A 288,358-nucleotide genomic window follows, 5' to 3' on the forward strand; every position below is an offset into this window, starting at 1 on the left:
ATTCTGTTTCTCTTTTATCTCTCTTAGCTGAATTCCCCAAGGAGATGTAATTTTCATAAAACGAAAAGTAATGTCCAGCTACAAGTTTTGTTGTTGTTTTTAAATGGCTGAAAACTCTCTTGTACAGCATGCTGTTGCTGTAAAAATAAACTGCTCTTTCAAAAGCTGTGGGTAGCAACCGCTTCTGCCCCGGGCTATGTTCAAGCCACCAGTTATATGGGGTTCAGGTCCATTGTGAACATCCCTTACGCTATATCTGCTGCTCAGGACTATATATATATGGCCCTTTTGAGCTTTATGATAGTGTGTATATGAGCAGAGTAAGATTGGCTCCATGCCTTCAGGGTGATATTGTAGCAAATATGAGTGACTAAGTGGTAACCTGCCATGATATGGAGAGCCAGTCTTGCAGTGGTGAGCATGGACTGTCCCCTTTGCTAAGCAGGATTCACCATGGTTTGCAATTTGGATGGGTGACGACATAGCTCTGTCTGCTGATTTCCCTTGAGGTGTGGCCATAGCTCAGTGAAAGAGCATCTGCTTGGATGCAGAAGGTCCCACATTCAATCTCTGGCTTGGAGAAGCTGCTGCCAGTCATTGTAGACAACACTGAGCTAGATGGACCAGTGGTCAGATTCAGTATAAGGCACCTTCTATGTTCCTGTGTGCTATGAACATATGAAAAAAGTAGTTATAAATGGCATTACATCTTCAGTAGTGTGTGTATTTGTGTGTGTGTGTGTGTGTGTGTGTGCAATGTATCAGACTCCTAGCTTAGAGAATTCTGCATGTGTATATGCTCCGTTTGGATCATGCATTGAATAAGGTAGTAGAGATGCCCTGTCTATGAAATGCTCTTCTTAAGGAGGCCTATCCGGCTACTTTGGCAGGGGTTCTCAAACCTCAGTTCCCAGATGTGTGTGGACTACAACTCCCATCATCCCCTGCCACAATAGCCTTGATGGGAGTTGTAGTCATACTTCCGGGGCCCCACTTTCAAAACCTCTGCTTTAAGGAACTGGCATACAACTCTGGAAGCCTTTCTCGCTCCCTTGGAAGTACAGTGGTCCCGCGACTTACGAACTACTCGACATCCGTAGTTTTCGACTTACGAACAACAAAAATGACCGGAAGTCGTTTCCGGTTTAGATGCGGCTTCCTCGACTTACGAATTTTTAGATGCGGTTTCCTCGACTTACGAATGTTTCCAGACCTCCGTGGGTGCGCTTTTCGACTTACGAAAATTTCGACCTACGAACGTGCGTTCGGAACGGATTAACTTCGTAAGTCGAGGGACCACTGTACTCCAGAAGGGAAAATGTACTCTAAAATGGTTAGGGTATGTCAGGGCACTCTTTTCCATCTTTCTAGATCTATGGATATGCTTTATTATCAGTACGTATATACAGAAACAAAAGTAATAGAGCAGAGGCACCTCTTTAAAGTGGCAATTCTCTTTATACAGCGGGGGGAGAGCAACTGGCCGTCTCCATCCCCAGCACAGCATCCCTCCGGTGGCTGTTGCTTGCTGGCGTCTATCTTATGTTTCTTTTTTTCGATTGTGAGCCCTTGGGGACAGCCAGGGAGCCATTTTATTTATGTATCTCTATGGAAACTGCTTTGGGAACTTTTGTTTTAAAAGCAGTATATACATATTGGCCATGTTTGTATCTGTTTCATGCAGAAGGTTCCAAGTTCCTTCCCTGGCAGCATCTCCAGATAGGGCTGAGACAGATTCCTGCCTGCAACCTTGGAGAAGCTGCTGCCAGTCTGTGTAGACCATACTGAGCCAGATGGACCAAGGATCTGACTCAGTATATGGCAGTTTCCTATGATTCCTGAAATGGGGGGAGGCACTTTTTCTTGAGAGGGGAATAGAGGAGAGGAGAGCTGGTCTTGTGGTAGCGATCATGACTTGTCCCCATAGCTAAGCAGGGTCTGCCTTGGTTGCATATGAATGGGAGACTAGAAGTGTGAGCACTGGAAGATATTCCCCTCTTCCCAGCCGCTCTGGGAAGAGCAGAAGGCCCCAAGTTCCCTCCCTGGCAGCATCTCCAAGATAGGGCTGAGAGAGATTCCTGCCGGCAACCTTGGAGAAGCCGCTGCCAGTCTGTGAAGACAATAGTGAGCTAAATAGACCAATGGTCAGACTCAGTATATGGCAGCTTCCTAAGTTACTAGGGCCTCTGCCCCCTTCCCTAGAGCCCCCTTTGCCTCGGGGGCAAGAAACGGAAAGAAGTCCTCTCTCTGGGGTGCCACCCAAGCCTGCTGCTTCCCCAAAGTTGCCGGAACTGATGGCTAGAAGAAGACGGAAGGAGGAGGAAGGAGGAGGAAGGTGGCCCTCAGTCCAGCGTGCCTTTGCCTGCCACCCCAACCCAGAAAGCGCTTGCCAAGCGGCCAGCCCTGATCCCAGGGATCTGCGGCCTCTCTCTCTCTCTCTCTCTCTCTCTGGCTCTGGGCTCTGCTGCCTGCGTCTGGCGGCTGGAAACGAAACACAGCAAAGCTGCCGCCGCCGCCCGCCGCCGCTGCTCCTTTTATACATATACATTTTTGGGAGACTCCAAAAGGCTGCTCCTTGCCTTTCATGTGCCGCCTCGGCCCAATCGGCATCCAGAGAGGCTGCCTGCAAGTGCTCTAATCTCAATGAGGTGTCAATCATGTCCCCTGGTGGGTGAAGTGAGGTCTTTTGTAACCGCCTCTGTCTTTGGGAAAAAAAGAGGCGAAGGAGACGGAGCGGAGGAGCCGCGCGAGGAGGGAGAAGCCAGCCAGGGCGGCGGGGCTGCGCTTCGCCGGAGAGCGCGCCGCGGCTGAAGCCCAGCGAGGCGCTCCTTGTCGCTCTCCGTTCCCGGCTTCCCCGCTCTCGGCTCCCGGTGGCCGCGGCTTCTCTGCCCGGCTCGGAGGAGCGCGCGGGCTGCTGGCGGACGGAGAACCAGGCAGCGCCGGGGGACCTGCCGGGGATTTACCCACCGAGACCCGCACGCACACCGAGGAGGAGGAGAGAGGCGCCTCGGGGAAGGCGATGAGCCCCGCGAGCCCCCGCTGAAGCACCCCAATGCAGCGGCTGCGCCCAGGCAGGCAGAGGAGACATGGGGAAACTTCACTCCAAGCACGGTGAGTCCCGGGCGCGCTCGGGGGTCGCCTGGGCGCAGCCGGGCGGGACGGCGAGGGGGAAGGGGGAGGCGACCGCAGGCCAGTGGGGTCCGTCTAACCAGCCCCTCTCTCTCTTCTCTCCTCTCCATCTTCTCCCGGATCTGCCCAGCCGCTGTGTGTAAGCCGAGGGAAAGTCCAGAAGGTAAGCTTGAAGTTCCTCCTTTTCCTGGGGAAACCAACAGCGACAACAAAACTTCCATCCCTCCTGACCTCGTCTGTCTGTCCCCAACTTTTTAAATTTTATTTTAAAGTTTGTGTTGTGGCTTGTTGACTGGTGTGTGGATGCTGATGCTCCTCTGCGGTCCCCAGTTCCAGCTTCTTCCCCCATTCCCCCTTTTGTCGAGATGGTGGGAAGTTTGGACTGGTGTGGATGGAGGGATGGACCCCCCCCGCCCCCCGTGGCACACAGGTACCGATTCTCTCTCTCTCTGCTTCTTTCCCTCCCCTGCCCAGGCGACAGCTTTGCTGTGAATGCTTCACTGGCTCGGAAAGGGCTGGAGGACTGGATGGTGAAGCAGAAATATTCCGGCAGCATCAGCAGCGGAGGAGGCAGTAGCTTAGGACTCCAACAGGGCTGCCAGCGCCGAGCTCTGTGCAGGCTCTCCGGCTCCAGGGTAAGTTCTGGGATTGCTCGCCTTTCTCCTGCCCATCAAACAAACCAAAGTTTGAACCCAGGCTCCCGGAGTTGGGAGTCGGGAGTCGGGCTCTTACATCTGAGCTCTCTCCACTTTTGCCTGGCGTCTTGTGTCTAGGGAGTGTGCCCGTTGACCACACACTTCATCCACCCTTTGAAGGAGTTGTGAGTTTGTGCAGAGGCGGTGGTGGGGGAGCATGTTCTCTTAGGGCAGCCTCCTCCCTGTCTGAGAAAGATCTTGGTGTCTTATGAAAGGGACAAACAGATGGGGATCCTCCTTTCTCACCATCCATTGCAAAGTTCTCCGAACCAAAGGTGGACTAGAGTAAAGTCTTACTTTGCGTGGTGCTGAGATGGCCTTATTGATCGTTTGGCATTTTGCCATGGTTTCATGAGTTTTTAGCTGGCTTGGGGCACTGCCCGGTTTACTTTTTCCCCCTTTCGTCCAGTGGTATGGTCTGCTGCTCTCCTTCGCTGAGACCATACCAAGTGTCCTGTTCATAGCTGCTGTGCGCTCTGGTTTCTGAAGCACCTGTGACTTATCTTCTCCCACCTCTTTGAAGCCCCACAGCTACCTTTGGAGATGGCCGCACTTCCTTTTGTTGGGGGTTCCCTTTTCTCCACTCTGCCTCTTGAAAGGGAAGTGGAACTAAGAGAGGCAGAAAGTACGGATTGGAGAGAGGGTTTTTTGTTGTTCTTCAGATCATTGTTCTGATGAGTACGGCAGGTTCTAGCAGGCTTTGGGTCAGCTCGTTGGAGCTGGACCACCAGAAAAGTCAGGACAGTGGGCTACAACCTGGCGCAGAATGTTGACTGAGGACCGTCGTCGGATTGGCTAGTACCATGAAAGTTTTGTGCAAAATATTACTTTATCAGAGCAAAAACTTTGGAACTGGAAAGGTTTCAGGAAGTATGAAGCAGGATCACAAATTTCTTTTGCAGTGAAATGTAGGCAAACTGTGTTGGGTGACAGTGCTGCACACACTTACATAAGCGCAAGCCCCACTGATCACAGTGGGGTTTCCTTGTGAGTAAACACGCAGCGGATTAGACTGTATGTCTGCTTCCTTCCTCAGGCAGGCACTTGTTCAGTGCAAATTCATTCCCAGAGGCATGTTGAGCTTTTTCTCAACATCTGGACTACACTCTTTCTTCGGTTAAATGCAAAAAACATACCTTCCGTAGTAAGTTGTGGATGCCTCAGAAAGTTTTGATTGGACGAAAGGGCAAACATGTAGATTGCAGCTTTCAAGAGAAGTCAGATTGAATGCTGGCGATGTTAGGTTAGGTTAAAACTTAGCTCTGTCCCGAGATGATATTCTTGGATAAATGAAAAGAAGATCAATGTTGACATCACTTGAATGGCCAAAACAAGACTCTAAAGAGCAGCATGTTGGTAACTGCAGCTAGTGGGTCATAACCTAGGAGTAGAGAAGGACTAATTAGAAATGCTATATTATAACCTTTTGTTTCTTATTCATGGATTCCCCCCCCCACCACCACCATTTGATTTCTTCATGGTTAAATTACTTGCACTCTGGAAATAATTTTGCATGCTGTATTTGCATGCTGCTGAATCACTAGAGAAGATAGCACTTTGTTTGCACCTTGCTGAATGGAGTTGATAATTTTTATTTATGTTTACATTGGTATCCCGCTCTTACTCTGAGGAGCTCAGAGGAAAAAACATGGTTATTTTTATCCGGAGGTAGCTTAGGCTGAGAGATACATGACTGGCCCAGAGTCACCCAATGAGTTTCATGGTTGAATGGGGATTTGAACTCGGGTCTTCCCGGACCTAGTCCAACACTCTTACTACTACGCTACGCTGGCTCTCATAATCATAATCATGGTGTGTCTCTGGTTGAAGCAAGCAAGTTCCTTTTTGGTGGTATGGAATCACAGATTCGAACAGCCTCATAAATGTGTCCAACCATGTTGCTAATCCACAACACGTTTTCTGAACTGCAATCATTTGTAGCTTAAAAGGGGAAAAAGAGCTATATTTGGTAAACTTTTTGGCTGATCACCAGGAGGGCATTCTTCACCAGCTGGTCATTAGTGGACAGTGACTGTTTAAATGCTTTGGTTAAAGTGTCTGTGACCAGGTTTAACATGCCTGTTACTTCCTCAGGGCAAAGTATTTGGCCTCTAAGTTGCATGAAGGGAGAACGTTCCTCTCTAACATGATAGTAGCATTGCTCTCGCCTATTCCATGTGAATTGGGTTGCTTTGAGATGGAAAATCCATGTGCCATATTGAATGTCCTTGCACTGATAGCTGTAAGAGTCATTGCTGTGCATATTTTGGAAAGCTGTGACTACAGTTCAGATGGTGGGTTGGATAGTCCCACCATGATTTATTTGTGGATTGTACACATCTATTTCTCTACCCTGGGGTTTGACAAATCCCAAGCGTCAGGAGGGCATGGTGCCTAGACTAGGATATTTAGAGATAGCATTGTTTCATAAATATGTATTTGTCAAGGCAGCCCTCTTTCTGCTCTGAGTATGTTACTTGTAAAGCAGATAAAGAGATGCCCATCACTAAGTCTGGTAATTTTGGCTGGTTCCCAAATTTGGGGGCTGGCTCCTAGATCCAGAGGGAATTGGTCAAGGCCTGCCTTACCCCTGCTAACTGGACAAAGGAGCATCTTTTCAAGCGGTTGGTTCTTGTACATATAGCAGAGGGAACTTCTGCAACTCCAGCCCTCCAGCTCTTGATGGACTGCAACTCCAGCCCTCCAGCTCTTGCTGGACTGCAACTCTCATCATCCCCAGCTACAGTGGCCAATAGGGATGATGGGAGTTGTAGTCCACCAGTAGCTGGAGGGCCATAGTTGTACAGCACCGGTCTTAATGCTCAGGGGGACCCTTGCCCAACTGTGTGTGTAGAACTTAAAGTTTATTTGGGATATTTGCAGGAGGATTTGTCTGCTTCTAAATATTTAGTAAAGGTTTGGATAAATATTTTTGTAGCGAGCTGTGCTTTCCAGCAAACTGCTCAGCCATTCAGTAAATTGTCTATATATTTGTTACTTTCCCATAAGACTATGAGGTCATCCACACAATCAGGAACTGTGTTCTACCTGGATTTGGGAGCTGTGTGTGCTCCCAATTTTCGGTTGTGTGGAAGCAAGGTAAGTGGCAAACCTGGGTAGAAGTTATTGTGTGGAAGCAGGTATGAGAAAACCTGGGTAGCTTTTCCTCCTGCCTTGCTTCCACACAATCACTTTTACCCAAGTTTTCCTCTTACCTTGTTTCCACACAACCAAAAATTGGGAGTTCACACAGCTCCGAAACCCAGTGAGAACACAGTTTTTGATTGTGTGGATGACCTCTTTAACTTGCTTAGATGTCTTCTTCCAAAGCTCACTTATTCCTCTGCCTAAAAGTTTCAGATGCAAAGAGTTTATTTTTAAGTGCCATATATAAAGTCCTATTACTTCATTATTCAAGTTCTCCTTTGTTTTGTGCTGGAAGGGAGATGAATAAATCAACTTAGGATAATTAGTGGTAGACCTGTAATGTACTGGAAGGGGGTATTCTGTTCTGAGTTCTCCTTTTGAGTCCCTTTTGTACACAATCGCCCCACAGTGGGGCGTGGAATGCAGTTGCCATAATGCAGGGCTGTGCACCCCCTGCAGGTGTTAGACTACAACACCCATCATCCCTGACTATTGACCATTGTTGCTGGGGCTTCTGGGAGTTGTAGTCCAGAAACAGCTGGAGGGCCAAAGTTATGCAGCCCTGCCACAACCGATTATTTCCATTTCATACATTGACCTGAGTTTTAATCAGCAAGTCAGGTCTGTAACCTTAATCTGAATAGGCTTGTTTCCACCATATTTGCCCTGCCCCAATGAGCAATGAATTAGAATTCTGAAGATCTCGCTTGCCATTTTTGGTTTCCATTCTTGAAAATTGAGCTTTATTCGTGGTTGTTAGGGTTGGCGGTATGAGAAGTTGGACCAGAAGGAGGTTTAAAAGAAGCCTTTCCCTGCCCTCCCAGAAGGACCTGCTTGGGTTTTACTCAACAGACGAGGAAAGTGTTAAGGAAATGATTGAAAGTGACTGGTTAGCGTTGCCTCAATCAGGGGTTATCAGATTGGGTCCCCAGATGTTGTTGGACTACAACTTGCATCATCTCCAACCACAATGGCCTTGACTGGGGATGATGGGAGTTGGAGTCCTCTGTGGACTCAACTTTTGAGAACCCTTGGGTTCACTGGAAGAGAAGGAGGAAAAGGATAATAGCAACATGTTCTAGTTCTTGAAATGGTCTGAAAGTCACGAAGACAGGCTCTTATAAGGCCAGATCCTGTAAACTGAGGGTTCCTAACCTTGAGACCCAAGATGTTATTGTACTACAACTCCCATCATCCCCAGCCATAGTGGCCAAAAGCATGTGTGGCTAGGGATGATGGGAATTGTAGTACAACAACATCTGGGGACACAAGGTTGAGAACCCCTGCTTTAACTAAGTTGTTCAGTTTTCTAGAAACACCCCCCCCACACACACACATCCAACACCTAGTACAGGGGTTTCCAACTTGTGGTACTCCAGATGTTGCTGAACTGCAATTCCCATCATCCTCTGCCACAATAAATTGTATCTGGAGATGATGGGAACTGTAGTTCAGCAACACCTGGAGTGCCACAGGTTGGGAACCCCTGACCCAGTAGACTTCAGTTGGGGTGGAAGATTGGAAACCAACGAAATCCGCGGTTGCTTTATGAAGACCGCCAGCATCTGTTTTCAGTTCTGTGAAACTGAAGAGAAGGCTGCTTTATTACCGAGTAGAGGAAGCAGGAACAGAGCATCAGTCTGAACTAGGCAGATCATTGGCTGGAGAACAAGGCTGCTCTTCTAGCTGCCAATGGACCTTTCGCCGTCCAGAAGTGTAGACACCACATTGTGTTGGAATTTAGCAGCTTGATGCAGCAAGGAGGAGGGAATAAGGTTGCATGGAATGGATTCCCTGGGCCAAGTGTGGAAGACCTTTTCATCACCTGGTCTTTAGGGAGAGAAGTATGCACATTTCCTGATTGGAAGAAGCTTTGATCCTCCTCCTCTCACCCTGTCCCAGCTCCAATAGAAAAACTAATTGTTCTCTATCCGGTTAAGAACCCTTGAAGCTGCCTTCGACAGAGTCAGGCCCTTGGCCTGTCTGTAATGGCTCTCTACATCTCGAGGCAAGGCAGGTCATCTCCTCACCCTGAAACTTGAGTTCCTTTCAACTGGAGATGCAAGCACTGAACCTTGGACTCTTTGGCATGCAAGGCATGTGCTGTGCTGCAGAATGTTGGCCTCTTTCCCAGGCACAGCACTCTCAAGAGGAGCAACCAACCAAGAGGGGCCATAGTTGAATGGAAAAGCACATGCTTCTCTTACCGCAGGTCCCAGGTCCAATCCTTGATGTCTCTGTTGAAAAGGATCTCAGGAAAGAACTCTACCTGAGACCTTGGATAGCCACGGCCAGGTAGAGTAGACACTATTGGGTTTGGGCTGCTCAACTTTGGCCCTCCTGCAGATGTTGGCCTACAACTCCTTTAACCTCTGGCTATTGGCTACTGTGGCTGGGGATTATGGGAGTTGTAGTTCCAAAACAGCTGGAGGGCTGAAGTTGAGCAGGCCTGGGCTGGATGGACCAATGGTCTGATACATTCTAAGGTTGCTTCCTATGTGCCTGTGTCTTAAAAAGTGTTCCCTGCACCAGGGAATCCCAGATGTTGTTGACTACAACTCCTAGCATCCCCAGCAACAAGGGCCTTTGATTGGGGATGCTGAGGGTTGTAGTCAACAGCATCTTGGATTCCCTGGTACAGGGGACATTGGAAGGCCAGGATTCTCTGTGTGGGTCCCCAGATGTTGGGCTACAACTTAATTATAGCTTGTAGGCATTTAATCCAGTTTACTGATGTTACCATTTGTTTCATATGATGATCTGTATTGCAATTGTCTTTGATTCTACTGCTGGTCTAAGACCGTAATAAAGACTGATCCTAATTCTGGACTACTATCATTCCCAGTCACTGGCCATTATGGCTGGGGTGGATGGTGATGGACACTGTAGTCCATGACATCTTGGAGGCCCATGTTTGAGAACCTCTCCCTTAAGCAACCTGAATATTCTTATTATTCAGAATTCTTCTCATTAAATAATATTGCTCTATTATTCTTAGTGTCAGTCTTTTGGTTCTAGAACACAACACCCAAATCGCTGTGCACTTTTGGGGTGTGTGCGTGCACGCGTGGTGCTCTATTTTAATTTCTTGGTGAGTTGGGGTGGTTAAATTGTTGCTGGTACATCTTACAGGAATTGGAAACTAGGTAAATTTGACATTTTGTGTGTGGCACCTGTGAACATTTTGTGTGTTATGTGGTTGTCTCTCCCTTCCCTTCTGCTTCTCTATGGCAGAAAAACCCTCTAGGGCTGACAGTTGCAGGCGCTTTCAGAGCAAAGGGAATATATTCCATTGCTATTTCATTCATTCGTTCATTCATTCATTTGATTTCTATACTGCCCTTCCAAAAATGGCTCAGGGTGGTTTACACAAAGATATAACAAACAAATAAGATGGAAACCTGTCCTTGAAGGGCTCACAATCTAAATAGAAACATAAGACAGACACCAGCAACAGTCACTGGAGGTCCTGTGCTGGGGGTGGAGAGGGCCAGTTACTCTCCCCCTGCTCAAGAAAGAGAATCACCACATTAAAAGATGCCTCTTTGCCAAGTTAGCAGGGGTAACTGGTAATTTGATGAAGGTGTTTGCTTCTGACTGTCATTGTGTTGTGGATTATCTGTTCTTTATTCAGCTGTTTGTTTCTTTGCAAACTTTGTTGTTGATATTGCAGATCTGCACTATTGGTAAGTTTTCTTTTACCCTGAGCATCCACTCAGTGCCAGGGGAAACCTTTAATTCAATGTCCTTTTATCTTCAAAGCCATAACAAATTGTTTCTTACTTGCCAGTCCTATCAGAGTCCTTGGGAGCTGGAGCGAGTTCTGTCATCAGATTATAAATGGGCATCTCAGCCAACCAATCCAAATGGATAAAAGTTGGAAGTGGTTTCTGCAGTGGTTTCAAAACTATCTTCAAGGAACCTCTTCCACCTAGATTTGTCAAGAACACAGCATCCCTATTCAAGCATTATACAGTGTACAGGTGTCTGTACACACATACATGTTCTTGTATGAATGACTGTACTTGTGTTCATTTAAAAAGTGAACTCAGATACAGGTCCCTTGAAATGCTGGGTAAGAACATAAGAACAGCCCTGCTGGATCAGGCCCAAGGCCCATCTAGTCCAGCATCCTGTTTCACACAGTGGCCCACCAGATGCCGCTGGAAGCCACAGGCAGGAGTTGAGGGCATGCCCTCTCTCCTGCTGTTACTCCCCTGCAACTGGTACTCAGAGGTATCCTGCCTTTGAGGCTGGAGGTGGCCCACAGCCCTCCGACTAGTAGCCGTTGATAGACCTCTCCTCCATGAAGCTATCCAAACCCTTCTTAAAGCCATCCAGGTTGTTGGCTGTCACCACATCTTGTGGCAGAGAATTCCACAAGTGGATTATGTGTTGTGTGAAAAAGTACTTCCGTTTGTTGGTTCTAGATTTCCTGGCAATCAATTTCATGGAATGACCCCTGGTTCTAGTGTTATGGGAGAGGGAGAAGAATGTCTCTCCTTGGATGCTGATGGGAAGCATACTGCTGTACCTGCACTCAACCTAATATATGTGAATAGCTGTACCTGCATGCAGATTTGTACCTGTGTACTCTGTACACTCATTGTATGAGTGTTGAACATAATGTGTGAATAGAAAGTGGTCTTACAGTGTTGGGTCAATGGTCAGTTTAGCTCAGCATCAGTGTTCCCTCTAAGGCATGTGTGTGTGCATGTGCCCATACATTTTTTGATGTCCGCTCAGTCAATTTTAGATCCCGCTCAGGTTGAATCAGGAAGGCCCCACTCTGAATGCATGTGTGCACACACTGCCTTGATACTTCCGCCCAGAACAAAACTCTGTCCGCACAGAGTTGAAAAAAATCAGAGAGAACACTGCTGAGCATGGTCTACACCAGCCTTGTTAGTAAGGAACTTGCCTACTTGGGGTGTGTGTCGTCATTTTTAAAGCCCCCCTTTCAGCCTCTTTCTTCCTGAGGACTTGCTGCCAGTCGGCCGAGATAGCACTGGTCTAGGTGGACCCATGGCCTGCTTTTCGTATAAAGGGAAGTTTTCTTCTGGGTCTGCCAGAGGTTCTTCATTGACAAGGGATGGAGCTGTAACTCGGTGGTAGAACACCTGCTTTGCACGCAGAAGATCCCAGGTGTAATTTTTGGCAGCATCTCCCAAGTAGGGCCGGGAAAGACTCCTGCCTAAAACCTTGGAGAGGTGCTGCCAGTCTGTGAAAACAATACTGAGCTCGATAGACCAATGGTCTGACTCAGTATATGGCAGCTTCCTATGTTCCTATAGGTGTTTCCCCATAGTCTGGGAAACATACCACTGGGGATTCGAACCAGCAACCTCATGCTTGCTAATCAAGTCATTTCCCCGCTGCGCCATTGGGTGGTAGAACAATTTAAATCAATAAAATAAAGCCATAATGTACTTTACAGCTTAGGAGAACTCATGTCTCCCTGCTGTAATGATGTGCTTAAAATAATATACTGCTCAGCAATGCCTTGGTATGTGCTAAATAAAATAAGGTAGACGTGAAGAAATACTGGTGGAGCAGGCCAGTGTATAAGGTGTTGTTGTTTTTTTTGCTATTTATACAGAGTGAGTCACTTCTTTTTTATTATGTATACACCCAAGTGTGGTTAAAAGTTCCTCAAACTTTGCAGGATCAAAGGATGAGGAGACGAAAGTCTAATGAGGCTTGGCTACCGTAAGAGATAATGTAATTAGAGCAAATGCACAGTCTGTGTTGACATCTCTGGTTTGGAAGGGAGGGCAGTGTGGACACTCACCATCAAAGAGTCTCCAAAAGCATTAGGAATGCCATGGTGATGAGATTAGTGAATTGGTCAATAACCTAGCAGAAAGCTGGCTTCCAAGGTAATTATCTTCAAATGTTGGTACAATTAAAAGCTGCATTGCCGGTTATTTATTTTTATTTAACACATTTTTATACCGCCCAAAACTCAAGTTCTCTTCTCAGCCGCTGCCATATGGAAAGCGTTAGACATCCTTGTATGGTTTCAGAGTGTTGTGCTGGAGGTTGAATTGACGTGTGAGGTTGAGGGGGTTGGAAAGCATACATTTCAATGCTTTGTGTTGTGAAATTTACAAACTTGAGTTCATGGAGCCATCTGGCAGAGCTGACTGCAATGAGATGACGTAGTTTATCTGTGTGCATTTTCTGGATAGCTCAGAATTGACGTGGCACGTTGTTAAGTTGGACGTTGAATGGTCCTTGACTTTCCTCTGGAGGGTGAGAGAGGAAGATGCTTGTAGGAAGTGTAGCCATGATGATGTAGTGGTTAGAGTATTGGACCAAGAGGAGAGAGACCTGTGTTCCAATCTCGGTTCAGCCATGAAATGCACTGGGTAACTCTGGGCCAGTCACCTCTCTCTCAGCCTTACCAACGACCTCACAGGTTTGTTGTGAGGATGAAACATAAACCATATGCGTGGCTCTGGGCTCCTTGGAGGGAAAGTGGGATATAAATGTAAAAATAAACAAATAAAATAAGTAAGTTTGTGTCAAGAGCATGATATGCACTATGGTAATATTGGGGTTCATTGCAGTGAGGGTCATCCATAATTCTGCATCTTTGTCTGTGCTGGGTTTTAGGCAATCAAGGGCACAGGGCTCTGAAATGAAAGTCTCAGGAGGATTGGAACATAGAAAGCTGCCTTATACAGAGTCAGACCATCAGTCCCTCTAGCTTAGTATTGTCTACTTTGATTGGCTCCCCAAGGTTGCAGGCAGAAGTCTTTCCTAGCCCTGCTTGGAGATGCCAGGGATTGAACCTGGGATCTTCTGCATGCAAAACAGATGCTCTATCACTGAATTACAACCCCGTCCCATAGATGGGAACTGCAGTTGGGTGGAGAACTGGGTCAGATACGCAGAAGAGCTGATTCATTGCTGCTTCCTCCTGGCCCAGCCTAGCTATTAATGCTTCCAAGTCAGATGAGCACATAGGTTAGGGTAACAGAGAAGGAAAGTCTGGGTGGGAAACAGGAGAAGGATTATTTAATTAATTATTTTCATTATTTTTCACATTTATAGCCCGCTCTTCCTCCAAGGAGCCCAGAGCAGGGTACATGGTCATGCAGGGGTGTAGCTAGGGGAGAAGGGGCCCGTGTTCATCCCTCTCTCTGGCGGTTCCCCCAGAGTGAGGGAGATAATGAAGAAAATATGGAGGGATGCTTCTCTGTCCTAAAGGGAATATCTTACAGTGGACAGTGTAAGCCACATCTATTCACCCATCCAAATGCAAACCAGGATGAACCCTGCTTAGCAAAGGGGGCAAATCATGCATGCTTACCGCAAGTCTGACTCTTTACCTCCTACTCCACAGGGTTGTTGTGAGGATAAAGGCAGGATGATCATGCATACCAATTTGAACTCCCTGGAGGAAAGACATCAAAATAAATAATACGATGATAATTGCTCTCATCTTGAGTATGCATGCACAGGATTATAGCCTTGGGTAGAAGAGACTGAAGGAACTTGTCCTCATCCTAGCTGCCTAACTCGAAATTCCGTGTCCTGCCCTCTCTTCTTGGCTCTCACCTTTGTTAACAAAAATAAACACACCTTGGCAAGCAGAGCAATTTTATGCAGGTTATGCATTTTGCATAACTTTGTTGTAGACGCCACACTCCTCCTTTCCCACACCCACCTTTTGTCTAAGCTAAAATATCTTGAGAGTTGCACATTAGTGGGGGAACAGATCTATGTGGCCAGAATGTCTGTTTGGTTTGGAGAGACCCAGCCATTGGAAGGCTTTATAGAACGCTAGACCTCATGAAAGCGGACGTTGGGGGCGAGAATCTTTGGCACATGTTGTGTTTGGCCGCAGCGTAGGATGAAGCCGAGCAATAAAGGAGGTCGCTTCCTTTTAATGGTGTGTTGTAACCCCCCATCCTAAGACTTGCCTCGCCAGGAAATTAATGCTGCGGATGAGAAAAATCTTGTCGCACATTCATTCGGCCATATGGAAATGTCCTTTCTGCCAGAGTTCATTAAAGGGAGGCCTCCTTCACAAGCTTTTGTGCTCTTCTGTAATAAGACCCAGGAGGGGCTAAAGTAGTGGTATTTTTATAGCCGGGCTCCTTCCATTCCAGAAGATGTCAGGATGACTTTTTATGGCTCTCTTTGAACTGGTTTCGAAACCGAGGGTTGGGGGGGGGGGAGAAGGAAAGCTGAAAGTACTGAAACTTTGTACGGGCCGAGGCTTTCTTTGCAAGAAGAAAAATATCATCCAGTGATGATCTTTTAAAACAAAACAGAATGTTGAGCTCGGCACACCTCCCGCAAGTCCAGCTGCTGGCCTTTATAGGCATTCTTGGAAGGGCATGGGTTACGATTCCTGCATGTGAAACCTGGCCGAAAAGGAAACGGCAGATGTTGAAACGATTTGGAGGGTTAGAGGCTCTGTGTGTGTGTGTGTGTTGTGTGTGTTTCTCCTGTTGGAGGGCGCTTCCAGACAAGGTGTTTAGTCTGAAATTTCCATGCCTCCTTCATCCACTCTTTACAGGAAGGTGGCATGAGGTTGTCGTCCACCCGTTTCCCACCTGCATTCTCCCTGTGTGTAAACTGCTGCATTTATGAACACAGAAACTCTAATTTGCAAGAGCACAGCTGTGTACTCAGGGGTGTAACTACCATTAGGCAAGGGGAGGCAGTCGTCTTGGGGCCCCACTGCCTTGAGGGCACCCCCCAGAGGCACATCACATGACTCCCCACCCGCCCATGTTGCACCCCCTATGAATTATGTTGAGTCTCTTGGAGAACAGCAGGAGCAGAGAGGAAAAAAACTAGATTCAATGTGAACCAGATATTCACCATATTCATAATGGGGATGTGAGTGTGAGTGCACTATATATTGTGAAGTGTGTTTGTGTGTATATATCAGTGAGGGGCCCATTTTAAAATCTTGTCTTTGGGCCCCCTCCAACCTTGCTACGCCCCGGTGTGCACTGCTCACTAGTGTATATGGGATGCCCCCAAATACACAGGCGACCTGATTTCCACAGCATGTGTGCTTCTGACATCAGCGTACAAGCAGTGCCGGTCTCCAGGATTCCGAAGCACTCTTGCACAAGAGCGCACATATTTTCTGAGCTCACCCACACTCCAGAAAGTGGAAAGATGTTGCTAGCCCTCAGCAACGTGTTTCTGCCCTTACAGAGCCTTAAAGTGAAGTGTGCTGTCGAGTCGGTGTAGACTCCTGGCGACCACAGAGCCCTGTGGTGGTCTTTGGTAGAATACAGGAGGGGTTTACCATTGCCTCCTCCCGTACAGTATGAGATGCCTATATCGTTGCTGCCCGGTAGAGGTACCATCAGGGATTCGAACCGGCAACCTCATGCTTGCTAGGCAAGTCATTTCCTGCTGCGCCATTAGGTGGCTTGGGCTCCTTTAAAACGTTTCTTGACTCCCAAATCATTTGTTTTCCAAGGCCATTCTGACAATTGGATGCACATTACAGGTAAATGTTGTGCATCCACTAGGATTTCGCCCTGTATGAATCAAAGCAAGGAGTGCCATGAAGCTGTCCTCAGCAGGAGTTGAGCGCAGAGAAGCCGATAGCTCAGAGGTAGAGCTTTTCATGCAGAAGGTCCCAGGTTCAGTCCCTGGCAGCATCTCCAGGTAGGGTTGGGAAAGACTCTTGCCTGAAACCTTGGAGAGCTGCTGCCAGTCAGTGTAGACAATACTGAGCTAGATGGATGGACTCGGTATTAAGCTGCTTCCTAATGGGCCTTCCTAGTGGTAGCGCATCTGTTTTGCTTGCAGAAGCTCCAAGGTTGACTCCCTGGCAGCATCTCCAGATGGGCCTAGGAAAGACTCCCACCTGAAACCTTGGAAGAGCTGCTGCCAGTCAGTGTCGACCAGGGCTGCACAACTTCGGCCTTCCTACTGATGTCAGATTACAACTCCCATCATCCCTGACTATTGGCTGCTGTGGCTAGGGGTGATGGGAGTTGTAGTCCAACATCAGCTGGAAGGCTTAAGTTCTGCTGTGCTGCTGTCGACAGTACTGAGCTAGATGGACCAAGGGTCTGACTCGGTGTAAGGCAACTTCCTGTGTTTCTAGAAATGGCGGGATCAGTTGCAAAAGCTGCAATGTGCCTGCAGGCTTCCTTTTAAAACAGAAAGAAGGTTCTGGCCCTCATGATTGTCACTGAGAAAAGATAAAGGAAAGGACAGCCGTGTGTTCAAAAGGCTTAGGAGCGAGACAGCCTCTTAAAGAGCCCCAGATGTGCAGTGCCCTCGGATCTCATAAGCTCTTTAACCCGGGTGTCGTCATTTTGAGGACATGGTGGATTTGTAGCATGTGATGTTGACGTTTATGTGTCTCTGGGTTGACCCAAACTGGCTGGAAGACTCAGCTGGTGAGCAGCAGGGTTGTCACACTTCCTAGCATGTGAGGAATTCTCTCATGCAATGAAATGCCTCTCGGTGCGCGGAGTCAAAGGTGTGTGGCTAATGGATGCGCCGTTATAAAAGGAGCACAACACAACTCCCTTCCCACTAACCCCGAGAGAGGGCTTTACGTTCAAATATAAACACTTGCGACAAACATGCACATAAATTAGGTTTGGTTTATTTTTTATTTATTTCTGTTTGCCTCCTACTCTTTATGCAAGGGCTTGGGGTAGTTCACAGCCTCTTTCCAACAATGGCTGGTATCCAGACTAAATTACTCCCAAATAGTTATATCTATATCTATATCTATATCTATATCTATATCTATATCTATATCTATATCTATATCTATATCTATATCTATCAATCAATCTATCTATCGCATTTATGTACCACCCTATATGAAATCTCAGAATGGTTTACAATCCAGTCAAAACCTGAAAATCCCATAAGGAGATTAAAATTACCATAAATTTAAAACCTTAAAACATCATAAACAAAAAGCCTGATGAAACAGGTGTGTTTGGGAAAGCCCTTTATAAGCACCTAGAGATGGGGAGATTCTGATTTCGTTTGGAAGTGTGTGTTCCAGAGCCTTGGGGCAACCTTAGAGAAGGTCCAGTTTTGGGCTGCCACCAAGCGAGGGGATGGTAATTGCAACCGGACCTCCCCCAATGATATTAATAGGTTATGGGGTTCATGAAGAAGGAGCTCTCTTAAATACTCTGGGCCCAAGCTGTTCAGGGCTTTATAGGTAATAACCAGTGCTTTGTATTTTGCCTGGAAACTAACGGATAGCCTGTACAGTCACCTTAAGTGGTGCAGTAGGGAAATGCTTGACTAACAAGCAGAAGGTTACCGGTTCGAATCCCTGCTGGTACTATATTGGGCAGCAGCGATATAGGAAGATGCTGAAAGGCCATCATCTCATATTGTGCTGGAGGAGGCAATGGTAAACTCCTCTTGTATTCTTCCAAAGAAAACCACAAGGCTCTGTGGTCGCCAGGAGTTGAAATCAACTTGATGGAACACTTTACCTTACTTTACAGCCTGCATAGTTCTTTTTGTAGCCACCTAATGGTGCAGCGGGGAAATGACTTGACTAGCAAGCCAGAGGTTGCTGGTTCGAATCCCCGCTGGTATGTTTCCCAGACTATGGGAAACACCTATATCAGACAGCAGCGATATAGGAAGATGCTGAAAGGCATCATCTTATATTGCACGGGAGACGGCAATGGTAACCCCCTGCTGTATTCCACCAAAGACAACCACAGGGCTCTGTGGTCGCCAGGAGTCGACATCATTCATTCATTTGATTTCTATACTGCCCTTCCAACAATGGCTCAGGGTGGTTTACACAGAAAAAAAATAAAATAAGATGGATCCCTGTCCCCAAAGGGCTCACAGTCTAAAAAGAAACTTAAGATAGACACCAGCAACAGTCACTGGAGTGACATCGATTTGACGGTACACTTTACTTTACCTATAGTTCTTTTTATTTATATTGAGATTAAGTAGTCCTTTAGAGTAATGTCCTAGTACCATTCAGTAATTTGGTCTGGATATGGTAGCAAGCATGACTTGTCCCCTTTGCTAAGCAGAGTCAACATGCCTGGAGACTAGAAGTGTGAGCACTGTAAAATATTCCCCTTAGGGGGATGGAGCCCTTCCGGGAAGAGCAGGAGGTTCCAATTTCCCTCTCTGGCATCTCCGAGATAGGGCTGAGAAAGACACCTGCCTGCAGCCTTGGAGGATCTGCTGCCAGTCTGGGTAGACAATACTGAGCTAGATGGACCAATGGTCTGACTCGGTACAAGGCAACTTCCGATGTGGCTAGTCTAGGGCTGTTCACAGAATAGTGAACTGCATCGGACAAGCGTCCTACCCAGCTTCAGGGACTGAACTGTGTTTTTGGTCATTTGTCAGCAAAAACAGAGGTAGGAGGAGGGGGATGTGATCTTGAGAGAGGTGAGTGCAGGTCAGTGTTCCTTCTAAGGTGTGCGCACGTGCGCACGCTCACAAGTTGTTGGTTTTTTTAATGTCTGCTCAGTTTTTTATCCTGCTCAGGTTGAATCAGGAAAACCCCATTCTGAATGCACATGCGCACACACTGCCTTGATACTGCTGCCCAGAACAAAACTCATTCCACACACAGATGGGAAAAAAATAGAGGGAACATTGGTGTAGGTTTCCATGACATTTCCTCCACCCTTGATAATATGCTGGGGGAAAGTGCTGGCTAGGATTGTGCCGACGACGGAGCCTACAGCCACCACCCACACAATCAGTTCCCCCTCCTCCTACCTAGAATCTTGCTGACAGACAACAAAAAATTGGGAGCATGCAAGGTCTCGTTGCTGGGTAGGGCACGCCACTTGCCCTAACCAGTCGATCATCATGAAACCAGCTTACTGTCATCTTATCTTAAAAGATCTATGCTGGTTGCCAATAAGTTTCCGGGCAAAATACAAGGTCTTGGTTATAACCTATAAAACCCTAGACAGCTTGGGCCCTGGGTATTTAAGAGAACATTTTCTTTGCTATGAACCACACCACCCATTGAGATCATCAGGAAAGGTATGTCTGCAGTTGCCACCAGCATGTCTGGTGGCTACTCGGGGATGGGCCTTCTCCGTTGCTGCCCCGAGGCTTTGGAATGCGCTCCCTGCTGAAATAAGTGCCTCCTCTCGCTTGAAGTGTGCTGTCAAGTCGATTTTGACTCCTGGTGCCCACAGAGCCCTGTGGTTTTCTTTGGTAGAATACAGGAGGGGTTTACCATTGCCTCCTCCTGCGCAGTATGAGACGATGCCTTTCAGCATCTTCCTGTAACACTGCTGCCCAATATAGTACCAGCAGGGATTCGAACCGGCAACCTTCTGCTTGTTAGTCAAGCATTTCCCTGCCATCTCTTACAACTGTTAAAAAGGCAGTCAAGACACATTTGTTCACCCAGGCTTTTAATTAGATGCTCTATTAAGTGTTTGATTTTTAATCGTTTTAACCTTTAAAATTTTTAAATTCTCATTTTTCATATTTTGTTGTAAACCGCCCAGAGACTTGCGTTTTGGGCGGTATACAAGTAGGTCAAATAAATAAGTAAATAAATAAACAAATCTTCTGCATGTCATACAGTGAGTTTCCCAACCTTAATCTGTGTCAGATGCCTCCAAATTGGCTAGGTGGGAATTAGGTGGTAGAGCTGGAGATGGTAGAATGGAGTGGACCACTTCAAGCTGCAGATGGGTGTGTGTGTGTGTGTGTGTGTGTGTACCATTTTGAATATTGCCCTCTGTGGGGATGGTGGGGTGGGTTTGGGGCGGGGGGAGAGCTGGATGAGGCCCTTTCTCCCCGGTGTCTGCATCTAGGTTTTTGTGGAAAGGCGCATTCAAAAATTGGCACACACACCCCCCCAACCTGCAGTTTGAAATGGTACGGTCTGTTCTACCATCTCATTCTGCTGCATGTGTACCATCTCATTCTGCTGTCAATCTTGTGGGGAAAGAGCTGTCTTGCTGAGTGTGTGGCTTCTATTTTTCTCCTCTTTAAATGAAAACAGAATGACATTAAGGAGAGTGAGACTCTTTTTTGGATTGTAATTGGCTTCAGAGGTATCATCTGTGGTGGCAGTCGCGCTGTGTGTGTTCAGTTGAATTTCCCTTGCCAATACCCTGCTAACTGGGCAGAGAGGCACCATTTAAAGTGGTGGCTTTCTTATATTTAGCAGCGGAAGAGCAACTGGCTCTGTTGAAGGCCCAGCTGTGCATCCCTCCCAGGCGCTGTTGCTGATAGGTATGTGCGAACCGGTTCGATGTCGAACCGGTTCGGTTCGATGGTTTGCTATCAAACTGAAACCCTCTCCCCCCGGCTGTTTGGGTCCCCCCCCCCAATTTTAAATAATAAATTTTTTTTAGCATGCATTTGGGCATGCGTGGTGGCTTCCAAAATGGTCACTGCAACAGAGGGCAGGCCTGGAACGGGCTGAAGACTGTCTAAACTGGGTGATTGTTGAATCGCGACCCCAGCCAAACTGAACCGGAGGGGGTATTTGGGGGTGCCAAAACTGAACATGCCCAGTCCAGTTCGAGTCTTCTTCAGGCTCTCTTGTGGCACACACAGTTTGAGAATCACTGCTGCTTGCTGGGCCAAGAGGCACTCTTTAAAGTGGTGGTTTTCTTCTATTTAGCAGCGGGAGAGCAGCAAGTGTTTCCTTGTGTGTTTTCCTAGTGTTTGCTAGTGTTTCCTTTTGTGCTACATTTTAGTTCATAAGCCCCTTGGGGACAGGGGACCATTTCCTTTTCTTTCTCAGTAAACCACTTTGAGAATTTTTTTTGTGTGGGGGCGTAGCAAAATGGTATATAAATAATCATATTCCTAGAATGCCAGCTTTAGTCTTGAGGAGCACTGACATTGGGGGTAGGGCCATAGCTCAGTGGCAGCAGAGTATCATGGAGAGGAGAGCTGGTGGTAGCAAGCATGACTTGTCCCCTTAGCTAAGCAGGGTCTGCCCTGGTTGCATATGGAAGGGAGACTAGAAGTGTGAGCACTGTAAGATATTCCCATTAGGGGATGGAGCCACTCTGGGAAGAAAAGAAGGTTCCAAGTTCCCTCCCTGGTGGCATCTCCAAGATAGGGCTGAGAGAGACTCCTGCCTGCAACCTTGGAGAAGCCACTGCTAGTCTGTGTAGAGAATACTGAGCTAGATGGACCAATGGTCTGACTCAGTATATGACAGCTTCCTATGTTCCTATCTGCTTTGCATGCAGAAGGCCCCAGGTTCAGTCTGTGGCAGCATCGTCAGGTAGGGCTGGGGAAGACTCCTGAGCCTGCAACCCTGAAGAGTTGCTGCCAGTCAGTGTAGACAATCCTGAGATAGACTGGTGAAAGGCCTGACTCGGTATAGGCAGCGTCCTACATCTGTATGATGTAATCTCTTGGGGATGGGGGCCATAGATTAGTGGTAGAGCATCTGCTTTGTATGCAGAAGATCCCAGGTTCAGTCCTGGGCATCTCCTTGGCTGGGAATGACTCCTGACTTGGAGAGCGGCTGCCAGTCAGTGCAGGCAACCTTGAGCTAGATGGACCAATGGTCTGACTCGCTCTAAGGCAGCTTCCTATGGTCATCATCTACCATAGGCTGTCGGGCTCTGGGCTACACTAGTACTCTCGTGCCTCTGAGGTGCATCAACGAGTTAGTGCCTAGAAGGGCTGCCATATGGTCCGGACTGCTTCTGCCAGAACGAGCGAAATCCTTTTTTTGCTTTTGTGATTATGGCAGAGTTTTATGTGTTTCTGAGCGTTCCTGTGCCGGCTTTAGAGGATTAGGCATATTGAGGTTCCCATTAAAGTCTAACTCTGTGAATTCAAGATCTGTGGAAGGAAAGCATGCACGGGGCGTTTGATCTTGGGGTGCAGCCTTGCATGCTGTGAGGTATGAAGTAAGGGGGGCGGGCGTGCTTGGTAGGGAAGTGACAGTGCAAAGGGCCGGGTTCCAGGAGGAGTGGGATTTGGGAGCAGGTTTCGAGCTTTTGATCTGCCGTCTGATGTGAATGATGTGTGATATGCAGGCGACAGATACAGGTGGACCCCTTTATCCGCGGGGGAGCTGCTGATAATTGAACCGCGGATAATGGGGCATTAAAGTCAATGGGATTTGGCGGGGGGGGTTAGGTTCCTGGAGGGTGGAAAATTGGCATAAAAATGTGGTGGTGGGGCAAGCGAAAAGTAGGCAAATGAAGTGCCCTCCCATGTTTTGCGGGTGTCCAGCTATCCAGGAAACCACCCCCAGTCCCAAATCCCCCATTTCCCCATTAACAATAATATTAAAATGCTTAAAAAAATGTGTGCCACAAAATGGCTCCTCTTGATAAAATGGCAGCCAGAAATGATGTCTGAGGTCATTTCCGGCCACCTAAGAACCCCAGATATATGGGTTTTAACCCCTTTGCAAACATAGCCCTATTCTTACAGCCCCCACAGGTGGTTGCCCATCTCAGTGCAAACCAAGGAGGACCCTGCTTAGCAAAGGGGGCAATTGATGCTTGCTACCACAAGACTAGCTCTCATCCCCAATATAACTTTTAAATAGACCTTTTAGCCCTATTGAAAAAGAAAACCTTGGTCCCAGAAGCCTATGGAGAGGAGAGCTGGTCTTGTGGTAGCAAGTATGACTTGTCCCCTTAGCTAAGCAGGGTCTGCCCTGGTTGCATATGAATGGGAGACTTGAGGTGTGAGCACTGCAAGATATTCCCTTCAGGGGATGAATCTGCTCTGGGAAGAGCAGAAGGTTTCAAGTTCCCTCCCTGGCAGCATCTCCAAGATAGGGCTGAGAGAGACTCCTGCCTGCAACCTTGGAGAAGCCGCTGCCAGTCTGTGAAGACATTAGTGAGCTAGATAGACCAATGGTCTGACTCAGTATATGGCAGTTTCCTATGTTCCTATAGGCTGCCAAGCCTCAAGGATGTAGCTATAATTGCATATGTGTATGGCAGGGGGAGACCCCTGGTAAAATGCTGGGGACAGAATGTGGGCTGGCCACGCTTGTCCTACCCAGCTCCTGCCTTGCCCACGATCCCCCCTCCTGCCTTGATCTTGCAGGCAACGACTGCTGACCAGAATGCATGTGGCTCTCCCAACCTGTCTAGGGTTGGAAGAACAGAATTCTAATACAGAATGAGGCCGTGCACTGAACCTCGCTGGGTAGGGAGGGAGGGAGGGCTGTGGGGAAGGGAGGAGCTTGTTTGCCTTCCCCGGCGGATGATCAGTCACCGTCCTCTCTCTCTGCCACACCACGCGCCGGCATGAGCGGCCGTGTGGTGGAGGAGATGCAGGGAGAGGGGACTTCCTCTCTCCCACATCCCAGGGTGCACCAGGGCATGCGCGCAGGAGGTGCTCTTGTTATAGCAGCCCCTGCACTCAGCACGGCCTCCCCCCCCAGCTCACAACTGGAAATGGTGGCAAGCCAGGGGGAAGTCGTTTAAGTTGGTGGCCATTGCCCAGAGACAATTGCTAACCAAGGTTAAGCAAAAACACAGATTTGCTTAACCTTGGCTAAGCGCTGGGTTTGAAACTGGGGCTGGGAGCAGGTGCAGCGCCAGGAGCGACCTCACATGGGCTGCCCTAGTTGGGGTTAGGCTGCATGTCCGAAAACCCTTTTTGGGTCCTCTGGGTCCAGATCAGCCATTCTGCTAAACACACGATCGAAAGCGACAGTGTGCTTCACACAGTGGCTTCTCCAGACCTATAGCCTACTCCTTTCTGTCTGCCTGGTTTTTATGTGTGTGGTTTTTTTGACTAGCTGTCAGATGTGTCAAGGAGACAGAGAACCGCCTCTTCTCTCCTGAAAGCAAGAACATCTCTGTCCAGTAACTGGAATAGCTATAATTTTTAGCTGAGTAAGGTCTAATTCAATAACCCAAAATATCCTGGACAAAATTCTAAAAGGTGCACTGAAGAAATCAATCGCCTTATCCTTCAGCAAAGCCTTTAATGTAATCCTGGTAAGTTTATACTGTGTAACCTGTATATAATCTCTATTTTAAAAGCTTGTCTTAAATTCTGAGTCGTCTTGTGTTTGGGTAAAAACGGTACTACCAAAAAGGAGCTATTGCATGTCTGAAATGTGGTAGGTGATTATAAAGAGTCTACGAGGATGTTTAGGAGGCATCTTCCTGTATCTATCCAACTTTTAAACTATTGCAAGAAATTCCAGCTAGTCCAATTTTGTTGACCCAATCTGGAATTGGAAAGAGTTGAGCGGAGTGGTGACCTGACCCCTCTATTTTTTTGCAGAACTTTCTGGGACCTTTTAAAATGTCCCCTCGACTAATTGGCTTTCTTGGTTTGGGTTTGGTTCTTTCATCTCTCTGAAATCTGATGCGCATGAAAGCCTGGGGCTCGAGCCAAGCACAGAGCAGATATCTATTGCCATTCATCCTTTGAACTAGCTGAAAGCTGGGTGCTGTCTTCCAAAAGTTGTACTAAAACCTTCGTATGGACAGGTGCCTCACAAGCTTTGGCAGTGCTTGGTCTGTGTCCATCCAGAAATTCATGCACAAATGATGTCTCGGCCAACTTAACTGATCCCTTGGGCATGTTTTGATTCTTTCCAAGGAATGTGGAATTATAGAGGCTCAAAGCTTGGGTGAGGATGAGCACCCGTGAACAACTAACGTATGATGGTATGAAAAATCTCTGCTACTGCTACGAATAGTTATATACCACTTTTCAACAAAGGTTTACCCAGCAGTTTACATAGACAAAGAAATAATAAATAAGGTGGTTTCCTATCCCCAAAGGGCCCACAATAGGAAAAGAAACATAAGGTAGACACCAGCAACAGCCACTGAAGGGGTGCTGTGCTGGGGTTGGATAGGGCCAGTTGCTTTCCTGCAGATAAATATAAGAGGGTCACCACTAAAAGGTGCCTCTTTGGTCCACAGGCCGAGTTCACAGTTCAAATCTTATCAAAACCAACCAACCATCCATCCATCCATCCCTCCATACATCAATCCCATGGAGGGTTACAAGTAGATCTAGGGAGAATAGATCTTCCTTTCCAGGCCAGCATCAGCAAATGCCTCTTCATCCGTCTACTCCAAATCTAAGAGCACTTAGAATAGGGCACAAGAGTCGGAATTATAATAGATGGTGCAACCAACCTTGTTTCATTGTCAACTGTGTCCTGAGTTCAGCAGAATTCCATTAATAGTTTCCAGGGGTCAGACAAAATTGCATCATAGGCCTGTTGCTATTTGCCTAGGCTGTCCAGGTGGCCATCAGGTGGACAGCTTACCTTGTCACAGATAACAAGTTGCAGTATTCTGTGACTAGTGACGTACATCCCTTTTTGAGGAACAGCTAGCAAGTCCCAGCATTCTGCTACTAACGACGTTCTTTCTTGAGTCATAGCTAGTTTGTGGGGTTCTGATTTGTCTGTTGCAGCGTCTGTCCTGAAAGTGTTTCTGTCTGTTTTGCCGCACAGGTCTTTCCGTTTTGCACCTTACTTGTCCTTCTCTGTTCTCTGGTGCATTATAATAATGCCAAGTGAGGATACTTTTTTTTTTTTAGAGATGCTATGCAACATTGGTATTATGAAGGGAAAAGCAGACTCATCTGTTTTTAAAACCCTTTGTTTGTTTGTTTGCTTATTTAATTTATTGTTAAATTTATATACTGCCTTTCATTAAAACAATCCCAAGGCGGTTTACAGCAAAATTTTAAAAACAAGATTGTAAAAAATACACAATTAAAATATTAAGCTAAACATATAAAACAAATCTGATTAAAAATTTGAAACAAACGCATAAAAGCAGTACAAAGAGCAGTAGGAGAGACAATCAAATAAAAGCCTAGGCAAAAGGCCAAGATTTTACACTCTTTCTAAAAGCTGTGATGGAGACCGAGGAGCGAATAGCCACCGGGAGAGCATTCCAGAGTCTGGGGGCAGCCACAGAGAAGGCCCCGTCCCACGTGCACGACAGCCGAGCCTCCCTCATTGTTGGCACCTGGAGCAGAGCCCCCTCAGATGACCTCATCAAGCGGGCAGCAACCCTTGGAAGCAGGCGGTTCCTCAGGTATCCTGGGCCCAAACCGCTAAGGGCTTTAAAGGTCAAAACCAGCACCTTGAATTGGACCTGGAAACAAACCCTTTAAGAACATAAGAACAGCCCAGCTGGATCAGGCCCAATGCTTATCTAGTCCAGCATTCTGTTTCACACAGGGGCCCACCAGATGCCTCTGGGGAGCCCGCCTGTCCTCCCATGAATTTGTCTATGCCCCTTTTAAAGCCATCCAAGCTGGTGGCCATCACCACATCCCGTGGCAAAGAATTCCATAGATGAATTATGCACTGTGTGAAAAAGCATGACCTCTTGTCGGTCCTCAATCACCTGACCTTTCCAATCCAGAAACACTGTGAACTTTGACGGGGCATGCTGACCACCATCACCTTGATCTTAAATTACAGATTTCTTCTCTGTAATGATGCTAGGGTTACGTGACAGTGTATGTCCAAAGTGTTGATGCCTCCTTGCACATTTCTGAATGGGTGTTTTTATCTGGAGCTGTGACATGGAATTTCTCCAAGGTCAGGGCCTGTTTGCTGTGTTAGCACTACGGGATAGATGTTGGAGGTAGTGACTTCTTCTGGAGCATAACGGGTGATGTTGTGAAAGTTACTCAGGCGCCTCTCCACTGGCATGCCACAGGTGATCTCAGAGCGAATGTTGTTTAAAGCGCCTGTCCCACGGCTTCACAAATATGCCCTGACCAGAGGATGTTTTTCTAACTTCAAAGGGTTTCCCAGCCTGGCTCCGAGCCTCCCAGACTGAATCCACAAGTTTTGCTCGGCTCTCGTGATGTGTTCAACTGTGTGCAATTTCGGGTATGTGATGTTTTTCTTAAACACAACCCTGACCTGCGTTCAAATGAAGTTTTCCTCTGAAGCTTGTAAACATAAACACCGGGGCAGTTTTTATCTGCCTTGTTTGTTTGTTTGTTTCCGAGCACAAGGTTTAGAATAGCCATCAAAAGGAAGAGCAATTTGTAAAGAAAACAGATTTGGGGGTGGGGAGAGAAGAGAAATGCACAAGACTCCTTTTCACTTGCTCCACTTTGGAACTCCTTTCTGAAGTGAGAGATTAAGCAGGGAGTTCTTTGCCAGTTATCACAGAAGGAAATTGGGGTATTCCGTCTACAGCTGTGTTAACATTTTTATTTGGTTTCTTTCATCAAAATTTAATCTTTGAATGGGTGGTGTGCCAGAGTAATTCCTTCCTTCCTTCCTTCCTTCCTTCCTTCCTTCCTTCCTTCCTTCCTTCCTTCCTTCCTATAAAGAGAAGAAAGGGAGAATCAATTATTTTTGAACTTAACAGTAAAAGAGATCATAAACTGGAAGGCTAAAAACCAAAGAGGCGATTCACATGTGTGTGCAAAACCGGGCTAAGGAAGCCCAGCCTGGTTTTGCACGTGCGTATATACTGCTGGGATCGGGCTGATCGCTGTGGCAGCATGGCGGCAAACTTGCCTATGAAGCCTCCCTTTAAAATGATGTTAAGGGAATGAGTGCTCCCTTCATTTCATTTTTATGATTGTCAGCAAGCAAACTCGAGGAGAGGAGGGGGATCCCCATAAAGCACTGTGCACTTGTGCGGTTCATTATTGGAGCTCTGCGGTGGTAGAGCGACGCGGGGCGATGCGATGCGACGCGAGAGTTGGGTGGACCCCAACCCTCGGAGCTGCCAGCAGCAGCCGGTGCTCGTCTTGGCGGGCGATCCACCTGCCCAGGGAAGGCGGAGTGATCATCAGTGGAGAGGTCAGCTCTTTAGGGCTTCCTCCCCACAAACCCTGTAGCCCTTTCTCACTGCTTGTGAGAAAGGGCTCACTGTATGCTTGCTTGAAAGCTAAGGTGGGTTGGGGCTCAATGGTAGAGCATCTGCTTTGCATGCAGAAAGACCCAGGTTCTATCTCTGTTACCTCCCAGGTGGGACTGGGAGAGACTCCTGCTTGAAACCTTGGAGCCGCTGTCAGTCAGTGTAGACAAGACTTGGTGAGATGAACCAACGGTCTGACTCATAGGCAGCTTCCCATGTTCCTCGTTCCTAACTCTATCAAAACCCATGGGACTTACATCAGAGGAAATATGTTTAGAATGGGAGCATAAGTTCTGGATGCACTTTTTCTTTCTTCTGATAGCCCTGACCCAAACTCTTTTTCTTGGTCACATGATGGAAGGTTGGGAGAAGGGGATAAAATGCTGGGAATCAGTGTTTGTATTCACAGACTACTTGACAAAGATGAGGGGGCAAATGTCGTTCTCCTCCTAAGAGTCTCATTTACAATATTTGTTACCAAAATGCTGACCCTTCCTCCTACCTCCCTATTGGTAAGAGCTATTGAAGGGTGAAGGGATGCTCTATTTTCCAGGCATTCATAATACAGTGGTAGGTCCCAGATTTTATTTTATAAAACATTCATATCCCATCTTTCCATTTTTAAAATAACACCCAAGATTTGTTTATACCTCCTGAGAAATTCTGCTTATAGCTGCGGAAGAGGCAAGCCACACGGTTAATGGAATTGCTGCGGAAGAGGCAAGCCACGGTTAATGGAATTGCTGTAGAAGAGGCAAGCCACAAAGTCAGTGGAATTTCTGTTTAGAGCTGTGACACTACATGGTCAATAGAACTGCAGGATGCAGCTCTTGCTGGACTGTACCATTTCAGACTGCATGCTTGAAAGTCTCTCCCCCTCCTTCCCCCAAAATCACTTCTTTTGGTATAGAGAAATCTAGGATGACTGGGGAAAAGAATGCAGCCCAGCTGACACTCTAGTTGTCTGTGTTTTTCACACGAGGGTGCTTTTGCCCAACATGCAGTCCTCCACCATGAAGGGATGCATTTCAGCATGAGCAGTGCCATAGGCTTCCACTGATTTGTGCAGGGTGATTTTTTTAGTCCCTTGAAACTGTGTCTGCATTTGGGACAGTCCGTAGGTCTGTGCCTATCACAAACTCCATTGTGGGAAAACCAAGTTACTGGAGAAGAAGAGGCTTGGTTCCTGTAACAACTTGGTTGCACACTATTCTAAGAGTGCCGAACATTGCTGTAGCATTGAGTCAGGCCAGTGATGAAGCCATCTGCCTGTGAGAGCAAAGTCATTTCGGCAGAGCAAGTGGACATTATGCCGTCATGCCTTAATAGTGCTATGATTAAGTAGCAGGAAACATTCTATCATTAGTCTTCATTTCCTCTCCTTGTAGCCTCCCCCCTCCCGGCCGCCTTTTTCAAGAAGGAGTTCCTTTGTAGGGATTTTTTTTTTTCATAGTGTCAGCGAAGTGGTGCATTTTTTGTTGCTGAAAGTTTAAAGAGAATTTGTGAAGGATTTTCTGAGTGAATTGAGAATGTTAGCAGGGGGGTGGGGGAAAGGGTTTTCCTCTTCTGAGATTTTCCTTTCCCCTTCTGTGCTTCTCGCTGCCTTATTTTATATGATAATGAATTCTGGCCATTTTGAAACTTTGCTTTTATATTTAGTAATATGGAAGAAAATATGTATTCCATTGAGATGCACCTACCTACAGTCGTCTTTCGTGGGTGCCATTTTGAAATTTTGAGCAACCTGGCCGCCGATATAATATTCACCCAGTGTTTTGTTTTTCTTTGTGAGATGTATGTCTAGCCTTAATCTATAAGCATAATCACCAGTGGACCTGGGAGCTACAAGACCTCTACCCCTTAGGAACATGGGAACATAGGAAATTGCCATATACTGAGTCAGACCATTGGTCTATCTAGCTCAGTATTGTCTTCACAGACTGGCAGTGGCTTCTCCAAGGTTGCAGGCAGGAGTCTCTCTCAGCCCTGTCTTGGGAGATGTTGCCAGGGAGGAAATTTGGAACCTTCTGCTCTTCCCAGAGTGGCTCCATCCTCTGAGGGGAATATCTTGCAGTGCTCACACTTCTAGTCTCCCATTCATATGCAACCAGGGCAGACCCTGCTTAGTTAGCTATGGGGACAAGTCATGCTTGCTACCACAAGATCAGCTCTCCTCTCCCTTGATGAAAACATCTGTGGACTTGGGAGCTACAAGCAGAGTCTTGACAGTCGTGACCCCAATACGGTGAAATTATTTTCCTCTGGAATTTTCCTCTGGAGGGGAGGAGGAAGGGGAAATATGAACATAAGGAGCTGCAGTCAGACCATTGGTCCCTCTACCTTCATACTGCCTAGCAGTGGCTTGCCAGGGTTTCAGACAGCCCTACCTGGAGTTGCTGCCAGGGATTGAACCTGGGGCCTAGTCTAGTGTCCTGTTTCCCACAGTGGCTCGCCAGATGCCTCTGGGAAACCACAAGCAGGAGGAGAAGGCATGCCCCCTCTCCTGATCCAGTGGGGCTGTTCTTATGTCCTGCTGTCGCTCCCCTGCAACTGGTATTCAGAGGCATCCTGCCTAACCTGAGGTGGCTTATGGGCATCCAGACTAGTAGCCATTGATAGACGTCCTCCATGAATTTGTTTAAGGCCATTTAAAGATGTCCAAGCTGGACGTCACATCCCGTGGCAGAGAATTCCATAGATTAATTATGCGCCATGTGAAAACTATCATACTTTGGACACATTATGTGAAAACCCAGCTCTCTTGAGAAGTCCATAATGCTGGGAAAAGTTGAAGGAAAGAGGAGAAGAGGACGACCAGCAGTAAGGTGGATGGACTTGATTACGACAGCAATGAAGGCACCATGAAGAGACCTTAAAGGCCAAGTTGGAGACAGATCATCCTGGAGAGAATCTATCTATGTGATCACTAAGAGTCAACACCGACTTGATGGCACTTAATCAACCAATCAAAAATCAATGTAGAAAGTACTTTCTTTTGTTGCTCCAGATTTCCTGGCAATCACTTTCATGGGATGACCCCTAGCTCTGTTGTTGTGAGAGAGGGAGAAAAACTTCTCTTTGTCCACTCTTTCTACTCCATGCATAATTGTATAAACCTTCATCATGTTTCCCTGTAGTCACCTCTTTTCCAAACTAAATAGCCTCAGATGCTGTAGCCTTGCCTCATCAGGAAGGTGCTCAAGGCCCCTGATCATCTTGATTGCCCTCTTCTGCACCTTTTTGGCCATGTCTATAAGCTTTAAAAGAGTGAATTGGCCTCCTCAAGTGGACTTTGATTCACTGTTTATAAGACTGCTAATATCATGATGCCCTATCACAATGCATCTATGGTGCAGCCATGTTTGGAGTACTGTGAACAGTTCTGGTCACCATATCTCAAAAATGACATTATAGAACTGGGAAAGGTGCAGAAGAGGGCAACCAAGATGATCAGGGGCCTAGAGCACCTTCCTTACAATGCAAGACTACAATACATGTAACTTTTTAGTTTAGAAAAAAGATAACTAAGGAGAGACATGATAGAGATCTATAAAACTATGCATGATGTGAAGAGAGTGAATAGAGATAATTTTTTCCTCCCTCTCTCACAACACTAGAACCGGGAGTCATCCCGTGAAAATGTTGGCCAGGAAATTCAGGACCAACAAAAGGAATTATTTTTTTCACGCAGTGCATAATTAATCTATGTAATTCTCTGCCTTGGGATGTGAGGATGGCCACCATCCCTGATGGCTTTAAATGGCCTTAAACAAATTCATGGAGGATGTCTATCAATGGCTACTAGTCTTGCCCTCACCTCTTGCCGGTGGGCTTTTCAGGGACATCTGGTGGGCCACTGTGTGAAACAGGATGATGGACCAGATAGGCCTTGGGCCTGATCCAGTGGGGCTGTTCTTATGTTCTTATTTGGAAGCATCCCTTTGCAGAGGATGGTACCCAAGAAGCATACTCAATTCTTTTGAACGTCTTCTTCTGCAAGCGCAAGGCAGCTGGGCGGAGACATTGTGTGTTTTGTGGAGTGGAGGAGCCCTTTCGCCAAGTGACCTTCCACCCCGCCCCCCAGGTTATTCTTGGGAGTGGCAGAGGTTTTTGTGCCTTAAGTGCAATGCATGTCAAAATGTTTACAAAAGAATGGGGGGGGGGGCGTGAGGGGGTTGTGGAGTTTGGAATGTCAGCCTTTTGTCTAGCCTGGCTTTGTGATGGAAAAGTCTTCTAATGAGGGCAAGCTTAACACCTCCTGGGCAGGACAGGGCCTCTTGGCATTGTCCAAAGCCCAAGAGTGAAGAAGAGGTTTCCAGGTTAATGAGCATCTGGCTTCTCCAATGCCTGCAAAATGTCAACTTGGTGGCGAAGCCCCGGAAGAAGCAGGTATCAGAAACTGGATACAGTGGAGCTCTGGGCTTATGGCTGTCCCTTAATTCTTTGCTCCGAAGGGCACCTGCACTTGTTAATCCTACAGATCAGCAGTGCCACTGATGGTTGCCATCTTGGCTAATCAGCGTCATCGTCATCAGCCTGCCTGGCTTTTGGGCCTGCTTGCTTGTGAATGTGTGCTTCTCTTTCAGCTTTGAAAGCACTTCCCCTTCTTTCTCTCTTTGCGTGCCCTGTATTATTTAAAGCTTAGGAGAATTAAGACAATTTCCTTCTGTCTGTAAAGGAGTTAATAGCATCTTTAGGCACTTTAAATACATTAATAAAGACAACTTCTCTGATGAATATTGGATTATAGGGATGGGTTGATTCCAAGGGCTGTGTGGTTTTCAAAGGGCTCATCCGAGCTGGCTGCAATAATCATAGCTGTTGGTCTGTACATTTGCCCCCCCTTCCATCCACCCCTCCCCTCCTTCCCTCTACCCCCTCCCATTTTCTCCTCCACATGAGGATTAAAAGAGATCTCATTGCTGTGCTCTGCCAGGACATTCTTCTTTCTCAGCTTCGTATATTTTGCCAGATTTTTGATCTCTCCAGGCCAGTTCCCTTTTTCAACACAAGCATCTTGAGGTTGAAGCTTGCCTTGTGCTTCTTAGTGTTGAGTGTTGGTACTCTGGTCCATGGGGTGGCTGCGATCCAGGCAAGGTTAAACTGTTAAAGGCCCATTGATTTCAGTGGGAACGTTCAGACCATCTTCTTTGGATGAGGTTCCACCAGGCATGCTAGGACTTTGGGAAGCATTCCTGGTCCCAGGGCATGCTCTGAAGGTATGTGATGCAAATTCTCAACTGGTCTGTATCTGATCTAGAGGGAGGCGAGCTGGTCTTGTGGTAGCAAGCATGACTTGTCCCCTTAGCTAAGCAGGGTCTGCCCTGGTTGCATATGAATGGGAGACTAAACGTGTGATATTCCCTTCAGGGGATGGAGCTGCTCTGGGAAGAGCAGAAGGTTCCAAGTTCCCTCCCTGTCTTCTCCAAGATCAGGCTGAGAGAGATTCCTGGCTGCAACCTTGGAGAAGCTGCTGCCAGTCTGTGAAGACAATACTGAACTAGCTAGACCAACCGTCCCACTCACGATATGGCAGCTTCCTATGTTCTGATGATCAGTGCCTGGATGGGAGGCCACCTGGGAATCCCAAGTATGCCATTTTAAGTTTGAAAAGGAGAGTTGGTCTTGTGGTGGTGAACATGAATTGTCCCTTTTATGAAGCAGGGTCTGCCTTGGTTTGCATTTGAATGGGTGATGACACATGAACACTGCCTGCTTTAAGATATTCCCCTTAGGGGATGGGGCCATAGCTCAGTGGAGGAGCATCTGCTTGGCATGCAGAAGGTCCCTGGTTCAGTCCATGGCAGCATCTCCAGGTAGGGCTGAGAGGGACTCCTGCCTGAAGCCTTGGAGAAGCCGCTGCCACTCAGTGTAGATAATACTGAGCTAGGTGGACCAATGACCAAATTCTGTATAAGGAAGCTTCCTATGTTCCTAGTTCCATAATGGAAGAAAGATGGAATATAAAAGCATGAATAATTGGCTTCCTTGCTCATACAAGTTCTGTTCATACTTTGGTTATTGGCTGTGCCATAAAAGTTGTGAAGCTGTTGCTGAATAGTGAGTGTTGTTGGCTTCTTTTCCTTCTAATTCATTACAACAATACTTCTCATACTTGGGCCCCCAGATGGCATCCCACCATCCTTCCTCGTCCACAATGACCTTCAGGCTTGAAAACAGCCATGCCTTCAGCCATTGTGGTTGAGGATGACAGGAGTTGGGTTCCTATAACATCAGGGGACCCATAGTTTGAGAGCCATGTATGCCACATTGAGCTCCTTGGAGGAAAGGCAGGATATAAGCAAAATAACATAGATCGGGGCTTGACAAATTCCAGACGCCAGGAAACCATGGCACCTAGAAATTTAACCGTGGGACTTAGACTAGGATATTCAGAGGTAGAGATATTTTATAAGGTCTTAATTTGTCCTAGGCAGCCTTGTTTCTGTTCTAAGTATGTTACTTGCAAAGGGGATAAAGAAAAGCCCTTTTTCTCTTCCCCCATAATCTCCATCACTAAGTCTGGTAATTTTGCCAAGTGCCCCTTGTCTGGCTCCTAAATTTTCGAGCTGGCTTCTAGGTCCAGAGGAAATTTGCCAGGGCCTGACATAAATAAGGCAGGAATTAGGTTGACAGAACAGAGCAAAAGTCTGATTCTTAGTCATGAACACATTTTGGAACTGGGGGTGAGGGCTTTGATAAGTTTTTTGATATTTTAAACAAACACTTCCTTAAGCCAGGAAATTTTGAGTTCTGCATTGTTAAAAGCTATCTGGCTTCTACTTTAAAGCAGCAGCAGCAGATTTTTAAAAAACCAACGGAAATTAGAGATGACACAGAAGGGATGGACCCTTTGTTCTTGAAATGTGGCAAAAAAATTCCTTTGTCGTAAGGAACAAGCAATTGTTGTGACCCCGAGAGAGTGACCCCCCCTCCTCTCCCCCAACTCACAAAAGGCAATGCTGCTGCCCAAATGCTTTGTTTAGGACTTATTAGTGAAAATTTCCCTCGATAAGAGCAAATCATTATGATTGCCTTGTTTGCTGGAGATGTAAAGCCCCTTTTCAAGTTGTTGGGGCCTGACACTGTTGATCTATTTAGATATATGTAATTGCTTGTTTGTTGTGTAAAAAAATGTGAGAGTTTATCTGGTTCCTTGGAGAACTATAGAACTCTTTTGGAATTCCTTCCAAGTTTTAGAAAATGAATCTGCAGCTCAGACCTCTGGTAAACATTTCCCCCTCCCTGCTCCAAAGTTGGATCTGACTTCTGTTTATCATAGCGACTGGTATGTTTGCCTGTGTGTGTTTTTAATAATTAAGAGATAAAACTGGACTTTCTTTGAAATCCAGTATGTCTGCTGTTTTCTTGTTTTATTTGGTGACGTTTCTTTTTAATCCTTCTTTCAACAGAACACTCATGCAGGGTGTTTTTTTTTAAGAACTAAGAGTTGGCAGATATCCACAGCCCCCTTCTCTTTTTGACTTTTGAAAAAACCTAGATCTGCATTTTTCTTCCCCTTTGCCCATCTTGTGATACTTCAGTCACCTCCTAGAGTTTGTTGAGATAATTCAGTGTCTGGAAAAATTGGCTTTCTGCAGTGGTGGCAACGTGACATTTAATATTTAGTTGTGACTTGTGGAGCGGAGACAATTTAGATTTAAAGTTGCTCCAGTGTTTCCTTGGTTGTGGAGGCTTTGGGGTATCTTTAAGATGACAGATAATGGAGAAACTTTGCATTCTTTCAGTTGCTACACAGTCTTTTTTTTTTTTTAAAATAACAACAATCAACTACAGAATGTCCCAAGGAAAAGCTAAACAGTCTGATAGACTCCTCTGTCCTCAGAGAATATGGAGACTTTCTTGGAAAGACAGGGGGAAAAAAATAAATCAAAACTATAGAACTGAATTGTGCAACTGTATAAGGAGCTTTTAAAAATGTGTCTGCATTATCCTCTTGACTCTAGCAGTACATCACATGATAAAAAGGATTTTTCTTACAAGTCAGGGAAGCTTGCAGGATCAGCTTTGTGATTCCAAGGTTATATACAAAATATATTTCTTTTTAGTCTGGATGATTGGATGTGGAAGAACTAGGAACTGCAGGGATTTTTATTTTAGGGGCTCGAGTCTGAACACCATAAGAACAGAGGAAGCTGCCCTATACTGAGTCAGACCCTTGGTCCATCTAGCTCAGTATTGGCTACACTCTACCAGGCCTGCTCAACTTCGGCTCCCCAGCTGTTTTTGAACTACAACTTCCATAATCCCCAGCCACAGAGGCCAATAGCTAGGGATTATGAGAATTGTAGGCTAACATCTGCAGGAGGGCCGAAGCTGAGCAGCCCTGATACAGACCGGCAGCAGCTTTCCAAGGTTTCAGGCAGGAGTCTCTCCCAGCCCTACCTGGAGATGCTGCCAGGGACTGAACCCAGGACCTACCCCATTGAAAAGCAGATGCTTCTCCCCTGAGCTACAGTAGTGAACAGAGTCTTGGACTAGGAGCGAGGAGACCCAAGTTCACATCCCCATTCAGCCCTCAAATTCACAGGGTGACTCTGGGCCAGTTACTTTTCGCTCAGCCTACCCTACCTCACAGGGTTTGTTTATTTGCTTATTTATTTAATTTGGCAAATGTGTGCATAGGAACATAGGAAGCTGCCATATACTGAGTCAGACCATTGGTCTATCTAGCTCAGTACTGGCTACCCAGACTGGCAGCGGCTTCTCCAAGGTTGCAGGCAGGAATCTCCCTCAGCCTTATCTTGGAGATATTGCCAGGGAAGGAACTTGAAACCTTCTGCCCTTCCCAGAGCAGCTCCATCCCCGGAGGAAAATCTCTTACAGGGCTCACACATCAAGTCTCCCTTTCTTATGCAACCAGGGCAGACCCTGCTTAGCTAAGGGGACAAGCCATGCTTGCTACCACAAGGCCAGCTTGCTACCACAAGACAGCCCCAAACTGTCATCGCTGGGCAGTTAACAATAACATAAGACCAGTTAAAACCTATACAAAAATCTTTTGTGTCATGAGGATAAACATAACCATGGGTGTATGCTCTGGGCCCTTTGGAAGAAGAGCAGGTTATAACGGGAATAGAAGAATCAAATGAATCCCCAGCTACAGCCCCATCTCTGTGGGTCTGCTTTGGACTGGCCACTGTACACATCCTCATGCCTTGGAAGGAGGAGAAAGATTGGGCGAACCGAATATGGGCCGAGAGTGTAGGAGATCAAAGTGATCGGGGATGTTCTAACCTCTATAAGCCAAGGGTGAGCAGAAGATATAGTGGGGTCTGTGGGCAGGAGACAGGCCAGGAGAAAGGCAAGCTTTCCTCCCCTCTGCTGAATTCGGCAGTTACAATCCCTCATCTGCAGTGACCCAGATCTAGATTTTTCCTTGTATTTTATCCCATGACATTGGTCATGTCATAAACTGCCATTTCGTATCTGGGGAAGCTCAGCAGAAGAGCGTCTGGATCTCATGCAGAAGGACCCAGCCCCCCCCCCCCCGGCAGCATCTGCAGGCAGGGCTGGGAAGGACTCCTGCCTGCACCCTTGGAGAAGCCAGTCGGGCAACCATCCTGAGCTAGATGGACCATGCTTGGGCTGGGTCTCCCATTTGGATGGGAGCCTTGTAAGATCTTTCTCTTAGGGGATGAGGCCGTAGCTCAGTGGAAGAGCATCTGCCTTGCATACAGAAGGTCCCAGGTTCAATCCCCGGCTCTCCCAAGTAGGACTGGGAGTGACTCCTGCCAGAAACCTTGGAGAGCCTCTGCCAATCATTGAAGACGATACAGAGCTAGATGGACCAATGGTCTGACTTGGTATAAGGCGGCTTCCCGTGTTCCTGTGAAATGTAGGTATAACACTGACTGATCTTACAGGGTCGTTTTGAAGCATTACCAAGGACCGAACGTGAAGTGGTGTGGGAATCCCATGATCCGACCCCCCCCTTCCCCCAATGATCTTCAACCTTCATCTTCAGTGGCTGCAGTTTGAATTGGAGCTTTCCCCCGATTCAACGTCACCAAAAATGTCAGGAGTTCTGATGGGGGAATCTTCCGAATATGAATACGACAAATATTTATATACCGCTTTTCAACCAAAGTTCCCAAAGCGGTTTACACAGCTATAACTAAATAAATAAAATGGCTCCCTGTCCCCAAAGGGCTCACAATCTTAAAAAGAGACATAAGGGATGCTGTGCAGGGGGTGGACAGGGCCAGTTGCTCTCCCCGTACTAAATAAAGAGAATTGCCACTTTTAAAAGGCGCCTCTTTGCTCAGTTAGCAGAGGACAATTAGCCTCTTCTAGTCTGGTCCTGATGATGGTAGATGAAAGTGTGCCTCTAAAAAGAATTTGGTGTTGTAAAGCAGGCCTGCTCAACTTAGGCCCCCCATCTGTTTTTGGACTACAACTCCCATAACCCCCAGCCATAGTGTCCAATAGACAGGGATTATGGGAATTAGAGGCCAACATCTTGCAGGAGGGCCAAAGTTGAGCAGCCCTGTTCTAAAGCACGGGTTCTCAAATTGGGTACCCCAGAGGTTGCTTGGACTACAACTGTGACTGGGGATGGTGGGAGTTGTAATCCAACCACATCTGGGCACCCTGGTTTGAGAACTCCTGTTCTAAAGTGATGCATGCTGCTGCTGACATTGAGGAAAGTGTGTTCGGCATCTGGCTGCAACCCCGCATTCCAGAAGCCTCTGATGGAGATGGTGGAGCACCAGCTGCAAGGAGCCTCTCCTTGCGAGGAGCGTCCTCATATACATGGCAGCCCCCGTTTGTGTGCTGAAGCCACTGGAATAGGGCAATTGAGAGTATGTGCAAGTGCGAAACACACACAGAAATGTATGTGTCATCAATCAAATGCACTCTTTCTATTTCAGAAATAGGCTCTGTAAGAGTTGTGGTCCTCATTAAGCTTCCATATAAATATGTAACACATTTCAGACTTTGCAAAAATAGACCTTTTTCTTTTTTTTTGGTACAGTACTAAAGATTTTAATATATTTAAGCTTTTACTGTTCAAGCAAGTGGTTTCCATGTGGAATGTAACTTAAGAACACCCAAGTTTTAAACTTCCTCTTCTCAGAATTTATAGAAGCCTCAAAAATCCCCCCCTTTCCCCCTTATATATATGTCAAGAACTGTTTCAAGATGCTTTTTTTTAAAAAAACCAAGAAAGAGAGCAAATTTAAAAGCATATCCCTGGTATTTTTCACAGCTTGATTTAATGTAGCTACCATGTGTCTTGAATACAATACTAACTTCTGAAACCAATATTTCTTTAGAGAGCAGTAAAGTTGTTTCTTCATGACTCCAATAAGTAGTTTTTTTGCCAAGAGGAATATTCTAAGATTTATTAGCCTCTCCACTACCTGCCCCCCTCAAACAACCCAAATTTTAGCTTCAAGTAAAGCAAACATGTTCAGAAAGTGCGTTTAACTTCGTGCAGGGCGGATACAAAATAAAATCCTCCAAGGGTGTGTTAGAGCTAAAAGATTCACAAGTCCTTCAGGGGGTTTAACTTTTTAAGTAGGCATTTCACATGTATTTGTTGCATAAACCATTAAATGCTTCAGGCTTGAGTTCGTGGGTTTAAAAAAAACAACCCGGCATACAGTAGCAAATGTATTTGTGTGAAAAATAGTATATCTTCTCAGCAGGAATATTTTTGTGTGTGTGTATGTGTGTGCCTATAGTACGGGTTTTCTTGCTGTCGTTTTTACAGTAAGGCTCTGGAAAAAGTTTTCAGCTCTTTCTTTAGATTCTTAACCCCCTAGAGCTGGTTGCTGCTGATTTATTTATTTCTTGTTTTTAAATGTACCAACATATACCCCTTCAAGATCTACTGGCTGTTTGAAGGTTTTGTGGAATGACATCTTGGGCTTGGTTTTGTATTCCTTTTCAGCTGAGGACCACTTCAGACATGGCCTAAATAATGTACTGTACAGTGTGAAGGCAATAAACACTGGGTGTATATGGGTATCCTTGTCAGGGAGGCTGTGATTTGCCACAGCCTCTAGAGGTGTGTTCTCATGTTGGCAAACGCACGTTTGCCCAATATATGAAATGGCTCTGAGACTTTGGCTCAGTTATTATTATTGTTGTTTATTATTATTTACATTTTATATCCTGCTCTTCCTCCAAGGAGCCCAGAGCGGTGTACTACATACTTGAGTTTCTCCTCACAACAACCCTGTGAAGTAGGTTAGGCTGAGAGAGAAGTGACTGGCCCAGAGTCACCCAGCAAGTCTCATGGCTGAATGGGGATTTGAACCCAGGTTTCCCCGGTCCTAGTCCAGCGCTCTAACCACTATACCACACTGGCTCTGTTAGTCCATGAGCGAGGCCCACAAATTCTGACCATGGGTACCATCTCGAGGAACAAATGCTCCTAGTGATTTTTGGCAAGCTCTGCTCCTTAGAGATGGAAAATAGGCGATCATATTGTTACGCTTACCGCTTTTGGTGTGTCGTCACTCCTTCTTTACCATCACCTAATGGCGCAGCGATTGGTAACTTGCCTAGGGAGCAAGAGGTTGCTGGTTCGAATCCCTGCTGGTATGTTTCCCAGACTATGGGAAACAGACCCACAGCAGCAATATAGGAAGCTGCTGAAAGGCATCATCTCGTCCTGCACCGGAGATGGCAATGGTAAATCCCTCCTATATTCTACCAAAGAAAACCACATGGCTCTGTGGTCGCCAGGGGTCAACACCGACTCAACAGCACAACTTTACCTTTACTCCTTCTTCATCCCTACTCCCAAAGGATTATGGTCAGGGGCAGTGTTCTAATTTTTCTCGTCTGTGAGTGGAATGAGTTGTGTTCTGTGTGGGAGTATCAAGGCAGTGTGTGTGCACATGCATTCAGAGTGGGACCTTCCTGATTCAGCCTGAGCGGGATCTAAAATTAACTGAGCGGACATAAAAAAACTTGTGAGTGCAGGCATGTGCGCACGCCTTAGAGGGAATACTGATCAGGGGTAAAGAAATGTTGGCTCTGTTCACCAGCCTGACAGATTTTTTTACTTGTCAAGCTATGTTGGTATATTACTCGTCAGGGTTTTTTTTCACTCGCCAGGCATCATTTTTTCACTTGTCACAGACAAGTAGACTAGTGGATTTCCTGAGCCCTGGTTATGGTAAAATTGTAGTCATGTTTGCTCACAGGAAAGGGTTAGGGCAGGGCTGCACAGATTTAGCCCTCTAGTAGTTTTTGGACTTCAACTATCATCATCCCTGACTATTGGCCACGGTGGCTGGGGACGATGGGAATTGTAGTCCAGCAGCAGCTAGAGGGAAGTCCCATTCATTTCATTGCTTATGTGTAAAGGTTAGGAAGACAGGCTCCTATGGTCACTGGTGCAGATGTAAACTAAGTTACCCATAAGCAGTCTTATTGAAATGAACAGGACATGTTTACTTGTTCTATGAATTTTAATAGAAGTACACACACACACACACACACACACACACACACACACACACACACTCTTAAGATCTCTAAGGGGTACCTGAACTGAAGACTTGCAACAGAAGGGGTATTTTTGTCTTTGTTTTAAGTTGGGAACCCTCTCTGCCCTAGAAAACTGGCTTTTGATCACAGCTCTGTGAATTGCAGATCTCTGGTACTTGTGTCTGATGTGACTTGGCTGCCTTTTGGAGATGGTTTTAAAGAGACTCCGAATGCCAGTTGCAGGAGTGAGGGCATGCCCTTAGCTCTTGCCTGTGGGCTTCTCAGAGGCATCTGGTGGGCCACTGTGTGAAACAGGATGCTGGACGAGATGGACCTTGGGACTGATTCAGCAAGGCGGTTTTTATGGTATGCAGGGCTGTTGTGGTATGCTAAAATTTCAGTGACTATGTCTTTGAAAAGAGGAGTGGCGTGAACATGTTTGTTGGCCTATGGCCTGGTTAAAATTATTGCTGCTGGTGGTGGTTCTTCTGCCCCTCCTCCTGCTCCTTCTTAAAACATGCAATTGTGTCATATACAAGAGCAATCTTTCAAGGAAGGAAATAAGTTGGAACATATATGTGATATTCATAGGACCAGACTTAAAAGGCCAGTGCAAAATACTGAGGGAAGCAGATGTTCACGGGGGTAGGTGACAGCCAAGCCCCTATGAAGCTTTTACTCTCTCCTGGATCTTGAGGGGGGAGGGAGTCTTTGCACCCAGGAGGAACACTTTCCTTTTAGAAAAAGCAAGGTGCTGAAGTTGCAGTCTTTTGCACGACAGAAATGTGTGTGTGTCACATGAAAAGAATTTAAGTGCTTTTGAGATACGCTTGTGTGGTACATTTGCTGGCTAAGCCAACTGGCTGGTATGAATGGTGATCCAAAAATATGTCAAATTGTCTGCACAGTATTGCTATACAATATAATATTTTGACTGTGCAATTCGGTGGCAGTTCAGGATATCCGTCTCGGCCTGTCAAGCTGCTTATGATTTCCAGAGTCTGCTTCTCTTTATTCTGAAATAAACAGTATAAGAGCGCTTGATATTGTGTACTGTTGCCATCTCGCCAAAGCTTTCTGTAAATAGGAACCTAGGAAGATGCCTTATACTGAGTCAGACCATTGGTCTCTCTCACTCAGTATTGTCTGCACTTGTCTCAGTATTGTCTGACAATACTGCAGTTTCTCCAAGGTTCCAGGCAGGTGTCTACCTGGAGATGCTGCCAGGAACCGAACTTGGCACCTTCTTCAGGCAAAGCAGATGCTCGGCCACTGGGCTATTGCTCCATGCCTTGAGGGGAATATCTTACAGCCGGCAGTGCTACTGCTCCCATGTAGTCACCCATCCAAATGCAAACCAGAGCACACCCTGCTTACCAAAGGGCAGAATTTGTGCTCCAGTTAAAATGTTCTTCCACTAGCAACCTCCTTTCTTGCAATACTCTTCCTGTGCTTCACTGCCATGTTGCGTAGTCTGTTGTTAACTGGGAAACTTAAAACTAATGGCTCTTCATTGGCTATGCTCCATGTAGGATATGACATCACAATAGAGGAGTGACATCACATCACAGTATTGTGACATCACAATAGAGGAGAAGATCTTTTCTCTAAATGGGGAGGGGTGATTGGTGTTGGTTCAGTTACTGTGCTGGCTGCTGACACCTTTTGCACAGGCTTATGTGAATCTCTGCCCAGTGCTGAGGAGAAATGGATTTTTGCATCCGAAAAGTATTTTCACCAACTCCTGAAACTTTTGCACGTCTTCAGATATTTTTGCCTTAGCATATAGCATTTAACATCTGAAGCGAAGTCACAATACTAGTTTAGAATGCTATTTCATGTTTCTTTTTCTTACATGCTTGAATTTATGGTCTGTCATTTCCTAAATAAATCTTTTATTTAACATCCCCCCCCCCCGGGAATATTCAGAAGCGCTGACACGTACAAAAGGCTCCTGCCACTTGGAAACACGCTATTTTTTGATTTGATGCTGCGAAGGATTAAACAGTAGTTTGGAGAAACCGCCTGGAGAAACTAAGAAGGGCATGTAATACAACTGTCGGTTTTGCTCTCGACGATTGGATCCCCGGGAATCTTGACTTGCTTGGGAGTAGAGAAAGAGGCATCCTTCCAGCAGCTAACCTGGGTGCCAGAACATGGACTAAGGAAGTGGTTCCCAACTGGGGTTCCTCCAGATGTTGCTGAACTACAACTCCCATCATCCTCAGCTACAGTTTATTGTGGCCGGGGATGCTGGGAGTTGTAGTTCAGCAACATCTGGAGGAATCCTGCCTGGGAACAATGGTTCTAAGGGCACATGATACAGTCATCCTGCTGAAGCCAAGTAAGATTTGGTGTGATCAGTGCTTGGATGGGAGACCAATGGATGCCACGTTTTTGGGGGGGAGGTGCCATAGCTCAGTGGAAGAGCATCTGCTTTGCATGTGGTCCAGTCCCTGGCAGCATCTCCAGGTAGGGCTGGGAAAGTCTCCCAGCTGGAACTTTGGAGAGTCACTGCCAATCAGAGCAGACAGGACTGAGCTAGGTGGACCAGTGTTCTGACTCAGTATAAGGCAGCTTTCTGTGTTCCATTATTTGAGGATGGGGTTGTAGCTCAAAGGGATAGGACTGTAACTCAGTGGTAGAGCACCTGGGTTGCATGTAGAAGGTCCCCGGTTCAATCCCTGGCTGCATCTCCAGGTAGGACTGGGAAAGACCCCTACCTGAAAACGTCATTGCCAGTCAGTGTAGACAATAGGGGTGTGCACAAAACCGGTTCGCCCGGTTCGGTTGGAGTCCGAATTGGACTTGAACTGAACCAGGCACGTTCCATTTTGTGCCCCTTGAACAGACCCTTGGCTCGGCTCGCAGTAGCCTCCAAAATGGTCACAGCCACAAGAGAAAGGGCCAGAACGGCCCCCAAATTGGCTGAAAATTCCTTTGGAAGAGCTGGGGGAGGCCGGTGGGGGGAGGGAGGGATGGCAGAGTCCCTGCTGTGGAAGCGCCCCCTGAGAATGCTGGACCCAGCAGTGAGTGTTCTTAAAAAAACACCTTAGAACCCCCGAACCGGGTCCGAGCCGGTTTGGCTTGAGGTCGAGCCAAATCGGACCCAGTCTGGCTGAAGGGCAAGCCCTTGAGCTGGAATGGTTCAGTAGCAAACCAGCTCGACATTGATCCAGTTTGCACATCTCTAGTAGACAATATTGAGCTAGATGGACCAATGGTCTTACTCTTCATAAGGCCGTTTCCTGTATCCCTCTGCAATCTGCAGGTTGGTGCCAGTTAGAGATTGGGTTAGCGCTCCTTCCATTCATGGGCACACGGTGGTACTGAGCATTAGGAGTACGACTGGGAACTTCTGGAATCCTGACAGCTTGTTTTCTATACACATGACCCAAAATCCAAGGCCTGGATTGGAGAATTGCAGCAATCTGGTTTACAGGGCCCCTAGTACCACTGAAGTGTCTGCCTCATGTTTAGCTTGTATGTGCAGGTGAGGGGAAGGGCGTGCACCCACTTCTCCATCATGAGAAGAGGATTGCCAACCTGAGAAATGTATGGCCAAGGCAGAGGAGGGATGCTAGCTTGGAGATTCCCATAGTTTATTTGCTGGAGTGTTTTCTAGGTGTCTAGGAAAGCATGCCTTGGGGCAGGTCTGCGCAACTTTGGCCCTCCAACTGTCTGTGGACTACAATTCCCATCATCTCTAGCCAGAGCGGCCAAGAGTCAGGGATCATGGGAGTTGTAGCCCAACATCTCCAGGGCGCTTTCCAGCTTACACCCTGTGACGGGGTCACGACGTATCTCTGAAGTGTGCTTCCACACTTCCTGTGTTGTGACACAGGAAGTCCCTATGCTGACAGTCCCTACACTGACAGCAGGGACAGTCTTCTGACTACACTGACAGTCCCTACGCTGACAGCAGGGTGCTGTTCTTATTTCCAGAGCCTTGTTTCGAATGGAATTGCTGGGATATAGTGCTATAATGTTGTATGTCCGGCGTAAAAAAAGGTTGCTGTTTTTTGGGGTTGTTAGTTTTCGTGAGACTGCTCCCCCTGCTGGGAGCTTTGCTATTTATGTTTTGAATGCGATTTGCCTGAATGGAAGCATTTTGCTGCTGTTGAGAGGCTAATTTGGAAAGTGCCCTGGAGGGCCGAAGTTGCACAGGTTTGCTCACAGCAAGTAACTTGTTACACCTCGGATTGCCTTGTCAGCTGCCAGGCTGATTCAGTGTAGAGGCTAAGAGGGCAAACCATGAATCGGGAACTTCTTGGTTTGGCTCTTGCCTCTGTCATGGGCTCACTAGGCGGCTTTAAGCAAGCCCCTTTCAGTCCCAGCCTTCCATTGTCAGGGAACGTCTTGGCGGGGACACAGACGAGTCCATGGATTAGGAGTCTGTGGTGAGTGGAGTCCCAGAGCCAGAGTCGTCTTCTTGAATGGAGAGGAGAGCTGGTCTTGTGGTAGCAAGTGTGACTTGTCCCTTTAGCTAAGCAGGGTCCACCTTGGTTGCATATGAATGGGAGACTTGATGTGTGAGCACTGTCAGATATTCTCCTCATAGGATGGAGCCGCTCTGGGAAGAGCATCTAGATTCCAAGTTCCCTCCCTGGTAGTATCTCCAAGATCGGGCTGAGAGAGATTCCTACATGCAACCTTGGAGAAGCTGCTGCCAGTCTGTGTAGGTCAGGGATTCTCAACGTTGGGTCCCCAGATGTTATTGGACTTCAACTCCCATAATCCCCAGCCAAAGACCCCTGGGGCTGGGGATTATGGGAGTTGAAGTCTAATAATCTAGGGACCCAACGTTGAGAATCCCTGGTGTAGACAATACTGAGCTAGATGGACGAATGGCCTGACTCAGTATATGGCAGCTCCCTATGTTCCTATGAACCTACCCTTCATGGCTCTGGGGGACATTTGGACGAGGCCATGTCAGGGAAGAACCATGCTCTGGAGATCTTGGGGCTACCCCCTGCTGTGGAACCACCATTGTCTCTGCCCAGTTCCCAGGGACTGTGCTGCTGCTGAACACGGATCCAGATGTGGCACCAGAGTGCTTGGCTGGCTTGTTATGGAGGAGCGTCGTCGTCGTCGTCCTCCTCCTCCTCCTCCCCTCCCCCTCCCATTTATATCCCTCTCTTCCTCCAAGGAGCCCAGAGCAGTGTACTACATACTTAAGTTTCTCTTTCACAACAACCCTGTGAAGTAGGTTAGGCTGAGAGAGAAGTGACTGGCCCAGAGTCACCCAGTGACTATCATGGCTGAATGGGGATTTGAACTCGGGTCTCCCCAGTCCTAGTCCAGGACTCTAACCACTACACCACTCTGGCTCTCCTTCTTCTTGTGAAGCAGAGGAGTTTTCCCGTGGCGTGGAGACAAGAGCATGCTCCACTTCCTGAGCCCTATTGGGCGTCCTTTGCATCCAGCAGTTGTAGCCTCATTCGCGGTCAGTGTGGCTGCGGCAGCATCCGTCCTAACGATGCTCACCCAGCTGCTGCCTTTCTGGTCTTCCAGCTGCCACCTGTCCTCCTGACTGCCTGTCCGTGCCTGGCGGACTCCACCATCTGCTGCCTGCTGTGACCAGCTCCTTACAGGCGGAGTGTGCCAGGGGGACAATTATACTGACCGTACCTGTCTTCTAGGGGAGCTCGTCTGTCATTCCTAATCTTCTGGCCGAGAAACCAGTGCTTGTGTTTAAAAGGCCTTCTTCTGGAAGTCAACTCCATTCTTGGCTTGCTCTGAAAGTCATAAGCACTGCATTGCAATCGTTAACTGGAAGCCGACCACTTATTCGTGCTTGAAAGGAGGATCGCGCCAGGAAAGTTCACAAGCAAAGCCTCCCAGGACCCGGAGTGCTTTCTCCCTCCTCGCAGCCGAAAAGGTGACTCCTAAGAGAGCAAATTTGCCTTAATTAGGGATTCCTGCTCTTCCCTCTCTCTGCCACTTTCAGACCTACCTCTTGTCCCTAGAACGACGTGGGCTTTGGGCTGGTGCCATCCAGGTTGCTATAATTGGTTAATCTAGCTGTCAAGATAACAGGCTTGAATTTGTGCACAGAATTAATATTATGATTAGGCCGTTGCTCTACAAAGCAGAAAATCTGTCCCTTTCATCAGACATTTGTTTGAGAAGGAGCTATTGTTCCCGGGAAGGCCGCTTGACTGCTGCAGTGGGAGATAATCCATTTAGCAGATCACTCTTGAACGGTATGACTTCAGGACTCGCGTGGCCTTGGCGGAGTTCATTAACGTGCATGCTTCCTCGCTAGGATGGTCTTTCCATAAATGTGCTGTATATTTTTATGTCAATTGCCGATTCTATTTGATGCAGTCTCCAGCATTCCTGGGTTCACACTGGTGTATGGAACTCATAAGACTCCCTTTTAAAACTTCTTTCCCCAGCTCTCTGATTCTTATGGACTAGATTCTTCAGTGTTCTCATGTCCTTTGGATCACCTTTATCATGCCTTTTCATGGGCAGGATGTGAGCAACTGCACACCCAGTATCTCCTAATGACCCTGCTGTGAATTAGGCTGAGTTGGAACCAATTTGGCAAAGCTGGACCATTGTCTCTGCTGTCTTACAGGACACGCAAACACAATTTTTTGCTTTTAAAGACCCTGGCTGCCAACTGGGTGTGCTGGAGGCTGGCTTTGGGAATGGGGTGAGGGGCAAAGGGTCTAAACTACACACACCCCTCACACAGACAGACAGACAGACAGACAGACAGACAGACACACACACACACACACACACACACAAAAGGGGGTTACTCTATGCTTTCCTGGGATCTACCCTCAGTAGAGAGATTGCTCTGATCCCAATCTAGGAGCAATGTCACCAGTACAGTCATGAGTTGCCAGCAACCAAGCACCATGTCACCATCTGTTACTAATTCTAGAAAAGGAGAAGCTGTAGGGATTAATGCTCTCTCAGCCAAGGACCTGTCAATGCTAGATCAGGACTGCTCAACTTCGGCCCTCCTGCAGATGCTGACCTACAATTCCCATAATCCTTGGCTATCAGCCACTGCGGCTGGGGATCATGGGAGTTGTAGTCAAAAAACAGCTGGGTGGGGGTCCTAAGTTGAGCAGGCCTGTGCTAGATTAAGGTAAATCTTAGTGCTGGTTAGTTAGGTAATGTTCCTGTATTTTCCTTTGAATCCCTGTGTGCCTTTATTTATTTCCAGTTCCCCAAATTTTCCTGATTTTGTGTGCAGCCCTCATTTCTCAATACAGTTCATATTCTTAGAAGTGGCTTCAGTCTGATTTAAAAGGTTCTGGAGAGTGACTTGCAAACCCCTTCCCCATGTGCCTTATAAACTCATTCATTGCCATTGAGTTGTTTTCACAATAATATGTGGTTGTCTAGAGCTGGGTTGTGTGGACTCTGGTTGCACAGTGGCTGTAAGTCCCAAGCCAGACAGTTCTAGGTTGTTGGAGCCGTGTCTACACCTGGTCAGTGGCTTGAGATCAGTCTTCAACTGGTGGCAGCCTACCTTGAAGGAGCGGTTACTAACCCCTATTTTAAAAGCTGTGCAAACTTGATATGAAGACTTGCAACCCACATTTACCTCCAGAGAAGTTCCATCTTCCTAGAACTCTGAATTCAGTCATGGTCAGCTCTACATTGATCATGCTGTCTGGACAAGAACGGTATAGGTTAGTTCTCCTCTTGGTCCATACCTTCCTCTCCCAGCATCCTCCTGAGAACACAGAAATCTGCCTTGCTAGCTCAGTCCAGAGGCCCATCTTCCTCAACACCAGCCAACCACAACCCCACCATGAACTCCTAAAGGCTTATGTGTAGGTGATGAACTTCTGGGTACAGTTGAACTTTGTATCGATGGAGAATCCTAGGAAGAGTGCTCCTAGGTCAGTGGTAGTTCTGACCAGCGGTCCCACTAATTTTTTTTCATCTCTGTGTGGCATGAGTTTTATTCTGGGCGGCAGTATCAAGGTGGTGTGTGTGCACACCTGCATTCAGAATGGGGCCTTCCTGATTCAACCTGAGCGGGATCTAAAATGAACTGAGCAGACAGCCAAAAACTTGTGAGTGCTCGCATGTGTGCACGCCTTGGAGGGAACAGTGGTTCTGACATGGATTCAGTAGACCGGGGTGGCCATCCTTGTTGGACAGCAGTTCCCATAATCCGAGGCAGCAATAAATTGCAGAGATGATGGGAGTTGTAGTACGACAGCAGCTGGATGTCACGTTGGCCAGCCCTCAGATAGACTATCCAGTTGGGTGTCCGGCTTATCTTTTCTACCACCATGTCAGCTGGAGTGGGATGGAAGAGAGGATGAAAGAATTCTAGCAGCATAATTTCTCCGCTGAGTCCAGGCCTCTGTTTCCTGCCCCCTAATTTTACTCACACTCCCTCCTTGATTCCTCCTCCCCACTCCCACTTTCAGATGTTGAAATAGAAAATGTAACTTGAAACTTTTTTGTGGGCTCTTGAGAGATCAAGAGTCCTTTTTAAGCTTCTTATTGGATCAGCGGCTAGAAACTTATCATGGGGCTTGAACTCTTTCTCGTTTTAATGGAAGTTTCTCGGCACTGGAGCAAACATCACAACTCTGTATCCTCCAGGGATAACTTGCCACTTTCCACATACAAGCAGAACTAAATATTGGACTTTGATGTCCTTCATCTCTCTCCCTCCCTCCCCCCTCCCCCCTCTCCTTCCTCTTGCTTCCAACCTGTTGGTCATGAGTTGGTTTTCTGCTGCCCATGCTAAACTCAGCCTTACTGATGTTTGTGTGTTTAGATGTATGCCTTGGAACAGGAGTAGGTAACCTTGGCTCGCCAGCTGTTACATAGGAAGCTGCCGTATACGGAGTCAGACCATTGGTCCGCCTAGCTCCGTATTGTCTACACAGCCTGCAGTGACTTCTCCAAGGCTGCAGGCAGGAGTCTCCCTCAGCCCTGTCTTGGACATGCCAGGGAGAGAACTTTGGACCTTCTGCATGCAAGCATGCAGCTGCACCTCCCAGAGTGGCCCCATCACCCATTTCTGTGTCTCCTTGGGCTAAAAGTAGCCCGATACACAATCCCTGATGCCGTTAACCCAGGCTAAAAGCTGGGCTAGGCGGCGCTGCCCTGCTGGGATTGGGCCCCATCCTGGCAGTTCTCACACACAGACTAACCCAGGCTGAGGTTAGGTTGTGTGAGAACAGCCTCATTGTCTTGTGCATTCTCTGAGCAGACAGGATTTAATCTGATTTTGCCAGCATTCACCAAAAACTAACCATGCATTTGGAGATGGCTTACGTGTGCCCAAATGCAAGTTAAAAATATCCACATCTCCTTCCAACGCATGTAGAAACTGATGGCTGTGAAACCCTCTGTATGTCACAATCACGGACTGAGAGATGAGGATTCTTGTCGCGTCTCCCTTCACGACGGCCCACTAAACTGCACTCGTCAGCTTTAAAAGTTGTCTTATCTAATTAGTGTATTAGAAGTGGATGGGCTTCCAGTCGCAAGTTCAGAGCCTCTGCTAATTATGTGTTGAATGTAATTTTAGTTAATGTATTAGAGCATTGTCCCAGGGCTGTTCTCATTAAGGGAAATCCTCGTTCCTCTTGCTTTTGTGTGCGCATGCGTAAGGAGCAGGTTTTCTTGCATACGGCAGGCAATGTGTCTGGAATGAGCCAGGGAGAACCACAGTCTAGAACTGTATGTGAAAAAGAGTCAGAACTGGAACTGGGCTGTCTGGTATTCTGTTCTCACCAGCTGCCACTCAGTTGTCTCTTTGGACTGACAAGGAGGGCATGAAGGTCACACCCTTCCGCTGAACTTTGTCCCCAGTGTTTAGTAATCACAGGTATACTGCCTTTGAGCTTGGAAGTTCTATGTACCCCTTCTGGTTATTAATTGTTTATCTCCTATGAATGTGTCTAATTCTTTCCTAAAGCTGTCTAGATTAGTGGTAATCAACACATGCGGTAGCAGCAAATTCCATACATTCAGAACCGCAAATCCAATGAGCCCGCGGTTCCACGGCCCCCCTCTCCCTGCTCTCCTGTCCGAATCCTGACGTAATGGAGAGCGTCCTCTCTGCAGTCAGCAAGACTTCAGAGAAGAGGGGAAACTATCTGTGTGGGCTTTCATCTTGAGTGAAGGACAGCCCGCACAGCCAATCATGCTGGAGGTGAGGGAGGAACTCCCTCCCTCATCTCCGGTTGAAAGGGACACAGCCTGTGGTTCCGCATTTGGACATACCGCAGGCTGTGTCCAACCTTGAGTTGCGGTGACAAAGCTCACTACAACCCAGGGGTTCCAACTGGATTTCCAAATCTGAACCCTCAGTTTCATCACCGTGCCTACCTCCAAGTGCCCGCATTCGCACGTAACGCTCTTGGAACCGCAGGCCCCTTCAACTGTGATTCATGTTATATGCGAATGTGACCATTGTGCAAAGAAGTTACATCCTTTTGCCTGTCTACCGGCAAAAAAGAAGTTACATCCTTTTGCCTGTCATAGCTTCAACAGATGGCCTTGGGTTAATATTATAAGATAGACAGAAAAACCTTTCCTTTGAACGAGAGTAACATATAGGTTAAGGACTGCAGTGCCAACATGCATCTGTCTTTCTCTGGTTTGTCTTTGTAGTGGCTCACCACCCTCAGTGAATTAGAGGCAGACAGTCATTCAGGAAGTATAAGAGGGAAGCCAAGAATGCATTTTGGGTTTGCCACACGTAAGAAGCCCTCTGCTACTCTCGAGATGACAACAGAACACAAACTTCTGCTTAACGTAAGCAACGTTAACACTCCGTGGTTTGTGTTTGATTTCTAAAGAGAGGCTCACGTTTCAGAGCTCAAACGCGGGCTTGCCATACACTTCTTGGTGGTTTCTGTGCTGAGTTCAAAGGCTACCCTCCTGGGCAAATGAAATTCTTAAAGTCTCCCCCCCACACACTTATAGTAGAAATCTGGCATTTTGCAACCATAATGGAGCGCCACAATTTACAGCTTCATTTTCTCTGCTGAAATATTGTTTTTACTCTTGGAATTCTTCCTCTCCTTCCACCACACCCTGCTTCCTTTTGTGAGCCTTCCTAAAGTTCAGAATCTCTTGGAGTCATAGGACCATAGCAAGCTGCCTCCTACTGAGTCAGACCATTGGGCCATCTAGCTCAGTAGTGTCTACACTGACTGGCAGCGGCTCTCCGCGGTTTCAGAGATACGTCTTTCCCAGCCCTACCTGGAGATGCTGCCAGGGATTGAACCTGGGACCCTCTGCATGCAGAGCAGATGTTCCACCGCTGAGCTATAGCCCCATCCCCTAAGGGGAATATTTACAACAGAAAGTACTCACATGTAGTCGCCCATCCAAATGCAATCCAAGAGGGACCTTGCTTAGCAAACGGGACAATTCATGCATGCAAGACCAACCATTTGTTTCTACGCTGACAGTAAACCCTGGTCCAGCCCATGGGACAGACTATTCAGCTTCTGGGTTTCTTTTAGCAACAAACCACACTGTTTCACAGGGTTCCTGGCCTGGAAAAAAAAGTATGGAGTTCTTTACCTGCTAGCAGTTTGGATGGGATCTTTAATTGGGGCTGTTTGCAGAGGCTCTTTAATCTTCTGTCTTGGCTGGTTGCTGCCAGAGCAATTGAGATGGCCTGAAGTGATTATTTATGGTGGTCATATTCTGGTGCTTGTTTCCTTTTTAAGAGGCAATATTGAACGACAGCTCTGCAGGCTGTATTATGTATGTATGTATCTATGACACAGCGGGGAAATGCTTGACTAACAAGTGAAAGGTTGCCGGTTCGAATCCCCGCTGGTACTATATCGGGCAGCCGCGATGCAGGAAGGTGCTGAAAGACATCATCTCATACTGCGCGGGAGGAGGCAATGGTAAACCCCTCCTGTATTCTACCAAAGAAAACCACAGGGCTCTGTGGTCACCAGGAGTCGACACCGACTCGACAGCACACTTTACCTCTGCCTGTATCCAAGACTAGTTTCCCCCCAAGTTCTTTGCCGTTAAAAATCAGGGGGCCATCTTAAATTCAGAGCCCCCTTCCTTTTGGGTAGAGAAGGGTATAACCTATATTCAACCTCTGATTTTTAAGGGGCTCATCTTAAATTCTGAGTCGTCTTGTATTCCGGTAAGTACAGTATCAGAGACTTTAAAAAAAGCATACCTAATTATTCTTTTGGGGCGGGGTATGATTGCATTTAATTATCAAAAGGGAGGCTGTTGGCCCAGGTCCCAGATCTTTTAAATACCTAGCAGTGCCCCTGGCTGCCTGGGATTTCCCCTTTCATGCTTATTGTGTTGCTGTGCAGAGCCAGTGATGCTGCCAGATGGAACTTGTGCAAGCTCTTCTGCCATTTCCCTTAAAAAAGGCGGGGGGGAGGAGTCCAGACTTGCAAACAGGGCTGGCATGCTCCAAACACCTGCCAGCTCTGTGCATCATCCTTTCTTGGCTCCAGCGTGCAGCGTGGAGTTGGCACAGGAACTGTGGAGAGGCAGGGTTAGTGTTTTGATTGCAAGCCAGAGCCAGATACTGAAATAGGCCGTGGGCCCGGCTCCAGTAATTGTTGGCTCCGGATCAATGAAAACTGTCGGTAGGCCAGTAAATCGTGTGGTATGTGGCCTTAGTTTCTATATATCATCTTCGGGCTGGTGTCACCCTGACTCGGGGACAAGAACATTATCAACATATCATCAAGTCCGCCAGGAGCTCTTTTATTACATTTTGCCCCTTTGATTTACATCCGTTCACTTCTTAAATTTCACACAGGTCAGTTTTGACAGCTCGCCAGAGCAACAAGAAAGGGGGCAGGGTATTTTTCTCTTCGGCTGAAATAGATCTCGACAGAACCGATCTGGGACAGGCTTAATTTGGCACCAGGTGTCCATGTTGGAACTCAAGGGCCAGAGTTAACTTGAACAACTCTGCCTTCATTGATCTAGGAACATGTCGAGATGGGGCCGTTAATTGGGGTGAACGAGAGAAGCTTTGCAAGACCTGAGTTGCATGCCCTTATTTTTTAATTATATCTTGATTCTATCCCAACCTCTCTCCAAAGAGCTAAGGATATGAATTGGTCAGTTTTAACTATGATGTGGCTATCCCAATCATAAGTGGCGCTGTGTCCAAAAGTGAGGCAGCTAGTTAAATATTGCTGTTCCAGCTCAGTACCACACTTGCTTACTAGGCTACTGGGATGCATTTGGCTCTTGCAGAAGTTAAGATAAGCAAGATCTGCTCAGGGTTGTGTGGTTTTCTGTGTTGTGAGTGCAGTTTTGATATAGATTCAATACCCTGAGCCTTTCGGCTTATTTCTTTTTTCTTAACCCAAATTCTTCGCTGCAGAGAGAAGTATGAGACCAGAGGGACTAGCACATTTAAAATGTGAGAAATTAGCCATGTGGGGAGATCTCATTTCTGGGAGAATAGAGGTTCAGGGTGTGTTTTTTAGAATAGGATTGGAAACAAATATTTAATTCCAAGATGCAGGCAGCAACATTTTAAGAGCGTTAGGACTCAGCAAATATTTTAAGTAAAGTGTGCTGTCAAGTCGGTGTCGACTCCTGGCAACCACAGAGCCCTGTGGTTGTCTTTGGTAGAATTCAGGAGGGGTTTACCATTGCCGTCTCCTGTGCAGTAGGAGATGATGCCTTTCACCAGAGGAGAGTTGGTCTTGTGGTAGCAAGCATGACTTGTCCCCTTAGCTAAGCAGGGTCTGCCCTGTTTGCATATGAATGGGAGACTAGAAGTGTGAGCTCTGTAAGATCTTCCCCTCAGGGGATGGAGCTGCTCTGGGAAGAGCATCTAGGTTCCAAGTTCCCTCCCTGGCTTCTCCAAGATAGGGCTGAGAGAGATTCCTGCCTGCAGCCTTGGAGAAGCCGCTGCCAGTCTGTGAAGACAATACTGGGCTAGATAGATCAATGGTCTGACTCTGTATATGGCAGTTTCCTATATCACTGCTATGTCACTGCTCAGTAGCCTGCTATGTTTCCTATATTGCTGCTGCCTGATATTGGTATTTCCCATTGTATGGGAAACATACCACCGGGAATTCGAAATGGCAACCTCTGGCTTGCTAATAGGAACATAGGAAGCTACCATATACTGAGTCAGACCCTTGGTCTATCTAGCTCAGTATTGTCTTCACAGACTGGCAGCAGCTTCTCCAAGGTTGCAGGCAGGAATCTCTCTCAGCCCTATCCTGAATTAACCTGAGCAGGATCTAAAATTAACTGAGCAGACAACAAAAAACTTGAGTGTGTGCATGTGCACATGTTTTCTTAAAGGAAACACTGCATCCCACCCGGGCCCCTGATCCTGAGAAAGACCCGCTGTGTCATACAGTAGGCTGGTTCAAAAAGTCATCAGAATCAGGGTAGGTGGCAGGCTACCCTGGTTTGCATGATCGTGTAAAACTCAAAACAATCCTTCCAGCCCAGGTTGCTCAAAGCAGGGTAACCCAACTTTCCTACTCCTGCTCTTAACCGAGGTAGAAGGAGAGAATAGCTTCCTTGCCTCCTCTGGTTGTGTAAATCCATTCACCTCTTCTACCCAGCCACTGGGACCCAGAAGGCTCTCCTTCACATGGGAACAATAGAGAACCATGGCTTGGGGATGCCTTCCATGGATAGGCCATTCTGTGAAGCATACTTGATGATCCTGAAGTTGGGACCACTTCAGCAAGCCTGGGTCCACCCCCCCTGCTGCTTTGTGGTCAGAGGGTGGCTGCTGATGTCACGAGGCTTTTCCAGTCTGCTGGCAGTGCAAAGCATGCTGGGAAGGCATGTGAAGCCTAGGGGGACTTTCCATGCCTGCCACTCCAGATTTCAACAATGGATGCCCCCACCTGGCTTAATCATGTGTTTCCTGGGCTTGCAGACCCAAATACAGGTTCTGGTCATGGGCTGCTAATGGAATAGGTGCTCTCTAACTCTCCAACCCACCCCCCAAATGGCCGTGTGAATCAGCCTGGTGAGTTTTACGAAGCGTTATGCAGAAGAGAAGGAAACATGTTCTCCATTGCTCTTTTCAGTGGTTGTCCCACGCCTGCCATAACATCGGCTTCCTCTCTGAGACTTACTCATGGGCTTTGAAGTGGAGCAAACCTATACTTAAGTGCCCTGCCTCAGCCTTTGCAGGCAACTTGCTACGTAGATGCAAAAGTCACTGGTCAATGCTAACATTTTTATTTTTTTTAAAAAAACCAAACAAACCCAAAAACTCTAAAGCTCCACTCCTTCCAGAATCAGCCAGCTTCTGTGAAGCTCTCTCAGTTGCCAAATCCCATGTTTTAAATCAAAGCTTATATTGGAGTTACATGACCGCAGAAGGCATTTCAAACCAGTAAACCACTCGACCTCTTTGGAGCTGTATGAATTTAAAAGCAGACAAGCCGGGTTTGAGGTGGATTGTTTGTTTTTTCCTTATAAAAACACACACCACATATTTTTATTTTGAGGCTTTTTATCTAGCATGATCTCTCGGTCTGTGTTCTATGCAAGCATAACCCTCCTGAAGGCTATGTGTGTGTGACTCAGCATCTATCTCATACTGCTCTAATGCCATCCCCCTGCTCCCTGTTGGACCAGAACTACCGGCATATGTTTCCAGTGCCTTTTCTGGTGGTGTTGGCCTGAGGAGAATTGTACAGTCTGCTGGCCTTCTTTCCTCAACCAAAGACAAGCCCCCAGGACTCAAACCGAACCAGGCAAACCGTTTTTGTGCACACCCCTAGCTTTAGACAGTGCGTGAAGGCAAGGTTATTCCCTTGAGTGGATGATGTTTTAATTCTGCTTTTATTGCTTTACTGCTATTTTACTGCGAATTGGCTTTTATGGATCTATTATATGTTTGAATGCATGTTTCATTCTTGCCCCAGGATGTTTATGTTGGCAGGCAGGACAGAAATGTTCTAAATAAGGGTCTCACCTGCTTAAAGACATCTTAGATAATTGTATTAGCCGATTAATCGGTTGGTTAAATTTGCATATGGGTAAAAACTATAGTTCTGGAGCAAGAAACGCGCATAGAACATAGAGGCTCATAAGAACATAGGAACATAGAAAGTTGTCTCATACTGAGTCAGACTATTGGTCCATCTTGTTCAGTGCACTGACTGGCTGTGACATCTCCAAGTTGTCAGGCAGGAGTCTTTCCCAGCCCTACCTGGAGATTCCAATGATCGAACCTGGGGCATAGGAACATAGGAAGCTACCATATACTGAGTCAGACCATAGATCCATCTCGCTCAGTATTGAGCGAGATTCCTTCTCTGTCAGGATCTCCAAGATAGGGCTGAGAGAGATTCCTGCCTGCAACCTTGGAGAAGCAGCTACATAGACTGGCAGCTGCTTCTCCAAGGTTGCAGGCAGGAATCTCTCTCAGCCCTATCTTGGAGATCCTGACAGAGAAGGAATTTGGAGCCTAGATGCTCTTCCCAGAGCGGCTCCACCCCCTGAAGGGATTCTCTTACAGAGCTTACACTTCTAGTCTCCCTTTCATATGCAACCAGGGCAGACCCTGCTTAGCTTAAGGGAACAAGTCATGCTTGCTGCCACAAGACCAGCTCTCTCCTTCTGCATGCAAAGCAGATGTTCTTCCCCTGAGCTACAGCCCCCTAAAGGTGGCATAAACGGGCCTTAGACCATGCTCTGGGATTCTTTTGTGAGTAGCTGTTGCGTATGTGGTTTGTAGAATGTGCATAATCACAGAAGAGATATTCCCTCCTTAAAAGATGGAATATCTCTTTTAAGACACTGTACTTCTTATAAGTAATCTTTTGTTTTTAATTGCTACTCCGCTGGTATGTTCCCCAGACTATGGGAAACTCCTATATTGGGCAGCAGCGATATAGGAAGATGCTGAAAGGCATCATCTCATACTGCACAGGAGATGGCAATGGCAAACCCCTCTTGTATTTTAGCAAAGACAACCACAGGGCTCTGTGGGTGCCAGGAGCTGAAATCAACTTGACAGCACACTTTACCTTTACCTGATTAATTTGGGACCATGTGTTTCTGCAGGAATTTTTCTGGCAGAGGAATACACACATCCAGCTGTATTCTAAAATATGTCCATAGATATCTAGATGTTATAGATAGGAGACTGCTGAATCTGGGGAGGGCAGATGACCTGACCCTGCCTCCCCTGCAAATGCTCATGTTGGGACCCTTTCGATTGAAAAGTAGTTACATCAATATAATTGAAAAAACAACAACAGTTAAATGTTGCACATCCTAATTTTAAATGAAAGACATATAATTAACCATGTCTACATCTTGTCAACACTGGCCCAGTTTGCATTGTGAATGAGTCACTGAGTCTGATGGGCTAGGACGTAGGAACATATGAATATAGTAACATAGGAAGCTGCCATATACTGAGTCAGACCCTTGGTCCATCTAGGTCAGTATTGTCTACACAGACTGGCAGAGGCTTCTCCAAGGCTGTAGGCAGGAGTCCCTCTCAGCCCTATCTTGGAGATGCCAGGGAGCAGGGTGAATTTGATTTAAATCAAATCAATTCAAATCATGATATAAATCACGGTTTAAATCACTAGTCAGTAAAACTAGATTTAAATCATGGTTTTTTACATAAAGACTCATTCTTGCTGGTATAATCTTAATATCTACAACCAGATGAAGGTTTCATTTTTGGTCTTCTTCTAGCTAGAAAAATTGCCCAAAATAATCTTACAGAAACCTCTGGAAGAGCATGACATTGTGAATGGATTGATGAAATTCATTTACCAAAAATTTTAAACATTGCATGTATACAGCATCATGTGACATAATTAAAAACTAATCTTTATTTCATGATGAATACCTCTGGACTATAATGTATCTTAAATAGAAAACTATCTTGTCAACTCCTGGCAATCACAGAGCCCTGTGGTTGTCATTGGTAGAATACAGGAAGGGTTGACCATTGCCTCCTCCCGTGCAGTCCGAGATGATGCCTTTCAGCATCTTCCTATATCGCTGCAGCCCAACAGAGGTTTTTCCCATAGTCTGGGAATCATACTAGCGGGGATTCGAACCGGCAACCTCTGGCTCTCTAGGCAAGTTGTTTCCCCACTGCGCCATTAGGTTCCTCCACTTAAACAAAATGCAAAGCTTCCTGGTTTCTTATACCAGAATATCCTGCAATGTCAAAACTATGGCTTTAGCAACTCCAACAGACCTAGGTAGCAAATCCAGCAAAGTGTGGCTTGTTTCCTTAACTAGCATACCAATAGGTCTGGTCAGAGCTCAAGTGAGCCATGATTAGGTCCCTTGAAGGCAATGGGACTCCCTCCATTGGTTTCAATGGGACTTGTCTGACTGTGGTTGAACTGGGACCAATGTTCCCTGTCACAGGCATTCCCAGATATTGTTGACCACAACTCCCATAATCCCCAGCCAAAGCCATCACAGCTAGGGATGCTGGAAGTTGCAGTCAACATGATCTGGGAATCCCTGTTAGAGGAAACACTGATTGGGACCCTCATCTTTCAACTGGTATTTTTTCAAATGATGCTTCTGCTACTCGGAGGCATCTATCTGTGCATTTATTACAGCGATTGAAGCAGCTTTCCCGGACCCAACTGTTAAGGTTAACAGTCAGGGCAGCTAGAAGTCACTCTTCGTAGAGTTGGTTGCCATGGCTGATCAAAGTCCTGTGTCATGTCTTCACTGGCATTTTTTCTTTCCATGGTAAAACAACTTCTCTCAATAATATGAAAATTGAAAGGGTTTTGGGGGGGTTGAGACTTCCCTTTTGGCCAATATATGGACCCCTTGCACAGAAATGAGGAAAAAACCCTTGACATTCTCTGAAATCTTTGAGGCAAAGTGAGTGTTAGTCCGATCTGTTGAGCACTTACTTAATGTTGTTCATTAGCTTAATACGCAGCAAACAAAAGTGCCCTCGCATCTTTGATCAGTCAAGTAGTCCTTCCAGTTAGACTTCGGGAGCCAAAAACATGTCCTTTCATCATGCAGGCTTTGCTTTGCTTTCTGTGCTGATCAGAAACACAGAAGACTGTCCCAGAAAAGGGGAAAAAGAGGGCAGTTTATGGGTTGTTTCCCCTGGTTCAGGTTCTATGCTGGAATGGTGGTGGAGGATTCAAGGTAATTTATATCGAATCCATCATTATCTTTTTGTCGTTTCATGGGAAGCAAATATCAGATTATGTTTGTCACATTGTTTTGATTGGCTGAGATCCTTACTAAGTTACTCAACCTATTCCGAAATTACTCAGTCCTGTTGAAATAAAGTAGCATATTTACCTGAATGGAAGATGACTCTGAATTTAAGATGACCCCCTTAAAAAGTAGAGGTTAAATGTAGATTATACCTGCATTTACTCAAAAGGAACAGGACTATGTATTTAAGATGATTGCCCAATTTCTAAAATTAAAAAAAAACTTGGAAAAAACCTAGTCTTGGATTCAGGTAAATACAGTCGTTCTTTAGGGTTGCTCTGGTGTAGTACTGTTGGGTAACATAGGCTGTGTTCTCACAATCACAAGCATCCTGGTTAGAAAGTTAATCAGGATCGGCGAGCCCCACGGAGCTGATTGTGAAGAAGGCAGAATATCAGGCAATCCTAGAAGCCTCGCTCACAATCATGTGAGAGCGCTTGAGGGCAGGCAGCAGGGAAGGAACCCAGGTGGTCCACGGCTGCCACTTGCAGCACGGAGGTCAGGATGCATTTTCCAGGCCCCTGGGAATCCCACAATGCATTGCGTGAGTGTGCAGTGCATTGTGGGGACACCCCCTCCAGCGATGGGTGGGCACCGGTCAGTGTTTCAGCAGCTACCCCTGACGCATGGTCAATTAAATGGGGTCAAGAGAATGTTTGCACCCTTAACCTTGTTTAACAGCCCGGCTTCTTAGCTGGGTTTGCTGCCAAGAGCCGCGCGGCTTCTGCCAGTTCCCACGGGCAGCCAGGGCCAGGCTGCTCGTGAGAACAGCTTTCTAGTCAACCAATCTGGTTAACCAGCATTTAACCATCATTATCTTCGATATCTATCCTGGTTAAATGCTGGATAACTGGAGCGGTTTGACCAGGGTTGCCCTGAAATTCTGCGTCGTGCGCACGTGTAGTCAGGCTTTTGAAGCATTTTGCCGAGGTACCCTGCTGCCCCAAATGCTTTAAAAAATGGGAGTGCTGGAGGGGGAAAAGCGGCGAGAGGGGTAAGTACACCCTCCCCCGCCCTTAAAGGTCCCCCCCCCCCAGTGCTGAACCGCCGAACTGGCCACAGGTCCGGACCGGTCCGGAGGACTTTAGAATGGGCTCCGGACCAGTCTGTGCACATCCCTATGAGGTTCAGCCTACTGTTACCGTAATGGTCTGCCCCAGAGTTCTGTGGACCTCAAAGGAAGCTCCAGCACTGTTCAGAAACAGAGGTTCTGCAGGATCCCCCATTCTCAACAATGGAGAAACCTATGGAAACAATAGCCCTGTTCAGGCATCCAAAGAGAATGCCGGTGGACACGTCTACAAGGCTGAAAGGGGGTCAGAGGTCCTGCCCCCCAACCTGTCACTCACTCTCGTGCCCCACTCTTCACACTGTGAGCAGCATTCGTCTGAAGAGACTTAACACTGTAAGTATGCCTGCCTCTGTTTCTGGGATCAGGGGTCTGGGGCACCCGTGTGCACTGGTACAGATTTGTACACAGGTACAATCATTCACATGTTATGTGTGCTCCTATACACTTCCTAGTTGTACCTTGTGTTTGAAGGGCCTGGATCCAGGCTCACTGTTAAAATGGAACACAGGTACAGTATGAGTGTACAGACATCAGTGCGCCTTTGTACAGCATGATGTCTGAATCGGGCTAGAGAGAGTATGCAGTTACAGCTCTGGCAGATGCGGATAGAGCGGAGGGTTTTCTAGCACGTCGTTAACCAAAGGAACAAATAACTTCTTGGCTTTTTAAAACGGGGAGGTTATTGAGCGCGATTGCAGAGTAAATGAATACAACATGGAGGTGGTGAAAAAAGAGCCTTCAGCAATGTCTAATGTGGCGCTGGGGAGAGCATTGATACTGAGCTTTGGCAGGAGAATAGGGGTGTTCCTACTGGCTCCCTATTTTCATTTGTGAGATGTTGGAGGGAATGCTTTTTGTCTTGTTTTATGGCTGTCCTTTTCTCCCCCCCCCGCAATTTGATTGATCCTTCCCCCCCTGCAATTCCACACATTGCTGGCTGCATATGGAACCCCCCGCTTCGACGGCCCGCAATTTCCATCTGACAGCTTGTACGAGAGCAAACATTTCCGAAGAGCTGAAAGTCTAGGAATTCAATCAGCAGAAAACCCTACTGTGTTGCTCAGCTTTGCTTAGTGCTCCAGCTCCCTGCTGGGCAGAAAAGCAATCCAGTTACAATAAATCCTTAAGAGCGAAGTCATTTGGGTAAAAGGAAAAACAAAAGCTGGTTTATACAAACTGATTGAAGTCGGACTCCTTCTTCTTCTTCTTTTTTTTGACTTTCCCATTGAAAGAGGGAGTCAAGGCTCTGGTTTCCTTGGTAATTTAAAGAGCAGATTGGCTCCTTTCATCTGCTTTTAAAGGGCGGAGCTCTTAATGTTGTGTTTGTAGAGGGACGGGGAAAAGACTTTTCAGGAGAAGTGAAATGTCGCCACTTTGATGTCAGAAGTGTTTGTGCTCCATTTAGCGGCAAGGTGGCTTTGGGAGTTGAGCAGGGGTTTGTTCCTTCAAACGTCCTGAAATGGTGTCACGGTCCCTGAACTTTTGAGGTCTTCTCTGCTGGTCCTGAGCAATACTGACCTTGCTCTGGCACTTTTTGCAGCTCCTCTTCCTCGTCCCTCTGGTTCCTGAACACTGCCTCTTTGCATTTTGAGGAGGACACCAATAAATCGGAAGGGCTTCATAGGAGGGTAATTAAGATGGTGAGGGGTCTGGAAACCAAGTCTTAGGAGGAATGGTTAGGAACATAGGAAGCTGCCGTATACTGAGTCAGACTATTGGTCCATCTAGTTCAGTATTGTCTTCACAGACTGGCAGCAGCTTCTCCAAGGCTGCAGGCAGGAATCTCTCTCAGCCCTTTCTTGGAGATGCTGCCAGGGAGGGAACTTGGAACCTTCTGCATGCAAGCAGGCAGGTGCTCTTCCCATTCCTTAAGGGGAATATCTTACAGCGCTCACATATGTAGTTTCCCATTCAAATGCAAACCAGGTTGGACCCTCCTTAGCAAAGGGGACAGTGAAGGGAAGATTGAATAGCAATCTTCAAATATCTGATGGGTTGTCATGTAGAGGGAGGATGGGTCCGTAACTCAGTGGTAGAGCATCTGCTTTTTATTTTACTATTTATTTTATTTTTCAAATCTGTAGACTGCCCCCAAACCTCTGTGTCTGGGTGGTTTACAACAACATAAAAGAGATTTAAAATAAAAAAACCTTAGAACAAATTAAAAACCACATTATTCCACTGGGGTGAATAAATGTGTCTTTAGGAACTTTTAAGAAGTTGTCAGGGAGTGCATTCCAGATAGAGTTGCCATGCCCCCCTGAAATTCCGGGTTTCACCTGGATTTTAAGCATCTCACCCAGATTGCTTTGCCCACCCAGGTTTGTCCGGACTTCAGCTTTCATTTTTTTAAAAAAGCTAAGCTTTAGCCCTTGTAGAAGTAGAGTTATGGAGCAAAACGTGCAGTCACAATTCTGCTCAAAAATTATTTTCAAACCAATTTACATCATATGCAAATTAGGCACCCGGATTTGGAAAGCCAGAATAGGGCAACCCTAATTCCAGAGTCTTGGAGCAGCAGCAGAGAAGGCCTATCCCTGTGTAGCCACCAGACGAACTGGTGGCAACTGCAGACGAACCTCTCCGGATGATCTCAATGGGCAGTGGGGCTCATGGCAAAGAAGATACATACTTTTTATGCAGAAGATCCCAGGTTCATCCCTGGCATCTCTGGTTGGGCTGGGAAAGACTCCTGTCTTTCAACCTGAGAGAGTTGCTGCCAGTCTGTGAAGACAAGACTGAACTAGATGGACCAAGGGTCTGACTCTGCATAAGGCAGCTTCCCATGTCTGTCTGTTCACTGCTGCTCCTCAGGGTAGGTCTAGAATCAGTGGGTCAAAACTACAAGGAAATAGATTCAGGCTAGATATTGGGAGGCATTTCCTAACAGTAAAAGCTCTTGACCAGTGGGCCTCATGCAGTGGCAATGCCAAAGGCCATTGTGGCTGGGGATGATGGGAGTGGTAGTCCAACATCTAAGGAACCCAAGATAAGGACCCCTGGCTTAACAAGAGTTCCATATTCAGAGGTCGCTGAATACTAGAGAGCAGCTGTAGGAAGTACTGTTGCCTTCAAATCCTCCTTGTGGGCTTCCCGTTGGAAACAGGATTCTAGAACAGATAGACCTTTTGGTCTGAACAAGCAGGCCTGCACTGCCATGAGTTGTGCCCAGCTCTTGTATGAATACAAATAAGGCAGATACTTATATACTGCTTTTCAACAAAAGTTTCCAAAGCGGTTTACATAGATATAAATAAACAATCAAAATGGCTGCCTGTCAGACAAGCGTGCTCTACCCATAGTCCGTCTCCAGCTTCTGGAGGGAAAGGCAGAAAAAGCATCCTACTCAGATGGGGCTTGACTAAGCTCCCTGCCTTTGCCCTTGTTTTATCTAAACACAGTCAAAAATTGGGAGTGCACCCAGTTCCTGAATTAGGTTGGAGGCTTCTCCTACACTAATGTTGATGGTGTGCGCTGCCCTTTATTGTAGCTATTGCAGTATTGTTGAAGATACTATAACTTCCAGAACTTGGAGGAAAATGAATTTCACATAGTTATATAGATGCCTTTTTAAAAAAAGAAAAGCTGGAAAGGTTTTAAGGAATATTACTTGTCCCCCAAATATTTGTGAGCGTTGGGATGAGTCATGGTTCCTAAAGCAAAGATGCTATTAAGAGACTTATCCAAGACAGAACAATTTTACTGTACTTCCTAACCTTTTAATATACATATTCTATAAAGACCAAGAACAAGCTCCTTAAATTCTCTCCAAAATTATTCAGACAGTTTAGATAGTCCAGCAAGTGAGTTGAAAGAGAGAAAAAACCCCAGTGTTTGGGTTATGAATGTTTGCACAGAGCTTTGAACATGGAAAGAGGCAATCTGGAACTTTATGAGTTCAGAGCGTTGCTATTATTGGGCCAAGTTTTAAATCCCTTACTTGGGCATAAAATCCTGTCTGCCTCAAGACGTTACTAATTTGGGATTTTTATTTTATGTTGCTTTTAAATGCAAAACTGGTGCCGTCTTTGCCATGCCTTTTAAACAAGCTTTGGAAGGGCAAGGGTGAAATAAAACTGTTGGGTTTAACTTTCCACTCTGAGCTTTCCAACATGTAAGTTACTATAATTTTAATCAAGCTATCACTCATCTTTCCTCTCCTTACCCCACCCGACTGTGGCAGACATGATTGTAATGTATTGTCCAAGTTCCTATAGAACCCAGCTGGAGGCTGGAGCCAGCCCATAGGGGTAGCTTTTATACGCTGTACGTTTATCATTTGTTCTCGGGTTGGGTGGTGTCCTTCCGTTAATGTTGGCTTAACAGCAACATCCAAAGAGTAAAATGACTCCTTTTAATAAAACACAATATATTTTTAAAAAACAGGCCGTGTTTTATGTTCTTGGCTGGAGGAAAGCATTATACTACCTGAGTAGCTGCATTCTAGTGGGAAATGCCATGACAGGAAACCTGATGGAATAAACAGAAGCAGATAACACGGACTGTGTTGTGATACTTGGAAGATCACCTGACGAATGTCCCAGTTCCCGTGTGATGTCTTGTCTTGACTCTGAGTAACCCATCACAGTTTTAGGACTGATTCTGTTCCTTTTCCTGGAGAACTTAGAGTAAGTTTTCCCTGACTTCCTCATCGAGATATTCCCCAGAATGCAACCGCCATTGCCACCCTTCAATACATTTTTTAAAATCAATGAATTGTTTTCATTTTTAACCAGTTGACCGACTTTAAATAATTGTGCATATATCCTCACAACTTCCATGCGGGCAGCTTTTTGAGATATTGAAATCAATGTAAGCGAATGTGCCATTTAATAAATGAAAGCAACTGCTCTGCGCTTTGGTTGAAGGAAAAGCCACTATCTAATGCAAAAATAATATAATGCAAAACCAAACTTACAAACGTCCCAGACACAGCTGATTTTTAAAAAAACAAAAAACCCAGCACATAACCAGAATGCAAGAATAAACATACAAAACCCTCAAACATGTCTAATTTTGCAAAACCAAACCTCAGCACCACAAAGTTATAGACTTATTTCTAAATGCTTTTCAACGCTGTGCTCTCTCATATCCACGGACATTCTGCAGAGCCTTTAGGACTGAGGTTTCCAATCTTTTCCTTTACAAAGACCATAGTATCATCATTCTCAAAAGCTTTTGCTTTCGGGAACTGGGACCACCACATAAGCAAGCCATTTTAAACATTTTAAACATAGCCTACAGCTGATGGGAGTCAAACTTATACATGAAGTGGTATTTAAAATGCAGCTATTTCTAATAACATATTAGGCTCACAAACATATTGCACACATCACAACACATTTACTTGCAGGGGGGAATAGATAACACTTACCTAATGAGAAGGCTGATGTTGATTGTTATTACATTATCTTCTTTTTCACTCCACAGACCATTTGCAGTACCCTCGTGGACCACCACTGGTCCGCAGACCGCATTTTGGGAACCACTGGTTTAGGATATCTTTGCCATGGCATGTTAAAGATCGGATGTTGCCCATGACTTTCAGTGCAGAATGCTTTTGGACACACACCCATTTTAAAAGGCTAGCTTTCACAATAGTTTATCCATCCAGCTATTGATGGACAGGGCTGCAGAAATCCACTAGTCTACTAGTCTCTGACGAGTGAAAAAAGTCTTGATGAGCAATGTACCAATATAGCTTGACAAGTAACATATTTTGTCTGCTGGTAAACGGAGCCAACATTTTTTCACCCTTGCTGATGGATATATCCACTGACAAGGGGGTTGTACCAGAAGATCTCCAAGTCTCTTCCAGCCTTGAAATTCTATGATTCTATGTACTTGGGGTGGTGCCTTATACCGAGTCAGACCTTTGCTCCATCACGCTCAATAATGTCTGTTCTGATGGGCAGTGTTTCTCCAGGTTCCAGAGAAGGGTTTTTCCTAGTCTTATCTGGAATCTCCAGGGATTTAATTTGGGACCCTGTTCATGCAAAGCATGTTTGCTATCTCTGAGCTGTGGCCCTATCCCTGAAGCAGTAGCTGACGGAAAGGTGATTATTCCTGCTGGAAGATATGGTGGGTTATGCTTATGGAGAAAATAAGTGCTCTCATTAAAATTTTTAAAAGGGAAATTTAAAGCTATGACAACATTTGAAAGTGAGTGGAATAAGTTTAGAAGGTTTTGGAATAATAAGTACAGTCAAGAAAATCTGAGCGAAACAATACTGCCAATATCATAAGAAAGAGTTATATGGTTACTCTAAAGATGCTCACTTCAGCTAGCCAAGAGAAAATGAAAACCAAGTAGGCCAAATAGTCCTCTCCCATCTGTCATCTCTCTCTTTTCCTTTTTATGTACGGAAGCTTGGTTGGTAGATACTTTTAAAATTTCACATTGTATGCATCTGTTAAGTATCAGGAACAACATAGTCCTGTAATGTTATGAATTCTAAGTTGTATTTCAATGTATATTTTTCCTTAATGATAATTTTAAAAAGTGATTATCCCTGCTTAACTGGGCCAAGAAGCACCTTTTAAAGTGGTGGTTCTCTTATATTTAGCAGAGGGAGAGCAACTGGCCCTATCCATCCCAAGCACAGAATATGAATACGACGAATATTTATATAACACTTTTCAACAAAAGTTCCCAAAGTGGCTTACATAGATATAAATAAATAAAGGCAGATCCCTGTCCCCAAAGGGCTCACACAATCTAAAAAATAAATATAAGTTAGACACACCAGCAAAAGCCACTAGAAGGATGCTATGCTGGAGATGGAGAGGGCCAATTGCTCTTCCCCTGCTAAATAAAGAGAATCACCACCTTAAAAAAATGCCTCTTTGCTCAGTTAGCAGGGGTTGCTGACACCCCTCTGGTGGCTGTTTCTTGTGTCTATCTTGTGGTTATTTTTTAGACTGGGAGTCATTTTGGGGCAGGGAACTGTTTCCTTCTAATTCTGCAATATAAACCATTTGGAGAACTTTTGTTAAAAAGCGGTATGCAGATATTTCCAATCATCATAACGACAAATGGGCAGCTATGGTTTAGCGGTGGGGAAAACGGTGTTGGAATGCCCTTTTAGATGCTCCCCAGCTGCACATTTCTCTGGCTGCACTTTTCTGCCCACTTTAATGGGTAGGACGGATGCTTTGTGTTTCTGGAGAAACGTCTGTGGAGCATGGCTAGTGCCGTAACTAGCTTCCTCTCTTTTCTCTTCTCCCACCCCCAGCACTTTTTGTCTTTTATATCCTTCCAAATGTAGGACAGGCGCCAAGTCTTGAAGAATGCCGCTGATTGAGGTGGTGCGAGATGCAGAACCCTACTGTTTCCAACTCTGTGATCAGAGAAGTCTTGATCTTACAGCCCTTACCCAGACAAACCTCCCACCGATTTCAAGGGGAGATCGGCCAGCATCAGGACAAGAAGAAAGGGATGCCAATACTCCCTACCGGGAACCTGATGCAATGTATTTTTTTTCTCCCTCATACCCTAAAGCTCTTTCAGAAGCTCCTGGTGATTCCTGGGTCCATTTTGACCAGAAGGAAATGGAAGGTTGCTGCTATGCATTGAAAAGTATTGGGATCAGTGTTCCCTCTAACAGGGATTCCCAGATGTTTTTGACTACAACTCCCATAATCCCCAAGCAAAAGCTGTAGTCAACAACATCTGGGAATCCCTGTTAGAGGGAACACTGGTTGGGATCCACACATTTTAGCTGGTGCTGGGAGTTTATCCCTGTACTTGGTTGCAAAGTACTTTTGCAGATTTGGAAGACTTGGGGAAGGGAGTGGCTTAGTCTCACATTTTATGGTAGACTGGGAGATGCTCAAGAAATGAAAAGAACATTTCTTGCCACTCCTGACCAGGACCTGCTGATCCCCGAGACCACCTCTGAACCCATAGCCTTTGGGTGCTTGTGAAGGGAAGAGATCTGGTAGCAAGATCTTGTAGCTAGCATGAATTGTCTCCTTTGCTAAGCAGGGTCAGGCCTACTTTGCATTTGGATGGGTGACTACATGTGAGGACTATAAGATATTACCCTTAGGGGGATGGGGCATCTGCTTGCATGCAGAAGGTTGCAGATTCACTCCCTTGCATCTCCAGGTAGGTCTGGGAAAGACTCTTCCTGAAACCCTGAAAAGCTGTTGCCATTTAGTATCAATAACAGTGAGCTAGATCAGGGATCCTCAATGTTGGGTCCTCAGATGTTATTGGACTTCAGTTCCCATAATCTCCAGCCCCAGTGGCCTTTCGTTGGAGGTTATGGGAGTTGAAGTCCAATAACATCTGGAGACCCAACGTTGAGATTCCCTGAGCTAAATGAACCAATGGTCCCTTGGTATACGGCAGCTGCCTGTGTTCCAGTTATTTTGGGGAATGGGGCCATAGCTTAGTGGTAGAGCATCTGCTTGCATGCAGACTGTCCCAGGTTCACTCCCTGGCAGCCTCTACAGAGGGCTGGGAAAGTGTACTGACTGAAACCTTGGAGAGCCGCTGTCAGTCAGTGTGGACCAGGGATTCTCAACGTTGTGTCCCCAGATGTAATTGGACTTCAACTCCCATAATTCCCAACCAAAGGCCGGTGGGGCTGGAGATTATGGGAGTTGAAGTCCAATAACATCTGGGAACCCACACTTTGAGAAACCGTGGTGTAGACAATACTGAGCTAGATTGACTCGGGCAAAGTTGAAAATTCAGCTCATATTTTACTTCATTGTAAATTTCATAGCACTCCACATAGCAAACTGATTTTATTCCTTTTAGAGAACTTGCAGGGAAGACCAATGGATTTTTATGTAACCTTGCAGATAAGACCGTATGTGTTACTTCTTGTGTTGCTAAATTTTGTGCCATTGCATACAAGATTCGTCAAGCAATGGCGAAGGTCCTCCCTATCAGTTCTATAAGGATATGTCCCTGATGTGGGTAAACTTCCTCTACCTAAATGTAACTGTGATATCTGACAGACAGTACCAACTGCATTGAATGTTAACTTTGAATTATAATGCTGAAATCTGGTCAAGTACTGTAATAAAGATACTGATTGAGCTAGATCGAACAATGATCCGACTCAGAATAAGGTAGCTTCCTATGTCCTTATGGAGCCACTCTCTGGGCTCACCCAGATACTATGGGGTTCATGGCTGGCATGGAGATAGCCTTCTGGGTGTACAGTTGTACACAGGGGGGTTTCTACAGATGTTCTAATGAGGCAGAATGTAGAACCTTCCATGGGTGGAGCCTGTCATGGGGATGGAGCTTGCTCCTGTGATCTCACTTCCTCTTCTCACATTCATTAGCATGTGTTCAAGAACCTCTGGAATACAAAGAATTTCTGTGCCTTTTCTGTGGATCTCTTCCCCCCCCCGCCCCCACTGGGAATTCTTGCCTTGGTGCTAATTTTGAGCCGAAAGAGTGAGTGCGTGAAATAATTCCTCGATGACTTTCAAGTGAATTGTTTATTTTCTTTCAAAGATTATTCCATGTCGACGTTTGCCCCTTCTCCTCCCCCCTCCCTTTCCCCCCACTTCAGTGTTTCCTGAACTACAAGAATTCTTGGAATATATTAGTGGTAATGAGTTACGTGGGCATGAAAAATTTTTCTTTGAAACTTCATGGCATTAACATCTGTTAGCTTTTAAGAGAACAGAGATGCAGACAAAAGGGCTGATGGGGGGGGGAAGAGTGGGACGAAGGAACAAAGATATTAAATTCTGGAGTAGGAAGCCTTGGTTTCAAAGTCTGAGGGTGGGCAGTTGGGATCTACTAAACTCTGGTGCTTTGATGTGGTTCCTTTTAAGGAAATTCACATAGCAGACTGATCCTCGTATTGAAAGAACTGGGAAGGTTTTTTCCTTGTTGGTCTGTGTTTAGTTCCCAACCCCACCTCCGCTCAACTGCTTGCTTGAAAGAATTTGAAAGAATATTTGACGACAATCCTATGTCCACTTAACTGGGAGTAAGCCCCACTGCACCGACTACAGTGTGACTTACTTCTGTGTAGCCATGCATGGGATTGTGGTGTTAATCACACAGCCGGATGCATCACTGTGACTACAAGAACACCTTAAATGCAGGGGTTCTCAAACACAGGTCTCCAGATGTTGTTGGAGTGCAACTCCCAACATCTGCAACCACAGTGATCTTTGGTCATTGTGGATCGGGATGATGGAAGTTGTAATCTAATGACATCTGGGGACCCACGTTTGAGAATCTCTGACTTTAATGGAAACCAGTGTGCTCTTTCCCCCTCCCCCCCAGGATTTGAAGAAGGTTGGGTGAAATGGGTCATTTCAAGGCCCCTCCCCCACACACACTTTGAAACAGGAGAATCTCTAGTTTCAGTGTCTATTTTGTTTATGCATGCATGTGTGAGATCTTTGACCCTGCAGAACATCTAATACAACCCTCAAACATTTGCCAGAGTAGCTTACTTTATGGAAAATAAAAAGGTGGTAGGGAATCTACAGCCTGCACAATGAATGAGCCCCTTTCCCAAGATTCCGAAAGAATTGTTTAGTATACTTTATATTTGTCTTTGTTCCGTTATGGAACTCAAAGCAGCATACATGGGATTTCCAGGCAACCCTCCATTCAGACACTGACTGGACACAGACCTGCTTATCTTTCAGCAAAACTGCTTGACCATGTGCCTTCCGACCATGTCCTATGTACCTGCACATATTAACTTCAAAATATGTGTTCTCCTTTTGTGCAAGTGTTAATATTTAGGTGCCATAAACTTTGTAAGCTGTTGCATACCTTGCTCTCAGAATATGAGTCCTTTTGGGATTTCAGAATCCAGCTGATATTCTTGAAGCTGAGAAGTTCTGTTCCCCAAAGAAACCACCCAATAGGGGTAATGTTGGGCACCAACTACACTCTGGGCTGGTAACCAGGGATATACAGCATGAGGAAAGAGGTGCCTTCACCACTAAGAACCTGCCCAAGTTTTAAAATGGGTTTCTGAGGCCCTGCTTTCTGGCCCACCCCAGTTAGGGGTGCAGGACCTTCTCAGTGGTGGCTCACAATTGTGAAAAGCCCCTCCTGGGGAAACCTCCCCCGCTCACTCTCTTATCATAATCAGCTGTGTTTTAAAAACCCACATATTCAGGCAGGCATTCAGTGATGATTTTGTATTATGTTGCTTCTGACTGCTTATGTATTGCTTTTAAAAAAATTATACTGTAGTTTAATATTAATATTTGTGTTTTTCTTGTCCACCGCTTTGAGTGCACTTTGTTGTAGAAAAGTGGAACATAGGGACATAGGAAGCTGCTTTCTACTGAGTCAGACCATTGGTCCATCTAGTTCAGTATTGTCTACCCAGACTGGCAGCGGCTTCTCCGAGGTTGCAGGCAGGAGTCTTTCTCAGCTCTGTTTTGGAGATGCCAGGGAAAGAACTTGGAACCTTCTGCATGCAAGTCTCCCATTCAAATGCAAACCAGGGTGGACTCTGCTTAGCAAAGGGAACAACCTGTGCTTGCTACCACAAGACCAGCTCTCCTCCCAGAAGAAGGAAAGGAAAGGAAAGGAACAGTAATATGACACAGGTCCTGGTACTATTCCAGTAGTTGCGGGTCCTTTGGGAGAGTATGTGTGTCCAGTTTCTTTGTGATCTCCTCAGTTAATGTTGCTTTCCACAAGAGCTAAAGTGGTGATCATGGCTTTTGTTTTTGTGTTTTGGACCAGCTGGCGAACTCTCCAAGGCGGATACGGTCCCCAGGCGCTCTCTCTATCCCAGAGCTGCAGAATCTGGAATTTGAGCATAGCACATGCATTTCGCGCTTTTCAAGACTGCGCGCTTAGTATCTTTTGTCTTCTCCATCCTTTTCGTCTCAGCTTTCTCGTGGCAGCTGGCTTGCATATTTCGGAATGTGGGAGGGGAGTGGGGGAAAACCCTGTGTCTTTTCAAGTAATTGATGTCTCTGCTCATGCTGGGCTCACTCTTTTCGGCTGGATGGCAGAACAGATGCTGATGACAGTTGGAGTGTGTGTGTGTGCGCGTGTGTGCATGTGCATTCCCCCCCCCCGCCCACTAAAATCTCAGCCTGCAACAGAAAGGAGATGTTGACATACCTGGGTCTGTGGCTGGGGGAAGGGGGATGCAATCTCCTGGTATGCGAACCATCTGTTCTTCCAGCACCTCCTGCTGACAGATTTATGGAGCAGCTTTTAGTGCGTGCCTCTGAAGCGGCACACCTGTGTGGTCGCTGGGGATCATCGGATCGAGCGCTTGCACACCGCATGGCCGTTCACAGGTGCAGGCGATCAGGGTGTCACTGTAGCCACACACACCCCCGCCCATTTCATCACATGAGAATAGTTGGCACCTGTCTTGGAGGGGCAGGAATTAGAGCTGGAGGCGTCCGCATTGGTATTCTGCTGCCCATTGTGGTGAGCTGTTTGAAGCTGTGAAGCGAAGACTGAAACAGTTGTCTTGTCCTCTCGGGTTCCAGCATCACTCCATGCACCCAAGCCTCTCGTTTGTCCCTCCTGGTTTGGGCTGGCTGTAAATACTGGCAGTAGATGGTAGTTGGCAGTAGATTCCTGCTAAATGAGCAAAGAGGCACCTTTTAAAAGTGATGGTTCTCTTTACCGAGCAGGGGGAGAGCAACTGGCCCTCTCCGTCCCCAGCACAGCATCCCTCCAGTGACTGTTGCTGGTGTCTGTCTCATGTTTCTTTTTAGATTGTGAGCTCTTTGGGGACAGGGAGCTATTTTATTTTATTTTATTTTATTTTATTTTATTTTATTTTATTATTTATTTATTTATTTATTTATTTATTTATATCTATGTAAACCGCTTTGGTGACCCACCAACCTATACTTGAAGTTGCATTTTTTTTTGGTCCCAGTGTGCATCATACCTTTATGTATGAGCTGCACACGCAGAGAACACCCATCATGTTTCAGTCCCATCATGTTCAATGGGACATAAGTGTGCCTAATTTTCTCTGGTTCGGGGCCATGGTGCCTCTTCAAAAAAAGATGGCAGTGCTCCTTTCCAGTGAAGTGTTAATTTCAGCACACAGAGCCTTGCTGCTTCTGCTTGCATTAATAAGTAAATATTTCTCCTTTGGTTCTTCGAATAACAGTCTTTACATCTCAAGTCTTAGCTGCCTGTGCAGCCCTTTTGAATAAACGTCTGTCTATCAGAGATAATGCATGCCATAATCAGACTGGCATGAAGGAGCAAATTTAATTGACAGCTGATGAGTTCTAGCTGTCTAGCAGTTTCATTGAAATGTGGAAAGGTTGCCAACTCCGTTTTTAGAACCGGGTATTCAGTTAATGGGCCATTGATACGTATATTGCAGCTCTTTCAAAATCAACAGAAAACAGCCTTTTGGAAAGTTGTATTATAAATAATCGACCTAGGAGGGGAAATTTAAAAAAAGACACACCAGACTCTAAATTGTCAATAATTATCAACTTGCAACTTAAATAAGCAACGATGTGGTGGAAAACGGAGAGTGATAAACAAGAGCTAGTGCTGCTAATTTTTTTTTTAAAAAAATAACACATTAAACTATTTGGTGGTTAAAAAGCCAGAAAATGGGGAGTTTTAACTTCTAAACTGTTGACCCTTTGCTTTCTCGTCACATCCTCTTTCTTTCCCTCCAGCTCTCTCTGTCTCATGGATGCATTATTTGCTTATAGCATGTGGTTTAATTTTTTTAAAAAATGAGTCTTCAGAAAGTATGCTATAAAAGTGTACTGTTTAGCACAGTTGTCCACAGTTGACTCTGGCCACAAATGTAGGTCATGGAATTGCCAACCAAGTTGCATCTGTTTGAGCTAATGGCCTTGAGTCAGCCACATCTTGGATGAAGTGGTTATAGAAAGGTCTCTTTCCCCAGGAACTCACAGCAAACCAGATGCAACTTCTCATGGAACTTTCCATCTATGCAGTCCATTTCTAGCAGGTGTCCCAGACTGCTGAAATGGAGGGAAGGCATCTATAGGCTGGGAAAAAGAGAGCTCCCATTCATGCTGTCTAATGTGGTGTAGTGGTGTAGGGCTACTCAACTTCGGCCCTCCAGCTGTTTTTGGACTACAGTTCCCATAATTCCCAGCCACAGTGGCCAGTAGCCAAGGATTATGGGAGTTGTAGGCCAACATCTGCAGGAGGGTCAAAGTTGAGTGGCCCTGGGTTGGGCTAGAACTGGGGAAGCCCAGATTCAAATCCCTCATTAGCTGTGAGGTTCGTTAGTGACCTTCGGCCAGTCTTATTTCTCAGCCTAATTTATCTCATGGATTTGTTTTGGCCCAGAGAACTTCCTGAAAGGGTAGGATGGACATGCAATAAACAAACATTCAGAAGTAAGTTCTACAGAGTCCACGTTCAGTTCAGTTTTGTATATTTATGGCCGCTGCCCAGAAAAATATATACATACAGCTCAAACTAACCAACTCATCCTGGTATTCATAAACCTTATGAAATCTAACTACACAGATACACTCTTACTTTGGATTCTAATGGCAACGAGGCAGAACTTAGCGACTGCATAAGTAATTTTGTCATCGCTGTCAGATAAGATAGCTAACATAGAATTCATTTGGGCGGCCAGGGTAAATTTCTAGGAGGGGCACTATTAATTCGTAACGGGTGTCCCTGTAGAAACTACAGTCTAATAACACATGAGATAATGTCTCATGTTTTGACAACATGACAAAACCGCTCTGCATAAAGAACTTTTAAAATCCTGCCTTCAAACACAGCAGAAAGTGCAATCTTAGGTCCACTGAGTCCAACAGAATGGGCAAGTAAGCCTAAGATTGTAACTTGAGTTGTAGAGCTATTAAATTTGCAGGGGAAGTCATTAATTTAATCAAATTCAATTTTATAATATTTGGTGTTATGTATAATACAATATATATAGCTCCATTATGGCGGAGAGCCAGTTTTGCGGTAGTGAGCATGGATTATTTCTTTTGCTAAGCAAGGTTTGCCTTGGTTTGCATTTGGGTGGGTGACTATATGTGAGTGCTGTCTGCTGTAAGATATTCCCTTAAGAGATTAGGCTGCCAGACAGTGTATAGAGAGCCAGCGTGGTGTAGTGGTTAGAGTACTGGACTAGGACCGGGGAGACCCGAGTTCAAATCCCCATTCAGCCATAATACTAGCTGGGTGACTCTGGGCCAGTCACTTCTCTCTCAGCCTAACCTACTTCACAGGGTTGTTGTAAAAGAGAAACTTAAGTATGTAGTACACCGCTCTGGGCTCCTTGGAGGAAGAGCGGGATATAAATGTATTATTATTATTATTAATAATAATAATAATAATAATTAATATAGAGCAGGGCTCCTCAGCTTTGGCCCTCCAGCTGTTTTTGGGCTACAACTCCCATAATTTCCAGACACAGTGGCCCATAGCCAGGGATTATGGGAACTGTAGGCCAACATCTGTAGGAAGGCTGAAGTTGAACAGCCCTGGTGTACTGAGCTCCCCACTGTTTTTGGACTGCAGCTCCCATAATCCCCAGCCACAGTGGCTAAGAGCCAGGGATTATGGGAGTTGTAGGCCAACATCTGCAGGAGGGTCGAAGTTGAGCAGCTCTGCTGTAGATTCATTTGAGATTTCTCATAGCAGTGATTGGCAGAATAGAGCCATTCATAATGCTAACCTGCCTTGTAAAGGTATCTGAATCTTCCAATCTCTTTTCTTGCTGGTACATCTTGTAAGTTGCTTTATTTTGTTCTCCCAAACGTTCCGAGCATGTGATCTGAAAATACTATAGCAAAATAAATATGTGGAACAGAATTGATTTGCAAAGGTGCTTTTCTCGTCTCCATTAACAAAACAGTGCTGCTTCTTGCATTACATTTTCAAGGCTCGGAGCGACTGGTGTGCAAGTCCATCCTGAGCCTGGCAAGGCATGCAGATGTCTTGTGTGGATGGATGAAAATGCATAAGCAGACTTGCATATTAAACTGCAGCATCTTGCAGTTCCTGGATGTGTCTCCGAGCTTATTTATATTTATTTATTTTTAAATTTGTATCCCGCTTTTCTTCCAAGGAGCCATGTAAACATACATGGTTCTGTTTATCCTCACAACAACCCTCGGAGGTAGGTTAGGCTGAGAGATAAGCCGCCGAGACGTAAATTTGGGCAGGGTATACATTTAATAAGTGAGTGACATCCCAAAGTAACTCAGTGAGTTTCATGGCTGCGTGGGGATTTGAACTCGGGTCTCCCCAGTCTTAGGCCAAGACTCTAACCACTACACCATACTGGCTCTCACACTGGCTTAGTATGTACAGTGGGTGGGCTTAAGGCTTGAGGTATCTACTTTATTTTTTGCTAAAACTTCAAGGTCCATCAACTGAAGCCAGCTAGAATTTAGTACTAGGGAGGAGGAAGTCAGATGAAAAGTAACTAGCATCATAATCAGGGATCAGAGCAGTGTTCCCTCTAACAGAGATTCCCAGATCTTGTGGACTACAACTCCCAGAATCCCCAGCTTCAATGGCTTTTGCTTGGCAATTATTGGAGTTGTAGTCAACAACATCTGGGAATTCCTGTTAGTGGGAACACTGGATCAGAGCTAATTATTCACTGCCCTGCATAAATAAGGGCTGCACAACTTCAGCCCTCTGGCTGCTGTTGGGCTAAAATTCCCATCATCCCCAGCCATACTGGCCAATAGTAAAGTGCGATGGGAGTTATAGGGCTCATTCTCACAACCATACGGGGGTGGGCTGGAGGGAAGATACGCTCCTCACTTGTGCCTCTCAGAGCCTCCTTTGGGCTCAGTAGGTTATGTATCTATATGAACGCCGCAGTGACGTTCTCCATTGATGAAATCGGGCCTCCACATATCCCACAATGCACTGCGGGAGCAGCGGAGAGGCAGCCCTCAGTACTGCAGCAGCTCTCCTCTTCCTGGTCTTGCAAGCCGCAGGACTCTCTGGTTAACGTGGCTGCCGGCTGCCTGGGAGTATTTTAAAGCTGCACAACAGTGGAAACAACCAGAAGAGAAGATCTACCATCTCTTCTGGTTGTTTCCACTGCTGCACAGCTTTAAAATACTCCCAGGCAGCTGGCAGCCATGTTAACCAGAGAGTCCTGTGGCTTGCATGTGCGGAGGCCAGGTGAGGGATGGAGCTGTGCCAGGGTCTACGGGCTGTCGAGAGGAGCACTGCCACTCACTGCTTCCCGGTGCCACCTCAAACTTCTGGACTGGTTTGAGGTTCAGCCAAATTCAGACCACTACACGAGCCGTGGTCCGTTCACACCCCTAGCCAGAAACCCCTTCTGATCTACTGAGAATCACCCAGAGATCCACCAGCCACTCCTTGACCTACCTTCTCTCTGCCCCATGGATACACAATGGGTCTAGCTGAAACCTTTGCCTATCTTCAGATTAATATTAGCATAAAGTGTTGCGGTCTTGTACATTGCAAACCTGCTAATGACCTCATTGTTTTACTGTTACAGGATCCAACTCTCGAAGGTTACAGGGAGTCACTCGAAAATGAACACTTTCATCTGGAAGGTACTTTTTTTTAAAAAAAAATTACTATTCAGGTGGTTTTTAAGAAAAAGGAGACTTGTTCTGGGCTTGAGAAAAAGTGGGGGTCTGTATGTAGAGGTGGGTGGATGAAGGAAAAGTCCTCTTGAAATTCCCTTTATTAACCAATAAATGACATCTATGCTACCTGCATATCCATCAGAACCTTCAAGAGTCCAAAGTCCTAGAAGTTTTGCTTGTCGCCTGGCGCATAGTGTGATTAGAGACTCCTATGAAAATTAGCTTTGTTCACATGTTTGTGCATATGGAAATGAGCCTGCAGGGATGGATAGAGGTTGCCCCCCAATGGCTCTCCCCACACATTTAAGGGCCATTGTGTGTGCATTAGCTCCTGTGTAATCTGGGTCCCTAGATGCTAGCTATCTATTTATTTATTTTATTTTATTATTATTTTAATTTTATTTTTTATTACATTTTATATCCCACTCTTCCTCCAAGGAGCCCAGAGCAGTGTACTACATACTTGAGTTTCTTCTCGCAACAACCCTGTGAAGCAGGTTAGGCTGAGAGAGAGAAGTGACTGGCCCAGAGTCACCCAGCCAGTCTCATGGCTGAATGGGGATTTGAACTCGGGTCTCCCCGGTCCTAGTCCAGTACTCTAACCACTACACCACACTGGCTCTTTTGAGTATGCATGTGTAGGTTCTATAAACATAGCCCTTGAACGTGACTTCCAAAGGCTCACATGCATTTCCACATGGATGAACAGGCTAACAATTTGTCCCCTGGATGTCTGAAGGACTGCCTACTCCCAAGATCCTCGGAAAGTGCTCTGCCTCGTGTACTGTCAATGAGTGAGGCTCGGCTCTCGTGCGCATGGGGCAGGGCCTTCTCAGTTATTTCCCCCAGGCTTTGGAATGCTCTCCCCATGGGAATCTGTTCCTCAGTCTCCCTTACCCCATTTAGAAAGCCATTGAAATCATGGTTTTTTTACCCAGGCTTTTATAGATGAGTGATGTTTTCTTGTTGCTGCTGCTTCTGTGCTGTGTTTCATGGTTTTATTGCATATATGTTTTTTTTTTTTAACCTTTTGAATCGATTTGTATTTTGTCTTCTGTTCCAATATTTGTATTGTATTCACCGTTCAATAGTTTTGTATTGTTTCAACATTTAATGTAAACGGCCTTGGGATTATTGTAAACCGAAAGCTGCTATATTAAATCTAACAATGAATAAATAAACGCATCATTCTTCACTGTAAGTCTCAAAAGCCAGCGGGGGCTCCTGCCAACCCTAAATGCGGCTTTCTGCCTGATTGTTTGTGGCCTGTGTGAAGCTTCAGCTAAAGCTGAATACTCTGCTGAGCTCCACCCCCAGGCACCTTGTGGGGGCAACCATTCCCAGTGGTGACTAGTTCCACCCAGTGTTCCCTCTAACAGGTATTCCCAGGTGTTGTTGACAACAGCTCCCAGAATCCCAAAGCCAAAGCCATTGCAACTGGGGATTCTGGGAGTTGTAGTCAACAACATCTGGGAATACCTGTTAGAGGGAGCACTGGTCCCACCAGTACTTTGCCCAGCACCAGTGGGGCTCACTTAAAAGAAACACAGTCCTCTTGAACCCCTACACCATCTTCCCAGATCTTTCCTCCTAGAGCGCTTAAGAGAAGTCTCCTTCTCTCTTAAAGGGTCCTCCCAGCATGGAGAAAAGTGCATTCCTGTGTGAAGGTCAGCACAGTGGGGAATGGCTCTCACAAGGAAGGCTTCTTGCCCAAATGGCCCCCACCTGAAAAAAGAGTGAAGATCATTGGCCTAGCAGGTCTTCTGTCAGGACCCTGTTGAAGCCAGTGGTACAAATGAATCTCTGGACCTGTCAGCTTGTCATGACTCGAGTCTTGAGCAGTTGCCTAGAGTCTGTTTCTGAGGAAGAGGGAGAAGTTGGGATGGAGAAACCAGCCCCAGACTTGTTCTAGCTCCGACACGGCGGTGTGCACTAATGAAAAGTGTCGTAATCCCATCAGCATCTGCTGGTTTATGACTGAGAAGGAGTTGCTATACTATTGCTCTTCCATTTGGGTAAGAAGGCAACTTGGGTGTTGGGTGATGTACTGCGCACTGTTTCGTAGGGATGTGCAAACCGGCTCAACTTGAGCCAGTTTGACATCAAACTGGTTTGGCTCAAGGTCGAGCCAAACCATGCCCCACAGGCTGGCTCAGGACTGGTTTGGGGGTTCTACATTGGAATTTAAAAAAAAAACTTACTGCTGAGTTTGGCTGTGGTGGCCTTGGGGGGTGCTGTCGCAGCTGTGGGGGAGAGGGTCTTTTGGCGGTTTCCCCGCTCCAATCTCTGAAGGGCCTTTGGCCCTTTCTGAGGTAGCGGTGGCCATTTTGGAGGCCGCCATGCATGTGACCTGGCCATTTGTGTGGCCAGGTCATGACCCAGCCATGCAAATGGCCAGTACACATTCACGGCGGCCTCCAAAATGGCCTCCTTTGCCTCAGAAAGGGCTGAAAGGGCCAAAATGGCCTTTCAGAGACTGGAGGGAGGCTGGTGGGGGGAGGGGTAACCACCGGAGATCCCCCGCTGGGGTGGTGGCAGCTCTTGCCTGTGGGCTTCTCAGTGGCACCTGGTGGGCCACTGTGTGAAACAGGATGCTGGACTAGATGGGCCTTAGGGCTGATCCAGCAGGGTGGTTCTTATGTTCTTATCCCTGGAAACAATGGCCGTCAATTGCGCAAATGAGTGTGTGAAATTTCCCGAGATGGCATAAGAGTGACTGAACACACATTCGGTTATAAAGCCGGCGGAATCTTGCGCTGTACGCCAACCATCAAGCACTGACTTTGGTCAGTCGCCGGAATTACAACCGGAAGCCGCGGAAGACGAGTACAGGATGTTGTTAAGATGGACCCTTTGTCACTTTTTACGGCATGCCTTGTATCTCAATCACCTTGTTGCCTTGAGCGGCGGCATTCTAGGAGACAGCTAAAAAGCCCCCTTAAGGATAACATGATCTCCAGCATATGATATTCGCAGACTCGCCAACAGCAATTCTAGGGCTGCCTCTTGGTGTTTGGTGTGCACAGCTGCCTGGCAGTGACTTCTGAATGCCATGAGTAATGAGAAAAGCAGGAAGACCGTTTCATGTTGGGAGAATTTCTTGCCTGGATCCCACCCCCCGCATATTTTAAGGCAGGGAGATGGTTGCTTTTCATGTGTGGTGTATTTGCTTGTTTGTCTCTTTCGGATGGGTGCCTTCAAGAAGCAGCTGCTTTGACGTTCCATCCCCCCCTCCCCCCCGCCTCCGAAACGTCTTGTGTTCCAGCATCAGTAATCTGCTGCCATCATCCCGGATGGTTTATTGAATATAATGGAATCACATTAGCAATAAATCCTTTCAAACCTGGCTGTAACCATACTGGAGTTCCTTCTGTGTTTTCCTCTTTGCAGAGGCCCTGCCTCTAGTGATTAGATCGGAACCTAATGCTCCAAGAATGTTACATCAACAATTCGGGGTTAAACTGTCGCTTGTGGTGTGTTTGCTTGCAAGCAGCAAGCCAGATGGGTATTTACCACCACCCATTTTTCGTAAAATGGAACAGAAGCAGCAGCCTTATACTGTATCAGCCCATTGGTCCAAATATATCCATATTGCCTACACTGACTGGCAGCATCTCTCCACAGCAGGTCTTTCCCAGGCCACTTGGAGATGCTGCCAGGGGTCAAACCTGGGACCTTCTGCAAGCAGATGCTCCACCACTGAGCTATGACTCCATATGACATATAGAAGCTATTCACACGCGTAAGCAAAACCAGACTAAGGAAGCCTAGACCAGTTTTTCATGCACATGGGTGCCGCCGGGCTCGCGCCCTATCCTGTTGGCGCCTCAGCGGCAAACCCATCTCCGGAGCCACCCTCTTAAGCAGGGTTAGGAGAGTGAGCGCTATGGATCCCCATAATGCACCACACACTCATGCAGAGCATTATGGAAATTCCGGGGGGTGGGGCAAGAAGAGGATCGTCTTCGGGGAGGTAAGCTTTTCGAGGCTTCCTTCCCTCACCGCTTCGAGCCCTTCTGACGGATCGTGCGAAAGGGCTCATAGTATGGCAGTCCTGGCCACCCGACCCTTCCATTCTTTCCCATCTCTTTCTTATCCATCTGGGATGCTTTCCTGGTAGTGCTGCGTCATGCAACAAGTGCTGTGTCATGCAAGAAGCAGCCGCGTATGGTACAGAATCCTGTTGATTAGCATTGTACGTTGCCCTTATGATGTCATTGATCTGGTCAATCCCTCCAAAGTGGTTGATGAAACAAATAGCCGTTCTTGGATTTGGGTAGGAGACCTAGTCTTGCGGGAGTGAGTGTTTGCTAAGCAGGGCCTATCCTGGTGTGCCTTTGGATGGGTGACTACATGTCCACGCTGTAGGAGGCTCCCCTTAGTGGATAGGGTCGTAGCTCAGGGGTAGAGCATCTGCTTTGCATGCAGAAGGTCCCAGGTTCGATTCCCACCATCTCCAGATGGGCTGGGAGAAAGTCCTGCCTGAAACCTTGGAGAGCCACTGCCAGTCCGTGCACAAAATACTGAGCTAGATGGACCAACAGTTTGTCTCGGTATAAGGCAGCTACTTATATTCCTGTGCACCACCTTCCCAAGTTGGGAGATATTCACAGCATTGGCACACTGAAGTTTAAATCCTAGAATATGTCTGAAGTTTGCAGCAGAGTCATAGTGAGAAGACAAAGCTCCAATTTGAGCAATAATTGGATTCCTTGTTTTTGTTTTCACATTGTCAATTTCATTACCTTTTCCTCTTCCTTTATTATTAACAAGCCATCTGAGCAGCAAAGATAAAAAGAACTGTCTGATCCATCCAGAAGAGAGAGAGTGACAGAGAAAGAAGAAGCTAGATTTAACTTCTGGGTTGTTATGTAAAGCTTGATCAAATCCTTTTCGCCTTAACAGACTTAACTGGTCAACAGCAAAAGGCTCTGGATTCTGGGATTAAGATTGTATTTGGTAAGAGGACTGGTGCATTAGTGCTTTTCTTTTGAACTGTAGGAAGAACAAAGTAAACATCAAAAGACTTAAGCCAGGAGAGCGGGTTGTTGACTCAGTGTTGATACTTGACAAGAGGCAGAGGACACAGTTGGGCTACACTGTTTACCAAGTGGCAGGCGGAAAGGGACTGTTTGTTTGACCAGCATTGCCTACCGAAGCCTGTACTTGCCTTTCATTTCTCAGTTTCATAAGTCACTCTAAATTTGGGGGAATTGGATATTTCTCTCAGCTAATCACACTGGGCATGCTGCAGTTAAGCAAAAGATCTTGGAGATTCACTTTGTCATGGTCGATACAGTCAGGCTGGCTCACTTTCTATCTGATTTTATTTTTATTTTGTGACTGAAGCTGAGCCAGGGTCTCTGTTGAGGCAGGACCTTAGACAGTTCGGAAGGGAAAGTGTTCAGGACCTTGGCTGGCTCTGAGCAGGCACAGGCAAGTGCTGGATATAGCAATATAAGTGGGATGTTGCTCCAGCAGCACTGAGGGAGCAGAAGGGAAAAGGATCAGGACCTTGGCTAGCTCCGAGCAGGAACATGTAAGTGCTGGGTATAGCAATGTAAGTGGGATGTTGCTCCAGCAGCACTAGGGGAGCTCTAATAGGGTCCTCTAGGTCTAGGACTGTCAGGGTCCTCTAGGGACTCCTCCAAGTCAGAGGATGAAAGCAAGGTTGTGTCCTTGAGTCATTGTGGGGGTGCTGGATCGGATTCTCATGGTTCTCCTAATGTGAGGGGTCCTGGCTGTATGGGGATCAGTATGGGTCTCAGTTGTAGGGTCTTCCCCCTGTTTCATCCTCTGAACTGTCTGCCTTGTCCTCTGACTGTGGTGGGAGGAGGGGGAAGGGTCCTATATCCGGGGTTGTGACACTGATGGAGCTTAGAGCCAGAAGTAGCCCATATTGTCTCAGCAACTATTCCTCCTATATTGCATGATGCCATTGTCACATTAGGGCTATTAACATGCTATATTGTGCACACATTCAGGTGTTTGCCTGCATGGGCATAGTTTTATGTGAAGTGTGTGTGTGTGTGTTCAGTTTAAAAGTCAACTTGAGGACTGAACTCCTAAAAAAAAAAGAGAGAGAGTACAGATTGCATGTACAGCTGTGTGAATAACTGTAGGGTGGAGATCTGGTTTTGCGGTAGCGATCATGAATTGCCTGTATTGCTAAGCATGGTTCACCTTGGTATGCATTTGGATGGGTGCCCGCATGTGAGGCTGTAAGATATTTCCATTAGGGAATGGGGCTTTAGCTCAGTGGAAGAGCATGATTATGCCTGTATGCAGAAAGTCTCGAGTTGAATTCCTGGCATCTCCAGGTAGGGCTGGGAGAGACTTCTGCCTGAAACCTTGGAGAATGGCTGCTGGTCAGTGTAGGCAATGCTGAGCTAGATGGACCAATGTTCCGACTTGGTATAAGGCAGCTTTCTGTGTCCGTTTGTGTCATGTAAAGATCAACCAGCATGTATATGGTAATTGATTGCACATGTGTTGAATGTAAATGTATGGATAGGGCTAATGAGTTACCCTGGGTGGAGCAACCATTAGACCTTCTATGTCATATTTGCAGGTGTATTTTTAATAGAGTCCTACCATTCCTCATTTTCCCCATGTGTACTATATGGTGTGTGGTGAGATAGGTTTTGATTGCCATAATGCACAGTGCATGGCTACATGCATTCAAATGCATATTCTCCTATGGATGCTCGAGCCTTTTCCCTCCACTGGCATCCATTTTTGGAACCTCTGCTCCTTGGAAGAAAGCTCCTCCAAGCATGGCTGTTCTGTTTCCTCTGCCGCTTTTGCCTCTAGCTGGAAAACCCCCTTGATCCTGGCCCGGACAGCCTCCCATAGAACCCCACACTTGACTGATGCAACCCACAGAGACTGGGCTCGGGGCCAGATGAAAGCAAGCCAAATTCCCCGAGGCCGTAGGGAGCATTGCATGGAGCCAGATGAAAAGGCGGAGGTGGCTTGGCTTGGCATGTGGGCCTGAGGCTCCCTAAACCTGAGCCGGGTTTTTATATGCTCCATTACATGCCAAAGGAGCCAAGCACCACCTGAGCTGGAAGCTGATAAGCTGGTTAATGGGAAATGGGAAAGGTACCAGTAAGCATAAAGCAGGGGGGCGGGGGGGGGAATGAAGTTGGGTGCCAAGCCCAGGTTGTTGAGTTTGGCAGGAGGAATCCAACTCCCCAAAGAACCCGAGACTGGTAGGGCTTAGCAGATGCTTTCCTGTGGTCACACCAAGATCCAGGAAATAGAAACAGGTAGGTTGTTCACTCTGTGCAAGAGGAAAGTCTGACGTTATAACACGTTTGGGAGGTGTGCAAGGCGCCCTTTTCTGTGGCATGAACAGGTCCCTTGCAAAGAATCAGTAATTTCAGTCTAGTGCTTCTGCTTCAGTTTGCTGGATTTTGAAATGTCCCATCCAAAGGCAAGCGTTCTCTGCAGACTCTTTTAAAAAATAAATAAATTTCCTAAGGCTTTTAGCTCACAGTCATATCTGACCCAGTCTCCTGGAGCGTATGGGGCAGCACCAGCGTACCTAATTCAAACATCAAGTCTCCGGTTCTGAACGAATAAGGAGATCTGTTCCTGCATGTGTTGAGAAGCAAATATATTGCTGAACCCGGCCCCAGGTCAGCTCAAACCATGAATACAGGAAGGGAACAAGCCAGTAAAGTGTTTAGAAAATAATCTCTTGGAAAACATGATGGATACCAGTGGTCTTGTTTCATCTTCTGGGGGAACAAAGATCCTTTTAATTTCCCAGCGACGATGAATTCGGGTGGGATTTCTTGCCCTCGTTTTCACCCCATGGTCTGGACCAAGGCCTTGTTTATTGCACACATTGGTGACAGTGAATCCAGCTCTCAGTCTCCTTCCTTGAAAGTGGCATCCATTTTGAATCCGTACTCGACAACATTCATTTCCAGCTGCGGATATGCAGCCAACTTCAGTCCATCGGGAGTCTTCCCCATTGCCCAGCAGGTCAGGGCACTCACCCAGCCAGGCGGTGAGCAGATCAACAGCCGTGGATTGCCTGGCCACACATGAAGCCGATGGCAACCGTGCTGGGAGGCAGGGGAGGGCGAGGAAGCTGGGAGGATGGCCGCCCTTGACTGGGCCAGAATGGCCCGACAAGCTATTGCCTTGCTGCAGCCAGGAGCTCGCAGGTCCCTCCGCTCTGCAGAGACCTGGGGGATGATGCAGGGAGAGGAAATGGAGTCCTGTAAGGCAGCTTCTTTAAGGGCTAACAGGCAGAATACAGGAGGCAGGGGAGGGGTTAAGAGGGGTGGTGGCTGACCCTGTGAACATATATAATGGTGATGACTCCTCGAATGATGAGGAGGCCAGTGGAGATGGAGGGTGGCTACCTGTATGGGCTTCCGGGGAGGAGCAAGGCATTCCCTTTCCCTGGCAGATGGAGGAGGAACAGGGTGCTTAGAACCCCCTCCCCATCCTTATGAGGCCTGTATGCCCAGGGGTTGTGAGGCTTGTGCAGAGGAAACACCACACCATCCTATTATATTGGTCTTGGTCACATCTTGTTGTTCAGTATCTGGGCTGTTATCATAGAACTGGGAATGAGATACCACCATCACCACCACTCCTCCTTCTCCTGCTGCTCCTCCTCCTCCTTCTTTCTCTGGTTAAGATGAAATCCTTCATCTTGACCAGAGAAAAGAGCTTTTCCAAAATGTTTAGCTTGTGGAAATCCCATGCACACAGGGCTTCCATACACACCAGGGAAATCCTCTTCATGCCAGGGATGCATGCGTGTGTCTCCGACCAGCACTTCCATGGGGCAGACCCTGGTGCCGTATCTCCCACAGCACTATTGTTCTGCTTTCCCAGCAAGCCTAGCAGACTGATTGGTATATGGGTCCAGGGTGTTCTCTCGGCTGCAGGAACAGACTGAATATTGACCCCACAGACCAATCTGGACTCATCAGGCCCTTTAAAGCCTTGACCTTTCAGTCCACTCACCAGTCTGAGCAACAGTGTTGAGAGAGGCTGCTGAAGATTCCTTGTGCATCTCTCTGTCCTGCCTTGCCCATTTTCCTCCTTGTTGCCTAGACTATCTTGGACCATGCCTTCCACTCTGACCCTGTAGACCGTGGTCGGCTTGCATCAGAACCAGATCCCCACCCAGCCTTTGGCCCCACAGCTTGTCCAAGCCAAAGTCTGTACAAGTTCAGAAATCCACCATGTGTTCTATGAATGTGGATTAGTCTCATGTAGGGGGGAGACAGTAAAGTATCCAGCAGTCAAGAAATACGCCGCAGACTAGCACTTGGTAGGGTTGCAATGAAGGCCTTGGAAAGGATATGTAGATGCCGTGACGTGTCTACACCTACAAAGATTAGAACCATTTGGACAATGGTTTTCCCCATGACACTCTATGAATATGAAAGCTGGACTTTGAAGAAGCAAGATAGAAAAAATATTGACACTTTTGAACTTTGGTGCTGGAGAAGACCTTTGAGGATACCATGGACAGCCAGGAAAACAAACAAATGGATCATAGAACAAATCAATCCAGAATTTTCTGAATTTTTACTTGAGGCACAAATGACCAGGCTCAAACGATCATACTTTGGACACATTATGTGAAAACCCAGCTCCCTTGAGAAGTCCATAATGCTGGGAAAAGTTGAAGGAAAGAGAAGAAGAGGGCAGCCGGCAGCAAGATGGATGGACTTGATTACTACAGCAATGAATGCACCACTGAGAGACTTTGAAGGCCAAGTTGAAGACAGATTATCCTGGAGAGAATCTTATCTATGTGATCACTAAGAGTCGACACCAACTTGATAGCACTTAATCAATCATTCAATCATTCAATCAATCAATGTGAAGACATTCATAAAGCTAAAGCAGAAGTCTCAATGGGTTCCTCCCCACCTCTAGTATGAGCTTGGCTTTGCCATTTACATAACAAACGCACATTCTAGCAAACTGAATGCTGGTTCAGTCAAGCTGCCACAGATTATAGAAGCCCTTCTAGTGACGGACTCTCCATGTGTGAGTTTTCCCCTTACTCTCTAGTGCTCCTGCTAAGCAGAGTATCCTGCTAAGCGGTAGGGTATCTGTTTTGCACACAGAAGTTCCCACACAGAAGGTCAATCCATGGCAGCATCTACAGGTAGGTCTGGGAGAGACTCCTGCCTGAAACCTCGGAGAGCTTCTGCCAGTCAGTGTAGACAATGCTGAGCTAGATGGATCAACGGTCTGACTCAGTATAAGGCAGCTTCCTATGTTCCTATGCATTTATCCTTTGCTAAGCAGGAAGACTACATGTGAGCACTGGAAGGTTGGTTATTTATTTATTTATTTATTTATTTATTTATTTATTTATTTATTTATTTATTTATTAGAATCCTATGGTCCACCAACTGGGAGTCATGTACAAAATGTCTTCAGCCATTGCAGCTGAGGCTGATGGGAGCTGTAGTCCAATGACAGCTAGGGGCTCAGGGTAGGGATGGGCAGAACCTGTTGGCTTGCAAACTAGACTTCCATGAATTGGGCTGGTTCGACCGTGAACGGCTTTGAACCAGTTTGAGCTGGTTTGCCAAACCAACTGGTCCAGCAGATTGGTTCAACTGAACTGGTTTGCTTTGGTGTGGTTTGGTCTGAATTGGAATAAAATTCGGACTGAACCGCGCCAAACAGTCTATGCACATCCCTGGCTCTGGGTTGGAAATCCCTTTTTGTGGATGTCCCATAGCCACAAAGTCTAGGGTTGCCAACTCAATATTTTTCACACTATCAAGCCATTAAAATCTCCAGGATCCTGGTTCAATAGTGACTTGGAGATTGGCATGGAGTTCTGGAGACTGCAGATCTGAAGGGTTGACATCGCTAATGAAGCTGCATAGAAAGGATCCCACTAATCAGTGGCATCTCTTATACTTCAAAGCCATGTTGGGATGATACTCTGTATCCAAAGCCAGTTTGTCTGGAGAGAGGTAGGTGTGTGTGTGTGTGTGTGTGTGTGTGTGTGTGTGTGTGTGTGTGTGTGTGATTAACAGTTCCTTCCTTTCTTTTCTGGTTCAAAAAAGCCAGCGTCACAGCATCAATTGGGGAAATTGAATTTTACAAGCTATCTTTTCATAAAGTTTGTAAGGCTGGTTAAGTTCGGGAAGCCCTTGGGGCCAAATATTTTCAGACAAAACAAGCCCATTGTCTTGGTGAATCTGTAACAAACACATGAGTGTAGACCCAGAGCAGCAATTGAAGAAAGGAAAAGAAGAAGAAAGGATATTGCTTTGGCCAGTTTGCTGTCCCCGATTGAAAGGGCATAGCAGTCACGGGCTATTGTGTGCTTCAACTCCACTCCTGCTTGGAGTAGCTTGCAGAAACCTAAAGTTTTCCCTCAGCTAGCAGAACAAGTGGCCTTTGTTACCTAGACAGATTACAAGCTTTTCTCCCCCTCTCTGCTAGTCTGCTCTTCATAAAAGCCCAGCGTGAACAGTGGAATTTCTGACTTGCTTCAGATACCGAAGCAACTTTTATAGTTTTCAAGTAGCTTCAGGGTTATATTTTAAAAGTTGGATTTCGTTACATGTTTTAAGTTTGCTGAGGAAGGGGAAGAACGATGTATTTTTAGGGGGGGTGCATACCCCCCTTCTTTCTTCACATTTTCTCCCCCTTAACAGATGTTTCATCTCAATCATATCCAAACCTCAAAGCCCTAGCACCAGTCAACCTTATATTCCTATGGAGGAAAAGTGAAAAACGTCGTTTATTTGGAGGACAGCCTGTTTCCTTTCTCCCGCCCTGCTTTTTTATGGAGCCACAATTAGGTCCCTGAATTAAAAACAAATAATAAATGCAGAGTTATGGGAATGTTGAAATTAACCTGAAACAGCAAAGCTCCTTTGTAGAAGACCTGGATACCAGCTGTTCAGTTTAGGTGGAAACTCTCCCACCCGATTCTAGGGGGGGGGGGTGGATATTAAAAAATAATAATTCAAGAAATCAGGGGTTTTTCCCCTCTTTCTCAGATCCAAGAATGCAATTTGCCTCATAACCCACAAAAAGGATGTAGCCCAAAGTGCATAACATTGTGAGGAGAGAAATATCTGATGTTTCCAAAAATAAACAAAGAAACTTCCAAGTATGCAGAAGTATCCAGAAGACAAAAATGTTGCTTGCTTAGAAAATTTATAGGTCTCCACAGAAACAGGATCCGCTCCACAACTTCAGCCCTCCAGTAGTTGTGGACTACAACTCCCATCATTCCCAGCCACAGGGGGTGATGGGAGATGTAGTCCAATATCTGCAGCAGGGCCAGGGTGGTGCAGCTTTGCATTAATGTAATAGTAAAAGTGATTTTGTGTGGCCAGCTAGGATACAGGAAGGGTGGGCACTAAATATATGAGGAGGGATACAGTCCAGCTAAAGTAGTCTTGCTGAATTCAGTGAGGCTGTGGCTCAGTGACATAGCATCTGCTTTGCATGTAGAAGGTCCCAGGTTCAGTCCCTGGAAGCATCTCCAGGTAGGTCTGGGAGAGACTCCTGCCTGAAATCTTGGAGAAGCCGCTGCCAGTCAGTGTAGACAATACTGAGCTAGATAGACCAAGGGTCTGACTCGGTAGAAGGCAGCTTCCTATGTTCCTATGAAGGGATTGAGCATATTGGTGGGACTCAGGCCCTGTCCAGACATTGCAGTCGCTCATTGAAATGAGAATGTGAGCTTCAGTCTTGAACATCCCCTTAGCTAATTAATCACATTTATTCTGGTCTTGTCTGAATTCCCCACATCGAACTTCCTAGCTGAGAGGGGATTGAAGGGCTAGGAGCCATAACTCAGTGGTAGAGCGTCTCATTTGCATGTGGAGCGTCCCAGGTTCAATCCCTGGCACCATCTCCAGGTAGGACTGGGAAGGACTTCTTGGAGGAGAAGCTGCTGCCAGTCAGTGTAGACAATCCTGAGCTAGATGGACCAAGGGTCTGATTGTGTCTTCTGTGTTCCTGTGACTAGAACTGGAACTTCCCTTCAAATAAATTTGAAAAGTATTTCAGGGTTCTTTCCAATGAGAAAGTGAAATTCAAAGACAACGTCTGTGTTCATAGCAAGCTGCTTTATATCAAGTCAGACCAGTGGTCCATCTAGCTTAGTATTGTCTACACTAACCCTGGTTGCTTTTGAATGGGAGACCACATGTGAGCACTGGAAGATATTCCCCTCAGAGGATGGAGCTGCTCTGGGAAGAGCAGACGGTTCCAAGTTCCCTCCCTGGCATCATCTCCAAGATTGGGCTGAGAGAAATTCCTGCCTGCAACCTTGGAGAAGCCACTGCTAGTCTGTGTAGACAATACTGAGCTAGATGGACCAATAGTCTGACTGAGTATATGACAGCTCCCTATGTTCCTATGTACCATTTCAGACTCTAGGTGGGGGAATCACACGTGTTAATGCTATGGTCCCCCATAGCAGATGTCTGCAGATGGGTCTTTGAGATCCAGCTTCTTTATCCGTAGCTTGAAATATAGGCAATTTTCGCCTATCTCCATTTCTTGTGTGGCTGCAAATGACTTTTGATGTCATTTCCAGCTGCCATTTTGAAACACAGAGCCATTTTGTGGCTCTTTTCTGGATTAAAAAAAAATTGAAACAAACAATAAGAGGATTTGAGGGGCATTCCTGGAGGCTAGGAGAATAAGGTGCTGTGCTTTTCTAACCTTATTTCTGTTCCCTTCCTGCTCTTTTTGATATTCAGAGTAAGGAACCTGACCCCCTGGATTCCCATAGGGGTAAGGTTTCTTTATTTGCAGTTTCCATATTTGTGCTAATTGGTGGGAACAGAACCCCCACGGATAACAAGGTCCTCCTATACCTGTGTTTACCTGAAAGGACTCTGAATTTATGATGACCCCCCCCCCCGATTTATTAACATCCAAGAACATAGGGAAAACCTTGGACTCAGGTAAATATGGTAGTTTATCCAGTGTTAAGTGGATAATAAATACTCCAAACCTGTTCCTGATAGAGCAGGGACTTTTTCAGTTGTATGCCTGTTTCATAGCAACCAGAAGAACATTCAAGATTGGTCTCAGCAGCATAGGTTGCTTTACTGTTTGCAATCTGAGGGTCATTGTGACAGCTTTCCCCATGGGAAGCAATTTTGATGAAAAGGTTGATACGATTATTCCCTCATCCTGATATCTTCAGAGCTCTTGTTATCATTGCCAATGTGGCAGAAACCCCGTTTTCTCCTTGAACATCTAAGTTAGACAAGCCTGCTTGGAAATCAAAGCCTGCATTATTAATGACATTACCTATGCAGCCTTCATTTAAATAGTGTCGTGTAGGCTTTTCCGTAGGACTTGAATAAAATAAAAATAAAATAAAATAAAGCCCTAAAGGAACCGGAGTGGGGGTGGGGGTGGGGGAGAAAGTTAAAATGAAACTGCAAAATTACTGCGGAAACATAAATATGTAGCGGGGGAATTGGGTTATGTGAGAAAAATGAGTTGGATTTGTAATTGTGGTTGCCAGCTGCAACAGAGCAACCTTGGAAAAGATAGTAAATGGCTGTGTGCTTCCTGCAGTTGGTAGATCTTTCTGCAATTTGGCTCTCCCTCCAACAGTACTGAGAAACAGTGGGCGATATGGGGTGATGAGTCCTAGAACGTAGGAAGTTGCCTTATACGGAGTCAGACCCTTGGTCCGTCTTAGTTCAGTATTGTCTATAGCAGGGCTGCACAAACCTGGCCTTCCGGATGTTGTTGGACTACTGCTCCCAACATTCCTGACTATTGCCCTCTGTGACTGGGGAAGATGAAAGTTGTAGTCCAGCAGCAGCTAGAGGGCCAAAGTTGGGCAGCCCTAGTCTACACTGGCTGGCAGCAGCTCTTCAAGATTTTAGGCAGGAGTCTTTTCCAGCCCTACCTGGAGATGCCAGGGAGTGAATCTGGGACCTTGTGGACGCAAGCAGATGCTCTTCCACTGAGATACAGCCTCAGCCCCTAAAGGGAATATCTTTACCGGACTCACTTGTGGTCTCCCATTCAAAATAAAACCAAGGCAGACCCAGCTTAGTGAAGGGTACTATTCATGCTTGGTACCAAGAGACCAGCTTTCCTCCCCATTCAGGGTCATGACACTGGAATCAAGACCCTCCCCAGTTGGGAGTTGAGGTGGATCATTCAGGGGATTTGGCAGGGTGTGGAGACCCTATGACCTGGGCTCTGGGTGAGTTTGCACTGCCAGACCCATCACCCCCCACACCAGGGGGCTAGAGTACCTTCCTTACAAGGTAAGGCTAAAACATTTGGGGCTTAGATGATGAAGGGGAGACATGATAGAGGTTTATACAATTATGCATGGTATGGAGAGAGTGGATAGACAGATGTTCTTCTCCTTCTCTCCTGACACTAGAACCAGGGGTCATTTAGAAAATGTAGGACTGACAAGAGGAAGTACTTTTTTTTTTTTTAACAGAGCACTTATTTGATCTATGGAATTCTCTGTCACAGGATGTGGTGATAGCCACCAGCCTGTATGCCTTTAGGTGAGGCTGAGATAAATTCATGGAGGACCAGTCTATCAGTGGCTACTAGTCCTGATGGCTCTGGGTTATACCTCATGTTCAGAGGTAGGATGCCTCCGAATACCAATTGGAGCAATGACAATGGCAATGGCAGGAGAGGAGCATGCCTTCATCTCCTAATTGCGTGGCTTCCCAGAGGCATCTGGTGGGCCACTGTGGGAAACAGCATGCTGGGCTAGAGAGGGTTTGGGACTGATCCAGCAAGGCTCTTCTTATGTTCTTAACTAGGAACCCAAGCAAACACTCCCACACACAGCCTTGTCCTGTGTCTCAGAGGAATCCCCTGAAGACTTCCCAATCCTTTGTTGAAAAGCGGCATATCAATAGTAGTAGTAGTAGTAGTGTAGTAGTAATTTTTATGGCAGGAACCATAAAAAGTGGCAGTTTGCTCCAAGAACCTGCTCCAAGAACCTGCTGGAGCAACATTTCTTTTTTGTTTGCATCTCCAGCTCTTGTGTGCCTGCTCGGTGCTAGCCAAGGTCCTGAATTCTTTACCCTCAGAGCTGTCCAACGTCTGTCGGTTCTGGATCTCTGCCTTGGCTAGTGCTGTGATTGAGACCAAACAGAGTTTACTCACAAGGAGTCTGACTGTTCGTCCTCCTCTCGAGGAGAACCCTCCATTGGCAGTTTTCTGGCTGCGAGGCAAGCACTTTGGCGGTGTTGGTTGAGTTCCAGACTATGGGAAACACCTATATTGGGCAGCAGTGATATAGGAAGATGCTGAAAGGCATAATCTCATACTGCACGGGAGATGGCAATGGCAAACCCCTCCTGGATTCTACCAAAGGCAACCACAGGGTGCTGTGGTCACCAGAAGTCGACACCGACTCGACGGCATGACTTTATCTTTACTTTAATCAGTTTTGAGATTAGAACACAACTTGTTTAGCAATGAACTTTGTGGATCTTGGAGGACATTAATCTGGATTTGTGCAATTTTTCTCCTAAAAGGGAAACCACTCCAACTCACAGAGCATTTCATCATTAGCTCATTCGAATCCAGACTTGCTAATTTTGGAGAGAAGGGGGTGGGGAGGGGCAGGGGAAGAACAAGATCGGCTTTGATCTCTGCAGAGATGGGAAGGGGCTGTTCTGTTGAGGCTTTTGGCGAACACAACAAACAGTGTTTAAAATTTAACTTTGCTTAATTAATTAGTAATTCTGTTTAATGCTGTCTGATCTTCATCCAAAAGGTATTCCGACGCTTGAAAAAGTGCAGATCAAAGTAGGCTGGGTGAAGATGGTCAAGTAAGACACGTTATCTGGCAGTTGCTGTTGATGAAACGTAACCAGTCAGGGAACTAATTGGAAAGAGAAAGGATTGTCTGGTATAATGCATCAAACAATTCAGTGTGAGGAATTGAAGTTTGGTGTCTGTGCCTGTCCTGAAGTGATCTAATTGCTAGCTAATAGCAATTTAGGGCTGGCATATGTTTTTGGCAACTTCTGTCGAGCTGCATTTAAAAAAAGAAAAGAAAAGATGCTGGGGAAGAAACATATATGGTGAAGAAAAGGGCTCTGAATGTAGGAAATGAGATAATATGGTTTGAAATTAATGGGTGAAAGGTATAGCCAATGTGAATCATGTCTTCTAAAGACTTTAGGGCTATTCTCACGATGGTCAGTGGGTCGGACAAGCTTCAGGAGTGGTCCGCCCTTCGCCTCTATCCCCTCGCTCCAGCCGGCCCTAATTTCCCAGCTGTGTTCATTGCCATCTGCACATGTTTGGGTCGTTTGCGCAGAGTGAGGAAGAGAACATACACAACACACGAAACATGCAAGACCTGCTCTCCTCCTTAGGTCCCACAGGCAAACTGGACAAGAGATCTGTTGCCTTCATGTCCAGCTTGTGGGCCTTGTGAAACAATCTGGTTGGCTACTGTTGCAAACTGGCTGTGGAGTCTGCCCCATCCTGATCACGGTGGCCAAGAGACGTTTGTCGTCTCATGTCCAGTGGAGGGCATACTTTATCTTCATCTTATAGTCCTATTGTGTTTTTTAAAAACAACATTTAATCAGATTTGGATTTCTATATCCCAATTTAATATTTTTTATTGTGTAACTGTTCTCTAGTCTCATACTGTTTTAAATGTTTTGTATACGCCTTCTTCGTTATGAACTCCGCCACCTATTAAGATCTTCAGGGGAGGTTCATCTGCGGGTGCCACCAGCTCGTCTGGTGATGACTCAGGGCCTTCTCTGTAGTTGCCCCAGGGCTTTGGAACGCACTTTCTGCTGAGATCAGAGCTGCTCCATCCCTGTCGGCTTTCAGGAAACAACTAAAGACATAGCTCTTCAGCCAAGCTTTCTAGCTATCTGCTAGTTCTTATGGGTATTTTAATTTGATCTTTTTATATGTTATAATTGTTAAAACTTCTTGGTTTGTTTTGTGTTGTAAACCACCTAGAGACTTTGGTAGTGGGCAGCATACAAATCTGTTAAATAAATAAATATGGCCTTGAGATTGTTTTAATGAAAGGCAGGCATAAAAATGTAATGATAAAGAAATGCGTAAAATAAGTGGGCTTAGCCCATTCTCCCCACAGTGGCTGCACCACTGTTTGCGTCACAAGGGGCTACGCAAGCACCTCTACCTTTAAACCGGCAGCTTTCCTCTGGCTCCGAGCTCTGCATCCCTCTTGCTTCAGCAAACATTTTCCAAGGGTAACGTGTAGTACTGCCGAGAGCCAGATCTGTCTTCAGTCTCTAAGAGGATGCAGGCAGGAATTCCTACAAACTGGCCTTGCTTGTCTGGTTTTGCTGACGGAGGCGGCTTTGTGTTTGACTGGTGTGATGTCTCCCCACCTTCCCCACTGGGGTGGGAGGGGGACGCTGGGGTAGCATAAGAGAGGTGTCTTGGGGGAATATATTTCAATCAGTACAGCCGTGTGCTTGGCAGGGGGCGATGCTACTTTTTCATTCATGTGCCGCAGTTAGAACTTGAAAGTGAAATTTGAATGTGAAGATAATTGCTGGTTACAGGGCTCCTTAATTTGGTCTTGCAAAACCAGTTGTTTCTTATGATCAGTGCTGTGTGGGCCACTGGGGAATTGTCGGCCATATTTGTCCAGCGATTCTAGAGACTGCTGAGGAAACCATAATGCTGGAATTGGATAAACCGTAGGCCTTGTGCAAGCAGAATATTTAAATACAGTGTTTTGTAATTGTGGCGTGAAACTTTCCATCTGTGGTAAAGCGTTGTCCACAAACCAGGATGTGAAACCATGGTTTGACATGGATTTGCCAACCATGGTTTGCATTAACCATGGTGAAATGTTATGTCTACACTGAGCAAACCATGAGCCTATTCTCACAATTGCAGAAAATCGGGCTAGCCTCCGCTAGTAGGGGTGTGCACGGAACCGCCAATTGCGGTCCAGCACTGGGTGGGGGGGTTTCTTTAAGAGCAGCGGGAGGGTTTACTTACCCCTCCCACTGCTTTCCCGCTTGGCGCCCGTAATCTTTAGAATAATTGGGGCGGCAGGACACCAGCCGCCCCCCGCGACTGGATTAGGGGCCAAATCGGCCCAAACTAATGCTGCCGCCGCCGCCAACCACCCACCCAACCGCCCAACATAAGGCCCGATTTTGGGCCAAGGAAGCCACCCCCCACACGGCCGATGACGGGCCAAATCGGCCCAAACTACGGCCGCCGCGGCCACCCGCCCGCCCTCCCAGCTGCCTGAGTCCTCACCACAACAAGGCCCGCGTCGGTCGGGCCGATCAGGGCCCCACAATTCGAAAAGGAGAGGAGCTCGCAAACAGAGCTCCTCTCTCTGCAAAGTCTCGGCCCGAACTGGGGCTTTGGGCGCTCGCTCCGCAAACCAGGTTTAAGGGGAAGGGTACTTAGGCGGGTTAACTGCCAGGAGGCAACCGGTGGCCCCCACGATCATCCGAAATCGGATGATCCCTTAGCCCGATTTCGGCTGATCGTGGGAATAGCCTCAATGAAAATTGTCCCACTATTGTCTCAATTCAAACTTTAATTCCCAATCCAAAAATTAAATAAAAATCATACAGTGCTTCTGGGAAAATACTCAAGTTCAGACTTTGATGTCTCTTCAAGGGAGAGACTTCTATGTTTTCTGGTCAGCCACCAAAAAACTCTCTGTACATTATTTTTCCTGTTCAAACCTGGCACTTAGATAACTACAGTCAAGACAGAGCTTGAATCTTAAAAACCATGATAGAATAGAAGGTGGCCTTTAAGACATATCAGGAATCAGCTTTTTAGAATTATATAAAGTGAAACATTGCCATTGCTTCCCAAGTGTGTGGCTGAGCAGTTGATCCAGTGTGGAGCCCAAACTCATGGCAGATCAGGTGGCTGCTCTGTTTGTCTTCTTTGCAGTGCATCATGGGCTTTGTAGTCTTGGAATGGTGGTTCTCATGTTTGCTTGAGAGAATGACAATGGCAAAGGGGGTTCAAATATTGTGAGAATGCAGAGAGGTTTGATGCAAAGAAGTTTAAAACATCACCAGAATAAATGTTTGATCAAGGAAATGTGACTCTTCAGCAGATGTATAGAAGTCATTATTGTCTATTTTGGAATGGCCACTGGAATGTTCAGACCAGGATTCCAAAGTGACAAGGCCATCATACTTGACCAAATTCTATGTTTCCCCAAAAGGTTTGACAGAAGTGTTATCGCTCTCATTTCTGTTGGCTAAGCTTGGGCATGGAATTCTTAAACCGTGTAGTTATTGCCTGCTGCTATTGGCGAAACCCAGTAATGGGCTGGATGCAGATTGACAGTAATAGACGCGGCATCCTTAAACATGTGTTTTTTGTTCCCCCTCGGTCTTTCTCGCAAGTAGATGTTATTAATTAGCTGTCCTCGGCAAAAGACATCTGTAAGTGTCCTTGTGCCAATTAGCTTTCTTTAATACAGGAATCGTATTTCACAATGTTTGAAATGTAATATTTCCCACTCTTTGTTGTATTTCCAATTTTCAAATAGAAAAGGAACATTGTAGTGTGCTGTTCAAAGCACATACTTTCCAATTAATAGCAAAGAGAGGGAGAAAAGGGACACTGTGCGGAAACAATTGCAATGTTTTCCAAAGATACAATCATGGACAGAACATGAGACGTAAGGGAACAAAAGGCTCTGTGTCTAAAGTCCTTTCTTGCAGAGAATGGGCGATCTCAGCCTAGTAAGGATTCTCCTTAGAAGGGAGGAGTGCTTGTCTTGTCGCAGCAAGCATGCATTGCCTCCTTTGCGAAGCAGGGTCCATGTGGGTTTGCATTTGAATGGGCGGCTACATGTGAGCACTGTCAGAAGTCCCACTTAGGGCAAGGGTCAGCAACACATGGTTTTCCAGATGTTACTGAACTACAGTAACATCTGGGTTTTGCTACTGTACGATATGGCACGGCACGGTACTGTATTTCACGGTACGGTATGGTACTATACTGAACTACAGTGACATCTGGGTTTTGGTACTACGATACGGCACGGTACGGTACTGTATTGTACAGTATGGGATGGTACTATACTGAACTACAGTGACATCATCCCGAGCTGTAAAAAATTGTGGCTGGGGGTGATGGGAGTTGTAGTTCAGCAACATCTGGAGAGCTGCACCCTGCCGCCCCCTGCCTTAAGGGATGGGTCCGTAGCTCAGTGGAAGAGCATCTGCTTTGCCTGCAGAAGGTCCCAGCTTCAATCCGAGGAAGCATCTCCAGGTAGCACTGGAAGAGACTCCTGCCCGTAACCTTGGAGAAGCTGCTGCCAGTCTGGGTAGACAATACTGAGCTAGATGGACCAATGGTCTGACTTGGAATAAGGCAGTTTCTTATGTTCCTATGGATCTGTTTTGAAAGGAGGCTGACCCATGTCAGGACATGTGGCAAGGCAGTATATAGTGTCCACAATAACTTTGTGCCATCCTCCAGCCTGTTCAAGATGGGCACACTTGAATGGTTGGACCATCTTAAAATATTTCTTTGGATCCTGTTTGTAGTTATTCTTAGGAGAAGCCAATGTTGGCATTCTACAGTTGCAAGATGGAAGGTTTGACACGCAAAATGCACTTCTCTGAAAAAGTTCAACATCTAAAGAGAAAGCCAGTGAATATTTTTAGAGAAATGATACTGTCCACAGACCTATTTCTAATGGCACAGATGTTGGAAACATGATTCTATTAATGCTCCCCTCTTATTTAAGATAGCAGTCTAGTCTGGACAACTTTAATATTGTTGGCAAGACTCTGGGTAGGACTTCATATTGTGTATATCTGAACTCTGGTATGCCGCTCAATGGTGTTTCTCAGCTTACAGAGCTGCCAGTTTTAACTCTTCTGGGCAAGCACTCACATTTTATTAATAGATGCTTTCAGCACATTTTGTTGCTTTCTCTTTTGTGAATGATGGGTATAAATCGCTTAAGTGTCATGGCCCTTTCCGCATTTGCAGAGACTGGAAATTTTGCCCAGAGGCAGGTAGCCTAATGCATGTAGTTAAGCTAGGTTTCAGCTTCATGTATTCTGAAACGGAATTAGCTTGCCTCAAGCCGGGAATGCAGTACCAAAATAATATTTTTTTAAAAAAATCAAAGCACTCTATCTCCAGGGATTTAGCAGTATGATTGGCTCAAGCTACAGTCCTTGCCGTAACTGCTTCTTGAGTCCTTTCTCACGATTGAGTGAGAGGGCTTGAAGGAAGGTGATGGGGGAGGCAGCAGAACCTTGCCTTCCCCACAGATGAGCAACGTGGAGTTGATGGGCATATGAATTGTGCACCCAGATGGTGCATGGCTGGGGTTGGGACATGTCCTGGCTCCCAGAAATCATTGTGAGGATTCCCCCCAGCAATGGACAGGTGCCCGTCAGAGTTTCAGCATCAGCTGAAAGCAACCAGTGCTGACACACGGTCAGTTAACCTCATTTAAGAGCCCGGCTTCTTAACCAGGCTTCTTAGCCACCAGGAGCCGAGTGACTGCTGGCAGGGCCCATGGGCTGCCAAGCCTAGGTTTAGCTTCCCTAGCCCTGTCTTGGCTGCTTGTGAGAACAGCCTCCTTCTCTTCTCTGGCATGTGCCTGAAATAAATGCCTTGGTGCCCCTTGGGAAATGTAGTTTTCCAAAGGGCAACTGCAATATTCAGGAGAAACTCCCAGAAATATATAAAATATTCTTACAGCCCTTCCTACCCCGGGGTTTGGGAATTGTTTTACATAGGTGTATACAAGCTTGTGTTAGAGAGGGAAAGAGCAGTGATGCAAATTGCAGTGTGCCATGTGTTGAAAGACAAATGAGAGATTTTGAAGAAAACAGACCCAATTACCAAGTGCTGGATAAAATGAACAGAAAATCTTTGCCTACATACAATATTAAAAGTATTTCCAAGGCATTTACGTGACAAGTTTCCCCTTTCTCTCTCCTCCCCGTCTATATTCATAACTCTTATATTTGAGGGCATCTAATTTGTCAGAGCACAGCCTTTACCTGTTAGAAAACTTTGCTTTAATGTATAATTGATCTGTTTGAATATGCAGAAAGATTAAACTGCAGTGTTTAAAACCAAGGGCATTTATTCTCTATTGAGTCGTCTCTCTGGTAGCCTATCCATTGCCTGACTGTTGAATTTCTAATTAAATATTGGTTAAAAAAATCAAAATATTGGCATCTCTCCATCTTATTGTTTATAATGTTTGTAATTTGTAAAACTTGAATTTTGTCAGATCAAAAAACCTTTAATGGTTTGGGGCAGGAAATCAGTTTGGTTCAGGCTGTACCTCACAGGTGCGTGTACCTGGTCTCTTATTTATGGATATTTAATATATCAGAGCTTGGCTGGGCTTCCTTAGCCCGGTTCCCACCCCCCACATCGTGAGAATACCCTCACTGCCTACTCCTGTGCTAGATCTTTCACTAGACCTTCATGTAAAATTATGATTAATCATCATCCTTTTGCACAAATTAGCTTAAAACCAAGGTTCATGCTGAAATTGCTGAATAATGCAGGTTTTGGAACTAGGTCCCTGATATGTCAGGTGACTGAAGGCGGCCTGTTGTAGAACTTTCTTCTTAATTTCCACCCCCTTGTCTCTCTCACAGTGGCTTTGCCCCCAGAAAAGACAGATGGAGTCTGCTGCAGCGATGAAAAGAAAGTGGAAAAGGAGAGTGATGCACGTACAAGCTCCAAGAAACAACTGAAATTTGAGGTAAGGATTTTGTTCTATTTTTGTCTAGGGCAGAATGCCCCCGCAGTGGAAGGCACCATTGGGCCAAGATGAGTCATTTCATGGAGAAAGCTGGTGGTAGGCTGGGTGGTAACAAAAGACGGGGCCTTCTCCATGGTGGCACCTTGATTGCGATATAATCTCCTCCTGTCCATTCACTCAGTGCCTTCCTTGATGTCTTGATCGGCAGCGATTTGACCCAGCTTATGGGAGTCTAAAGTAAAGTAAAGTTGTGCCGCCGAGTTGGTGTCAACTCCTAGTGACCACAGAGCCCTGTTGTCTTTGGCAGAATACAGGAAGGGTTTACCATTGCCATCTCCCACGCAGTATGAGATGATGCCTTTCAGCATCTTCCTATTTCACTGCTGCCCAATACAGGAGTTTCCCATAGTCTGAAAAACATACCAGTGGGGATTCGAACCGGCAACCTCTTGCTCCCTAGGCAAGTTACCTCCTCGCTGTGCTTTTTAATTGTGTGGTCCGACATATCTGAAGCTGCTGGTGTATGCTGCTGCTAGTCCACTGTTATCAGGTTGCTGTTGCTGCATTTAGTGTTTGTATTTCTGTTTATGCCAAGTGGTCCGGGTGGTGTTTTGGGGCTGAGTTGAAACTCCCTCGCATGAGAGCTTGTAACTCGGATTTCGGGGTCGCAGTGCACATGCATAGAATCCTGATTTCACATTCACTTTACTACAGATAGGCTGGGGGTGAGGCCAGACGGAACCAGGAGGTTGGAGAAGGGCCATCAGAAGCCTTCCTTCTCGTCTCTGTGCAGCAAACCTGTGATGCAGGAGATACTCCTGCCTGAAACCTTGGAGAGCCGCTGCCAGTCAGTGTAGACCAGGGATCCTCAACGTTGGGTCCCCAGATGTTATTGGCCTTTAACTCCCACAATCCCCAACCAAAGGGCTGAGGATTATGGGAGTTGAAGTCCAATAACATCTGGGGACCTAACGTTGAGAATCCCTGGTGTGTAGGCAATACTGAGCTAGATGGACCAAGGGCTCAGTATAAGGCAGCTTCGTATGTTCCTTTGAAGGGGCTAGGCATATTGATGGGATTCCAGCCTGTCCAGACATTGCAGTGGTTCATTGAAATGAGGATGTGAGCCTCAGTCTTGAAAAATCCTCAGTCAATCAATCAATCAATCAATCAATCAATTGCATTTTTATTCCAGTCTTTCTCCATGGAGCTCAAAATCAGGCTCCACCTCCATCTTATCCACACAACAAGGAGTTGCTGTTGCTGCTGCCAGGCAGTGTAGACAATACTGAGCTGGGTGGACCAATGATCTGACTCCGTATAAAGCAGCTTCCTGTATTCCTTTGTTTCTGCCTATTGGAATTGGGAGGTTGGGGTGGGGCAAGATGGGTTGGTTTGGAGGATGGGAAATGAGAAATGTTAACATCTTGCTCGGGGGATCAGAAAACATGCCAGACCAGCCCTACATATCATGACCCATTTGTCTGCAACTCTTATTTTCCCTTCCTTTCATGTGCAGGGCTTTGTTTTCCTGCCACAGGATTGTGTTTTTGTGTCTGTAAGTGTGCCTTGTTTTGTTTTCCTTTGGAGTCGCCTGTCCTCCTTTTCCCGTCTCAACTTCCTCGCGGAAAAGATGCTCGCAAAAAGTCTTTCATCTCTGGGCCGCCAGAGCAATCCAACCTTGACCTAGTCACTCTGGAAATCCATCTGATTAGACGGCGGTGAGGAAGAAAAGGTCCTGCCAGGAACGCGGCCGATGGCCTATTTCCTCGTAGACTTACAAACATCGTAAAACTGCCAGAGGGTGTGCACTGCCGACTGGCTTTGCTTATAAAGAGAGGGATTTAATAAATACAAGTCCTGAAAGCACGTCGTCATCCAGGCGAGAGAGTCTCCTGCCTCCGTGGAGAACGAGGCACGCTGGTGCCATCAAAACATCATGCATGTTATCTCTGGATCAGTGGCACGCTGAGCCCTGGCCATTTGGCAAGGAATGCAGTTATGTTGTCAGAGGTGTGCTGGATATTGGAAACTAGCACACTTTGGTGGGCTAGAAATGTTCCCCAAAGCCATTTCGCAAGTATTCAACCTTTTCTATCCTGCTTGGCGCTATGCCATGGGTTGCTTTCCTCTGACTGCTGCTGCTTCCTAGATTGGTTGGCTTATTCCAACCAATCAGGGATCGTGCCATGAACAAGGAGACGTCATAACACTAAGACTGTTCACATGATCGCCTGTTAAGAAGCTGTTAGGTAGGAGGAGGGGGAGTGATTGTCTGTGGGACAGGAGCTGACCGAAGAACGTAAGAATAGCCTGGGTGGATCAGGCCCAAGGCCTATCTAGTCCAGCATCCTGTTCCACATAGTGGCCCACCAGATGCCTCTTGAGAAGCCCACAGGCAAGTGGGGAGGGCATGCCCCCTCTCCTGCTGTTACTCCCCTGCAACTGGTATTTAGAGGCATCTTGCCTCTGAGGCTGGAGGTGGCCTATAGCCACCAGACTAGTAGCCATTCATAGACCTGTCCTCTGTGTCCAAGCCCCATCCAAGCTGGTGGCCATCATGACATCCCATGGCAGAGAATCCCATAGAGTAATTTATGCACTGTGTGAAAAAGTACGTCCTTTTTTCAGTCCTGAATTCTTTTTTCAGTCCTAAATTCTCAGATGCCTGGGAAGCCCACAGGCAAGATGTGAGGGCATGCCCTCTCACTTGCTGTTGCTCCCCTGCAACTGGTACTCAGAGACATCTTGCCTCTGAGGCAACTCAGCATTAAAGGCGACTCAGCGCTTGAATGCCGGAGGAAAAGCTGTCCTATCCAGCTCTGCTCTCACAAATGATCACCCCTCCTCTCTGTCCCTAATCATTTCCTATCAGATGTTTGAAAACTGGAGGCCTGCACAGCTCCCAAAGCTGGGGTGGGCGGGAGGGGGGGATGCTTGTCCTATCCTCTTAGCCACCAAGCGGCCCGCCTTACTATGTAGCCAATCAGGTTTAGCTGGGTGATGTGTCCTTCCTTCAACAAAGGACGACGATGTAGAACAGGGCTGCTCAACTTTGGCCCTCCTGTAGATGTTGGCCTACAACTCCCATGATCCCTGGCTGTTGGCCTCTGTGGCAGGGGGTTATGGGAGTTGTGGTCCAAAACCAGCTGGGGGACCAAAGTTGAGCAGGCCTGATATAGAGGAAAAGGGCAAAGAGTTCTTTAGCAAGGTGTCCTGACAAACCACCAATAATGCTGGGTATTTTTTGACCCTGTCAGTGAGAAGTCCTTGCACTCCAGACGGACATGGAACCCAGGGCAGGACCTCTGATGTTGATTGGAGCATTTGCACTGGGGGAGGGACACAGTTGAAGGCGAGCCTCAAAGTACTCCAGGATGTCAGACAGGGCTCTTTTCCCAGCCCTACCTGGAGATGCCAAGGATGCTCTAGAATTACGTTCAGCATGCAAAGCAGATGCTCTACCACTAATCTATGGCCCCATCCCTAAATTAAGAGCGCTGCCTTATAATGAGTCAGACCATTGGCCCATCTAGCTCAGGATTGTCTACACTGACTGGCAGCAGCTCTCCTTTCCCAATCCCAACCCTAACTGGAGATGCTGCCAGAAATAGAACCTGCATGCAAAGCAGATGCTTTACCCCTGCTAAGGGAACAAAAGAGGCACCTTTTAAAAGTGGCGGTTCTCTTTATTTAGCAGGGGGAGAGCAACTGACCCTATCCATCCCCAGCACAGCATTCCTCCAGTGGCTGTTGCTGGTGTCTAAAGTTTCTCTTTTAGATTGTGAGCCCTTTGGGGACAGGGAGCCGTTGTATTTATTTATTTTCATCTCTGTAAACCGCTTTGGGAACTTTTGTTGAAAAGCAGTATGTAAATATTTGTTGTATTGTTGTATTGTATTTACCGCTGAGCTACACACCCATCCCCTTTAGGCCTCCAACCAGAGGCCTCCACAAGGAGGATGTCAAGGCAATAGTCCCTCTCCTGCTGGTGCTTCTGAGTAACTGAGCAATGAAAGATATTCTCCTCGGGGAAGAGCAGAAGTTTCCAAGTTCCCTTCCTGGCAGCATCTCCAAGATAAGGCTGAGAGAGATTCCTGCCTGCAACCTTGGAGGAGCCGCTGCCAGTCTGTGAAGACAATACTAAGTTAGACCAGTGGTCCGACTCAGTAAATGGCAGCTTCCTATGTTGTTCAGTGGAATACTGCCTTGAGACATGGACGTTTATTTCCTTATTGTGGGGAGGGCCCTTTTGATAGGGCGCATCAAATCGCCTTTGATGGGCCCTATCCTAGATAAGCCAGCTGTAATCACTGTATCCTTTGGCCCAAATTCCATGCACTGAGTGAAACACTCATTTTGTCAGCCCTGCCTTGTGTTTTAGATCACGCAGGATGGGGATGGCCCTTAGTATGCGGCCAAGAACCAGGTGTGGACGTATTCTCACGCGCCCACGCGCCACTTGTACTCCAAATCAAAGCTTCTCAACCATGTAAGCTAGGGGCTAAGGGAATGGTAAACGCTTTCGTTTTATGACCAGGTACAAAAGAATCCGAAATGCGACTGTCGAGACAGAGAGAGGTCTAAATCTAAGGTGGAGGGGTGTGCCTTGACTTTTAATGTTGCTGGGAAATGTTTGTGTAATACAAAACTCCATTTCTACTGTGGAGGGTGCGGGTACTTTGGCAGCTTTCAGCCCGGGCTTGTTACAGCTCAGAGAAAGCTGCCTTTGAACTCAGCAGGGGACAGGGTGGGTGGGGGGAATGTACCGTTAACTGCTGTAGGGAATTGGTTTCAAGTCAGCAGATCAAGCAGGTATTTCTGAGCTCCCATCATGCCGAAACTATTTGGAGCTGTTTATTTTACTTGCGTGCCGCAACTTTTCCTTTAATTGCCCTCACGGCGCATGTCGCTGCTCCCGCCGATTCCAGTGGTGTGTGGGTCTTGAGAGAAGGGAAGGAAGGCGAGCGTCTTGTGGGGCGGGGGCAGGAAAAGACAGGTAGATAGATTTGCACAAGCTAATATCTTCCGGAGAGTGGTGTGGTGTAGCGGTGAAGGGCTATAGACCACCTCCAGCCTCTGGATGCCCCTGGATACCAGTTGCAGGAGAGTACTAGCAGCAGGAGGGAGGGCGTGCCTTCAACTCCTGCCTGTAGGCTCCCAGTGGCATCTGGTGGGCCACTGTGTGAAACAGGATGTTGGACTAGATGGGCTTCCTTGGGCCTGATCCAGCAGGGCTGTTCTTATGTGTTAAATTCTCAGTTTGACCACTGTAGGTCATACCCAGAAGAATTACATAAAGAAGGGTTGGTTCGATTCAAGAAGAAGCTCCAGAGGAGAGTCAAGAGAGGATAGGTCTGATTTTTCAATTCAGTTACTAATACAATTCCACTCCCGATATAAACAGTTATTCAGATCTAAGAAGCTTAGCTGTTATAATGATCAACGGAGGGAGCTTGGTCTCAGAATAATCCAGAGAGAGAGAAAGAGAAAATTCTAGGAACTGGTAGCAAACGGTACTCATATGTATAACACCACCACACCTGATGCATATATACCAGCAGAGGGTTGGTTTAAACATTTTCCTGCTATTTGTAGTTTCTACTACCACTAGTTGTCCTCAGAGTGAGCCAACAATACAACATGTCGATATTGATATATTACCAGAATGTCCAGGTGTTATGAAACGGCTGGGTAATTAGCTGATCGCAACCCTGACTTCTGGGAAAGCTCCCGGAGAGTACATGGTCCCCCTGCCCCGAGGTATATAAGCTGAATTCTCATTGGTGGACCCCTATTTTGGCTAGACTCTTTTCAGAAATTGATAATACATGTGCTACACCTTATAACTGGGCATAGAATGCTTTGTTTCCAATCTTCAGAAAAGGTAATAGAAATGAACCTTCTAATTATTGCTGAATTAGTCTCCTAGACATTCCTCATCAACCCCACCGCCTGTTAAGATCATCTGTGGGGGTGTGTGGTGTGTGTGTCTGGTGGTGGTTGCCATCTGCCCAGTTGGTGGCAACTCGAAACTGGGCCTTTTCTAGGTTTTTCTAGAGTTGCCCTGGGACTCTGGAACATGCTTCCTAATGGAATTAGAGTTTCCCCTTCTCTGAATGTTTTTTAAGAAGGAACTACAAACATGTCTGTTTAGTCAGGCTTTTAGTTTATCGGTTTATGACGGGGTGGGTGGGTGAGCACCCTCCCTGATCCTTAAAGGTAACTCCACACACACACCCGGCCGCTGAACCAGTTTGGCAGTCTGGAAAGGAATGGCCAATCCCTCCCTCCACCTTATTGATTGGGGCCTGCTTAGGAATGTAGGAACATTGGAACCTGCCTTCTACTGAGTCAGAACCTTGGTCCATCTTGCTCAGTATTGTCTACACTGTCTGGCAGTGGTTTCTCCAAGGAGTCTTTGCCAACCCTACCTGAAGATGCTGTCCGGGATTGAACCTGGGACCTTCTGCATGCAAGCAGATCCTCTACACATCCCTCCCAACCGCCCACTTCAGCAGATATAATAGGTAGCCAGAATTAGTACCACGCCTTTAAAAAAAAAAATCTGTGTTGTGAAAGAGTTTTTTGAATATGGGCTTGTACCAGGAGTCCATCTTGTATTAATGGCCACCTTTCTTTCAACTTTTTTATCCTTACTCATGCTGTGAGCCTCGAGCTTTTCTGTCCTGAATTAAGCCAAGTTTTTTCTTGTGCATTCTTTTTTCCCCCCTGCGTCCCTCCTTTATTTTAAAAAAAAAAATTGGAGCATCTCGTGTTATATTTCTAAACATTTTTGTGTCTTTCACAAAGTTTCTCCCTCTTGCTCAATGAAGTTGAAAAACCTTTCAGGTTTCTCTGAGCGCGCTAGCCCAAGGGAGTTAGACAAAGAGTGCTATTGAATGCCTTCTCTCCTCTACCCAGGAGAATAGATGGAAGAGAGGCTTCAAATGATCATTAGGATTGCCAACCCACTGGAATGAAAAAAATAAAAAATAAAATAACACCCCTGGTCAAACCCTTCAGGGCCAGTGGTTGTGTGTGTGTGTGTGTGTATGAGGGAGATTGGGAGGGAGGAATTTGGCCTGGTTGGTAGAGTCATGGTGGTTTTCTAAAAAAAAAAAAAAATTAAAAACAAAATAAAACCATTTTCTGGAGGGGCCACTACAACTCCCATCACCCTCCGCCATAGTGACCAATCAGGATGATGAGAGTTGTAGAAACTGTGGGAGCCCCCTCATAGTGCTCAGAAAGGATTTTGTTGGTTTTTTTTATCTTCAAAAGTGGGAGTGGACTGTGTGGTGCTGGGTGTCCGGCTCGCCTGAGGGCTGGGGACATTCGCCCCTGGTGAACTGGCAAGTGGATATATAGATACCTGCTACTGATGGCAATCACTTCCAGATGCCATTGGCCAAACCCTAGAGCCCAGACAGCTCCTTGGTTTACATTAGTGTTATTTTAAATTGGCCTTCTCTGCAAATGGAACTTCTGCTTTTGGTAATCCGTTACTCTTTGCGTGTTCCTTAGGAATTGCAATGTGATGTATCCGTTGAGGAGGACAACAGACAAGAATGGACCTTCACGCTTTATGACTTTGACAACAATGGCCGTGTCACTCGGGAGGTGAGCAAAAAATAGCTGCCCAATCCACACGCAGTGTTTGCTAACCAGAAAACTAGCTTATATATTCCGTATGGTGTTGTGCTTCTCCCACTCTGATTGGCTGAGCTGGTGTGATGACACAGAATCTTCAGTTGCCCAGGGCTCTGATTGGCTGAGCTGGTGTGATGGAACAGCATGTTTGTTTGCTGAGGAAACTGAGGCTACACAGGGGCCAATCAGAGATTGGACTCCAAAGAAACTCCATAGCATGTAACGTCGAGGGGGCTATGCTATGGGTGTGGGGAGAGATGACTGCTGGGAGGGCTAGCCGAGAGACCATGTGGCTAAAGCAGGCCTTCACAACATAAGGCCAGATCTTGCCCCCAGGGACATTTTTCTGCCCCCAGGGGTGGCCCAAAGTTTTGTGGTGCCCGAGATGAGGTGCAAAATGCTGCTTTGCCCCATGGTCCTAGTGGGAGTGAGCCCCCTTCCAAAGTTAAGCTTTGAAAGTGCACAGCAGGCAGGCAGGCAGGCAGGCAGGAAGGAAGGAAGGAAGGTGGGTTGCTAGCAGTCTCCTCTTCTCATGCTGTGGGTAGCCAATAAATTCCATTCATTAGTATTTTCAATGCTTTCGTTTACATTTAATAATTAATGTTAATGTTATCATTTATTTATTTATTGGTCAAATTGGTACACCGCCCCAAACTTTCATCTCTGGGCGGTTAACAATGTGCTAAACGTTGACCCTGGCCCCCACACAGTAAGTCATGGGTGGTTTTAGCCTGTTGGGTCATGTGGGTTGTGCACCCCTGGGCTAAAGGAACTGAAACAAAAGCGGCTGGCTAGGGTTAAGTCAGACTGTGGTCCATCTCAGTATTGTCTATACTGTTTAGTAGGGATTTCTCCAGTGTTTCAGGCAGGACTCTTTCCTAGCCCTGTCGGGAGATGCCTCCAGGAATTGGACCCGGGGCCATCTGCTTGCAAAGCAGGTTCTCTGCCACTGAGCTACAGCCCTGTCCTCAAAGGTGGTATACATGGGTGTCCCATCCAGGTACTGACCACACCAAGACCTGCTTAGCTTCAGCAAGGTGGCTGTATTGTGTGCCCTTAAATCATGCTCTGGGACTCCCAATGATTCCAGTATTTAATGTTCTCTGCCCAGATCTCACCAACCTTGTCGATACTAGGCTTGATTCACACATGAATGCTCCGTACTTGACTCCTGTACATTTGATGCCTGGTAGATGGATGTGTGGATGCATTCCATTGGGGACCCATTGCATTTTGAACAGATATGGATGTTCTTTCAGTGTTCACACAGGCAGCTCATCACTTGATGTTGCAACCATCAAGGGATAAGCAAGTACGGGTGGCCAGGACTACTCTTTCATTCTTGCTTCTGGAATCCCTGTGATTTCTTGTCTTTCTTTCTTTTTTTTTTAAAGTTGCTGTTTAGTGTCAGGGATTAGCTGTTTAGAGACGAAGAGAGGTTTTTTTTTAAAAAAAAAAAGGGGGGGGGCTTGTTTTTGAAAGGATAAAAGTCCTAAAACAAATGATTCTCTAAACAGAGTGTCAAAACAAACCTTTGCAAACATATGTTCCTTTGGGCTCCCCTCCTGCCTTTAGAGCTGAGCTAATGAAATAGCAAGTGTGCTCTTTGAAATTCTTTCCAGGGGGATTAACTACATCAGTCAATCATATTTATGGGCATAGAGCAGTATTCTGGGCTGCCATCTCTGTTCAATTATAGGCTGTCCACTATTGGATTTAATTACAAAACTACACTTTGCAGCTGGTGACTGCACAGAACACTTGGGGTGCGTGTGCCCCCCAAGAGGATTCAGCATAGCCCATAGAACCTTGTGGGACCCTGATGCTTCTGAAATATTGTACAGAATACTATACATGCCCAGTTTGCTGCAGCGTCCAGGTGGTTCTATTCTTTCATACCTTTCCCTCCTCTTTATCTTTCACTGTGCACCAGTGTGTTGTTAAAACACTGCAACAGAGTGATTTTGAGTGATTGTATGTGTGGTTCTGTAAAAATGCCACTTTTGTGCAGTGTTTTGCAGATGTGCATGTATCCACTTGTGGGCATAGAGGGAATACTGTAGAAAAACTCCTAAACCATCTTTATGAGTCTGTACACAAGGATACACTCATACCAAATCAGACTATTGGTCCATCTAGCTCAGTATTATCTACACTGACTGGCAGCAACTCTCCAAGGGTTCAGACAGGAGTCTCTCCCAGCCCTACCTGGAGATGCCACAAGATGTGGTGTTGGCTGCTAGTTTGGATGACTTGAAGCGGGGTTTGCATAACTTCGTGGAGGAGAGGTCTATCAATGGCTACTCATCGGAGGGCTATAGGCCACCTCCAGCATCAGGGGCAGGATGCCCTTAGAACATAAGAACAGCCCTGCTGGATCAGGCCCAAGGAGGCCCATCTAGTCCAGCATTCTGGAAGTCACAGGCAGGAGTTGAGGGCATGCCCTCTCTCCTGCTGTTACTCCCCTGCAACTGGTACTCAGAGGCATCCTGCCTTGGAGGCTGGAGGTGCTGGCCTATAGCCCTCCGACTAGTAGCCGTTGATAGACCTCTCCTCCATGAAGTTATCCAAATCCCTCTTAAAGCCATCCAGGTTGTTGGCTGTCACCACATCTTGTGGCAGAGAATTCCACAAGTTGACAATGCGTTGTATGAAAAAGTGCTTCCGTTTGTTGGTCCTAGATTTCCTGGCAATCAGTTTCATGGGAAGACCCCTGGTTCTGAATACCTCTGAGTACCAGTTGTAGGGGCGTAAGAGCAGGAGAGAGGGCATGCCCTCCACTCCTGCCTGTAGGCTTCCAGCGGCATCTGGTGGGCCACTGTGTGAAAGAGTATGTTGGACTAGATGGGCCTTGGGCCTGATCCTGCATGGCTGTTCTTATGTTCTTATGTTATGCTGCCAGAGATTGAATTTGTGACTTTCTGCACGCAAGCAGATGTGATACGGCCCCATCCCCTAATCTAGTCACCCATCCAAATGCCAACCAGGGTATATCCTGCTGAGCAAAGGTAACAATTCATTCCTCCTGCGAAAAGACCAGTTCTCCTGGTCTTGATGATCTGCATTTGCCATGGGTGACCAGATGATGGCTCTTTACAATCTCACCTTCATTCAACGTAACTGCTTTTCCCATTTGGAGCATCCCAACAGGCACTCAAAAATATCAGAATAACTGAAGGGAAACATAAAATGCAGTACAAACTCTGTTTATGGGCAAAATGTCATCGATACCAAAATGAACCCACAATGTAAAGGAATGGAAGGAACATGGTTTATTTATTTTTAACCAGTGTGTATGTACACATGTCTTATTTAAAATAATAATAGTAATAACAACAAACATCCGTGAAAATGTTCCAAGTTCTTTGGATATTGGCTACCTGCTGTTAGGAGCATTCCAGACCGAATGTGTCTTTGATTGCTTTCTTGAGATAGCTCATTTTTTCCTTCTTCTCACAGTTCAAGTCCAGATCTAGTCATGGTCCTTTCTGAAATGATAACAGCATGTACATGGGATCATAATTCGCATGGTGGCAAATGATAAAATTAGCATCTGGTTGCTGTTCTTGAAATCATGCCAATAGTTTCTGGTCCTTTTGGCGTGCGGGGAGATAACATTCCATGCTCAGATGTGGCTATTGCAAAACTTGGCAGATATCATATCCCAGCGTTCTCTGCGCCATCCAGAGACAAACGCATTATATATCATGGGGGACACTGGAGAAGTTGACCGTTGGCCCATAATTAACTTCCCATGGATGTTAATAATTCAGACTTGGATTAGGGCTAATGTGTTGTCAGGCACGAGGCTTTAAGTTTCATTTGTGGTGTGTAGTTCTTCCTTCTCCCCACCACCTCCTCGCATTCCACTTCTTTGCTGCTCTTTCTATCTTAGCGCTGATTCCAACTTGTCATCAGTGGCAGGGTTGCTGTTAAACTTCTCTTCCTTGTTGTCAAACTGACAGGGATTCCCAGATGTTGTTGATTACAGCTCCCAGCATTCTCAACTGCAGTGGTCTCTGGCTGGGGATTATGGGAGCTGTAGTCAACAACATCTCAGAAATCCCCGTTACAGGGATTACACTGGTCAGGTCGGCACTTGGTTGTGGGAATGTTTGCATCCGCCTGCCATGTGGATCTTGTGGATCATAGGAACATAGGAAGCTGCCATATACTGAGTCAGACCATTGGTCTGTCTAGCTCAGTATTGTCTTCACAGTCTGGCAACAGCTTCTCCAAGGTTGCAGGCAGGAATCTCTCTCAGCCCTATCTTGAAGAAGCCAGGGAGGGAACTTGAAATCTTCTGCTCTTCCCAGAGCGGCTCCATTCCCTGAGGGGAATAATTTACAGTGCTCACACTTCTAGTCTCCCTTTCATATGCAACCAGGGCAGACCCTGCTTAGCTAAGGAGACAAGTCATGCTTGCCACCACCAGAACAGCTCTCCTCTCCATGATCATCCATGAAGAATTCGTGTCAGTTCCACCAACACTTGGAGAGAAGTAGTATTGACATGGGTACATCCCCCCACCCCCCGATGAACCTGGGAACTTGCGAGACGCGTGTTCAAATCTTCCCACGGTCATGTGATGGTCAGAACATGAGAAAGAGGCTTTCAGTGGCAAAACATACCACTGCCCACACATTTTGAACTGGGACTTTTTAAAAAAATGGGGGGAGGATATGTATCCCAACCCAGGGAGGGGAATCCATGTAGTGGAAGGAGCCTTCTCAGTGTTTAGTCAATGCAGATGTAAATGTGTGGATATGCTTTGCCATCTGTGTCAAGCTACTCAGATGGACCCCATTGACCTGGCTGGACGCGACCTTTGATGCTCATAGAAATGCGCATCTGAGCCACATCCACCCCCTGTTCTGGCTACTGGGTCTCCACTACTAGGAAAAGATTGGGGGTCTAGATTCTGGACACTCAAAAATGAAAATAAACACAGGGTCAGGTATGGGAATGAAGCCTTCGTTCTTTTTAAAGGTAACATATGCAGCAGGAAGTCTGAGCTACCTCTGGCCTCAGTCAGAGAATTACATCAGTGTCGCTTAATTATTATACATGTTGCAAGATTAGGAAAATCCTCGTAAACATGGTTGCAGTTGGGCCATAGAGCAGTTTTCTCCATAAAATATAATGAGGTGAAAAAAATGCACAGCAGTTAATGTGTTCTCACCTTGAAAAAGAGGATCGGTGGTGTTACTTGTAACCAGTCTGCATTGTGTTCAAAGTACCGCGTACAGCATGTTTACAGGGGGTTGGTTCTGAGGAACCTGCCTGACGTGCAAGGTGACGGGAGGAGATCACGGCCACTCACAAGTGCCTTCTGGAAGTCCAAATGGGCTCCCCATTTGCGGAGCAGTTATGTACAAAAATTCCAGTATACTCAAGTACATTAACTGTCTGAAATGGACCCAATAAATGGTAGACGCATTATTATTGGCCTAGCTAGCCAATCAACTCTATCTCTATGGCTGATGTTTATCTGTATTATAGGAATTCCCAACCTTTTTTTTAACCTCTTCTGTTGCAAACCTTCAGCTCAGGTACCCCATAGAGGTGTTTGTGTGTGTGTGATCTGACTCAGTATATGGCAGCTTCTTATGTTCCTAGGAATCAGGGGGTTATCTTAAATCCAGTCCTCCTCCTTTGGGGTAAATATAGGTATACCCTTTATTTAACCTCATATTTTTTAAGTGCTCGTCTTAAATTCAGGGTTGTTTGGGGTAAATACAATAAATCTATAATAAGCAAAACAACAAGTGATGATATGACTTCTTATACACTTTGTTATTAAGCTACTGTTGCTATTACCACTATGAATATTTGTGTACCACTTAACAGCAAATGTTCTCAGTGCAATTTACATAATATAAAACCAAGAATATGATTCCCTGCCCCCAAAGGGCTTACAGTCTAAAAAGAAACCTAAGGTAAATACCAGCATCAGCCACCAAAAGGATGCTGTGCTGTGGTTGGTTCAGGACAGTTGCTCTCCTGCTTGCTAAATATAAGAGAATCATCACTTTAAAAGGTTCCTCTTTGCTCAGTTAGGAACATAGGAAGCTGCCTTCTACTGAGTCAGACCCTTGGTCTATCTAGCTCAGTATTGTCTACACAGACTGGCAGCGACTTCTCTAAGGTTTCAGGCAGGAATCTCTCTCAGCCCTATCTTGGAGATGCTGCCAGGGAGGGAACTTGGAACCTTCTGCATGCAAGCATGCAGATGCTCTTCCCCGAATGGCCCCATCCCCGAGGGGAATATCTTACAGTGCTGTCTCAGCTAGCTATTTATGTCTCAGTTAGCTATTGGTGAAGCTGCTCTGATGTGTTAGTTTATACAGACCTTTGTTGGGTTTTAGATATTATGATAACTTTAGATATGATGATGAGGTTATGGAATGTTCACAACAATTCTAGCTGTTACGGGGAGAGGAGTCATTATCTGTTGAATGTTAACCAACGATGCATTTTCAGTGATGGGCATACAACATAAGTTTTGCTAAGGAGAAAAAAGAACATGTTCTCTATCTAGTGTTCTTAAACATCTTGTCTTTTTCTTCTTGTTTCAACCTTGTCTCTAGGACATCACCAGTTTGCTTCACACTATCTATGAGGTAGTTGATGCTTCGGTCAACCACTCGCCTAGTTCCAGTAAAACCTTGCGGGTGAAGCTCACTGTGGCTCCGGATGGGAGTCAGAAGAAGAAAAGTATTTTGCTGAATCATGCTGGTAAGAGTTTAATTATGAAATGTGTTAGTTTCCAGTGTTTAAGGCCCGATTAATGAACTCATTTATTGGAGACTTAACTTGCCACTGAAAGCACTAGCCAAGTTCAATGGGAGATTGTTTCGCCATTGGGAATGGACTGATCCCAGTGCATATCTTGCTTTTAAACTATTTAAAACTATTTTAAAACTAGAGCCAGCGTGGTGTAGTGGTTAGAGTGCTGGACTAGGACCGGGGAGACCTGAGTTCAAATCCCCATTCAGCCATGATACTAGCTGGGTGACTCTGGGCCAGTCACTTCTCTCTCAGCCTAGCCTACTTTACAGGGTTGTTGTGAAAGAGAAACTCAAATATTTAGTACACCACTTTGGGCTCCTTGGAGGAAGAGCGCGATATAAATGTAATAATAATAATAATAATAATAATAATAAATGTTTGCATCTGACAAAATCTTCCTCCCATTTCTCAGCCCATCTAATTCTATTAATCTGCTTGTCCTCTCTTATAGTTATATACTGTGGGCTTGCATAAAAATTCCAGTTTGTAGTCCATTGAACAAAATCCTAAGTAGGAGAATGGTCATACCTTTTTTAGGACCAACAAAAGTGTCCCAAAGTTGTGGGCCAGCTTTCAAGTTCTCCAGAACTCTTTATCAACATAGACCTAAATCTATCATCAGATTTCTTGGGGAACTTGAAAGTTTGCTCATGACTTTGTGATATTATAAGTAACCTGCATTCCAACCTCTTGTAGAAGTTTACGGCATATAAAATATATTTTTAATAGTCAACAACAATAAAATAATAAAACAACAACAATAATAGACAACAACAACAAAACAATAAAACAACAACTGCCCAGAGACTTAAGTTTTGGGTAGTATGAAATATGTTAAATACATAATAAATAATATATAAAATATCATACATTTACACCAACACACACATTTTTTATAAAGTTTATTTAAAACACATTTTCTTTATATGAACCCATAGTGAGGTTTGTGTGTTCTATTAAACAAACAGGGACATCGGAAGCTGCCTTATACTGAGTCAGACCCTTGGTCCATCAAGCTCAGTATTGTCCACACTGACTGGCAGCAGCTCTCCAAGGTTTCAGGCAGGAGTCTCTCCCAGACCTACCTGGGTGCTTTCGAGATTACACATTTTTCAGCAGTAAATGCTTCGGCTTGGCAAGATCATTTTGAAAATGTAAATAGCTTACACGAGCCTCCTGCGGCAGGAAAATACAGCTATTTCTTTGCGACGCACATGCAATGTTGCATGACTAAAACAGGAGGATAAAATCGGGACGAAGGCATTGGAAATGTGAACGGCACCTTGCTGACAGCACAGGGACTGCGATGTCGAAACACAGGCAGTACGGAAGCACCCTTAAGGGACTGTAGTGACACTGTTGTAAGCATGTCATCTGGAAAGCGCCCTGGGGTTGTTTCCAGGGATTGAACCTGGGAACCTTCTGCATGCAAAGCAGATGCTCTAACCACTGAACTACGGCCTCACACCGTAAGGGAAACATCTTACAGCAGACAACACTCACATGTAGTCACCCATCCAAATGCAAATCAAGGCAGGCCCTGCTTAGCAAAGGGGACAATCCATGCCCACAGCCACAAGACTAGATCTCCTCCCCTAACTATAGTGTTATGCCCAATTTATGAGTATCTTAGGAAGTGTCGACTGTGCACTCTGGAACAGTCATACGTTTAAACTTTCGCCTTCCCACCAGCCTGCTGGTGTTGCTCTCCTTTATATTTCCCTCTTCTGCTTTCCCCTGCCCACAGTCTTTGAATGCCCTACTTCCTCCTCCTCCAAAGATGGAGAATGCTGCCTTGCATCCTGCTTCAAGGCAAATTGGATCTCCTCCTCCTTCCAAGTGTGGCAATGAGGAGAGCTGGTCTGGTGGTAGCAAGCATGACTTGTCCCTTTAGCTATGCATGGTCTGCCCTGGTTTCATATGAAAGGGAGACTAGAAATGTGACTAGCACTGTAAGATATTCCCCTCAGGGGATGGAGTCGCTCTGGGAAGAGCATCTAGGCTCCCAAGTTCCTTCCCTGGCTTCTCCAAGATAGGGTGGAGAGAGATTCCTGCCTGCAACCTCGGAGAAGCCGCTGCCAGTCTGTGAAGACAATACTGAGCTAGATGGACCAGTGGTCTGACTCAGTATACGGCAGCTTCCTATGTTCCTATATGCCTGTTCAGTTCATATCTCTGAGGTTCGATGACAGAGATGAGCCTTGTTCATAGATACAAGGAAACCAAGAATGAGCAGGAAGGTTGACCTGTTGTTTTTGTGTGCTTGGGGACAGATCTTCAAAGCTCAAGGCACCGAACAGAGAGCAAGGTCAACGAAGAACTGAGGAGTTGTGAAAAGAAGCAGCGGGGTTCCCTCAGGTAAGCTAGAAAAGCTTTTTGTCCGTCTCCTAAATTTGTGGTTGGGCTAGGCCAGGTGGCTCTTAAAGCCGGGAGGCTCAGATTGACAAGTCAGAACCACCTTGTGGTAACTAGGGGCACCTTAGAATGCTGCTATGGCGGCCATTTCCCTGTGGCTTTGTCCCGCGTTACAATGGTAACAGGGCTGTCTCATCTGATGACCACCTTCTACCCAGCTTGGTAACAACTGAGTGAGAAGCCCCCAGGGTAATTAGGAATACGACAAATATTTATATACCTCTTTTCCCACAAATGTCCCCAAAGAGGTTTACCTACATATAAATAAATAAATAAAATGGCTCCCTATCCCCAAAGGGCTCACAGTCTAAAAAATAAGAAACATGAGATAGACACCAGCCACAGCCACTGGAGGGATGCTGTGCTGGGAACAGATAGGGCCAGTTGCTCTCCCCCTGCTCAATAAAGAGAACCGCCACTTTAGAAAAGTGCCTCTTTGCTCAGTTAGCAGGGGTCCCTATGTGGGGGTCTTTAGTCCTGCCCATGTGGGTCCGGACTTGAGTTAGCATCCTGGGTGGGGTAGAAAATGAGTTGCAGCTGCTTCTGTCCTGGCAGCAACTCTCTCATTCCCTCCTGGCCTTGCCGGCTGGCCATTTATCTGGTAGGGGAGGGAAATCCTCAACCCTGGTGATTTGCCCGGTTGGGGGTTTCTCTTCCCTACTGGACCAATGACCAATCCACACGTTACAGCTGGGGTGGAACCGCAAGGTTACCCAAGCAGTTGCAGCTCATTTTCCGCCCCTCCAGCTCATTAGCACGGTTCACTACTGAATTCCAGACTTCCAAGCAGTCGTATAACAGTGTACGGAGAGCCATGAAGAACGGACGGCCATGCTGCTTCAGTACGATGGTACTTGTTATTGCTGGATTAAGAGGAGACTTTGTGTGGCCGCCCATCACATGCCCAAATTTTCTCCATTGATTGTTTCAAAGACTCCATTGTCTGCCACTGCTGAATCTTCATTTTGCTCATGAGCTTTAAAAAAAATTAAAATGCTATTCTCAGAAATGCCCTTCAGAGAAGAGGGTTTTTTGTTTTTTAAAGTGTATATTGTTTTTCTGCCGATTTCTGCAATTCAGGGTGCGTCAGTTACCAGCAGAGCCTGCAGACAGTGTCTCTTTTATGCAGGGCTGCAGGTATGATTGCAGCCTTGGAAAAGATGAGATAAATCAGGTCTGTTTGAAACGCTATCTCCCTGAAGGAATGTGCAATGTTATTTTGGATGCCAGTCTGGGAAAGAGGCCTTGTTTCTCTGAAACACACCGTGTTATAATCTTGCTGGCAGGCATTCGCAGGGTGAAGTGTTTAGTAAAGATCTGCCCCAATTTTGGGCCTTTTCGTCTTCCTTTATCATCTCTCTGTGCTTGATGTCATGCAGGTCACAGCACATTTTTTAAAAATGCAACGACCAAGTTGAAAGTTCTCAAAGTGCTTTATATAGCTACATTCTGTGAAAATGGTTCCCTGCCCCCAAAGGGCTTGCAATCTAAAAATGTCTGCCAGAGCGCTCTGTTCCACATCTCAGGCTCTGCTTGCAGGCCTGCCATTGAGTGAGATCCAGTTGGCGGTGGTCTAGAGAGAGCCTTTTCGGTTGTGGCCTCTCCGCTTTGGAATGCCCTCCCAGATGAGCTTCTCCACACTCCCGCCCGCTGCATTTTTAAGGAACAGTAGAAAACCCATTTTTTCAAAGAGACTTTTTATTCCTCGTTTCCATCAGTTTTTAATCTGTAAATCTGATTTTAGCTGGGTCTAGTTTTTAGCTGAATTTTACTCCTTTGGCGTTATTGAATCTGTTTTATTGTTTTGCTGTCTGTGAGCCACACTGAGTAGTATAGTACTGGAGGGGCGGAAGAGAAATATTATGGATGGAAAGAACAAACAAACAAATGCAAGACAGACACTAGCAACACCACTGGAGGGATGTTGGGCTGTCCGCAACTGTTGTGGGCTACCACTGAGAACTTCTCTTCCTTTCTACTGTTGATCTTTGAACCTTGAGTACTGATGCTGCAAAGCACCATTGCTGTGTAGTGGATAGTGATCAAGTCTCTGATCACTAGTGATTCAATTTATCATGGCTGGGGATGATGGAAGTTGTAGTTCAGCAACATCTGGAGGCCCCCAGGTTGGGAACCACTGCAGGAAAGGAACAGTGAAAGGGAAGGAACAATCTATTGCCATGTTAGCCAACAATCGATTCCATGTTAGCCACAGAAACCTCCATGGAAATGTCAGGTTTGCAGACATTTGTCTGTTTTGTTCTTTTAATGAGATTGTTTACATGTGTAGCCATCTTTTTGTTGTGCATTTTGTTGTGCTGAATTCTTGGCCACAGTGCCGTTGCAACTTCCCACTTGGATTCTTTCTCTTTCTCCTCGTTCTTCTTTGGCTCACAAATGACTGGTATTTCAGATATTCATTCTCAGGAAATAGTTTGGCTATAAATAAATTTGTAGTGCTGAACAGGAAAGAGAACGGGACTTCTGGAGCCAGAGGTTTATCTGGCTTTATTAAAAAAATAATAAAAATCCCTCCCACCCCAAACAGGAGTGTGTTCTTTTAACCTGCAGTCCATCCCATTTGCCAGATACATTTGGACTGCAAGAAAAACTGCATGGAGCCATCCTGTTCATTCACCAAGTGTACTGATGACACCAGACTACTCTTAATCCAGGCAGATGAAGCATGATTTGCAGACTGTTCTGTATGTTGCAACTCAGTGCAGGAAACACAAAAGACAGTTTCTTTAATTTCACCTTATATGTACATTGGTACAAACATGATTTTCTGCCATTCAGTATGGAGCTAGAAGTCCTCTTTGCAAATGTGGTACATTTCTGGACTTGGACCCAAAGTAGAGGATTGATTTTGGGGTTGTTGTTTCAGTTGCAACAGCAGCTGTGTGGTCCAGATTGGAACCTTAATGTGGGGAGCAGTCACCTTCTCAAAATGGCAGTGAGATATATGAGATATCTGAGGAGATTTGTGTGGTGCTGGGTGTCCTGCTCACCAGAGGGCTCAGGGCACTTGTTCAGTGAACATGGTTTGAAGGAGAAATTAGAACAACTGTTTCAAAGCATTGGTCCATCAAGCACAGCACTGTCTGCCCCAGCTGGGGAAAGACCTCCGGGGTCTATAACAGAGGTCCCACTAGACATGCTCTGTGAAGTGTGTTTAACTGGAGATACCAGGGATTAAATTTCAGACCTTCTGTATGGAAAGCATAAGCTCCAATATGGCAAAGGCAATGACGGATCCTGTGGGAGTCTTCCTTCTGGTGTGTGTCTTTACATGCAATGGACATTCAGAGCTTCAAAGTGGAGGCTCATCAGTTCAGTATAACTCACTGGTTTGGATAGAATTCAAATGCTTTGTAATATATTGATATGTATAGAAATTGGCCTTCTGCTTACAGGTACCACTATGGTGACACCAAGCCTGAACAGAATGGATGCTATCGTCATTGCGTTGATGAAAATATTGAAAGGAGAAACCACTATTTGGATCTTGCAGGAATAGAAAATTATACATCAAAATTTGGGCCCGGTAAATATTATCCATGTATTTTATGTGTAACTGACTGTATTTTATGTGTAACAGACTTTATGTGTAACAGATTGACTATTTCTATTTGTTCAAAAGTTTTGGTTTTTTTTTAAGTACCAGTGATGATGAACTTTTAAAAGTTCATCATCCAGATGTTGATGAACTACAACTCCCTTCATCCTCAGTCACAATAAATTGTAGCTGGGAATGATGGGAGTTGTAGTTTTGTAACATCTGGAGTACCACTGTTTGGGAACCCCTACATTCATCAATCTCCATAGATTTGCATTTGAGAAACAGCTATGGCTCTAAAACATACTTTTATTTGATGAATATTTACTATTTTATTTTATTTTATTTTATTTTATTTTATTACCGCCTGATATGTTCCTCTCTAGGTGGTGTACAAAATTTAAAATATTTAAAAGTCAACACACACATTAAAATACACAACACAATAAAAACAGCGTAAAACAGTTATTAAAACAAATTATTAAAATTATTATGTATATGTATGTTGTAGAAGGGATTGATTGTCTAAAAAGAGGCACGATCCTTTCTCTCACACTGTAGGGAATGCCTCTTCTATGCACATTTTTAAAGTACGTTTATAATATATAACAGGGGTTTTCTTATTTAAAAAATCTGCCCCCTGATTAATTGGGGGCATCTTTTTAGTCAATCAAAATGCTTTTGATTGATTAAACTATTAATTAATTCAGTGTTGCAGCCTTATTAACAACTCTTCTCTGTGCCCAGATTGAAAGTGATCTTGAATGCAGCTGATAACTGTTTGAAATTTATTTTTCTTTCATTTCTAGATCACCTCAGTTTGGTACATTGAAGGATTTGCATGTTTGATTTTTGATCTCCAACCTGCTTCTGATTTTAGAATATTAATAATCAAAATGTAGGAGGGTGATTCGTGCAATAGTTCAGGAGCTGCACGTGCTCCTGATTTGTAATTGTGAGAGTAAAACCATGTTAGAGGTAGGGGGCTTAATCATTTGCTAAATCCCAACTGGGTAGGAGGAGCATGCCCTACCCAGATTCCATCCCCAGTTTCGGAACACCCAAACCAGATTCCATCCCCAAGTTCGGAACAAGCTCCCCACCTCTGACCTTGTGTTACACTCACAGATGATTACAAATCTGGAGTGTGCTCAGCTCCCAGATACAGGTCGGTGGTGTCTCCTGCTCTAGTAAGCATCGTGTGAACCACCTTTGAATCTTTAGAAGACCAGTTCCACTTGTTGTTTCCTAGGATCTCCACCAGCTGCTCAAAAACATGACCCACCCATCCGAGTTGCCAATCAGACGAGATCGCGTTCCCATGAGCCGGAGATCTTCCATCATCATCAGAGGAAATCGCCAGCTGTGGATCTGGGCCATGTCAACTTGATGGAAGCGTCCTATGCAAAACTTGCCGAAATACAGCAGAGGCTGCGGAGTCAAGAGGGGAACAGGCATTTTGTCAAGTCTCCCAAGGCGCAAAGCAAAAACCCAGCTTCCGTGAACCCAGGAAGGGCTGTAAGGAGTAAGCCTGTTCAGGGGGCATCTATACCAGCGGCTTCCCCTACCGCCCGGGTAGGTCAAAATCTTCCATATCTCCCCATGCAGTCCCAGCAGACTTATAAGAAACACAAGCAGCGGGGGAAAGAGACTCACCAAGTGTGCAAAACCTTCCAGGCTCCGGGGACAGTTTTGGAGAAAGAACACGTGAGAGACCTGCCTGCCGTCATTTTGTATGAAGGCCAAGTTGGGCAAATGATACAGAGACATGAGCACCACCACCATCATGAACATCACCACCACTATCACCACTTCTACCAGACATGAAATGGACCTTCTTGTTCGTTCGGGATGATCCCAAATGAAGGAAGCCCTTTGCCGCAATTCCGGACAAAAGGCATTGTTCTGATTAGACGCTCTCGCTACTCCATTAATATTCCGCTCGCACCTCTTTTTATGAGTTCTATGAAAACACTACACAAAGCAAGACACCTGACACTATTTATATTACCCGAAACTGTATAGCTTGCTTTTAATGATGTGGATTTTTGGATTTTTAATTTGGCTTGTGCAAAGAATGCGCACGCGCACCCACAAAAGCAAACGGCCATAGCGATTATTATGAGCTGTGTTTGAATGCAGGTCATCAATGCACTTCTAACCGGTATCCTTCCTCCATGGTACTGGAAGATATGCTGTAGACAATACGGTTAAGACATTCAGCTGGTCCCATGCAATGGCTCATTGCACATAAGCCTATCATCAGGGGAGCAACAGTGGAAGGTTCTGGACTCCGGGAGTACAAACAGCTGCTACCTCTAGTATAATTCAGAACTTCTTATTGATTGTATTGTGCTACAGGGGGGCGTGTGTGTGTGTTGTTGTTTTTTTAACTCGACTGCATTCATGTAGCCTGTTTTATGTTGTACTTTTCACTTCCTTACAAGCTATATCTTAATATTAATAATGAGGAAATATTAACTATATTTGTCAACAGAGCTACATTTTTCAGCTGATTTCTCCCTCTCCACTTTTTTGGACAGATACATTTACAGTCTGCTCTCTATATTGGGGAAATGTTGACTTTCTTGTTCTTGTTGGCTGTTAACTTGTTGGGAAACCATTGTATGGAACGGGCACCGGCACCACCAGGATAGGAGCGCTGCCGATGACCTGGTGGGCTCTACCATCAGAAGAGTGAGGTCAGGCCCAGAGAAGGGGTGGGTATGCTATACCCACATACTTCTGTTCCCCACTCCCAACGATCGCTCAGTTCCCTCTCTGCCCTTTTCTCAGAGCTGTTCCCCAGGGTTCCAAAACTGGCTTCTATAACCTTCATTGATTGGCTGCTTCTTCCCCCCAGTATTGCCCTGTGGTGACATCATCAGCTAGCTGCTTGTTTACTTCAGCTAACCTGCAGCTAGCCTCCCCGGGGTCCTACTGTCCACCTCTCACATGAGGGATGGCTGGCGCCCTTCTTGGAGGTTGCTGAGGGTGCCACCTTGCCATACCACCTTGCCCAGAAACACACAGATGTATACATTTTTATAGGAACCTAGGAAGCTGCCATATTGACCATTGGTCTATCTAGCTCAGTATTGTCTACCCAGACTGGCAGTGGCTTCTCCAAGGTTGCAGGCAGGAATCTCTCTCAGCCCTATCTTGGAGAAGCCAGGGCGGGAACTTGGAGTCTAGATGTTCTTCCCAGAGCGGCTCCATCCCCTAAGGGGAATATCTAGTTTCAAATGCAACCAGGGTGGACCCTGCTTAGCTAAGGGGACAAGTCATGGTTGCTACCACAAGACCAGCTCACCTCTTCCTCTTACAACACAGGAAGCTGCCTTATACAGAATTCGGCAATTGGTTCATCGAGCTCAGAATTGTCTACACTGACTTAAGAGAACACCCTGCTGGATCAGGCCCAAAGCCCAGCTAGTCCAGCATCCTGCTTCATGCAGTGGCCAACCAGATGCATCTGGGAATCCTGCAAGTTGGGGAAAGAGGACAACCATCAGGATTGGCTTCAGCAATCTTAAGCTTTCAGGCAGGAGTCTCTCCCAGCTCTACCTAGAGATGTTGGCATTTAGACCTGGGACCTTCTGCATGCAAAGCAGATGTCCCACCCCGAGCTACGACCCCATCTCCAGAGGTGGTATACATGGGTCTCCCATCCAGGCCCTGACCACACCAATTGCTGCTTAGCTTCAACAAGTTGGCTGTATCGTGTGCTCTTAGACTCTGCTCTGGGGTCCATCATTGTTTGCTGGGCCATAGTTAACCTTCACTGTTCAAATTTTGCTTTTTATTGTAACTTTTTTTAAAAAATCTTATTTACTCCCACTGGTTGTGGGGTATTTTTCCCCCCTTGTTCACTTTGAGAGAGAGAGAGAGAGAGAGAGAGAGAGAGAGAGAGAGAGAGTGTTGTGGGAAGAATATGCTTTCTCTTTTTTGTTTTTGTTTTAAATGTTGGCAAATATATATATATATAAAATATAAAGATATATAAAGATATATATATATATATTAAAAATCTATATAAATATATGAATATACACACTCAGGTACATTTTCTTGTGTTTTATAGAAATCTGTGGGTTTTTTCTTTAAATATTAACATTTTAATCTTAAAGCAATGACTCTTTAGGTGTGCTACCAGAAACCTCTCTGTGTGCCCCTTTCTTCCCTTTCCTCCTGGGTGCCTCTGGTTTTTGGTTCCCCAGCATCTACTGCCTCTACCTACCTGCTTTGTGAAAAGATTTCCAGCTTTACTGGTGTCTTCTGCTGTTCCCTCACCACCCACCATTGATATCAAAGAGTTTCCCACTCCATAAAGCCGTCCAACTCAAGATCTAAAGCTACTTCATAGCTGTCAAAGGCAACTCTGGAAAAAATGTGACCCAAAAGATGGCCATCTAAATTTTATCAGCATCTTGAGGAATCCAGATCAGATATGGCTGAGTCCAACCATTGGTCCATCTAGCTCAGTATTGTCTATACCAGGCTGCACAACTTTGGCCCTCCTGCAGATGTTGGACTACAACTCCCACCATGCCCGAATATTTGCCATTGTGGCTGGGGATTATGGGGATTGTAGTAGCTGAGAGAACATTAGGCTGGTTCTCACGATCCTAAACAGAGGTGGAGGAGACCTCGGCAGTTGGAGGAGCCCTCTAACGGAGATTCCCAGATGTTGTTGACTACAACTCTCAGAATCCACAAGCAAAAGCCATTGCAGCTGGGGATTCTGGCAGTTGTAGTCCACAACATCTGGGCATCCCCGTTAGAGGGATCACTGGCCCCCAGCCAGGGTAGGAGAACTAGGCATGTTCCCGATTGGTGGTAGTGGGTTTGCCAAGATCAAGATGGGAGTAAGAGAGGGTTATCGTTTGGGAGCTGGGTTAGACCGCTTCTTGTCCACCATCAATAAAATGCTGGGGATGGAATGCAGGTTGAAGGGGCCTGCCTCCCACACAATCACTTCCCCCTCCTCCTACCTTGATCTTGTATACACGTGACTGCCAATCAGAAGCCTGCACATTTCTCTTACCTTGGCTGGGCACTCCTGCCACCCTGTTTAGAATTGTGAGAGCCAGATTATTCTCGTCCCCAGGATAGCCCTTGGTGCTCTGGCCTTTCTGCACAGTAGCTGCTGTCTGCTGCACAAATGGAGACAGAAACCAAAGGGCTCTTTCCCTGCTCCTCCCCAGTGCGAGCAGCAGCAGAGACGTTGGCAGAGCCCTTTGCCGTAGTCCCATGCATGCACAAAGGCCCTAGATCTTGGGAAGGGGGCTGCATGGTGAGGGGCTGGCTTTACCAAACCCTTTATTGGTGTTTTGCATTGGGCAGGAAGCAGTTCAGGAGCTTCAGTTTCGGACTCTGGCAGGAGTGGCCCAGTCGGCAAAGAACTTGTCAGAACTTCTTTGCCCCATTAAAAATTATTTCCCACTTGCCAAGAGTGGCAACTAACACACACATTGTTTTAGAAACGGTGCTATAATGGAGTGAGGAAATCTATTAAAAGAGGCTGGAAGATGTGGGAAGAGGCAACATATTTTAGGATGTGTGATTTCTGCAGAGGCTATCAGGAGGAAGATTGTGGCATGGGGTGGGTGGGGGGAGATCTTGTGCCCCCCCCCCCCGCTCTGGCTACTGTCCTGGCATTTTACACTCTGCAAGCAAGGAAACCAGAGTTCCTTTTCTTGCTTTGGGAGCTGAGAAGGAAGTGTTTAAAAACACATCTGATTTTGCTTTTAGCTTCTTTTAAGTATTTGTGATTTTTTTTGTTGTTTACAATATTGTGAAATGTTCTTTATACTACATTTTTATGCCTTTTATGGGATATTTCTTTTCCAGCTTAAACTCTGATCAGTTCAAGATGGGAGGTTCTCTTTTAGAAGAGAGTATGATGCCCACAGAGCGGCGTTAAAACGTATGAAGCCAATACCATTAAAGTCTGGTCTCCTTGTGGATTGAGACTGGGATTGACACTCGCTATTAATTAGTTCTCCAGTTCACGTCTCAAAAAACAAAAATAGCAGTGGTTTACTTTTTCTGTTCCTTTAAACACAAAACAAAACCAGATTTATTTGAGTGTATTTGAGTGTATTTTTCTCCCGTCAACATTCTGTCCTTGTTACATCTGGTGAGATATTTTAAACTGTGTTTGATATGTGTGACAACTAGCCCCTTTGGTTTATTCTTCCAATTTCTGAAGCTCAGAACTATTTATAGGCTGAATTTTCTGTATAGAAAATTGCAGAGCAGGAAGAGGAAGGTTAGAAATGTCTTTACTTACCACTGAGTTCTCGTCTACATCTGTTTTGCTGCTTGTGATATCAGCCCCTTAATTTTCCTCCGATGTATATATAATTATGGACTGCAAAAAAAAAAAGGCATTTTACATGTCTTGTAGAAGGGATAAGCTTATTTATATGATAGTGTTAAACGAAGTCTGATGTATTCAAGTGATTTTGTTATACTGCATGCTATCCCATGAGTGTAACACATTCCATTGGAAAAGTGATGCCATGTCATTGGGTACCTGAGAAAGTGATGTTATTTTTTACTAAGCATTTTCCGTGAACCATTTGGCAACTAGAGCAAAGCAAAGAAAACCCGATTTCTTTATGACCTGAGAGGAGGTAGGGGTGGTGAAATGTTCAAATGCTTAGTAATGGTGCAGATTATCAGTGGGTTGCGGGGTCTGCCCAACATTGGCCCCAATACCTTCTTTGCCACCACTAGAGCAATCCATTTTATTCCATAGAATCTTGGAAGTGTTGGCTACTAGATTCTTGGGTTTGTCTAAATGTGTGTGGTGTGTCTTTGGGTGGTGTTACTCTAACCCTCTTGAAGATGTTTTGTTTACATATGCAGCTTAAGAGGGTAGTTTGAGGGATGGATGTGTGTGGTAAGGATAAAAGATAGTTCCGTGCGTAGAAAATAAAAATTGTCTTGTAAAATGCCTCTTTTAAGGCTGGTTTAATGAAGGTGCAAAATGGCAGGGATGTGATAAGTGAATGGTTGAGCTTGTTCCTGACCAAATGTAGCCAACACACACAATAGCCTAGTTTTCAGTGAGGTGGTAAGCCTGTGCTTGGACTGTCCAACTTCAGAAGGCAGCTGACAAGACTGAGTGCCATTCAAGAAATTCCCTCAACTTAAAAGGCAAGCATGCCAGGTACAACCCTTCTCTTTGACATACGAGGTTTTTTGGGTTTGTTTTTAATGTGGAGGTAGTTTTTTGTATGAAAGAGGCCCTCCATCAAGTGTGCTCTTATCTGCAGAGTGAAGTGGTACACTCCAAGCACAGGTTTACCACCCAAGTGAGAACTAGGCCTGTCTTCCTTTGGATCAATTGATTTCCCGGGTCACAGAACTGAATGCACAAGCTTCCTTTTCTGGGCCATCCTAGTACTGACATTGTTCACAAAAGTTTTCCAGTCGCACTGAAACCTTAAGGGTACTCGGTCAGAAAAGAGAACTGCAGAAATGCTCCTAGCTATAGGGGAGGGATGGGAAGTTCATCTTTATTGCAACCCGTGGAAGTTTTGTCATGTGACCTCTATAGAGCTATGCTTTCAAAGCATATAAAGTGAATATTGAAGTAAAAATTGGTGGGAGTTGGGGACGGGGTTGGGGTGGAGTTTGGTTGAGCATTTTATTTTGTCCACTTTACCTCTCACTTAGAGTTTGTGAAATGCAAATGAATTTTAGTCACATGGCATCCCTGTGCTTAAAAGAATGGATTTTACACCAGTTATGTAGAAACATAACAGTATTTAAATACTGTCTTGCATTTGTATTATGTGCATTAAGTGTGAATAATGGATCATGTCATGTAGCACAGTTTATGTTCTGGGTTATTTTTTTGTTCACAAAACCATAAAGTCTCCATACCATTTTTTAAAAAGTTTGCTTTTCAGTATTTTGTATAGTAAATATAGATGGTTTTGACTAAATGCTTTATTTATTTAATAGCAAAACTGTGCCAAGAGAAACCCCTGTTAATTAAAAAAAATTACTAGTTCAGACATATTTTTTCTTTTTCTTTTGTGAAGTTTCACTTCTGACTCTCGTGTTCGTTTTAATTCATGTCTGATTTTTGTCTCGAAACGTAGGAGAATAGTTTGGGTCACGTTGAGGAACTCAACTGGGTGGCAAATTCTCTTGGATTCTGACCTATCACAAGTTTGTTGGGAAGTCTCCATGCTGAAGCAAACAAGACAAAACTTAAGAACATAAGAACAGCCCTGCTGGATCAGGCCCAAGGCTCATCTAATCCAGCATCCTGTTTCACACAATGGCCCAACTTGATTCAAGTTAGAGGAGTTTGAGACCTAATTTCTGACAAAGACCTAATTTCTGACAGAATTGGCCTGTCTTCACGTAGGTGGATTCTTGATATGAATTATTACAAACAGATTTTCAGCTTCTGTGAGGACAGTTCTTTGATCAACCATCTCACAACAGGGCCTGAAGCTTTATGAGAATCTGTGGCCAAGTTTTTCAGCAGTCTAACTATCACGAGGGTCGTCCCCAGCTCCCAAATCCTAGCTACTGGCCCTGTAGGCCCCAAATATTAGATCTCTGTTCCCTAGAAAGCAAGTGTTTTGTCTTCGTGAAACATCTTCGCCATTACTAATTCAGTTTCTGTGGAGCTGCCTCACAGGCATGGCAAGGATTTGGCGGTGTTTTTCCTTGTTCCTTTGTCTTAGCCCCTGAAGCAATAGTTTCCAAATTAGAGTGAATGCTAATTAGTTTCTTCAAATACAATATGCAGAAGCGAGGATGTAGGATTGTGAGGCACCACACTACAAAAGACTTGGCAACGGCCATTGGCAAGGACATTCTCCAAGCAACCTGGCCAACAAAGATTGAAGGTTGGCTGGGTAGCCTCTGTCCTGAAAATGACTAAATGGTGAATTTCATTCTTTAGAACGTTCCTTTTAAATGGGTTTGCCAAATCAATTGTCCGTACCCTTCCCTGGTTAATGCCTTGGCTGCAGCTATAAAACCAGCAAAAGTGACGGCAAAGCAAAACATAAAACACTACAGCACCCAATGTCCGTTTTTGAGTTGGTAAAAGGAAACATTTAGGAAACCCTAAATGTTTAAGAACCCTAAATGTATCCTAAAAACCATTTAGGACACACACACCCCTTCCGTCTGAGAGCCATTTCCCACTGTGCTGACCTCTGCACAGTCACTGCACTTTTCTCAGTGCTGGGAGGGTCTTTTAAGAGAGATGGAGCCCCCGCTTAAGAGCTTTAGGAGGAAAGCACAGGGAAGGGCTACACTGCCTAGCACTCTCTGCATGCCTTCCAAGATGGTGCTGCAGGGGCCCAGGAGGGCTCCGTCTCTTTTGAAAGGAGACACACACCCCTGGTGTTGGACATTGGTCCATCCAGCTCAGTATTGTCCATAGCGACTGACAGCTGCTGCCCAAGGTTACAGGAGTCTGTCCCAGCCCTACTTGGAGATGCCAGGGAGTGAAATTGGGACCTTCTGCATACAAGTTCCACTGAGCTATGGCCCCATTCCCTAAGGGAGATATCTCTCAACACACACATGTGGTCCCCCATCCAAACACAAACCAGCCGATCCATCCGTCGTTATCATGGTCTTTGACCAGCATAAACGCAAACCAAGGCAGACCTTGCTGAGTTAAAGAGACCATTCATGATTGCTACCACAGGACCAGCTCTCCTCCCCAAGGTCACTTGATTAACTTCATGGCTGAGCAAGAGTTGGAACCCAGCTCTTCCCAGTCCTAATGCGGCTCTCAAACCACTGTGCCATGCTGACTCACGAACTGATGCCTTCAGCTGCGTCAAATGACTTGGAGAGACAGAATATGCTTTTTACCAATAAAACAATGAATGAATGAATGAATCAATAATACAGAGTTCCCACTTCTGTGTGCGCATGCATGTGCGTGGGCACACACCCCATGCGCTGCCAGCTCCTGATGTGTAGAAGTACAACTGCTGCATTGGCAGAAGCAATTTAAGAGCGCTAGCAGATTTCAGAAAGACGAGCGGGGAGGAAGGGGGGGGGAGAGAGAGAGATAAACCTTATTATGTTTCCTTGCCAAAGGAGAAAAGAAACGATATTGACTTAAATGTGGGAAATTTAAAAGGGGCCATATGTTCTCACTTTGTGCTTTGTTTCTAATAGATAGACAGAAATCTTTGAAGTGTGGATTGGCTCAGTGGGGGGCATGCGTCTGTAGTGAAAAGATGCTAAAAGGGAGGATGTGAAGGGGGCACATGAAACTCTATTAGCCATGCAACAGCAGAGAGAGAAAGGCAAATCCAATGATAATGTACATCTGTTTCAGGGAGTTTATAAGCTTTGAACATTTTTTATGTGCTGATAAGTGGATCCTTTTCTTACCATAACTTAAAACTTCAAAGCAGATTGTGTGGATAATGCAAATTGCTGAAATATGAGATTTTCCTACAAAGAGGTTTTCCAAAAAAAGAAAAAAGAAAAAAGGAATAAAAAAAAAGAAGAGGGAAGAATTAAGGCTAATTGATGCCACAGTCTTTTATATGCAGTGTAAAAACTCGACAGAAATTGATTTTTTTTAAAAAAAGAAAAGCGGGGGTGGGGTGGGGGGGTTTGATGGAAACATATTTCGGAGGCTGATTTATTTATTTATTTAGGTGGCCAAGGTCTTTTGGTTGGGAGAGCCAGGTTTCCGTAAGTAGAACATTTGTCTCTTGGTGTCAGCAAAGCAATAATAGGGGAGCATAACTTAAAATACGCAGGCTGGCTATTAATACTATCAAAGTCTGCTGTGCCAAGGGAATGTTAAGAAACCACAGGAGGACTGAGATATGCAGTATGTGATGATGTTATCTGTTTGAACCAACTGTCAATTTGATCTCCTTTTTAATAAGCCCCCATCCAAAATACAAGCGGACGACAGGTCCCTGACTAGAGGAGGATACAACCTGAAATTCGGAGAATGTGGTCATAGGTCAGTGGCAGTGTTCATTCTTCCACTGCCAGTCAGTGTGGACAATACTGAGCTAGATGGAACAAAAGTCTGACTCGGTGGGAAGCAGTTTCCTAACTTTGTGGGGAACGCTGGGTTTTGAGGCGGGATTTGAGGCAGTAAGAGAGGTGGAACCGCAGAGGTGTTCTGGGAGGTGGTTGCAGGCATATGAGGCAGCAAGGGAGAAAGAGATGATGGGAATTGCAGTCCACAAACCCTGGGGACTGATGCTGGGAAACCTTGGTCTATTCTGACTAGCTGTGACTCTTCATGGTCTCCAGGACGTGGGGTTGCCAACTCTGGCTAAAGCTGTTCCTGAATATCCCCCCCCCCCCCAGTATTTCTTACAATATCAAGTCATTGACATCTCTAGGTCTGCTTTCAATAGCGAAATAATTTTCACTAATTGAAAATTATGCTTTCAATAATTTCCCCCCAGTTCTTTGGGGGGTAATTAATCTATGCAATTCCCTGCCACAAGATGTGGTAATAACGGCCACCAGCTTGGAGGCCTTTAAAAGGGGCTTAGACAAATTCAGGTCTATCAATAGCTACTAGTCTTGATGGCTACAGGCTACCTGCAGGCTCAGAGGCAGGACGCCTCTCAATATGAGTTGCAGGGGAGAAATGGCAGGAGAAGGGGCATGCCTTCATCACCTGCGTGTGGGCTTCCAGAGGCATCTGGTGGGCCACTGTAGGAAAGAGACTGCTAGACTAGATGGACCTTGGGCTTGATCCAACAGAGCTGTTTTTATGAGACTCCTGGATGACAGTTTCCAAGCCCTGCTGAGATCCTATAGACAGAAATAGGAACATAGGAAGCTGCCATTTACTGAGTCAGACCAATGGTCCATCTACCTAAATATTGTCTGCATCTACACAGACTGGCAGCAGCTTCTCCGAGGTTGCAGGCAGGAGTCTCTCTCAGCCCTATCTTGGAGATGGTGCCAGAGAGTGAAATTGGGACTTTCTGCATGCAGGCATGGAGCCCCTTCCCGCAAGGGAAATATCTTACAGTGTTCACACATGCGGTCTCCAATTCATATGCAACCAGGGTGGACCCTGCTTAGCAAGGGGGACAAGTCATGCTTGCTACCAGAAGACCAGATGGTGGATGCATAGCAAACATGACTTATCCCCTTGGCTAAGCAGGGTCCACCTTGAACATAAGAACATAGGAACAGCCCTGCTGCATCAGGCCCAAGGAAGCCCATCTAGTCCAGCATCCTGTTTCACACAGTGGCCCACCAGATGCCGCTGGAAGCCATAGGCAGGAGTTGAGGGCATGCCCTCTCTCCTGCTGTTACTCCCCTGCAACTGATACTCAGGCATCCTGCCTTTGAGGCTGGAGGTCGCCTATAACCCTCCGACTAGTAGCCGATGATAGACCTCTCCTCCATGAAGTTATCCAAACCCCTCTTAAAGCCATCCAGGTTGTTGGCTGTCACCACATCTTGTGGCAGAGAATTCCACAAGTTGATGATGCGTTGTGTGAAAAAGTACTTCCGTTTCTTGGTCCTAAATTTCCTGGCAATCAATTTCATGGGATAACCCCTGGTTCTAGTGTAATGTGAGAGGGAGAAGAATTTCTCTCTATCCACTTTCTCCACACCACACATGATTTTATAGACCTCTATCATGTCTCCCCGCAGTCGTCATTTTTCTAAACTAAAAAGCCCCAGGTGTTGTAGCCTTGCCTCCTAAGGAAGATGCTCCAGGCCCCTGTTCATCTTGGTTGTCCTCTTCTGTACCTTTTCCAGTTCTACAATATCCTTTTTTCGATGTGGTGACCAGAATTGTACGCAGTACTCCAGGTGTGGCCGCACTATAGTTTTGTATAAGGGCATTATAATATTAGCCGTTTTATTTTCAGTCCCCTTCCTAATGATCCATAGCCTGGAATTGGACTTTTCCCCAGTTGCCGCACATTGAGTCCACACTTTCAACAAGCTGTCCACCACAACCCCAAGATCCCTCTCCTGGTCAGTCACCGACAGCTCAGATCTCATCAGCGTATACTTGAACCAGCGTATACCCTGGTTCCGTCCCTGAATCTGGGACTTTAGGTGTGCAAAGCATGTCCTCCTCCGTTGAGCTATGGATCCTTTCCTTGAACCCGAAGGGAATGGAACCTTTTGAAATGAATCAGTAATATTTGCTACAGAACATCCTGTCTAATATACCCAGCCCCTCCAGTAACTGATATCATGCTGCATCCTAGCCCAACTTGCTTGTATCGTGGAGATGCCACATGAAACCAACAGAGGAAGCCAGAGCTCTTACTAGGCTTTTGTGCTAAAACAAAGATGTCATCCAGCTAAAGATAGGGGGATGTAAAATCATGCAGGCTAATTAGATTCCCAAATGGCAGCTCATGGACTGGAAATAACAGGGCCTTCTGCTTATTGGATTTGCTCCATTCTGCAGACATCACTTTGATCAAAATAACTAGATGATTAGGTTATCTCAAAGCCAATCCAGACAATATGCCTATTGCGTGACTGGCATCTGTGTGGTTGATCCCACCCCCCATCCCAAAGTAAATTGCAGTTGCATGGGGCCCTGATCTGGATTGAGACTGTATGTATGGGAGGGGAAAAAGGGAGCTTCACGCCTACCCCCCTGCCATGGTCCTGTTCTGCATTGGGCACCTCTGCAGCTGCTATTTACATTTGAGAAAAATCATGCACGTGGGTGGCGATCACGGGATAGGTGTTTCAGCTACTTTGGCCCTTAGCAGATGCCAGAGGAGTGTAGAAGAGGAACATAGGAAGCTGCCTTCTACTGAGTCAGACTCTTGGTCCATCTATCTAGCTCTGTATTTTCTGACTGGCAGAAAGGTTACAGGCAGGATTCTTTCTCAGCCCTACCACTTGAGATGCTGCCAGGGATTGAACCTGGGACCTTCTAAATGCAAAGCAGATGCTCTGCTTCTGAATTACAGCCATATCCCCATCCCCACTGTGAAGGGTTGGACCCAGGTGTGTCAGCAGCCTTTCGCTCTTCAGTGCCTGATCGCAAATGCAGGGAACGCATCAGGCAAGGGGTGGCTGAGAGACAGTGGAGTGCTTGGCGCCAGGCCTAGGGTCTGGCCCTTTGAGGATGCAACAGAGGAGTGGAGACTGAGGAGAAATAGTCAGGGCCAAGAGACATTAAAAGGGATCTGTTGAAGCTGGGACCCCACTAGGTCAACTTGCTCTCTTGGAGTTCTCCAAGGTCCTGAAGACTGTCCTCACCTCACCTCACCACATGGAAGATCAGGACAGGACATTAACATGCAGCACGGAGCCATATTTCAGTCTTGTTACTCTTTGATGCTGAAAGGCATCATCTCATACTGTGTAGGAGATGGCAATGGTAAACCCCTTCTGTTTTCCACCAAAGACAACCACAGGGCTCTGTGGTTGCCAGGAGCTGACACCGACTCGACAACACACTTCACCTTTACCTTTACTCTTTGGGGAAGCCATGACAGTCAATATGGGATACAACTGATGAGTTTGCCGTGTAAGACCAGGCCTTAGAATGGGAATTGGTCTCAGGTTGTGGATTCCCACATGGTTCTATGACTACCACTGTCCTCACCATGGATTCCTGAGAGCTCTTGCGGTGAGATGTTTGTTTCTCAGCCTCAGTGACCATCTGTAAAATGAGGGGTAATACCGATTTTCTTTTCTTTGCAAGCATGCAATGATGAAGAAGAAGGGAGTGGTAGCAAGCATGAATTGCCCCCTTTGCTAAGCAGGATTCACCTTTGTTTGTATTTGTATGGATGACTACATGAGATCACTAGGAGAAATTCTCTTCAGGGGGTGGGTCTATAGCTCAGTGGGAGAACATCTGCTTTGCATACAGAAGGTCCCAGGTTGAATCCCTGGCAGCATCTCCAGGTAGAAGACTCCTGCCTGAAACCTCAGAGAGCTGCTGCCAGTCAGTGTTAGATAATAGATGGACCAATTTTCTGACTCAGTCTAAGGCTGCTTGCTGTGTTTCTGTGTGCCAATCCAGACCCCTTGAAGGTGCTTCTTCTCATCCCTCTTCTCATCCCTTCTCATCTTCACACATGGTGCTTCTTCTCATCCCTGCTGCTCCACCCACTTCAATGGATAGGTCTCTTATGTGTACACCAAGACCCAGACCGAATAGTCCCTTCTGCTGAAATTGTTGGAGAAGATGGCCCATGTAGGGAGCTCAGCTGGTGCATGGGTTGGTGCCCTCCTAGGCCAAAGAGTACGGCGCTCCCTTTTCATTAAAAGACTGGCGTGAACATTTTCAAAACTGCGTTGCTTCACAATCGGTTTTGTAAGACAGCCATTTGGAACGTGTTGATTCTATGGCGGGAGGAAGGAATTCGCTCTCCAGAATTGGACAGAATTGTGTGCGTACGAAGCCCTCCAAGCTTGTGTCATGAGTTATAAACACTGCAGCCCAGAGGACTGTAATTGATTTGAGTTCTGTGTTTGTAAAGCTGGCCAGACTTAGGTTGCAGAGATCAAAGCAGCTGGCGCACAAAGGCCCCCTTTCTATGCCCCCCCTTCATCCCCCCGCCTGACTGTAATGAGTTGAGCACTACATCTGCTCCCCAGTTGCCGTTCAACTTCCAGTGGAATCCGGATTTTCCAAGTGCATTGCTTGTTGTTTTCTTTTGTTCCCGGACCAGCAGCAGCAGGAGGAGGTGGCGGCGGCGGCGAGATCCACCTGGACCTTCCTGCTGCGATCAGCTATAAGGCGCTGGGGACGCAATTCTGGGGGAGTTAATTGTAACTCAGGCCTGGTTTGCACATGCTACAGATGGGCCAGAGGAAACACGCGGAAGTGGTCGAGTGGACTGTACTATTTTAGGTTGCAGGTGTGTGTGTGTTGGGGGGGGGAGATTGTATTTTCAGTACTCCCCTGTGTTAACGTCTCTCTTGCCCCAGGTTGAATCGTTGGCATCTCCAGGGGAAGACTCCGGCCTGAAACCCTGAGGACTCGCTGCCAGTAAGTAAGGGCAATACTGAGCTAACTGGACCGATTGTCAGGCTTGCAGAAAGCAGCTTCCTTCTGGTGTAATCTGGCCCCACTGCCTGGAGTCCTGATTCTGCCCCTGTCTGCAGTTGGTGGCCCGTGGAGTACGAGCAAAAAACCATGTAGAGCCCACACACCTAGGGCTTGGTCTAAGCTGTGGACTTCGTCAATGACCTTAAGCCATTATCTTACAGTTCCGCATCACTCCACGTTAGGAACATAGGAAGCTGCCATATACTGAGTCTGGCCATTGGTCTATCTAGCTCAGTATTGTCTACCTGGACTGGCAGCGGTTTCTCCAAGGTTGCAGGCAGGAATCTCTTTCAGCCCTATTTTGGAGATGCTGCCAGGGAGGGAACTTGGAGCCTAGATGCTCATCCCAGAGAGGCTCCATCCCCTAAGGGGAATATCTTACAGTGCTCACACTTCTAGTCTCCCTTTCAAATGCATCCAGGGTGGACCCTGTTAGCTAAGGGGACAAGTTCATGCTTGCCACCATAAGACCAGCTCGCCTCTGTGGTAGCAAGCATGAATTGTCACCTTTGCTAAGCAGGGTCTACCTTGGTTTGCATTTGGATGGGAGACTACCTGTGTGATATATTCCCTTTCAGGGATGGAGCTATAGCTCAGTGGTAGAGCATCTGCCTTGCATGAAGAAGGTCCCAGGTTCAATCTCTGGCAGGATCTTCAGGTAAGGTTGGGAGAGACCCCTACCTGTAACCTTGGAGAGCTGCTGCCAGTCAGTGTAGGCAATAATAAGTTAGATGGACCAATGCTCTGACTCCTTATAAGGAGGTTTCCTATGCTGCTGATCTGCAAACACATTTCCTTTAATCAGATCTTCCCCACGTATAGTAGGAGAGACTTGCTTCCTATTAATATTCACACTTTTGTCTGGGGCCATGTGGCTGGAAAGGGACTTTGTTTCCACGATGTTTCAAGTCATGTGCCCTGTGATTGACAACTGGTTTGAAATAAAGGTGAAGCAAGGCTCCATTACGTGCATACACTCATTACAAAGGTAATGTCTGAGTTGATGTGAAGTGATGGCTTTCATGCTCATGGCACACCTACACACGCAAGGAAAGAAAACCACGAGTACATTCAAGAGGACAACAATTATTTTTAATCCCTCTCGGTACTTTGAGGTAGTAATTTCCCATGCTGAGAAAATTCTACGGAGACTGCATTGCACTCCTGCCTTGTTCTTGAAAGCCAAGAACGGGCGGATGGTGAATGCCGAGAGGAGAAAGTTGTATTATTATTATTATTATTATTATTATTATTATTCACATTTTATAGCCCGCTCTTCCTCTAAGGAGCCCAGAGCGGTGTACTGCACACTTAAGTTTTTCCTCACAACAACCCTGTGAAGTAGGTTAGGTTGAGAGAGAAGTGACTGGCCCAGAGTCACCCAGCGAGTATCATGGCTGAATGGGGATTTGAACTCGGGTCTCCCCAGTCCTAGTCCAGCACTCTAACCACTACACCACCCTGGCTCCGTTTACAGAAGAGTTGAATACTGAGGGCAACGGTGACAGGTAGAAATGAACTTCCAGAAGAGTCATCCACACACAGCTTCCTGCAGTAAAAAGACACAGTGAACAAACTGCCAAACCTGTCAAAAATATCTGAACTTGAACAACAGTATTTGCAAGCCGTGCCATCCTTTTCAAAATCCATGTGGGGGGAAAAATATGTAGAGAAAGGAGAGAGAGAGAGAGAGAGAGAGAGAGAGAGAGAGAGAGAGAGAGAGAGAGAGATGCGTGGCATTTTTTCATGGTGCTTGAAACACCTGCCAAGCCCTCTGTCTTGTTAAAATGATAGCAATTTTCAGTGGAAGGACTATGGGCTGACATCTGAAACATTGCATTTTAAAACAATATTTTATTCCAAGAAGCTAGGAGAAGCTAGCTGGGCCTTTTGGGAACAGAGATGCATCTTATTTATTTTTCTATGCCAACCACTTTGAGAACCTTTTTGTTGAAAAGCGGTACATGAATATTGGTAATAACAATAATGTTATAGTTATAAAAGCAAGAGATGTACTCTAAACAGGAATAAAAATTACATATTTAGAGCAATGGGAGAACTACGGGAGTGCCCTTGCTGTGTTCAGTCCAGCTAACTGAGCAAAGAGACATCTGTCAAAGTGGTGATTCTCTTATATTTAGCATGGGGAGAGCAACTGGCCCTATCCAGCCCCAGCACAGCATCCCTCCAGTGGCTGTCGCTGGTGTTTACCTTATGTTGCTTTTTAGATTGTGAGACCTTTGGGGTCAGGGGACCATCTTATTTATGTGTTTTTTTCCTATGTAAACTGCTTGGAGAACTTTGCTTGTAGAGTGGTATATAAGTAGTCGTAGTCGCAGTCATAGTCATAGTAGTAGATGTCTGATTTTATTTCTGGGATTTTCTGCAAGCTTGCAGCAGAAACTGGCAGCCATGATGCTCCCATCATGGGGCAACTAGGCCCCATTGTTCAATTAGCTGGTATGTACATCTGTCATTCAGAGTGCAAAGCCAGTTGGAAGCTGTTCTTGAACCATGGCTGAACGATCCATTGTGAACTCTCAGTTTTAATACGATTGACTTTACCTTTACAACACTTTCCCACAAGGGCGGAAAGAGTTATGGAGCTGGATGCCCTATCAGAGGACTTACCAGTCTAACACTTTTTGAAACCCCTAATGTGTTTGGATCCCCTACGCAGAAATCGTTCCTGACAGATGATGATCTGAGCGTTTCCTCTCTGACGGTTTTCGGCATTGTGTGTGCCACATTCTTGGGATGGCTTTTAGAATGATTTGTACGGATGCTCACACATGAACGTGCTTTGGTGCATCTTGTTCCCCTGGGCCAGATTGATTTAGCTCACATAACTGTCTCTGGATGAGTTTCCCAGATGATACCCAGAGAATAGTCTGAGGGTATGTGATGCTGTTGGGTTATTAAAGCTTAAGGGGCTGTCAGCCGGGCTGGGTGGGAGGTGGCCAAGAACCCCACGTCAACTGCTTTGAGCTATCCAAGGGACCCAAGTAAAAATAATGGAGAACTTCTAGCTTGGAAATTTGGGAGCCAAAATAGGGGAAGGTGGAAGGGGACCAAAACTGTTGAGAAAGGATGGAGGACCAAAAAGCCAAGACAAAAGGAGGAAAATAAGTCTCAAGGGTGTTGAATAATAGGAACATAGGCACATAGGAAGCTGGTATATACTGAGTCAGACCATAGGCCCATCTAGCTCAGTATTGTCTACACAGACTGGCAGCGGCTTCTCCAAGGTTACAGGCAGGCATCTCTCTCAGCCCTATCTTGGAGATGCTGCCAGGGAGGGAACCTGAAACCTTCTGCTGGTCCCAAAATGGCTCCACCCCCTGAGGGGAATATCTTACAGTGCTCACACTTCTAGTCTCCCTTTTATATGCAACCAGGGTGGACCTTGCTTAGCTAAGGGGACAAGTCATGCTTGCTACCACAAGAACAGCTCTCCTCTCTGCTGTTGATCTATGATTTATTTATATTTTTGCCTAACACATTTCAAGTACCAAATGTTCTTCTTCAGAGGCAATGGTATGTTCTGTTATTATTCTGGGGATTATATCCCACACCAGTGGGAATAACTACCCAGATATTCCTACTGGTGTGGGATATATTCCCCAGAAAGATAGTAGACTATACAATTGCCTCTGAAGAAGAGATTTTGATGCTTGAAAAACGTTCAGCAAAAATACAAATAAATCATTTATCAGCATTATTCAGCACCCCTGGGATTTCCTGCCAGTCTTGGCCAAAATTGTCTCTGTCTCACCTTTGGGGGGGGGAGCATTCCCACCTGCTAGTGTTTCTCCCTGCAGCTACTGGCTGGTGGCTTCCAGTCCAGTCCGATCCGGACCTGCAGTCTGGTAGAGAACAGTGGATGTACTTAATTAGCAGCCAATATGATGCAGTCTTCAATCTCAGGTAGGCAGCGGCCTGGAATGAACAGCCACATTAATCTGTGGCAAACCTTCTATCGGCTTCAGAGGCCGAGATGGCGATAGGCTAAATCACCATGGATAGACATGATTAGTTTCTCGCTCACCGAGCATTGGGAGTGTTATCGGACAACGTCTTATCACAGGCAACGTGGTTTCTTCCACCTCTAACTACACATTTGGACTGACTGGTGCAAAATTAGCTGTAGGAGCTTTCAAAAACAAATTGAAAAATGGCCATTGCCCAGGCAGGAATCTCCAGCGTTTCCTACCCCTTTACTTTCGGCAAAATTAATGAGCAATCCTCATTTTTCATCCTCCCCCAGAAGTAATTCACTTGATAACCGGACCCTTGTACATCCCGTATGTTGGCTCTGGTGCTCACCCCTCTCTGGCACCAGATTGCCTCACTTCCACTCAAATGTTCATTTGGGTTCATTTTGAATCTGAGAAAACATACACCAGAAGCCACTAGCAGACCACAGGGACATGGGAAGTGGTATCATACTGAATCAGACCATTGGTCCATCTAGCTGCTAACCCCTGCCAACCTGGCAAAGAAGCACCTTTAAAAGTGGTGATTCTCTGATATTTAGCAGGGGGAAAGTAACTGGCCCTATTCCACCAGGGCCAGTTATTCAATCCCTGAGATGTCAGGGATCGAATCTGGGACCTTCTGTATGCAGAGCAGATGCACTAACCCTGAGCTATTACGACCCCGTTCCCAAAGGTGGCATACACAGGTCTCCCAGCCAGGCACTGACCACACCAAGACCTGCTTAGCTTCAAAAAGGGGCTGTCCTGTGTGCCTTTTGACCATGCTTTGGGGCCCCCAGTGCATTCGGAAGGAAACACCCTCATTTTGGAAGGTGTTTCAAATCATTTCAAATAATTAGGATTCTCCAGCAGATTCCTGAGTCGAAGATCTGCCTATTGGGCAGCAAAGACATGACAAACGGAGTCTCTGATGGATGGCACACCTCTTCCAGATCAGGGTGGTCACACTCCAATGGGATGGAGGGGCAAACTCCCCACCAATTAGATAAGCGGAGAATACACCCCAAAACGTTTGCTGCAAAATTATGATCTTTATGACAGATTTGTAGGGCTAGTGGATGGCCCCTAACATGATCTCTCATCACCAGTACTACCAGCATGCTGCACTTCTGTGACTTATATGCCCAGATCCTATAACTGGCACCCGCCCCCACCACGGGCGCCAAACTGTCAGCATCCCTCTGTAGTTCCTATAATGCTGTACCCCACTAGGGATGTGCACGGAACCGTCCGGCGCTCCATTCTCCCTCCATTCTGGGCGCGCCGAACCGGTTCCGTAGACCAGTGTTCAAGCCAGTTCGGAGTGTGGGGGTGGGTTCCTTGAAGGGGCAGGGGAGGCGCTGCCTACCTGCCAGCCCCCGCCCCACCCCGTTCCCCCTGTGGGTGCGTGGGGCTGCAGTCGGCCTCCCCGCAGCCCCTATCAGTGGTGCCCCGGAAATGGCTGATGTGTCTGTGCATGGTGTTCATGCGCATCAGCCACATCTGGGGTGCCACTGACTGGGGCTGCAGGGAGGCCCGCTGCAGCCCCCCGCCCCCCGCTTCTTATGAGAGCACTGGTGGGGGGAAGGCGGCAGGGAGGGGGCTGGCAGGTCGGCAGTGCCTCTTGCCCCTTAAAGGAAACCCCCCTGCCCTCCTGGGTGTGCGTGGAATTGGTTCTGTGCACTTCCCTACCCTCCACTTCTATGGCATCTGCCTTGGCTGCAAGTGCAAGCCGCACTGAAGTGAAGGGGCTGATGAGGTGAAATAGAGCCCTTTCTCAGGGCTGAGTGAGTGGGCTTGAGGGCGGGCAGCAGGGAAGGAAGCAGAAGCTCCCCTTCCCCGCAGACGACCCTCCTGTTGTTGCCGGGGGTGCGATTCGTGCGCTCAGACGACCCGCCACTGCCCCAGGCAGTGCAGAGCTGCAGGGGTCAGGACACATCATCCCAGCCCTTGGGATTCCCACAAGGTGCCATGGGAGTGCGGGGTGCATTGTGGGAAAACACACACACACAGAGCGATGGCTGGGAGCCTGCCCATGTGACAGCACGAGCTAGGAGCAGCCAGTGCTGGTACACAAGCAGTTAACCAGAGTTGAGGGCGTGTTAGCTTCCCACCGAGGTGCCACCAGGAGCCACCCCACTTCTGGCAGTCCTTACGGGCAGCCTAGCCCACTCTTGGCTACTCGTGAGAACAGCCTCATACCATAGTAGCCATTGGGAGGGCCATCCAATTGCCCTAGTAAGGGGCTGGGCTACCCTTCTTAGCCCTGAAGATGGTTCAGCCATTTGTGTGGCGTGTGATGGGGTGTTGTGGGCTGCAGTATGGTCCTCAAGGAGTCTGGCAAGTCCCCCTAAAAATAAAAAATAAAAATCGACCCATAGAGGGAGAACAGGCAGCTGGTTCTGACCCAACATTTGTGTGTGGAAGGTGAGAACTATTGAATAGGGTACCTGACCAAGTGAAGGTTCCTAAATGAAACTGGGTTCCTGTTTGCATTGAGCTTCCATGATCGAACAGGGTTCTGGACTGCATGGAGCTTTCTAGATCAAACAGGGTTTTCTACCGTGTGGAGCTTCCTAGATTTATTTATTTATGTATTTATTTATTCGATTTCTATACCGCCCTTCCAAAAATGGCTCAGGGCAGTTTACAAAGAGAAATAATACATCAATAAGATGGCCCCCTGTCCCCAAAGGGCTCACAATCTAAAAGAAACACAAGATGGACACCAGCAACAGTAACTGGAGGTATTGTGCTGGGGGTGGACAGGGCCAGTTACTCTCCCCCTGCTAGATTAAACAGGGTTTTCTATTGCATGGAGCTTCCTAGGTTGAACAGGGTTCCCGACTACGTGGAGCTTCCTGGATTGAACAGGGTTCCTGACAGTGTGGAGCTTCCTAAATGAAACTGGGTTCCTCTTTGCACTGAGCTTCCATGCTTGAACAGGTTCTGGACCACATAGAGCTTTCTAGATTAAACAAGGTTTTCTAATGCATGGAGCTTCCTGGATTGAACAGGGTTCCTGACTACATGGAGCTTCTTAGACTGAACATGGTTCCTGACAGTGTGGAGCTTCCTAAATGAAACTGGGTTCCTGGTTGCACTGAGCTTCCATGATTGAACAGAGTTCCCAAATGCATGGTGGAGCGTCCTAGATGGAGCAGGGTTCTTGACTGTGTGGAGCTTCCTAAATAGAAAGGGGTTCTTATATCTGCACACATGTAGAGGCCCAATTCTCAACCTTCTGCTGCATGCGTGAATGTAGGTGGTCAACTGGCATGAGGAAATCCAGAGTGGGGGCAGGCCGTGCCCCTCCAAAGAATATGAGGAGTGTTTGTGAGAAAAGAGGGTCCCTGGATGCCACTTTGACAAGCCCTGCTGCAGGTGGAGCAGATCAGCATGCGATTTGTCTTTCGTCCGGAATGGCATGCCGTGCGGTTTGCCTTTAAGCTGAGAAGCAGCACTTGGGTAAGTTCGGTGAACAATGGGGGGAAATTCGTGTGTCTGTAGGGAAAGTAGGTTCTTTTTTTTTTCTTTTAAGGGAAAAAAAAGAGCAACCAGAAGTTCCCTGGTCTTGGCAAATCATGAGGCGTTTTTCATTTTGTAACATCAAAGCCAGCTCCACTGCTTTGATGTCTTTGCATGCTGTTTAAGGTAAAGCATGAATGAAGGAATGTCAATCTGCAAGGTGTCCATGTAGTTTATGCTGAACACTGAAGAGGACTTGTAGATAAAAGACGAACACGAGGGTTGATAATGAATGTCCAACAAGGAGATGTGCATATCTAAAAGGAAGCACGCAGCTGGAGAACTGCTCTGCAAACCTTAAAAACTCTACTTAGTCCAAGTTTAAGAGATTAAAAAAAGTTTCTTTTCCATCAAAGTAAGTGCAAAACTGAGCAAGCCATGCAATACAATTCCTTCTTGTTTCCTTTAGAGAGAAAACCCCACACCCGACACACATTTTCGAATGGACTTCTTTTATACCTGGGCTGCCATAACCTTGCCCCTCCAGATGTTTTTGGACTACAGCTCCCATCATCCCCAGCTGCAGTGGCCAATAGTCGGGGATGATGGGAGTTGTAGTCCAGCACCTGCAGGAGGGCCGAAGTTGTGCAGCTTTGCTTTAGATACTGGACTGGTTTGCACAATCATTGTAATATAAGCTTACTGGCAGAATGAAGATCTCAAAGCCACGTGTGCTTCCACAGAGCGTCGTGTGAAGTTGAATTTCTTCACTGATCACAGATCTGCGCTACGACTGACCTACTTTTAACCAAGATAATTAATCTTAGATCTGAACTTGGCTGGTCCACCCTGGTTAAATGTCATTTTGTGTGTGGTGTAGATCTGGGATTGTCGAAAATATATGAATTCACACAACATGCTGCACAGGAGTATGTGTAGAATGGAGGCGCCAGTAAGCTTACATTAAAATGATCATGAGAATGGCTCAGTTGAATGGTAGTGATTCACGATAATTGCATGAAGGATTGTCGGTGCGACATTTAGCCAAACAATTTAGAGAAACCAGTTTAAACCCTTTTGATTGATTAAAACATTGCCCCTGCTTAGCTGGGCAGCAAACTTTAAAACATCTTAAATTTATTTTAGAACCAGTATTTAAAAAACCACAAAAAAACCACTGCAGTGGGTAGATGACCTCTTCAGAAGAAACATTCCTCTCTTTCTCTGGAAGGAAACTCTCTGCTAAGATGATGCCCCTTGGGGGCCTCTGGGGCAGAGAGCTGGTCTTGTAGCAGCCAGCATGAATTGTCCCCTTTGTTAAGAACATAAGAAGCTGCCACATACTGAGTCAAACCATTGGTCCATCTTATTGAGTATTGCCTACCCAGACTGGCAGCGGCTTCTGCAAGGTTGCAGGCAGGAATCTCTCTCAGCCCTATCTTGGAGATGCTGCCAGGGAGGGAACTTGGAACCTAGATGCTCTTCCTAGAGTGGCTCCATCCCCTAAAGGGAATATCTTACAGTGCTCACACATCAAGTCTCCCTTTCATATGCAACCAAGGTGGACCCTGCTTAGCTAAGGGGGCATGTTATGTGTGTTTGCTTTGATTTGCATTTGGATGGGTGACTACATGTGATCACTGTCGGCTGTAAGATATTCCCTTTACGGGATGGTTGCCATCGCTCAGTGGCGGAGCGTCAACTTGCATGCAGAAGGCCCCAGGCTCAATCTAGGGGTGGAGCTATAATTCAGGAGATGGGTTCAAAGAACCCAAGCTGCCCAGTTCCTAGGAGCCACCTTCCTTGGTTTCTCAACCCCAGTAGCCATTTCTCAGCTGGCATATGCTGGCTGGGTACATCTGTTTTCCTTCCTCTCCCTTGCTGGAGAGAGAGAATGAGGTGGGAGGGACCATGCATCAGCCAGCAAATGCCAGCTGGGAAGGAGCCCCCGAGGGCTCACATGGCCCTCTGGCCACACCCCCTTGAGCATGTCATCAGCAAGGGAGAGGAAGGGAAATAGATTCACCCAGTCAGCAAACACCGGCTGGGTGGGAGTGAACATGGGCCCCCATTCCCCTAGCTACGCCAGTGGTTCCATCTCTTGCATCTCCAGATCGGGCTGAGGAAGACTCCAGTCTGAAACTTTGGAGAGCCACTGCCAGACAGGGTAGACAATACTGAGCTAGATGGACCAAGGGTCTGACTCAGTTTAAGGCAGTTCCCTATGTTTCTATAAGGGCACAAGAAAAGACATGAAAAAGGATGTGGCCATAGCTCATTGGTGGAGCATCTTCAGGCTGTCCAATACTACTATCAGAAGGATTTCCGATAGGGCAACAAGGATTTTAGCAGGAATTCTGTCTATTGGGGCTTCCTGCTATTGAAAATCCTTCCGATAATGCCTGATAGTGGCTATATCTGTCTGATATTCCTGTTGTAATGATACAATTGCCTAGCCCTGTAAGGTAGCTTCCTATATTCCCTGGTAGCAAGTTTTAAAATATTGTAAACTATATTTAATGGAAGTGTTTACAGGACTCCTTTTTAGAAGAAATATCCCAATTTCTTTTTCTTACAAGAGGGTATGCCTCTTCCAATATGATATCAAGGTTTGTTTGGGCAGCAGGTTCTAATACATTTTAAATTATTTTTAATAGCAAAATGTCAGGTGCCATTTCAGTAGAGGTATTCTGCTTCCTCTCTTACCCAGGAAGGAATGCCTCTTTAAGATTCTGCCTGCTGCAATGCAGGAACCATCTATCTAGAAAGCATGCCTTTCCCTCTAAACATTTATGGTATTTATATTTATTTTATGCACATTTATGGAGATTTCATTTATTCAAATCCATACAATTAGCAGGCTTCATATTTCTTTAATTGGATAATAGCCCTCGGAATTGCATTCCCAATTCAATTTTCATGACCCCAAAGGAGCAAATTTCTGTAGCTTATAAAAATAAGTTTCCTCTTTAAATGTAGGCGTCCGATCTGTGCTGTGATTATTTATCCATCTCTGAAGCTTTTGTTTGTAGGTGCAAGGCACTATTGGGTTTATAATGGGTTTATAAGGTGGAATAAACACTTGGGTCATAATCCGAGAGAGAGAGAGAGAGAGAGAGAGAGGGAGAGAGCGAGAGCGAGAGCGAGTGCTAGCTATTAATGGGCTTAATTGCACCTAACACCTTGTGGCCTCAGATCATGAATGTGTACTTCATTCTAGAGTGCACTGAATCGTTGGATTTGTAGTCTTGTTCTCACTTCAGTCTTGGGTTAGATTTTTGATCCTGTAACCACTCAGAGTTTGGGAACTCATGAGTTGTAATACTCACAATGTTTAATCAGTGCTGTAGTTCCAAAGAATTTCCACATTTATGCACCACTTGACACATGGCACTCTGAATCTGTATTTTGTTTAGCACGAAGATGTGTTCCGGAGAGTAAGAAGGGAATAGAACCGATTTATAATCTGATTTATAATCCGATTTATAATCCGATTTGTAATCTGATTTGTAATCCAATTTGTAAACTCAAGAATGGTTCCAGCACTTTAAAACAGTTATTTCCCCCTATCCCTCCCTTAGGGAGGAGAACTAGTCTTGTGCTGGCATGCATGGATTACCCCCTTTGCTAAGCAGGGTCTGCCATGGTTTTCATTTGGATGGGACACTACACGTGAGCACTGTAAGAAATGGGGCTGCTCAGAGAAGAGCATCTACTCGCATGCAGAAAGTCCCAGTTCCACTCCCTGGCATCTCTGAGGCTGGACTGGGAAAGCCTCCTGCCTCAGTTTGGTCCTTCGTGTAAGCGAAATCCTCCTCCTCCTCCTCCTTATATATCAATTTTCAACCAAAGTTCTCAAAGCGGTTAACACAGATATACATACATAAGTAAAATGGCCGACCTGGGTTAGGAGCTCTACCATGCAGCAGTATGTAACTTTTATTATTGTTATTGTTACAGTAATAAACAATAATAAACAGCAGTTAAATTATCAGCACCTGTGTGAAGCCTGAATTCAGCGTTTCAGGTTCAACAAGAAGCACAGCATTTTACGCTTGTGTCACCCTCTCCCTATGCAATGTTAAATTATTCTCTTTGCAACTCACATCACCCAGCTTAATTAGAAATCATTGCTCAATGTAGAAATTGTACCTTTCACCTGATTTTTCGAGATGCTTCTCTCCAGCCTACTTTCCCCAGAAATCAAATGAAAGGAAGTCACTTTTTTTAAAAAGGATGTATTCTTTTGGTGTGCACGTGTGTCTTCCCATTCTTACACACACACCCCACCCCACCCCAATCTAGGGTCAGCAGAGAGATAAAATACACGACGGGCTCTTTAAAGTCATAAATGGCTTTCTGGAGGGGATAGAGGCATCCTCTCCAGTTTTATTCTTATCTATTCATAGACCAAGTCTCACATCTAAGTATAAAGAGAGAAGAGGACATGAAACCAAGGTTCCTTTGCATTAGACTCCACGTCTTTCTCCTGTGACTCAGCGTCTCAAGTTCCCGAGAAGAGATTCTTGGAAGTACAGCCTTTTCTTCCCTAGTATCACTTTGCTGCCAGGCAAGCAATCTGCAAAGCGCTTCCACCTTCATCTTTGCTCTTATCCATCTTTGAATCGCTTTGAACTCCGAAAGACTTGATTTAGGTTAAGCATCAGGTATGATTTTCTAACCATCGGAATAATTGGGCAATTGAACACATTTACCACAGGAAGATGCACAGTCTCCATTATTCTGGAGCTATTAAATATCGGCAGAAACTCCATCAGGGGTGGTTGATGAGAGAATTGGCAACGCTTCAAAAACCGCATCCCCGAAGGCGGCAGGTTTGGATTTTAATTGGTCTCACAGTGGACAGCTCTTGCAAACCCACTTAGGACATACTTGTTTCCCTCAGGCTTCTGATGTGGTGGATCCTCACAAGCTTCACAGCATCCTCCGTAGAGCAGGGCACCAAGGTCTGCATTGCTGGTATTAAGAATTGATCTGTGAGACCCTCTGACGATGGGAGTGCATTTGGAGTCTCCTCCACAAAAGGAGCAATAGGACGGACAGGCCTTCTTGGGTGTCCAAATGCTTGTTCTTTTGTTACTATGTTTTTATCAGCGACTTTCCACATATTTGTTTCCAGATAACACACATCCCTACAAAACGATGGCCAAGCCAAAAGGGTACCAGCTATTAAGCATCAGTAAGCTACCAGATGAGTCACCTTACTTACTTCCTTACCTAATGGTGCAGCAGGGAAATGACTTGACTAACAAGCCAGAGGTTGCCGGTTCGAATCCCTGCTGGTATGTTTCCCAGACAATGGGAAATACCTATATTGGGCAGCAGCAATAGAGGAAGATTATTATTATTATTATTATTATTATTATTTTACATTTTTATCCCGCTCTTCCTCCAAGGAGCCCAGAGCGGTGTACTACATACTTGAGTTTCTCTTTCACAACAACCCTGTGAAGTAGGTTAGGCTGAGAGAGAAGTGACTGGCCCAGAGTCACCCAGCTAGTTTCATGGCTGAATGGGGATTTGAACTCGGCTCTCCCCAGTCCTAGTCCAGCACTCTAACCACTACACCACACTGGCTCCACATGCTGAAGATCCTGAAAGGCATCATCTCAGACTGCGCAGGAGATGGCAATGGTAAACCCCTCTTGTGTTCTACCAAAGGCAACCACAGGGCTCTGTGGGAGCCAGGAGTTGACACCGATTCGATTACACACCTGCTTTTAAGATTCCAGATGAAGCAGAAAGTGTAACAGAAGCAGGACAAAACAATGCAGGGTAAGCATAGCTGACCAAAATGATTCATGGTCTATGGGCCCTTGGGTTTGGTGTGACTCTAGGATTAGGTGACATAGGATAGACTGCCATCGGTTGTGTCCCCCCCCCCCCACCGTAAGTTGCCCATTGTCATGGTTTTTAATGGCAGACACTGAGGCTGTTCTCACAATCTCTGGGGTAGCCCAGCCAGGTTTAGGCTGGTCATGAGAAGGAGCAAGATCCTTTCAGGTCCCTCGGATCCCTGCCAACCTAACCCTCTTAAGAGACCCGGCTTTTAGCCGAGGCTAAGGGTGCTCTTCAACCCTGATCCCGGCTACTGAGTATCGTGACACATAGAGATGCCCATCTGATGGGAGAATCCCCACTGCAATGCATGTGTTGTGCACTGCATTGCGGGATATCCGGAGGCCGGAATGACAAGTTCTGGCCCCAGGTCCCTCTGCCCTGCTCCGTGCCTCAGAGAGCTGCAAGGAGCAGGGCTTCCCGAGTGGGTGCACAAGAGGCGTGCCGAATATGGACAGTTTGGTTGTTTGGGGGGAAGGTAGGTTAAAAGCAGCCTTACGCCCCACGCCCTCCCAGTCCACCCCTGGAGATGGTGAGAACCGCCTCATTATTTGCAAGAGGGTGCTTTTGCAAGAGGGGTCTGAGGGGTCATTATTTGCAAGAGGGGTCTGATGCACCTTCCTGTGGAAAGCTGCAAGATTCCTCACTACGAAATAGTGAGGAAAGGAAAACCTGCTGCTGCGGAAGATTACTTCTAAGCATGATGTGGGCCCAGATAACACATTCCCCAGCCGACATCAAGAATCCTTCCAAAACCCTTGGATCGGATCAACTGGGGGTTTGGCAGCACTAGAAACTTTTCTGCCTTTTTGGTACTTCAATCCTGGGCTCCTTGCTTCGCTTCCGCTCATATTTTCCAGTCCACAGTAGGACTTCCTCCACACATGCCAAGCTTGCTTCCATTCCCTGCTCTGAAATGCTCTTGCTGGCTTAATTAATCACGTCAATCTTTTGATCGCCCTTCGAATTGTCGCTGAGATGTTTAGAAGCGGGGGCGAGGGGGCCGCCACAGATTCTTGAACGTGTCTAATAGGTTTCCAAATATTTGCTGGGAAATAGAACTATGGAGTCAGATCAGCTTTCATGCACCCAGCCTTTGGAATGTCAGCTTAGTGAAGGCTTCTGACAGGCAAGTAGGTGGCGAGTTAGTATTGTTTGACAAGGATATTCTCAGGAAGCAACATCAAAATGTAACACAGAAGCAGAGAACAGGAGAAAAACAGACTTTCTTGGAGATTTTGAAAGCAGGAAAGTTTTATTCCTCCGAGCTTGTTCTGGAAGAGTTTTAACTGTCCAAGTGAGGCTAATCACCAGTATTTTCTGTGCTTTTTCCCCGAGCTATGTAAGACTCGTCGGCACAAAAACCTCAGTGAAAAGGTCATTAGCAAATGCACCTCATTAAATGGTTATGGATTAATAGATTGATTGGAGGCTGCTTTTTAAATTATAACCTTCTAGAGCCAACAGCTACAGCAACCCGGTTTAGGGTTTCTGTATGGCTTCCACTTTGTGGTGAAAGCATCAGGCTTTCTCAGTCGAGAGCAGCCCTGCGGGACGGAAATACCGGCTAGTTTGGGACTTCTGCAAGACATCTAGGTTTCAGGCGTGTACTTTGCAAAAGTTTGGGGTCAGCAAAATCAGAGTCCTCCAAATTTGATACCCCATTCATAGGCAGTGAATGGTGTGTGTGTGTGTGGGGGGTACATCTTCACCATTTTTTTGCGGGAATGAAAGCTTCATGACATTGAGGTTGGGGGTTACTAGGGAGTTGTGGAAGCAGAATTATTATTTTTTAAGTATTGCTACAGCCAGTGGTCTAACCATAGAAACTAGCTTAATCTAGTATCATATACTAATATGATACTAATATGATAATGTATTGTAATAAATAAATACTAGTGATGACTTGATTAGCAAGCCAGAGGTTGCCGGTTTGAATGCCCGCTGGTATGTTTCCCAGACTATGGGAAAACACCTATATCAGGCAGCAGCGATATAGGAAGATGACACTGCCTTTAATGATGACACTGCCAGTTATCTGATTACTGTCTGGTGCACATCGCTTGCCCATCCTCACAGGTTGCTCTGTATGTCAATTAAAATATTTTTAATCATTTTTAATTGCTTGGCTGGGAGACAATCCCCCCCTCCCCTGCTGCCCACCTAGCACATTCTTTTAACTTCCTTTTCCATTTTATGATAATGTTGACATTTCCTATTTTTGGCAGAGAGGGGGGGCAACTTTGGTGCCCTTTATGGAAGGCCATAGAGAATGAAACTGGATCCCAGGAGAGCATTTATGTGGGAGATGTGAACAGACTTACGAACAAACTTGAGAGGAGAGCTGGTCTTGTGGTAGCAAGCATGACTTGTCCCCTTAGCTAAGCAGGATCTGCCCTGGTTGCATATGAATGGGAGACTTGATGTGTGAGCACTGGAAGAGATTCCCCTCAGGGGATGGAGCCACTGCTCTGGGAAGAGCAGAAGGTTCCAAGTTCCCTCCCTGGCAGCATCTCCAAGATAGGGCTGAGTGAGATTCCTGCCTGCAACCTTGGAGAAGCCGCTGCCAGTCTGTGAAGACAATACTGAGCTAGATAGACCAGTGGTCTGACTCAGTATATGGCAGCTTCCTATGTTCCTAGACCTCAAAACAAAAAGCAGGCCTTGTAGGAGTTAGCAGGCCCCAGAAACAGTGGCTTGGCCTTCCCACCCTGAAAAAGGAACATACCGTAGTCCTGAGGGGATAAAGGGACAGAAGGAGGGCTCACAGATGGACTGGGGTGCTTGAGCAAGGAGGGAAAAGTCAGGGGGCAAACCCAGGGGGCTGGGGTAAGGTTCTAGGGCTGCCAACTCTTCCTGGTTGACCTGGACGCTTTCCAGATTAGACCCTGCAATGGTGTCATGACGTATCTGTGATGTGTGCTTCCTCACTTCCTGTGTTGTGACACCACAGTCCCTACACTGTCAGCAGGGTGCCGTTCACATTTTTGATGCCTTGATTCGTTTTTAATCGCTGCGATTTATTGCTATAATGTCATATGTCCGGTGTAAAAAGGTTGCTGCATTTCCCAGTTTTTTGTTTTTGCGAGATGGCTCGCGAGATGGTAGCTTTGCTTTTTACGTTTTGAATGCAATTTGCCTGAACCGAAGCATTTTGCCGCTGTTGAGCAGGTAATCTGGAAAGCACCCTGGAGACTCCAGAAATGGGTACCCATTTCCAGGAGACTCTCGAAAGCAATCCTGAAGATGTGAATGCTTGGAAATTGTGTCAGTTCTTGGAGACTCGAGGCCAATACTTGGAGGGTTGACAGCCCTACTCATGTTGTTCATTCTTCTGGACAAACTGCTTGTGAAGCGGGCAAGGGAGGGTCGTTTCAACAACCTTTTACGAATATATTTATATACCGCTTTTCAACAAAAGTTCCCAAAGCGGTAATAATAATAATAATAATAATAATAATAATAATAATAATAATAATAATTTGATTTCTATACCACCCTTCCAAAAATGGCTCAGGGCGGTTTACACAGAGAAATAATAAATAAATAAGATGGATCCCTGTCCCCAACGGGCTCACAATCTTAAAAGAAACATAAGATAGTTAATAAAGAGAATCACCATGTTAAAAGGTGCCTCTTTGCCAAGTTTACACAGATATAAATAAATAAAATGGCTCCCTGTCCCCAAAGGGCTCACAATCTAAAAAATAAATGTAAGAGAGACACCAGCAACAGCCACTGGAGGGATGCTGTGCTGGGGATGGATAAGGCCAGTTGCTCTCCCCCTGCTCAATAAATATCATCACCATTTTAAAAAGGCACCTCTTTGCTCAGTTGGGTTCTGAGTGCATCCTCAAGATCCCTTGACATGGAGAAGGAGCATGTTTGTGACCCATTGATAAGTGGACTTCAGCGGTCCTGAGGCTAGGGCTCTTGCTTAAGAAGTAAGACATGTATTGCTGAATTGGGCCAAGCCGCATCTAGTGTGGAATTATTTGGAAGGATCCCAATAGTGAGAAGGATTATGAGGTCCTTATGGACAATTGGAAATTGTACAGGGGACAGTACCTACCTTATCACTCCCAGAACAAAACTACGTGTTCCTAACTCTTTGAGCAAATTTCCAGGTGTATCAATGGTCTCCCTGCATTCATAATGATTGAGAGTCCTGTGGAGATCCAGACCTGCAGAAGGGAATCTGAATTGCCCCCTTTGCTAAGTAGGGTTCGCTTTGGTTTGCATTTGGATGGGTGACTCCATGTGGGCGCTGTCTGCTGTAGGATATTCGCCTTAGGGGGCGGAGCCGTAGCTGAGTGGCCGAGCATCTGCTTTGCATGCAGAAGGTTCCAGGTTTGATCCCTGGCAGCATCTCTAGGTAGGGCTGGGAAACACTCCCGCCTGAAGCCTTGGAGAGCTGCTGCCAGTCAGTGTAGACCCTCTCCAGCCAGAAATGGGAGTTGTAGCTCAACAACAACTGGAGAGGCAAGGTTGCCTATCCCTGCCTGGTCTACACAATACTGAGCTAGATGGACCAATGGTCTGACTCAGTATAAGGCTGCTTCCGATATGCCTGTGAAGGTGAACCTTGTGGACGACTTTGAACTTGCTCTTTTCCATGCTGGTTGGTGTTTCTACCCACCACAGTCAAATCTTGTGATACATTGAAGTTTCATTAGCTACAATCGGGGCCTGACTCTTTGTAGATCCTGTTTCACCACTGGGTTGAGGGAACATTCCTCTTAGCACTGCTTGGTTAAACACAACCCAAAGTTTGAATTAGGCTGCCTTTTGAAGATGGAGGACGCTGTGGTTCACATCTCCAGTTTTGCAAGAGAACGAGAAATGGCTGCTTTAGAGAGAGAGAGAGAGAGAGAGAGGAGGGGAGTGAGGGGGAGAGAGAGATCCTTCTTTACAAACAGCATGCTTGGCATCAGAGAGATCCCGGCATGAAGAACAGCTTTAGATGTTGGGGATTATGAAAGAGTGAATACAATTTGCAGATAAAATAGAAGTGATTAAGTTAATGAAGGATAATTTTGCCAGTTTGAAAACTATAATTAATAGGAATTAATTGTTTATTTAGATATTTAGCATAGCTCTGCTAAAAAGAGAGAGAAAGGGAGAAGCAACCCAACATCAAACATGATGCCATTGGAAGCCCATATAATGAAGAAATGATCCAGATGTTCATGAAAGCTTATAAAGCACTTTTTTTCCCCAAAAGAGAGAAGCTGCATGAAGAACTCTAATGATAAAAAGATGCCACTTGCTGTTCTGCTCTTCTTTTAAATACATCCTTTCTGAAATAATGATTATCATTTGCACTTTCATCTTAAGTTAAATAGCATATGGCTCTGGCTGATTAAAGCCCCCTCCTGGTATTAATCAGCATCTTAGTATCATGTTTCTAATGGAGGCAGCCGTTGCCCTGCTGATTCTGTAAGCTTTTTAACAACATCTAAGTCTGTGGATCAGGGCTGCCGGCAAGAAAAAGCTTTTGAGCTTCCAGGGTATGGAAGCATAGCAAAGATGGCCCTCGCAGGTGTACAGTTTATAGGCAACTTTGACAGGCTTGGAGAAATGCATTTGCTTAAAACTTCCAGTTGAATAAATGCCTGTCCCCGCAACTATATTTGTCTTGGGAAAGGGTATTTGGCTTGGGCAAGACTGCCGAATTTCGGCCCTGCAGTTTTGCTGACAAATCCCATCACCTCTGACTATTGGCCACTGTGGCCAATGATGGGTGTTGTAATCTGGCAATAGCTGGCGAGCCAAAGTTGTGCAGCCCTAGGTTAGTGGGAAATACATTCAGAGTTATTTGTCTTATTATGTCTATGCCGAGGCCCCCCTAGTAGGAATGGCTCAGGACTTCATGACATCCATGGGTCTATCTCAACTAATATTGGATCCTACTTGTGTAAGAGAAGAGCTGGTCTTGTGGTAGCAAGCATGACTTGTCCCCTTAGCTAAGCAGGGTCTACCCTGGTTGCATATGAATGGGAGACCTGATGTGTGAGCACTGTAAGATATTCCCTTTAGGGGACGGAGCCACTCTGGGAAGAGTAGGTTCCAGGTTCTCTCCTGGGCATCTCCAAGATAGGGCTGAGAGATATTCCTCCACCTGCCTGCAACCTTGGAGAAGCCATTGCCAGTCTGTGAAGACAATACTGAGCTAGACCGACCAGTGGTCTGACTCAATATATGGCAGCAAATTCCTGTGTTCCTAACCAACAATACTGGGGCGAGATTATGCCATGTGAATCACATGGTTCCCAGTCATAAATATTGCAACATGGGAATTGAAATCACACAGAAGCAGTATGACTACGAACTGGACCTTCAACCCATTGTTAAGTGCCATTTAGGGCTTCTGTGTACTGCCGAGCTAATGTGCCAGTATGTTCTTGTTTGATGTGTTTTAGTATGGATTCTTCCTTCTTTTGGTAGCCTGTTAATTTGGCCCTGGAAGGAATAGAAGCGAAGGTATTCTTTTAAACCCCAGCATGCTGCATCTAAGAAAAAGATTTCCCAGCCTTCAGGATGTTGACTGAGATCACCAGCAGAGCCAGCTTACGAACTGGTGGCTTTGCCAGAGAGTCTTTTGTAATGATCGTTGTGGATTGTTACAGTGGATTTCCAGGCCAGCAACCAACCAATAAACACCAATGGGGACAGATAAAATTAAAAAAAAAATCCCACTGTTGTTGTTGGGTTTCATGCCATCCTCATAATAAGTGCCGTCTCTGGTTTGAACAGCCCCGCTGTCAGACTCGAAACCAAACCAAACCAACCCCCCGTCATGTTGGTTTCAGAAGAACACAGGGGCAAGTTTGGGAAAGATTAGCTTTTAAAGAAGTGAATCTGCCCTAAGAGCATATTGTGATGAAACCGGCCGAGGAGGAATGAAGAATAAAAGCCGATGCCCCCGTCCAACTCAGAAGAGTGGTGTAAACGGCAAGATCTGTGTAAGCCAGTTCCCTCAGCCTCCCATTGCGATGGAAGTTTGAGGCTGTCCTGTGTCTCCTCCATGCTGCTTTCTGACTCCAAACCTGCTATCTCATACCGCGTTGCCAGGTACTGCGCAATTGTGTCCGGTATTCGTCGGCTGATGGTAGGCAGTGGGTTCTATCAGTTGTAGTCTGGCTTTCTGGTGACTCAGCATGGGCTCTATACTTCGCTCATCTAACACTGCGTGCCCTAGAAAGACTCATGGGTCTCCAACCCATTAGTGCTATGGCACCATTTTCCTTTTCATACTGCCTCTTATAGTCTTATAGCCCTGTCGTTACCCAGCTTCACTACTTAGGCTTTGGTGCATTTTTGTTTTCTTACATCTTTTATCCTTTCTTACCCTCTTTTTATGCCCTCCATCCTTTCATGCTCTTTTATACCTTTTATGTCTTTTAAGGCTTTTCTATGCCCTGATTCTTTTTGCGTATTCTTATGTATTCTAACTTCTAATATCCTCATATTATGTAATCATCCCTTATATTTTATGCTGGTCTATGACTGTAATAAAGATTGATTGATTGATTGATTGATTGATTGATTGATTGAGTTTAAGTCAGATCTGTAAGAGACCAAGTGTGGTGTAGTGGTTAGAGTGTTGGATTAGGACTGGGAAGACCCTGTTCAAATCCCCATTTAGCCACCCAACTCATTCGGTGACTCAGGGCCAGTTTCTTACCACTCAACCTAACCTACCTCACAGGGTTGTTGTGGGGATATACTTAACCACCTTTTGTTTATGAGTCAATGCAGCCCTCTTTCTTGTATGTTGCTTTTTATTTTATTCTGTTTATTTGTTTATTTCGGCCCAAGGCCAGCATATTAAAAAAACAGCAAGAATAAATACATAAAATAGATTAAATACATTTAACATAAAATGGATAAAACATTAATGGCTCCCGATACCGCACATATAGTCAATTCCATTCAAATAAACCAGTCAATCTAAAGTGCACAGCCCAGCATCTTGTGCTTTATTGTATGTACCTGAATCCAAGACTAGATTTTTTGTTGTTGAAATTTTTTGATAGTATAAATCAGGAGGTCATCTTAAATTCAGAGTTGTCTTGTACCCTGTTCTCTTGTATTCTGGTAAATACCGTATTGCTCTTCAGTAGCAACCAGTGAAACACGAAACAACCCACATGCCATTCAGGTCTGCTGAACGAATGGATGAGCCGGGGAAGGTGCAGCTTTCAGTGTTATCCTCCAGGTATTTCCTGGCAGCCAGCCAGCCATGCAAAATGCAGTTGCAATGACCTCCCCCCCCCCCGCTGCTGTTTTCTTTCTTTAGACATCAGAGAAGGAGCTGCAAATAGGCTGATTAACATTTGGGACTTTTTGTCCTCCCCTTCAGAGTTTTCAAGCTTTGATTCCCAGGAAAGCAAAATGCCTCAAAATGTTAATCAATCTGTTTTTTGTTTTTGTTTTTTTGCAGCCTTCTCTCTGATGTACCAAGAAAAGCATGTCTGGACTGTCTGATTGGAAAGAACTGCGTAGCAAACACTTCTTATAGAGTGGTGTACTGGGGTGATGGAGGGATGTGGGCCAGCCCTCCTTGCAAAGTAGGGCTCTCCCACATCCAAAAGCATTGATGGAGGATTGGTGATTTCCAACAGGAAGGTCTGTATCGCTCTCACCAAAATGAATTGTCTGTGGGAGTTTCCGCACTAGCAGTTTAGTCTGGAATTTGGTCACCCACTTTTCATGGAGAATCCAGACGATGTTATTGCCAGCATAGTGCATTCCAGGACATTCTTTGTTGTCCTCCTATTGTTTTTTCAGACCCAATTTGGGGCAGTTTTATGCATTTAAAATGCAAGATCAGCTTCTCCAGTGGATTGACCAAATGCTATTGAGTAGGGGGGGGGGCTACTGTGCCTTTTAGTGGTAAACCCCTCCTGTGTTCTACCAAAAGAAAAACACAGGGCTCTGTGGGCTCCAGGAGTCAAAATCAACCTGACGGCACACTTTACCTTTACTGTGCCTTTAATTAAAAGTTTCCTGTTTGTAAACTCAATCCCTTTTTCTTGCTTCCTGTTGAGTGTGTGGCTGTAAGATTTACTGATGCATAGTCTGCACTTCAGGTGGTGTAGCTGCTCCTTCCTTTCCTACCGAAGATGAACCTGGCCATAGTCATTCAGAGGTCTGTACACTCGTACAACACAATGTCTGGATGCAATGTTAGACATTTCCAAGTATAGAAAAGCTTTTTCTATGGCCAGGCTAAATATTTTGCCACCAGCAGTTATGGAAGCTTGATTTAAAGGTTTTCTTTGGCACTTAAGGGTTTGAGTATGAGGAAGTGGTGCTATAGAAATATGAGCCCATATCCTTCTGCACTGTAATTTTTTATATTAGAGCCTGTTTGATTTCTCCTGTGCTCTGTCCATATTCAGGGAATTCTGACAATTTCTATATGTATATATGCTTGCTATTCTAAGATAACAATTACTGAAAATATAGCTAAGTTCCTTGTGGGAGCTATTAGAATAAAGTCAGAGATATCAAGAGAGGCCAAGCTGTATTGAGTTTAATTCAGTTCTATATCATATTATGTATTCTGCAATTTAACTTTGCTGTACTATTGGACTGGATTCATGATTCTTAGTTTTGTAACTTTCAATGGGAACTGGAGTTTCAGGGGCCTGAGGTTTACTTACCGTTATGTCCGAACACGTGCAACTCCAGTCTTGTCCCTTCCGCGACCAGAGGTTTTGCTCCAGAGACTCCAGTTTGAACCTTCCGTTTGTAGTGAGTTTTCCTGCTCAAAACCAGGGTTCCATGGAGCCTCTGGTACGTCCGAATGCAGCATTGGAGGCTGCATTTGGCTGGACTGGAATTGAGGGAGGAAGCTCTGCCCTCTCTCCTTGCATTATTGGCTGTGCGGGCTGTCCTTCAAGCAAGAAGGAAGCCTGCACAGCCAGTTTTCCCTCCTTTCTGTAGTCTCACTGACTGCAGGGAGGACACTCTCTGTTGCATCTGAATGCAGACAGGAGAGTGGGGGTGAGAGAAGAAGTGGAACCGTGGGTCCATTGGACCCACAGTTCACATGGTGTGTGAATGCAGCCTGTATATTTGATGTTCAAACCTAGTGTGTGTGTGGTGTTGTTTTAATGGTTTGTGGACTGATATAAACTCCATTTGACAATATCTGAAAAGGCTGTTCAGCATCTGAGATCCTTTGAAAACTTCACACTGGAAACTCAAGGGCAGGGGTGGTCATGAGGAACAGGGCCTTTTTGGTTATGGCCCCAGTCCTCTGGAGCATCATAGATCATCCTCAAATGGTATACAGGCATGAGAGCCCAAGAATGCACCCAGTGCAGGATTCTTCTGTGCTGTTCCACCTCTCCATCAAAACCTGAATCCTGGGTGTGTGTGTGTATGTGTGTGTGTGTGTGAACACATGGCAAGGGCTGGAAGCCAGCATATGTCAGTCCTCACATTTTGGCCAATGGTACATTGGTCTCAGAGGATGAATGCTCAGAGTGATATTTGGCAACATCTACCCGCCCCGCCACCAGCACAGTAGAGATGGAAAATAGGTGATAGCATTGTTGTGCTTACAAATTCCTCTGCGTTATATCCCCTTCTTTGTCCCTAACCCCTAATGATTAGAATAAAATTGCAGTCATTTTTGCACAGAGGAAAGGGTTAGGGCCAGGATTAGAGTAAGAATGAACAAATTGTTGTGCTCTCTTCATGGAGTAATCTCTGGAGGACATTTCTGCCCATTTTCATTTCCATTCCTCTGACAACACTGATAAAATTTTGTAGTAGATTTTGTGTATTACAGACTTTTAAAAGTCTTTTAAATGCCGTGGCAGGCCTGATGGTCAGGACAATCAAAGCATGAGAATACACTAATCGCTGGAAGTCTTGTAATACTATCACTCCCTTCCCATCTCTAGGGGTGAAGACTTTGTCCAAAATCACAATGAGCATTCATCCCCCCAGATGGTACTGACCACCCCAGCTGGTTCATGTATTACATAGGATTTACCTCCAGCTACCACCTAATAGGTCATCTTAAGTGGTGCAGCAGGGAAATGCCTGAATAACAAGCAGAAGGTTGCAGATTCAAATCCCCGCTGGTATGTTTCCCAGACCATAGGAAACACCTATATTGAGCAGCAGCGATATAGGAAGATGCTGAAAGGCAACATCTCATACTGCGAGGGAGGAGGCAATGATAAACCCCTCCTGTATTCTACTGAAGAAAACCACAGGGCTCTGTGGGCACCAGGAATCAAAACTGACTCAATGGCACACTTTACCTTACTTTACCACCTAATGGCACAGCGGGGAAATGACTTGCCTAGTGAGCAAGAGGTTGCTGGTTCAAATCCCCGCTGGTATGTTCCCCAGAATATGTGTGCCGTCGAGTTGGTGTGCTGTCAAGTCGGTGTAGACTCCTGGTGACCACAGAGCCCTGTAGTTGTCTTTGGTAGAATCCAGGAGGGGTTCACCATTGCCTTCTCCCACGCAGTATGAGATGATGCCTTTCAGCATCTTCCTATATCGCTGCTGCCTGATATAGGTGTTTCACATGTCTCAGAAACATACCAGCAGGGATTCGAACCAGCAACCTCTGGCTTGCTAAATCAAGTCATTTCCCCGATGCTCCGTTAGATGGCTCCCTGAATATGGGAAACTCCTATATCAGGCAGCAGCGATATAGGAAGCTGATGAAAGGCATCATCTCATACTGTGTGGGAGATGGCAATGGCAAACCCCTCCTTTGTTCTCCCCAAGACAACCACAGGGCTCTGTGGTCACCAGGAGTCGACAAACTGACTCGAGGGCACAACTTTACTTACCAGGCACCCAAGAGACGTGATCAATTCCTCGCAGTCTTCGTCAGCCTGTTTCTCTGATGCTCTTCCCCTAAAGCACTGCTCACTTGGCCATCAGCTGGGTTGACTCTTCTCTAGCTAGACCCTCCCCTCCCCCCGTAACTTGTTTTGCTTTTTGTTCTGCTGCAAGCCTAGTTAAACTCCGGTCGAGGACTCCGGTGTCAATTCGAAACGCTAAAAAATAGTGTCTGGGGGCTGCAATTTGAGCATAATGGCCTTAGCAGAGGGATGCTTGCATTCCAGGGAACTTTGCTGGGATGCAAGCTGTTGGGGGAGGAGGGGTTTCCCCCCTCCTTAGATTATTATTCTTTTTTATGGAGACTATAAACCATGCTGTAGGCTTATTGTGACCCAGGAATGAGCCCTGCAGTGTGAGGACAGTGTCATTATTACAACAGACGAGGATTGTTTTGGAGGAACTGTGGTTTCAAATGCTCATTCAGATCTTGTTGGGGCAGAAAAAAATACTCTGATCTCTCTGAAGGCTCTCTCTCCCCCCACCCTTTCTTCTTGGAGAGCTGGAAGACCAGCCTGGATTGATGTTCCTTGCACAACTGTGTGTGATATGGCAAGAGTTTTTTAAAAAAGACATCTCTGGGAGAGAGATTTGTTTTTCCTTCTTTTGTAACGAGCAGAGATCACTTCCAGCATTTACTGGAGGTGCTTGGAGAATAAATACCGTCACAAAGTGCGATAGAAATAGGTCAGCTTCCAGTTGAGCGGAAATCTAATACGCCGGTCATTCAAGAATGGATTTTTTGTGTGTGTGCATAACTGTCACAAATGGCTGAAGGACTCATTTGTAGAAGGCTGAATTGTTACCCCTTTCCTGGTGAGAGTCCTAGAGCATGGCAGGCAGAAATTCAGCAGGTGATGCTTTTTCACAGCCTGGACAGAGATTGGGGGAGCTTACCTGTCGCATTTCTGGAGAGCATGCCCCAGTAAAGAAATGGGAGCCCAGACAGAAAATAAAGGGGAAATCGTAATCCAAATATAATTGGTTCACATAAGGTTGTCTGACCATTCAAGTAGGCTTGTCACCTGACATCAAAAATATGTCTAAGCCATCTTTATTTTCAATGGCCATCTTTGGAATCATGAGAAATTTTGCTAGACTTATCAAACTGAAGGATGTGTGGAACCTTCTTCAGGAAATCGTTGGAACCGCCAGTGTGGTTACCTGTCCGCATTCGGATGTAACTGCCAGGACCCGAACTGCAGTCAGGGAGACTGCAGAGAGGAGGGGGAATTGCCTGCATATGAGGGGTGGGGGCTAGCTGGCTGTGTGAGTTTTCTTCTGGAATGAAGGACGGCCCAGGCAGCCAATCACAGCTGGAGCGAGGGAGGAACTTCCTCCCTCAACTCCAGTTAGAGCTTGCTGGCAGTATGCAGATGTAGCGACCAAAAAACAAAATCTGAAGTAGGAGCAGTGAAACTCACTATGAATGGAGGGTTCAGATTGGAGTCTTGTGAGGGAAACTTTGGGTCGCTTTTGTGTCCGAACTGCGGCTGCTTTTGTGCCTGAACTGCAGGAGCAATTCAACCTCAGACCCCTTCCACTCCAGTTTCCTGTTACGTTTGAATGCAGCCAAAGATTGTTTTTGTCAAGGGGAATTTTCAGAGAATCACATAGCTTGGCTGAGCTCCAGCTTTGCTGGTTTGACTGGTTTGTCAAACCCTACGCTATGGACTTGATTCAGCCCTGCCTTTCAGTAGAGCTTCTTGGTGTTGCATTCTCTCTAGTAACATTTTGTGTTTTGTTGTTTGTCCCAGTGGGGATCCTGTAGAAAGTCTGGGGGTGGGTGGCGTGGGCGTGGGCTGTGGATCAGAAAGAAAAAGGAGGGAAAGGAGAAGGATTAAAAATTGAGGTGCTTCTAAATAAAGGCTTAGTCAAACCTGCATAATATTTCTTTGTGTTTTGAAGGGAAGCAGTTATACAACTTGGTTCTTTCTCGAGCGCGTGCAGGGAGGCAACTGACTGAGTTCTCGACAGTTTTGACTTGGCGTGACATTCCACTTGTGGTTACAGCTGTCACTCAGCCTGTTTTTATTTGTGACGGCTCTCCTCCTCCCCTCCTTTTAAAACCAGCACAGTTCCTTATGTGGCAGAAGAAATAAGGCTTTGAAACTGTACTTAATTGGAGTCAGGGCTCAACCTTGCGATGTGTGAAGTGGAACATCAGGGCACTGAGAATCATGCCTTCTGCAACTGAAAGGAAGGAAGTGTGTGTATGTGTGCGTGTGTGCGGGGGAATCCCCTTTCTCTTATACTGAGGGCCCAAAGAGACAAAGCTCAGAAGATCTACCATCAGATCTTTCCATCCCCCCTCCCATTTTCTTACCCAGAAGTAGCACCAGAAGCTCTAAATTTGATCTGAGAAGCAGCATGGAAGAAGTAGGGGCCAGGTGTGGGGAGCTGTTAACAAAAGCCCCTTTCAGGTATGACGTAACTACGTACAGTGCATGCTATAAATTGGAAGAAAACTCTTGGGAGGAGGGAAAACCTGAACGATTTCCAAGAGTGCTCCAAAACCCACCCCCACCCTCAAAACCCACCCCTCAGAAAATGCCACACCAATTATGAATTAAGCCGGGGGGGGGGTCATCTATCACATTTATTTATTTATTTATTTATTTATTTATTTATTTATTTATTTATTTATTTAATTTTTACATTTCTATCCCGCTCTTTCTCCGAGGAGCTCAGAGTGGTGCACATGATTATTTTTATCCTCACAACAACCCTGTGAGGTACTTACAGCATGCCTGAGATTGCACAAATGGAAGGGTGGGTGGGTTGCCAAGTACCTGATAAACTGTAATACATGGCTGATAGATTAGCTGGACCAGTGGATGCCAATACAGGTGGATTGGGGTGGGGGTGGGGTCAGTGTTCCCTCTAATCACTTTCAAAGTGATGAAAATACCACCGCCCGCTTTGTGGCTTTAATCGGAACTGAAAAGAACTCCTCCCTCTGGAGGGTTAACAAAAAGGGCATCTACCTGCAACTAGGGTTGTGAGGGGCACCATCAGTAAGTTCTGGTAAGAAGGAAAGCTGGTCCTGTGGTAGCAAGCATGACTTGCCCCCTTTGCTAAGCAAGGTCTGCCTTGGGTTGCCTTTGAATGGGAGACTACAGGTGTGAGTACAGTAAGATATTCCCCTTAGGCAAGCCTGCTTCACCTAAGCCCCACCCCCCAGCAGTTTTTGAACTACAACTCCCATAATCCCCAGCTACAGTGGCCAATAGCCAGGGATTATGGGAGTTGTAGGCCAATATTTGCAGGAGGGCGGATGTTGAGCAGCCCTGCTCTTAGGGGATGGGGCTACTCTGGGAAGAGCATCTGCATGCTTGCATGCAGAACGCTCCAAGTTCCCACCCTGGCAGCATTTCCAAGATAGGATTGAGAGAAACTCCTGTCTGCAACCTTGGAGAAGCTGCTGCCAGTCTGTGCAGATAATACTGAGCTAGATGGACCAAGGGTCTGACTCAGTATAAGGCAGCTTCCTACGTTCCTATGTATGTTCACCCTAGAGTGCCCCCAAACTGCTCAACTGCTCCCAACTTTGGAGCCCCTTCAGTTGGCGGCAAAATTTAAGGGGGTGCATTTGGGCTCAGTACACACTGTCGATTGGCAGCAGGAGAATTTAGCAGTGGATCTTAAAACATGTTGAATTGCTCTTTGTATTTGTGATTAAATATTCCCCACCTGCCCTAGAAAAAAAAAATCTAGCTTTGCCTGGAACTGATTAGCTTTCTCGGTTAGCTTCTGGTCTGTTAGCTTTCCTAGGTTCAAAAGCGGCATTTCACTGCCAGCAAACTCACTGCATTATCCCATTATCACTGGGGATCAATGTATAACTTTACCTCCAGAAATACTTCTCCAAAAACCTTGGTTTCCCATGGACACTGTCAGGCATGCTCCTAATTATGGCCGTGACTAATTTTAACAAGTTAGCTGATATTAATCCCACATCCCTACGTAACGTTTTCTCCCCCGGCTGATTTAGGATTTCAGAGGCCCCTCTGGCCGGAACGGTGGATGATTGTTTAAAGAACTGGCACACAGCCGCAGTTGTCTGAAATTTCACATTCTCTGGCTGAAACGGTTCCTAAGAGTTTGCAGACGGGTCCTGGAGACAGTTTGATAGCTCTGGTAAAAGAAACCAGCCTCTCTGAATCGATCAGTCTCAATTCCCTATAATATCAAACCCTTATGCATTGATTCCCAATCACCCCCTATTAAAATGTGCTGTTTTGCAATGCATGTCTGAAGAGAAGAGGGCAACCTTCTCTTCTGAGCCTCCCCAAAGATTTTTCCTTTTTCTTTGATCCTTTATAAAATGCAGCTCTAAAGCCAGGGCTTGGAGGATTGGGTTTCAATTAGCAGCTTGATCCTATGTGTGTGAGGATAGTGACTCGTGGTAGGAACCAAAGTGTTCCAGGAGTGGTTGTGGAGGGATGGAGTTTTGCGGAGTACCAGAAGTGAGCTGGGCTGGGGGAGAAAAATCAATTGCGTATCATGAGGAAGGACTAGGAGGATGACGACAGAGTTTGACTCCTCTCATCCACTCAGACTTTTTAATGCAAATATATTCTCCTGGCTTTATACCAGAATGGGGCAGATTTGCTAACGAAATTAGAACCCCTTCTGAGAAATAGCACATCTTACAGTAGGAGTTCCCGAACGCGAGTCCTCAAATGGTTTTGGACTACAACTCCCATCATCCCCAAGGCTGAAGCATTGTGGCTGGAGATGATGGGAGTAGTAGTCCCAACAACTGGCCACAATCTGAGCATTATGACTGGAGTTGATGTAGTCCAACATCTGGCCATTGTGGTGGGGTTGATGGGAGTTGTAGTCCAGCAGCTGGGGACTGAGGGCTGGAGACGTTTGTCTTATAGGAATTCATTGGGCTTTTCTTGAACATGCATACGTGTTTCTCCTGGAAGGATTCTTGAAATTCACTTCATATTTCACTTTTTTTTGAAGGTTTGGTGCCAGCCATAGAGTGGTGGTTGCCTTTTCCTTCTTTAGCTTGGCCCTTGGAGGCTCGTGGATCCCCGAAAGCCCCAACTGCATGAGTAGCATGAATATAGTAATAGAATAAGTTGTACCAATACCGCATAGAAGCAGAGGTGCACCTAGATAATTTGGGAGCCTGGGCCTCAAGGCCGTTGGAAGCCCAACCACCCACCCACTCACACATTATTTTTGACACATTTTGAATGTGACCACCCCACCTGGGACAGACTAAAAAGCATCTGGGGGCTCCAAGGGGGTGTGGAGGCCCTGGACCTCGGCCCGGAAGTCCAGGGGTAAGAGCGCCTCTGCATAGAAATCTGGATCCTCAATCCTTTGGACATGGACAGGTGCAGAGGGAGGCCAATGGCGGCCTGGGCTCAGCCTGCCGCCGTAGCCCCCCTAGTCCCATCCCCACACCAGTGTCTGATGTCAGATGCAGGGAGCAGTTAGCCATGCCCCCTGAATCTGATGTCAGATGTGTGGGGCGGGGCTTAGCTCCCACACAGGGCCACGCAGCCCCATTTGGGAGCTAAATCGGGCTCTCCCTGCCCTTTAAAGGTAGGGAGAGCTGCTCTGTCCGCCGATCTAGCTCCCCAATGGGGCCACATGGCCCCATTGGGGAGCTAAACCACACACACACTGCGTCTGATGTCAGATTCAGGAGGCGTGTCTGAGGCGCAAGGCGCGGCCCCTGAGGGGTGGTGGCCCGGGTTCTTTGAACCTGTTCACTCAATGGTGGCTCCACCCCAGGATATGGACTAGACTGCTCGTTCCTAGCAATTGCCTCTTGTGCCTTCTTCTGCCTTGCTAACCACCCTCTCCTGCTCAGCACACCTTCTAGAATCTTTACTACCTTTTAAGGTAAAGGTCCAGGGCCTCGAGTCCATCTAGAAGCCAGATCTTCCGACCTGGAAATCTTGAGCTCCACCGAATCCCAGATGATGGTCAGCTCTGGGGTAAAGTGAAGTGCGCCGTCAAGTCCGTTTCGACTCCTGGCGTCCACAGAGTCCTGTAGTTTTTCTTTGGTAGAATACAGGAGGGGTTAACCATTGCCTCCTCCCATGCAGTATGAGATGATGCCTTTCAGCATCTGCCTAGATCACTGCTGCTTGATAAAGGTGCTTCCCATAGTCTGGGAAACATACCAGCGGGGATTTGAACCAGCAACCTTCTGCTTGTTAGTCAAGCATTTTCTCCACTGCATCACTTAAGGTGGCTTTCAGCTCTGGGATAGCATATGTAAATTGCAAACACAAAGTCTGAGAACAGATCCTTGGCATCTCCAGTGTAAAAAAGAAGCTCCAGTAAGCTGGCATTTCTCTGCTTGGGGCTTCAGAGGTCTGTTGCCAGTCGGAGATCACAATATTATTGCTACCAGCTTCTTCGTCATCATTATTACAGGCAGTGTTGTTGTTAATGTTTCTTGGTTGTAAATGTATATTTTCTTTCAGAAGCGACTCGAGGCAGCTATTGTAAACAATAGCAAAAATCTCTATTTCTACATAACAATAAAAATGTGATTGAGAAAAAGGGGAGAGAAGTCATCCAGCAAATTGAGGGAAAGTGAATGGGGAAAGGGTGGGTCTTTGCCAGCCATTGAAATGTCCTCAAGGAGGGGGGCAACAGAACGTCTTGGGGTGGGGAGTTCCAGAGGACAGGGGCAGCCACCAAGAAGGCCTCTCTCATATGGCCACCCAGGACACTTCTGAGGGAAGAGGTATACACAAAAAAGACTTCTCAGCATGTTCTCATGGGGCGGGGCATTGTGTGTGTGTGAAGATTCCTGCAGTATTTATATATGCCACTTTTCAACAATCACTTGAAAAGGTGCCTCTTTACCCAGTTAGCAGGGGCTAATTGGCCCATAATACTCGACTGCTTAAGACTAGGCCAATAATCTCACTTAATATAGGGCAGTTCGAAAAGTTTTGACTATTCAAGGATGTAGAAAATGCACTCTTTGTGTGAGCAGAGGCACTGCTCTTTCACCAATTCTTCTGTGTATGTGCCAGGGCTGAATCCTGAACTTGTGTGTGTGTGTGTGGGGGGGCAGTTCTTAACTGGAGACATGCTGACTGGTGGCTCAAATATCGTTGGGGAGGAGAGCTGGCCTTGCAGTAGTGAGCATGAATTGCTGCCTTTGCTAAGCAGGGTCTGCTCTGGTTGACATTTGGATGGGTGTCTACATGTGAACTCTGTAAGAGATTCCCCTTAGAGGAAGAGGCCATAGCTCAGTCGAAGAGCGCCGGCATGCTTGCATGCAGAAAGTCCTAAATTCACTCCCTGGCATCTCCAGGTCAGGCTCAGAGGAGAGGCTCCTGCATGCAACCTTAGAAAAGCTGCTGCCAGTCAGTGCAGACAATACTGAGCTAGATGGACCAATGGCCTGACTCAGTATATGGCAGCTTCCTATGTAAACCACTCATAAGGCTTTGGGGCTGCAGCTGTAGTTCATTTGCTGTGCATGCAGAAGGACCTGGGCGCTTTCCAGGTTAGCTGCTCAACAGCGGCAAAATGCTTCCATTCAGGCAAATCGCATTTAGAATGTAAATAGCAAAGTGCCCAGCAGGGGGAGCAGTCTCACGAAAACTAACAACCTGAAAAAAACAACCATAAAAACTTTTTCCCCCTCTGGACATACAACGTCGTAGCACTATAGTGATTTAAATTCGAAACAAGGCATTGGAAATATGAACAGCACCCTGCTGTCGGCGTAGGGACTGCGGTGTCACAACCCAGGAAGTGTGGAAGCACACTTCAGAGATTCATTGTGACCCCGTTGCAGGGTCTAATCTGGAAAGCACCCAGGTGCAGTTCTTGGCAGCATCTCCAGGTAGGCTCGGGAAGGACTGTGCCTGAAACCTTGGAGAGCTGCTGCCAGTCAGTGCAGACAATACTCATCTAGATGGACCGAGGGTCTGACTCGGGAGAAAACAGCTTCTAGGTTCTTATAAAGAAAGGCCTCCCTCTCTTTCCTCCCAGCGCCTTCCCAGATCGGTCTCTCGTTCCGTCCTTGCTTGCTTGCTTCTCCTTTTCAGAATGAGGAGTTCACCTCTTCCTGCCCCCTTCTCTATTCCCCTTCTCATTTCTATATGATTTGACTCTCCTGTTTTGTGTATCACCTCCGGCGTCTGCTTCGCAGGCCTCCTGCTGCGTAAACCGCCCTTCGCAGGGGGACCGCTTCCTGTCAGCTGCCGAGGAGAGGTGCCAGCAGCGGCTGAGGAGACTTTCAAAAACCCACGAGCTGGCAAGTCAGCAGGTATCCGTGAGCAGTTCAGGATCCGCCCCTAGAATTAGCTCCTATCTGGTATCAAAGGCTTCAAAAAAAATTTTTTTTTAAAGAAAAGCACAAAAAAGAATGATGAGGACCTAAAGGCAGTGTTTCAGGTTAAAAGACAAGTGTCTGGTATTTGCTTCCTCTACAAATGTGTCTACACACACACACACACACACACACACACACACACACACCAGCAGTTTTCTCTTTTTTCTTTGGTTTTGTTTTCCACCTTGATCTTAAAAAAAAAAAAAAAAAAAAGTCAAGGCAACAGCTAGAGTGAATTAGAGATATACAAGTAAGGACCCACAGGATACCCACCGGATAAAATGTCGCCGGATATCCCCGGTTGCAGGACAGCTCTCCTCCTCCCACCATGGCACTGAGTTCCATTAGCTCCACCCACCCGGTTGTCTGTTAAATGCCTTCTCAGTTGGTGAACATTCCGCTCCATTGAGTTACATTGGGCAGAGTAAGAACAAAGAAAAGCCCTGCTGGATTAAAGTAAAGGTCCATCCAATCCAGCATCCTGTGGTGCATCTGGAAACACAAGAGGGGATATTTTTTTAAAGGGAGATCTCTTTAGATTTTTCCCCCTTCAGATTTTTTTTTAAACGGATGTATGTGCGGGTTATCCTGAGTCTGCTGGTACCTCCCTCTTGTCCACTTATGCATCCATAAGGTGCTATGCATCCATAAGGGTCATAACTGGATCCTTATCCAGATTTTATGTGAATTGCTGCCACAAGGTGTGTTGGTAGCTGCTGGCTGAGATAGCATTAAAAGATTTGGCAAAGTCATGGAGAGTCAGTGTGGTATAGTGATTAGAGTGTTGGACTAGGACTGGGGAGGCCCAAGTTCAAATCCCCATTCAGCAATGAAACTCATTGGGTGACTCTGGGCCAGCCACTTCTCTCTCAGCCGAACCTACCTCACAGGGTTGTCGTGAGGATAAACAGAACCATGTACATTGCGCTGGGCTCTCTGGAGGAAGAGTGGGATATAAATGCAAAAATAAATAAATAAGTAAAGAGACCAATGGCCAGTGGTCATGGTTAGGCTCTATATGGAGCCTCCAGGTCCAGAGGCAGTCTACCTGGATATCAGTTTCTGGAAGACAACCTGGGATGGGGCGGTTGTCCTCCAGCTCTGCTAGTGGGCTTCCTAGAAGTATCTGGTGGGATGCTGTTGGAAGTAGGACAGGTTCAGACCACATGGAAACAGACGTGCAGACAAGCTGATGTGAGGATTGCTCGCCCTGCATCCCCTTTGCTAAGCAGGGCCTGCCTTGGTTTGCATTTGGATGGGTGACTGCATACTAGTGCTGTAGGATGCTCCCCTTGGTCATAACTCAGTGGAAGAGCATCTGCTCAGGTTCAGACGGTCCCAGGTTTACTCCCTGGCAGCATCTCCAGGTAGGGCTGGGAGAGACTTCTGCCTGTAACTTTGCAAAGCCGCTGCCAATCAGTGTAAGCAATACACTGAACTAAATGGACCAATGATGTGAGTGGGTCTAAGACAGCTTCCTTGTTCCACAGATTCTAGGGCAAGGATCACAAAGCACACAGCCATTTTGCTGGAGAGGAGACCTGACGTATGGAGAGGAGAGCTGGCCTGGTGGTGGCAAGCAGGACTTGTCCCCTTAGCTAAGCAGGGCCCGCCCTGGTTGCATATGAATGGGAGACTAGAAGTGTGAGTACTGCAAGATCTTCCCCTCAGGGGATGGAGCCGCTCTGGGAAGAGCAGAAGGCTCCAAGTTCCCTCCCTGGCCGCATCTCCAAGATAGGGCTGAGAGAGATTCCTGCCTGCAACCTTGGAGAAGCTGCTGCCAGCCTGTGAAGACAATACTGAGCTAGATGGACCAACAGTTTGACTCAGTATATGGCAGCTTCCTATGTTCTATGTTCCTCTAAGGTACATATTTGGCTGCACCAAGGCTATTCGGTTAAGTGCTCTCTGATGAAACTTGTGTGGGTTATTATAATTATTTTTTTTGCATGCACGGTTTTACAGAGCTCACTGTAAAAATGGAGGCATTAAATGCAGCCATGGTTTGAAGCCTCGTCTCCCCCACATCTGTTCCCAATCCTTAATAATTTGCTCTCCTCTGTGAGTATAATAGGTTTCCTTACAAAATCCCCAAAAGATGCTTTGCTTGGTATAATGAGCTTAAAGCCTCTAATGGCCTTCTTGCTCCAAATTGCCTCTAGTTCCTCACTGCACCATATGTGGCGTATTAATTTTTACTGAGGAATTTGGGTTTAATATATCATTTTAAAGGGCACGGTTGAAATTATGGGCCTTTTATTATTATTATTTTTCAGACCGCTGCTGTCTGTGCCTTTCCTAACAACCCCCACCCTTGCTGCTTAATTTGGCCCAGCCTCAACAGAATTTCTAGGATTAAAGAATAACATAAGGTGTAGGAGGCGTGAAAGAGCTCCTGGAAGGCAGCATGTGTGTATGGAGAAACTGGGATTGCCAACTGACCAAAAAAGGCTGGTCTGTCCTGCTCTTGTGCCTTAATGCATCAGGAGGGGCCATCCATGGGTGCTTTGCATGTAGGAAGTTTCCAGGTTCCTTGGCTTCTCCAGTTTAAAAGATCAAGTGCCAACTGACCAGAAGAAGCTAGTCTGGCTTGCTCTTGTGCCTGAATGCAACAAGAGGGGTTGTAACTGGGGTAGCTACAAACTGGAGCCCAGGTGAAATTGATTACAGCAACCTTCTTGCTACTCAGCTCTGCTCTGCCCAAACTGGGTGTCTTCCTGGGTGCTTTGCATCCAGGAAGATTCCAGGTTCAATTCCTGGTTTCTCTGGTTAAAAAGACCAGGTATCAGGTGATGGGAAAGTCTGAGAATTGAGAAAGCCGCTGTGAGTCAGCTTAGATGGGCCAATAGTTTGACTCGGGGCTGTTCCAGGTGGTGATACATTTGAACAAACAGCGATGGGAAATAAAAGGAGAAATCCACACATGATGTACACAGATATTCTTAGCGCCACCTGCTGGCAATCTACGGCAATCCGTGAACAAACTGGACCTTTTCAAACTCCTTTTATTCTAACCTGGAACAAATCAGTTTATTACGGATTGCTGCAGATCACCAACAGATGGCACTAAGAATATGACCCGACGTCCTTCTGTGTCATGTGGACTTCTTGTTTTATTTATCATCGGCATGTGCTTGGAATGCATTGCCATCTGGAAAAACCTTCTATAGAAGTAAGCGCCCCTGTGTTTAACAGCAGTTTGATCCGCAGAACTCATCTCATAAAGGGTGGGAGGAGAGCTGGTCTTGCGGTAGCAAGCACGAATGGTTCCCTTTGCTAAGCAGGGTCTGGATTGCATTTGAATGGGAGACTACATGTGAGCACTGTAAGATATTCCCCTCGGGGATGGGGCCATTCTGGGAAGAGCATCTGCATGCTTGCATGCAGAAGGTTCCAAGTTCCCTCCCTGGCAGCATCTCCAAGATAGGGCTGAGAGAGACTCCTGCCTGCAACCTTGGAGAAGCTGCTGCCAGTCTGTGAAGACAATACTGAGTTAGATGGACCAGTGGTCTGACTCAGTAGAAGGCAGCTTCCTGTGTTCCTATCAGAAGCAAAGTTTATTACAGTTAACCAGACAAAATCTTACAACACCCATAAAATATATTGAAAATATTCTCATGGGCAACGAAAACTGGGCTAGGGAAGTTGCCGTTCATCTGGGTGGGTGATCCACCTGCCCGAGGAAGGGTGAGCGATTGTCTACAATAACACCAACCCTTTATAGTATAACACCAAAAACCAGTAACCTGCAACACAGTCAAACTTTTATCAGCTGCTATATTACAGAACTTTGCCACCTGAAGAGTGGCATTAGTGTTAGAATCTGATACGAGGAGAAGAGTATAAACATTTAATGACCTGCCGGGATAATTTGCTCGAGGAGGTGATAGAAACAATAAACGAGAATCTCTATAAAATGGGCAGTGGAGTAAAACATGATCAGTCGACTCAACCATCCCTGACTGACAAGGCCAGAGATGTAAATGATATGTGGTGTGTGAATAACGACCTTCCCCAGCAGCCGAGGGAAATGTATTAAAGTGCTCCAGAGCAAACATTCTCCTTACCTTTGGGATGGTGAGGTTATATAAGTGGTTAACTGGTCTATATAAATCATCATAATTACATATTTCAACCCTTAAGGGGCTACTTCTAGTAAAGCAGGGCTCCACAGCTTTCTTCCTCCAGTTGTGGTTGGACTACAACTCCCATCATCCCTATCCACAGTGGCCAATAGCCAGGGATGATAGGAGTCATAGTCCAACAACAGTTGGAGAGCTATAGTTCTGTAGCTCCCTAGTACTGCTTTTTATGGCATGGAGATCACAGGGCGTAAACCGTCCAGGCAACGGCTTTGTCCCTTTTCCATAAAAGCTGAACATGTGCCATCAGTGGCATGGACCAAAAGGTGCAGCCCTGCTCCCTGCTATGTATTAGGTCCACCCACCTGGTTGTCTGTTAAGTGCTCTCTGAGTCTCTGAACATTCCGCTCCATTGACGTACATTAAGGCAGTTTTTTGGGATTGGTTGTTTTTATTTGGGGGGGGGGCCCTCAGGTCCCCCCCCTCAGTTTCTTGTGAAACTGTCTTCTCTGTAGGTTACCCCGAGTCTGCTGGTACCTCTCTCTCGGCCACAGATGCTCCAGTTATGCGTCCATGAGGATCGTAAAATTTCCAGTTCCTTCCGAAATAGATATAAAAACTGCAGCTGTAGCAGGGAGAATGTGGGAAGTGCTTAAAGAAGGAGTTATGTTTGGGATAATGCTTTGGAGCTGAGAGAATATCATTTTCCTGTCTTTCCCCAGCCCAGAGGCCTTTGTAAGAGAAGGGCGGGAGTTCACATGCCCCTCAACACCTCTTCCTGCTCCTTATCCGACTGTTTCCCTGGACCGACTCCTCTCAGCTCCCCACTGCCTGCCGGCCTTCTCCTCAGTTTCTGTGTGGTGCTCTTTGGTTAATGACTGGATGAACCAAAGACATCAGACCATTTCCTGAAATATCCCTTTCCCTCCTTTCAACCCTCATGAGAATCTTCTCGGGCCTCTGATCCTGCTTGACTCAGTCAATTCATTGGTGGTGCCAGGCAGAATCCAGAGTCTCCTGCCTTTTCAGATCCCCGGACTGCTTACGATCTTTCATTCTTTATCGGCTGGATCCTAACCCAAATAGTGACTAGGTCAGAATCCACCCTACCGCTTGCATCCCAAAGAGAACAGCATAAGGGATGTTTTGTTCAACAAAAGTAGAGGGGGGTGGGAGAGAGATGCACCGCAAAGAGGCCCAAGGATTATGAATAAAAAAAAAAATCCAGAGCTTTTTGATTGGAGTAATATTTCCCTTTTGCTATTATCCTGTTTTTGTTTCTGTTGCGAAGACGTTCCCCGCACCCAGGACCCTGTTTTCCCATCGCCTTTGTACCTAGCATTTTCTCTCTATGCGGCCCTCCCTAAAAGGTTTGATGATACATTGTGATTTTCCTTTTCTACAGGGGCTTTATGAAGGAAGCTGGAGGCACTTCTCATTAGTCTCACTGACATCTTTTATCACTTATCAGAGGAACAAGCAAACGGCAAGCATTTCCTTTGATCATGGCAAAAGTAGAAAGAGTATTAAAAACCCTATGAAGATTTGCAAAGTAGAAAGTCGGGAAGACAGTCTGTCGCGTGTTTCAAAGCAGGAAACATGATTTAAAGTTGCCAGATTTGCTTGTATGTATTAAAGAATTGTTAATGATGCTTCGTACGATGCATCCTCCGTTCCCCTTTCTCTCGCTCGCTCCCTTCCTTTCCTTTCTTGAAACAGGCAAGCGGGCTCTCTTGGGCAGTGAGGGCAAGTGATATCAATGGGAGTGGGAAAAAATATCTTGAAAGATGGGCTGTCTCAAAGGGGTTTGTGATTCCAGTGAGAAATGGTTGAAAAACAAAAATAAGGCCGGGGAACGATGACATGCGATTAAGCTCTCCTGGGAGAACAGGGCTGAATGCTTTAAAAGTCCTTTTCCTTTGAGAGAAGGTGGGTTCCCCCCTCCCCGTGGTGAATGGGTGTTAGCAAAGGATGTCTGCCAAACGGAAAAAACCTTGTCACTATTCTTCTGTAGCACAGGGCCCTCCACACTCAAAGAGACCTGAAGAAAAAGGTTCCGTCTCTTCTCTGGTATTGTTGAGAAGAAGAAAGCATTGTGTTGGGGGAACAGACTGTTTTGTCGAGCTGATTATCCCCATCCTTGTTACGAATGTCGGACGGATCCGCTGGGGAGTGGAAATTTCCCCAGCCGTGCTGTCGGGAGGGTAAAGCAAGGTGGCTGCCTCCAGTGATGGCTTGTAGGTGCCGTTTCAGGGCTTTTGAGCAGGAGATAGGTGGATCTGATGGATTGGATACGATCTACAATTGGAATTGCTTTGGCTAGACTAGATGAGGAGCCATTCTGCCTCCAGATTCCATGCCTTCTCCTAGCCAGATGTTCCCAGAAGCTCTGATGTGGGTCACAAAGTGCTGGTTGTCCCCTGACATATGTCCCCATGGTTGGTATTCAGCAGTGTCTCCACCTGAAGGTTCTGCTCAGTAGGGATGTGCAAAATGTTTCGATGTCAAAACGTTTCAACTCGTGTTTTGAGCTCCAAACAAAACACCCTTTCAGGCCTGCTCAACTTTGGGGGCCCCAGCTGCTTTTGGACTACAACTCCCACAATCCCCAGCCACAGTGGCCAATAGGCAGGAATTATGGGAGTTGTAGGCCAATATCTGCAGGAGGGCTGAAGTTGAGCAGGCCTGTAAATAAAAGGCCTGCTTTGAGCTTGGAACAAATCAACCCCGTTTCGAGTCAAAATATTTCGAGCATCATTTTGGAGGCCTGTTTTCCCCTTGCTGATTGTTTTTCTGGCACTGGCTTCCAATTGGCTTCCAATTTCCTTCCTTCCTAAAAATTTGGTTAAAATCACTTGCTTGCCCATTTCTTTTGTGGGTTGGGTGGTAGGGAGCACCCATCATGCCCTACCACCCAACCCACATTGGTGTCCCTAGGAGCTACCCATGGGGAACAATGGGGTGTTTCATGTTTCCCCATTGTTCCTTATGGCTCAAACACTGGAAACGTTTCAAGTTTCATTTCGTCGAAACAAGGGGGTCAACCGCTGTTTCGACGAAACGTTTCAGCTGTCTACGTTCTGTTTAGAGCTCAAAACAAAGCGCAAAATCTGTTTTGTGTACATCCCTACTTCTTAGCTATCATGACTAATTGAGATACGGTGTGGTGTAGGGTCACAGTATCAGAGGAGTCTGACCTGTGCCCATTGCAGAAATCCAGAGTGAAATCATCCCCAACTGATGGCTGTCCAGCTCCCACTTGAAGATCTCCAGCGAACGAGCGTTTGCCATTCCTCCCCAGATAATGGGTTCCATTGTAAAACTGCTCTGACTGTTGAAAGGTGTATCCTAATGTTCACATCTACCCTCTTGCAGGAGGACAAGCCTGGTCCACTTTGTCCAGGGGCAGCAAGGAACAAGTCTTTGCCCCGTTCCCAAGTTGCAGGTTTGTGCAACTTCAGCCCTCCTGCAGATGTTGAACTGCAATTCCCATCATCCCTAACAACTGGCCACTGCGGTGGGAGGAGTAGACCAAGAACAGCTGCAGGGCTGAAGTTAAGCAGCCCTGATCTGAAGGATGCTGTCATGTGACACCTTGATCAGGGACGTGCGGAACCGGTTTGATTGTGAACCGGACTGCAGCGAACCGGGCCAGTTTGAGCAGCTTGATTGTGGATTACTTTGAGCTGTTTTGTTGAAATGACCGGCCCAGCCAATCCGTTTGACAGAACCTGTTCACATACCATGGATTGGTCTGAATTCCGTTCAGATTTGGACTGGACCACGCCAAATGGTCCATGCACACCCCTACCTTCAATCTTCTCTTCTCCAGGCCAAACACATCGAGTTCCTTCATCCTTTCCTCACAGGGTTTGTTTTCCAGGCCTTTGATAATTTCCCTTAGGGACATAGGAAGCTGCCATATACTGAGTCAGACCACAGGTCCATCTAGCTCAGTATTGTCTTCACAGACTGGCAGTGGCTTCTCCAAGGTTGCAGGCAGGAATCTCTCTCAGCCCGATCTTGGGGAAGCCAGGGAGGGAACTTGGAACCTTCTGCTCTTCCCAGCGTGGCTCCATCCCCTGAGGGGAATATCTTCCTGTGCTCACACTTCTAGTCTCCCATTCATATGCAACCAGGGCAGACCCTGCTTAGCTAAGGGGACAAGTCATGCTTGCTACCACAAGAACCTGTTCTCCTTGCCCTCCTCTGAACCTCTTCCAGTTTGTCTACATACTTCTTAAAGTGCGGCACCTAGAATGGGATATAGTAGTCCAGATGAAGTCTGAATAAAGTGGAACTGTTACTACTTGTGACCTGGAAACCATAGTTTGATTAATGCAGCTTACAATCTCATTGACCTTTTGAGTTTGTCGTGGGATGGTTATTACTAAACAAGGAACAGCAAGGCCCCTGATCCCCATACAGCCAGAGGTCCCTCTAATTGTTTTTAAATCTCTGTGCAGAATGAGTTTTGTTCTGGGTGGCAGTATCAAGGCAGTGTGTATGCACCTGCATTCAGAATGGGGCCTTCCTGATTCAACCTGAGCGGGATCTAAAATGAACTGAGAGGACATCCAAAAACTTGTGAGTGTGTGCACACGCTCACGCCTTAGAGGGAACTGTGCATACAGCCATGTAGGTCACAGGGTGGCCTTGAGCTAATCTCCACCTCCCAGTGTGACCTACCTCACAGGGGTGTTGTGAAGATATAACTGGGAAGGGGAGGAGAAAAATCAGGTATCCTGATTCATATCTGTAGAGTTTTGTATGCTCCAGTTCGGCTGTAACTCAGCAGTAGAGCATCTGCTTGCACGCAGAAGGTCCCAGGTTCGATCCCTGGCAACATCTCCAGGTAGGGCTGGGAAAGACTCCTGCCTGAAGCCCTGGAGAACTGCTGCCTGTCAGTGCATTCTGAGTGAGATGGACCAATGCCTTGTATGCTCACTTAGGCACAGTGGGTGTTCTACACAAAGAGACCGACCAATGATCTGACTTCCAGAACACAGGAACAACTTTCTGTGCTCCTGTGTTCCTAATTACTGGTAGGGTTTCCAGTGAGTATCTCCCAGTAACCTGAGGGTCTGTTGGCGAGGGTCATAGGCAACTTATTAACCCTGAATAGGACATTAACTGGAGTATACACTGGATCATCACTTTCCCTTAGACTGCTCGGAAAAGGTTCGTTTACTTTTGCTCCTCTCCTCCCCTCATTATTTGATAGTCCTTTTAAGAGTTGGAAGTTTTGCTTCGGCTGCTTTTGATCAGAAGGCAACGGGAGCGGAGGAAGGGAGGCACTGCAGTGACTCTGTCTTTGAACTCACCAGGTCTAAAAGTCTGCAAGAATATTTTCCCTTTCAGCTTTCTAGGCTGCCTGGTACAGCTCCCTGATAAAGAGATATGTTAAATTGTCCTTAAGGACGACTAGAAAGGTAAGCTTTCCAATCCAAAACTTACAATGGGATTGACTTCTTCTTCTTTTTTAATTTAAGCACATTAAAAATTTAAATGTTAGACTTCGGGAACAGAAGTTCTTTATTTTAAACCTTTTGCCATTAAAAAGAGAAGTTTTTAAAAAAATGCTCACGGTTTATGGTGCATGCCTACAGCCATGGGTGAGACTAGTGCGATAGCGCCATCTAGTGGTATGTTGGTTCATCTTCAAGATGAAATGTCAATCCCTGAAATTTCTGATAGCTGGGCACACTTTTTTTGGAATTGAAATAGGAGTCTTGCTTCCCCCTGATGTTGGAGAGACATCTGCTTCTAACACATGCAAGAGTAAGCACTCTCTGCTCTCAAAGGAGTGTGCCCACTGTGCTTCTGTGTGTTCTGAGTCCAACACCTTTAAGCAGCATCTGTTCCAGATTTCCTCAGAGTGCTCAGCAATATGTCTTGGCCATCCTGTCCTCCTAGCTGTGCTGCCCAGACACAGAGAAGGTGAGTGAGCAATGGACAAGAAGGCTCCTCTTATGTATGCACTTTATCTGGGCAGCTGTATTGGGGGTCCAATCCACCCAGCAAGTGAGTGCTGTAGTAATTTGCAGGATGCTACATTTATCTAAAGGTAAAGTGTGCCGTCACATCGATTTTTACTTATGGCACCCACAGAGCCCTGTGGTTTTCTTTTGGTAGAATACAGGAGGGGTTTTCCATTGCCTCCTCCCGCGCAGTATGAGACGATGTCTTTCAGCATCTTCCTATATCGCTGCTGCCCGATATAGTACCAGCCTGGATTCGAACTGGCAACCTTCTGCTCGTTAGCCAAGCATTTCCCTGCTGCACCACTAGGGTTGCAATATTCTTGCTTTCCAAATCTGGGTGCCTAAATTGCATATTATGTCAATTGGCTTGAAAATGATTTTTGAGCTGCATAGTGACTGCACGTTTTGCTCCATAACTCTGTTTCTACAAGGGCTAGAGCTTAGCAGCTTCTTCTTCTTCTTCTTCTTCTTCTTCTTCTTCTTCTTCTTCTTCTTCTTCTTCTTCTTCTTCAGAAAGCTGAAATCTGGGCAGATCTGGGTGGGCTAAGCAATCTGGGTGAGATGCTTAAAATCCAGGTGAAACCCGGAATTTGGTGGGTGGGGGGGATTTGGTGGGTGGGGTGGCATCATAGGAACATAGGAAGGTGCCATATACTGAGTCAGACCATTGGTCCATCTAGCTGAGTATTGTCTTCCCAGACTGGCAGCGGCTTCTCCAAGGCCGCAGGCAGGAATCTCTCTCAGCCCTATCTTGGAGATGCTGCCAGGGAGGAAACCTGGAACCTTCTGCTCTTCCCAGAGCAGCTCTATCTCCTGAGGGGAAGATCTTGCAGTGCTCACTCATCAAGTCTCCCATTCAGATGCAGCCAGGGCAGACCCTGCTTAGCTATGGGGACAAGTCATGCTTGCTACCACAAGACCAGCTCTCCTCTCCATTTCTCTACATTTATCCCCTGCCTTTCTTCCATGATGGAACTCAAACTGGTATACTTGGGATTCCAAGGCAGTCTCCCATCCAGGCACTGACCAGACCCAGATCTGCTTAGCTTCAGTTGCATTGTATGCTCTCAGACCGTTGCCAGAGATGAGTGATGGGCCTGAATGCTGGAGGAAGGCCCATTTAAAAAACCAACCAACCCAAGCTGACAATTCAAGTGGCAAAAGGAAGGCCCAGCTCAGGTCTTTATAAGAATGTAGGAAGCTGCCTTGTACCGAGTCAGACCCTTGGTCGGGGCGGAGCCACAATTGGGCGAATGGGTTAAAAGAACTCGGGCCGCCACAAATCAGGGGCCGCAAGTGCGGCCCCAGACACGCCCCCCGCATCTGACATCAGATGCAGGGGCATTATTTCAGCCCCAGGCCCCGTTTGGAGCTGAAATCGACCCACTCTGCATTAGCAATGTGGCCAGAGTGACTTTCCTTGCCTTAAAGGCAGAGAGAGCCGCTCCTAGTCTCGCTCCCAACACAACGGGGCCGATCGATCTCCCTTCCAAATGGGGCTGCACGGGGTGGCGGAAACACGCAGCAAGTGGAGAGCAAGTGCTTTTGGCCTTTTAAAGATCGACAGAAGTGGAATAATTATCCTCTGGTGATTCTGCCACTAAGGTGCCCTGATTGCGAGGCTAAAGTGGGGGAAGATCACAAGATCCCCTGTAAACAAGATGCCGCGTTGAGCAGGGACCAGTTCGCCCACACATCTTTCAGAAGCAACATGCCAACCTTGGGGACCTCCCTGGGTTATTTTAGAGAGTGTTGCAGAAGCAATTACCTCCTTAATGGCCCAAATGATCCAGTAATTGATGTGGAAATGGACCCAAACTTAGTAGCTTGTAGTGCAAATCCCGCTGGCGGCTGGAAGCTGTTTGCCCAGATTTTGATTTAAATTTCTGTGCATGTTTGTGTGCATGAAATCTGAGGTGTCGTAGATGCACGAGACAGATGTTAGCCCTCTCTCCTCTCTCTTTGGGGATGAACGGTGCGAGTTACATGTTCCAAATCATGCCCGTTAGAGATTTGAGTTGAGAAAATAAAAGAAAATGCAAAATAGAAGCACCGTTGCACCAAGGACTTCACCTACTTTTAGAGCCCACTTTTCTTCTCTCCAGGGAACCTTGGATGTTATAGTCTCCTGCTTCGGGTGGGGAACCTCAGACACGGAATTCTCATCAAACTACAATTCCCAGGGTTCTTTGGAGGAAGCAAGGGCAGTTCCCCTGGTATGGGGCATAGGGAGGCTGCAGGGGTTCCAGGATGGGATGTGAGGGTGGGTGTCACGTCTGTCCACCCTGCCAGACTTGCTCTCCTCTGGTGTTGTGTGCATGCTGCTGCCAGGCCTGCTTCTCTGAACTGGCCACACCCCTTCTGCCTGGATCAGCACAACTATAAATGGGCATGGCTGGCTCAAAGTAGGGACACACGGCCCGTCCAGTCAGTGACCATTTTCTGTGCCAGGGCCAGCAGGCTTCTTTTCTCCCCTCTCTGGCTTGGGAAAGGAAAGAAGCACCTGGGAGGTCATAGGAACATAGGAAGCTGCCATATACTGAGTCAGGCCATTGGTCTATCTAGCTCAGTATTGTCTTCACAGACTGGCAGCGGCTTCTCCAAGGTTGCAGGCAGGAATCTCTCTCAGCCCTATCTTGGAGATGCTGCCAGGGAGGGATCTTGGAACCTAGATGCTCTTCCCAGAGAGGCTCTATCTCCTGAGGGGAATATCTTCCAGTGCTCACACTTCTAGTCTCCCATTCATATGCCACCAGGGCAGACCCTGCTTAGCTAAGGTGACAAGTCATGCTTGCTACCACAAGACCAGCTCTCCTCTCTCTATGTCTGGCAAAGAAAGCGCTTGCTGGCTGCACGAGCTACGTGGCCCTGTCTGGCACCGGCAGAAGGGGTGTGACCAGCACAGCGTAGCATGCTCATCGGCAAGATGTCTGTGGCAGCAAAGAAGGGCGGGCGTGGTGGTGGTGGGGAGTGGTGCCCAATGGTGGCTGCAGTGGCCACACTGGCGGGAAGAGAGGCAGTCCTGTGCCCTGGCAGTCACATATGGTCTTATTTATTTTTCTATGTCCGCTGCTTTGGACGCTTTTCCTGAAAAGTGGTATATCAATATTTGTTGTAGTAGTAGATTGAGGCTAGAAGCAGACACTGTGATTTTGCCCCCTCCTTGTATGCACATTCACTGTCTTAAGGGAAAGGGCTCAAGGGCTTTTCCCGAGGCCTCTTTAATGCACAAATATAGGTTTTTTTAAAACCAGGTGTCGATAGCAGAACATCAAGGTCCGCGCTATACAAAGTGGCTGAGTCGTGCTCTTAAATACAACTCAGTGCCATGATTCTGTCTTTTTGCTGAATCATGACATTGAGTTGTATTTAAGAGCACGACTCAGCCACTTCTGTATAGCATTGAGCCTGATGTTTTACATCGAAATGTCTGCTATCTTCAACACCTGTTTTTTAACATATATTTGTTCCTTAAAGAGGTCTCGAAAAAAGTTGGTGGAGTGTGAAAAATGCGTATTTCATCGTCATATCATCCTTCTATCTTATCTATCTATCTATCTATCTATCTATCTATCTATCTATCTATCATCCAGTTACTCAGAGTAAAAGTAGCTATGACAGAAAGGACTAAAGAAACAGAATGCATAATGTTCAGTATAATGTGTGAATAACTGTACGGGTATACGGATCTGATGTGTACATTGTACACAGACTGGACGTGTGTTGAACAAAACATGTGAGTAGGGCTCTGTTCTAGTGTTAAGAGAGAGGGAGACAAATACTTCTAACTCCCTTCTCCATACCATGCACCATTTTATCAACCTCCATGATATCACTCCTTGATTATCTTTCCCCCCTTAACTCTGAAGCCCCAAAGCCTTTATCCATTCCTCATAGAGAAGGTCTTCCAACTCCCGGATCACTTTGGCAACCCTTTTCTGTACCTTTCCAACATCCTCTGCCATTCAGTGTATGTACTCTTGGACGGCAAGTTCTTTTAGGGTCATGGCTTTTGTATAACCTTTCTTGGCCTTCCTCTCTTCTAGTTTCTCCTGTAAAGAAACAAAGTCCTTGCCAAGTTCATACGCTAAGGAGATCATGGTTTCCAGCAGGGGCATATGGTACCTGTGTCCGGGATACTTCTCAAGTCGCAGTAAGGCCCTTTCTCCAAATTCGTAGGCACTTCTGGAATCTTCCAGGTCTTTGTAACACACCAGTATGGCGCAGAGAGTCGGGACCAACACAATCGGCCGGTGCTTGGTGAGCTTCTCCTGAAGAACGACAGCTGCCAGAAGTCCTTCCAACGCTTTGGTATACTGTCCTCCTCTCAGGCAACTGTAGGCCTCCTCCAGCTCTGGTCTTATTATGAAGTCGATAAACATTCTCGAGGTTCGGACGAATTCCATGGAATACAGAAGGCGCAAATAATCCTGGAAGGCTAATTTTCTCTCAAGGATGATTTCTTCCGTGAAGTTTCCAGTCAGGATCTTCTTGGGGAAAGTGACGTCTTCCATTTCATCATAAAACTCTTTCAAAAGATATGTGTGCAGCTTTTCGAAATCTGAGTACCGACGTTCGATCATGGATTTGTTGCTGTCAAAACTGCCCGTCTGGATGATGATGATTTGGTACTTCTAACAGGAAATATGCAAACAAAATGGTTTAAACAAACAAACAAACAAACAAAAAACCACAACCCCAGACACATACCCATTTTGGATAGATAAGGGCTGTTCTCATTATTATTATTAGGGTAGGAGATGCATCCTACCCTGATTCGGGCACTGGGTACACTCTTGACATTTGATTGTGTGTTAGACAAAAGCAAGGTCAGAAGTGTGGAGCTTGCTCATCTGACAAGCCCTGGGTGGGTAGCTTCTCTTACCCTCATAATAATTGCAAGGATGATGATGATAAACTTTATGTTATTTACTGGTTATAATCCTCAGTTTTTGGCTTTTAAAATACCTTTTAATCTGAAACTTAAAAAGCAACTGTAATTCAGATTGTGGTATTAGCTTGGATTTTTAAACTGGCTTAACGTAATTTGGTTAATTTTATTAGTCTTATTTTTCATTGTCTCTATTTTATAAACGTTGTGAGCTGCCCTGAGCAGTAGTGTACCGGAGGGGCGGGGTAGAAATATTTTAAATAAATAAATAAAACAAATGTGTGAGCCGCCCCATAACAAATTATTCCTCTGGGCAGCTCACAACAGCCCCACTGACTTCCACTCTGGTCTTGGCTTACCACGTGTTTAGAGAAGGGTTTCTCCACGATTCTGGCGGAGGGGATTTCGAAAAGGACTTTGACTTCTCGGCAGCTGCGTTTCTCATTCCTCCAGTATTCTTGAAGTTCCTTCGTTGTCATGGAAGAGTTGGGGCTTTGGGAGCTTTTAGCATCTGAAATAAAATGTATATATGTATATACTGAGTCAGTAGTTTGGCTGGAGCATTCTGCTATCTACTCATTACTTCTTCATGGTCTTCGGCTACTAGACATCACTAAGCTTGAGGGTGGAATTTGGCACTGCATACGCAAAGCAGGAGTTCTCAAACTAGGGTCCCCCCAGAGGCTGTTGGACTACGACTCCCATGATCCCCGGTCACAATGGCCTACAATGAAGAGCACTGCACTAGGGTGTTGTGTGACAAAAGTGAAACTAAATCCGATTAGTCAATCAATCAGTTTATTACGATCATAGATCAGCACAAAACTAAATCCAAAGTTGTTCTGCTTTTGCAGCCACTTGAAAACACCAGGAGAATTGCTACAGAACCTACCTATCATCATAGCACCGCATGCTCTCTTGGTTTGCAGAACAGCACTGGTGATTATTTTCCTTCCACTCACCTTTCATTGGGTCCTACCAAGTACGGTGAATATTTAGATACTACTTTTCAATAGAAGCCCCCAAAGTGGTTTACATAGATATAAATAAATAATGGTTCCCTGTCCCCAAATGGCTCACCATCTTAAAAAAAAAAAAATCTAAGACAGACACCAGCAATAGACACCAGCAACGGCCATTGGAGGAATGCTGTGCTGGGGATGGATAGGGCCAGTTGCTCTCCCCCTGCTCAGTAAAGAGAATCACCACGTTAAAAAGGTGCCTCTTTGCTCAGTTAGCAGGGTTAACCACCATATAGTTAATATTAAAACTATCAATAATTTTAATAATTGGTTTTTTATTGTTTTTATTGTGTTTTATGTATTTTAACCTGTGGTTTTGTATACCGCCTAGAGATTTATATATAAGGCGGTATAAAAATATAGATAAATAGATAGATAGACAGGTAGATAGATAGAGAGTTTGGACCTAGAGCACTGCATAAAAGCTCTGCATAAAAGCATGCATCTCATTGTAGGTGAATATTTTGGACTCTCTCATTCTAGGTGGGTCTTGTGACTAGGTATCATAGAACTATTTCATCTGATTTGCTAATTATTCCAACATGAAATTATTCCCTTTCCTTGTTTTTTTTTCAAAAAGCTAAATGCTGGACAACATGATTCTACTCCTGTTTTCAAACTGATGACAATTTTTATTCCAGTTGAATTAAAATGGAAACTGTGCAGGTACAGTACTGAGAATGATAACTAGATGAAAAAACAACTAGAGTTGCATCTCCGGGCCTAACCTGAGAGATCTGCTGAGGCTTCTGTGTGTTTCTGCTTTGCTGCAATTGAAGTAAAGGTTTCATAGTCACCTTCTTCATCTGAACGGCCAGATTCTGCAAACTCAACCATAAACCCTGTACCTTCCTGCTGGTCACTTTCTCCGGAGTAGGGCTGGTCTCTCTCCATAGCAGAGCTGTCAAGAAAAAAAAGGATGAGAGAATTATGTGCAAAGGGTGAGAGGATTATGGGAACTTAGTTAAGGTTGCACACTCCTCTTAGGGACTGGAAATATCCTGTATCATTTTGTACCTAAAATAAATAATAATAGTTTAATGATCCATTTTGTCAATATCTCAAGGTGGCTTATGGGATGAAATCAAGATAATAATAAATAAATCCATGAATAAGAGGAGGGTGAAACCAGCAATTAAAACCATTTCTGTCCTTGAATGAAAGCCGAGAGAGAGAGAGAGAGAGAGAGAGTTAGAGAGAGAGAGTTTGGCATCCAAAGGACAACAGAATAGTCACCAAACAAACCTTCCTGGGGAGAGAATTAACTCCTTCTCCAGTTGCCCCATGTCTTATTTCAGACAATAGGGGTACCCCAAGGTTTAAGACCATTCCCATTAAGACCTATGTTCCTAACTGTGAACCACATTTTTAAAGCTGCCTGCTATCCATCATGGTGTAGCCTCATGAGTTATCTGTACATGTCTTGCCAAAACAACAACAAACCAACCACTTCTCCTTGGCCAAAGCGTTCTGCAGGAAGACGTGGCTGTCAGTTTCACTCGAAACTGACCAGAAAAGAAAGGGCTACGTTCCTTATCTGTACATTTTCTCTCTTCAGCATGGCAAGAAGTGAACCATGCTGCTGGTTGTGAAGTCTGGGAAATTCCAGCCCTCAGAATGGTGTCATTATTTCTGCAGCGGAAAACCTCATTTTTATTTTGAAAAGTCATATTAACTATTGATTAAATGGACCCCCTAGCAACCCTGGGAGTAGGATGATGTGATCACAGTATTAGGAACAGGAAAGGCTATCCCAGGATGCTGTCTCTCACTCCAGTTATCTCTTTGGCTTCTCTTCCAATTAACAGAAAAATGTAAGTACTTGAGAAATGGCAACAAATTAAGTCCCAGCCAGCCCCTCTGGATAGCTGTCCTTTCTAGCTCTCATCTGCCTCCAGAAATTGATGTATTTTTATTCAATTATTATTATTATTATTTTTAAAAAAAAATCCTCTTCCTTGGACCGTCTGTGCGCCACCCACCCCACTTTCGCCATTCGGCTGTGTGCACACAAGCCCATTATGTTGGATCTACATTCAGATGTCTGCACACTCGTACATGTTTTTGTGTGAATGACTGTACCTGTGTTTAGAGCTGAACCTAAGTACAATTCACCCAAATGCATAGAAAACATAGGAACTATGCTGCTGTACCTGTGTCCAGTATAACATGTGAATCATCATACCTGTGTACAGATCTGTACCTGTGTACACTGCACACTCATTGTATAAGTGTTCAGCATGATGTCTGAACTGGACCCTAGTTTCCCCGCTTTTTTCCCTTCCATCCACCTTGTAAGGCAGGTTAGACTGAGAGATGGTGACTGGCCTATGACCACTCAGTCAGCTTAATCACTCAGCCAGGATGGAAACCCCACATCTCCCTGGTCTGAGCACGACGCTCTAACCACCACACCACACTGCCTCTTGTCTTCCTATCGGCTAATCAAATATTATGGTATACCACAGCCCTGATAACTTATTGACCAAGCACCCCATTGAAAATGCAACCTCTTTTGAAACAGAGGTTCAATCCACTGAAAAATCCGTTCTTTCTTGAAATTTCAAAACAGGTTCAAATAGGTTCAACATCTACTCTTTTTGTGGGGGGAAATGTACATTTTGCCTAGAAGAAAGGATTGCGGAGGGGGTCACAGATCTTCTTAATTAACTCCTCCCCAGGAGGTTTTACAGACAGGGCACCCCCACCCCCCATGAATCCACTCCTGATGGGAGTGTGCCAGTCCACATATTGGCTGGATTTAACCCAACCTCCCTGCGGGCTATCAGGGACCAGGACATACAAGGCTTTGTTTTGCGAATTCTGGCTTAGCCCAAGTTATGTCTGGGGTAAAAAAATCCTCTATTTCGGTGTACAATAGAGAGTGGTGTCCAAGACCTGGCTCAGAGAGTAAATCCAGACACAGAATTCCTTATCGGATAATACAAGACTTGGGAGGAAGGGGGGGGGTTTGTACCAATCTCCTCCAAGTAAGCAGCTCATGCCAATTTGCTATTAAAGTGCCACCACAGAGAAACACCTATGTCCCTTCCACTGAGCTGATCATGAAGCCGTAATTGCAAACTAACTGGAAAATTGCGGAGCAAACCGGAAGCTGGTTTTCTAAAGCCACTTCAGACGGAAAACGCGCAGTTACAAATGGGTTTTATGTCCTAGCTTTAAAGCTTTAACGGCCGCAATGGGCCGCAGGGACGGTGGCAGGGCTTGTCATTAGAAGAGTTCAAAGGGTCTAAGCCTCCGTTTCAGAGGATGTGCAAACGTGGTGTGAATAAAGAGCCCATTTCTTTTGGCACATGGTGAACATGAAGGGGAAAATCGATGCAAAGCATTGGCTGTAACCTTGCAAAGAAGAGCCTCTTGCTTAAAAGTGTGTTATAGGCAATGATGATTCCAAGTGGTAGTGGGTGCAGCCACCCCCCCCCACCAAATTTCCCACTCTCCTTTTCGCTCCCCCACCCACTGGGCTTGAGCTTCACAGCAACGTGTCCAACAAGACGGTCTTAGTATATCATGGTCCTATCATTAAAGGCCTCTGATGTTTAAAGAAGCCTTATTCACTCATCCCTCTAGCCCAGGACAAACAGTGGAAGCCAGTGCAGCCAGGTAGGTAAAAGACCCCTCCAGCCTCCCAGGAGCTAGGAAAGTGCCTTCGCTTTCTTCCTGGCCACGAACCGAGCTGGGTGAGACCATGTGTGTGGTGGTGGGGGTGCAGAGTCATCTTCCCTGCAGATTTCAGCTGGCTCAGTACTGACTTCTTTTCCCACTCCAGGCTTTTGTGCCACATGGTCTTGGACAGGGAGAGAAAACTAGCCTGAAAAGCAGAGGGGAAGGTTGGGCCTAATTGAAAAAGTAGGCCTAATCCAAAAGGGCAGTTCACAAGAGCATAATTAGGGCAGGAGAAGCCTCTTAGAAGCTCTGGTCAGAGTTGGAACCCTAGGTGAAAGGAGATGGGGCAGCGTGCATCCTTTTCCCCAAAAGGTGACATATTCCTAAGGCTTTTAGATATGAAAGCACCAGACACTGGATTTGTTTGTAAGTCCCTGGAAATACATGTGTAGTTGAAAGACAGGGTAGATTTATTTAAAAATGCAATATAATAAATGTGCCATATTTAAAAATAGATACGCAGAGCACAAGTAGAAGCAACCTATAGACACTCCTAGGAGTTCCATTACTCCACATCGGATTCCCGCATGGTGCCTTCAGTGAACTCACAGCTCCCTCCCTGCCTGTCTCTCCCAAACCGCGAACTGTTGTTTTTTCACATACCCCCTTCCGTAGGTGGTGTGTGTGTGTTGGTTTCCTCAAGCCTGATGGGTATCTTATTCCAATCCAGGGAGAGAGATTCTCAGCTATCATGTAACATTTGTTTGCATTTTGGAAACATGAGCCAGCAATCCCAGGCTGTGAACCAGCAATCTGCCCAACAAAGACGTCCAGCTAGAAGTCAAAACTGTACACAGCCAATTCTACTGACTTCTATCTAACAATCCGTAAGGCAAGACAAATAAAAATACTGACCTTTAGTATTCTAGAAATTATTTTGGTGACCACGATCTTCCCTTTTGTTTCTCTGTACTTTGGATTTCTCGGCCGACTGAGAATGGTCACTTTCAGTTTACACAGATAACCAACATCTCTGTTTACTCAAAGAAAGGAGGAAGTTCAGTTCGACTTCCGTGTTCAGTTTATTTGCAGTGTTCGAAAAGGTGGTGACCACAAAAAAGAAATCTGGAATCAAAGTTCAGTGAGTTTCTTGCACTGCGCTTCCTTTTCTCTCTTTAAGACACTCTCTTTTCTCCTTCTGTATATGAACAGGACACTCATGTGCTCCAAATGTGCCCCCTTGTACAGCGATTGATCTTCACTATTTTTCAAGCAGGGCCACACTTAGCAACAAAATCTTAAGTCTGAGAGCCGTGTAGCACTGTTCTGGGCCATTTTGATTCCATTGTCGAACTGCTCTTATCATGGTTTCTACTCATGTTCAACCCAAAATCTACCCTCCTGTAATTTCATCCCATTAGACTGAGTTCTGCCCTCTAGAACCGCATAGAACAAGTCTCTGTACTCTGACCTTACAGTGGAGAAGAAGTCTCCTCCTCCTCCTCCTCCTCCTCCTCCTCCTCCTTCTTCTTCTTCTTCTTCTTCTTCTTCTTCTTCTTCACTGTGGGCCTCCCCTACTCCTTTTCCTGAATTCTCCCTACCAAACCTAGTAACCCATATCCTCAAAAAATATATTTCCTCCCATTCACTAAAAAAATAAAGAGGAGTTTTATTTCTCTCTGTCTGCACCTTTTCCTCAGGGCTTCTCGAACCTGGTCCTCCAGAAGTTGATGGACGACAACTCCCATCTACCCCCACTGCAATGGCCAAAGATGATGGAGGTGTGGTCTAACACCATCTGGTAGAGTTGCCACACTCCATTGCTCGAATAAGGGTCACGAGGTTGGTGGTGCGGAGAATGCAGGGGTAATTGAGAACCTGAGTAGCAGTGCTGCATGCAGTTATCACTTGCAAGGTTTTCATTTATCCCGATACCTGGAGAATGGTAAGTTAGCCAATCACAGATGGCAGTTAATGTTAATCTTTTTGTTAATGGCCCCAACAAGGAAAGCCTAGAACTTTACTAGAACCACCGATTACTCTGGTAGGGAGAGAGAAGGGAGAGGAGTTGAAAATGTCGACAGCAGCAGGCTTCTCTAAAGACACAGAGGGAGAACTTGAATTAGTAGTAGTAGTGATGGTAGTAGTAGTAGATGAACCAGCCACATGCACCGAATGATAACCTCATCTGCCATACAGAAAAAAGATAATTTCTCTGAAAAAGATATTTTCCTTTGAATATTAATTTATTTACTTTATTTTTAAACATTTCTTGTATAACACCTCCGCCAATGACTCTAGGTGGTGAACAATAACATTTTTTTTAAAAAAAAATTAAAGGGCAAAAGGCTGGTGGAAAAGGTAGGTCTTATGACCGCGATGACCGTGACCATGAATACTGCTCATGGTCATCACATTTATTTCCTTAGTGAAAATAACTGGTTTGATCTGAGCCAGAGGCTCTTCCCACTAGCTGAAAATAAGGGACAAATGGTGTCCCATAAGGGACAGATAATCTGGGGCTGAAATCAGGGATGCCCCTGCTAATAAGGGTAACCCTACTGGGGCACCTAAGTTGGGGAACTCCAGCTCTGTATGTTTTCGCAGAAGTAAGTCTCCCTCACTTCTACAGGGCCCCCTTCCCAAGTCTGTGGCCCAAGAATACCAAAATCCAGAGAACAGGCTAGGCTGTATTCATTTAGTGTGTGTATATTTCATTATGTTGTGTGTTTGCCACTCGACAAGTTCACGTGCGGTGGGGAACTTATCCTCAATCTGCCAGTGGATATGTAACCAAGAAGGAATACATCTAGGCTGCAAATCCCAAGGTACAAAGCCTTTTTGATCTTGCGAAAGCAAAAGAAATGAAGTAGCGAAGAATCTCGTTCTCTTCCCCCCTTTCACTGTGCTCAGCAATCTGAAAGCTCAACTGCTCCGTTATTGCCTGATAAGCAGGTCACTGTTAAAATAGGCTCTACAGATGCGTGAGCTTGTTCCACTATAAATATAATTTTCAAACTGCTTCCTGTTGAAGCCATTAAAAAGCAATGCCAGAAAATGTCCCAGTGATCAAATCTACAAAGAAATCAATCCGCTGGAGAAATGCGGCTTAAAATATGGGATAACGTAATGGAATGGTGATAAAATGAATGCTGAGCTACAGCTAGGATTCCTGGAAACTAATTTTCTCTGAGAGTTTACAAAAAAACAAAAGAGCCATCTCTTGAAATGGGAAGCTGGAGTACTCTTTGGAGAAGTGGCAGTGACTGATTCACTTTCAGGCACTGGGACCAGGATGGGATCTGTCTCCAATATTTTTGGTTCCCTTTGGGTGTAAAAACAACAATTTCCTGCCACTGGGCTCCAACATCATAAATCAGGGGTCCTCAAACATGAATCCCCAAATGCTGTTGGGCTACAACTCCCATCAACCAAAGGTCAAGGTTGATTTGATTTAAATTAAATCTATTTAAATCATGATTTAAATTGCTTCACAGAAGGACTCAATTTTAATGATTTAAATCACAATTTAAATTACTAGTCAGGAAGGTGCTATGTAATCATCATTCTCAATAAAAGTACATTCTTGTTGTCTAATATAACCTTAATATACTATTCAGAGAAGTAGGTTTTTGTTTTTAGAAGTCAGGCACACACTGCAGTAGGTATTCACTTCTCAAAGTGCGGTTTCCTTCAAGCAACCAGGCCTTCAGTTTCTTTGTTGCATGCTTTGCATTTTGCACACATGCCTTTCTTACCAACAGGTACAGAACCATCATTAAAATATTCACTAAAGGGGTCTCTCTTATGGCCTGCTGACATCAGGGGAGGAGCCACCATTGAGCAAACGGGTTCAAAGAACCTGGGCCGCCACCCCTCAGGGGCCGCGCCTCGAGTCCCAGACACCCCCCCCCGCATGTGATGTCAGACATGGGGTCATGGTTTAGCGTGGTTTGAGGGAGGGGGGAGACGGAGAGCAAAGGCTTGACTGTGTATGTGCTGCATGTATACCACCTGCAGAATATGACTGATTGGATCTTTTATCTCTTATCCCCATATTCTGCTGTTAACATGTTCATAGAATATAATTAGATGCTATCATTAATATTCATGATATATTTGACCTAAATTTCTTTATGAATTGTTTTACATCAATTTAAATCAAAAGAAAACTGATTAAAAGTTTTAAAAGATCTGATTTAAATTTTAAAAATCCAATTTAAATTTTAAAATCCATTAATATTTTCTTAATCATCTCTTTTTATCAACCCTGGTTACTGGGCATGTTGTAGCTGTAGTCCAGCAACACCTGGGACCTCATGTTTGAACATCCTGATCTAGGTTATTGGAGAGTGAGCCCAGCCTGGTCCCTGTTATAGGGAATTATTGTCTTTACACACCAGAGGATTAAAAAAATGAGATTCCTCCACTTGCAGCTTGAAGTGATACAGTATACTGTACCATCTCATTTTTCTGCAGGTGTCACCTAATGGCTCAGTGGGGTAATGCTTGACTAGCAAGCAGAAGGTTGCCAGTTGAATCTTCGAAATGGGCCGCAGTGATATAGGAAGAAAGGCATCATCTCATACTGCGCAGGAGGAGGCAATGGTAAACCCCTCCTACCAAAGAAAACCACAGGGCTGTGTGGGCACCAGGAGTCGAAATCGACTTGACGGCACACTTTACCTTTACCTTTAAACCAGGCCTAATTGATGGTAAGGATACAGGTAGAACAGGACACGCTCAGGTGGATCCTAAATGAATAAGTACTGCAGAAGGCGCTCTTGTGAACAAACACTAACACTGACATATGTTTAATGAAAGACGTTTGTCCTCCTCGCCAAGAAGAGGAAAGTGTCTCATTTGCTGGTATGCCAATGGGATGGTTGTTCTGATGTTGCCTTGCATGGAGGGCATCATGAACTGCAACACCTGAAGCTGGAAAGAGTAACCCACAACTGACCAACCAGTAGGCCAGGAGTGGTTCTAGGAAGCCATCTTCGGTCAGCATCTTTAAGAGAGACCCCGTGCATTTGGGTGCCATGAGTCTTGGATCTCTGAAATTCAATATGCCATGTGCAAGGCTGAGGTTCTTCTCCTTTTGGTATACATCAAGGATGCCTAGAAATCGGAATACAAGAGATGTGCCTTTGAAGAGGCAGAGTAACACCCCACACCTCTGTCTTGGGAGAGGAACCGTATCTCCTGTTGCAGGAGACAATGTGAAACAGAAGGAGTCCAGAACCAACTGACAACTGAGGACAACTGATCCACACCTTTGGGCTCAAGAATCCAAGGAGAGGATATAGCAGGCACATAGGCTGATCTAATGTGTGGGGGAAATGGAGGTAAAGTGGGCCAGCATTCACTTCGATGTCTATTCTGCAAAAGAACATCAGTCTGATAAGCAACCTGGCTTGAAAGAGCCTATACAGAGTAAGAAGTTCTCTGAACTCTACCTACAAGTAGAGTTCACCTTCTCTGTCTCCTTTGTCATATCTTGTTTTGATACCTCCTGCAGTCTAGTCTGTGCCTTTTCGGGAAGCACGATCCTATTGGTCTTTTCCTGGTGGTCCAGAATGGCTCTTTTGTTCTTCAGGTGTTTTCCTCTCACTTCCCTGGTTTGTTAGCTTCTCTCTAGTCCCACAAGCTTCCACGCCATTGCCTGCTAATGTGCCATGTGCTTTCAGCTTCTCGATGTAGCCCTGAACCTTTGCCCCAACACCACCCAGGTCTGCATCACCTGTGAGACACAGTTCGGAAGTACTGTTCAATAAGTCTTCGTCGTCCTTTACCCCGTGCATCATAGCAGTGATCTCAAGGATCTCACTGTCCCTGGTGTCCGGGATGTCATTGGAGAGGATGTCATGTACGATCACTGGATCCCGGCCATGTGCATTCCATTTGGTTCCAGAGAAAACAAACACTTCCTCCATAGACCTGTAGGAAAACCCAGTTTATCATCAGAGATTTGGTTCGTCCTAAGTTTCTTGGCAATAAATTTCATGGGATGACCCTTGGTTCTAGAGTTATGCAAGAAGGAGAAAAAATCCTTTCTATCAACTTTCTCTACACCATGCATGATTTTATAGACCTCTACCATGTCTCCCCGCAGCCATCTTTATTCTAAACTAAAAAGCCCCAGGTGTCATAAGGAAGGTGCTCTAGGCACCTGATCATCTTGGGTGCCCTCTTCTGCACCTTTTCCAGTTCTACAATGTCCTTCTTTAGATGTGGTGACCAGAACTGTATGCAGTACTCCAAGTGTGGCTGTACCATGGTTTTCTATAAGAGCATTATAATATTAGCGGTTTTATTTTCAGTCCCCTTCCTAATGATCCCTAGCATGGAATTGGCCTTTTTCACAGCTGTCACACATTGAGCTGACACTTTCAACAAGCTGTCCACCACGCCCCCAAAATCCGTCATTGACAGCTCAGGTCCCATCAGCATATATGGGAAGCTGGGGTTTTTTGCCCCAATATGCATCACTGCCCATCATCTACACTATGACAAGGAATCTGTCTATGGAACATGTTCCTAGGAACCTAACAATAATAAGGAAGCTGTTGATGCTAATAATGAGCAAAATGGCTACTCCTTCTATGACAAATAGCCAGAGAAACATGGTAGAGACTCTGCAGAAGACATCTCCAAAAACCCATTGAGTAATGATGATGGTTATCATCACTGCTCAAAGAGCCACTAGTTCCAATACTGATTGGCTGTCTATGCTTTGAGATGTAAAAGTAGTGACAGAAATCCACAAGTATGTAAGTATAAGAGAAGCCAGAACTCAGCCTAATTATGTTCAAAGAAATGGGAATTGTTTTATTATAGTTTGGAAATTAAACACTGAGGGCCATGGCTTTTACACTAAAGTTAATGATGTTTAAAAACAGCATTTTGATGTGCATCTTTTCTTTCTTTCTTTTTTGTGATCTGTCAAATCTCTAATTACTGTATATTAATGGATACAATCATGCTAGTGGTTTGGTGCAGCAGACTACGGTCTTTCCTATCCAGCATTCTTTATAAGGATAGGAACATAGGAAGCTGCCTTATACCAAGTCAGACCATTGGTCCACCTAGCTCAGGGTTGTCTATACCAGGGATTCTTAACGTTGGGTCTCCAGATGTTATTGGACTTCAACTCCCATAATCCCCAACCAAAGGCCGGTGGGGCTGGGGATTATGGGAGTTGAAGTCCAATAACATCTGGGGACCCAACGTTGAGAATCCCTGGTCTATACAATCTGGCAGAGACTTTTCCAAGGCTGCAGGCAGGAGTCTCTCTCAGCCCTAGGGAACTTGGAACCTTCTGCATGCAAGCATGCAGATGCTATTCCCAGATTGGCCCCACGCCCTAAGGGGAATATCTTACAGTGCTCACCCAAGTAGTCTCCCATTCAAATGCAAAGTAGAGTGGACCTTGCTTAGCAAAGGGTATAATTCATGCCTGGTACCACAAGAGCATGGCCACCTAATGGCACAGCGGTGAAGTGACTTGACTAGCAAGCCAGAGGTTGCCAGTTCAAATCTCCGCTGGTATGTTTCCCAGACACCTATACTGGGCAGCAGCGATATAGGAAGATGCTGAAAGGCATCATCTCATACTGCGCAGGAGATGGCAATGGGAAACCCCTCCTGTATTCTACCAAAGACAACCACAGGGCTCTGGGGTTGCCAGGAGTCGACACTGACTTGACGGCACACTTTACCTTTACCACAAGACCAGCTTTCGTCCCCAGACAAGGTCTCTTTGGCAACTAGACTAGGCAAGACCCTAAAAATAGTATACCCTCTAACATTTTCCAGATAAAAATAGAGGTACACTAATAACAGCCAATTCCCATCTCAAGAATTATTTCCCATGCTCCCACCCACTATTCTAGATTACTGAGGAATGGATTCTACCTGCTGGATTCCACCTACCTCTATATGTATGCGCATTGGAAACACGACACCTCCACCCATTCACTTGGAGATTTAATTTCTAGAGACTCAGAAGGAAGCTACATCCTGAAAAATGACAACTCTACCAATTGATGTTGGGGAAAAATTGAACAAGGCATCCCCAAGATGCAAAAACAGGTACAGTGATGATTTTTCAGAAATCCCAGAACCATGAAAGCTGTTCCTAGTATCACTGGACAATTGGAAACAAGGTCACAGTACAGCAGTGAATTGCTCCCTTGCCATCTGTTTATCTGAGTAAGGTTTCCTTACAGACTCTCTGTGAGATGAGTAGGCTAGCCTGTGCGACTTTTGAAACAGAAAAAGAAATATTTAGATACAGGGATCCTAATCCAAGAGCCGATGGGGGTGGGAAGTCTCCTAGACAACATCAATTATATGAGAAGTCACAATGCTCTTTTATATTTGTATTTTGGTTCCCCACATTATAATACAGAAAGGGCTCCTCAAAGGAGAAGAGAACCTACATATTGGTTCTCAGATTGATACATGGAGCCCATGTTCTGTAACACAAGCCCTATTCAGACATTATGCTGTACGTGCGATCAGATGTCTGTACACTTGTACATGTTTTTGTGTGAATGACCATACCTGCGTACACTTAAAAGGTTAACCTGGGTATAGGCCCCTCAAATGCATGGTACAGGTAGGTACTGTTGTACCTGTGTTCAGCATAATGCCTGCACCTGCGTACAGATTTGAACCTGTGTACACTGTACACAAATTGTACAAGTGTTCAACATAATGAGCCTGTTCTCATGACTAGAGATTGTTGAGTAAGGTAAATAAAGTGTGCCTTCAGGTCGATTTTGACACCTGGTGCCCACAGAGCCCTGTAGTTTTCTTTTGGTAGAATACAGGAGGGGTTTACCATTGCCTCCTCCCGCACAGTATGAGATGATGCCTTTCAGCATCTTCCTATTTCGCTGCTGCCTGATATAGTACCAGCAGAGATTTGAACCGGCAACCTTCTGCTTGTTAGTCAAGCATTTCCCCAATTCCTGAGTAGAAAAGGTTGTTGTTGTTGTTGTTATTATTATTATTTTATTTTATATTTATAACCCGCTCTTCCTCCAAGGAGCCCAGAGCGGTGTACTACATACTTAAGTAATCCAGGAATCTGTGGCCATCTGCGGCCAACAAGCGTCCTCCCCAGATCCGCTACCCAGGTTAAAAGTGAGGTAGGACAAAAACAGAGCCTGTTCCCATTGGTCATCTGTGCTACCCTGCCATTTTTAACTTTTTCTGGACAGCCAGCAGCCACATTTATCATAGAGCCTTGTGGCTTGCAGGGTCAGGCAAAGCAGAGTTGCTGCAATACAGAGGGCTGCCTCTCCGCTGCTCGCACAATGCATTGTGGGATAGCTGGAGGCCCCAGCTCCTGATTGTGGCAATGGAGATCGCCACTGCAGCAACTGTGTGGGCAGATGAGCTGCAGAGCCCAAAGGAGGCTCTGGTTGTCTGGGAGAGTACCTTCCCTCCAGCCCATCCACATATGGCTGTGACAACGGGCTCAGTGTCTGAATAGGTCTACCATGAAGGGTTCTAATTCTAACCCACTTTGTTTGGAACTCATTTCTTGCTGGCTCTTCCATCTAGAAGCAAGCTCAGTTGTTGTTGCCTCCTCGGCCAATTCAGATGGTTTCACTTTGGATGCTAAACACTTTTTTCTCCTAGAGCGGTGATCGCACCATCCTTCTCCTAAAGCCTCTGTATCTGTATGCTGGGGAGCGTGGCTGTAGCTCAGTGGTAGAGCATCTGCTTTGCATGGGGAAGAACCCAGGTTAGGTTCTCGGTATCTCTACGTAGGGCAAGAACCCAGGTTAGGTTCCCGGTATCTCTATGTAGGGCTGGGAGAGACTCCTGCCTGCAACCTTGGAGAGTTACTGCCAGTCAGTTTTAAAAATACTGAGTTTGATGGACCAATCTTACGTGGAATAAGGCCGCTTCCTACAGACCTATGAGCTCTCCATCGGCCTTGTCCGACCATGCTTTTTAGCAAGCCATGGAACAGAAAGAAGAACCTGTACCTTCTCTTTGTCCTACAACAGCAGATGCAGAAGCAGAAGGCCTCCTGGAAGGACTTCCAGCACTTAGATAACGTCATTGGTTGCCTGTTTTTATGCTGCTTATGATGGATCTTGGGAATGACAAGTGAGCCCAAGATGCAAGCAGCTTGTAATCAGATCTACCCACCGCAACTCTGAATTAAATCCAAAACCTTCCTGGCATCAGACAGCCCAAACCGCTTTCTCTGGCTTGGAGAGAGATTATAACAAGGCTCTGTGATAGGGCCATCTATGCTCAGTTGCTGTGCGCTGCCATTGTGACACTTCCAGCCAATGTTTTCTCCCCATCCTACCAAATAATTTGCATACTAGCTTGCATTGGTGGAGATGCACAGGAAAGGGGTATAAAAAAGAGAGCAGACCGAGGATAAAATGGAGGCCCAACTTATAAATATCAGGGCATGTTGATTTAGATAGATAGGTAAAGTTGTGCCGTTGACTCCTGGCAACCACAGAGCCCTGTGGTTTTCTTTGGTAGAATACAAGAGGGGTTTACTATTGCCTCCTCCCAAGCAGTATGAGATGATGCATTTCAGCATCTTCCTATATCGCTGCTGCCCGATATAGTTGTCTGGGAAACATACCAGTGGGGATTCGAACCAGCAACCCTGTCTTGCTAGTCAAGTCATTTTCCCTCTGCACCATTAGGTGGCTGCTAGATAGAGATTGATAAACTTTTTTACACTCTTTGGCCAGTACAGGCATGTTGATTTCACACGGGTAACCACAGTTGTGCAAAACTTGTGAATAATGTTTTTGTTGTTTTCTCAGCTACAAGCTTTTTAAATGGGAAATTCTGATTACCTGCAAATCCTGTCACAAGGTGATAATTTATTTTTGCTTTCACCCCATGGGAAATGAATAATATGACTATGTTCAACATGCAATCAGTTCTACAGGAACCACATTTCCTGCAACACAAATATATAGGAAGTTTTTGTATGTGCTGTTTTAGTGGGAAACAGTCCAATTCTTTGCATGTTTTATTGGAAGTAAATCCCATTGCCCAATGGTATTCCCCCTTAGAAAATTTATTTAAAATTGAGCTGGAAGGTTCCCAGTTGAGAGCTCACCTCAGTTGTGATTAGTGGGCAAGCCAAAATATTTCTATCAGTCCCCATATCTGAAACATGGGGATAATAAGGACTGCTTCTCCACCGCTAGAGGTCAGCATCTAGGCTCTTCTTGCATGCATCAGAAGTTCATTTTTGGATAATACATAAGAGGGTTTCCCCCCCTGTAATAATATCCAGTTTGGGGGTGATCAGAAGAGGTCAGATTATTCCCCCCCCCATGTTCTGTCGACAAATAAAAACCCACCTGACCTTTCCCTGATCTTTTAAGTTCTGCTCTGGAGTTATAGGTGCTCTAGTACATGAGCCAGCTGGGGTGGTCAGAACCATCTGGGGGACAAATGCTCACTGTGATTTTTTGACCAGGTCTGCACTAGGGCTGTGCATGAAACACATTTTGCATTCGGTTCCGAGCACAGAACAGAATGCATAATGCGTGAAACGTTCTGTCAGAACAACCAGTCGAGCCAGTTCCGATGGAACAACTTCATTTGGTTGTAACGGTCCAACCCCATTTTGGAATCCAAAAATGGTGCTCGGAACAAAGTCGGAATGTTCCGCCTAGGAAAAGACCCCCCGTTTTTAGGGGTGTTCTGTTCCAAGCTCAGAACACTCAAAATGACCCGTTTCAAGGAGGAGTGTTCCGACCTCTGAACGTTCTGCACAACCTTAGTCTACACCCTTAGAGACAGAAAAAGATGTGATAACATTGCAATACTTTCACCTTCAGTGTATTGTCATGCTTTTATTGTTGTGACCATCAGGCATTAATCCCCTGACATAATAATGACAGCCAAAATCTGTGGGCTTGGCCCATGCACGATTTCTCTGTGTTACTTTTTACATTGCTCTTGCTTTCTGGGTGCTGTGGTTGATTTGACATGAACTGATTTGCTGTACTATTGTCTGGGCTGACTGGTTAATTTTTAAAATTGTTTTATTGTTTTTTGATGGGGGGGGAAGCTATTCTTAAGAAAAAGCCCCTTTTTTGGTTCATTTTAAAGAGATGATTTTACTTGTCACAGAGAACAAACAGAGGCATTCCTCTCTCTCATACAGCAAGGGATGTCTCTTCGAAGATAATGTCCCTGTGTAACTTGGTAGCAGGCTTTAAAAATATTTAAAAAAATATTTTAAATAATCAGTCCTTTATTTTGGTCTTTAACCAGTCCAATTTAATAGTTTAATAAAACCCCAGAGAACGATGAATAATCAATCAACCTAACTACTCAAACTAACCATTTCATAGTACTTAGATATATTATTAGCCGATTAAGGATGACTGAAAATTAGGATTAAAAATTAGGATTTGCTGTTAACACATGCCAGGTTCTGTATTTAATACTTTACAAAACTGCAAAAGGCAAATGCCATCTTCCCTCCTTCTCTCTCACCCAGCAGGTAAAGCCTCTTCTAAAATTGCAAAGTTTAACCAATTAAACACCGCAGGCCGAATTTCTCTGCATTGTCTTTAGATTTTGCAAAGCTGTTTAATGCAATTTTTAAGGAAAGCATTGCTTTCATTTCCAAAAACGTAATTGCAATGCACTCATTTTCGTTAATAATGAATTTATTCATGGTAAGAATAATCATCATAAAATACAAATAGAAATATTAGCTATATATGATAACTAAAGCTTCTATATGGAGATTAAAGCTTTGCATCTGTTTAGATGTTTCTTGCATTAAAAAGCCCTCCAAACCTAAAAATAGATATTCCTTTATTTCAAAAATAAATGCAGTTGTAACCTATTCTGGGTTATTGGTATTCTGGCATTGAATAACAAGCCCTCCAGCAGCTCTAGATGAGTTCTGTTTCCCATGCCTTTCTAACCAACAGCTAAGTGGAGGACTGGAGGATTTTGACAATTACAACCCAATTTTGCTTTTTCTCCGCCCCTTTTCCCCAATAAGAACTAATTGAAAGGTTTGTGGGCGGGCCAAGAACGATGTACCCAATCAACCCGCCGTATTTCTTGGCATACGGGGAACGGACCCGCCTTCTCTTCCCAGCCACGAATCAGACGGGCATGAAGCTTGTTCAGCCAATCGAACACCTCTTGCTCTTCCAACCCAACTTGATAGGTGGGAGGGTGGGGAGAACATCCCGGTTGACGAGAGAGACTGACAGACAGAGAGAGAGGCGGGAGCTGCCTTGACGAGCAGCCAGTGACGAAGAAGGTTGGCGGGCGCCGCGGCACCCGTATTGGATGCGGCAAAAGGAGGCGGGGGCGACGCAAGGACGGAGCGTCACAGCAGGGTAGGCTGTGCGCCTTGAAGCCGCTGCCTGCGCCGCTGAGAGGGGACGAGGATGAGGCGGAGGAGGGAGCCGGCGATGGGTGGCCGGAGGCTGGGGCGTCTGTGAGGCGAGGAGAGCCCGGCGGCGCGGCTGCCTCGACCACCAGAGGAAGGATGAGCATAACTCTCACGCTGGGCCTGGCGCGGTGAGTGGTTGGCGGGGGAAGTGGTGGGGGCGGGGGGGATGAGGGGCATTGCAGCCCATTCTGGGGTGGAGCGCCGGCCAGCGGCTGCAACAAACCGGCGAAGGTGACAGTGCAGCGCCCGCGTGTGGGTGGGAGCCTTGGAGGCAGCTCCCCCTTCCTCCCAGGGCGCGCTCTCCACGTTTCTCTGCTTTCACTTCTATTATTTTATTGCCCTCATGAAAATGAAAGGGGCCTCCCTTTTGTTTAGCTGTATTTTGCCCTCTTAACTTTTTAAAAGATAGTTTTTATTTCATTTTCATTTTTTTTAAAAACCTGTCTTTTAAAACGTTGCTTCTATTTAGTCTTGGATCACTCTGTGTGTGTGTGTGTGTGTGTGTGTGTGTGTGTGTGTGTGTGTACACATGACTGATGTAAGATTAATAAATATATTGCATAGTCATCTAATATATGGCTATTTTGTCTGATCTAAAGTGATCAAAATACATTCTTACAGTGATCTAAGATTATACATATAAACACACACACACACACGGGTGAAGAAATGTTGGCTCAGTTTATCAGCCAGACAAAATACATTAAACAACAAGCTATATTGGTGCATTGCTCATCAGGACTTTTTTCACTCATCAGGCATTATTTTTCACTGGTCACAGACTAGTAGACTAGTGGATTTCTTCAGCCCGGTGTGTGTGTGTGTGTAACACACATTTATCAGTGCAGCTGAATGTGCGTGTGTTTATACACACGCACACACACACACACACACACACACACAGAGTGACCAGAGAGAGTATATACACACACTCCTTGTATTTTTAGTTTTGCTTTCTTCTTTTATTTTCATACTCTTCAGTCTGTGTAATGTTGGATTATTTTTTGTTCTAGGGCTCTCTCTCTATTTTATATTTTACCTTGTAAATGCTGTGATGTCACTTGTATTTTTAACTTTTAAAAGAAAGTGTTCTGTTTTTTACTTTGGCTTTGTTTTTCACTTTTGTGTGTGGTGTTCTCTTGTAACGTTGAATTATTATGGTGCTGCTATTTTATCTCCTATTTATTATTGTTTGTTTAAAATGTTTATACCCTGCCCCTTCAGTGCACTACTGCTTGGGGTGGCTCACAACAATAAGACAGACACAAGATACAATAAAAGTAATAAAATTATTTAAATTAAACAAAAAAGATTAAAAAACACAAACATTATTAGGTTCAAATTAAAGGTTATTTTAAAAGCTAAAAACTGAAAATTATAAAAAGATAAAATTTAGAAGAAAGATAGAACTATGAGTTATTGTATCTTTGTCTCCATTCCCTATGGTAACAAAGTTAAAATGTGGACCTGAAATGATTGCAGAGCCTGCTATTGATTTCCCATATCTCCATTTCCTCTTTTGTTCCTCCGGTGTTAATTCAGTCATCCCTCACCAACCGCTAGGGTTTCATTCTGGCAAAACCTCAGCATTGGCAAATTCGTAGTTGGTGAGACATTAGAGTCTATGGGAAACGGGGTTAGGGGATCCATGACTGCAAAAAGACTTTAAAATAAAGGAAAAACAAAAACAGGCTAAAAATTCTGTAATATCGCCAAGATTCACCAAGAAGAATGAGCAGATCAAACCTCTGGACATTTTTTGAAGTCCCTTAAGTCACTCAAAGGCATTTTAAATTGGCAAGGGACAACAAAGTTTAGCAAGGGTCACTAAGAGGAATGAGCAGATCGAAACTCTGAAACCCCTCCAAAATCACTAAAAAATCTCACCAAATGTGGAGACTCAGGTCACAGCTGACAAGAGCCTTCACAATTTCTCATTCACATATACTCACAACCGCGGTTGGTAAAACTGTGGCTGGCAAGGGATGACTGTACAGTAAATAGATTGTAAGTCCCTCGGGACAGGGACCTATGCTGCTCTTCTTTTTTGGTAAGGCATTTGTAAATGTTTAAAAGGTGGATGCTATATAAATACACAATCTACTTTTATGTATTCCGTCAGTGTTATCAAACTATCTTAACTGTGTCATATTTAACTTTATTTTGACCAATTTTTAGCTTATTACATGTTTACGTGTGTGTGTGTGTGTGGTTTTGTCTGAAGAACTTTATAGCTACACCGAAATACTTCGCATAAAATATAATATTTTTTAACTTGCTCCAGGAACCTTTGTTTAGTCTGTAGCAGTCCTGTGACACCTTAACAATTGAGCAGGTGTATTGTTGCCAAATTCTGTGGATCAGACTGGGCTTCAAGGGATGCATTTGTGTTAAGCAGCATACAGTGTAGAGACATTTCCATATGCCTCTAAAAGAATGTTGTGGCCCTTGAAAAGACAAACCTTGTGGCAAAAGCTTGTGTGGATTAGAGCTGATTTAGTGTAGTGCAGAGGCTTGCTTCTGTATGTGAGACGCTGATATTGACAGAATTACCATCAACAGACCAAAAGGTCATGTAGTGCTAGAAGTATAGTCCTGTGCAGAGCTACAAGATAATCATAGAGCCCATTCATCGCAGCTGTGACCGGCCATAACACAATAGGAAAGCTAGGAGGACATTATGACCAGTTGCTGCTGTTGTGAATCAGTGGCCACTGTGCTTAACTTTGACGTAGTGGGGTTCTATATGGAATTGTCGCAGGCTGGACTTAGTACATTTCATTGTCCTTTGGTCCCTATGTTTGTCTTTATACCCATCTGTGGCTACTGCAGATAAAGCGTTATGCACTGAAGAAGTGGGCACGTCAGTGAAAACTTATGCCTCAATCAATTTGTTTTTAAGGCGCATCAAGGCTCCTTTTGTGTGTGAATCTCTTGTAAAGAAGAATTTGACAGTTTCATGGAGGATAGGTCTGTCAAGGGCTGTCCACCGTGTATTCTGTCCACCATGCATAGCTAGATAGGACCTCCATGCTCAGAGGCAGTGTCCCCTTACTAACTGAGCAAAGAGGCACCTTTTAAAGTATCATTAGTTGTGGCCTCCTACTGCAGGCTTTAAGCCTGCAGGTATTTCATTTCATTTCTGAAAGCAGCATTTCAGTCTGCATAAAAGAAGCTCAATTATTAACCAGAGAGCCTATTCATATTGGCCTGCAGTGAACAATGGTGTTCTTTCACAAAGTACTCTCTTCTTTGATCCTGTTCATTAAGGCCTAAACTATGCATGATGCCAGCAGACCCAAGTCTTCAAATGCAGGTTTGCCCCAACTGCATAAAAATTTGGGAGGGGCTATGCAGTTTAAAGTGTTGAAGCACCTTTAAGGCAGCAAAGGTGCGAGTAGGCGGGGTGCTAAAAAAAACCCCTCACCTTTTGCCCCCCGTACCCCAGCTTGGCTCACATCTGGTGCTTTAGCTTGACCAAGGAGAAAAGGTTTCTGGGGAGGAACTGTGTCAGTAAGATAGGCCTCGACAAATCTCAGGCGCCAAGGAGCCATGGCGCCTATATAGTTAATCGTGGTGCCTAGACTAGGACATTCAGGCAGAATTAAGAACATAAGAACAGCCCTGCTGTATCAGGCTGAAGTCCTCTCTAGTCCAGTGTCTTGTTGGGGATGGAAAGGAGTACAAAGATGCAGCTGTCGTCATATTTTGTTCATAAGTTAGCTTTAGAGCAAACACAGTAAAATAGGCATGTATGGCACATTTTGTGCACAACAGTAGCCCTATTTACATACTATGTTAAATTGTACAAGTGTACAGTATACACAGGCACAGTTATTCATAGGTTATGTTCAACGCAGCTACAGCACTACGCTTGAGACCCCTGTACTCGGGTTTACTTTTAAAATGAACACAGGTGTGTTCATTCACACAAATACATGTGCAGAGATCTGTACACTTGTGCAACGTGATGTCTGAATGGGGCTAAAATGTGTGTCTTTTAGCACTTTAGGTGGATAGACATTCTGCTAATCTCTTGTGTGTGTGTTTCCAAGCGATTTAAGTGTATGTTTAAAATATTATGAACTAACCTCCTTTTCTTCTAAACAACTGCAAACTTGTGGATTGTTTCCCATGTAAATTGGCTGCCTTCCCAGTCACTAGCACTTCCTTTTCCGATTTATTTTGTGTTGTCCTTGTTGGGGGATCATGTCCTCGCCAAGAGCAGTGTTTGACTAAGCGTGGCCGTGTGTTCCCACTGAACTGTTCCTAGAAACAGTTAAACTGCCTGCTGTTTTCATCATATTGCCTACACATTTGGTGTGTTTGGATGCCGGTCACTAGACATGTGCCTCTGTGCTCTTTCCCTCTAGTCAGTGACGTAGTAAAGGCTGTGGCCTTTCTAGATTGCTGGCTCTCTTTTCTTTTCAAAACTCAGCGTGGGACTCCTTCTGTAGAACTGAAAAGTAGTTGTGCTTTGCAGTAGCACGGCACAAGCAGCCCTACACTTGTTCGACATGTGGGTTGCGCAGAAATCTCCAATCTTATGAAATCAGGTCATGAAATTAATAAAGTAACTGTAGCAGTCAGCCTGTGTTGTTGCTCAGAGAAAATCCTTAGCGTGACCTTTGTGGCCACTTTAAAGCCTTCTCATTCTTGCCAGCCAGTTGCTGTCATAGATCTATAAAAATCTGTGGTGAAGTTTTGCTTTCAAAGTGGGTTTGTTTTCTTGTGCACTGCTCTTACTGGGTCCTTGCACTTCCAGTGATGCCATCTTTTATTTCTGTGTTCTAGGACATCGGTTCTGCATTTAGCTCACTAGGACATGGCTGAAGAATTGTTAACTCATGGTTGGAACTGGGACTTCTAGTAGAACCTGCTAATTCCTTTTACTGCTATACTTGCAACTGGACTGTCTTGAATATACCTCTATGAATTCCTACAACGTTTGAGCCGCCATGAGTTCGGGATTGTGGGGTCAGGACAAAGGCAGCTCAGCCTATTGGGAAGAGCGTGTATTTTGTTTGCTTCTCCAAGAATGCAGTGTAATAGACAAGCAGACTCAAAAGCTATTAAAAGTACCCAAGGGTAGCATTGGCCAGTTCGTTCAAGACCGTTCTTCTGGAGGGCACACCCGAAGCATCCCTTCGTCCAAAAGCAAAAAACTGCAAATCGGAATCAAGATTTTGGAGCAGCCCCATGCCGTCCTGTTTGTGGATGAGAAAGACGTGACAGAAATAAATGAGAAGCTAGCGGAGTTGCTCTTGGCAGTTACGAATTGCGAGGAAAGATACAGTATATTCAAAAGCAAAGGCAAACTGACTAAGGGCATCCATATTGAAGTTGGCTCACCGGTGAGAGTGCAGTTGAGATCAGGAGACGAGAAATATCCTGGAGTTGTTCGCTTTCGAGGACCCTTGTTACAAGAAAGATCACTCTCTGGGATCTACTTTGGAGTGGAGCTTCTGGTAAGGTTTGTTTTTAAACTCACGACACCTTGGGTACACTTCAGTTGTGCAACACCATGGGGGCAGTGTTTCCTCTAACAGGGATTCCCAGATGTTGTTGACTATAACTCCCAGAATCCCTAAGCAAAAGCCATTGCAGCTGGGGATTCTGGGAGTTGTAGTCAACATGATCTGGGAATCCCTGCTAGAGGGAACACTGCATGCAACTTTGGATCTCCAACTGTTGCTGAAGTACAACTACTATCACCCCCCACTGTAATTTATTGTGCAGGGGCATGATGAGAGTTGTAGTTGGCCCTCCGGCTCCGCAGTTGGAGGGCCAAAGTTGCCTACCCCTGAGTTACACAAACATTCCAAAAAGATGAACAAAACCAGTCATCATTTATTCATTACATTCTTCATCCCATTTTCTGTATGGTCTGACTACATTTTGAATACTCTGTACAGTTCTGGTTGCCATATCTCATAAAGGACACCATAGAACTGGATAAAGTGCTGAAGAAGGCAACCAAGGTGACCAGGGGCCTAGAGCACCTTCCTTATGAGGCAAGGCTATAACATCTGGGGCTTTTTAGTTTAGAAAAAAGGCAACTAAGGGGCGACATGATAGAGGTTTATAAAACTATGCATGGTATGGAGAGAGGGACCAAAGAAGAATTTTCTCCCTTTCCCACAACAATAGAACCAGGGGTCATCCTATGAAATGGATTGCAAGGAAATTTAGGACTAAGAAAAGGATGTGCTTTTTTACACAGCACACAATTAATCTATGGACTTCTTTGCCATGGGATGTGGCAATGGCCACCAGCTTGGATGGCTTTAAAGGGGGCTTAGACAAATTCATGGAGAGCAGGTCCATCAGTGGCTGCTAGTCTTGATGGCTGTAGGCTATCTCTTGGCAGGATGCCCCAGTTGCAGGGGTGCAACAGCAAGAGAGAAGGCATGCCTTCATCTCTTACCTGTGAGCTTTCCGGAGACATTTGGTTGGCCACGTTGGGGAAACAGGATGCTAGATTAGATAGGTTTAGCCTTGGGCCTGATCCAGCAGGTTCTTATGCTCTCTCCAATGAGTTTCGGGAGTTTGCAGTGCTAAGTTCATTGGCAGAAAGCTCTGTGTCTTCTGGCGGAAAATGCCCATGAATCGGCCCCCACAAGGTTGGATAGGGACAGAGTGGGAGGAATCATGGAATTTATTTATTATTTGTTGTTTTTATACTGCCCTTTGTCCGAAGACCTCAAGGCAGTGAATAACAAGATAAAAGCAGCGATAAAGCTTCAGTAAAGCTGCTAAAATAAAACGAAGACACAGCTATGTTAAAAAGAGAGCTGAGGGGCACTCGTTAGCCAAAAGCCTGTTAAAAAGGGCAGTCTTCGGAGAGAGGCTGGGAGAGAGGGGCGATGCAGATCTCAACCACTAGTGAGTGCCGGAGCCTGGGGGCAATCATTGAGAAGGCCTCCTCTGCAAGCAGGTCATACGGGTGGACCCGTGTCCCTGATGAGACCGTATGCTCGCCACACTGACATCTCTTCTGTTGGGCTGAGAGAGAGCCTGAGGTCATCAAGTAAGTTTCGTGGCTGTACAGGGATTTGAACCTGGGCCTCCCTGATTTATGTCAACACTCTAGTCCAGGGATAGGCTATCTTGGCTCTCCTGTCATTGCTGAATGGCCACAATTGTGCTTGGGGATGATGGGAGTTGTAATTCAGCAACAGCTGGAGAGCCAAGGTTGCCGACCCCTGCTCTAGCCACTATGAACAGCAGTATTTGACAGCCTCTATTTCCCTCCCTCCCCCCCGCTGTAAATCTAGGAAGAAGGTCGTGGACAGGGTTTTACTGATGGACAATACCAAGGCAAACAGCTGTTCAGATGCGACGAGGACTGTGGAGTGTTTGTTGCACTGGACAGACTAGAGCTGGTGGAAGATGATGACAATGAACTGGAGAATGACTATGCCGTTCCCGTTGACTCAATGCAGGTAGAACTTCCTCCTTTGGAGCTCAACTCCAGGGTTTCTGTGAAGATAGGCAAGAATATAGAGTATGGGACAGTTATATTCTGTGATGTCTTACCAGGAAACGAGAGTTTAGGATACGTGGTTGGAGTGGACATGGTAAGAAATTCACCTGATTCTTATACCTTTTTGCATGTGTGTTAAATAGAAGTACATGCAATATTGGGTGGGGCGGTGTGGGGTGGGCCCGTCTTGCAAGGTACTTTGTTCTAGGCTAGTAACCAATGCCACTCATTGCCATGTACAGTTGCCATCCAGTAGGCTGTTTTAGCATCAGTAAACATGTCTGAAATTGGACTTATTTGTTCTATTTATATACGACACTTATATCCCACTCATTCTCCAAGTTGCTCAGAGCAGTGTACATGATGTTTATCCTCACAACAACCCTGTGGGGTCGGTTAGGCTAGAGAGATATGAATGGCCCAGTCACCCAGTGGGTTTTTTGGCTGGACTGGGCCTTGAACTCTGGTCTCCCCGGTCCCAGACCAACGCCAACAGCTACGCCTTGCTGGCTGGAATAACCATTTGTGTGGTCACCTGTAGTGAGTTGGACTCTGCTCCAGGAGATCCAGACAGAGCAGCTTTAGAAAAGTTCTACTTATTTGTTAGGCTACAGTTGACTGACATGAATATATGAGGGCGGACAGGCCAGGGGAGTTACGGGCCAGTAACTCTTGTAGGTGTATTTACAAGGCTTATTCTTAATCTTTCCTGAAACTGGCCAAGTTTTTCTTTAAAACCAACACAAACCCCACTCTGTCCTTAATTGCTTCTGCTGACCAACCTGCTTTGCTAAATAACATTTCTGGGTCATCACCACTGACCTTCTCAGTTCTGTTCTGACAAGGTGGTCCTCAATTTTTGCCCACAGGAAAAAACACAACATTCTTGTTTAACCTGAATTTGTGTGTCCGCTTTAAGGATGCAGTTCTCAAAAGCACTTCAGTAGTGTGTGCTTCTGTATGAAATGTGAAGCATTACTGGGACTCTGTAGTTAAAAAAAAGAAAAAAAAGAATGATGCTCAACTGTTAACACTCTTAAAATATTAGTAGGCATCCAACGAGGGAGAAACATTGGGTCGTATCCCGAGGTGCCTTTCCGACACCATCTCGAGATCTTGCCCATTATTTTCCACTTCAGATATTTCTGAATGTTTCCTTGCAAAGAAGCAGGCAGGTCTTCCCAGTATTGAAGCTGTTGCTTAATACCGGAGAGGTAAAAAGATCCTTTGGGCAAGCATGAAAGACATTTCTGTGTCTGTTGTGAATGGCTTCAGTTGTGGAACTTCTGTGTGACTGACAGACTAGGCCTGGCTTTTCTCCCACCACTCGGGAGGGGCTCTTATGTTGTGATCATCAGCGAGTGGCTATCTGTGGCACTCTTGAAGCAGCACTGTCGGACGCTGTCTGTTGCTCTCCGTGTGGGGAGGTGGAATGCTGGCACTCCAAGCGCAGCCCTTGGAATGCTCTTGCCGTGTGAGTTTGTTCCTTGTGGAAGCTTGTGCTTTTTGTCCAGGCTGTGTGTGGTCAAGACTCTTTAAATTAAGTGTTGTAGATGCTGCTTGAATGTCTTCAGGCGATGCTTCTGGGGCAACGCATAACCGTCTTCTAAAACCATTTTTAGGACAATCCCATTGGAAATTGGGATGGAAGATACAACGGGCAACAGCTCTGCAGTTTTGCAAGTGTGGAAAGCACTCTCCTCTTGCATATCAATGATGTTATCCCAGGTATGCTTTGTGTCTCTTACGTTTTTAAAAACCTGCCTCCATTCTAAGTGTGTTCACTTGCATTTAATTGCAGCTTGAGTGTTGCTTTGGACTGGATCCTTTCCTCATGGTTGCAATCTGGGAAGAAAGCTCCTCTGATCCATTAGCTGTCTAGACTGTTGTGTGGCATTGCCTTGCTCTCTTGTTAGATGATGTCTCCTCTGAGTTCTGGAGCTGCTGGTCAAACTCTTCAGGCCCCTTTCTGTGCACTGTTTTCCCCCTACCCTGCCATGTGTTAACGCAGTAAGGCAGTTCACATGATTATAAATTGGGTAAGAGAAGCATCCTACCCTATTTTAATGTAAACCGCCCTGAGACTTTTGGAAGGGTGGTATAAAAGTTTTAATAATAAATAAATAAAATAAATAAATATTTCCTGAAATGTACAAGCTCTCATTTTCTCACACAGTGTAGGAGGTCATCAGTAACAAGAATGTCCTCTACTTTCTCCGCTAGACAAGTTAGATTCAGGTAGAAGGATCAGGTAACAGGAAATCCAGCCTCCCTTCTCCTGAATATTTATATACTGCTCTTCAACCAAAGTTCTCAAGGCACTTCACATAGAAAAATAAATGGCATAAGACATCCCAGCAGGCAGTGGGAGCAGGATCTCCAGTTCCTTTCATGTCTTTCTCCCGACTAGGCATAGTAACTGGCGCTCCTACTCCCTATTTGTCAGGCCTCCCAGATTCCTTTTTCAAAACAAGCTTGGGCAGCGATTTATTTATTACATTTCTATACCGCCCCATCCATCCAAAGGCTCTGGGCGGTGTACAACAATCAAAAATGAAAATCAACCATTTAAAACTATCAGCCTAAAACAATATAAAAACAAATTTAAAAACAGTTTAAAACCAGTTAAAAAAACCATTTAAGAACAACTTCTTAAGGCAAACTGGTGATTGTCTTTTGTTCACCAGTTCGGTACAGTTGTTTAGTAGAGGGAGCCTGCCTACCCAGTTGCCACCGAACAGACAATCACTGCCTGATCCACTGACCTTGTTATTTACTCAGACCTGCTCAGCTCTCAAACTAGGGTAGTATGCTTCTCTGACCCTATTTCTGATTGTGTGAACTATTCTAGTGCTTATGGAACTGCTGCTCTCCTCCGCTCTTTCCAGGTGCTAGGATTTGGGGGGTCAAGGGCTTGCAGCCACTAGCAAATGGCACTGTGTGTGTTTTGGTTGAGGATTCTTACTGCTCTCCCCTGGCAGTGCGGGGAATGGGCAGGGCTGGCCCTAGGATAAACAGTGCCCTGACTGGGGGGTGGTTACAGTGCCTCCCCTGGGCTGATTTATCAGCCTTGCCAGACTGTGTAGTTTGTGGAAGCTCAGCTCAGCACCCCCTAGGTGCCCGGGGTGACTCCCTGGCTTCCCCACCCCTGAGGAGGGATGTGTGGGGTGGAAGGGAAAGGGCTGATTGCTTGCAGACATATTTTTATTTGCCTCCAGTGGCTGCTTAATTGCAAGGCTAGCTGAGAGCACTTCAAAGCCAGCATAATGCCTCTCTGCCCCCACCCCCTACATTTTCATACAGTATTATTTATTTAATGAGGAGGGCATGGTGCGTTGGATTGTTTTCTTGCACTTTCTTCCAAGGAATATGTTCTAGCGGTGCCCACATATGCCATGACAAAAGAGTTGGCGCTTGTGAGCAGCACTGAAAACCACAGGCAATCTGTTCTTTCCTCCCTGCTTCGAGAGTGCCGCATTTGTAATTCAGGAGCTGGAATAAGCATGGCCAGTTCGCCATGCAGCATGCTTGGGAGAACCTGGGCGCTCTCTGTGTTGAGACCTTTTGCACAATTGCACAGTTGACAGGTGTCCCACCGGAGCAGGGCGGCAATGTTGGTGACTTGCCCAGCCGGGAGGAGCCACACTGGACCGGGGAGACGGGGTTGAAACCCTAGGTCTCTGTGAGATGTGCACTGTTACAGCTGCTGGCCCCAAACAGGGCAGGAGACCTGGTCTTGCAGTAGCGAGCATGAATTGTCCCCTCTGTTAAGCAGGGTTCATCTTGGTTTGCATTTAGATGAGTGACTACACGAAGCACTTCTGGCTGTAAGATATTCCCTTTAGGGGACTGGGTTGTAGCTCAGTGCTAGAGCATCTGCTTTGCATGCAGGAGGTCTCAGGTTCAATCCCTGGCAACATCTCCAGGTAGGGCTGGTTGAGACTCCTTCCTGAAATCTTGGAGAGCTGCTGCCAATCGGTGTCGGCAATACTGAGCTAGATGAACCAATGGTCTGACTCAGTATAAGGCTTACTTGTGTTCCTGTGAACAGAGAGGGCCATGGCTGGACTGCCAGGGTGATTGGGCTGTATGGCTGTAGTCTTGCGAGTTGGGACAATTGTCGCAAGAAGCCAAGGGGATGGGGAGTGGGAATAAAAAATGGTGGCTGGCTGGGTGAGGAGGATTTCCTTCAAAGCTCCCAAGAGAACAAGCCAGAGAAGGGTTGTGGGCACAACGAACACCTTTCCTTCTGAGCTGAGAACTCATCAGGTGAGTCAAGGGTTGAAGGGAAACTGATAGGCAAGGTGGGCATGAGCCGACTTAAGGCTTCTCTTTTGTCTTTACTAGAATGTAGGGATGTGCAAATTGATTTTGCCCATGAATTGATTCACGACAAATCTGCGGTGACTTGTGGATTCACCTGTGAATCAAATCGCACCTTAAGCGAAATGGGCTGATTCAAGTTCGAATCACCCTCGATTCACCACGATTGGATTCGTGTCGCAGTTGCCATTTTGTCTCCGCGTTCTTCATTTGCTGATTGGTTCTCTGGCACAGACTGCTGCCGACTGGCTTGAAATTGCCTTGCTTCTTGATTGGCTTGTTGTCATTCAAATAAGTGTTGGCATGGGCAACTGTGCCCCCATTGGCTGGTGGGAGGGAGCAGGGAGGCCAGAGGAGGGAGTTTCAAAATGTATATAAGGGGCTGCTTGGAGGCAGAGAGAGCCATTGCTTTTTGTGCCTTGGAGAAGACCATTGGAGAGAGACTACAGAGGCACTGAGTGCAGGTGGTGGTGGTGATGGTCTGGGTCTTCTTGCCTGATCCTCACACTGTGAGTGGAGAGAGTAAAAGGCTTCTCTGGCTCTCTCTCTTTTATCAATCCTTTCAATTTGCAGTGCCAATTGCTGCTTTATTCCCCCCCCCCTTTTTAAAGAATTTGTACCAGCAGCACCAGTTTTATTATCCTTGCTCGCCCCCGGTTGTCAGCTTTTAGGAACTTGAAATAGTGCTCTGCAGCTGCATTGACGTCTCTCTCTTTTTATAAACCCCACCAGTACATTTTCCTGGAAAGATCAGTCTTTCGAAGGGATGTCGTCTTGGCTGGCTGACTAGAGATAAGCTAATGTGCTCCAGCAAAAGTACCTGAAGTGTGTTAATAGTGTTATTCCCAAGTGGCAACTTGGTTAAAATGTAATTGAGCAGCTACATTCTGATTATGGAACATGAAGATACATTTTCGTTTTGAACTCTTTAACAGATATCTGACATGGTTGGAACTTCTTCGATGTTCTGTAGTGGAAATCACCGTTTTCTGTGTATTTGATAATGGGCTGTTTTGGTGGAAAGTCCCACTTAGTTAGCAAACAGAAGAAAGCACACTTTAAAAAACTGAAGTCACTGCTTATTGTGCAAGCCTAATTTCCCCCTGCAATCTCTCTAATTTTTTCCCCATTTTTTGTTACTCAGATCTCTAGCAAAAAGCTGAGAAAATTCACTTTATGTTTGGGATTAAAAAGAGGCTTTTTCATCTCTCTCTCTCTCTCTCTCTCTTTTTTGCAAGAGTTGTTCTTGTTTGAGGCAAATTATGAGATGTGAAACAAAACAAAAGGCTGAAGTGGAACAGTTTGATAAGGATTTGCGGCTCCCTAACGAAGCAGGAAGCAAATAAAAGAAATCCTGAAGTCAATGCATGCTTTGGAGTTGTGCATCATCTGTATTCTCTTTCAAGACTCCATTTGGCAATACATATCATAGATTCCAGAGGGTCAAAAAAGAAATATATTCTAAGACTTATGTTCTGTGTAACTTCTCTTTGAGAACAAAACCAACTAAAAAGCTGTTTGCCCCACTACAAGCAAAATGATGGTGTACCGTGAAATCTGGGAAGGGTGCAGGGAATGGACCAGCAGTATGGTCTATTGACTTGTGTGTTTAAAGATGAAAAAATCTATTAAAAGGAACATAGGAAGTTGCCTTATACTGAGCTAGACCATTAGTCCATCAAGCTCAGTATTGTCTACACTGACTGGCAGCGTCTCTCCAAGGTTTCAGGCAGGAGTCTCTCCCAGACCTACCTGGAGATGCCAGGGAGTGAACCTAGGACCCTTTGCATGCAAGCATGCAGATGCTCTTCCGCTGAGCTATGGCCCCATCCCCTAAGGGAATACCTTACAGTGCTCACGGGTCATTTCCCATCCAAATGCAAATCAAGGAGGACCCTGCTAGGCCAAGTGGCCAATTTACTCTCGCTGCCACAAGACCAGCTATCTTTGACCACTTCTTTTGTATCCTAAAAGCAGTTGCTTCCTGTATTAGTAAGAGTGTTCCTGCAGTTGAGGCAGGTTTTGTACCGTGTCTGTGTGCTAGCTGCAAGCTCTCATGGATAGGGAGGGTCTAGTTGCAGTGCTCTGTGCTCTGCTCACCTCCAGATTGGACTACTGCAATGCATTGTGCACAGGGATGTTCGGAAACTTGAGTTCAGAACACAGCAGTTGAACTGCTACTGGGACTGTGTGATACTGTTCATATCTTGCCAGGCCTTAGACAATTTCACTGCTGGTATGTACTTTTTAAAAGTTGTGAACGATTTGGGAGCTGGAGATGGGGCTGTAGTTCAGTAGCAGAACCTATGTTCTACATGCAGAAGGTCCCAGGTTCAGTCCTTGACGTCTGCAGGTAGGGTGGGCTGAGGACTCCTTCCTGAAGCCTTGGAAGGCTGCTGCCAGTCAGTGTGTACTATATTGGGCTAGATAGCCCAATGGCCTGACTTAGTCTAAAGCAGCTACCTCTGAACCTGAAGGATCACTTCTCCTCCATGAGCCTGTCTAAACACCACCTCATCAGAAGCCGTTTTCAGTGTCCTTCCTGTCCTCTGAGGTTAGGCAGGAGGGGACCAGAGACGGGGCCGCCTCCAGCTATGGTGCCCTGCATTTAGAACACCTTTCCCAGGGACTGCCTGGGGCCAGATCTGATGTATTTCTGATTCTATCCTAACACCTATTTATTTGCTTTGGCTTTTCAGCATATTAGCTAACTGGCTTTAATCTAGTAACTTGAATTGTCCCTGTTTTGTTTCTTTAAGAAATTTAAAATTAAATATATATATATATATATATATATATATATATATATATATATATATATATATAACTCTTATATCTGATTCTAATTTTTAGCACTGCTACTTAATTAAATCTTACAGCTTTTGTTCACTGCGCGGGGCATATACAGTTCAAAATAAACTACTTGGGAAAGATGCTTGGCCTCACGTGCATTGTTTTTGTAAGCTAATGCGTATAGCCCTGGTACAAAATACTGTGGTGTGTGTAATATCTTAGAAGCACCACTGTATTTGTACTGAAACAATGAGTTGAAACAAAAACCCCAAAGGATTATTCATACCTTGATAAGGTGTGGTGTGTTACTGTAAAGTTACTAACATGGTGTTCTGTTTTTAGAGGCTGTTTCTCAGGACCGGAGGCCTCCCAAACTTGCCTTTACCTCTAGAGGTGGCTGTGATAAAGGGATCAATCACAGTAAGCCGAAGTCTACAGGTACCTTTTACTCAACTGCTTACCCTCTTCGTGAAACATTGGGTGTTCCTCCTTTCCTTATAAGTGAGAATCGCTACATAGTCAGAGAGCTCACACGACTGCCAGGAAGTCCAGTTTCCGGGGAGCAGTGTCTTCCATAACTGGGATTCCCGGATATTGCTGACTAAAACTCCCATAATCCCCAGTCAACGGGCATTGTAGCTGGGGATGATGGGCATTGTGGTCAGCAACATCTGGGGCTCCCTGTTACAGGGAACCCTCCCACAGAGTGAGTGCTCCCAGTGGGCATGTTGTCTGAACCTGCTAAAGTCCTGTCCTCAAGCCTTGATTGACATTCACCCAACGTTCTTTGCCCATTTGTCACCAATATTTGAGGCTGCGTGGAGATTGTTGGGCGGAAGGCTTGGGAATTGGACTTTGGCGAGTTCGGACAATACGCCTGCTGGCAGTGTGGACTCCCCGGGAACCACTTTCCTAGTGATCTTGTGTGAACCTGCTCACAGTTTCCTTGAGTGGATGTGGCGGGGAAGGTGGCCATAACTAGGCGACCTAAAGTTCTGTGTCCTCCCCTGTGAGCCTGCTCGGATATGAAGAGCACCTCAGGAGGCTCTGTGTGTCCTGCGGCTGTGTGGCGGGTATAATGGCGTTCGGCTGGCCTTTTTGCTCCAGGAGGCATGTCACTTGTGGGTGTTTAACATCTTATTGTTGCTTCTGGCTGAGTTTCTCTGTTTTAGTGACAGATCATTTGCTGACTCCTGTTAGGTTGTTGTGTTTGATGTTTGCAAAGTGTTGTAAGCTGTCGGGTGTATTTTTAAAGCAAACAGGCAGGATATTGATGATGATGATCATCATCATCATCATGATCATCATACCAGCGAATTGGCTCTTTGAAAGTGTAGCAAGATGCTAGACCTCAAATGATTACAAGATAAATAAGGAAATAGACAATTTATAGATAAATTCTTGGAGGGCAAGTCTGTCAATGCCTGCTTGTCTCAATGGCTTTAGGCTACCTCCAGGTCCAGAGGCAGGAGGCCTCCAAATACATGCATGGGAATAGCAGCAGCAGAGGAGGCATGCCTTCATTTTCTGCTTGTGGGCTTCCCAGAGACACCTGGTGGGCCACTGTGGGAAATGGGGTGCTGGGCTAGAGAGGCCTTGGGCCTGATCCAGCAAGGCTCTCAATTTTTGTGCATTTTGTGTAACTTCTTAGAGGTGTAAAGATTTCCTTGTTTCGTTTATGGTTGATGAAATTGTGTGCGTGTGTGTGTGTGTTGCGGGGGCAATGGGGTGGTTCACATCCAGATTCTCCCCTCTCACTTCCCAGGCTGAATGCTTGAGTGCCCCATGCGTGCCTTGTTGGTCAAATGTAAGGCCTCCAGGAGGTAGTTCAAATCCCCACTCAGCCCTGTGAAACCATAGGGTGGCCTTGTGTTAAGTTCACACCCTCAGTTGCCCATCTCCAGAGTGGGAATAATAGTGACCTGCCTCAAAGGGTAAACTCTGTGAGGGCTAAAGAATTGCAAAGCATGTGGATGAGATGCTCCAGACATTAACAGGGGTATTTCGTACAGCAGGTTAGCAGCGGATGTAACTTAGAGCAGTTATCCATGGCCAGCTAGGTATTTCTTCCAAGTCAATTCTTCTAAACAAAACATTCTCAGAGAGTGCATTACAGATCACGGATAAATGGCTACTATTCTGAGGGCTATAGGCCATCTCCAGCCTTAGAGGCAAGTTGCCTCTAAATACCAGCTGCAGGGGAGTAGCAGTAGGAGAGAGGGCATGCCCTCACCTCTTGCCTGTGGGCTTTCCAGAGGCATCTGCTGGGCCACACTGTGTGAAGCAGGATGCTGGACTAGATGGGCTTCCTTGGGCCTGATCCAGCAGGGCTGTTCTTATGTAACAGAACCATTGAATTTGGTTAGGTTTACTCTTCTATAATAAGCCACCTAATGGCGTAGTGGGGAAATGACTTGATTAGCAAACCAGAGGTTGCTGGCTCAGATCCCCGCTGGTATGTTTTCCCAACACCTATAACAGGCAGCAGCGATATAGGAAGATGCTGAAAGGCTTCATCTCATACTGTGCGAGAGGAAGTAATGGTAAACCCCTCCTGTATTCTACCAAAAACAACCGCAGGGCTCTGTGGGCGCCAGGAGTCAACAGTGACTCGACGGCACACTTTACTTTTACATAATACAGAGGATGAAAGAGGAAGCTGTAATGAGTATACTTAATTGATGCCAGTTTAGTACTCCTTGTGTAGGTTGAAAATGCAAGCTGATCATATGACTAAACTGTTTGGGTAGGGGGGATCATGCCATGCTGCAGAGATTGGTCCAAGAGACATTCCGATTTCTCCCCCCCCCAAAAAAAAAGGTGTATGTTTCTGGGGCTTTTGCATAGATTGTTGCTGTTGCTTAATAAGCTTCGCAGCAAGGCTTGTTTAAAAGGTCCTTGGGGCTGGATTTGCATTAATGTAACAGCGCCTCTTTTGTTGTTCTTCCCCTCTTTTGTATCATGGCTTGTGTCTTAGGTGCACTCTCCGACTCTGGAAGCAGAAACCGATCAGAATTTTTCTACACCTTAAATGGCTCTTCAGCAGATTCCCAGCCGCAAATGAAATCAAAGAACACGTGGTATATAGACGAAGGTAATGAGAGACAAGACTTGCTGCATTGACCAGGGGTGTAATCTCTGATTGTGGGAATGAATAGATGGCTCTGCTTTATAGAGGGGATGGTGCCGTAGCTCAGGGCAGAGCAGCTGCTTTTATTGTTTAATTAATAATCTTCCTCCAAGGAGCTCAGAGACATGCTTATTTTTATCCTCACAACAACCCTGAGAGGTAGGTTAGGCTGAGAGATCCATGACTGGCCCAGAGTCACCCAGTGAGTTACATGGTTGAATAGGGATTCAAACTCTGGTCTTCTCGGTCCTAGTCCAACACTCTAACCACTATGCTATGCTGGTCCCAGGCTCCGTCTCCAGGTTGGGTAGGGAAAGACGCTTGCCTGAAACCTTGGAGAGCCACGGCCAGTCAGCGTAGACTGTACTGAATGGGATGAACCAAGGGTCTGACTCGGTTTAAGGCAGCATCCTCTGTTCTTTTAAGTACTCAAGGAAGTTTCATTTCAGTGGTTCTTTGACACGTACTCACACAAACTGTAGCTTTTCTGGGTTGTATTTTTGGGCGGGGGTTGTGTGTCTTGATCTGATCTGATTAATTTAAGGCACTGCTTCAGCTAAGATGTGTATTATCCTGCTTAATGGCCAGAAGCCAAAGAGCTGCTTAAACTCACACACAATGCTTGAGTGCTAAGCCAGGAGGATATATATTTATGGGCTGCTTTAAAGAGTTAACCGCCAGCTCCCAGCCACTCTGCAAACTCCTTTCGAGACCCCCTCAATTTCAATCACACTCTGTTACGTGGTGTGGGATGTGGGCGGGGCTCTAAAGGAGCCAACAGCCCCCTTTGAGCCTCCAGAGCTGTTTTTTGGGGTTCCTAGTTTTTTGGTTCTGACTAGTGTGTGTCAGATCACTTGGGGAATTTTACTTCATGGAAACTTCAGCTTTTCCGTCATAATCGCCCATTCTTCACCAGTCTGAGCCCACCCTCCCTATTAGACGAGCTAGATTGCAGGCACAGGATCTAGGTGCTTATAAATAGTAACTTACCAGTACAGCGGCTTATGATCTCATGCACTGAGCACTGACTCATGATTTATTTACATATCTTCAGGTAACAAGCTGGTTACTTTATCCTTTGGGAATTCTCAGGGGCGGCTTTTGTTAGAACTAGACTGTGGTACAAACTTGCTTCTCGAAAGTAATACTTTGAATCACAAACTTCTGGAGCAGTAGCTTTCAACCTTTGCAGACCTGGGATTTGGACCACAACTTCAACAGGAGATCCGGTTTTATTTTACTTTTATTTTTCATGAATATGTTCTCTTTGCCCCTGTCTGTTTTTCTTCCCCACCCTCTCTCTTCTGGGTATATTTATCCTGCAGACATGCTGACTTAAACAATCATTCCCTCTCCTTAGGGAGTTCTGGGAATTGGAGCGGGATGGTGGGAATTAAAACTCCCCATTAAAGATTTCTTACAGAGAATTCTTATCACCCATACCAAACCACAGTCCTCAGGATATTTGAGGGAGAGCCATGACGCTGGGTGAAGAAATGTTGGCTCAGTTTATCAGCCAGACAAAACATTTTACTCATCAAGCTATGTTGGTACATTGCTCATCAGGACTTTTTTCACTTGCCGGACATCATTTTTCACTCACTGCAGACTAGTAGACTAGTGGATTTCTGCAGCCCTGGCCATGACAATTGAATTAGTATAGAACTGGTATAAATTTGTATTGCCAACATAGTCTTTCCCCCACTTCTCTCCCTATCTTGGATTGTAGCCAAGGGGTTGCCTGATAGTATCCCTTTTTTAATAGCAGGCCCAAATGATAAATGACGTCATTAACACAAGTGAAAACTGCATCCTACCCAGGTATGGGAGCTGTGTGTACTCCCAGTTTTTGGTTGTGTGGGTGCAAACAACTAGGTAGGAGGAGGGAGAAGTGATTGTGCGGAAGCAAGATAGGAGGAAAAGCTGGCTTTCTCAAACCTGGGTAGAACACAGTTTTTGCTTGTGTGAATTACCTCAATATGTTCTAGATGTCAAAGAGCAGTTTAAGTTCTGAACGAGAGAGAAAACTGGCTTCCAAGCTCCTTACGTTTTTAGGGAACCATTACCACAGCAGCCTGTCTGCTGAGGAACCCATGGATGCTGCCGAGGATTCTGGTGGGTGATTCTCGGGCACACAAGCAGTTCATGCATAGCCCTGGCCAAGCTCTCTGACCACACAGTTTATATTTTTTACATTTATACCCTGGTCTTCCTCCAAGGAGCCCAGAGTGGTGTGTGTGGTTCCGTCTGTCCTCACAACAACCCTGTGAGGTAGGTTAGGCTGAGAGAGAAGTGATTAGCCCAGAGTCACCCTGTGAGTTTCATGGCTGAACAGGGATTTTAACTCTGGTCTCCCCAGTCCTAGTCCAGCACTCTAGCCACTACGCCTCAGTGGTTACCCTGCAAAAGTGGAGAGTTCTGCCTAGACTGGGAAGCTTGTCTGTCATTGCTGAGCTTTTCTTTGAGGTGCCCCAAGGTGTCTGTCAGGTTCTTTGCAGGCTGTGGGCAGCTAGACCTCTGTCATCACACTCCGTTTGGGCTCAGGGGCGGCTGGACCTGTGACTAAAGGCCTCGGAGTTCTTGGCCGTGGCAAGCTGCAATTGGCAGCTTCCTAGGAGCCTGCTCCACAATCAGCTCCTTGGGCTTCCCTCCTTGCGTGCTGCCTTAGGAGTCACTGGGCTCCCTCTCCTTGCAGCCCTCATCCTTGTCTGGCCCCTCATCATCGGCCAGCTTTATATAGCCCCTGACAGGTGGGGCAGCTCTTGCGAGATCTCTGGGCCGAGATCTCACGAGAGCTGGCCCTGTCCTCGCGAGACGACTCCATCTCCTGTAACATTTGCCTGCAGTTGCAGGCGGGGAAGTCACGTTTGGCTTTGGAGAGACGGCGCCGCCCAATCAGATAGGGTGAGCCCGTCGGCGTCCTCATCCTCGCCCGCGTTGGGGGCGGTGGACCCCCGACAGTTTTATGGAAGGAATTCAGCTTGAAAACCCACATTCGAGAGGGAATGAGAGCATATGTGCACTGCTGCTAAAACTTCCTCAGGCTAGTTCGCTGCCAAGGCTGTGTGGTGATGCCATTCTGGGCCTGGTGCTTCTGCTCTTACACTGCCAGTGTCTATTATATTAAATAGGAAGCTGGCTTTATTCCATTGGTCCATCTTGCTCAGTATTGTCTACACGGACCGGCAGCGGCTTCTCCAAGATTGCAGGCAGGAGTCTCTCCAAGCCCTATCTATCTGGAGATGCCGGGGAGGGAACGTGGAACCTTCTGTGTGCAGGCATGCAGGTGCTCTTCCCAGAGTGACCCCTCCCCCTAAGGGAAATAGCTTGCAGTGCTCACACATGTATTCTAGTCTCCCATTCAGAAGCAAAGCAGGATGGACCCTGCTTAGCAGAGGGGGTGTTTCATGCTTGCTACCACAAGACCAGCTCTCCTCCCTTCAGTGTCTGGGTATTAGAAAAACCTCTGGGTCTTGTTCGCTTGTGAGCCAGTATGTTGCATTTAAAACAAATGCATACCTGCATGCATAAAATCAGTGGACCAGATTATCTCCTGCAAAATGGCCTGCGAGAGAGATTACTTGCACATTGTACTCCCTTTTGCCTGGAAAATGCATGCCATTAGTTCAGGCCCCTTACAAAGAGGACGATTCCTTCTCACTATGCTTCCTTATTCCTGTTTTCTTGAATCCTCACAGTTGCTGAAGACTCTGCCAAGTCACTTAACGACGCCTCGCCTGGGTTTGGCCACTCTTCGCCGCCGCTACAGCCTCCCCCGACGAACAGTCTGTCTGCCGAAAACAGATATCATTCCCTGCCTTTCAGCCTGACCAAGATGTCCAGCAGTAACAATGCAATTGGGCACAGCCCGCTCTCTTTATCCGTTCAGTCAGTCATTGGAGAAGGGAATGCCGGGACCCCCCAGGACAGCCCCCCGTCGACAGTAGGGCCCATCAACATGCATGGGCTTGAAGCAGGTTCCTTGGCCGAAGTGAAGGAGAACCCCCCTTTCTATGGAGTAATCCGTTGGATTGGGCAACCCCTGGGGGTCAGCGAAGTGTTAGCTGGGCTGGAACTGGTAATTAATGCTTATTATCCTTGTCATAAGAACAGCCCTGCTGGATCAGGCCCAAGGAAGCCCATCTCGTCCAGCGTCCTGTTTCACACCACAGTGGCCCACCAGATGCCTCTGGGAAGCCCACAGGCGAGAGGTGAGGGCATGCCCCCTCTCCTGCTGTTACTCCCCTGCAACTGGTGTTATTAGAGGCATCTTGCCTCTGAGGCTGGAGTTGGTCTCCAGATACAAAGTATTGGCCAGTACCTTTTAAAGTCCTAAGTGGCTTGGGACTGGCTTACCTGGGAGTGTAGCTTCTTCAGCATTACCCCCACCTCGCATTGAGGTTATTGAGAGAGAGCCATCTCTGGCTGCCGCTGGCTTCCCTAGCAACTGAGGGTTGGACCTTCTCTGCAGTCACTCCTGGGCTGTGGAATGCTCTCCCTATAGATATCCAAGGCTTACAATCATTAGCAGCCTTTAAGACACACACACACCCTTTTTTTAAGCCTGGCCCTCAGTGACTGGGGGCAGGAATGGACACTCCCTGATCCAGCCGTGTGTGTGTGTGGTGGGGAGTGAGAACGTGCCTGCCCTCCCAGCTTCTGATGTCCCCATGAGTCATGTGATGTGACAACAAGATGTTCCAATATGACCTACACATTAAAAAAGCTGAATGTTGGGAGGCCCAGATGGCCCGTTGATTTCCTGGATATAATTAACAGCATGATCTGGGCTTGCATGTCGTGGGATCAGCACGGGGGTTGTAGTCATTGCAGCCCTGTGTGGCCCTCTGAGGGGAGGCAGGCAGAGGCAGGCTAGCTCTTGCTCCCCCTTCATATGTATGGGTTGGGTGAGGGGGAAGTTGTTGTCCGATCTGGTTATATCTGCTATACAGTCATCCCTTGCCAACCACGGTTTTGCCAACCACGGTTTTAGTATGTGTGAATGGCAAATTGACAGGTCTTGCCAACTGCGACTCGGGTATCTTCATTTGGCGAGGTGTGTTTTGTCATGATTTTGGAAGAGTTTCAGTGATTTTGGGGGTGTTCAGAGGTTCGATCTGCTCATACCTCTTGGTGACCCTCCCTGAACCTCGCTGAACATGTTGTCACTTGCCCATTTAAAATGCCTTTGAGTGATTTGGGAGGGTTCAAAACATTCTCAGAGGTTTGATCTGTTCATGCCTCTTGGTGATACTACAGGATTTTTTGGTGACTTTTTGTGATTTTTTTTTAAGCAATTTTTTTGTATTGTCTGTCTTCTATTTTAGGTCTTTTTGTGGTTCCCCTAACCCGCTGTTTCCCATAGACTTTAATTCCTTGCCACCCTCGAACTTGCCAATGGCGAGGTTCTTCCAGAACGGAACCCTCGCGGTTGGCAAGGGATGACAATATTGCATCTCTATTTCTTTCCCTTAAAAAAAAAAAAAAAAAAAGGATGGGGAAAAAAAAACCCACACTGCTGCATTTCACAATTATGGTACTGATGGATACTGGGCACTGTGAAAAGTTTCAGTGATGGCTGAAACTCGCTCGCAATACAGAAATATACTGATCCAGACCATTGGTCCATTTAACTCAGTATTGCCTACACCCACTGGCAGCGGTTCATGGCTCTCCAAGGTTTCAGGCAAGAGTTTCTCCCAGCCTTATCTGGAAACGCCAGGGAGTGAACCTGGGGTTTCCTGCATGCAAGCAGGCAGATGCTCCTCCACTGAGCTATGACCCCCATTAACTAAGGGGAATATCTTACAGCACTCACATGTAGTCCCCCATCCAAATGCAAACCAAGGCAGAATCTGTTTAGCAAAGGGGGCTTGTTACCCAAAGCCCAGCTCTGCTCCTCTCTAGATTTACCTTCTGTAGCAGACATGGATATGTGCTGAATGCAACTCCATCTAACATTGCTATTGCTTGGCCTTTATTCTTTTTGGTCCGGCTTGATCAGAAGTCCTTGGAGAAAGAAACTTTATGTGGAAGGGCTAGAGGTTGCTCACAGGTTTCCACCTGGTCCCTGGCTTTCTGGCAGAAAATCTGTTGGGTGCGCCAAGCAGTATATTAGGAAATATCTTCCAAGGTGCTAATTGTGCTAAAGGTGCTAATCTAGATTGTGAGCCCTTCGAGGACAGGGATCCATCTTATTTATTTATTATTTCTCTGAGTAAACTGCCCTGAGCCATTTTCGGAAGGGCAGTATAGAAACTGAATAAATGATGATAATAAATAAATAATAATCCTGTATTCTTTAGCTCTTTATTCAGATAGGTAAGTTCTCCTGCTTGCCTTTTCCAGGAAGAGGAATGTGCAGGCTGTACGGATGGAACATTCAAAGGGACTCGGTATTTTACTTGTGCACCCAAGAAGGCACTTTTTGTGAAGCTGAAGAGCTGTAGGCCCGACTCCAGATTTGCTTCACTCCAGCCTGTTCCCAACCAGATTGAACGCTGTAACTCTTTAGGTACTGCTCTCATCTTTCTCTTCCTTTAACCCCCCCACCCATCCCGGAATGTATTTTACCACATTCAAGTTCTTCTAGGAAGGCATTATGCAGTATTGCAATAAGTTTTTCCGGTTGTGTATTGTTTTTTTTTAAGGAATAAATTTCCTTCTCAGCTACTTATCTCAAATGGATATAGTTTGTGCTTCAAATAATAACTTACATCTGTCAAAACCAAAACCTAGTTGGAATGGTTAATAGATTAGAAGCTCCTGTACACACTGCTCAGATGTTCTCAGAATAAGACGATGATGGAGGTCCTTTGATTGGTTGTGAAGGACCAACCAGCACCTGGTCCTTCCCCTCTGAAAGGAACTGTCTTCCTGTAGCCATTTCCACCAAGCTGCAGCACTGGTGGATGAAGCAAAGCTGTGAGGCCTTGCCATAGGTTTGGGAAAGACCAACCACCACCTGGACCTCTGACAAGACCCCTCTCTTCTGAAGGTTGTGCGCAGTGTTCCTTGTGACAGGGATTGCCAGATGTTTGTTCGTTTTGTACATTTATATTCCGCTCTTCCTCCAAGGAGCCCAGAGCGGTGTGCATGGTTGTGTTTCTCCTCACAACAACCCTTTGAGGTAGGTTAGGCTGAGAGAGAAGTGACTGGCCCAGAATCACCCAGTGAGTGTCATGGCTGAATGGGGATTTGAATTCAGGTCTCCCAGGGATTATGGGAGTTGTAGGTAACAACATCTGAGAATTGTTTTTACAGGGAACCGTGATTATGAGCCCTTTGGGGATAGGGCTATTAAAAAATAATAATACTGTAGGCTGCTTTGAGCCTATGGGGATGCAGCAGGATATAAATCAAGCAAACAAATAATAATTCTCTCATGGACTCTTAGCCTTTGGTGGTTACCTGAGTGAAGTGGTGGAAGAAAACACTCCTCCGAAAATGGAAAAAGAAGGTTTAGAGACTATGATTGGAAAGAAGAAAGGAATCCAGGGTCATTACAACTCCTGCTACTTGGACTCCACTTTATTCTGGTAAGTTTTTTTTAACCTGTGTTTTGAATCTCAAGGTGCGAGTGCATCCAAAACAGCACAAATAGTTTGTGCAGAAGTTTGGTAGGGGGACACTGAGCTAGTCATTGGCTTATGCAGTGCTGGGATGCTGCCTTCATTTGCAATGATTGGACCTCACCAAAACCCAGTCTGATCTCCAGATGTGCAGAATTTACTGAGAGGCGCAACCTCCTAACACTTCCTTTGGATCCCTGTCTACTCAGAATCAGATTTTGGGGCGGGTTGGTATGGTGAGAATGGGAAATCGCTTCTGTGTGGCTGGATGAATAAGTGAGGAAGGAGTGTGGCGGTTGATATGCAAGAGGAAGGTTGTGAAAGGATCAGTTGAGTCCTTACAGTGGCCCTTGTTCGTGCTGTCATGTGTGAGACGAGCTTAACCTATGTGTTTATAGTGCAGTGGCAAAATGGTGGGAGTACTTGGTTGCTCAAGAAGTCAGTCCTAAAGATGAGGCCCTCCCTGCAGATCCACACTACACTGTATGGTAGTTGCCTGTCCTAGGCACAGGTGTGCACCTTTTGTCATCTTACAGCCTTGGCTGATTCTCACACTAGTACTCCACTTGAGCTTGCTTATTCTACTTGTGAGCCTGGGAGGGGAGATGTACTTCTGAAATGTTGTGCTCAGGATTGGCTAGCTATGTCTTTCCTCTTTGGTTTCCTCTTCCTTAAGTTCTGTCTCTCCTTTTACTCCTTTGATATTTGATTATACGGTTCACATTCCATATACCAGACCTATTGGCTCAAGCTTGCTTTGTGTAGCGGAAGATGGTACATGCATTAGCTTCAGCTGTGGGTGCATTCGGAACTACTTTCCGGCACACTCCTGAAATTCTGTTGCCAGCAGTAAGAAACTGTTCCCAGATTCTGCTCAGTTACCAAGAATGAATCCTCCTTGCTGTGTTTTCGGACTGAAATTCATTTCTCCCCCTTCTTTCAGCCTGTTCGCATTTAGCTCTGTTCTGGATACAGTCTTGCTTAGACCGAAAGAGAAAAACGATGTGGAATATTATAGTGAAACCCAAGAACTTCTGCGGACAGAAATAGTAAATCCTCTCAGAATGTAAGTAGAGGCAAATGAATTGCCTCAAAATCTATGCTGTACTCCAGCCGTTTTTTCAAGCTTTGTGTTGATCACTAAAATTTTTCCCCTATCCACCATGCAGTAGTGGAATCTGGGGTGTGTTATTGATTCACTGTGTGTGTGTGTGTGTGTGTGTGTGTGTGTGTGTGTGTGTGTGATCGTGAAGTGTAAGAGGCCTGGTATGCACCCTCGAACTTGGGTCCCCAGATGTAGTTGGATGACAATTCCCACCATCCCCAGCCACAATGGCAGAAGGCCATTCTTTGGAAGACCTTAAGCCATTGTGGCTTGGGGAAGATGAGACTTGTCATCCAACTACATCTGGGGACCCAAAGTTGGGAATCTCTGCCCTGCAACATGCCCCAGTTTATTCTACATGAGGGTTTCTGTGACACATGTTCAGGGGCTCCTCAGCAGATAAGTCAGTGGCCTGGTTCACACATTCATTTCAAATCTAGGTTTAAAGTCGGGAACCGGCATTAGTGTGGTTGTGTGAACCCACACAAGGATCGCCGTGGGTTCACACAGTTACGGTGATGTTGGTTACTGGCTTTAAATCTAGATGGAAATGATTGTGTGAATAAGCCAATGGTGAAAAAGATTGCTTGAAGGTCAAACGTTTTTAAAACGAATTGGTTTGGGCCCCACACTGCTTTACTGGTTTTCAGCCCTGTCTCTGTAGGCAAGGTGTGGAGTTCTAAGAGAAACAAACACCAAGGCCGAACTCAGAGTTTGCACTGGGATGCATTTAACATGGAGCACAGGGACTCTCGTTCTTAGTAGCAGTGAGGGAAGAGTGTTACATGTATTCAGTGTATGATTACTAGCTTCCCAAAAGTTAGATCTGAATATTGATATAATAATGATACTTGGCACCTGCATAGTGCTTTTGAGTGTCCAGGGTGCTTCACGGTTATTGTCTTGCAATCTTTACAACAACCCAGTAAGGTAAAATATTTATTTATTTACTTCCATATCCTGCTCTTCCCCCAAAGAGCCCAGAGTGGCGTGTAGGGTTACGTTTCTCTTCAGAACAACCCTGTGAGGTAGGTTAGGCTGAGAGAGAAGTGAGTCACCCAGGGAGTCTTGTGGCTGAATGGGGATTCAAACGCAAGTCTCCCTGGCCCTAGTCCAGCATGCTAACCATTATACCACGTTGGCTCTCCATATCATCCCCAGATTGCAAAGCCGGGGCTAAATGTCTTGCCTAAGAACACCTAGGGAGTTCACGATAGAGGTGAGATTCGAACTAAGGATCTCCTGAGTCATAGCCTCCTCTTAGCTGCTATGCTCTTATGCCCAAAGTGAAAGAAGGAAGATTGCTTCTGTGCAGCCGTATAATCTAAATCTGATCACCCATGTACTTGCATTGCCTGAACATTTTGTTTACAGTTGCTTTCTGTATGGTTCCAATAACGCTTGAATTGGGGGTGGTGGGAGTGGGGAGATCCTTATAGCTGCTTCCCTGGATGGTCTCCCCCCCCCCAACCCCCACAATGTGCTTTCAAACTCTGTGTCCTTTCAGTGCGTGCATCTCTTCAGACTGCTTATCTTTATGTTGTAGATATGGCTATGTGTGTGCCACAAAAATAATGAAACTGAGGAAAATCCTGGAAAAAGTTGAAGCTGCATCAGGGTTCACCTCTGAGGAAAAAGGTAACTTGAGCAGCTTTGAGCCTTGGCTGGGGGAAAGACCTCCGAATGAAGCGGTCTTGGGTCGTGGCCTGATCTCTCTGTTGATGTTCACGCTGCCCCAGCGTTTCCTTAAGGAAACATGACCTTAAGGAAGACCTGACTGTTGACATGCTGGAGGGGCTCAGTCCTAGTTCTCACTGAGGTGGCAACCCTGTTCTGGGGCTGCTATATTTTGTAACAACTGCGGAGGGATTTTTGGGCCATCCAGTTCAGAGATGAGAACCTTCATGATTGACTGGCTGTAGATTTGCTTATTATACTTCAAGTTGTGATATCTATCTGTATATTTTTAACTGTGTAAGATTTCGCTCCTGGGGTGCTTATCTTGTTTGCCACAACTATTTTTATGTGCACATACAGAAAATCAGCCTATTTTAAAAATGGTAGCTTTTTTTGGACCTTTTCTTTGGCCTCATACTATAATATGATTTTTGTTCCACAGATCCAGAAGAATTTTTGAATATCTTGTTTCATCATATTTTGAGAGTAGAGCCGCTGTTAAAAATAAGGTAAAATATTTCTCATTAAGCAGTAGCCAGTCTGTCGCTGAGAAGTGCTCATAGCCTGAACATTTGGGTGAATTCCAAGGCCCTTTTTCTACCTTACTGAAGGTGTAACTTTCTGTAACAGGTTTTGCTTTTAGAGGCAAAACCCCCTCACTGAATCCAAGACACCTTCAGATGATGCATGGAACCATTGTTGTTACTACTACTACTACTACTACTACTACTACTACTATTATTATTATTATTATTATTACTATTTAGACCAGTGGTTTCCAACAAGGGTTTCTCTAGATGTTGCTGAAGTACAACTCCCATCACCCCCCAGCCAAAATCATTTGTAGCCGGGAATGATGGGAGTTGTAGTTCAGCAACATCTGGAGGAACCCTGGTTGGAAACCACTGATTTAGATGCTTAACTTCATGTGATGTGTGTGCTCCTCTACCCGTTCAAGCCTCTGAAGAACTCTCCTTTTGTTGTGGTTGAAAACAAACCAAGATTGGTTGTGATGTTTGAATCTAGTTCTGAACCCGAGATATGAAGTTTGTTTTAGATCTTGGTTTATTTCAAACCAAGATTGATAGGTTCAGATGTCATGACCGAGCTTGGTTTTGGTTCTTAACCTCCATCAGAAGTAGAATTCTTCCATGTTGGCACGGGAGAGGGGAGCCCCTGGTTCCAAGGCTTGGGAACGTTGCGTGGAATGAAGATATATGTTCCATGTGACATCTGGACCAACCCAGAATTAGCTACACTTATGAAGGATGCCCTGTGACTTTCAGGAGGTCTCAGTTATAGCTCATTAATACTTTTTTTTTTTTTTTTACTGCTACTTAACAATTTTGTGGATGTTGTCTCTAGTTCTACACTAAAAAGAGCCAGAAATGGGGAATGCCATATTGGATGGCATAGAGACCTACTTAATAATTCTTACTTGATCCCATTGTGGACCCAATAACGCCAATACTTTACAACTTGTGGTTGCGATTGGGAATGTTGAACAGGCTCACACGCTTCTTCCCTCAACCTTGGAGACATTCTCTCCCTCTCCCACTCCATGAAGTGTTAATTTATGATGCAGCATTATATCTGCATGGATGCCAACCATGGTTATGCAGTGGGTCTCATATGCCAATAGGTGACTGTGCAGTTTAGAAGCATAAGAATCAATATCATTGCCTTTTCTGTGAGGAGTAATTTATCTTGGTGCATAAAAATAAGAGACTGAGAATTGCTAGTTATGTGAAACACATGTAACTCAATTGATTTTGTGTCTCCTTTAGAAGTTGAAAGCTGACAGATGGGTATTACTCAGCTGACAGGATGACTTCATTTTAAATTGCCCCAAATTTAGTCTAGGAAGTCAAATTTGTAAAGCCACAAATATTTGAAAATGAAGGAACTTGTAAGGTGACTTAAAGTAAATGCACAACCTTTTGCCCAACTACTTAAATGTTCAGTTTTTATTTACATTAAGCCTAATCAGTGTTTACGAATGTTCTTTTTTATTTTAAAAAAACACTCTTTTTTTAGATCAGCAGGACAAAAAGTGCAAGACTGCTACTTTTATCAGATTTTTATGGACAAGAATGAGAAAGTTGGAGTTCCTACAATTCAGCAGTTACTGGAATGGTCTTTCATCAACAGCAACTTGAAATTTGCTGAGGTCTGCAGGATATTTTTGCTCTCTTGGTTTTATGGAGATGCATTTTGCCGATAGATGTGAATCTGCTTAGAGCAGTACTGCACAACTTTGACCCTCCAGCTGTTGTTAGACTATGATTCCTATCATCTCTCACTATTGGACACTGGCTTGGGGGGTGATGGGCATTGTAGTCCAATGACAGCTAAAGTTATGCAGCCCTGGCTTAGAGAAAGCGGAGGCATATATGGTGCATCTCTGTGATGTCTTGGAAAATGGCTGTTGGAATAGGGAGATGATACCTCTCCTTAACTTTAAATCAGAAGGTTATTTTATTTTTTCAGATCCACCAAAAGAAGTTTTGGAGGCTCTACAAATGACTAAACAAACGGTTAATATGTGCATAGTAGCAATGGCGCACATTAATTCTTGGTATATCCCTCTCCAATCCCAGCACAGCACTCCTCCAGTGGCTGCTGTTGATGTCTGCCTTATATTTCTTTTTAGATTGTGAGCCCTTTGCGCTTTGGAAACTTCAGTTGAAAAGTGGTATATAAATAGTAGTAGTATAATCAATTTTGCAAATGATGCTAAATGCAAGTTTTTCTTATGCTGCTATTGAACTTCCACTAAAGCCACAAGACTGTACTCTCCCCCCCACCCCCACCAACAACTCTAAACTCAGTAATTGTCTGTGCATAGTTATCCTGTGAAGGTGTCAATGGAGAAATGAAATTCCCACTTGTCAGATGGATTTGAGATGGGGTCCCCCCACCAGCTCCAAGCATAGCCGAGATTTACCATTCTCCCTGCTCATTGCCATCAAGTGGTCCAGGCTTTTGTGATGGGGAAGAGCTGTCTTGTCTGGAGCACAGGTTACTGAAGCTCCCGGCTGGTAGGGATCTCCCAGGACTCCTTGTAAATTCAGAAATGCTGGAGGTACTGGCAGTTCTTGGCTGTGGAAGGAGGTGACTCCTCCTCTTGGTGTCCTCACTGCACCACAGCAATTCAGAAGCTCAAAAGTTAGTGGAGGGGTCACTTCCTTGAGGAGAGAGTGGCTTTTGGAATCTTTGTAATGTACGAATTTCTGGTTCAGTTAGTTCATGCATCTTGTCCAAATATACATCAGAAGAACCCTGCTGGATCAGACCCAGGGTTTGAGTCCAGCATCTTGGTTCCCACAGTGGCCAACCAGATGTCTGCAAGCAGCTCATGAAGGCAGGCGTCCTGTCTTGCTGTTTTGCACCCCAGCAGTTGATGTTCATACCGCTCCTGAAGCTGGAGGTTCCACATAGCTATTGTGACTAGTAGCCGTTGCTAGACCTTTCATCCATGCTTAAGCTGCATTTAAAGCCTTCTTAGCTAGTGGCCATTGCCACGCCTTCTGGCTCTGTATGAAATGTGGAGACGCTGTTGTGTCTGAAATGGTTTGAAATGCCCCACTTACTCTCAGGATGTAGGCAGAACTTCTGCACTTGGATCTACAGCTTGACTAAAATGGTTGCATTTTTCTTTTGGCTTTTGCTAGGCACCCTCCTGTCTAATTATTCAGATGCCTCGATTTGGAAAAGACTTCAAAATGTTCAACAAAATTTTTCCATCACTGGAATTAAATATCACAGACCTCTTGGAAGATAGTGAGTATAACACACAGGATCAGCATGACAGGGCTTTTTCTTAGGGCCTTGTGAAAGATGGTAGTTTATCTGGTAGACTGTGGTGGTTTTGGATGCTATACAAATGAAATTATCCCCTGCAGAATGTTGCCAAGAAGAAGAATGAAGTTTCTGTGAACCTCGAGTATTTTTAATTGCCTTGCTTTCCCTCATCAGCTTGTTTAATCAGTAAGCAAAGGACCAGCTATTCTAATCCCACCCACCCCCATCCCTGTAATTTTAGATGAACACATAAAACTATCTTTTCAAATGGAAGTAATTCACCCATTCTTTTTACCCAAACCAACTGTAAAATTCTCAAAAGCTGCTTCAGAATGAGAAGGATTTCTCTGTGTCCTGTGCTTGCTTTTCCTGTTTGATTATACCACATTCCATTGTGTGATTATACCCATTAAGAATCACAAGATTCTCAACGGGTAGACTTAAGAAATGGTTTTGAGGCGGCGACCGTTGAACTCTGAGCTTTCAAACACAAGAACCAAGCCTGTCAGAGGTAAGGCACATAGGAAACTGCCTTATACCGAGTCAGACCATTGCTCCGTCTAACTTAGTATTGTCTACACCAGGGATTCTCAACGTTGGGTCCCCAGATGTTATTGGACTTCAACTCCCATAATCCCCAGTTCGAGAGTCCTTTGGTTGGGGATTATGGGAGTTGAAGTCCAATAACATCTGGGGACCCAACACTGAGAATCCCTGGTCTACACTAAGGCAGCAACTCTCCAAGCTTCCGGGCAGTGGTCTCTCCCAGCCAGATCTGGGGATGCAAGGAGATGCTCTACCACTGAGCTATGGCCCCATCCCCTAAGGGGAATATCTTGCCACAGATAGTGCTCCCATGTAGTCTCTCATCCACCAGGACAGACCCTGCTTCACAAAGGGGACAATTCATGCTCGCTACCACAAGACCAGCTCTCCTCCATTAAGGTAGTTGAAAGGTGCACACACAAGAAGTTTTGGGAACAGAGTTTGGTGACTTCCCTTCAGAGTAGATGCTGTTTTCCCTAATAGCATCAAGTCAATTCTGTTCTTCTTAACACAATTTGTTACAAAAGGAGGGCTTCTTCTTCTTCTTCTAGCCCATGCTGTCCCTTGTTCACACTGGCTAGCTTGAGAAACAGCTCTGCTCTCTGTTTAAGTGGCTGGTGGCTTCTGCTGTTCATAGAAAATGTTGATCACGGGCCTTTTTCCTCTCGCAAAATGCAGCTCCCCGCCAGTGTCGTATATGTGGAGGACTTGCAATGTATGAATGTCGAGAATGCTACGAAGATACAGACATCTCGTCTGGCAAAATCAAGCAGTTCTGCAAAACCTGCAATACGCAAGTAAGTTGCCCTTTCGCTGAGTGGTCACAATCCCATGCGTCCGGGTGGAAAAGGTCATCGGGATCAGCATAACCTGTGGAGCTGATTGTGAGAATGCAGGATATCATGACAATCCCAGTCAAACCACTCCAGTTAACCAGCAATTTAATCAGAATAGGGCCATAGCTCAGTGGCTGAGCATCTGCTTTGAGTGCAGAAGGTCCCAGGTTCAATCTCTGGCACCTCCATACCTTGGAGAGCTGCTATCAGTCAGTGCAGACAGTAGATGGACCAGTGGTCTGACTAGTATAAGGCAGCTTCCTATATTCATTTCTAGATATCTATCCTGATTAAATACTGGTTAACTGTAGATTTCCCTGAAATTCTGCATTTGCACAGTTAGCTCTATGGGGCTTGCTGATCCTGATTAGCTTTTTAAACCTGGATCCTTGAGATTGTGGGGAGACAGCCAGAATGGTTTTGGGACTGGTATCTACTTGTGGCTCAGCAGTGGTGGGTCTCTGCTGGCAGTGGCTATCTTCTGGGAAGAAATGTGATGCATTTCGTAAGGATTAAGTTGGTCTTGCCGTTCAAAGGCTTGTTCTAACCCTCTCCATCCATTGTAGGTTCATCTTCATCCCAAAAGGCAGAGTCATAAATTCAACCCGGTATCTCTTCCAAAAGACCTACCAGACTGGGACTGGAGGCACGGCTGCATACCTTGTCAGAAGATGGAGTTGTTTGCCGTTCTCTGTATAGAGACGAGCCACTATGTGGCTTTCGTTAAATACGGCAAGGGGGACTCCGCCTGGCTGTTCTTCGACAGCATGGCAGACCGGGATGGTAGGTCTTCTCATTCAACTCTGTCATTATCTGGTCTTTGTATTGTTTTGAAGAATCATAACTGCTAAGCTAGTGCTTAAGGATTGTGAGCCTGAACAACTTCAGCCTCTGTAATGCTAGAGATGTGTGGAACATTCGACCTTGAAAAAGACCGTTTCAAATGTTCCGAGCTCAAAACACACCCTTCAAAAGGGGGGCCTTATTTAGAACTTGCAACAGAATGACCCATTCCAGGGTGAAAAGTTCCGACTCATTCCAAGCGCCATTTTGGATTCCGAAATGGCACTCTTGGCTTCTGCGAGCATGTGGTGGCCATTTGTGTGGTCAGCAACACCACATAAATAGCTGCCGCACATGTGCAGAGGCCAGAAGACCACTATTTTGGAATCCAAAAATGGAGCTTGGAATGGGTTGGAATGTTCCGATGGAACAGGGTCATTCCATCAGAACAACCAGCTCAACTGGTTGTTCTGATGAAATGTTGCATGCTTGTTGTGTTTTTGTTTCAAGTTTGGAATGGAACGCAAAATACAAAATACAATCTAGCATCATTCTTCACACAGTGGCCTGGTGCATCTGGGCAACCTGCAAGCAGAGAAAAGAGGGCATTTTGCCCCCTCCTGTTGGTGTTCCCTAGTATCAGGTCTTCAGGTTCATGTCCCCTGATACAATGTGTAATAGCCATTGATATCCATTTCCTCCATGAATTTGTCTTGTTCCCTTTTAAAATGGTCTGGATTGGTGGCCATCACATACCCGGAGGCAGCAAATTTCACAGTCCAATTGCACCTTGTGTAAAGAAGTACTTCCTTTTGTCTGTCCTGAATCTCCTGGCATTTACCTTCAATGGATGTCCCTGGGTTCTGCTGTCATGAGAAGAGAAAAACGTCTGTCTCCCTCCCTCCCTCCACTTTGCCAACACTGTGCATAATTTTGTACACCTCTATCATGCCCTCCCCCTGCCGTTTTCTAAACTAAACAACATTGTTGTCTTTCCTCATAATGGAATCACTCCACTCCCCTGATCGTTTTGGTTGCTCTTTTCTGCACCTGTTACCACGCTCCTCCCCTCTCCTCAGATACAGTGCTTGCCTTAATGAGATAATTTACCCAGAAATCATTTCTCCTTTGTGATTTGAAATGCTGGCCTCCGAGAGGAATTCTTCTTGGGTACAGCTTTTCCCTCCGCAGATAAATGATGGGGGTGGGGGAGGGGGGCATGGCTATCAGGTCCATCAGCACGGGGGATATGTGACTATCCAATGTGCTTCAGCTCTCCTGTACTATACTCTGCTTGATTGATGATGACTGAAGAGAGTTCTAATGTGAAAATGATTCTGACTATACCTACGTTGTGGAGAAATGAAGATAACATTGCATACTATAGAGCATACTATACAAGCTTGCTTGCTTGTTATAATTTTATTATATTATGGGTTTTTTGCTTGTATTTCTTTTGTATATGTTTTATGTATGAAAAGTGGGATATAAGTGTATCGATAAATACATAACTACCATCCTGTTGGATCAGGCCCATGGCCTGTCTAGTCCAACACCCTGATTCCCACAGTGGCCCACCAGATGCCTCTGGGAAGCCCCCAAGTGGGAGATGAAGGCAGGCTACCTCTCCTGCTGTGGCTTCTCTGCAACTGAAATTCAGGCCTCTGAACTTGGAGGTGGTCTACAGCCATCAAGATTAGTAGCCATTGATAGGCGTCTAAGCTCCACTAAAAGCCATCCAAAATGGCAGCCATCACCACATCCCATGGTAGAGACATCCATAGGTCAACTAACTGCTGTGTTAAAAAAAAAAATGCCCTAAGCTTCCTGGCAGTTTCTAAACTTAAGTCCTAAACTTCAAGTTTCATGGGATGACCCCTGGCTCTAGTGTTGTGAGTCAGAGAGAGAATTTTCTCTCCATCCACTCTCTCCACACCATGGATAATTTTATAAACCTTTATCATGCCTCTTCTTGGTCACCTTTTTTTCTAAACTAAAAAGCCTCAGACATTGGCTGCATGCTACTGGAAGGCTGTGTTGGGCCTGCTTTTTTCCTCCTTGATTAACTTATTGGCACCTTCTCTCCTCCCCTCTGTTTTCTCCCCTCCCCTCCCCAAAAGGAGGCCAGAATGGCTTTAACATTCCTCAAGTGACTCCATGCCCAGAAGTTGGCGAATATCTGAAAATGTCTCTGGAGGAACTGCATTCCCTGGACTCCCGAAGGATTCAAGGCTGTGCGCGGAGACTGCTTTGTGATGCATACATGTGCATGTATCAGAGTCCGACCATGAGCTTATACAAGTGAGAAATTTGTCGGGAGAGCAACTTTCCCAGTGACTTGACTCTGACCCAAGGAGACTCAGCAGGGCTGTCGGCTCAATTGCCCGTGCGTCTGTTGCCGGCAATGGATGCTTCAGAGGGGTAGAAAGCAAACGCCTGGGACTAAAGAAGTGTATATTTTAAAGAAGGAAAACACCCCCTCCCCCGTACAATGCAGAGTTCTCTTACTAAAGTACTTAGTAAGCATATTTGCACTCTAGGAAGTATGTGTGCGCGTGTGTGGTTATTGGAATTTTTTTTTAAAAAAATAAAGTCTAAATGAAGCTACTAAAATGTTTAGGCTGCATTTCAGAGAAGCTTTTGTGTTCATGGGGTGAAGCCCAACTGTGTTGAATTTGCTGTGTGGAATGTTCTAGATAGACTTCATCCAGGAAACCACAAAGCCTATGATGTGGGGCCGGGGATGACTGCATCCGTGTGTTGTCAAGTGTCTTCAGCAACATACCTGCAGTGCGGTTTGGGGCATGTACCTCTGTGGGACTCTGGATGGTGACCTGAATCCTGGCATTGAAGTTTGGTTGGCTTGAGTTGAAGCAAGTTAAACCATTAAAGTAGAGACATCTGTAATACACTGAGCAAGAGTATGGATGCAGTATGTTGTCTGGCCCGACCAAGGTGTTCCTGCGAGCTGAGAATGTGCCGTGTTCCCTTTGTATCGAATGGTTGTCTTCAGGAAACGCCCAGGATTAGGCTGATGCCAATTTTTTTTGCAGCCATGGGATGTCATTTGGAATGATTCCCATAGATGGAAGTGTTTCATTAGATGGCAGACTGGTTCACACGGCCCACAGCTGGGTCAGAGGGCAACTCAGCTGCTTTTTAGCAGACAATCACTTCCCTTCATAAGCACAGCCCTGCTGGATCAGGCCCAAGGCCCATCCAATTCAGCATCTTGTTTCACACAGTGGCCCACTAGATGCCTCCTAACTTTCTTTTTACTCATAGACGGGGAAATGGGAGCATGCACAGCTCCCAAACTTGGGTAGGATGTGTCTCCTACTCTAATAAGAACAGTGAGAACAGCCCTAATAACATTCACGCAGCCCGCTCAGTCAGTTCTGTGGACAGTATGTGCTTCACAGGATCCTCTCTGAGCAGGCCTCTTACTCCGTTGGTGATTGTGTACCCATGCACAACAATCTTGAACGACATCTTTGTGGCTGCAAAGCATGTCACGGATTCTGCATTCTAACTTGGCTTGAATGCAAGTCAGTCTCTGTCTCTCTCTCTCTCTCTCTCTCTCTCTCTCTCTCTCTCTCTTCTAAACTGCTAGCTGTACTTCGGTTTTCTTTTGTGCTTGGAAGCTCCTTGAGCAGATGTCCTGCATGCCGGCTTTGATGGATTTCTGTGCTGCATCTTTTTCAGAAGCTACCCAACCCTTTGGAAGTCCTGACTCCCAACGCCATTCTTGCTTGCAAGCATCACAAAAACTCTTCCATGGCTTTTAGTTGTGTTTGATGGCAGGAGGTGATGAGGCTGATACCGGATGGCTTGAGAATTATTGGTAGGGATGTTAGCCAAGAGAGCTCCCTGCTGTTGTTGCTTTTAATCTAAAGTGTATTCTTATATATTCTGTTAGGTCAGGGTGTGTGTGAGTGTGTATTAAAAAAAAATCCAGGGCCCTACAAGGAATGTAACCTTGTAGCAGACCTGTACTGCAGTCCTTCACTAAGGGAAACATTTCCTCCAGTTATTGGGGATCTCTACTGTCATGGCTTCCCCTACTGTTTGGGGGAAATCAGTGTCCAGTGTGGTAGATGTTTAGGCCCTGCCTCCCCTCTTTTTGCTTATTCTCCTTACCCATGAGAGAGCTTTCAGGTGCTGCTTGCATATGGAGTGGATTTGATGGCATTGTGCAAAGCTGGACTGAGAGGTCAGCTCCAGTGTTCCCTGTAACAGGGATTCTCATATGTTGTTGGCTAAAAATCCCAGCATCCCCAGCTGCAGTGGCCTTTGGCTGGGGATTATGGGAATTGTAGTCAACACCATCTGGAAATCCCTGTTACAGGGAATACTGCTTAATACTCTACATACTTCTCACTGTTGGGCAAGCGTACCCTACAGTACACAGGCATAGGACGCAAAGTGGCAACTTTTAACAGTGTATTAGCTTTTTGCCTCAGGGAATGTTGCTGAAATGAAAGATCTCGTCTGTTAAACAGAAGCTGATGCTTGTAATTGGGGGCTGTGTTTTGCTGCCTGGGAATAGGCAGTGGGTTTACTTTTTCAGTTGTGTCTTGAGATGGCGCGTACGTTTTATCATCTTGAAGGATTAACTTGGGTCAATATGTGGTCGAATCACTTGACTTGCTGCTCAATACATATGAAAAGCTAACTTGTTTGTATTTGAGTATCCTGTAAAAGTGTTAAATATTTTTATGAATTGTAAGTTCTTAGCGGTTTGGGGTGTGTGTGTGTGTGGGCGGGGAGAAATCTGTTGTAGTTGCCTTAAATATCTTTCTAAATAATGTTGTCTGAGGAGCAGCTAGATGTACGTCCAATGTGAACAAAATGTAGGGAGAAATGGATTGCAAATTGTACAGCCGTCCCTTGCCAAACGCGAGGGTTCAGTTCCCGCAAAACCTCATGGTTGGAAAATTCGTGGTTGGTGAGGCATTGAAACCAATGTAAAATAGGATTAGGGGAACAGCGACTGCAAAATCACCTAAAAAATCAAGTTGAAAATGCTGGAACACCCCCACCCCTGAATTTCAACAGGAATGAACAGATTGAGCCCCTTGAAAATCCCTGGGGGAACCCCCCACTTCTCTAATGCACCTTAAGATCACAAGAAAACAGAATACAAGAAATCTTAAGCTTTTGCTACCTGACAGCCATGCAGATGGTCACCAGCTTCTTCCTGATCACTTGAGGATTTGATTAGAATCTCAAGGTCTTCCTCTGTGAACTCCTCAGAGTGTGACTCCAGGAACTTCAGCTGACTCAATGTCCTCAAAGCCCTCACTGCCCAGTCGCCTGGCACAAGCCACTATCCTCCCAAACTCTTCCTCAACAGCAGTGTTGTCTCTCATTGCCTCCTTCCACACCTTCCTCCAGCAGGCAATCAGGGTGCTGCTCCTGACCTCATCCATCGTCTCCTTGATGATGGTCAAGGCATGGGCGATATTGTAGCCCTTCCAGGCTTCCTTCAGAGTCATGTTGGGGTCTCCACCCATCAGGTCAGCTATGTGTTCAACATTTCGCCTGGTGTAGTAATTCTTGAAAGCCTGGATGATGCCTTGGTCCATTGGCTGGATGAGCAATGTGGTGTTTGGAGGCATGAACACCACTTCCACATCGGGGTGGGCAAGCAGCAGGCCCGGAGGATGCCCTGGGGCATTGCCCAAGAGCAGCAGCACCTTGAAGGCCAGGTTCTTCTGTCTTGGATAGCACTCCACCTACTGCACAAAGCAGTTGTTAAACCAAGACATAAAGATGGAGTGTGTTACACAGGCCTTCATATTCGCTGCCCAGAACACAGGGAGGTGATTCATGTCCTTCCCCTTCAGCGCCCGTGGATTCTTGGACTGGTACCCCAGCAATGGGCTTGACCATCAGGCCACCTGAGGCGGCTCAGAACAGAAGGGTCAGCCTGTCCTTTGCGGCCTTGAATCCTGGAGCCCGCCCTTCCTCCTTGGTGATGAAGGTGTATGTATGTATTTATTGGTGTATTTCGGCCCAAGGCCAGCATAAATACCAAAGGAAAAAGAAACAACAGGAGTAAATACATAAAATAGATAAAATATTAATACCTTCAGATACCGTATACATAGCTAATTTCATTCAAATAGAACCGGTTAATCTGAAGTACACAACCCGGCATCCTGTGCCTCAATCATTCTAAACCGAATCTTGCTTGCTATGAATAAAAATTTTGCTACCCTCCTGTAAGCATACTCTGACTTAGCAGCAACCAGGAAAAGAACCTTGTCCTTGCCAGAAGGGCAATTAGAATTGTAATGAGTTAGCAGTGGGGAGAGAAGCTTTCCCCTTAATTCAGTATAAAATCTGCACTTCAGCATCAGATGTTCCGTAGTCTCCACTTCACCGTTCTGGCAGGGGCATCTGTTTGAAGCTTCTGTTTGCAGTTTGGAATTCCGAAGTGTCTTGTTTTATCAGAACACTGGAAACTGTGGCTTGTTCAAACCACAGTTCACAGATTTGGCTCACAAACGAGGATCCAACCATGGTTTTGATATCCTGGTTTGCTGACTAACTATGGCTTGCACTTGCTTGTGGACATGGACTGTAAAATCATGGTTGAGCCAGGAAAAAAATATTGTGTGAATGAGACCTTGTTTGATATAGCTTCCTTTACCAGCCTCCCACCTTGCTTGAGAACCCGCCGCCCCTCCCCCCCCACTTTCTGGTCTTAAAACTTAATACGAATGTAAAATGGAGTCATAGAAAGGCAAATTTCAGACATACTCTGTTCATGAAAGAAGAAAAATAGAATTTTGCAAACCAGTAAAATCTTAAGTTGAACTAGCAGCTTTTTTGCATTTCAGATATTCTATGAGCAAGTGAGGATTTTCTTTTTCAGACCCTTATTAGTTTGTAATGGTATTCCCTGAAACTTTGAGGTACAGTAGGCTATGAAATTCATTGGGCAGCATCCAAATGAAGTTAATCAGTACTTAAGTTACTCATAACTGACTTGTCTTCATTGATTTCAATAGTATGTTGTCATGACTAATCGTCTGGCTGATGCCTGTTCTCATAGTCTGCAAAAACCAAGTGCCCTTGTATAAGCCTTTGCCAGTGACTGATATTTATTTTTCTTGTGGGTGGGGGAAATTGTCTCCTGAACATTAAATGCCCAACAACCAGGGAACTTCTAGATTTCTCCCACTGGCCTCTTGGTTGCACAGCTTCCTTAAGAAGAGATATTTTTTTATGGTGGAGAAGGGGCAGGGGGGATGGAATACATTCCCCCTGCTAGCTACTCTCATCTAGACATCCCCTCTGACCAATCCCCCCCACCCCCAATAATAGAGTCTGGACCCATAAGAACAGCTTTGTGGATCAGGCCCAAGGGCCATCTAGTCCAGCATCCTGTTTCACACAGTGGCCCACCAGATGCTGCTGGAAGCCTACGGGCAGGAGTTGAGGGCATGCCCTCTCTCCTGCTGTTACTCCCCTGCAACTGGTACTCAGAGGCATCCTGCCTTTGAGGCTGGAGGTGGCCTGTAGCCCTCCGACTAGTAGCCAATGATAGACCTCATCTCCAAACCCTTCTTAAAGCCATCCAGGTTGTTGGCTGTCACCACATCTTGTGGCAGAGAATTCCACAAGTTGATGATGCGTTGTGTGAAAAAGTACTTCTGTTTCTTGATCCTAGATTTCCTGGCAATCAATTTCATGGACTGACCTCTGGTTCTAGTGTTAGGTGAGAGGGAGGAGAATTTCTCTCTCTCCACTTTCTCCGCACCATTCATAATTTTATAGCCCTCTATCATGTCTCCCCGCAGTCATCTTTTTTTCTAAACTAAATAGCCCCAGGTGTTGTAGCCTTGCCTCATAAGGAAGGTGCTCTAGGTCCCTGATCATCTTGGTTGTCCTCATCTGCACCTTGTTTGCTAGAGTAACTGTATGGAACACCATGGGATGCAGTGGTGTGGAGGGACGTTTTGGGGTTAAGGGGCTGGCCTCTTTCCCTCTCCCATTGCAAGCTGCCACCTTCTAGGTTGCTCATGGCTATGGCATAGTTTGGTGGTTGTTGTGTGAATCTCTGCTGCTGACTTAAAATGATCTTTGAAGTGCATCCACCCTCTTCTCCAAAGCGATAGCCAGATAAACCCAAGTCCCAACTGCCCTTTATAGAGCGGGACTAAAAATAAAAAATAAAATAAATAAACTCAACTAATGAAGCAAGTTTGTGTTGCAGGTGTGGCTACAGGCTACTTTCTCTGCAAGAAGCCTTAAATTGGAGATGAAAGTTTGGGCGGTATATAAATTTGATAGATAGATAAATAAATAAAATTGTGAATAAGATTGGGGTGGCCTGTACCCAATGGCTATCCGCCCATTGTGTCCTGTTCCTGAGTTTCCGCTCGTCTTGGTCTGATTTGGAGTTATTTTTAACTGTGTGGAAATGTGTCAAATAGATACGCTTTTGGTAGTTAGTCCGAATTCATGATCATGTAACTTGAGTGATCACTCCAGTAGTCAGTGGGGAGCAGTGATATTGAATGTGTGTCAGTACTTTCATTCCTGTTTCTGAACGAACGGCCAGTTAACTCTGGTTAGCGACTTAGTAGAATACAAAGAACCCGGGTGGAGTTCAGTTGAGCTGAACGCCGTCTTTGAGAAGACTTGCATTTGCATTTATACGAAAGCTCAGTCTGTGGTGATGGTTTCCCCGTATCCAGAACCTCTCTTGGCGTTGCAGTTTTTGTGTGATGTAAACATGCATGTGCGGACTCTCCTTTTTGAATGTGAGGTACAGTAGAGCAAAATGTTAATACTGAGGCCATCTTTTTATAGTACCTTCCCTCTCACTTCTGTTTCAAATGTTTTGTGTTTTTGGCCTTCTGATACGTGTTCTTTAATGCCTTCCTCTGAACATTGAAAATGATTGCCGTGTATAGGGAAGGAAATACCAATGGATGTGAAAACAGTTTCATCTTGGGTTGTATCGCACTTTTCACAGACTTTGGCACATTAGCAGGATGTCGGCACACTAGCATCACATTACCTGGTACGAGCTTGTCCCGGAAGAACTGCAGTTGAACAAAGGTTGAACTTTATTTTTACCTTTATTTAGACTACCTGTTTTAAGGTTTGGATTTATTTATTCTGGCATTGTAACCAACTGTGTTCTGCATTGGCTTGCACAACTCCTAGTACTTTTATGGTTTGTTAAATAAACATCCTGTGTCCAGAGCTGTTGTCTCCTCGATAGATTGTCTCCACCAAGAATGTAAGGACGTGTGTTATCAGGTTGCTGTAATTAAGCCTTAATTTCCCAGAGAAGAAGCGACTGTACCATATCCTATTTCTGTATTAATATTTATTAAACTTATCATTTTTATGGTGATCTTATTTCTTTGGGGACTTAGAAGGCACTGGAAGTTTTGAAATTGACAGTGTGTAAGGAAATATATTCTACTTAAAATATATATATTCTGGCCGGCGGGAGGACACTTGCCTGTACACAGGGGGAAATATCATCATTTTATGGCTTCATAACCCTGAGGCCCAAGTCTTAAGCACATGTATTCTTATTGCGCAAAAGGAACATGGTGAAGGATCAGGACACAGTTCTGCCTAATAACTCTATTAGGCAGACTCCGGCATTCAAGCAACAGGAGGGAACTGGTATTGGCTTGACACCTTCTGTCTGTAGGCTGTACACATGGGGAACAGCGTGAATCTGATTCCATGTCCTGTATATTTTGGGGGAGTGCAGCCCAGTAGTAGAACACATGCTTTGCAGTAGAAGGTCTTAACGTTGAATCCCATAAGAACAGTCCTGCTGGATCAGGCCTATCTAGTCCAGCATCCTGTGTTCCACAGTGGGCCACTGAAAAAGCCCACAGGCAAGAGGCGAGGGCATGCCCTCTCACTTGCTGTTGATTTTATTTATTGTTACATTTATACACCGCCTTTCATTAAGAAAATCTCAAGGTGGTTCACAATAAAATTTAAAAACATGATGATAAAAAAGACACATTAAAAGATTGAGCTAAAAAGTATAAAAACAAATCTGTTTAATAATAATAATAATAATAATAATTATTATTATTATTAAAACACACGCATAAAAACAGTACAAATTACAAGAAGCAGCAGTGGAGACAATTATACAAAAGCCTGGGTAAAAAGCCACGATTTGACATGCTTTCTAAAAACTCTGGTGGAGACTGAGGAGTGGAGAGCCACTGGGAGAGCATTCCAGAGTCTGGGGGCAGCAACGGAGAAGGCCCTGTCCCGAGTGCACGACAACCGAGCCTCCCTCATTGTCAGCACCCGGAGCAGAGCCCCCTCAGATGACTTTGTCAAGCGAGGTCCCTGTTGCTCCCCTGCAACTAGTATTCAGAGGTGCCTCTGAGGCTGGAGGTGACTTATGCCCTTCGGATTAGAAGCCATTGATGGACCTGTCCTCCAATCCCCTGGCAATCCCAGGCTAAAAGAGACTCCTGTTGGAAACTCTGTCCGGAGAGCTGTAGCCAGTTAGTGTAGAGAGTAACAAGCTAGACGGACCAGTGTTCTGACTTGGCCTAAGGCAGCTTCCTGTGACCATCTTTGGCAATTGGAGTGAATTAGGTATGCAGCAGGCTAGTGACTTGATTAGCAAGCCAGAGGTTGCCGGTTCGAATCCCTGCTGGTACTTATATCGGGCAGCAGCGATAGAGAACGATGCTGAAAGGCATCATCTCATACTGTGTGGGAGGAGGCAATGGTAAACCACTCCTGTATTTTACCAAAGAAAAACACATGGCTCTGTGGTCGCCAGGAGTCAACACCAACTCGAGGGCACACATTATCTTCTAGGTGTGTTTACTCTCCAAGATCTTGGTGCCGGATGTGACAGTTGACTTCTGACAAGGGTCCAGGTGCAAACCCTGTCATATTCATGTAGGGCTAGGGGGCAACTCCTCTCCGAAACCCTGAAGAGCTGCTGCAAGTACAAAGCTAGATGAATCAAGCAAAGCATGTAACTCGGTAAAAGGCTGCTTCCTGTGTTCCTATGCCCTTTATGTGTCTGTATCCCTAATTTGTGAAATTAAAAAAAAACCTTGGCCAATGAACATTCATGCTATACATCACCATCTTCAACTGACATTGCCTTGTATTCTATTTAGAATAATTGGTCTGGGAAACTTTGCACTCTGCCTTGGCTGCCAAAGCCAAATAATCTGCTCTCCAATGTTGCATTTCCACAAGCTAATTCAGGTTAAAATATATGCACCAGGTGCCATCTTGTGGTGGAAAGACACAACTGCCAGCAGCATCTTTTCTTCTTCCCACTCCCTGTCCTTAACCTTGTCTGTAACATTCCGCAGAAGCATTCAGAATGCAGCTAAATTGCATTAATTTCCCTTTTAAGTGCCAATTAATTTGCTCACAATATCCCAGCTACTTTAAGTACTCGAGCAGATCAGTAGTTATAATTACTCATTTTCTCTTGCTTGCATGGGTATTTTAAATAATGTTTTGTATTAATCACACTTTTATCCCATGCTCTCTACCCCAGAGTTTAGGGAGGTATATATGAGGGCAACCTATTTATCTAATAACCCTGTGAGATCCAGTAGGCACAGAGAGCGAGATGTACCCTCAGGGCTGCATGGAGGCGAGAGGCTTACAATGCTGCTCTCCTCACAAAAAGTCCAACACGGTTCCATGAGCCATACTACACACCACCTCAATATATCTGTGTTGTCCATGATCAAGGGGTCGGTTCACACGAAACTCTGGAATCGCACACAATCTCCCCATCGACTTTTGATCACTTAAGGTGCTCTGATGCTACTGCCCATACATTGAGACTCAAGGGAGTGTTGTGGATTTTAATCTACCGGCGGTGGCAAAAAAAAAGAGTTGGTTCGTCGTCCTGCATCCCATGGTGCCATTTCAATGTCTGGGCATTTGGGATGGGGCCGTTTTGAGGCTTTAGACGCAGGCTTTGCTGTCAATAAGTCAGTGACACTAGGCCCTGTGTCTGTTTCTCAATGGACCTTGACGGAACCATTTGCTTGCTCTCAGTGCCTGGCAGACAGAAGTACTGGGGCGAGAGCCAACTGGCAAAGATGCTCTTAGGACTGAGAAGCGATGGCCATTAATTAGCAAAAGGAAGGGCTCGAAGAACTGGCAAAAGGAAAGCAAGCTTGCTCGAGATGAGGGATCATATGAAGCGAGGCCTGTGCTGGAACAGTAAGGAGCTATTCCAAGGCCAAACTGGCTTTAGGAATTGCCTTTGGAAGTTGGTTGTGCCCTTCAGTCTCCCAAGGGGCCTGTCCCTAACTTATTTATTTCTTATTTATTGTATTTGATTTCTATACCGCCTTCCAAAATGGCTCAGGGCGGTTTAAAACAGAATAAAAACAATTCAAATCAGTTAACAATTAAAAACAAAACTGTAAAAAACAGAATAAAACCAATTACATTTCCAAACAGTTGAAAACTCTGGAAAACCCAGCCAAACAGATAGGTTTTAAGGGCTCTCCTGAAAGACAGGAATGAACTCAAATTGTGGATTTCCTCCAGGAGTGCATTCCATAGTCTGGGAGCAGCTACAGAGAAGGCCAGGTGCGGAGCCTGACCACCAGCGGCCCCGCTCACCTGCCCCGCGTCTGGCGTCAGATGAGGCTAGCGCGGCCCCTTCTGGATCTAGATTGGGGCTGGCGCTGTGTTCACTTAAAGGCAGAGAAGAGCCACTCCGGGCCTTGCCGCGAACGCAGTGGCCATTTAGCTCCCGAACGGGGGCTTTGCGGCCCCCTCTCGGGAGCTAAACCAGCATCCCCGTGTCTGATGTTGGATGCTGGGGGTGTGTCGGGGCCGCAAGGCGCAGCCCGGGTTCTTTGAACCCATTCGCCCAATGGTGGTTCCGCCCCTGGAGAAGGCCCCGCATCTGAGTTGCCGCTAGACAAACCGGTGGTAACTAAAAACATGCCTCCATGTTTACAAGCCTCAGTCCCCATGTTACTGTGACCACTACCAATATCTATATACCGCTTTACAACAAAAGTTTGCCAAGCGGTTTACATCGAAAAATGAAAAGGCGATTCCTTGTCTCAAAAGGCTCACAAAATCTAAAAAGGAGCTCAAGGTAGCCACCAGCAACAGCCACTTGAGGGATGCTGTGCTGGGGTTGGAGACGGCCAGTTACAGAAAAGTCTACTGCAAACAGTCTCCTGCGAAGGGAACAAGATCTTTGAAGTGCAACGCATAGTTTGGCCCTGAGCTACTGTCTCCGTGAGCAAAGCTACCCGGGTCAAATAAGGTGGCCGTCTTGGAACATCTGGTGAGTAAAATTAATTAAAATATCATTTCAATGTACAAAGCACAGTCTCTTTGGTTCATAACCAACTATGCTAGAGCCGAGGAAGAATTCGTCTAGCCTGAAAGGAACATCACTTTATTTGAAAGGCCTTGGAGATGCACCATTGATCGTGAAAACAACAGAGACCTGTAATGAAGGAGCCACGCTGGTGGCCCTGATTGGCCACTTTTTGAGACTGTTTTGTACTTGCTCTGACTATATTATCATGATGCCATTGTTTGACAGGCATGCCTTTTTGTATAGCAATCCCATTTATTTATTATTTTATTACATTTTTATACCACCCTATCCAAAGGCTCTGGGCGGTGCACAACAAAACAAAACCAGTCCATTTAAAACAATCAACTTAAAGCAATATTTAAGAAAAACCAAATTTAAAACCAGTTACAAATGTTCAAGAACAAGTTGGAAAGCCAGACCAAACAAATGAGCTTTAACGGCTCTCCAGAAGGCCAACAAGAATCCCAAGCCACCAATTTCTGCTGGTTTGCCCTTTTCCTCCGTCGATGGTCTAGGTCGAGATATATCCTAGGGATAGCTCTATAGAAGACACCTATAGAGGAAACTATGGTGCGGCCACACCTGGAGTAATGTGTACAATTCTGGTCACCACATCTAAAAAGGGACATTGTAGAACTGGAAAAGGTGCAGAAGAGGGCAACCAAGATGATCAGGGGCCTGGAGCACCTTCCTTATGAGGCAAGGCTACAACACCTGGGGCTTTTCAATTTAGAAAAAAGACGATTGCAGGGAGACGTGATAGAGGTCTATAAAATCATGCATAGTATAGAGAAAGTGGATAGAGGAATTCTCCCTCTCACACAACACTAGAACCAGGGGTCATCCCATGAAATTGATTGCCAGGAAATTAAGGACCAACAAATGGAAGTACTTTTTCACACAACGCATCATCAACTTGTGGAATTCTTTGCCACAAGATGTGACGGCCAACAACCTGGATGGCTTTAAGAGGGGTTTGGATAACTTCATGGAGAGGTCTTATCAACAGCTACTAGTTGGAGGGTTATAGGCCACCTCCAGCCTCAGAGGCAGGATGTCTCTAGATACCAGTTGCAGGGGAGTAACAGCAGGAGAGAGGGCATGCCCGCAACTCCTGCCTGTAGGCTTCTAGTGGCATCTGGTGAGCTAATGTGTGAAACAGGATGCTGGACTAGATGGACCATGGGCCTGATCCAGCAGGGCTGTTCTTATGTTCTTACCTGTATCAGCTAAGGTTTCTTTGGATTTCATAGTTGATTTGCTTTGATTCTTTGTGTTGTTTTGATCATGAGCCTATGGAAGCAATTTGCAAGGATAATCCTATTCCCCAACCCTCAATTACAATAAATCAGTGAATAAGTAGTGCATAATGCAGTATTTAAATGTGTAATGAGATGGGTACCAGCCGCTATTAATACATGCAGAGTAATATGCCCGAAGGTGAACAGACGCCTTTCCCACCTCTTTCAAGCCAGCTGATGATCTCTCTCTAATGGGGTAACCCGGTAGAGCTGTCGTACATGTAAATAAACTTGGCGATCATATGGATCATACCCATAATGCTCTGCTCCAGCTCTCATTCTCACAGTCGCATCATTGGCTTGTCCTCCCACGTCTTTTCCTCTTGAATTTCATTCCCAGGGTGACATTCTCCCTACATCCTGGACAGGACATCAGATGCCTGAACTGTCCAGGTCAATCCACTACATGTGGCAATCCTATCCTGAGAGGAAGTTGGACTACAACTGCCATCATCCCCTAACAGGCAATTGTAGTTGAGTATCATCTTGGGTCCAAAAATTTGGAATCGCTACTGATTACATAAAGCCTTCCATGTTTAACACTTATGTTGCATTTTCAGATGTTCTAAGTGCTTAGCATATGCTATCCAACAGCCTTGTATGGTAGGCCAGTCGTTATTATCCTCATTTTGCAGATGGGGCTATTTAGACTGAGAGTTGTGGTTTGTCTACCTAATAGTAAATGAGCTTCTAAGGGAAGAATTCCTGGCTCATGATATTTAGTGTAATCTTAAGTGCATTTGCTCAGAAATAGGGTGACAACCGAAATTTCGTACCAAGTTGAATTCAAAGATAATTTCTGGTTTCATCCTGAGGTGGAACACTTGTGAATTTTCAAGGGATTGTTTTTCTCCACACAAGAGAGTGTTCAGAAATGGTGTCTCCAACCTGTAATTCGAAGTGGTACATATCATTCACCTTTTTCAGGACTCTACCATCTCCTGCATGTATCAATGAGCAATGGAGCCATGCTCACTGGAAGAGTGTCTGCTTTTCTATGCAAAAGTCCCAGGTTCAATTCCTGGTAGCATCTCCAGGTTAAAGACAGTCCTGCCTAATAGTCCATGAACCACACCCACAAATTTTGGCTGGCAGCACCATCTTGGAAGATGAATTCCCATAATGATTTTTGCACAGAGGAAAGGGTTATGGTAACAATGAACCATGAACAACCAGGAAAAGAAACAAATGGATCAGAGTACAAATCAATCTAGAGTTTTCACTCGAGGCTCAAACTATGACCAGGCTCAAATTATCCTACTTCGGACACATTATGCGAAAACCCAGCTCCCTTGAGATGTCCATAATGCTGGGAAAAGTTGAAGGAAAGAGAAGAGGATGATCAGCAGCAAGGTGGATGGACTCAATTACGACAGCAATGAATGCACCACTGAGAGACCTTAAAGGCCAAGTTGAATACAGATCATCTTGGAGAGAATCTATCTATGTGGTCGCTAAGAGTCGACACTGACTTGACGGCACTCAATCAATCAATCAATCAGTCAATCAGTCAATCAGCAATGAACACATTGTTGTGCTCTCTCCATGGAGGACATTCTTGCCAATTTTCATTTCTCTGACAACATCAATACACTGTTATAGTTTTTGTATTATAAAAATGTTTAAAAGCTTTTGCACCTCCTGGTTTATTACACTTCCCTCTGAAATCTAAGGAAAATGAAAATGCCATGTGCAGATTTCTCAGCAATCTCATGGTTTCACAAGATTAAGCTGACCTAAAACCACAACTGTTTTTGGAGCACAGATTATGTTGAAAGGCAGGAACATAATCTTTTACAAATTCTTTTTTGTGCAGTGCCGACAAATGAAACCCCACAAGTAACTTGGCTGCAGGAATACAAATAGGCAGGCACCAGATTGCTGGAAAAAGACAACTCTGTGATGTACGAAGTGATCTTTCTGAGATGGTCTGTGAGGGTTTTTTTCTTGCATCTACAGTGGCAACATTGAGTCTGATTAAAAACTGGAAGGAGAACCTGGCATAATGTCATGGAGTTGCAGAAAGACACGTCGTGATTTCAACACACGGCTCTGATCTCACATGAGGGCCTTTTTGGGGAAACGTGCAGGATCCATTTTCTCCACTTCTAATACTGCCTAGCACCATTTGTTTCCAGAGCTGCCCTGAGGTTCCTCTCTTTGGCCTATAAATTCCACCAGGTCTCTTGATGCATCAGTCGCCTTGGTTGGGGAAAAATTTTTTTTTAAACTTTTTTGTGGGGGGAGCTTTTGCACCACCATTATGAATTTGGCCACTGCAGCCCCGATGGTCAGGACAGTCAAAGTGTGATAACACAATGAGAGCTGAAAATATTTCAGTGCTGTCATCCACTTTCCATATCGAAAGGTGTAGCACTTGTCAACAAATCACGATGAGCCTTTGTCCGCCCCCCGATGAGCCTTTGTCACGCCCCCTCCCCCCATGGTACCACCAGCCACCTTAGCTGCCTTGTGTGCTGTAAAAACCAGGAGAGCCACTGACAGTCGGTATACGACAATACTGAGCTATATGGACAAATGGTCTGATTCGGTATAAGACCGCTTCCTATGTTTTGATGAGGCCTCTGATGGCATTTCTAGGCAGAGCGCTTCAAGTGCATGGAAATGAAAATGCTAGCCAAGGGAAAGGAGGCAAAAGCCACCCTTGAAGCAAGGTACGGACTCTGTGATAAATAGATCCATGCATATTTCTTTAGCCTCATCCCTCACTTGCCAAGTTGGATGCTGTTTTCATTAGGTCATGTTACCCGTCCATGTCACTTTCTACCAAGCTGCCGTATATCACAACTCGGGAGGTAGAGGTGTGTGTAGTCAAACAAGAATGAGCTTGTAATGGTCCATCTGCTTTGATTTTATTTAGTGATCCCTCAAGGGCTGGGAACTGGAGTGAGAATAACAATGCTGCAGCCCATCTGCTATTGTAGTATCGGCTCCAGTTTGAATTATCACATGTTCTGAGTGGCTGGCAGATGCTCTCACATAAAGCTACGAGGAAGTGTTGCTCTCCAGCTGTTGTGTTGACATACTTTTCAGCCACCCATTAACTTGATCTCAGTACCTGGGGTGGGCAGGGGTGAGGGAGGAGGCTTGCTGCTCAGAGTGGATGTTTAAACTTATTTTTAACAGTTGCGGAAAACATTCACAGGTTTGATGTGATGTTTGGGGGCTTAGTGCCATCACTGTTGAGTGTACAGAGACATGGCCATAGTGCAGTGATGGAGAACATGCTTTGCATATAAAAGGTCCCGGGTTCAAGCTCGGGTATCTCCAGGTAGGCCTGGGAAACCCCTCTTCCTGAACCCTGGCAAGGGTGGTTCCGGGGGGGGGGACCCCCAGAAAAGTGACTTCTTCTCCCCATTTCCCCCCAGAAATCTAATATGTGGGACACTGCTCGCCCACCCAGAAATGCTCTTTCCCCGTTTGTGTCCCCCTCCAATTTTTTCTTGGGCTGCGATTGAACCCTGAGGAGGTCCCTATAGACAATACTGGACTAATGGCAGGGTTGTTGTGAGGATAAACATAAATTGTTTACAGAAATAACTGTTAAATAACGGTGAATAGTAATGTTAGTCTGTAACTCCTGGGCATAACAACTTTGAGTGCCTAGCTGGGGTACCCAGTTATCCTTGCAAGCTGGGCAAAGAGGCACCTTTATAAAGCGGTGGTTCTCTTATATTTAGCAGGGGGAGAACAACTGTCTACTACTACTTCTATGAATATCTATATACTGCTTTTCAACAAAAAGTCCCCCAAACAGTTTACATAGCAATAAATAAATAAGAAAGAAAGAAAGAAAGATGGCTCCCTGTCCCCAAAGGGCTCCCCATCTAAAAAATAAACATAAGATAGACACCAGCAACAGCCACTGGAGGGATGCTTTGCTGGGGATGGATAGGGCCAGTTGCTCTCCCCCTGTTCGGTAAAGAAAATCACCACTTTAAAAAGGTGCCTTTTTGCTCAGTTAGCAGGGACTAACCAGGGATTGTCCCTATCCAAACCCAGCACAGCATGCCTCCTATGGTTATTCGTGTCTACCTTGATGTTTCTTTTTAGTTTTGGGGACAGGGGTTTTCCTCTTTTCTCTGTAAACTGTTTTGTTGAAAAGCACTATATAATATTTGTAGGAGTAGTAATAATTAATGAATATGCTATGCAGAAAGGATTCAGTAAGGCTGGACAAGGTGGCCTGTAGGTCTGTTTCAGTTCTCTAACTTTGGTATTCACCTTCTGGGAGGTGGTCTTACCAGGGTGGCTCTAACAAGGGTCAGTGACCCTTCAGACAAACAGTTTGCCCCTCCTTCTGTTTCAGAAATCTTAACAGGTGGGACACAACTTGCTTAAAGCTGTGAAGGCCGGGGGGGATGGACCCCCCCATTTCTCCCCAGGGAAAAAAAATCCGTTCCCTCGCCTATTTTTCCTGTCTCTCCTCCCCAAGCCTTCACATCCCCAAGCCCACCCAGAAATGCACTTTCTCTCTTCTGTGCCCCCCGCTCAATTTTTTTTCTTGCCACTGTGGTCTCGGATCAGTCGACAAACAGCATCTGCACGTAAAGATCTTCATTTCAAAATGGATGACTTAAGTGATTTCCTAGTTAATGCTGCTAGCTGTGCAGATACACTTAGTCCCAGAGTTCTCTGTTTTTTTAGCTGTCCCTGCAGCCAATCAAACCTCATCTATGGGCACATACGGGGTGTGTATGGCATTCTTGGACATTTCCCAGCCACCCTTTTCTGGCTTAAGAGTTTGAATTCTTAAATATGACTTATGCTTGTATTTTTCATCGCAAGCCAATTGAGATTATTTCAAGTTCATGTTGAAGTGTGGCAACTGGAGAGGTTTATGTTTCTTATTGTGTCCCGAGACCTGCGGGTGCCAGCTGTCTTGGGGGCTCTTGCTGTATTCTGATCCTCTCGCTAGCATATGAATTGTTGATTAGATTCTCTTTTGATTCAGTTGATTACCATGAATAATAGGGCAAGAAAGGCTGTCAGCATTTTGACTTTAACTATAACTGTTGCAATTAATTATGGGTTTAATTAACATGCATGTCTGGCAGCAGAGAATATAACACTTCATAGTTAACAGATGACCCCACAGCTGTACTGCATAGTATGATACGGGGCCCTGGGATAGAGTTATTAATAAATGGCTTCCATTGTTTGATGTCCTTATTTATACAAATTAGCAGGCACTACATAATCAACTTAAACTGTATAATTTATAATAATTGATTTCATTTTGACTGACCACCGGTCAGTCCATGGAAGAAAAATGGCCCTATTAGGATAAGTTTAATCCTAAACATAGCTAATGAATCCTATTACTTTAAGGTCATATTTGAAGCTTTTGTTAATTGTCAGAACCATTTTAAATTGATTAGAGTTAAATTAAATCAATGTAATGTTTAGAAAAAACAATATTTCTAATGGATGAGGCTGCACTGACCTCGAATAAACATATTTATCAACCGATTTCGGCGAATGAGAAGGCTAACAGCTGGCCTCATAATTCACAATTGTCTATAATATGGGAAATGTCACTATCTAGGCAATTAATTATGTCAGGTTATAAATCTGTTGCTTACCGTTAACCATTTGCCAGTTGGGAGGGTTGGTGGCCCTTGGAGCAAGTTGATGATGTGTTATGACCCCACCCTTGCTCAAACTTTACTCAAGAGGAATTAAAAACCTACCTTTTCCAGAATAAGAGCTGCACACTCCATGATCTATTTGCCAGCGAGAGATTTTCTCAAATGGTTAAGCAGCAGAAAGACCTGACAGGAAGGGCCTACACAGCTTGGGCTCAGGAGCTGGGTCACACCTCACACGGTCTACAATGGGCTGGAGATACCATTGACTATCAGATGTTGAACATGGCCCTCATGCATGCTTTTGTTTAAAGGTGTATGTCTCAAATGAGCCTCGGAACATAGGAAGCTGCCTCCTACCAACTCAAACCTTTGGTCCATCTAGCTCAGTATTGTCTACCCAGACTAGCATCAGCTTCTCCCATGTTTCCAGCAGGATTTCCTTCCAATCCTATCTGGAAATGCTGCCAGGGATTGAACCTGGGACCTTCTGCATGCAAAAGAAGATACTCTACCACTGAGCTATACCTTCCCCTAAAGGAAATACCTTACAGCAGACAGTACTTGCATGCAGTCACCCATCCAAGTGCAATCCAGGGGAGAGCCTGCTTAGCAAAAGGGACAACTCATCCCTTTTGGTCTATCTCAAGACCAGCTATTCTCCCTTCAATATTCCTCAGTGCTGAAGAGTGTGGAGTAGGAAAATCCAAACGCCTAGCGATGGCATACAGTGAGGCTTATGCGACATTCCAGCCTGATTCTCTGATGCTACTTTTCTGCCTGCTCCTAGGGGCTTAGTATGATAACAGCAAAGCACCCTAAAGGCACATGGGGCAGCTGCATGTGTACATTAACGGCCATTGAGGTTGCATTCTCTCAAATGTTGCGGCCCACCAGGGCCCCCAAAGGCTGTCACTGCCACCATAGTATTTTATAGACACTCCAGGGGCAGCTCTTCTATGAGGAAGGGTGAGGTGGTCACCTCAGGCCTAGGTGTGAGGAAGGGAGCACGGGGCGGCCTTTCAGTGAGGCAGGGTGAGGCGGCCACTACCTCAGGCCTGGCTGTGAGGAAGGGTGCATGGGTGGTCATTCTGTGAGGTAGGGTGAGGCATTCATCTCAGGCATGGGCGTGAGGAAGGGAGCAGGGGGTGGCCTTTTCATGAGGCAGGGTGAGGCGGCCACCTCAGGCCTGTGTGTGAGGAAGGGAGCAATGGGTGGCCTTTCATTGAGGCAGGGTGAGGTGGCCACCTCAGGCCTGAGCATGAGGAAGGGGGCAGCCTTTCAATGAGGCAGGGTGAGGCGTATACCTCAGACCTGGTCATGAGGAAGGGAGCAGGGGGTAGTCCTTCTGTGAGGCAGTGTGAGGCATTCACCTCAGGCCTGGATGTGAAAAAGGGAGCAGTGGACAGCCCTTCCACAAGGTAGGGTGAGGTGGTCACCTTGGGCCTGGGTGTGAGGAAGGGAGCAGAGGCAGCAAGTGCTGCTCCACCCTGCCACCACAGGTGAACCCACCCACAGATGGGAGAGAAGTCATATTATCCTTCACCTCAGGCAGCAAACGATCTTGAACCAACACCGAGACACTTGATAAGTTTTTTATTTTAGCAGCTCAACTTGGTAGTGCAAATGTGAAGGGGGATACTCAGCGAGGGCAGGGGGTTCTCCTCCTTTCATGTAATGAATAAAAAGTTTGCTTTCCCTCTGCTCTGAGGGGAAATTGCTCCTCTCGACTGCTTTTCAAAACATAATAACTTTACCTGCAAGCAAGTGACTCGGACCCTGACCGGACTCTGAATTATTACCGTGAGATGAAACATTTCTTTAACAAAACCGAGGCCTTTAATATCTCCCCATCTCTGTTATTAGATGGACAAATGAATTTCGCTTTGAACATAACACGCGGCATTGTCTGAAAATTGCCGGTATGAACTGAAGTTGGCAGGTAGTTTCGTGCCTCCCTCGTCAGTGATTGTCATTTATTATATGTTGCACCTTTATCTGTCAAAGTCTCGGCGCGTGATATTGATTTGTGTCTGCTTGCAAAGCAAAGGTCACTTTGATCAACATACTACAAAACCAGAAAAAGTAGGGTTCTGACATTTCATTACCTGGGGAGAGAGAGAGGCAAAAAAGAGAAGCCTAAAATAAATAAGAATATGTTTGAGAACCGAACACTTTAATATCACAGTGTGGAGTAACTATAATTAACAAAAGGACCGCTCTATTGAGGTTAAAGAGACGTGGGGAAGGAGGAGGAGCAGGGTTGGCTTGGCATGTAGGCCTACTCTGCACAGGACCAATGCTGTAATATTGTGGCTGTGAGCTTAAATAGCAATAGCAATAGCAATAGCAATAGCACTTACATTTATATACCGCTCTATAGCCGGAGCTCTCTAAGCGGTTTACAATGATTTCAGCATATTGCCCCCAACATTCTGGGTACTCATTTTACCGACCTCGGAAGGATGGAAGGCTGAGTCAACCTTGAGCCCCTGGTCAGGATCAAACTTGTAACCTTCTGGTTACAGGGCGGCAGTTTTACCACTGCGCCACCAGGGGCTCATCTTACCTTAAAGAGGAGAGACGTTTGCTATGAGTAAAATATATCTCCTGCAGACTGGTTTTGTATGTGTGTGCGTGCAAAGATGCACTTAGGCAATTTTGAAGCCTGGACCTAAAGGCCTTTGGAGGTCCCCCCCAACCAATGCAAGTTAAGCATCATTTTTTAGCACATAGGTTCTTGAGCACACACAAAGCACACCACTCAGGACAGACTAAAGATTATTTGGGGGGGCGGGGGTGTGGCTGCCACCTAGTGGTGCAGCGCGGAAATAGCTTGATTAGCAAGGCGGAGGTTGCCAGTTTGAGTGCCCGCTGGTTTGTTTCCCAGACTATGGGAAACATCTCTATCGGGAAGCAGTGATATAGGGGTTGCACAAATGAACCCCCATAACCAGCCAGCAAAAGAATTGCATAAACAGCCTTCAACAAACTCATTAAAAGTGTTGCTCAAATAGTATCTACAACAAAACACACACACAGAGGTGCCAAAGTCCAGGGCCCCCACACCCCCTAGGTAAAGTGTGCCGTCAAGTCAGTTTTGACTCCTGGTGCCCACAGAGCCCTGTGGTTGTCTTTGACAGAATACAGGAAGGGTTTACCATCTCCCATGCAGTACGAGATGATGCCTTTCAGCTATCTCCCATGCAGTACGAGATGATGCCTTTCAGCTAGCTCAGCATTGTCTACACTGACAGGTAGTGACTCTCCTAGCTTTTAGCCAAGAGTTGCTTCTAGCCCTACCTGGAGATGCTGCCAGGGAGGGATCCTGCATGCAAGCAGATGCTCTGCCACTGAGCTAAGGTCTCATCCTGTTCCGAAGGTCCTAGGTTTAATTCCAAGCAGATCCAGATAAAGGATATAAGCAAGAGGACTGAGAGAGACCTCTGCCTGAATCCCTGAAAATCCTTAGAATTGCTCAGCACTGGGCTAGAAGGCTCATTGTCTGACATCACTGAGGAACGTAGTAGGAACACAGGTAGCTGCCTTGTACTGAGTCAGACCCTTGGTTAACCTTACTCAATATTGTCTACACTGACTGGCAGCGGCTTTCCAAGGTTTCAGGCAGGGATTTTTTGCTGGCTGGTTATAGGGGTTCAATCCCAGCCCTACCAGAAGATGCCAGGGATTGAACCTGGAACCTTCTGCCTGCAAAGTAGAAGTGCTACCACCGAGTTACAGCCCCATCCCCTAAGGGGAATATCTTATTGCAGTCATGTAGTCACCCATCTGATGCAAACCAAGGCGAGCCCTGCTTAGCAAAGGTGACAATTCATGCTCAGTACCTCAAGACCAGCTCCACAACTCCAATCCGGGTTGGGGGGGGCGGGATTCAGAAGATGAACATTTGGGAAGGATTTTTACAGCGGCAGATGACTTTTTAAAGGGATCCCATAAGCACATCTGTACTGGGAAATTGTAACCAAATTGCTTAGCCATGTAAATTCTGCCAAAGTGAATCTGTGAGCAGGAAGCAACTGGTGATGGGGTTTCCATGATGATTTGTAGGATCAGGGCACTCCAAAGATGTTTTGGCATCTGAGATGGAACAATCCAGGTGGTGGTTTCCCTGAGCTACAAATTAAAGAATTGAACATTTTCCACCCAGAATCGACACCTGCCTTATTCTCTCTTGAAGAGTCGGTTTTTTCAGATCTTAAAACACAATAGGGTCTGCTTTTAACAAAAAACAACCCCAAACTTAATGCACATTCCTATCTCCGTATCCCAACCATGTGCTTGACTGAAATACAATATGCAATGCATCTTGGTCTACCAGCGATCACCTGGGGTGCATGCCACAGCTTGTACGGCATATGGCTGTGCTTATGATGCCAATAATGGAGGCTGAATAATGCAATTCCCTTCTGCAGTCATCTTTTATTACTATCATAGGTCCGTCCTGGTCTCCCTTGTTTTTCTGCGCCTGTAGCATGGAGGATTCCCCCCCCCCACCTGCCCTTATTAATTATATTGACAGCATGATTGAATTAGCCAGTGGGATTTGCCAGGAGGGACCGCAAACTCATAGAGCTGAAATCAGTAAGGGCATTTTATTTTATTTTTAAAGTGAGAGATTCTAAAATCTTCTGTGTTTAAATTTCTCATGGCTTGAAATGATAAATGCCACAATGTTCAAAATGTGTATTTTGGCCATGTCTGCTTACTTAGCTTATAGTGCTATGAACCTGCAAGGCATTGTGTGAAGTCCAAGAGGACAGGTCCCTGCCCCAAAGGGCTTACAATCTAAAATTCAGCAGGAGCATTTCTAGATAGGGCTTTTAGCTCAGTTCTTCCCTAGAAAGGGGGGTGTATGTTCACATATTGGCCAGATTTACTCTGAAGTCTCTGCAAGCTATCGGGGAGTACTCCAGACATGAACTGGGTTTTTCATTGCGTGTTGGGGCATAGCCCGATTTATGTCTGGAATAAAATAATAATAATAAAGCCAATTACAAAAAGCAACTTTACTGGGAACAGCCTATATTCTGCGATGATCTCTATAATAACAGCAACAACACTGATAATAAAATTCAGCCATCCCAGGTCCTTGGGAAGGACTCGATGTATGGATAAAACAAACCAGTCAATAACACCTGTCTGACTGTCTGTGTAAGTAAGTAAATAAATAAATAAATAAAATTTAATGGAGCCACTCTGGGAAGAGCAGAAGGTTCCAAGTTCCCTCCCTGGCTTCTCCAAGATAGGGCTGAGAGAGATTCCTGGCTGCAACCTTGGAGAAGCCGCTGCCAGTCTGTGAAGACAATATTGAAGTAGACAGACCAATAGTCTGACTCAGTATATGGCAGCTTCCTATGTTCCTAATGACCACTTAACATCTTTTCCACAAGGTATCGACGTGCTTCCAAGTATATCTGTGTAACTAGGGACGGACTAATAACATGTCATTTTTTTCTTTAAATGATACTCTTAGCTAATCCTGTGCTCAGTACCATGTTCGACAGCTTTTCTGCCCTGCTGTGTCTTTGGGGACGATCTCTTCTCAACCCGCCCCCCCCCAACGTATTCATAGTATGCTTTCTGTTTCGTTGATGTCACGCAATGCCAAATGGAAGATAGAACTTCAAAGGAAGTTTCCAACTGAACTTCTTTCCAAAAATCTCGAGCTATTCTCTTTCTCAGTGTTAGATGGGGGAAAAAATTGTCACCAGTCCTAGAGGCATGTCATTGGGGGAAGTTCTGAAAATAACAGATGGTCAGCAGCAAGAGGAAAGGATGGGATGTCCTCTGAAAGCCATCATTGACCATGATCGTAGAGGTAGAATGACTTCATCAATAGTATAGAATGAAACCTCTCCTCCCTAACCAGAGCACCCAGGTGTTTTGCTTTATCTAATTAGAAATAATGTGCTTTTGGGGGTGGGGGGGGCAGGATATCAGAGCAATGCTGTTAGAAATTAAGGGATGTATTAATTCTGGAAGTCAAGATGGAAAGAACAATAAAAAGGGCTTTTAAAGTTACTGAGCTGGTGTTTTAGTGACATCACCAATCTCCCCCCCTCCCCCGGGTTTGGCATCTGAATAGCTTTAAAAACAGCCCTCTTGATATCCATTATCCTGATGCAAAATCGATGGTTTATGACACTTCAGTGCCAGACAGGTGGATTTCCATTCTCCACACTGGGATGATGGATCGTGACTTTAAATTGGGATTGCTGGTTATAAATGCCACTGTTTTTATACGGGGTCAAAGGTTGACCTTGATGATCACAGGAATAGTTTTCGAAGGCCATAGGGATAGCAAAGATCATATTGGGATCAAGGGGGTAAATTAAGATTTTTGTGGAGAGGCTTAGCTTTCTTCTAACCTTGAATTTGCTAGTCATCACTATATCTCAATTAATGAAAAATGTCGGAACAGATAAGAATCCATATTTTTATTGATACTATTATTTAGTGCGTCGAGTCGGTGTCAATTCCTTGTGACCACAGAGCCCTATGGTTTTCTTTTGGTAGAATACAGGAGGGATTTACCATTGCCTCCTCCCACGCAGTCTGAGATGATACCTTTCAGCATCTTCCTATATCGCTGCTGCCCGATATACTGTAGGTGTTTCCCATAGTCTGGGAAACATCCCAGCAGGGATTCAAACTGGCAACCTCTTGCTCCCTAGGCAAGTTACTTCCCCACTGCCCCATTAGGTGGCTTCTAGTGGGGTGGATATTGCCAAAAATCATGATGAACATTCATCCTTGAGATGGTACCGATGTGTGGGCTTGACCCATGGACTGCCTGCTACTTTATTGTTTGGCCTTTGGTATTTGGTTTTATTTTGGCCTCGAATTATAAACCACCTTGGATGTGGTGTCAATTAATGCAGTCAATAAGTCCCAGCTGCTCTGACCAGGGGATGAAGCGGGAGCCGGGACACCTCTTGTCCTGTGGCGTGGTCACGCTTTGCTTGCTTGCTTAATGAGTCCAAAGTTTCCAAAGCCCCCCCCTTTTTAAGTGCACACCCCTCTTCCTCTCTGCATTTGTGCAGGTGACATTTAATGCATCTGGGACATGCGTCAGTCATATTGTATTGACACTTCGCCTTGTAAACAAAGACGCAGGGCCGTTGCAGGTTCAATAATATCGCCGGGTCTGCCAAGATCTGCCAATTACTCTTTATGGCTCAGGTGGTGAGGATTTGCCAAAAAAAGAAGAAAAAAAAGAGCCACACTGAGAAAATGAGCCTTGAAGAGGGAAAAATTAAGGGGAGAGAAGAGGGTTGCCAACTCTGTTTGAAGCCATTTCGCCAGGAATATTCTATTCCTGGAGACTTCCTCCTCCCCAAATGATATTCTGAAAGAAAAATAAGAAGTCATTACAAATCTCCATCATTGCTTTCAAGAGTCACCTGGCGATGCATGAGGATTCCTGGAGACTCTCCGCCCATCCCAGAGAGTTCAGGGGCAGATTAAGCTTGATTAAGCTTTTGGCTACCCATAGGTAAAAAGGCTTTTGACGCCCTTTCACTTAAAAAAAAAAAAAAGCCACTTGTGGCCTCTGGAAATGGTGGGATGGGGAGCAGCCTTGGTGACTGCAGGCAGGGCAGGGAGGAGGGGAAGAAGGGGGTGAGGAGGGAAGAGTTGCCCCTTTTACCTTTGAAAATGGCACACCTGTGTAGTGGGATGGGGGGAGCTCCTTCCAGCTCCCCCCCATCAAGTGACTGCATGGAGGTCCTCACATGTAATGTGGGTAGGGCTCATAGTACAGGTGGAGGGAGGCTCTGGGCATGTCTGGACATGTTCTCTGGAGGGTTTTCAACTCCTCCCTGCTGTGGTGATGTCATGCCCTTCGATGGGCGGGGCTTCAACTTGCCCTTACTAGGCTCTGACTTCACCTTGCCCATAGTTCCTTGCCCTTACTAGGCTATGGCTTCACTTGCCCTTACTTAGGCTCCGCCCAGGTATGTATATAAACTACTACTCGCCTCTCCTTTAATCCGCCACTCGGAGAGTTCCTAGCAATCCTAGAAGAGAAACTAATGCAGAACAAAATGCGACTATAAAATCAAAATAGATATTATTTGTTCTGTTTCAAAGAAAAAGTCTTCATTGGGTGACTGTATGAATTCTTGCCCCTTAGCCTAATCTACCTTATAAGGTGGCTGTGAAAAGTGAGAAAGTGGAACATAGGAAGCTGCCTTATAGCGAGTCAGACCATTGGTCAATCTAGCTCAGTATTGTCTACACAGACTGGCAGCGGCTTCTCCAAGGTTGCAGGCAGGAATCTCTCTCAGCCCTATCTTGGAGATGCTGCCAGGGAGGGAACTTGGAACCTAGATGCTCTTCCCAGAGTGGCTCCATCCCCTGAGGGGAATCTCTTACAGTGCTCACACTTCTAGCCTCCCATTCATATGCAACCAGGGTGGACCTTGCTTAGCTAAGGGGACATGTCATGCTTGCTACCACAAGACCAACTTTCCTCTCCCTTAACATGCTGTGCTTTGCATGTTAAGACATGCTATTGGAAGGATAAATAATGATGGGAGAAAAAGGACTGATTGTATTTTTGTTAAAGGTTTATTGTAGCAAGAGATACCTGACTTTCTTTTCTTTTATTTATTTTGACTTTTATATCCTGCTGTTCCTCCAGATAGCCCAGAGTGGTGTCCATGGTGCTGTCCTCACAACAATCATCCTCACAACAATCCTGTGAAATAGGTTAGGCTGCGAGATAAGTAGAATTGTGAAGGCTGGGGGACGGGACACAGAACTGTGTCCTCCACCACCCCTGGGTTTTTTTTTGGGGGGGTCTTCACAAGCCAAATGCTTCCTTGTCCCATACCTCTGGCGGGGGCCAATCCCCTTTCAAAACAGATCCTTGGAAGCTTCAAAAATGACCTGGGGAGGATGGAAAGTTGCCAGCTGCCGCCTCCCTTCTCTTCTTGTATTCTTGCAAACATTGGCAAAGGAAGGAGAGCTGGTCTTGCAGTAGTGAGTGTGAATTGCCCCTTTGCTAAGCAGGGCCTGCCTTGGTTTACATTTGAATGGGTGACTATACATGAGCACTGTCTGCTGTAAGACATTCCCCTTAGGGGACGGGGCCACGGAGCATTTGTGTTGCATGCAGAAGGTCCCAGGTTCACTTAGAGGTGCACCTAGGTCATTTTGGAGCCTGGCCCTAAAGGCCTTTGGAAGCCCTCCTCCCCTGCAAATTCAGCATCATCATGCTCAGCCAGGCAATGACACCACCCAGGACAGACTAAAGAGGATTTGGGGGCCCCCAGAGACTGTGGAGGCCCTGGATTTTGCCCCCAAAGTCCAGGGGTAAGAGCACCTCTGGGTTCACTCCCTGGCAGCATCTCCAAGTAGGACTGGGAAAGCCTCCCATCAAGCAATCTTGGAGAGCCACTGCCAGTCAGTGTAGACAGTATGTAAACCGCTTTGCGAACTTGGCTTGAAACAGCGGCACATCAATATTCGTAGTGGTAGTAGAAGGACCAAAGGTCTGAGAAGAAGACAGATTCCCGAGGAGTGCAGTATAAGGTAGCTTTCTCTCCTAAGAGAGGAGCAATGCAGACTTCCCTCTTCTTCCTGTGCACCTCACAAAGCTAGCAAGGGCCAAATCTATCCCCAAAAGCTGCTCTGATTGAGGGAGCAGGGTCATCTCACCGCCCTCCTTCCACCCCAACAACCCACCACCTAAAACAGCCATCTCACCTTGCCTCATGAAAGGACCGCCACTGTAGCTAGGTGTCAGATAGATGCACTTATCTCCTTAATGGAGATAAGTGAGATGGCCAAGGTGTCCTAAATTTGCAACCTATGGATATGGTTGTCTCCTCTCCCCTTTTCCTTCCCCTCCCCGTTTCTGGAAAACATGTGATTTCATATGCAAACCCCCCCCCCCCCACTCTCGCCTGTATTAAACAAATTGCACAGCTGAATAGCTTTTCTTAAAAACTGGACATTCACCAAAAAGAAGTTTGGCAGCACAGACAATTAAGCTTTCTTCTTTTAACAATGGACTGACTGACTGGCACATTTGAAATGCAAGCAAATTTTTTTTCCTTTGTTCCTCTTTTCGCCCTTTGAGCTGATAAACACGAACAATAGGAAACAGCTGGGACAGGGAAGCATTTGAGTTTTGGATTTCCAAAGCTAGCAAGAAATATGCTTGCCAGATCGTATCTTCTGCTGGGGTGGGGGAATAGCCGTCAATTGGGTTGTTGTTGGGGGGGGGGGGGGAGAGAAGAGAAATACTATCCATATTTTTAATCAAACATTACATATTTATTAATGTGCAGCTGTCCCTTTGTGTGGGATCGTTCCACTCTCCACACCCAGCGAATGCGTTGCGTTGTGTCCGTTGGGCAAACATTATCCTGCAACGGAGATTAATCTATAAGAATCTGAGAATGGATACAGAAGCATCCGGTGACAATTTCTGTATTATTAGGGGCTGTGTGACGTCGGGACCATCTGAGATCCACTTTGGGCTGCAAAATGAATACGGCGATTGTTCTTTTCAAGGCCGCATTGTGCACCTGGGAGGCGGTTGTGGTAGCCACAATTCCCATCCTTCCCCTCTTTTCTTTTCTCTTTCTCTCCTTACTCCTCTTCCTCCCGCCTCTTTCCATTCTTTTCCTCTACTTTTTTCTTCCTCTTCCCCCCTTTTCTTTTCTTCTTCTTTTACCTCTCTTTTTCCTCTCTTTTCCTGCTTTTCCTTTCCTTTCCCCTTTCTGTCTTCCTCTTTCCCCATTTTTCATCTTCCTTTCTAGCTTCAAGCCCCCTTCTTCCTCATTTCTCCCCCTTTTCTTTTCCTCTTCTTTCTCCTCTCTTTTCCTGCTTCCCCCCTGCTTTCCCTCTTTTCTTTTTCGTCTTCCTTTCCCCTCTTTTTCTCTCTTCCTCTGTACTAGTTGCAATTCCCATTTCCTCCCTTTATTCTTCCTCTTTCCTCTTTTCTAATCCAGACGGGCCCCAAAAGAGATGTGCAGCTTTTTGCATCTGATCCTTTTATTCAGATGAAACTTCCGGCATGCTTTGCTGGTAGCAGAGGTTTAGCTGTTCATTAGTTGGGGGGTCTGGCCTTGTCAATTTCCATTGACTGTTGTCTAAAAGGTTCACTTCATCATCATCTGTCTGCCACACAAGACAATCTTTTCTTCCGCCTCCTTTCCTTTTGGGCGGCAGCTGCCATAACTTCATTGGCTTTCTGGGGAGGGGGCAAGGCCTCGTTCATGAGGGCCCCCGAGGGAACTGCCTAATAGACTTGGTGTGCCTTTAATATTTTGTATGTTTTGTGTGGAAAGATGTTAACATGGAAATAATAAAAAAGGCACTGTTGATTCCAGCATTTTGAAGCTGGAATCAGTGTCTGTGTTTACTGCTTAAAATGAACTCAGAGGCAAGGTTTTGTGGCGGGGAGAGGAGCATTTCACTGTTTCCCTGAGCAACCCAGCTTTCAAATCTGGAAAGAGAGATTGGAGGGGGGAAAACTCTTTCAAATCTGGAAAGAGAGATTGGAGGGGGGAAACAGCAGCTTGGATAATAGAATGCTGCCTTATACCGAGTCACACCATTGGTCCATTTTGCTCAGTAGCATCTAAGTATTGTCTCAGTATTGTCCAATACTGACTCGCAGCAGCTTTTCCAAGGTTTCAGGCAGGAATCTCTCCCAGCTGAAGATGCTGCCAGGGAACGAACCTGGAACCTTCTCAAAGAAGATGCACCAGGGTTTATTCTAGGGATGTGAAAACTATTCAATGTCAACGTTACAACTTGAAATGGGGTGTTTTGAGCTTGAAACAAAATGCCCAGAATAGGCCCTTTATTTATTTAAATAATTTTAAATATTTATTTAAAGGGCCTGTTCTGAGCTCAGAACAAAACAACCCCATTTCGATTTGAAACGTTTCGAATGCCATTTTGGAAGCTTGTTTTCCCTTGCTGGTTGGTTTTCTGGCACTGGCTTCCAATTGGCTTGTGATCTCCTTGCTTCTTGGTTTGTTTGTTATCATACAAATCAAATGTTGTCATGGGCAACTGGGCCCCCATTGGCTGAGTGGAGGGAGGAACACAAAATGGGGCAGTTTCAAAATGTATTCAAAGGGAGGCAGAGAGAGCCATTATAGTGTGCCTTTCTTGAGGAGGTTACATCAGAACAGGAGGAAGGAATCAAGGGAGGTTTGATTTTGTGGTTTTCTCAGCATCAAGTATAATATGTTGTGCTATTGCTGCTATATATTGCTGCTGGTTTTGCTGGATCTCAGATTGACAAAGGCAGAACTTGGGTTCCTGCCTTCCTTGATTTGTGGTTTGTTTTGTTTGTGAGATTGTGTTGTGGTGAGAAATGGAGAGTAGCAGCTCTCCCTCTCCCTCTCCCCTCTCTCTGTCATATTCCTTGGTGATTGCAGTGATGAGCTCCATGTCTGGTCTTGAGGCTTGTGCTTCACTCACTACTCTGGTCTTCTCTGCATCCGCATTGCAAAGTATACTTAGTCAAAATGTGGTTGAAGTTGCTCTAGTTGAACTTATGGCTATGCTTGCTAATAAGGGTGCTGCTGTGCTGTGGCCGCTATTGCAATGCTAGGAAGTAAGGAGTCATAATTGTGTGAGAAAGAACAGGTTTGTGCTAATGTGATGTTACTGCAGCATAGGCACTGTGGCTGGCAGTGGATTCTGGGTCAGTGATTCTTTTTTGATCATTCTTGGACTGTGTTTGAAGTCTGGGTTGGGAGGGACAGATTCCCTTTTACTGTGTGCTTCTGCAGTGTTTTTTCAAGGCAGGGTTGCAAAATGCATGGCAAATGGCAATGCAAAACTTCTGCGCAGGGCACTCTGTGAGTACAGCTTGTTTCAGCCATAGTGAACAATGGGGAAACTCGAAACACCCCATTGTTCCCCATGGATAGCTCCTAGGGACACCAAAGTGGGTTATGTGGTAGGGCATGATGGGTGCTCCCTACTACCCAACCCACCAAAAAAAAAAAAAAAAAAAAAAAGGACAAGTAGGCAATTTTAAACAAATGTTTAACCTTTTCCCAAAGCCCCATGGGATCCTATGGGAGCTTAGGGTAAAGGATAAAAATGTGGAGAAAGGTTAAAAATCACTCAGCCCCCCCTCCCCCAACTATGTGGCCTGGGTTAGGAACAGACCAGGACACTTCTTAAACAGTGCATAATAGATAAACAAACCACCAACAGCAAGAGTGCAGAAAAGCAGTCTGCACTTGCGTCTCTGTACATAAGATCCATCTCATTAAACTATTAATATTCTTGATTCCACTCCACTGCCTTGTCCTTGTATACCACAACTCTTTCCCTTGGATTCTACAAGCATGTCCTTTTCCACTGCCTATTTTATAAAGACATCCGCAGTACCCACCTGCTACTTACAATGTTGCCAGCCCACGCAAGCCAGCTCTACATCTCCGTATGACTCTGACGGCAACCCTATTACGACACACAACATCTCCAAGTTCTGCATGGCAGTGTACAAAATCCGCCAAGATCTGACCTCCAGGAAAAACTAATTAGGCCCGACAGAGTTCATACCTGCTCTGCCGCCTCTACAACCCAGTTACACAGTTTTTGTTTTATCATATTTTAATCATATGTCAATGACAATCGTAACTTCTTTATAGCTTATCTTGGATTTTAGTCCTAGGCTCACAATTTCAAATTTATTCATTTATCTTATCATATCAGCAGCACATCTTATCATATCTATATCTATATTTCTCTTAGGTGTACCTGTCACTAATCCCATGTGTGGCACCTCTCACAAGAGTTCGCGAGCAGCTGCTGGATAGCGACGGGGACGGGTGGGAGGGAAGAAAATGGCAGTGGTGGCAGCTGGGCCAGGGGCCTGGTGGGGAAAAAAGATGGTGGCGGCAGGCAGGTGGCTGGCCAGCTGGTTGGCAGACAGAGAAAACAGCAGGGGTAGGAGGGCAGGCGGAAGAAGGCGATGGAGGCTGGGTGGGAAGAAAACGACAATGACGGTGGTGGGTGGGGGAACGGCGGCGGGGGTGGGTGGGAAGCAGTGGCGAACTAGAGGCACAGATGCGCAGCCCAGCTAGTTTTAATTAATGTTATAACATTTTATAATTCTTAGTTCAATCTTTACAGTTACTGCTTCCCTCGGGCATAGACTGTATTTAACGCCACTGTTTTTATGCTTTATCTTATGCTGGTCAAAGACCAAAATAAAGGTTGACTGATCTAGGGGGAGGAGAGATCAGTGAAAATCACTCCCCTCTTCTCTTCCACATCTATTTAGATGCTCAGTAGCAATCTCGCAGAGTTCTGAAGCAGCCTTTTGCATGGACCCAGCTTCTGCTCTGCTCTTCAAATGCTGTGAAACTTCTGAGCAGGGATGATTCCAAGGCGTAGCAGGAAATATCCCCCCCCAGTCCCCTCTTTTGCTCCCCCATCCAGCAGATTGTGGGCCTGGCTCATGGAATATGCCCCTGAAACCCAAGCTGGGGGAAACTTGCATGGATAGAGGATGGGTTAAGTAGCTTTCCTCTGCTTGCAACATTTCTGCTACAGATCCCTGTTTCTCCCTGCCACTTTGCAGATATTTGGAGATCTGGGTCCCTGAATGTCTAGAATGCAAATGAAAACCGGGATTTTAAGGTTCCGGCTCTCATGAACCATCGAAGGTGGCAGAACATCACCATTTACTGTCAGGCCAGATTATGACATTCCTCTCTGCTCATATTTTATCCCATGTGGAAACAGCTGCAGGCGTCCTACAAGGCAGTCCACATGCTATGTTTTCAGAAACTTTGCCTTGAGATGCCTTTGCATTTATAATCTTTACTTATCAAAGGATGCTATATAATGTGCCCCTGTAGCTGAAATGTCTAGATCAGGAGACTGCCCTGAATGGAAAACCTTAATATATAAAAATTATATTGGTCTACACAGATTCCTCTTTTCAGGGAACTGTTGAAAGGCAAACAACTTTTACAGACAGATGATGCATGAGAAAAATTCTCTATTAAAATCAAGTTATAGTCTGGGGAGAAAACCACAATAAAGACACACTTTCTGACTGGATCCTCATATTCCAGGGTGATGGCTAGCAGGCATTATGTGGATCCGGGTGGGAAGAGGAGAGAGCCTACTCCGGGACAAGGAATGGCTGGGCTGAAGTTCTTCAGTTCAAAAGATTGTGGATATATTTTAGGGCAGGAGTGGACGATGATCTTGCTCGTTTGACAAGATCCTCGGAGGGGGCTCTGCTCCAGGTGCTGACAGTGAAAGAGGCTTAGCTGTCGAACACGCAGGACAGGGCCTTCTCAGTCATTGCCCCCAGGCTTTAGAATGCTCACCCGCATTTCAGCTTCTACCGCAGTTTTAAGAAAACAAGTAAAGACGTGGCTCTTTACACATAGCCAGGCTGCTAACTTGGCAAAGAGGCACCTTTTCACATGGTGATTCTCTTTATTTAGCAGGGGGAGAGTAACTGGCCCTATCCAGCCCCAGCACATATACTGAGTCAGACCCTTGGTCAATCTAGCTCTGTATTGTCTACTCAGACAGGAAGTGGCTTCTCCAAGGTTGCAGGCTGGAGTCTCTCTCAGCCCTATCTTGGGAGATACCAGGGAGGGAACTTGGAAACTTCTGCTCTTCCCAGAGCGGCTTCATCCCCTAAGGGGAATGTCTTACAGTGCTCACACTTCTAGTTTCCCATCCATATGCAACCAGGGTGGACTCTGCTTAGCTAAGGGGACAAGTCATGCTTGCTACCACAAGACCAGCTTTCCTCCCAAACAGTATATGACTACAATAGGTGTGTCTAAATGTTTGCACTTCTGCCCATATGAAGCCGAAAAGGTTTTGTGAACTGGGCCTACACCAGGGGTCTTAAAACTTGGGTCCCCAGATATTGGTGAACTACAAATCCATCACCCCCAGTGGCTATTGTAGCTGGGGATGGTGGGAGTTGTAGTCTAACAATATCTGGAGATATTGTCTACCTTGGGACCCCCTAGTGTAGGCTTTGGTTATAATTGTGGTTATAATTTCTTACAACTCCCTTTCCTCCATTTACAATACATCTTCTCCATTTGGGGAGTGGGCATAAGTTGTCCCATTTGCTAAGCAGGTTCTGTCTTGGTTTGCATTTGGATGCGTGACAACATGTGAGCCCCCTTGGGGGATGGGGATATAGCTCAGTGGAAGAGCATCTGCTTTGTGTGCAGAAGGTCCCAGGTTTACTCCCTTCATCTCCAGGTAGGGATGGGAAAGACTCCTCCTTGAAACCTTGGAGAGCTGCTGCCAGTCAGTGTGGACAATACTGAGCGAGATGGAGCAATGGTCAGTATAAGGCAGCTTCCGCTTCTCCTATTTATATTGCTTTTATGTGGCTTGTATATGCTATTTTATCCATTTTTATATTTTTAGTTGCCCTACTTTTAAGGATAGTTGTACATTTACTCTATTAATCTTCCCACAGTTGTTAGGCATAGCCGGTAGTATTTTACTTTACTAATTACCTTGCAGTTTTTAGAGTTATATTTTACTCTTTTAATCATATTTAGCTTCTAGAATTTTATTATATTTAGCACGAGTTTTATTATATTGTATCTGGACTTTATCCTGTGCTGGTCTTTGACCATAATAAAGATGATTGATTGATTGATTGATTTTTTTAAACTCAGGCTTTTATGTGATTGTCTCCATTGCTGCTTGTTTGTATATTGTATGGTTATTTTTATATATGTATTTTAATTTTTAAAATTATATCTGTTTTTATATTTTAGCATAATATTTTAACTGTGTAATTTTTATAGTCCTGTTTTATTTTTTTCTATGTGAACTGCCTTGTGATTGTTTTGAATGAAAGGCGGTATATACATTTAACAATAGATAAATTAAATAAAATACAATTGATCAGGCCCGAGGCCTATTTAGTCCAGCATCCTGGTTCCCACAGTGGCTCACAGTGGAAAGCGCACAGGCAGGAGATGAAGGCATGCCCTCTCTCCTGCTTTTACTCCCCTGGAACTGATATTATTTAGAGGCATCTTGCCTCTGAGTCTGGAGGTAGTCTATAGCCATCAAACCTAGTAGCCATTGATAGACCTGTCCTCCATGAATGTGTATGTAACTGCCTGTGCAACTGGAGAGGATGAACCATGCAAATAAAAAAATATCCTTTGCAAGTTGGAATTGTCCTTACTGTATTTACCAGAATAGAAGATGATTCTGAATTTGATGATCCCCATAAAAATAGAGGTTTAATACAGGTTATTTACCTGAAAGGGACTCTGAATTTAAGACAGCCCCCCTGATTTCAAAACATCAAAGAACTTGGGAAAAACTTAGTCTTGGATTCAGGTAAATATGGTACACTTTTTCCCATGGGTCTTGCATACTTAAAAAACAACTTCGCTACTCTGTGTGTGTGTGTGTGTGTGTGTGTGTTGTATTTGCTTTTTTGAATGAGCGAGAAGCGCCTATGATTGCCCGTCAGCTGTCACTGGCTTTCAAGGTTATACAGATAGGGGAGGAAAGGTGTATATTCCTCATCTGCATACCATTGCATTGTGGATGCAAAGGTAGTCTTTTGAGCCGTAGATTAGTTGATGATAAGGTCTTAAGTCTGCCGAGTTTCTTGTGTTTGCACTTGTATTTATCATAAGGTTCCTTAAGCCAGGGAGGAATATGTAAATTTCTCTCATGCTGCGGCCTTGCCTCCGACATAAGTGGACATTACGCCCGTGCCGTGGCCATTCGGCGTCCAAAATTGATTAATATTTGTTTTCAAAATGACAGGCCGGTGATGTATGGATCCCTTTACAACTTAAATTAATACTTTAAAGAGATGAATGGTCTCTACAGAGGATGTGAAAGTTCATGCTGGGGAAATTTGCATATTTATATTACAACCAACTGATAATAATTGTTGAAACAGAATGTAATGTGGTTCGTTTTTCATTTTAATCTGGTTGGACTCCAAACACAAGACCTCATTAACTTCCAGCAACTAATACAGCACTATCAGCCCCGGGAAACCAGCTCTGCTTTGAATTTATGAATTTCAAAGACGGCTTCCATCTGTGTTACGACACTCGGGTCAGTCACTGGCCCCTGGTGCTTGGAGCGCACCACGTGGAAGCTTAAGTTACCGGAATCTAGTCCATGGGAGTCCTGATGCTCGTGGAGTTGAAAACAGTTTCCATTTCTATTTATTTATTTATTTATTTATTTATTTATTTATTTATTTATTTATTTATTTATTTTCTCATTGATATCCTGCTCTTCCTCCAAGGAGCCCAGAGCATGGTTATGTTCATCCCCACAACATCTCACTGACTGCAGAGAGTCAGCTCTCCTGAATGTCCAAATTCGGATGGAGAGTGGGAGGAGGAAGAGGGTGAGGAACAGCAGGTCCATTGGACCTGTGGTTCCACGTTAGATGTGAATGCGGACTGTGTTTTTTTTCCTGGTCTCCCTTAGGGCCCCGCTAGGCAAGGCTGGTCTCCAGGACCTTGGAGAGCTCCAAGATAGCACATTGGAGTCTCTTCTCCAACAGGGCCCTTTTTATGTCTCTTTGCCCGGACAACCTCCAATCAGACTCCAGGTAGGGCAGAGAGAGATTCCTGCCTGAAATCCGGGAGAGCTCAGGGGTGTAGCTATAATTGAGTGGATGGGTTCAAAGAACCTAGACCCCCTGAGAGGCCCCCAGCTTCATTCTCCCTATTGTCTTCATTATTCTGAGGGGCCACCAGGGAGAGGGGTGAACATGGGCCTCTTCTCCCTTTGTTCCACCCCTGGGAGAGCTGTTGCCAGCCAGGGTAAGCAAATACTGAGCTAGATGGAGCAATGGTGTGACTCAGCAAAAGGCAGCTTCCTTATTTAAGGGCAAATAGACCTGGATTGGGGCCAGAGGCACTAGAGAGGTACCGGTAGCACCTTGGGTTATACGTAGACACAACCTACCTATCAGACAGATATACTGGTTCTGGCCACCATATCTCAAAAAGGATATTCTAGAACTGGAAAGGGGGCAGAAGAGGTCAACCAAAATGATTAGGGGCCTACAGCACCTTCCTTACATGGAAAGCCCAAAACAGCTGGAGCTTTTTAATTTAGGGGGGAAAGGCAACTAAGGAGAGACATGATAGAGGTTTATACAATTATGCATGTTTTGGAGAGAGATGAAACTGATGACCAGGAAATGTAGGACCAACAAAAGGAAGTTGGAAGGAAAAAGGAATTCACGCGGTGCAGAATTAATCCATTGAACTGGATGTGGTGGTGGCCACCAGCTTGGATGGCTTTAAGTGAGGCTTAGACAAATTCATGGAGGCCAGGTCTGTCAATGGCTTCTTGTCTTGATGGCTACAGGGTAGCTCCAGGCCCAGAGGCAAGATGCTCTGAGTACCAGTTGTAGGAGAGTAGCAGCCGGAGAGAGGGCATGCCTTCATCTCTTTCCTGTGGGCTTCCTAGGTGCATCTGGTGGGCTGTTGTGGGATATAGGATGCTGGACTAGATAGGTCTTGGGTCTGATCCAGCAGGGCTGTTCTTAAGTTCTTATCCATATACAATAGAGCAGTTAACATGGTTGTCACTGAAGTAGAAGAAACCTCCTGCCAGTTTTCCCTCTAACAGGGATCCCCAGAGGCTGTTGACTGCAACTCCCACAATTCCCAGCTGCAATGGCCTTTGGCTAGGGATTATGGGAGATGTGGTTAACAACCTCTGGGAATCCCTGTTACAGGGAACAGTGCCTCCTGCCGTAGTTCAGGAGCTGTGCATGCTCCCCATTTTTGCTTGTGTGTCAAGGTCAAAGGTGAGGAGCTTGATCAGCAGTCAAGACCCAGCCAGGTAAAATGATTCTCCCACTACTTATACAGAAGCTGGTTATTTTCTCGTCCTACCCAGCTGGGCCTTAACTGACACTCAAGCGCCACACCTCCAACCTTGCTTTTGTCTAACGCACGAGCAAAAATTGGGAGCACACCCAGCTGACAAATTAGGGTGGCTAACTGAGCAAAGAGGCACCTTTTTGAAGTGGTGATTATTTAGCAGGGGGAGAGCAACTGGCCCTATCCATCCCCAGCACAGCATCCCTCCAGTGGCTGTCGCTGGTTTCTATCTTATGTTTCTTTTTTAGATTGTGAGCCCTTTGGGGACAGGGAGCCTATATATGTGTGTGTGTTTACGTGCACACATACTCTGTGTGTGTGTGTGTGTGTGTGTGTGTGTGTGTGTATGTATGTACACACACACATCACACACACACCACTTTGGAAACTTTTGTTGAAAAGTGGTCTATAAATATTCGTATTAGGGTCAGAGGCTTCTCCTACCCTAATGATGGTGTGAACTGCCCTAATGTGGGTGCATATCTGTGTTGTATGTATGTATGTATGTATGTATGTATGCTTGCAGGTATGTATTTCCATTGGAAGCGGTCAGAGGCTTCCTTTCAGAGACCGCTTCACCACATCCATGCGCTTCCACCCCTCTTCCTGTCTCCACCGAATCAATCAATAGATACACTTAGAAAGCCTGTTATGGCATGTCGTGCATCATGGATTTTGATCATATCAATCATAATTGAGTTAGATGTAATCCATCTGACTTTTGCTACGCTGGGGTCAGCAGGGGATGCAATGCCTCACTTCACATCAATTACCGCACAGAGCCAGGAGGTTGGCGAGCAATTCCCTTTGATGGTTTCCAGCTATAAATAATTGTATAGCGCCGGTAGTTAAGCTGACTCTTGGGCACAATACAGTATCATGAATTTTCATTTACTTTCTCTCGGAAGCTGTTAGCCCTTGTGGCTCGGAATGGGGAAGTTTTATTGGGCTGTATCAATCTAGGCTGTAATGGTGGTATTTTGTTTGTTTGCTTTTTTTTTTTTTTTGCGTTGCACTTGCCTTCCTTGGCATAGCTTTTGTCCCGGTCAAGCTGACCCCCAGATTGCGCACAGATCCATAAAACATTGGGCGGGTGCTTGTGTGAAGCAGATGGGGAGAAAACTATCCATGACCGATGGAAACTGTTACATAGGAACATAGGAAGCTGCCATATACTGAGTCAGACCATTGGTCTATCTAGCTCAGTATTGTCTTCACAGACTGGCAGCGGCTTCTCCAAGGTTGCAGGCAGGAATCTCTCTCAGCCCTATCTTGGAGAAGCCAGGGAGGGAACTTGAAACCTTCTGCTCTTCCCAGAGCGGCTTCATCCCCTGAGGGGAATATCTTGCAGTGCTCACACATCAAGTCTCCCATTCATATGCAACCAGTGCAGACCCTGCTTAGCTATGGGGACAGGTCATGCTTGCTACCACAAGACCAGCTCTCCTCTCTGACTAATAGCCGTTGTGGAAGCCATGTGATCTTCAAGCAATAGGAACCAAAGGCAGCTGGTATATTATTTTAGGGGGTGCCCAACAGGTGGTGCTTGAAGGGCTCCTGAAGGCAATCTGAGCCCTCCTGCTGCTTCCATTCTGGGGGGGAAAGGTGCAGAAGAGGGCACTCAAGTTGTTCAGGGGCCTAGAGTACCTTCCTTATGAGGCAAGGCTGTAACACCTGGGCCTTTTAGCTTAGAAGACAGATGACTGTGGGGAGACATGATAGAGGTCTATAACATCATGCATGGTGTGGAGAGAGTGTACGGAGTGAAAATTTCCTCCCTCTCGCATAACACTAGAACCAGGGGGTCATCCCGTGCAACTGATGGCCAAGAAATTTAGGACCAACAAAAATAAGTATTTCCCCCACCCAATGCATAATTAACCTGTGGAATTCTCTGCCACAAGATGTGGTGACAGCCAACAGCCTGCATGGCTTTAAGAAGAGCTTAGACAAATTAGTGGAGGACAGGACTATCAGTGGTTCCTAGTTTGATGGCTAAAGGCCACCTCCAGCATCAGAGGCAAGATGCCTTTTAAATACCAGTTGCAGGGGAGCAATAGCAGGAGAGAGGGCATGCCCTCAACTCTTGCCTGTGAGCTTCTCAGAGGCATCTGGTGGGCCACTGTGATGGGAAACAGGATGCTGGATTACATGGGCTTCCTTGGGCCTGATCCCACAGGCCTGTTCTTATGTTCACCTGCTGGGAAAAGGAGAGAGAAGAGGCCAGGCATGGCCATAGGAAGGGAGGGAGGCCAGCAGTGCTCAGGCAGGACTTTCAGCCAGAATTGGTTCATCCTAGTGAGACACACTAGGAGGCAAAGGAGTAGATCCAGGTCTGTCTCGCCACACAGATCTCATTCAGGTTCTTTAAGGAGATCAAGGTCCCAATCAAGATCACCAAAGGAGGCACAGTTGCCTCTTCTTCCCAGTGCTCCATTTGCTTCTCTCTCTCCCACCCTGCATGGTGCCTTCAGGCCAGCTATTCATCAGGTAACTACACAGCTCTACCTGGTGAATGACCAGCCTGCAGGCAGCACAGCTCTCATTAACACTGGGGTGGGAGAGAGAGGAGCAAACAGAGCTCTGGGAAGAAGAGATAACTGTGCCTCCTCTGGTGCCCCCTGGGTCGTTAGGCGGAGCCGCTGCTAATGAGGGGCAGGAATGAGTGTATGAATTTCACTGGCTTGGCATGGAACCCTTCCTCGTGACTCCTAGCTGATCCCGCCTTTCCCTCCAAAAGCCCCCTAGAATGATGTTGTGTGATGACTGTACCACTGATGATGTGGTACAGTCCCGTACCACCTTGATCATATGATCAGGCACCTTGTGTAGACGAAAATGGGGCCCCGTGGCAATTCGAGGCCGTGGCTTTTTCCTTACAGAGGTCCTCTTTCTCGCCACTGTGTTCCATGCCGTTTCAATACCTCTTGTGTTTGTCTGCTGAATAAATCATAATGGATGGCCGGTTTGGAGATCTGTCTGTGAGGCCTGGTGTCATCCTACCCCCCAACTCTCCCCATATTCATCACCAATCTTTTACAATCTTTTCTTCCCCACTCAGCAAATCTTGCAAACTGTCATAAGGAACAAATAATCACGTTCTCCTCCCTTGGAAATCCAACAAAGGGCCCCTGAGCTGTGCTCTTTGTATAATAGTTAACATTGTCGCTAGTAATCAATTTATTTCAGTGGTAGGGATAGTAGCCTCATGACAAGTCAAAGACCTTTGGAAAACGGTACATCTGTGCCTGTTATTTAAGAATACACAGGCACAAAAGGGTGGAATACATTAGAAAACAAAAAATATGTCAGCGTACAGAATGGCCCCATTGTTATCTCTGCCACCGAGGGGTTTGGGCCGTAGCATATGACACTGGATGGTTCTTTGCTTGTTTGCCAGTCTCTGTAATAAAGTATTTGATGGAAACGCTGTAATTGATACCCAGAAGATGCGGGCGTTCGCTGCCTCCCCATCTCTCTCTCTTTCTCCCTCCCTCTCTCTCTGGTGACGCCAACCAACTCTGAATCAAAATGTTATTTTTATCAATATCCAGAACCTCAAAGCAGGATCGATTAGAATCCTGTTCTGATGCCGCGGCTTTAACGGCAGCTGCGTTGACATGCTGTTCGATCGATGCACATCCGCCTCCGGTGGGATAGGAATCCTTGGGGCCGCCGTGTTAGCAGGAAATGATCCCTGGATGCTGCACAGGGCCTTTCAGTGTCAGCTTGAGTTCCTCATCTGTAAAATGGGAATAATAGTTGCTGAGGCTGATGCTGGAAAGGCAGCCACATGACATTTGCAGCTGGGAGCCCTGGATAGTAGTGTGTGCTGATCCAAGGACATAAGTAAATCCCTGCTGGATCAAGCCAAGGCCCAACCAGTCCAGCATCCTGCCTTGCACAGTGGCCAAGCAGGCATACTTGGGGAGCCCGCAAGTGGGGAAGAGAGGGAAACCGCTCCCAGCTTTTGGTACTGGGGAAAGAATAGGAGGAAAGCTGGTCATAGGAGGAGTAGGAATAGGAGGAGAGCTGGTCATGATAGCAAACATGAATTGTCCCCTTTGCTAAGCAGGTTCCACTCTGATTTGCTTTTGAATGAGAGACCATATGTGAATGCTATAATTAAATGCCCCTTCATGGATGGGGCCACTGGGAAGAGCATCTAGCTCCTAAGTTCCCTCTCTGGCATCTCCAGCTAGGGCTGAGAGAGATTGCTGCCTGTAACATTGGAGAAGCTGCTGCCATTCTGTGTAGATCAGGGTTTCTTAACCATGGGCGGCCAGATGTTGTTGGACGACAGCTCCCATCATCCCTAGACATGGCCTTTGTGGCTGAGGATGATGGGAGTTGTAGTCCAACAACATCTGGGGGCCCAAGGTTAAGAAACCCTGCTGTAGACAATAACGAGCTAGAGGGACCAGTAGCCTGACTCAGTATATGGCAGCTTCCTATGTTCCTATTCTCTCTAGCCAACTCTCATCCTGATGGAGGTATATACCAAGGCTAGTAGCCACTGATAGCCCTATCTTCCAGACATTTGTCTAATCCCTTTTGAATAAACATCTGGATTGATGACAGTCTCCACATCTGGCAGCAGTGAGTTCCATGGTTTAACTGTACGTTGTGTAAAGAAGTACTTCCTTTTGTCTGTCCTGAATATATTATAAGATTAGGGGAAATTATGCATCTATTATTATTATTATCCTGAATCTACCCAACATGGAGCTTCAACAGATCACCCCTGGTTCTAATATTATCAGATTTACCCGAATCCAAGATGAGGCCCCCCCCGCTTCTTTCCTGTTAAATATAGTGATTGTTTTGAATTTAGAGTCCTCCTTCTTTGGGCAAATACAGGTATAAACTGTATCAAACCTCTGTGTGTTTTTTAAGGCATCTTCTTACATTCAGAGTCACCTTCTATTTGGATAAATATGGTATGTGAGTTAGAGGGGAAAACTTTATGCCATGCATAATTTTAAATACCTTATCATATCCATATATTTATGGCTTTAAAGTTTAAAAACCAGAACTTTGAATTGGGCCTGGAAATGGACTCAGAGCCACTGATGGAGGTTCCCAGTGACTCTCTAGGCCTCTTCTTTGCATTCCCTTCTGTTTGGCATAGCTCTCCATGTCATTGTCACTTTCCCCTTTTCAATATTTCTACAACTGGACTTGCGGCTGAAGTTAAAATTATAAGAGGCGTTGGACAAGGTGCACTTGAAATGCATCTCAATATGCCTCTGTCAGGTTGCTGCAATAGCATCCTTGCCTTCTGCTGGATGTGGTGTTCTTAGAAGTGTAGGTGAAAACAGGAGCGGGTGGGGTGGGCCTACGTACAGGGGCTGCTAATACAGTGATGGGTCCAATTTTTCACTGTCGAAGGCAGGCATTTTTTTTATTAAGCAGGCACATTAAAGTGAAAGATCTGCAAGAACATGCTGTACTCCAGGTTGCTGTTCAGAAAACCATCTTTCTGTTGAAAACAAGTGCTGAGTTTTGTCCCCATGGGGATCTTTAATGCTCCAGATCAGTGATTAATCTCACTGGCCACTGTGTGTCATATAAATGTTGTCAAAACCTCAGCATGGATCTAGCTGTTAAAATGCCTCCTGCTTATTAAAAACAAATAATAAAGGGGGGGAAATGATGGTAGTTTTGAGTCATTCTCTACACTCTTGATTTCAATGTCTTACTGTCCCTCTTCCTTCCCCCTAATGTGCTCCAATATATATTTTTATTCCAGATAGCCTTTCACATGTGAAGTGAAGTGGGAATCATCACGAAAATTCACATGGACTTAGATTAGACATTTAGACTGAGGGCGCATCTGAACCAGCCTGATGATGAGTCAGACCATTGGTCTATCTAGGGAGAAGGACCATAGCTCAGAGGCAAAGCATTTACTTTGCATATAGGAGTCCCCAGTTTCTATCCCTGGCATCTCCAGGTAAGGCTAGGAAATATCCACCTGGAATTCTGGAGAGCCGGTCAGTGTAAACAATACTGAGTTAGACCAACCTTCTGACCATGGTCCTTCTCCACAGATCCATTGGAGCTAGGACCCTGGCAACATCAGCTCTCAGCTGCAATGTCTCATAGTGACCACCTGGGGGGCAGAATTAGGGTCACGGATAAAAGGGCTGGACTCCTCCCCTCTTTGTTCTTCCAGTGTTAGTCTCCATTTTGTCTCTCCAGAGATGGCTGTTTGTTTTGGTCTCTCTCTTCAGCCATGAGCTACAGCTGAAATTAAGCTGCAGCCTTTTCCACATTTGTTTGTAACCTTTTCTTCAAATAAATCTGTGTAGTTCTTCAATACTAAAGAACTGTCTCAAGACCTCTTGCTTTGCTGCGTTCTCATCAAACTAGTTTTGCTTTGCTATTTGGGGACTGAACTGCCATTCTTCCCCTACAAGATCATCAGTGGTCCTTTGCCATCCCATGACATGCATGAGACACCAAGAGGAGAGCTGGTCTTGTGGTAGGAAGCATGTCTTGTCCCCTTAGCTAAGCAGGGTCTGCCCTGATTGTATTTGAATTGGAGACTAGAAGTGTGAGCACTGCAAGATATTCCCTCAGGGGATGGAGTCGCTCTGGGAAGAGTTCCAAGTTCCCTCCCTGGTTCCAAGTTCCCTCCCTGGCAGCATCTCCAAGATAGGGCTGAGAGAGATTCCTGCCTGCAACCTTGGAGAAGCCGCTGCCAGTCTGTGAAGACAATACTGAGCTAGATAGACCAATGGTCTGACTCAGTATATGGCATCTTCCTATGCTCCCATGCGGTAACATATGCATGCTATACATATGGAGAAACACAGCTTCTTTTCCTTCGCTGAAAACTATGAGCCAATGTTTACCACACCTTGATCAAAAACTTGGTATGGGCTGCATAACCTTCTTTTTTGCAGGGTTTTCTGCCTTTCAAGACTACCCACCAGCCATCTCTGAACCAGGCTCAGCAGTCTCAGCAGGCATACGAAATATCCAAACATATTTTATGTAAGAAAGGGTGCAATTTCAGTCTGCACTGCACCTCTTCAGCAAGGTAGTATGTACTTAAGGTAAGGAACAAGAAACCCATCTTTTTCTTCTTGGAGTGTGCTGATGACAAAAATTTGTGCATAGGTCCTCCCCTCCTTTCCACCTGGAAACCCTGTGGGTATCATGCAAATTGTAGCCAAGCAGATTGGGGTCAGATGGCAGGGCGCCCGGATCAAAGCCAAGGTCCCAGCCAGTGTACTCGAGCTTTGTGTATTCTCTGAGAGAACGTTGCTATGAATCTGTGGCCAAGTGGTGAACGGAGGTAGCAGCGGTCACTGGCGAGAGCATTGTGGCAAACAGCTCTGTGACC

The 288,358-nt window shown here is 45.8% G+C and overlaps 3 protein-coding genes across 9 annotated transcripts; 2 read left to right on the forward strand and 1 right to left on the reverse strand.

Annotated features, from left to right (window-relative positions):
• Window positions 1–2,658: 2,658 nt before the first annotated feature.
• On the forward strand, window positions 2,659–132,219 carry NKD1 (NKD inhibitor of WNT signaling pathway 1). Of its 4 annotated transcripts, XM_053271570.1 has the most exons (10): window positions 2,659–3,111; window positions 3,260–3,292; window positions 3,604–3,764; window positions 79,940–79,997; window positions 103,661–103,767; window positions 111,295–111,390; window positions 118,011–118,158; window positions 120,486–120,570; window positions 124,044–124,174; window positions 125,439–132,219. In XM_053271570.1, the coding sequence occupies exons 1-10, from the start codon at window positions 3,087–3,089 to the stop codon at window positions 126,011–126,013; spliced, it is 1,419 nt and encodes a 472-aa protein (XP_053127545.1). In that variant the 5' UTR covers window positions 2,659–3,086; the 3' UTR covers window positions 126,014–132,219. The 4 variants fall into 4 exon arrangements, with proteins under 4 accessions (XP_053127545.1, XP_053127546.1, XP_053127548.1 ...); XM_053271571.1 differs by lacking the exon at window positions 111,295–111,390; XM_053271573.1 differs by lacking the exons at window positions 2,659–3,111; window positions 3,260–3,292; window positions 3,604–3,764 and adding an exon at window positions 52,913–52,996.
• A 55,241-nt stretch (window positions 132,220–187,460) lies between these two features.
• Window positions 187,461–194,395, reverse strand: SNX20 (sorting nexin 20). 3 transcript variants are annotated; one of them, XM_053271370.1, is made up of 5 exons: window positions 194,275–194,395; window positions 190,581–190,633; window positions 190,461–190,499; window positions 189,070–189,221; window positions 187,461–188,453 (listed from the first exon to the last, which is right to left on the reverse strand). In XM_053271370.1, exons 2-5 carry the CDS (start codon window positions 190,624–190,626, stop codon window positions 187,785–187,787), a joined length of 906 nt encoding a protein of 301 aa, XP_053127345.1. In that variant the 5' UTR covers window positions 190,627–190,633; window positions 194,275–194,395; the 3' UTR covers window positions 187,461–187,784. The 3 variants fall into 3 exon arrangements, with proteins under 3 accessions (XP_053127345.1, XP_053127344.1, XP_053127342.1); XM_053271369.1 differs by lacking the exon at window positions 190,461–190,499 and having other exon boundaries at window positions 190,530–190,633; XM_053271367.1 differs by having other exon boundaries at window positions 190,461–190,633.
• A 12,218-nt stretch (window positions 194,396–206,613) lies between these two features.
• Window positions 206,614–250,221, forward strand: CYLD (CYLD lysine 63 deubiquitinase). 2 transcript variants are annotated; one of them, XM_053271233.1, is made up of 17 exons: window positions 206,614–206,922; window positions 211,589–212,262; window positions 214,072–214,374; window positions 215,903–216,008; window positions 221,739–221,834; window positions 224,374–224,490; window positions 228,225–228,604; window positions 230,875–231,040; window positions 231,923–232,064; window positions 233,041–233,163; window positions 234,749–234,840; window positions 235,322–235,388; window positions 236,917–237,049; window positions 238,554–238,662; window positions 239,908–240,026; window positions 240,632–240,848; window positions 242,969–250,221. In XM_053271233.1, the coding sequence occupies exons 2-17, from the start codon at window positions 211,753–211,755 to the stop codon at window positions 243,151–243,153; spliced, it is 2,865 nt and encodes a 954-aa protein (XP_053127208.1). In that variant the 5' UTR covers window positions 206,614–206,922; window positions 211,589–211,752; the 3' UTR covers window positions 243,154–250,221. The 2 variants fall into 2 exon arrangements, with proteins under 2 accessions (XP_053127208.1, XP_053127209.1); XM_053271234.1 differs by having other exon boundaries at window positions 214,072–214,239.
• The last annotated feature ends 38,137 nt before the right edge of the window (window positions 250,222–288,358 follow it).

Source organism: Hemicordylus capensis, chromosome 9 (genome assembly GCF_027244095.1).
Source record: "Hemicordylus capensis ecotype Gifberg chromosome 9, rHemCap1.1.pri, whole genome shotgun sequence".
Classification (NCBI taxonomy): Eukaryota; Metazoa; Chordata; class Lepidosauria; order Squamata; family Cordylidae; genus Hemicordylus; species Hemicordylus capensis.

Excerpts from the sequence above, each read along its gene's own strand:
- NKD1 (XM_053271570.1), top strand. The coding sequence starts at position 3,087 with ATGGGGAAACTTCACTCCAAGCACG. Across the intron at positions 111,391-118,010 it reads ATGGCCGTGTCACTCGGGAG|GACATCACCAGTTTGCTTCA; the intron begins GTGAGCAAAAAA and ends CCTTGTCTCTAG. Across the intron at positions 120,571-124,043 it reads AAGCAGCGGGGTTCCCTCAG|GTACCACTATGGTGACACCA; the intron begins GTAAGCTAGAAA and ends TTCTGCTTACAG.
- SNX20 (XM_053271367.1), bottom strand. The coding sequence starts at position 190,626 with ATGGAGAGAGACCAGCCCTACTCCGGAGAAAGTGACCAGCAGGAAGGT. Across the intron at positions 189,222-190,460 it reads AGCCTCAGCAGATCTCTCAG|ATGCTAAAAGCTCCCAAAGC; the intron begins GTTAGGCCCGGA and ends ATTTTATTTCAG. Across the intron at positions 188,454-189,069 it reads AACCCTTCTCTAAACACGTG|AAGTACCAAATCATCATCAT; the intron begins GTAAGCCAAGAC and ends ATTTCCTGTTAG.
- CYLD (XM_053271233.1), top strand. The coding sequence starts at position 211,753 with ATGAGTTCGGGATTGTGGGGTCAGGACAAAGGCAGCTCAGCCTATTGG. Across the intron at positions 221,835-224,373 it reads CAGTAAGCCGAAGTCTACAG|GTGCACTCTCCGACTCTGGA; the intron begins GTACCTTTTACT and ends CTTGTGTCTTAG. Across the intron at positions 235,389-236,916 it reads GAGCCGCTGTTAAAAATAAG|ATCAGCAGGACAAAAAGTGC; the intron begins GTAAAATATTTC and ends CTCTTTTTTTAG.